At 33.5% G+C, this 288,358-nt stretch overlaps 7 protein-coding genes across 11 annotated transcripts in view; 4 read left to right on the forward strand and 3 right to left on the reverse strand.

The window, feature by feature from the left end:
* The first annotated feature begins 2,242 nt into the window (after window positions 1–2,242).
* On the forward strand, window positions 2,243–82,371 carry LOC140046956 (hemicentin-1-like). The gene is made up of 65 exons (XM_072091731.1): window positions 2,243–2,790; window positions 32,924–33,153; window positions 33,761–33,883; window positions 34,684–34,855; window positions 35,526–35,738; window positions 36,264–36,521; window positions 36,930–37,074; window positions 39,919–40,040; window positions 41,239–41,514; window positions 42,174–42,443; window positions 42,788–43,057; window positions 43,382–43,564; window positions 43,874–43,969; window positions 44,432–44,710; window positions 44,988–45,260; window positions 45,646–45,921; window positions 47,210–47,482; window positions 47,866–48,156; window positions 50,191–50,466; window positions 50,973–51,251; window positions 51,367–51,639; window positions 52,191–52,469; window positions 52,910–53,182; window positions 53,440–53,715; window positions 53,877–54,170; window positions 54,287–54,562; window positions 54,873–55,145; window positions 55,663–55,935; window positions 56,435–56,719; window positions 57,172–57,447; window positions 57,950–58,231; window positions 58,529–58,801; window positions 58,954–59,238; window positions 59,584–59,883; window positions 60,217–60,498; window positions 60,825–61,097; window positions 61,448–61,720; window positions 62,016–62,279; window positions 62,386–62,573; window positions 62,970–63,051; window positions 63,548–63,679; window positions 64,245–64,376; window positions 65,002–65,192; window positions 65,736–65,817; window positions 65,979–66,275; window positions 67,325–67,510; window positions 68,026–68,196; window positions 68,908–69,072; window positions 69,722–69,892; window positions 70,011–70,178; window positions 70,535–70,705; window positions 71,185–71,328; window positions 71,510–71,647; window positions 72,683–73,030; window positions 73,405–73,476; window positions 73,819–73,941; window positions 76,269–76,406; window positions 76,677–76,799; window positions 77,355–77,477; window positions 78,354–78,476; window positions 78,809–79,066; window positions 79,445–79,576; window positions 79,863–79,977; window positions 80,566–80,752; window positions 81,081–82,371. The coding sequence occupies exons 1-65, from the start codon at window positions 2,460–2,462 to the stop codon at window positions 81,264–81,266; spliced, it is 13,992 nt and encodes a 4,663-aa protein (XP_071947832.1). The 5' UTR covers window positions 2,243–2,459; the 3' UTR covers window positions 81,267–82,371.
* A 5,992-nt stretch (window positions 82,372–88,363) lies between these two features.
* On the reverse strand, window positions 88,364–152,349 carry LOC140046966 (uncharacterized). Of its 2 annotated transcripts, XM_072091744.1 has the most exons (63): window positions 151,982–152,349; window positions 133,890–134,063; window positions 133,265–133,478; window positions 123,457–123,619; window positions 120,304–120,444; window positions 119,510–119,674; window positions 119,211–119,252; window positions 118,194–118,232; window positions 117,934–117,996; window positions 117,401–117,475; window positions 116,745–116,849; window positions 116,396–116,452; window positions 115,666–115,773; window positions 115,069–115,122; window positions 114,637–114,690; window positions 114,461–114,514; window positions 114,188–114,286; window positions 113,753–113,851; window positions 113,298–113,396; window positions 112,760–112,804; window positions 111,945–112,043; window positions 111,518–111,571; window positions 111,057–111,110; window positions 110,777–110,830; window positions 110,298–110,405; window positions 109,687–109,785; window positions 109,264–109,308; window positions 107,262–107,315; window positions 106,809–106,862; window positions 106,310–106,363; window positions 105,945–106,052; window positions 105,533–105,622; window positions 105,210–105,263; window positions 104,979–105,032; window positions 104,691–104,744; window positions 104,168–104,221; window positions 103,783–103,890; window positions 103,403–103,456; window positions 102,825–102,878; window positions 102,573–102,626; window positions 102,272–102,325; window positions 101,797–101,850; window positions 101,205–101,258; window positions 101,053–101,106; window positions 100,766–100,873; window positions 100,571–100,624; window positions 100,147–100,200; window positions 99,857–99,910; window positions 98,585–98,692; window positions 96,783–96,836; window positions 96,490–96,543; window positions 96,202–96,255; window positions 95,733–95,840; window positions 95,292–95,345; window positions 94,611–94,682; window positions 94,316–94,333; window positions 93,749–93,769; window positions 92,580–93,192; window positions 92,343–92,455; window positions 91,692–91,721; window positions 90,798–90,866; window positions 90,381–90,599; window positions 88,364–89,933 (listed from the first exon to the last, which is right to left on the reverse strand). In XM_072091744.1, the coding sequence occupies exons 1-63, from the start codon at window positions 152,097–152,099 to the stop codon at window positions 89,787–89,789; spliced, it is 5,547 nt and encodes a 1,848-aa protein (XP_071947845.1). In that variant the 5' UTR covers window positions 152,100–152,349; the 3' UTR covers window positions 88,364–89,786. The 2 variants fall into 2 exon arrangements, with proteins under 2 accessions (XP_071947845.1, XP_071947846.1); XM_072091745.1 differs by lacking the exon at window positions 91,692–91,721 and having other exon boundaries at window positions 88,365–89,933.
* A 52,289-nt stretch (window positions 152,350–204,638) lies between these two features.
* On the forward strand, window positions 204,639–223,199 carry LOC140046957 (mitochondrial adenyl nucleotide antiporter SLC25A24-like). Its single transcript, XM_072091732.1, has 9 exons — window positions 204,639–204,922; window positions 205,895–206,109; window positions 206,698–206,809; window positions 214,600–214,758; window positions 215,092–215,244; window positions 215,497–215,604; window positions 216,236–216,403; window positions 216,801–216,948; window positions 218,322–223,199. The coding sequence occupies exons 1-9, from the start codon at window positions 204,725–204,727 to the stop codon at window positions 218,495–218,497; spliced, it is 1,437 nt and encodes a 478-aa protein (XP_071947833.1). The 5' UTR covers window positions 204,639–204,724; the 3' UTR covers window positions 218,498–223,199.
* A 5,530-nt stretch (window positions 223,200–228,729) lies between these two features.
* On the reverse strand, window positions 228,730–275,275 carry LOC140046961 (carboxyl-terminal PDZ ligand of neuronal nitric oxide synthase protein-like). The gene is made up of 10 exons (XM_072091737.1): window positions 275,079–275,275; window positions 272,262–272,461; window positions 270,756–270,827; window positions 240,269–240,361; window positions 239,363–239,421; window positions 237,217–237,325; window positions 235,200–235,338; window positions 232,211–232,320; window positions 231,266–231,487; window positions 228,730–230,875 (listed from the first exon to the last, which is right to left on the reverse strand). The coding sequence occupies exons 2-10, from the start codon at window positions 272,364–272,366 to the stop codon at window positions 229,880–229,882; spliced, it is 1,905 nt and encodes a 634-aa protein (XP_071947838.1). The 5' UTR covers window positions 272,367–272,461; window positions 275,079–275,275; the 3' UTR covers window positions 228,730–229,879.
* On the forward strand, window positions 255,340–256,943 carry LOC140046958 (uncharacterized). 2 transcript variants are annotated; one of them, XM_072091733.1, is made up of 2 exons: window positions 255,340–255,527; window positions 255,857–256,943. In XM_072091733.1, exons 1-2 carry the CDS (start codon window positions 255,340–255,342, stop codon window positions 256,746–256,748), a joined length of 1,080 nt encoding a protein of 359 aa, XP_071947834.1. In that variant the 3' UTR covers window positions 256,749–256,943. The 2 variants fall into 2 exon arrangements, with proteins under 2 accessions (XP_071947834.1, XP_071947835.1); XM_072091734.1 differs by having other exon boundaries at window positions 255,387–255,527; window positions 255,864–256,943.
* LOC140046960 (uncharacterized) lies at window positions 257,294–259,370 on the reverse strand. 2 transcript variants are annotated; one of them, XM_072091735.1, is made up of 3 exons: window positions 259,179–259,370; window positions 257,838–258,245; window positions 257,294–257,740 (listed from the first exon to the last, which is right to left on the reverse strand). In XM_072091735.1, exons 1-3 carry the CDS (start codon window positions 259,310–259,312, stop codon window positions 257,425–257,427), a joined length of 858 nt encoding a protein of 285 aa, XP_071947836.1. In that variant the 5' UTR covers window positions 259,313–259,370; the 3' UTR covers window positions 257,294–257,424. The 2 variants fall into 2 exon arrangements, with proteins under 2 accessions (XP_071947836.1, XP_071947837.1); XM_072091736.1 differs by having other exon boundaries at window positions 257,306–257,740; window positions 258,564–259,301.
* Window positions 275,276–286,541: 11,266 nt separating the features above from the next.
* Window positions 286,542–288,358, forward strand: part of LOC140046962 (F-box/LRR-repeat protein 6-like) — an 11,096-nt gene continuing 9,279 nt past the window's right edge. For both annotated transcript variants that reach the window (XM_072091738.1, XM_072091741.1), the window contains exon 1: window positions 286,542–286,658. The gene's annotated coding sequence lies outside the window, so the exon portion shown is untranslated. The remainder of the gene's footprint in view (window positions 286,659–288,358) is intronic.

Genomic DNA, 288,358 nt, shown 5'->3' on the forward strand with positions numbered 1-288,358 from the left:
AGTTGCTTTTGTGTGAATAGATCAACAAGACAAATTAACCGTGGAGTAAATAAACAGTGGAGTAAAAAAAAATTATAATTTATGAATAAACATGGTTAAAAAAGTTAAGAAACATGCTTTCTTCATTTTCACATTTTAGTGACGCCCCTGTTCTGATTGGTTGGTCTTTTTTTATGAACCATTTATTTATTCATTGCTTTTATTTTATTGTAAATATTTATTATTTTTCAAGGGTGCTTATAACCTTAAATCTGTAATTCCTGCACAGACCTTAAATATGTATCGGGCCCTGTATATGCTTGTGGGTGGCGTATGTGGAAAAGTAATTGAATTGAAATTGAAACTACAGTATTATTTTGTCATTCTCGTACCTTTAAGGCCTTGTATGACGGTGCCTCAAGGTGGATTCGAACCTTAACACTTGACGTAATCCACGTAGATCATCCACTTATAATGGATTGGTTTACCATATTGTAATCAAACGAATATAACTACTACTCTGCAGGGAGACACTCTTGTGGATTTCCTGCACTGTATTTAGTTAGTCTTCTTCTGACAATTGGTAATTTATTGTAAACTTAGATTCAGCAGACTAATTCTAAGGCTTCCGTCGCTCCTTTGCGTATAGACGCCTTCAAGTATCCTTTAAGTCCCATTACTTTCAACAACGCTTCCCTTTTCAGGAAGAAAAACACTGATTTGTATTTTAATAATCATTAATCAAACTACTTACCTCTAATGTGGTAATATGAAACACGATGAAATAATATTTTAGGGAGCGGTTTGTATGAAATCCGTTTTAATCCCCAAATATACCTTAGTTGAGATTGTTTTGGGATTAGTTTGTGGAATTCAATTCGGGGAACTGTAGACGGGAGGGACGTCAGAGATGGTGGTGTCGATACATTTTGTGAATTTGACTAACAGCTGACGAAAGGTGAATAAACGTATACATTATTATGAAAGAATCCGCGATAGAAAATTATGATTATATCGAACAGATGGTGTTAATCCGGTGTCATCTAGCGGCTAAGAGCCCAAGAGCTGCTGGACTCATCATACTTGATACCAGTCGCATGTCAGGGTGACTGACCCTAGCTAGAAGTGGAATCTCTTCCAAGCCCTGCGGAACTTCAGAGAATTTAATTGTCATTCAGGTAAACACTGCTGTTTGCCATGGGCCTTCAGCTGGTGTTATCAATGTATACGGTATCGTTCATCGAGTAGTCCAAACCTAAGTAAACCATACCTCCATGAGTAAACCAATGTTTTGAAAATCAATGTTTTTTAAAATCAATGTTTTGAAAATAAAGTTACTCTTGATTTGGTTTAGGCTATGAATCCCACAATCTGGACCTCCATGATGGTACAAAGTAGTCCGATTGCGAACACACAAACACACCCTCAATCACGTCGATTTATACTTTGTTTTAATGTCGAATTGTGGTTAACAGTACGTGCTCGTACTATTTAGTAGATAGATATTGTATAGGATCGAGGAGAGAGAGAGAGAGAGATCTGAAAAAATATATATGTATAGAGTTTTTGTGTTTTCACAGGCTCTTTCAGCCATGGTGTCATGTCATATCAATTTACATTCATTATGTATTGTCATTGTATTGTGCTTCATAATATATAGTTTTGATGGAGAATGAGAGAAAACAGATAAATAAGAACACTAAAGAAGATTGCTTTCTCCGTTAAAACATATATTGTCCTTGTTCCCTTAAAAGGGATCTACCGTGAATAGAGTCCCAAGGTGCGGTTACCATTCAAATTTATCAAACACTTTAAATGTTAAGCTACCCTAAGAAATAAGAAGATTTAAAAACAATGTGCGTTACTGCAACGTAACAAGTCGTAAAGCAGATAGAGAGAGATACCATAAACTTGTTTGAGTGTTAAAAGCAATTACCGAGGTTCGTTTAATAAATTACTAACGGAAGAAAAATGGTGCTACAGTCTGAGTTTGTTCCTTTATTGTGCTGTTGACATTATAAATCGGTTGTTAATATCCTAATGTTTTGGACATTTTACCGTACGTCCGCAATCATTTAGTAATCATATTATTTGACAAGACCGTCAAGGATAGTAGTATAGAGTTATGTATAAAACAAAGTTTTTACACTATTGGTGGCGCTATTTTAGTAGGCGTAAGTAAAAACTTATCGGAAAACTTGGAACCGATTTTCTGCTGATAAACTCGTTAGCCAATGAATAGTCTGCTATCAAATGCGTTCGATCATTCAGCAACTGGACTTGGTCGGGATAGCAAGGCAACGTTGGTATCGCTGGGATTCCACACAAGTCCGGCTTAGCTTTCTGGTTTTTTTTAATTAGGTCTATTAAATTTCATCAAGATAGTTCATCGATTCAACTTTGGAGTTCTTAGAAAGACAAACTTTCCCAAGTTCTCTCGAACTTTCTAATGGGTGTCTAATAGGTAGTAGATAAAAAAAATGAAATCAACATTACTCGGCCTTTTGGCCGTTCTTTTTGTTTGTCAACAAGCTGGTGTAAAATCGCAAACTTTTAATCAGCCTCAAGTTTTCTTCGATACAAATAACGGTGGTACTGCTATTGACACTAGTGATTATCCAGAAGAAGATGATGAAAACTCACATTTAGGAATCGCTGCATCGACATTAACATTTGTTTTTGATGTGACTGGTTCCATGTACGATGACTTGGTGCAAGTTATTGAAGGGGCTGCCAAAATTCTTGAAGAGACTCTGTCAAGAAGAGAGCAACCTCTTCAGAATTTTGCTCTTGTACCTTTCCACGATCCAGGTAAGTTTAAATAATTTTCTTTTTACCCTGCATCCAAAATGCTTTGCTCGACAAAAAATAAAAACAAAGGTGGTTTTATATAATATTAAGACCTTGTTGAATATTTCAAGGACAAAAGTTCTTCCTATTATTTTGTATTGAAGATATCAATTGACCCTAATTGTTTGGCTGAAATACACATAGATAATATCTATACAATACTGTAGTAATAAACAATGAATCTGGTTGTCAGATTCAACAGTTCTTTTTTTCTTTTATTCTTTATGGTAAATTGGTTATGATAGGACTTTCCTGTAGAATATTATTTTATCCTGCATGGAGATAAACAATTTGGAATTTTAACAAAGGATTTTTTTTTAATCTTACCAAACTACAACTTCTCCTACAATAAAATTCTTTGTTCTTTGTGTCATTGTTCTAATAATACAAAGACAATCTTGAATTAATATTAGTATTTGTCTGTATTATTTAAAAATGCAGTATTTTTCCCATGATAGTTTGTAAATAAATGTATACCGTAGTCCTTGTTCTTTTCAGAATAGTCATTATTATGGACAGTATTGCATTTTAGTTATATGGGAGAAGGAAATAATGATTTGTCTCATTAAGGAATTAAACTGACATTTATTATAATTATTTGTTTCACCCTCTTTCCCTCTTTTACAAAGAAAAGCTCCAAATTATGGTTTTAAGTCATGCTTTCAATATGTCATGTGGTTAACAGGCCTGGAATAATAACTGACTATAAACTCACTCCTGAGGACAATCAAAGCATATTGATTGAAATGTCAAGAAACCAGTTCTTTTCAGAACATATACGTGGTGTACCGCAAACTTTATATGAATATAAACCTTGACAATGAATATTGACAAAGAAAAACCACAATTAATTATTAAAGAAATATACTGTGGATTTTGTGATTTTTAATAATATTATTAATATAGTGTACAGTATCCACCTACTATTACAAATATATATAAATATTTAGGAAAATAAAAATGATTGTGATATATCTGCTATATTAAACCAGGGAGTTGTAAACAACTCCCTGATTAAACCATCCGCGTTGATTTATTAACTTAGTGTTAAATCATTTGTCCTTTTGTCATACAACAAATCTCCTGGGGGTCTTAAATTAAGATCACAACTAGAGTTTCAGAAGTTAAATTGAACTTTTTGCAGTAATCTGTCATTAAGAATTTGACCCAGATATGTATTAAATACTTGAGACTGGGATTAATAGAGGAAATGCAACAACAATAAGGAACACAGGTTATACTACCATCCGATTTAATAAGCTAGCATACAGCTGTGAATGAAAACAATTGCTGGATTCTCATTGGTCAATAGTTTATACATCTGTTGATTTTGTAATAGAGTAGTAAATCACACACATGTTCCTACTGTAGTGTATAGTATCTGGTTTTGTGTTACAATATCCACTAGAAGCATGGTTTAATTGATGGATGGCTAATATCCAGTCTTGCCTATAACTTCTGTCAGCAACTGGCCAGTAGTGTTTACTGTAGCTTGTTAGTTGACATGCTTGCTTACAAATCCCAGTGTCATTGGTTCAAATCCTTGCTACTAACGGCCTTGAGACTTGGTTTAGAAGCATGGGTTGAGGTCCTGTAAATTGACGAGTAACATATTGCATTTGGTGTTGGATGGGGTAGAAAAATAATAGCTTAAAAGTTATTGCGTACTTTAGGGTGAAAAGCAATACTTTTAGAAGAAAAGTAAAAAATTAAATTAGCACAGGTTATTCATGACGACACGGTAGGTCTGGGGGTAGTCTTCTAGGATAAGGACTTAAAACTGGAAGTCCAGTGCTTAAAGAACCCGGTGATCCATCTCAGCCCCTGTTGTTAATGGGATAGCTTCTACTGTACACTGTGGCTGCTGTGAGTATAGTATGTAGGAGAGGACTTGCTTGGGGCCCTTGCTTGAGAGGGGAATTGTTCTCAATTAAAAATGAATGTTATCATCAAACAAGTTTACCGGACTAGTACGATTGCTAGTTTTTATTGGACATTGTACGTTTGGTCAGGGTTAATTCAAACCGGCACTAAAGTTGTTCAAATTATTGTTAATAATATTTCATTGACAATACCATTGTTTTTTGGGATGGTACGTTGGTTGAAGATTAGTTGAAGTGATGGGAATACAGTATGTCAGATTAACCTAGTCAAAACGCTTGCTACCTGGCTTTACCTTGACCTGCTTTAAGGTACATGATTATTGTTAACAGTACAGTATGTTGCATTTCCAACAAAAATCGTTACTGATGAGTACTTCCTTTGACCCCAATAAGATTCCTCGACCCAGATATAATCAAACTACCTATTGTTTTTAATTTAAGTCTACTAGAGATTGTAGCACTAAGAAACTGAAATATAGTAACCCTGTAGAACTAGAATCATACTGTAGTTTAAACTGTAAAATACTAAATATATCCAACACCCCCTTAATTTTATCCCAGGACATGTATTATTGTAATAAAGTATACTATTATTAAAATTCAATTTATTTCATATCTTGGTTTTAATGCTAGGTTTTGTAAAAAGGGTTTTTGTTGAGTAGAGCAGCTATTGACGGTGGACGTTAAATGTTGATTTTAGATCCAACCTGAACAGGTTAAATGTTAAAGAGAAAATAATGTATGGTATGTGATACAGTACGAAATTAATCAAATCAAATAGGCCACATACAGTACACACGTAGGTACGTACATATAACAGAAAATTATACAATTTAGACCTTTGAGTCACCTCATATTGTCCCTTGTTAGGATCCTTGCAACGCATTAGTCGGCATGTGTGTGAGACATGTACACGATATCCTGTAGTAGCGCAAATTATGTAGAACATACACCAAAAGGCTTATGGGAGGAGATGGGCATCAGTAATGTCACAACATTGATAAGATAGGAATACTTTTTGTGAATAGTTAAAAAAAAAAAAGAGTTGAATTTGATAATTGCATTAATTGGTTTTTAAAAGCTGTGGTTTTTGCCCTCAATCAATGTGCTATTCCTTCTATGGCTGCAGGCAACTTGTTTAATCAGGAGACCTGTTTAGATTCTTCTGCTCCTAAACCAATAATATAAACGCATCTATTAAATTCCATAGAACCACAAAAGTATGTTATGTGTACGGTTGATGACACGATTATGTACTGACCTTTCTATATATTCATACCAGCCTGTCCATTTATTGCTTTGGACATTTTACTGTTTTTATGGGGATTAGCATTTCCTGGAAATTGAATATGAAAACTTATATAGGAACACTCAGTAGCATCAAGTATGTAATTTTGCTGTGCAAGATAACCAGACCTATCCAGCCTAATCTTAACACAAAACTCACCCAACAAACCCCCACGGTGCCTCTCAAAGTACTGTTTATTACACACCTACTTTTTGGCACCCACTCCTAGACTATTTTCTACTATTTTTCTATTTTATTGGAACATCAAAACCAACAGCAATGAAAGTTGCCACTTAAAGGTATGAAACAGATACAATAAATACAATGTGAAGCAAACTTAAAGACCTCTTCCCTACGTTTTTTAGATCTAATTTAAGATCACAAACTATATTTAATGTAAAAATAATACTATATGGTCCTATTGCGATAACTTTTTTCGTCTTTAAACGGTTAAAAATGTGAAAAATAAATCGATTCTAATAATTATAGCGGCCCGCTATAAATCCCAAAATGCATTGCGCGCGGATTGATATTTTTGTTTTTCACCTGTAATTCGCCCACTTTTCGATCGATCGTGAAGCCAAAACAAATGGAAGACTCCTAACTTTTCAGCGAAAATACCGGGTTTTCCCCAATTTGTATCAATGGAGTCTGGCAAAAATAGAAAGACAATTAATGCAGCAACTATACAACGTCAGGCTAGGTATATAGCTAGCGTACGATGTTCGTACGTTATCGATGTTTACCAGCTAGGCCTACAAAACTAAGCCTAGCTAGGCTAGGCCTAAGACCGTCCACGAGAGGTCGATCGCCGCGAGCTACTTAGGTAGTGCATTGTTTCTCACTTTTTATCATAATTTACCATAAAACGTACATTTAAGACAAGGAATGACATGGTTTAATGTTTTTAAAGTGATATATATGTATTATTTTCCAAAAAACGTCCAAAATTGCAGGGAAGGTGGGTCTTTAAATAAATTTATGCAAATAGTAAAAATTAGCCTATTGAGCACAATTATTTAAAAAAGAATACAATGAGTCTTGAATGAAGAATAGCTATTGAAAAAATATCAACATTTACATTTGACTCACTTAAATAGTTATACCAAGAAGGCAAGTGTGTCCCCCTTTTCGAGAAATTTACTCTATTACTATATCTACCAGTTTGTTTGTATCCAGGGTGTTGAACTATAAATCTTTAAATATAATTGTCTTACCTAACATTAAACATGTGTTTGGATATGTCTTCATGGTTTATATTAACAGTAATCAGCTCTTGTAATAATAATAATAATATTTATTCGGCAAAAGTTCATAAAGTACATTTTACAATTCATCTTGCCAGGAGCAAGTAATAGGCATGAGCCCAAACAGAAAACTGCTCTTACTCCATCATTACTTATAAAATACAAAAATAACAAAACTAAGTAGCACAAATTAAGTCAAAATAAAACAAAACAAAGTAATAATGAGATACACCAATTAAAAATAAGCTGCATTAAATAAACAATATAAACAATTACAACTTAATATTTTGAGATCAAATGTTTGATGAGTTGGGCTTTAAAGTCTGAAATTGTAGCACATTGTTTAATTTCATTGGGAAGTTGCTCCCATAATCTAGGGAAAATAACAAACGATGAATTTAAAAATGTATTGGTCTTTGCCTTCCAATGTATTAACCGCCCTTCACACCTCTCACTTGATCTCACAAACTCATTAAAGGATGATGGACAGAGGCCATGCATTATTTTAAAACCTAATGTGAGTCTATACACTTTAAATATATCTTCAATACTTAAAATATTTAGGTTCTTTAACCTATATAAATATGAAGTGTCCCAATTTCCTTCTTTTCTGTACATAATTATTCTAGTGGCCTTTCTCTGAACCCTTTCAAGTCTATACATATGAGATATTTCAGTAGGTGCCCACATACAACAACAGTAAGTCACAACAGGTAGTATTAGTGCTTTGTAAAGATTTAGCATTGCCATCCAAGACATTGCTTTACTACATCTTGAAACAAAACCAAGAAGTTTGCTTGCCTTACTACAAACATAATCTACATGAGAATGGCATGTTAATTTACTGTTGATATATACACCAAGTAGTTTGAATTCATGGACTCTTTCCGTTGAATCGGAATTGATATCGTAAGCAAATATGATGGGATCTTTACACCTGGATAAACTCATTGCTGCACATTTTGATGCATTTAATGGTAGTTTATTTAAAACTGACCATTCATAAATCTTATTTAAATCACTCTGTAACTTTATACAGTCTTCTAATTCATGAATAGGTCTTGAAATGGTATTGTCATCTGCAAATTGAAAAATTGAAGATTCTATACCATATTCAAGATCACTCACATACAATAGAAACAAAAGAGGGCCAAGAACTGACCCCTGGGGTACCCCTGATATTACATTCTTCCAATGCGATATTTCACCTCTATAGATAACTCTTTGTTTTCTATTTAAAAGAAAATCCTGGATCCATTTATTTAAACCTTTGTTTAAGCCAATATTGTTAAGTTTCTTAATCAGACGATTATGGGGTACTTTATCAAAAGCAGATGAAAAATCTAAGAAAATTACATCTACTTGCTTACAATTTTTTGCATCTAAACTTTGAGCCCATGAATGAAACGCCTTAGTGAGTAACAATTCCGTACTATAAGCATGTCTAAAACCAAACTGATTATCTGATAATATACTATTAGCCTCTAAGAAATTATTGATTCGGGTACACACAAGTTTCTCCATAATTTTACAAACAATTGGTGTTAAAGACACAGGTCTGTAACTCTTAAAATCACCTTTAGGTTTTCCATGCTTTTTGAAAACAGGTACAACATTAGCAGTTTTCCACTGTTTTGGTAAAATGCCTTTTTCTAAAGATAAGTTAAAAAAGTCGCACAACAATCGTGCTAGTTCTACCCTACAAACCTTTAGAAATATGGGAAGTAAATTATCAGGTCCTGGAGATTTTGAAACAATTAAATAGTTTAATGCCTGATAAACTTCCATCACATTAAATTTCTCAAGTTCCATATAATGCTGAGGGATAATATCAGAGTTGCAGAGCAAGTCATCATTACCACCATCATCATTATTACTGAAATTACTAGAAAATTGATCATTAAACAAATTTGCTATCTCTCTAGCATCTGTTACTATAGCATCATTAATCTTAAAACTTATAACTTGTGAATCTTGTCTAATTGCCCTAATATATGCCCAAAATTGCTTTATATTTGAAGTAGCCTTATTTGAGATGTCTAAAACATAATTTCTGTGACTACAATATATGGCTTTTTTCAGTTCCTTACTACAACACTTGGAAATTAAACATGTAAAGCTTGGACCCTTCATCAGAGAAGTTCTACACTATTTGCAGTACCATACCTTTAATTGATTTTACTGTAATGCCTAATCATCCAGTTAAACATGGTGTTTAGATATAACAGTATTTATTTTATTTACTAATTATAAACAATTTTAATGGAGCCTCTGCAGTTGTGTGCATTTGACCAGAATAATTCTTAAACATGTCCTCTCTGTTTTTCCATTAATAAACAAACATACTATACTGTACTGTGTTCATCTTTCTGAAGAAGTAACCTTGGACTTATCTTCCAGGAATTTACTACTAGTCCTCCAAGGTGAATCCTCCATTAAAGTTTCTGTTCAAGTATGTTTTTATTTCATACATAAACATAGCTTTCACGTCACAGTTGAAATATGGATTTGAAAACTAACTTTTTCAAATTGCACAAAATAAATAAATTTAAATTTCCCTTTCTCTATTGCAGTCTATCAGATTTATATCAGATCTATTACTCAAATTGGATGTACATACTGTATTTGTACTCTAAAACCTGGCTGATCACATGAGAACTTGTATCGGATCAGCTTAAGTAATTATACAGCAAGCCATAACTGTCCATCTCTACATTGTAGAGTATGTGATGTGTGAAATGTACCATCAAATGTAGTATAGAGCTAAACACTCAGTTCTTACAAAAACAAAAACAGTCCATAAAACTATCCTGAAAGATGCTGTTAAAATACTTTGACAACTAATGTGGTTTGTTTGCAGTTTAAAGTGGCTGTCAGTCATTAGAGGCAGCAATGTCAGCCCACCAGGAGGGAGGCAAAACCTGGAATAAGTTTACTTTCACCTGCTAGTAATTCCTTCCAAAAATGTATCGTGTAAACAAACTAATATGCCTATATGTACTTTGATTCTTCATCTTCAACAACAAAACACTGAGAATGAGATGTTATTTTTGATTATTGAAAATTAATCATTGCTTTCTATTAAACAATAGGGGAATGTAATCAAGATATTATTTTCCTCAAATAGGCTCCAGTAATATGCACTCTATTTGCTTTTTTTAATACAATATCACTTTACTTCTCTTTCTACACCAGCAACAAACCTGGAAGCACCGTGCATTAACATTATAAACAGAAAGAACCTATTTAGTAGAGTAGAACTAATGAAAAAAAGGGGCCAACCTCAAAAAAATTGCAACAAAAGGTTTTTCAACGGATTTTGGTAGTATTGGGTGTACTAAACAACAGAAAAAAAGTCTCAAGAATTTCGACCCCCGGAAAGTGGTTTTTTTCAAGATGGCCGCCAAAATAGATAAAAAGTGAAAATGGCCATACCTCCTAAACTACTTGGTCTATTGCCAACTGGTTGGAAGTAAAGGTTATTGACCTTTAACTTTATCTATGTAGAATTTCCATATCTTGGCAACTATGTGTGGTAGAGATTTAAACTTGGGCTCTAAATACTGAGAATATACTTATTTATATTTACTCTAATGAAACAGTTTGACAAAAAATGACTAGAAACGACATTTTTTTACCATTGACCTTGATATGCTATATTTCGATAATGACTGACTGAGATACACTATTTGTGGCTCAATTTGTTCAGAATATAATTATTTTTATTGCGTATAATGGTCTAATCTACCCATCATGGAATTAAGAGCTTTCCTGGGAATCAAGTAACTGTAATATTTATAAAGACTTTTAGAATATGAGTTCAAGTTCAAATTGTTCAGAACATACTGTATACATTCTTAATAATAATAGTGAATAAAAAACCCGAAAAGTAAACAAAAACAAATAATAATAATTTTAAATTTCTAATTACGGTATAGCAGCAGTTGATTGGATATTGTGCATGTATTTAGTACGGCATCCTAAACAACTGTTCCAACTTCGTCTTCATCGTCATCAATCTCTCTATCTACGTTGTTCCATTCTTCTAGTTGACACACTCAACAAACTGAAGCACATGCCAATCCATAGCAACATACAGTTTTACATCCAGTAGTACAGTTACAATGGATGATTTTCAAAAGTTCTTCTGAAGCAGCAGTTTCAATCGTCATTATTGGCACAAATGTTTTATTAAAAACTTCCCCGACTTGGTAGCATCCATGGCATTATCTTTCTTTATCCATTGCATGATTTGATAGTATACTCTAAGACTGTGACATTTTGTAGCAGATGAGGTTGGTGGTAGTAGTTATTGAGGTTTGATAAATTATTTACCCTCAGCAACTTTCTTATTAAACAGCTTGCATCTGTAGCTATTTAGGAAATCCAGTGACTTGGCTCCAAAAAGAATAGACATGGCCTTTAATCCAAACTCCTCGATAGTTTGAAGTTTCTGATGCGGTTGAGTGAAAATATCGGCATACATCAGTGTCATATTCTAGGTTACTTTCTATCAATTTATTGGTTTATTTGCCTTCCTAAAGATGTCTTTGGCTTCGAAGAGTGAGGGTGGAAACGGACTTAGTTCATATTTCATTACATCGTCTAGAGAGATTTGTCCTAACTGAATTTGATGGAAAGAAAGAAGAATTCCTGTCAAGGCATGAGAACAAACACAAATTTATCAACATGCTTTCATATGAGCTACAGAAAAAAGAATGTCCTGTACGACATGCAGCCAACGAGTTATGGTTATGATGCTTGGCTACCACTCCAAGGGTCCTGAGTTCAAGTCCCGTCACATGTCAGGATTTTTTCTAAGGACCAAATTACTCCACTCCCAAAGACTTGTAATAAGACTTTGTTTTGTAGAGCATCTTGTGTATATGTTTGTCTTGTGAACCTCTGAGGGTCCCAATGATCAGCAATAGCTGCACGGATCACCCTCATTAAATATGGTTTAAAAAAAAACAAAAAAAAAGTCTCTGAACATAATACAGTAACTTTGATTGGAGAAGACACGGACTTACTGGTACTTTTACTGTATCATGTAAATACAACAAACCGAGAAGTGTACTTCAGATTAGACAAAGGAAAAGATGGGCCTACTAGAGTGATTAATGTAAACAGATTGAAATCTGTTTTAGGATATAAAATGTGAAATGCATTACCCATAGTGCATGCATTCACTGGTTGTGATTCGACGTCTAGGATTTTCGGAATCGGCAAGAAAGCGGCATTTAATAAATTGATTGAAAGTAACCCAGAATATGACAGGTGTGCCGATATTTTCACTCAACCGCATCAGAAACTTTAAACTATCGAGGAGTTTGGACTGAAGGACATGTCTATTCTTTTTGGAGCCAAGTCACTGGATTCCCTGAATAGCTACAGATGCAAGCTGTTTAATAAAAAAGTTGTTGAGGGTAAATCATTTATCAAACCTAGCCTCAACAACTACCACCAACGTCATCTGCTACAGAATGTCAGTCAAATCATGCAATGGCTATAGAAAGATAATACCATGGATGCTACCAAGTGGGGATGGAAAGTTTGTAATAAAACATTTGTGCCAATAATGACGATGGAAACTGCTGCTTCAGAAGAACTTTTGAAAATCATCCATTGTAACTGTACTACTGGATGTAAAACTGTATGTTGCTATGGATTGGCATGTGCTTCAGTTTGTTGAGTGTGTCAACTAGAAGAATGGGACAACGTAGATAGAAAGATTGATGACGATGATGAAGACGAAGTTGGAACAGTTGTTTAAGATGCCGTACTAAATACATGCACAATATCTAATCAATTGCTGCTATACCGTAATTAGAAATTTAAAAGTTATAATTATATTCTGAACAAATTGAGCCATAAATGGTGTATCTCAGTCAGTCATTATCGAAATATAGCATATCAAGGTCAATGGTCAAACATGTCGTTTCTGGTCATTTTTTGTCAAAATGTTTCATTAGAGTAAATATAAATAAGTATATTCTCAGTATTTAGAGCCCAATTTTAAATCTCTACCACACATAGTTGCCGAGATATGGACATTCTACATAGATAAAGGTTAAAGGTCAATAACCTTTACTTCTAACCATTTTTTGACAAAATGTCTCATTACAATAAATGTAAATATGTACATTCTGAACAATTTGAGCCATCATTTGTTTCCCTACGGTCAGTTGTTACCAAGATACAACATATCAAGGTCAAAGGTCAAATTGTCAGAAATGGTATTTCCGGTCAATTTTGGCCAAAATGTTCTATTATAGCGAATATAAATATGTATGTTCTGAGTATGTTGGTACCAAAATTATATCAATAGACCAAGTAGTTTAGGAGGTATGGCCATTTTCACTTTTTATCTATTTTGGCGGCCATCTTGAAAAAAAACACTTTCCGGGGGTCGAAATTCTTGAGACTTTTTTTCTGTTGTTTAGTACACCTAATACTACCAAAATCCGTTGAAAAACCTTTTGTTGCAATTTTTTTGAGGTGAAACCTTATTTCTACTCTACTAATTACAGTAATTTATCAGAAATACTGTACAAAATGTTATTGTCATCATAACTGTTTTCCCTAAGAATTTTGTTCCTAACCATTTATTTAATAATATTTTTATATTTCATTTCATTTTAAGGACATTATTTTATGAATTATATCATTTGAATATTAATGTGATTATCAAAATTCCTTTGAAAGCTGTTTGTCATGTGTTATATAAAACATGAAATGGTGTCACCTCTGCTATGGGCCATATGCTTTTACTACATAAGCACATGTGTTATTGTAGGTTAAACCTAATTTAAAAGTAAAGTTAACTCCAGAATGGAACACATGAAAGTACCGCTGTCTTTGGCAACCGATGCACCTTTTCTCAAGTGACACTGTAAACATTATTAATTAAAATTATTCTAGGTGATGTTTTTTAACATTTTCTTGCACACTGAATGTTTGGCAAGTGGCCAGTATTATTGAGAATGCCTTCATACTAGATTTTATGTTATAAAACTTTCTTGAACATTTCAGTATTTCAGTAATTATGTTAGTCCTATTTTAATTCAGAAAAAAGGCTTCAAGTTGTTTTTTTTTTGCACATGAACCTCCACCCTATGGCAATTCCCTCTGGACCTGGCCATTTTAGCAGTACAAATTATAACTTCCGTGTCATCTAGCTATGGGCTTTGAGAACAAGTATAAATGACGCAAGTGACTAATTCTCCATCAAATATAAAATAATAATTGTCATGATGTAGATTGGATAAAAATAAAAAAATGACTTAATATTCTGTCTGTCTCTTAAAATCATTGCCTTATGCCTAGCTTTCCCTTTTGAGTCATTCTCGAGTGTTTAAGATTGATATAACACTTTTTTTCAATTTTGACCCGATTTATCATTAAGGGGGAAGTACTCCAGAAAAATAAACCTGTAACCTATTTCACCTGCTTGAAAGGTGAAATGCGAAGCTGTTAGTCAGCGTCTGGGGTAAATTGCGCCATCACAACACCATATGAATTTCTTTAGCTTGATAATCAACCGATTCACTGTCGCGCTTAACAAAATCAACGCTAGTCTAATTTGCATCGTCGGTAACCAATGACTGTAGACCCATGATCACATCACTTTTTGGAATGGACTGGCACGGTTGATGGTTTCGCCAGGCTGGTTTTTTCCACCCCCAGCATGAGTGTCAGCAACATGACCTTTCGGGCTACAGTACAAGCAGTTTCTTCCGGGCTTCTTTTTTTGTAATTTGCTATTGTTTGAAGTGTTAATATTCAAGGATTTTAGGAAACATGGAAGATAAACTGGCGGGAACCAATAATTGCTACCTGTCTTACCTGGTTAGATAAAAAAGGAATAAAATATAGTTTCCCCCAGAGCACTCAATCTAACGTGTTAATCGTTTAACGTTCTTACCCTACATACATAATGTTATAAAGTATTCAATTTTTTGTTGTTATATTTGATTTATGTATCAGTAGAAAGAAATAAAAATAATAAATAAACAAATTATAATCGCCGTGGTTAGGATTCCGGCACCGGAACTCAACTGCCCAGCGTTAGGGAATCCGACACGCTATTGCGCATGCCCAGAGCGAATTAATTATAGCTTTGCACTTACCGCGCACCACACCACCGAGAGTCGGAGTGTTATTATAGGAATTTACTGTAGCCTATTGCCTATAGTTAGTCGTTGCGCGAGCGAGAGAGCGATGGATGAAACTTGGCCTAGCCTAGGCCATATGAATTAATAATTAAAATACCACTACGCCACGCGTTAAAATAATTATGATATTGCTAAGAATCAGCCTATCTATCAAAGAATCGTAATGCTGTAATTTTATTAGACAAAGTGAATAGCGTAGCGACCCCGACTTCCCAAACGGTTCTGTTTTTTTCACATCATATCCGCGCGGCGGCTGCCGTCAACAAATCAACTTGTATACGCGTGTTATTACAGTACAATGCGTTATATGAAATCTTTTATTTTGTACTTGAAAAATCATAAAACTAGTCATGAAGCAACCACTTTTTTAATTGCGAAATAAATAGGCCCCTGGTCACATTTTTAGCTGGTACTGGTAGGCATCTATGCCTAGGCTAGTTCGCCGTGGCGCAGCTATTAATCCATCGCTGTTAGTCTGTAGATGGATCGAGTATAGAGTCGCCGATTACCTCACTCTGGGCATGCGCAATCGCGTGCCGGATTCCCTAACGCTGGGCAGTTGAGTTCCGGTGCCGGAATCCTAACCACGGCGAATTATAATTACAGTAAACAAAACTATAAACAAAACATTTCACAAATAGAGAATGTATCATGTTTAGAAAAATGTATGTAATTTCTGATAACCTCAATCAAACATCCTACCAAGAATATTTTTCAATGAAAACAACATCACTTCCTTCTGTATTACGTCCCATATTATTAAAAATAATATAAAGTATTCCGCTAGTATAGATAACAAGATATCCTATAATAATTCATGTATGATTATGTCTATACCGTAGTTTATATATTAATGCTTGTTCATGCTTACATGCATCACTGATTGGCTGATTAAAATTTCAAATTAAGTTAGCGTGAGCATAGTATCAACTCGTGGGATTGCCTTTTCCAGTGTTGATTCATCAGTGTTTTTTCCCCGACCCTTCTGATACGTACATCGTTAATTTTACTCAATTAGGAATCGGATTTTAGTAACGGATAACGATTCTTTAACGTCTGGAATTTGATAGAAACTTGGCCTGCTGATCCTGAATCTGAGTTTTTAAAAGATAACCTATACTTGCATGTTCTTCACAGCTGTAAGAATGCTGTGTCTTACATAATAATTACTAATGTAAAACAAGAACCCTTCCTTAATAGTGTTATTTATAGCAAAAGATGAATTGATTATAAATGTAGGTAGAGTTCATATCACAGCTCTGACATTATAGTGAGTGGCCGGTTAAGACAGTGGAACCGTCATACGTAGCCATAACATCGACAAGGGTTCAAGGCTCACTCGCTACATGGTTCTGGCGAGTCTTCTCGGATAAGGTCTGTAAGTTGTAGGTCCGGTGTAACACACAGCCACTGTCACAAACTCATTTCACTGGGTCCTCTAGGAGAATTGAGATGCTCCCACTTGAGGGTAGGGTTTATGATTATCTGATAGCGGTATTTCATAAAATGATGAATTCATTTAGGTTAGTAAAAGCTAACTAGTGTCCATTCCTTTAGTTGTACTTTAAAAACTGGATAAAACATCAATCTTTTTTTTATGGTCAATCCAATATTTTCTATCACAATGTTTGTCTTACTGTATTATGTTGGTTTAGTTTGTCTTATCTAAGTTTGAGTTACATTTGAAAGTTGACTTAATTGCTAATTCAGCTTTATTACAGGATGCTTTGGAGTAATTATTTAAAGTTATCAAAAGAAAGTGACTGTAATTAAGGAGGTTATGAACCATGAGATGATTGTATCTCTTTTATTATGTTTTAAATTTAGCATGTACAGGCCTATTGTCCCCTGACAAATTGTTAAAATAACTTGTATACAGATTATCCAGATTATCAAAATAAAGCAAGGTACAATATAATTGCCAATTATAAAATATTTTCATGTGAAAATACTAGAGAAAATGTTTTTCTATGGCCAACACCTTCTATTCATGAGACAGTCCTTTTATTTCTTTGTTTGGTCCTGAGGGTGTCATGGTTCCTTTAATCAACTTTAGGATTGGATAAAAATTATGTACAGGTACAGTACTGTACCTTATTCCCTAACCATAGTTGGACTGATGGGTTCTTTAGCCTCGCTTGTACCAACACCCTTCCCCTCCACACAAACTATGATGGGTCTGAGGGATACTGACAGTCTCCCTCCCACCAACAAATCTTGCATCTATCCCAAGGAACCCTAAGAAATATTATATTAGTTAGAGTCATTTAACTTTGTACATTTCCATTTTTCCACTTTGTAGTATTGAAGGTTTAACCACCATCTACCTATTGTTTGAAGGTATATTTCTATTACAAAGATTCACCAGATGTTTTGCTTCTATATAAGATCTAGTATAATCAAGTTCAAGGTTAAAGTTCATTGATTTTGTTATCATTAAACATAATTTTTCTTTGTTTACATTTATTGCCAAAATAGCATCTTACCATTCATAAAATATAAGATAATCTATTTTATCAATCTATTTTTTATTTTTCTACAACAATTTTGCTTGTTTCTTAGGTGTTTTTTAGTTATTTGATATCTGTTTAGTACAGTACTCTGCCAAGAAGTTGGGGGTAATTTATTATTTCAACAGAAACATGCCCATCCTTCATGTATGCGTGTGTGGTTTTGGAGAAAGGATGTGGAAATTTGAAATAATTATGAATATCCTAGGACTGTCATATCCGTATTATATTTATTTATTACAATTGCTTATTTAAATACAAATGATTAAAATAGCACAATAAAGATATTGCATTGTAAAATATACTTACAGTATATGTTTATCCTTGCATATCTAAAATCGCATATTACTTTAGTTAGGTAATATAATTAGGTTTGTATCCCAACAAATAAACTTTTTAATATAATTAACCTTCTGTGCAGGGAATATAATGACATCATTCCCATGTTGATAGTTGAGTATAAAGTCTTCTATCCTATTTTTGCACATTTACAGTTGTTTACTCAGATCTCTCCTTTTTTTTTACTCAATGGTATAGAAAGTTGTTGATAAATATTTTGGTAATGATATTTACCACAATGGAATCTAGTTTACTAATTAAGTCGAGTAAGTATCACATGTCATGCTTTATTTTCTTTCATCCTCACGATTGGGGGTACAGTGTACCTATGACTTGAAACAAACAAAACATGCTGATCTGAAGTAAAAAAAACAACAAAAAAAACAACAAGATGACACCTGATAAAATTAGATTGCTAACATCAGAGAATAGGTTCATCAGGTTTATTTGAAATCTAGATAATAGATATTAATTTGTCAAAACCAAGTTGTACTCACGATTGATTAATATTTCGTCTCAACACTTCGGGAGACTTCGTCAGAATGACCATCCGATCTTCTTTTCCGAGGAATCAATCCTCTATGACGTACGTTCGTAGACTCTTTCGCAGTCGTAGATTTCTTGGAAAAAGATGTTAAAAGAGGGTCGTAAACTTGATTTAGAAGGTAGGTGCCCTCCTCTCTGTTGAGTGTCTTTTATATTAATCAATCGTGAGGACATAACTTGGTTTTGACAAATTAATATTTATTATCTATCAAAATTAGATTGTGTTAACCTAATTACATTTATAACATACCGTACTGTACGCTAGGGTTTTCTCCATGGTTTAACAATAACATTAGAAGTAGACTTAGTAGCTACCCATTTCTTTCAATTTCCATTTAGGTTTTATCTTTGTTTTGAAATAAAACAAGATTAGTATAATGATGTTTATTTCCGGGGAAATGAACTGAATATAAAAGTACCTTGTTTATAAAAGAGCTTTTTGCAGGAATTAATTTCGTGAGTTGGCTATTAATATTTTGGTTGTTTAGGTTGTGATTTCTAAAACCTGAGTTCAAAACAGATCGATGTCATTGGATTTTTATTGAGTGTACTCTGGTAACGGTCAATATAAAGAAATAATTACTCTAACAAAGGAAAATATAACTTTTTTCATCTTGATGGGTTACATGATTTGATCAATGACGTTCTAGGTAATATAAAAGTATATTCAACTAAATTAAAAGTTATTTATTCAGCAGATACACAACCTTGGTGACTGTCCGGAATGACACTGCAATTATGAAACAAATGATTGTAAATTGAAATGTACATCAGCATGCAACAGCAATCGGTTTGTTCCTCACAAAATAATTATAAAAATTTAACCAAATTATTTTTTAATTGACAAGTGTGAATTGGAAGTTTAGCCTTGTGGGATCTTTTAAAACCAATTTTATAAGATGCTGTTTAAGCTATCAAATTGCTGTCAATATGATTAAATTATAATTATATAAATTAGGGTTTGAACTATTTTGTACTATAAGGTGCCACAACTGTAACTTTAAATAAGGGCTAAATAGTTGTGCTTTCACAAAAGATGCAATGCAAAGATGTACATGAAGTAATTTGACCAATCAAAATCGAATGATCATCATTTGATTTGGCATAACGTATAAGTGCTGTATCCGATTCCAGCTTATGTAACTCTCAAATATTGCTGTATCAACAGAAATTGTTATATTTTGTCATGTATATTTAACATTATGTTGTAGACAAACATCTAGCGTTATCCTACCGGATCTGCCCTTGCATCTATAGAACATTCAAATTTGAACCAGACATGTCTGATTTTTTCTGTTGTACAATGTTTCTAAACCGTCGCACAATAATCTGGTTCGTCTGAAGTACGATTAGGCAGTGAAGTATAAAATTATGTCGAGACATAATTTCTATTTGATAATTACATATTGAAAGGAAGTTTTTGAAAATCAAGAATGTCAAACCGAAAAATTGTGCCATGTCCGTGTTGACGGAAGGAAACAGACACCAATAGCAGAACAATTCAATATAATTATATAGGCCTACTCCTGTATCAAACAGTATGCACACACATTGTTTATAATAATCTTGTTATCAACAGATACATTTTGGATTATTCATCATACATTTTTTATGATAAAAATTGGTAAATTGATATTTTGTCCAATTATATTTTCAATATTATTTTGAGAAACAAAATGACTTAGCATTAGTTTTGTATTGAATTAGACTAGATTATTCGTTCATCAGCATCTGTTGTTTGATGTGAGACAGTTGGAACAGTATCAGTAGAAAGAAAAAGCATTTTGATGGGGAAAATACCAGGTTTCCCTACAGGATGTCACTCCCAACATAAATGAACAATGTTTCTCTGACCAAGCTCTCTTAATGGCCACCTGAAATCTTCTTCCCCCTTAATCCCCAGGCGCTGTTTACTACCCGCTCGCAACTGCACCACTTAAGTATATAGCCCTTTTTAATTAACTGCTGAGCCAATTGGCCTGCATGTGGTGCAAAGTTTACAGCCTACTGGATCTTTGTAGTAACTGCAAATGTGACTATAAAATCTAATTCTAATTCGCTACAAATGTTGCACAGTTTTAATATCTCAAAATAGATTTAAAAGAATAAAAAAATTCAAAATGATGTTCACTCAGCAGCAGTTGCCAAGTCTGTCTCCATTTAAATATATCTGAATCTAATTTTTTTTTTATGTTTAAATGATTCATGTGCTGTAGGTCTATAATTTTCATAAGTCATCCTAGTATCTTTGTGAGAAAATCGTATGCTATCGACACAGCAAGATGCAAATTTGATGATGATAACTCACAATTCTAGAATTTCCCTTGATACCATGTCTATTAACACTTAGTTTACGGTATATGGGCCTGTTTCTATAGAGCAGAGAATACGGTTTTGAATACCGTTCTTTTCAAGAACCGTTTTTTCTTGCTAGCAGAAATGGGTCCCCACAAAAAACCACAAAAACGAACCGATCTTAAAACCGGTTTAAGAAACCCCAATTGATTGCGGTCTCAATCGCAAAGAACCGTTCTGAAACCGGTTTCCGCGGAGCAATTTTTAGCAGCAACACAATCGCGGTCTCAATTTGACCCCAAAAACTGAACTCTGCAGTCTGCTGCACTGGGACGATTGCGGTCAACTCGCAGTCAAGCCCGCGCGATAGGACCTAGGGCTAAGTCATTTTTATTTCTGTAGATAGTGAGTATTTTATTTAACTACAAAATGTTGACCGATGCCATTACGAGGTTCGTAAAAAATATGTGAAAAGACGGGAGTCGGAAGAAAGACTCACTTAGGCCTAGGCCTACATGTTTTTAAGAATATTGTAAAGCGTGTGAAAGCTAGACGAGTTCAACTTGACAATATCAGAGGGTGCGACGTACCTATACTTTAACCAAGGACCACAATAACGTTTCAGGTAATAATTTCCCCTTCTATGATGAAATGGATGCTATTTCTTGGGGATTGCGCTATGCGAAAAAAAGTAAACATAACCTCGATCCAATCGCGCTTCCGCCTAACGAACTGCATTGTGGTGTATATAATGACGTCATTCATAACGAACGCACATGGACGGAACCGGGTTTTTTTTATAAACAACAGCCGAAACCGGTTTCCAAAAAAACCGTTCTTTTTTTATTTTTCAATAGAAATAGGCCCTTAGTCTGTCATTTAGAGTGACCTGTTGAAATACAGTACAGCAATTCTGATTTATACCAGAAGATAAAGTGATTTCAAACGAGTTAATAAGATTTTTTCATTCAATTTGGCATACAATTGAGACCACCAGTGAGCAAATATTCTAAAAATAAAAACCCTCTCATTTACTTTTTGAATGCGAAAATATATAAATTCCATGGCTATATTTATCTTTGTGCAAATCAAGCACATTTTCTTGACTAAAAAAGTTCTAAATTATTTTTAAAAAAACTAATTAAAACCAACAAACATAGGTAGTTTTCCAACTAAACAAATTCCTAGTTTGCTATATGATGAATTTGTGAGCCCCGAATTTACAAATTTCAACATATCTTCATATTTTCATTTTCACTTTTAGTAATGACAAACACACTTTGATTTTAAAAGGAAAAGGATGATTGATAGTGCAATGACCTTTATAATGTTGATCTGTGTATCACATGAATACAATATGTTGTTCCACCAAAATTTACATTTTTACATTACATTAAAATGCCATAATAATAGGTGATACTGCTAACTGTATATATTTTAATATAATTTGTCCAGTATCTAATTAATTCTGTAATACAGTTTCATACGTATTGCATTTGATGTTTGTATCATAAACCATTATTACCTAACATTAAGGACAGAGAATTGAGTTAATATTCAGTATTTTAAAACTGAAATTATTTATTTTGTCATAATATGTTTGCCAAATCAAGTGTCCCAGAGCAACAAATGTGAGAGTCCACCCTTCCTTTATGATAATTGAATGGTCGGCTTCATTAAACAATTTTTTTTTTTAATTTCAAAATTTAATAGGTTGTTAAACCCTCATCCTTATAATTTGGACAGTTTCTAAAATAAGGAACCCCATACCCCTTCCCTCTATCCCTTTCTCAATATCATTGATTTTAATAATTTTAAGGTGGCTGGATCTCAATGTAGATTAAAATAAAATAAGAGCTAAATCTTTTGAGTGAATTTAAGAATGTTATACCATGTAGACATAATGTGACATACAATCAATTCATTCATCTGATTATAATTTTTACCCTTAATTTGTGGTGTTTGTACGAAAAATTAAAAAGAACATAAAATGATGCAACTGACGTTTCATCCTGGTTCTAAATTATAGTAAGGAAGTTAAGGAAATTGGTGGTATGACGTCTAGTAATTGGGCCTACAGGTCATGGTAAATGACATGACTTTCACAAAAATTGAAGTAATAGTTTTTACATGTTATCAATGACATTTTGGAACATAGAATTAAATATGTGCATCATGTTTTGATACTCACAATAGCAATATTACATGTAGGATATGATTAATTATTGATAGTAACCTTGTGTTCTATTCTTGAGTAGGGTTATGTACTATTAAAGTAGTAAATTATTGTTATTATTATGCCTAAATCTAGGCAATACTAACCCACCCCATCCGCTAGACACTAATTCATAGAAATACACAGTAAAGCGTGGTTCCCACTAGCGACGCATCACAAGGACGTAACGCCACGCAAGTGAATTGACCAAGCACAAGCGATGGCTTATTCGCTTTTGATTGCTAACTTCGCTTGTCATTGGTTAAAACGCTTGTGTTGCGTTTACGTCCTTGCGTTACGTTCTAGTGGGAACCAAGCTTAAAGTTGACTATAAAAAAACTTTTCACATTCTTTCTAGATAATAAAATGCTTGCATAATATTGGCACTACTTGAGTGCTGTAGTTGGAATTATTATTATAGATTAACTTTTAGGATGGCTTACTAGGTTTTACACTACTGGTATGGTATTTCTTTGAACTATATACCCCAATATAGATTCTTCTAAGAAAATTATAATTGCAATAACATGTTGTTTACCATACAAAAATGGGGTTACTATTGCGTACCTGGTTATTATTATTATTATTATTATTATTATTATTATTATATACAATAACTTTTAGCATATTGGCATACACTGTACTTATTTTCTTTACTACCATTGGAGGCTTTATGTTACCCAAATATTTGATGATATATTTACCATACTTTAAGTTTTAATATAATATAAATTATTATGTCCACCCAGGCAGCACTTGCCAGCTTTATACTATGACGTTATCCAAATTCCTTCACTTGCACTGATGAAGGGCTAGTGTTGGCCGAAAGCTCTGCTAACTTTTCTGGCTATTTTACTTCTCGTTTTGATTTAGCTTTTCGCTTTTATTTTGTATCTCCATTGAGATCCAGCCACTGATACCCACAGCATTGTCATTTTTTCAGTAATTTGCCTTTGGATTAATATAATATAAATATATATATAATATATACTTTCACTGATGAAGGGCTAGTGGTGCCAGAAATTTTTCTGGCTTTTTTTTTGGATTTAGCTTTTTGCTTATTTTATTATCTCAATTGAGATCCAGCCACTGATACACACATCATTCTGATTTTTTTTTCAGTAATTTGCATTTCGATTTGTATACAAATTTATATAAATACAGCTTAAAATTAAAAAATGATACGAATTGTATAGTTAATATCATCTGGTGATTAATATTTATTTTTAGTAGAATATTAATTTGAAACATCCGATAAAATTGAAGGTGAAATTCAATATTCATTGTTAAACTTTTTTGTTGTTAATTCCTTCTTTTAGTCATCCAATAAATTGTTGTTTTTATAGTAACAAATTCATTTAAATATCTCTATAATTTATTTTATCTTTATACTGTAGAATTAAAACTAGGTCCCTTATAAAACTAATTTTCTAAGGAAATACACATTTATTGATGTTCCTTTATTAGACCATGGAACAAATCTTTTAAATCACCAATATAAATATACATTTACATAATTTATAGCAGAAATTCTAAACCACTTAATATTCTGAATTTTAATGAATTCATTTTGGAACGATACTGATGATGAAATCTGTGAGAATAAGAAAAAAACCGCCCCAACCGAGATTCGAACTTGGAACCTTCTGCTTGAGATGCAGATCATGTATTAACCATAGACCACTGAGGCTTTCATGGTATTGTTCAAATTCGATTGTTATAATAAGGCCTACATTAAATCAGGGAGTTGTTATTAGAACAACTCCCTGATTAAATCACAGTAGGCTTGACCAAGTAACAGGAAATGAAATAAACAATGTTGTAAACAAATTAATTGGACTGGGCTTTTACATTATTTTGAGGATATGCAGCAGAAAGGAGAATTGAATTTACCAAAAATGTATAAAGATTGGGCATTCACCTTTTGGTCAACTCACACTGATCTCAGAAGTAACAAAGGTTTATTTTAAATGTTTTAAATTAATTTATAGCAGCTTAGATAGTAGAAAGGAAATGGATCATTAAACTACCAACAGGTGTTAGTTTTGGCTCTGTTAAAGCGTATTATAATTTCTCCATGGTTAAAGTTACTTCAGTGCTTCCAGCTTTTAAACATTTTATATAATAAATATATACTTGGTATAAAACTGACTCAAAAGAATGAGAGAGAATTTCATTATCATCAGGAATGAACAATGACAATGGACAATTATAACTACTATGCATAAATATGTAAATGAGATATAAACAATTAGCCATACAGGGTACTGTTACAAAGAAAATCGAAACAAAAGATGGCAGAAACAATTAAAACTTCTAATGATGGCTTCCCTCTTGGAGTCAGTAAGTTTTATGTTAAAATATAATCAGAACGTATAAAATTATATATAAGTTATAACTGCAATATGAATGAAGTGAATGTTTTACAGAAATGCTATTCCATTCTGCAATTTCTCTAGAACCTTTTTAATGAATGTTTAAACCAAGCGCAATTTATAGCTTTAGAGTTATTCAAAGAACTATCAATTAGTGGTAGTTTATATAAAGAATAGTATATTTATTATAATCTTATTCAAATAAACAGACAATAAATTATCATTTCTACTACCACTTCAGCTTTATTTATCCTAGCTTAAATTTATTGAAAGGAAATGTGATAAGAGATGTAAAAGTAGAAATAAGTATAAATAAAGTTTGTCCAATTATGTACCAGTGTCAATGTTAAATATTTTGTTCATGCCTATTGACTTATGGGAAGGTTTTTAAGGTTATCTTTTTTTAAATTCCAAAACATTGAAATTATAAACAAAGTTGTATAAAACATTGACTGTTTAATAAGTGGGTATATATTCAAGCTCAAGGCCTTCAAGTCCAGGATGATCATTTGGTGAATAAGGAAATATATACTTTGTGATATGGAGGAAAAAATTAATTAATTTAGTATTTAGTTTGACAGTTTTTAAAAGTATTATTATTAAAAGTATGTATCGAAATCCAAATTATGACAGTTACTCAAAATGATTTGAATTTGTGTACTTTTTCAAGATAGAAAATATGTTCATTAAAAACTGACTACAATATGTTGATAAATTATCCCAATTTTTTTTAAATGGGATTTTTAAAATAACGATTAAAAACATGGGAATTGATTAAGTTTTCGCTGTGCAAATGTTGGCTGCTTCGCAAAATAAAGGTTTATTCTTGACCTAACTACTATAGCATCTTTTGATCATCAGCAGTAGTATTTGGATAATTTTTGAAGTTACCTCGGTGTACTAGCTATCTATCTTGTTTGTCGTAAAGGCAGTAGTAAGCCCAGCACTGTAGCTAGTGGTGTCATTAACCGTGTAAGTTCCTCAATTTTACATGAATATTAAATGTAAAAGAAAACATTTTTTGTTGATGACCACCCACTGATTAAGCATTTTTTTTTTGGTAGCACTAAATTGAAAATCTGACATTTTAAAGAGAAATACTGTAAATCATTTAAACCAAAGTATGCTTTAGCTTTCACTTTAGCAAAAACTCTTTGAACTTTAATTATTTATATCCTAAATTGAAGGATCAAAAGTGCAAGAATTACTATACATAATTGACATTAAATTAGCAGTAAACTTTAACATTATAAATTCTAAATTTTAGTTTAAATCTATAATTCTATCATAAACTAATTCGAAATATATTTGATTAAACATGTTAATTTTGTTTTCCTCAATTTTCACCAAACCTCTTTAGATAATCTCTCTGTTAAATTTCCATTGGGAATGTTAGTCCTTATAGATTAATCTCATTAAGTTCAAGTGGCTGGCCAGTTGTCTTGGAGCAGGCCTAGTCCCCAGGTGCCAGCCTATTGAGATAACGTGGAAGTACTTATATCGAAGCCTGGCAGTGCGCCAGGCAAGTGAGAACCCTGTTCATGGCAGGAATTCTTCATTCTCAATGGGATATTTACATACCAATATCATATTTGACAGATACAAGCACGATTTTACTTTACTCCACAGCTTGTGGCTTACAAATTGCATTTTTATATAGGAAAATCTACAAAAGCATTTCTTCTGCTGGTATACCAATTGACCTGTTGCAACAACTTAGTGTTTGCATTTTAAGATAAAACAAAATATTAATATCCAAGACAAATTATTAAAATTAGTATACTTATTATTAACTTAGAGAATAGAGTAGTAGTTTTAGCATGTGTAGTATTTTCAACTTGCAGGACCATAAAAGTAAAACAAGTATCATTACACGGTATGTTTATTTGGTATAAATATGCTTTAAATAAAATCAATGAATTAGCAAATCATGACATTTCTGGCCATTTACTTTTACTACAAAAATCTACAATTTGATAGATAGTAAGACAGTAATATATCTATAAGGATTGATTGATGAAGAATGAAACAGACATGTATAGTTGGAAACAGATCATGTGTGTTATACCTTTCAATACTAACAACTTGAAAGGAAAAGTATATAAGTAGTGTAACGAAATATTGATAACGTGTTAAGTATCTATATATATATTTATCATATGTTCAAACATATCCAAGTTTGAAAGGAATTGCAAAAAGAGTTGTATTCAATTGAGTAGGATTGTTCTTTTACTGAAATTGCCTTATTCTGATATTGTAGGCACAAAAAATTGGATAAATAGTCATGGCTACCAATACGAGTCAGTAATCCATGCTTCCCACAACTAAAGCTCTGTCTACACTATCAAACTTTATGTGACAAAAAAATGTGATAAGCCCATATATGGACATGATCACTACCATATTTAAGCATCACTACCATATTTGGGCACATCGCACTTTTTGTCAAACTAGTTTGATAGTGTAGACAGAGATTTAGACACGAAACACAATAATTTTACCAGTCGTAAAATCATCCAAACTTTTGCTTTTGTGTTGTGCATCCTTGCATTGCATCAAAGTCTTCCGAACAGAATCAAACTAAACTTAAATTTCTCTAGTTGTAGGATAATCTAATAAGAAATTTAATATATTGCACAATATCAAAGTGATGCTATGTAAATTCATTATTGGGAGTATTATATTTTTGTTGAAAAACATATATAAAAAAAAAAATACATAATTACTAAATTAATAATAATTATTAAATTTGTTGGGCAAAAGATAATTAATTGTGAGGAATTACATGCCTTGTGTATGACTTCTTTCTTTAATCCCCAAAGATTCTTTGAAGTATAGCAGATTACTCATTTCAAGTTTAGTCTCGTTCCTGTCCGTGGCTATCTCAAGTTGATAATCAGTCTGCTACTGTAGGATAGGTAATAAACTTTCAGAATGATTACCAAATCGGTGTATACAGTATCTAGATTATTATTGTATATCGTTGTTTGATATGAATAATGACAACTCATGTTAAAAATGAGAATTTCTCCTAGGGGATTGATTCAATAGGGTGTGTGGGAGGAAAAAAGTGGGGCTATTCTACTATTCTGAAGTAGTAAATTAAAAAGTCACTTATGAATAAAGATTTTCGGCAAGACCTTTGCTAATTAAAACTTTTAATTGAAAATAAAGAAGCCATATTTAGTTAGGCAGATCTAGGATTTCAAAATAGGGGGAGAAGATCCAAATTCTAAATATTGTGAAATCAAGTGTTTAATAATAATATCCCTATTGTTAGACGTAATTTGTAACTTCATACTTGCGTTTCAAACCAATTGAAAATAGATTTGTTCAATATGTATTTGGTATCAGTATCTGATAGTGCGGAGACCTGTTGCTGTGGACATTTAAAGATGTAGTGTTGTGATTGGATATGACAAATTACGTGTCTTATGATGTTTTAAGTTTCTTTTCATTCCACTTAATAGGTAATTGACATATTTGTTTGAATTTATAACAACAATTTGACGCCTGGCTAATGATAAAGTCATCTTCATTGACAGCTTTCATCTATCTGATAAAGAATGTAGTTAGTGTAGTGTTAAATAGATTCCTGGAACACATTCCTTCCAATAATGATGTTCATATGAAAATGATATTGATATTACATAAGCAAGGATACTTTGTTCCTCAACAGTTCATTTCCCATTGATATATTTTTCTATAGACAATACTAGCATAAATAGTATTGACGAATTTCAGATTAGGCCTCTACGGAACCAGGGGTAACCCCTACACTTTCAAACCAGATGTGTGCACAAATCTTATTCAGTCTCTATAAAGTATTGATGTAAGAATACTTAAAATTATTCTGTTATTATCACATTTTTATTTTTTTAGTTAGTTCAAAGCCAGTTCAAAGATTATAAATGACAAAAACAATTCTTTAAGAAACTGCTACAAATCTGTTTAATTTTTGAATAGAATCAAAATTTTAATAAGTAAAAAAAAAAAAAAAAAAAAACTACTTAAGCGCAATTTATAATTGCTTTATTGTGTGTCTTGACTCAATCATTATGTCTGACTCCTTTTTTTTACCTAATACTTGTGGTTTCCTGAATCCCTGAAGAGTTATATTCAGATCTTATTGTCATTTCTGGATATCTTCATGTTGTCATTGTATACAGACGTAGACATAAAAGGAAGGATGATACTAAAACAAAGCATTATTAATATAATATCTTTATTTATTTATAGAAGTAGTATTAAAACGAATTTGCCTCCAAACAGCAGTTTCAAAGTTCCAGAAAACAACCCTCCCCTCTTTTTTTCCAGCGAACAACCCACATTTTCCGGCAAACAAACCCCTCCTATTTTTTGCCAGCGAACAATCCCCATTTTCCAGCAAACAAACCCTCCCCCCTTTTATTTTAGAAAACAACAGGTCCATTTTCAAGCTAACAACGCATGTAGACACACTAAACAAAATGAACATTTTTCGCATTTGATTAACCAAAACATTGTCGGAAGACTCAGAATGTTTGTGCTTGTAATAATTAAAAGAAAATGTACACATTAAGAATACGGATGGATGATTCAAACAGGAATAGATCAACTATTTTTATCAGCAAAAATATTAACTGTTAACAGTTTTATAGGCAATGTCTGTCATCATAGCTGAGATTAACAGAAGTGAAACTAATGGTGCAAAGATTTTACTGATAAGGTCTGAAGAAAATTAATTCGGGTGTATTCCAATAATCACAAATTTAAAGTTACATGCTTAAAAACATGTACTGTAGACATTATTGGTAGAAAGGCAGACCTTACGAGATCAAAACTCAAGATCATACTATTTCGGCACTTAGAAGTTGTTAATTTAGTATTTATGCAATAATTAATTGTAACACTTGTATTATATTATTTATAAGGGGGCAAGGAGTAATTCACACATGTGTCATTTCCCCTACGTTAGTATTAATCATCGTTAGGGTCGCGCAAGATATCCACATACTAAAGTTATCAGTCGTCCCATCTGGAAAGTGCAGATGTCTCTTGAGAGTGTTTCGAGTCATCCCTACCATTTTAGAAGCAGGATAAAATATACAGTTAGCGTGTATGCTTAATGTAAACGCAGCAGGGAAGGGAGTAATGCTTTAGTACAGTCATTTTCTGTTTATTACATCGCCATAGAATCATGATGACATTCATAAGAGAATTCTGGCCATTGGAAAACATCTGGGGCATACGGAGACGTAGAAATTGAATCAAAATGGAAGCATTTGATAATGCGTAAACAATACATACTGTAATGCTAAATTTTACAACCCTTATTTACCCATTTTAAGGGAGATAAAACATTTTCTGAATTTCAAAAATATTAGAATCCCAGTATAGCTTTTTTTATGAGCTGCGAGGAGATCATGAACCAAGCAGCACTTCTGGCTGCACCAACCTTTCGTTTAGACCCTGAAGCTAATTATTATATTAGACCACACAATATAAAAAAACACATTATCTTTGTAGATCTAAAAATACCATTAATAAGTTAGCGATATTTCTAATAAAAAAAAAGAAAAATAAGAAAATCATTCAAGATAGAAAACATTAACAATGGATGCTTTTTAAGAACTATCTCATCGTACTTTTTGTCAAACTAGTTTGATAGTGTAGACAGAGCTTTAGACACGAAACACAATAATTTTACCAGTCGTAAAATCATCCAAACTTTTGCTTTTGTGTTGTGCATCCTTGCATTGCATCAAAGTCTTCCGAACAGAATCAAACTAAACTTAAATTTCTCTAGTTTTAGTATAATCTAATGAGAAATTTAATTTATTGCACAATATTAAAGTGATGCTATGTAAATTCATTATTGGGAGTATTATATATTTGTTGAAAAACATATAAAAAAAAAATATACAATCAAATAGGTAAAATGTCAATAAACCAAATTGTGTTAAACCTGATCAGTCAACAGCTTAGACTCATGTTGTGAATGGTTGCTCACTGTGTGAGAAGAATCAACGAAATTCAATGGGCATAACGAAATTGTACTCTTCATGACGTACCAATGGAGTACAGAAATTATTGAATATCATGTGACCTACAATCCTCAATCAAATAACAAGAATTTACTCAGATATGGCACAATTAAATAGTGTATTTTCATGCTGCTGCTCTAGCCCGCTACGTCACACGAGATGACTCATTTATTAGATGAAATCAAGCAGCAGTTATACTGTAGTACTACACTTTGACATTTTTGCTAAAATGGAAACTCGACTATAATTTATAGGTACCAGCTGCATTTCTGGTATTTATGAGTCCCATGACAATACTGTATTTCACTGTCAGATAATCATTGAATTATTATCAAAACAGTCCATGAAAGTTTTTGTTTGTAATATGATACTTCACACTTGAAGTATCTAAGGTGTGATGAAGTGACCCACAGACTTGACCTTAGCAATAAAATAAACTAAATTGAGTCTGTTTCATATCAAAGTTATTCACTTATGTAACAAAATTCACATTATAAAAAGAGAAAAGAAACGTTTAATTATAACTCTAAAACCATTGTCTGACAGACAATTGAAATATTTTTTGCTTTTAATTACATTTTTTTCAGGTAAAATAACTATTATGTGACAATAAAATGACACATTAAAAAACAAATTTGAAATAAAAAATATTTTTCTGAGGGACAATATATCTTTAAAACTGTTACGTCAATAAGCGAGCAGCATTTTTTGTAAGAAATATTTCTTGTTTTAAATTGTAGTTTACCGATACAATCACAATTATTGAATCATTCAATTATAGAGATATAAATGCGGTGGTAGATATTTTTGTGCCGACGACCTGTTAACAATAACTTGCAGATGTTTCTAATGTCATCAGTTTCTCACTAAGGGTTTAATCTAGAAAATAATACTCAACTATTAGAAAAACTTCTCTATCTGATTTCATACTCTAAAAGCAATTTATGTAATCTTATTCCATATTTTTTATTAATGTCTTGGCTTGATGTTGAAGGCCACAGGTTATCAAACTTTCACAAATTGTGTATTATAACTTTTCATAAAAATATTTTAGGATGCTACTTAAAGTAACCTATTCACAAAAAAGAAAAAAAAAATATAGGTTTGTTGACCTACAAATATTTATTTTTTAATGTAAAAAATGGAAGGAGATATAACAATTTGTTTTTAAAATTATTACATTTTTTTTCTCCCAGAAATTGGGCCAGTGTCAATCACCGATGACCCAGAGCAGTTCCAACAGAGCTTGCGCAACCTGTACGTACAGGGAGGTGGTGATTGTCCTGAGATGAGTGTTGGCGCTATACTTACTGCCCTCAACATCAGTTTACCAGGATCTTTTATTTACGTGTTTACAGACGCTAGATCAAAGGACTACTACCTCACGGATCAAGTTTTAAGGTTGATTCAAGAAAAAGAAAGCCAGGTATGACCCTATGAATTCATTTAATGATGAGTTTTTCTGTAATTATCACTGTAGACAGAGAATATGGTAATTAAACAGACTGTGATTCCTTTCTCATTTCACAACCGTTGTGGTCTGTTCAATTACCGTCTTTTTCGTCTACCGTCTCAAATCAAATGCTTGCTAAAACATTGCTGTTTGATTGATTCAGAGCTTTGCTGCCGGGCATACTTACATTCATTCCAATATGTAAAATATCATTTTAACAAGTTTTTTTTTACATTAGATCATCATACTTCCATAAAGGAAGTGTGCATATTAGAGCTCTTTTACGTATAAGAGTACATTGACTAAACTTGGTATGACCCTGAAGTCAGCTCAAACTTTATATCAACGTTTGATTTCGCCATGCAAACCTTTAAACAATACATATATTTACTGTTATAATTATGTGATCTCACTGGCCAAACCCAGGGTCCCGGAGCTTATAGGAGCCCCTGAGCAGGACCCGGAGGAGAAATAAGGCATTAATATATTTTGAAAACGGCACTTAACTTACCAAAGAAAAATGAAAACAGAAGATTAAAGTGAAATTAAATGTAAATAATAATTTCGATGTTGTGCACAGGTTGTATTTGTGTTGACCGGTGACTGTGGAAACACAACTCATGAAGGATTTAAATCATATGAAAAGATTGCTGCAACTAGCTCAGGTCAGCTGTTTAAATTAAACAAATCAGATGTAGATGAGGTCAGTATGTTTACATTTTACTTGCTATTTACAGGACTAAGAATTTATTTTCACTCTTGGTCATTCACATGTCATTACCAATTTCAGGCCGGTTTGAATCCTACTCCACAATTTTTAGATGACAATACGCCGCCTAATGCGAGACATTTTTAGAAAGCATGGGTTTCCCATCCTGTATGTAAATTATAAATAACCTGATACTCATAAAGTCAATAGCGTCCAGGAACCTACAGTAAGATAGCTTAGATGCTTTAGGGATATATAGTAATAATGTTTCCGCTATTAATAGGTTGTGATCCTATTTCACGTCCGATCACTGAAATAAGTTTTACTTTTACAGTAATTGCTTTTAGTGAAGTTTAAAATTGTTTTGACTCATATTTTATTTAAATTTAAAATGCTACCTGTATCTGTAAACATTAATTGGCCCGAATTTCCCCCCCCCCCCCCATTATTTCTTGTGATATAAATACACGTTTTAGGGTCATTAATATTTTGAATTTCAAATGCCATTCATGTGCGATTCCAATTTTTTTTACAATTCATGGAAGTATAATACATAAGTAAAAAAAATGTTATCACATATTGTGATTTGATAAAATGTATGCAGTATTGTAGTTTTGAAATGCTAGTGTAATAAAAGACAACATTTTATAGCGGAAGGTATTGATATTTTTTAAATTTCTCCTAAGACTCTTTATAAATCAACTCATTAAAATTTCCACTAAGCTTTTTGTTGGTGCATCCCCGGGTCAAATTCAAAGTTGTCATTAAAGTTTATCTGCTTCCCTTTTTTCCAGGTGTTAACATTTGTTAAAGTGACGTTACAAGCTCGCAAGGTCAACCTGCTATCAGCGGATTACGCAACTGAAGGTTTCAAAGTTCTGCGAATTCCAATTGACACGGAGCTACAACAGATCACCGTGTCAGTCAGCGGTGTCAACCCAAGAATCACGATCAGGGATCCATCAGGTAATCGTATCATTCATGTTATTTCAAAATCACTTGTAGTTTACTTTGTATTGCGTATCTGAAATATAACTCTTATGTTCCCACTGAGCCCACATGTTTTGCAAATTAAATTATTTTAGGCCAATAAAGGAAATGTCTTGGTGTATACAGTAGGTCTGAAAAAGGCAAATGTTAAACATACACAATTTGGAATAATTACGCCAGCTCTGTCATCAAAATATTTTTATAATGTGTTCTGTTATTGATATAATTGAAAAAAAAAAAAACATAATACAGCTTCTTTATTCAAACACATTTACCGCTTCTTAAAGACTTTTGCTGATAAAAATTACTACTTTGAAATTTAAAATTTTCAACCTAATTTCCAGCAAAGGTTGTCATATTTTATATATCAATAAATATATTTAAAGCATCTTTGCCTATCTGTTTTTAACCTTTGGCTACAGACTTGACTGTAAATAAAACATAAAACTAATAAACTAATTTGGAGATGTGTGGACAAAGACTCGCTACTCATTTCATATGATGCGCAAGGTTATTTAAAATTCATCCAACAAACATTATCCAAGAAGACTCCAACCAACCAAACTATTGTTTTGAACAATTTCATGGCTTATCTGGCCACTTCTTGAAAATTTACCAAAAAGATATATTTTAATTTTCTTAATAGGAAAACTCATTGAAGGAAAAGAACTGCTACGATTAGAAAATGGTTATGTCGTATCGTTGGAAAATCCGCGGCAGGGTATATGGCAGCTTATTATAGGAGCCGATTCTCAATATGAGCTTAGGGTGACAGGGCTTAGTTCTTTAGACTTTGCCTATGGGTTTGCTAAGCAGCCAATATACAACATAGAAGGTACAGAGCGCAGACCAATCAGAGGTAGGCAGGGTATATCTATTTAAACATTGATAATTTTTAATGTAATAAAATTATGTAGCCTATAAAGCAGTTTTCTAGTATGGACCTGTTTGAAATTTAGAAACACTATTGCGAGTCAGGTAGAACATAGTCTTTCTGGACCCAAACGTAAGTGTAAATGGGGTCATAGTCTTTCCAAATGGCCCATAGAGGAATCCAGGGGGCAGGTCTAGCACTGTAAGCTCATGGGTTTTAAGGACATCAACCCTTTTGTTTAACCTTATTTTAAATTTGTTTATTATTTGATATCATTAGTAGCTTTTTGTGTCCATATGAAATATATTAACAGGCTGGATTTACCTGTTCAGAACTTTAATTAAATAAATAATGAAATTTCTCAATTGAATCAGTTTTATTAGTACCAATTTCAGTTATATAGTATAAAATAATAATATTTATAAATTGTGTCCATTCCTTAATATGATACTTATTTTTGTCTACATTGTACATTAATATCATGGTATTATTTGTTTTATTTTCCCTCAGGAATTCAAAATTATCTTGTTATCGAATCCAAGAAACTTTTCCCCCCTGGCGTAATCACAAGGACCGAATTCTTAACTCTGAGTGGAGAGGTGATATCCGAGTATCCTCTACAATACAATCCTGATAATCCTCTATTTTACAATATGTCATCGGTGACCACACCGGATGAGTATTTTTACATCAGAGTGTCCGGTGTTGACAGACAGAACTTTGATTTTCAACGTACCACGAAAACAGCTATCAGCCTGTTAATACCAGGTAAACATAATTGATATCACCCCTTTAGGTCTAAGTTCAACATCAGATATATTTTATAGTTAACATGCTCATTGGTGGTAAAGGTACACAGTTATAACAAGCTAGTGTGGTGAAGGGCCAACTCTTTCTTTTTTATTAGTCTTCTTTAAAGAGTGATGCTGATATCAGTCATAGCACTGCTTTCCACTAGTGCCATCTAAATACAATATACACCGTAAATACAATACATCATAAATACCATATACAATTTACCTGTTACATTTTTATTTTTCAGTAGGCTACTTTTAAATTTGTGTGTTTATTTGTAATTTAATTTCATTTAAAGAATTACATTTGTCATAAACTATTTGATACTATAAAACAGTAATAACATTTCAGATAATTTATTGTGATATTACATATTAACAGATCCACCTAAAGTGTCAATGCCAGCCCACTCACCTGGTTACTATGATACAAACTCTTTCCTGACATGTTATGTTGAAAGTATGGTTCCAATAGAAGTCCAGTTCAAGAGGAATGGTGCCTCCATCGGAGAAGTATTGTTCTTCAGGTAAGGCATATTTCTCATTAGATTCCCTGATGTATATAATGTATAACCCTTCCTTTGGGACATCCTTATTCAGGGGGCACTTATTAAAGGCACACTTTTTGATTTACTAGGAGCGATATGTTTTTAACACTATATGACCATACCCCTTTTCAGAAGACACCTCTATTAAGATGGCATTTGTTTAATATAGGTTCTATTATATTTGCAACACATAAAATATTCTTACACACAATTGCTTCAAGTGTACATTCTAAAACTACAATTTAAACACACCAGAATTATTTGAAAGATGGACAAAGGAAAATAAACTAGCAACATTTCAAAAGAGTCCCTCGTTTTTATATTCAAGTATATAGCATGTTTATGATATACTAAAATTACTGGGAATAGAACCCAACATCCCCACCCTCAGGCTATGTGAAGTTTATAACGATCTGTCATTGTCAATATACTGTCAATTTCATCACACCTACAAGAAATACATCAGTTATCATTCAAGTGCATCCAATCTAATTCTCTTTTTGAGATGTATATACAATTTTGAATAAAGTGTCAGAGATGACAGTAAATCTGATTCTTTAGTTAATGTTTCTACAGTTTGTAAAGTTGATAATTTTTATTGAAAAACAGGCACCATGTTCATATGAACTTCTATATACGTACAACTTATTGGAATTTAACTACCTGCTAATATAAATAAACAAACTGATAAAAATGTCTACACTTGAGAGGTGACTTTAGGCTGTTTAGAATATCATGCTGGTATAATTATATTGTATCAACATGCTTCTCTTTAAGTCAAACTTAAATATCTGTGATGGTGGTAGGTAACACGCCTTATCACCTGTTGTGCAGTCTCCTCTAGGCATAAAATGTGTTAGCTAATAGCTATAATCTGTGATAAACAGTATGTTAAACTATTAAGGATCGAGTCAAGTGCTAGTTTATGGTGTTTTTGAGATTATGACATTGTGTATGTGATGGTATGGGTTGAAGTTGAACTATGATTTACTTTGGTTTTGTGTAGTTGTGTAGTATCATTCAAAGAGGTAATAAGTGTTGATAGTTTCAGAAATCCATCCAGGGTTAACCATGTGTGGTCATCAGTATACAGTCAACTCCCCAGCAGAATCCAGTGCTTAGGCTAGACAAAGAAAATAGTTTCTTTGCCTAATCTTTGTTTCTTCACTTAACTTTTAGAATATGTTGTGGATTCTTTCTTGTTTAAATACGTAAGCCCTGTCGTTGTATTATTACTGGTGACTCTCCTGAATCCAAAATTGTTCAATGATTCAAAAGGTCCTACAATGCATTCAGAAAACATTTTAGACAACCACACATTTTAGGAAAGTTAACTGTGCAATCTATTTTGTTTTCAAAGGAAAATTGTTTTTTTTTAAATAATTTACAGTGTAACAAATACACAAAATATATGGTTTATTTTTAAGCTATGTTTTTTGCATGGCGAATAAAAATATAAAGTAGTCCTAAGGTTCGCAATACCATGTGACAAGGACATTTTAGTTGTTATGCTACATGGAAACACTTGGTACTATAAACCTTACAGCACTTTACTAAATTTAAAACTATTTAAAATGGTAATGTTATTTATGGGCATCTCTGAAAAGATACTGTAAACTTCTTCAATAATTCTGAAAATTAACAGATGGTAGGTCTGAGAAAATCCTCAATAGACAAAACATTTTTTTTGGTTAAACTTTCGTAAAACTTTTGTTTAAGATACAGTCATCATCATTTAATTGCATTACGTCGAGTACAAAATATATAAGGTCAGAAGAAAATATGCCAAGGGCTGGCCTTCAGTGGTTTAGCGTGCAAACCCTACAGAAAGATATATATTTAGATGACATCAAAGTTGTATTAATATTCCCATTACTCATGATTGGTATGGAAAGAGTTTGTGGAGTAAGGTCAGCAGACGACGCCGCTTTGTTGTGTCGTCTGCTTCAAAACCGCGTAGCCATGACTTGTACCTCCAAGTCCAGTTAAACCTCTAGGGATTAAAGATAGAAGTGTCTCTACAGGGAGTTAAGTATGCCAGGGCTGCATGTTCGACCTCCAACTGTCTCTGACGTGTGTTCCCAGTTAATCTATGACATCCTATGTAATTTAGATTTCGGTTTACTCAACACCCATGAGTTTTGTGTATTGTTGACTTAGGAATTTCTGTCTTTAGTTACATTTATATATTTAAATAAAATGAAAGGAAATAGAGTTTACTGATTATAGAAGATTGCGTTGATTGAGTGTCAATAGTTCGCTGAAAGACTAATAATTTCATTATTCAGTAATGAGTAATCTACTTGGGGTTCATGTCAAAATTATTCTGTACTGTAGTTACTGCAGTAACATATATTTTTTATTAAATGTACAAGTTTATTAAAGGCAGTCGCAGCAATAAACAATGTGTAAATAATTTGTTTATTCGTTTATTCAATAAATATATAACACATTCGATAGTAATTAATAAAAACAAGGGAAACCTAAATAAATTAAAACTTTACGCCTAGGTTCCCAGAAATAAGTGAAGTACAGTAACAAAAAAGTTGGGAAGAAAAAGATACAATATACGATATATCATAATAATTATATAAGCAGGAAAAAAAAGTAAGCAAAACGTAGACTACTTTTGACATGTTCCCTTGTTTAATTAATTTATTGAAAACCATTAATAAAAACTTAGTGAATAATAATTAGGTCACTGATACCATGAAGTTAGGAAAGTATAATGTATTTGATGTGCTTTTTTGTGATGATTCTGGTTCAACCATCCAAAAACTATAGATGACTAGTCAGTCTAATCTGAATCTTTTATAATTATAGTGGTGATGCTGAATTTACACATTTGATTGAACGGGCAACCAACTCGGATGAGGGCTACTATGAATGTTGGGCAACCAATGCTGAGGGCATTGGAAGTGCTACTACATACCTTGATGTAACAGGTAGGCCTACTTATTTTTCTAAAGTTTGTTCTCCTATTAAGGACCTTTGATCTTATATTTTGTGTACAGTAGACATACACTGTCTATACTATTCCGCAATGATCAGTATTTTTATTTTCTATACCGTTGTGTAAAGTGCATTGCAAATACTTTTACATTACAAAGTTTTATAAATTATGTACAGTATTAATAAAAGATATGTAAATGATAATAATGTTTTTTATAAGCAAACCATTACATTAGGTTATGGAAAGTAGATTATGGCAGTCTAATGATGAATTAAAAAAGTTATCTTTCATTTTATTTATTTTTTTTTAGAAATAATAAATAGCCATATTGACATTAATAATTTAAAATCTGGCAATATCTTCATTCTTTACACAAACGTGGGTGTAGGCCTGACAAGGTGTAGATGTAAACCTGACAGGGTGTAGGACTAGCTAGATTGCAATAATTATGACTTGTCTTCACTGACTTGATGTTTTCGTATGTGATTACAACTTTTTGATGAACAGATTAAAGTTTATCAAAGACCTGCACCCAAGTGTTTAGCAGAACCATATAATATATATTCCTCTGGCATTAAAATACGGGCTTCATTCACATTAATGTTTTTTAATAAATATAAAAGGTAGGTTTTTAAAAATATAACAAATATAAACCTACCCAAGGCTGGAAAAATGACATGAATTAGTCATAGTACAGTATTGCCAAAAGAGAAAATATAATAATATTTTCATGCAAAATCATGGACTATTTATGCCAATTCTTTTTTCTTAGAAATGTGTATTCTTTGATTATTGAATTATCTATGACACATTAAAAGATAAAATACCATATTTGATTTCATAATATATGGTTTTGTAGCAGATGCAATATATGTGTATATTTATTACAGTATTTCTATTGTTAAATTGTGTCATTACATGATAATAGTAACTGTTATCATGCATTTCTGAAATCAAGCAAATATGTAATACATCTGTTGCTCTCTGTTTATGTTTGAGAAAGAATTAATAATTGTCAGAATCATTGATGACTTTACCCAATAAACTTTATAACACAATCATAACAATACATTTTATTCAGGCTACTTATTTTTATAATAAAGAGGTCTTTGTGCAAAATGTACATATGTTATAATCATAAACTATAAATAACATTTTTTTGACGTGAATAAATTATTTTTCTTGTGCAGAACCTCCTCCAACCATTCAGAAGCCAGAAAACGTGACTACCCTTCCAGGAGCGAATGCCGTTCTAAGCTGCCAAGCATACAGCACTGTCAAATATAACATCACATGGACTAAGCCTAATTCATTTGTCCGTCTGAGGGAGAATGAGTTTGTGCGTCAGCTTTCAAATGGATCACTGCTTGTCATGAATGTACGTGACTCAGATGGAGGCAGATACAGATGTACAGCGGCCAATGAGGGAGGATCTGTCTTTGAAGAACTCTTCTTACTTGTCCAAGGTTCGTCGTTCTGTCCACATGTTATATTAGGGACTTAAGAAATACGACGGGAAGCCATAGGATGGTGCTCATGAATAATTAATGCATGGGCTTTAACAAGTGGGTGGAACTTAGCGTGGAATTCCGTCGCTCTAGCAAACACAGGATATTCGTCGTCCTCCACTAACCGTCGTGTTTCGTAAAGTCCCTATTATTATTTGAATATTAAGTGTCAGCTTTTGACAAAAATGTTGTCATCTTTATTTGAATGTGAATTCATTATTTTGTTGTCTTCGAGGAATAAAGAAGAGGAAAAATGTACTTCATTATATGATAAAATTATGGCAGCTTGCTAACTCCTTTAGGTTGTAATACTTCCATTAGTTCCTTTTCATCCCGTTGGGACATGGACCACTCTTGTGGTTTCGATAAGTGATTTAACTTGTAGAGTTTAACTGCTGAACTAAACATTAGTAAATATGCATTTTCTGCATTGTCTCATTTATATTATTATTTTATGGTTTATAAATTGAATTCATTAAAGTGATACTCAATAATTAAGTAAACACATAAGCATGCTAAAATAAATTTATAATCAAATGTATGTCTGACTTTTACAGAAAAATTGATAAAAAATAATACTGATTAAAATGTATAATTATTTGTTTTGCATTTTGTAGAGGTGCCAGTAATCACAATCCTTGCGTCCAACGTTACTTACACTGCTGGAATGAACCTAACACTAAACTGCTTTGCTTCTGGTTATCCAACCCCAATCATCACATGGAGTAAGAACAACCAAGAACTGCCTCGGATGACAGGGCTCTCCATCGGCTTTGACAACGAGTTGATCATCCACAATGCAGGTCCTGATGCAGCTGGATCATACTCTTGCGATGCCATTAACCCCGCCGGTTATGATACACAGAGTATTGTGGTTGAATTTACTGGTGAGTATCATTAATTTATTAGATATATAGATTGGAAATGTCTGGTTTCCCTTTGTTTTGCAAAGTTGTATGTAAATAATTTTAGTAATGACTAAAATAGCATACCAAACTTGATAGACTCCGCAATGGCAATTTGAACAAAATACGCTGCAGACATGACATATTTATATCAATTTAATTCTGGTTTATTAAAAATATAAGTGGCATTGCAAAATAACCAGATTGTACCAAATATATTTAAAATTCCATTTAAAAGTTCAAATATAAAATATGTACAAATCTAAAAATAACAAATTTACATACAGCACAATACAAACTAACTGTATTTTGCATTTAAATTTCAGCGGTTCCTGAGATCACTTTAGTAAGTGAGCAAATCCTGGTTGCTCAGGAAGAAACGGTAATCTTAACTTGTCCTGCTAGTGGCATCCCACCTCCATCAATTGTCTGGATGAAGGACAGCGATATCATTGATGAATACTCATACTATCAGGTGTTATCAGATGGCAGCTTAGAAGTGCCTAGTGCTCAGACGCTGGATGAAGGCTTGTTCAGGTGTATCGCTAGTAACATTGCTGGCACTGCAACTGCTTCCATGTACCTCGAGATTGGATGTAAGTTGATCATTTTAATACTTAAAATTCCACATTTGCAAAAAAAATTATTATATATTGTGAAATACTAAAAACAGGTAGGCAAAACATAGGCAAAACATCAAGATTCGGCTATATACCTTCATGGGTATCGTGTACACAGACAAACAAATGAATAGGGGTGGAAACATAATCTCCTTTCCTGAGGTAAATATATTTCATATAATAAGTGTACAAAATTATTATTAATCTAATTTAAATTATTTTCCATTACTTTTTCCTACAGGACTACATAAAGAAATTTAGTTACGTATTAATTGAATCTTTTAATTTTGTTACTTTTAGCCATCCCAAGAATTCTGCAACCTCCTGACAATGTTGCCATTGATATTGGATTGAATGCTTCATTCCCTTGTCTTGCCTTTGGATTCCCTAAACCAATCATCTCATGGAGAAGAATCGATGGAAAGAACTTGAATACAAACCCGAGAGTTACAGTTACCACTGGGGGCGCTCTTCACATCAGAGGTAATATTTAAAATTTATATACATTAGAAATGTATTTTATTTTCTTAATCTATTTTTAGTTGTCACGATTTTGCTGCTTCAAACAAGTATTTTAAACAATATTAAATGTTTTTTCTTTATTATTTGTATATTTTTCTCATGAAATAAATACAACATGATTATATAATACAATAAATTAGTCTTTATTTGTTAAAAAAAATATACATACATCAAGTAAAAAACATAGGAACCCTATTGAAGCGACAGGGGCCGAAAAATAAATAATACCAACTTTTCATATGCAATAAATTGTGTTTATTTTTCTTGTAGATTTAACTGTTGATGATGCGGGTACTTATATTTGCATTGCTGAAAACAAATTTGGAAAAGAAGAAGAAACCGCTCAACTCCGCATCACTGGACTTGGTAATTTTTTTTCTCCATAATCTAGAATATTTCAATTAGCAAATAATTATATTTAATATCAAGCAGAAATAGGATTACTGCTGGTAGCATAATGGTCCCAAGATCTTTGTCTAAATATGGTCTTAGACTCTTCTCCATGGGCCCAGTATAGGACCATGCTCAGTACACTGGAATATGACCCCATTTCTGTTCAAATATTCAATAATGATAAAGAAGATATAACATAGGAAAGAGATAGAATAAAGTAAAATACTTTATCCATCTTATTTATTCATCTTATCAAATCCAGCCCCTGTATGTAAAGTGACCAATGACTTGATCCCATCTAAAGGACAAGGCAATGAGATTAAAGTAACTTGCCTAAAAATTAAAGCAATATTACACATACCTCTTGTATGCTGGTCTGATATCCCTTACCGTTATTCCATATTGCTCGCTCATAATCATTTCTATTATTTTTAGTACGACCCTACATCTTTAGCAGCCCAGCGCCAGAGGAAATTGCCATTATTGGAATGAGGATCACCTTAAATTGCAGAATGGAAGGAAACCCACCTCCTCAAGTATACTGGTACAAGAATGACATCCCAGTAAATCCAAACCTCAATCAAAACTATCGACTAGAGAGCGACGGATCGCTGACAATCTCCAACATTCAAGAAGTAGATGCTGGTGTATTTAAGTGTGAAGGAATTAATGTTGCTGGCCAGACACAAGTGGAAAGTAACTTAGTTGTCCAAGGTAAATTTTACATTTTGTATCAACCGTTTATTCGGCAATAGCAGAAACAGGCCCTATCTATGTATCTTGTGTGTGTTTGTCATGTGAAATTGATTGTTACCTCTCTGGCAGACTACACAGTAACAAGTCACTTGTGGCAATCCTTGGCTGTGTGTCTAAATAAATTCATAAATAAGCCATTGTCTGCATTTTTAAACGAAAATTTAGAGGTAAAATATGATTTTTGGAGATAATTAATATGAATTATTTAGTTGTTAATGATTTTTTTTCCTTACAGTTCCACCCCGTGTTGTACCAAATCCACAAATCGATTATGTTGTCAACTTCAGACAAAACGTCACTTTAAAATGTCCAACACAAGGCTATCCACTCCCTATGATTACATGGTCTAAAGGTGGCCAGGAAATCACAACAAACAACTTGTATTACTATCAGCTTGGTAATAACCTTATAATAACGTCCGCGTCTGCTGATGACGCAGGCACGTACACATGCGATGCCAGAAATCCTGCCGGTACAGACAGTTTGGAAATATCTCTTTTCGTAAACAGTAAGTTTGTCACTTTTAATCTCTTGTTTTGTCTGTTGACAAATTAAAAATAATTTACGCTAATTTTGTTAATTAAGATTATTTTTATGGGTTAAATAAAGTTTTATTAGTTTATAATTAGTGTCAGATTGATGATGACACTGTTAGCAGATTCACAAATCTTACTAACCAATATTAAGCCATCCACGACCCTGGAGAATTGTCATAGGCCTGTAGCTTATTATCTGTCTATGAAAAATACCACATTAAATCCCAGGTGTATACTTAGAAGTAAATAAGCTTTTCTTTATTATTGCACTCCTGGGATTTTACTTAGCCCTTTAGGAATATAAGCAAAGTATAGATATACTGTACTTACTTATTCATTTTCTATTTTTCTTTGTAGTTCCACCAAAGTTCAAACCAAACCAGAAGGAAGGAGTCGTTAATGTTGTTATAAACCAGACTCTGTGGCTTCCTTGTTCCGTGGACAGTGTTCCTGCTGCCGACTTCACGTGGTATAAGAACGGCTTCCGAATCACACCGACAACCACTAACCAACTCAATAACAATGAAACATTGTGGATTGGCGAAACTAAACTTTCTGACTCTGCTGATTATATCTGTGTGGCTTCTAACATTGCTGGAAATATTTCAAAGACATTTACGGTTAATGTTTGGGGTATGTTCTAATACTAACTAATCATTAAAAATATATACTGGTGAGTGTCTGATACAAATGTTTCTCAGCTCTTTATAAATGAAATATCCTAAAATAACCAAAACAAATTGACGATAAAGCAGAGAAATTTTTATAATTATTATTATTCAATCCCATTCAACTGTTGCAACCCAATCCCCTACCCATTTTACCCTTCCTTACCGTTTTAAAAGTAGGTCTAATCTCTAAAGTACTATCAGAGTTTTAAACCTGTGTTTGCACTTAATATCTCTGTATGCTTTTGGCCTATAATATTTAATTAGAAACAAAGAACGCAAGTGCAAGATTTGATTGGCATCGCATCATTCACATACTGATAACAATGATTATAGACACCTGTCACCGATTTGTCTGACATAACTGATTCTGATATAACTGATAAAATACATTTTAATTGTCTTTGACTTCACTTATTAAAATGATACTTGATACTTCATTTGTACCCTTTATCTGTTGTTACATATTTTACTGGAACTAATCAAATTATATACTTTGCCAAAATAATTGTTCTAGAACATTAGAAATTGCATTTTTTTTTACAATTGCTGGTTAACGTTGTGAGGTTAATTTCCCGATTGATCGTAATCAAAACGGTACTGGGTATGGTCTACTAGTTTTTCTGCTCCCAACCAGTACATCCATTCATAGAAGCTTTGATGAAGTAAGCCTACCTGGTGGTAACCATAGAACGGTTCCGAGATAACGACTATACTTCGGCTTTAGTCAATACAATATGGAAAAAATTGTTAGAGATAGAGTATACGATGTTTGATTATGTGTAGATGTGTGATTTGTTCTTTTTATTCAAATGATGTTATGTATTTAATAAATTTGTTATATCAATTAATTAAATTATCGTAGATTGCATATTATGATGAAATTAACATGATAACTCATATACTTTCATAAATGTTGTAGTCAAAATTAAAACCAGAAAGAAAAAGTGTGAAATAATTACTCTATACATGGTCAGTCAAGACTTGAAATTTGCCAAAGGATTAGTTAATTAAAGAAAAGAAAAAAATATATTATATAAAATAGATATATTTATAGATATAAATAAAAAGGCAAATTACTGAAAAAATTACAATGCTGTTGGTATCAGTGGCTGGATCTCAATGGAGATACAAAATGAAATAAGAAAAAGCTAAATCTAAACGGTAAAGAAAGTATATTTTTAAGACTGAGTTTATATGCAATCAGATAAAATGATTACTTACACTGAAAAATAAACTATTATTACATTTAGTTCCACCAACAATTGTTCCTGATGAAAGAGTTTGGACTGTACATGAAGGTGATGACATCGTCCTGCCATGTATCGTGCAAGGAATTCCCACTCCAGAAGTTGAATGGCAGAAGGATGGCCGTGCCATAAAGAGACGCTCACAAAGACTAACCAAACTGGATGTTGGATCATTGGAAATTATCAGTGCCATCAAGACAGACACAGGAACATACATCTGTAGTGTAAGAAATGATGCTGGTACTCTACAAAGGACCATCTTCTTGGATGTCTATGGTTAGTGTGTTTTTATTACTTGTATTTTGTCAGCTGTAAAGCTCTGTCTACACTATCAAACTTTATGTGACAACAAAATGTGATGTGCCCATATATGGACATAATGATGTCATAATACTACCATATGTGGGCACATCACACTTTTTTTTGTCAAACTAGTTTGATAGTGTAGACCTATCTATTTATTAGTGTATTAGTATTACAGTAGGCTGCCACAAATATTAATTTTGTCATTATTCAAAGACAAGTATTTTTCATTTAACTTTTTCTTGACCTTCTGCATCGGTAAACTTTTTATTGTTTGTTTTTACGAAAATGAAAAAAGTTAATTTATTTTGAATTTTAGAATGAATAATTATGATTTAATTAATTAACAATTTCAGTACAACCGGAGATCATAGATCAAACCCAAGTTTACGATGTTAATGAGCAAACCTCAGTCACTCTGTCCTGTTCTTCAAGCGGTATTCCAAGTCCGCAGATCACGTGGATGAAAGATGGTAAAGAAGTCGTAGAAGCAACTCGTGGTGACATGGAATCACGATTTGAAATTGACCAATCAGCTGGCACACTTACCATTCATAACGCAATAGAAAGCGACACTGGTATTTATGTGTGTACCGTTAGCAATCCAGCCGGTATCACATCAAAGGAAATTACCCTTCTTGTCAACAGTAAGTTATTATTTAAATTATAAAAACTTTATCAGTCAATAACAATAATTTTAAAGCTTTTAGAACTACACATGATATTAAAAGTGTTACAGTATGACTATCAATTTTAATTTAGTTATGCCATTTATTCAATTTTGAGTTCATGTGTGTAAATTAGATTAAAATGTCTACAGCATGACTAATTCAAACCGATTTTATTATTATTTAATAGTTTTTTCTTGTGAAAATGTTATATATGTTTAAATACTTAATTATACAATTGTCAGGTGTAAATAGTTGTCATTGAATATTTAAGCTGAATTAGTAATAATTTATCCTAGAAATTTGTCCTGCTTAAATTTGTAAATTATATTTGTTTCTGTAAAGAAAAGCTTTACTGGATCTATTTGCCAATCTTTAAGAAGAATTTCTATTACTAGATGGTACGCTCGCTTCGCTCGCGTACCATCTAGGTCGTGCCCACAGATGGTTCTCGAATACATAATAATTTCAGCGTTAAAAAACTGGCGATTTCAAATGTACGTACTGCAGGACAATAATACATGTCGTGTACAGGAACGAATAAATAGACACTGTGATTTATGTACTCAACTAAAATTAGCACCCTATTACTTCCGAAAGAGAAACTTGTCACAAAATAAGACCAATTGTTTAAGTCAAATTTAAACAAACTTAATTTGTGTTTTGTATGTAACATTAGGGTTGAGGGATGGGGAAGAGGATGGGTGCAAAGAGGAACAATGTTAAAATATATTCTTTATCCATTAACGAAATATTAATTGCTTTCATGTTTTACAAATAATATACCACTAAACACAGTAAAACATTGCGATGTAATACTTTGTTGAAACTATCACCGTCCTAGTCGATTGAAATAGTACAGTACATGTAACGATACATCACTACGACGTGTATATGTTTATAATATAATGTAAAACAATTTGTGAAAACCACCTCTATTCGGGTAAAATCATAAATTCGATTTAATCGTCAATAAATATTAAATTATCTAACTTAACTTAATTAGTAGGCCTAATGGTTTTCAATTGTTTCTTAGAGCCAATTCATACTTAAGTTGGTTCCTACCCTACCCACCAAAGTTGTTCTGCGTTTAGGGCATGTGATGTACCGTAGGCCTATTCTCTACTGGTTTTACAACGCTACTCATGCCAGTGAGGGAAAGGTGATGATGTGGGTGGTTTAAATGCAATAATAAAGATGTGTACATAATATACGGCGAGTGAAAACGCTAGCTCATTATCCGTTTAAAAAAAAATTATATCCAACCTCTGCAGCACAGATTGAAAACAAAAATGGATCGAATTTCGAGTATACAGTACTGTACTTGCCTTTAACGACGCCTGAGGGAATAGACACTTGTGAAACAGAGATTGGAATGTTCCATTCATCGCAAATCAATACATTTGTATAATCGTATATTAAATCTATCAAAATAGTATTTTTTTAAGAAAATCGGCCTGTCTTCAACATTATGATGCTGTACTCTAGCTGTTCAACCAGTTTTCAGCTATTAAAAACAATTATCGTAGGAGGAGATAGGAAAATGCGAAGCCTCTTCGTATTTTTGTGGTGGGTATTTTTCAAGATGGACATCCATTAGACAGTGTATACCACGATCGGAAAACACCCCTATTTGGGGCAAATCGTTGAACCTAAATTCGTTTTAATCGTCAATAACTAATTACCTAACTCAATTTAATTAGTAAACAGGGTTACATCAGATGGTTAAAATCAGTACTGAAAGTATGAACCAACTTTATATACCATCGAGTAGAAATTCTAGAAATAAACCGAGATTTACCGAATTTTGCCCTTACGTAAATTTATATATAGATTATTTTGTTATAATGGACAAATAAAGCTTTTCAGTATTTTCAGTAGTTCTAACAGGAATACAATTCATTTTATGTATTTTGGTGACAAAAATGTAATGAATAAAATACACATAACATAGACAAAGACCTAACAATTAGGAAGTACACTTACTGATATTTAAGTTCTTCCTTTTTCTAGTTGCACCTGTGATCCCTGAATGGGACCGAGACAATGATGTAGATGTTGTAATTGGCAACCCAATAGAGTTACCATGTGAGGTTGAATCTACCCCTTCACCTTACTACACCTGGTACAAGGACGACAATCTTCTCAATCCCAACAAAGAGGTGTTCATTAGTTCCAACGGTAACCTCGGAATTCTCAGAACAACTGTACTAGATAGTGGAATCTACACATGTATTGCTTCCAACATTGCTGGCAACATTTCAAAGATTTTCCGTGTTGAAATTCAAGGTATATTATAATTAGGCAATCAACACACTGCACACTGATACCAAGAAAACCTAGTTTCAAAATCACAAGTTATAAATAAGAAATATTACCCCATACCCCAAAATTTTGTGTTGCATATTTTCCATAGGATATGTTATATACAGTATTCGTAAACAAGAAACCCTATTAAAGCTTGGTTCCCACTAGAGACGCAACGTAATGCAACGTACGTGATTTGACAAATCACAAAAGATGGATTATTGAACATTCGCTTAATTTGCGTTTACATCCTTCTGCTGTGTAGTGGGAACCAAGCTTTAGCTGTACAATTGATTATTGATAATTAATTATTGATTTCTGCAAAAATAGACATAATAAAAAATGATTGACAGAAATTAAATTTTGTTAACATTAAAAACTTGACTTGGCACATAAACTATTACAAATTTGTCATTATATCAGTTTAAAATTAGTACAATTTCAACCATTTTACTGTTAAAACTTAATCTATATTTTTTCATCTTCAGTTCCTCCAACCATTCTACCTGGATTAAATAGCCTAACATTAGTATCTGGGGAAACAGCGTATTTGAAATGCGAGGTAGATGGAATCCCATACCCACAGGTCATGTGGCACAAAGACGGTCAGTTGTTGAACATTGATCAAGATCCTCGCATGATGTACATAATCGCAAGTGGTATGCTTAGCATCGATAACGTGCAGGATCCAGACACAGGAGAGTATGAATGTTACGCATCGAATCCTGCTGGTCAAACAAGCAGAAGAATATCAATGTTTGTCCAAGGTAAGTTGAGAATTAATTAAAACAAATTATTTATAATTTAAGAAAATATACTGTAACATAAATAAACATTTACACACGATTATTGACGTAAAGAATATATCTTTTTATTCTATAGTTCCTCCTCTGATTCTGGATGAACGTACTGGCTATGAAGTCATCGTGCGAAACCCAGTCACACTCAACTGCCCTGCATCTGGAATACCAGAACCTGAAGTCACATGGTATAAGGATAGTATACTTATCCTGAAGGATGATATGCGATACTTTCAGATGCCGTCTGGATCACTTCAAATCTCATCCACGGTACGAGAAGACAGGGGAGAATTTAAGTGTTCATGGACCAATGCAGCTGGATCCGATGAGAAAATCACTTATCTTACAGTACATGGTAAGTAGTGACTAATTGAGTCTTACTGAACCAAGACAGGTAATGGGCCATTTAACTAAGTTCATTAAAAGGTGGAGGTGGTTTTGATGTGCACTCAATCATAACCCACCTTGAAATTTTGAGTAAAACCATTTTGTGTGGAAAATGAAAAAAAAAGTTTTAGAGGATTAATGTATTTACTGTTTAGTCTTGTCTGGATTTTAATCGATGTCTTTATAAATATAATTTATTTTGTGAATTTTCTTTAATAAAGAAGTTTCTGCATGAGTTAGTAGATTTTGAAAAAAACAAAAATTAGCAAAACTCACCTGCTTGTCTCAGCAAGACAGTGAAACTTTCAAACAGGATGTTTTGCTAATTGTTGGTTTTTTCAAAAAGAACTACTAACTCATGGATATCCAAAACCAGATAAACATTTTTAATCAAGTTTCTGCATGTTTGAGCTTCAAGTGTAATGACTGCAAAAAATCTAAAAGACTCTTAATGATGTTATTAATTATTAATTAATTAATATAGTAAAATAAGTGTACACTATTATGTCTTTTAAACAGTTCCTCCTAGAATCATTGATCTCGATCAATTGGATGATTACAATGTTATTGTAAACATGCTGGTTACGCTTGAATGCCCTGTAGACAGCTTTCCACCACCTGTATTCATTTGGGAGATGAACAGTCGTGAGATTGATACTTCAAATCCTTATTACGAGCATTTTGATGACGGTTCGCTCGTCATTCGTTCAGCCCAGCTTGTAGATACAGGAGAATATAAGTGTATTGCTATGAATGTTGTTGGAAATACTTCACGTACAATGCAGTTGAAAGTGCAAGGTTTGTATTATGTGTTTTCTTTTCTACAGAGTATTTCTAAAGCCTAGTCTACACTAGCAAACTTTACCGAACTTTTTTTGCAACAGTGGTGTAATGCAGAGGCCTGGTACCCCTGGTTTGAAGACCCTAAGTGGCCTTTCAATACTTTTTTCGACATATTTTAATGCCTGTTTTTTCTTTGAGCCTTGCTCTGGCCCCCTGGGCTTAACCAGTGAGCGTTCATAGTCGTTACGCCACTGCTGGTGGATCATTTTACTGCAAAGCACCCAAAGACTATTTGATTTGCTGAGTTCACAAACCTCAGCAAACTAGTTATCTGTTTTTACCAAATGGTCAAACATTTTAACTTCAACTTCTGTTTTGTCTTTCAATTATTATATAACTTTCTTTGACATAATTTTAATTTTTAAAATGTATTTTCATTAATTTTCCAATACCAGTACCACCAGAGATCAGTGATGGGCCAACTTTATTAAAAATAATGCTTGGAGAAGTCGCTCACCTTCCATGTGAGGTTTCTGGTGTACCTCCACCAGATGTGATCTGGCAGAAGGATGGTAGGGTTCTTGACATCGAGAACAACAACATGGTGAAAGAGCAATCTGGATCTCTGACAATTTACAATGCTGTCCAATTTGATTCTGGTGCATACACTTGTGTAGTTACCAATGAGGCTGGATCAGAGACTAGGCTTATTAAGGTCAAAGTACTTAGTAAGTACAATTTGGTAAATCAGATGTATATTTAATAACAATGAAATATAACTTCCAGATTATATACTGTTTCTACAGTGAAAATTTATGCATTGTATGAATTATATGAAAATTAAAAACTAATAATTATGGTCTAAACCTTACAAAACTGCATGTTTACATGTTCCTAACTAGCCAAACAATGTGTTCAATGCCATCTACTGTTTTATATTTTGCATTAAGAAAATTAAAAATATTTAAAATCTTAAATATTTTAGGCAAACCATACATCAGGAAAGATATGCCACCCGTTGTCACGCCAACCATGGGTACCTCAATCAAGATCCCATGTTCATCTATTGGCCTTCCATATCCAGAGGTTCATTGGTATAAAGACAATGTTGAAATCCAGAAGTATCAAAGAGGCTATACTATAATGAATGATGGAACCTTAAGTATTGCCAGCTTACAGCCATATGATAGTGGTAACTTTACATGTATAGCAGAGAATGAAGCTGGTAGAGACAGTGTAAGCATGCTGGTTGACACACAAGGTAAAACTAATACAATCAGAATTATTGAGTTCTTTATTATTGCCTTTTTTTAATATATAAGAAGTTATATACAATTTTTATAATCTGTAATATTATACATAGTATCAGTAAAAAAAAACTACAAAATGATGAATTAATTAATTTGATTTCTTTAATCTTAGTACAACCAAGAATTGCAGGAGAGAATACCATTCGAACCCCATCTAAGCAAGCAGCCATGTTGGGAAAGCCTGTCAACTTGTTCTGCAATGTTACAGATGGACATCCAGATGCATTCATTCAATGGTATCGTGATGGCAATCCAGTATATCTCTGGGAGAGTGGTTTACAGATTTCTGAAGATGGCATGCTCTTGCAGATTCCATCCTTCCAGGAAGTTGACGTTGGTATCTATGAATGCATTGCCACAAATACTATCGGCAACAGTACTCGGTTCTATGATGTCTCCATCTATGGTTAGTTTCATTTATGATTTAATAACAATGTCAACCAGATGGTAAATGTTCGATCTATACATAATGTAATATATAAAAAACCAGTAGTACAAAAAATTGAATCTTGATATTTTCAGTGCCTCCAACAATCTCCCAAGAAGACTTCACAGTGAAGACACTGAATGCTGGTGCCACTCTTTCACTCTTTTGTGAAGCATACGGAACACCTCCACCACGTTATATTTGGAAAATCAATAATATTCCACTATCAAGCACCAACACACGATACATCGTACAGGAAGATGGTTCATTGACCATCAGACGAACACAAGTGTTTGATTCTGGTATCTTCATGTGTGTTGCACAGAACATTGCTGGCAACGATTCTATTATTGTTGATGTCCGCATCTTTGGTATGTTGTTCTGTTTTTTATGATATAATTGTTTTTTTTATTCAGTAAAAACTATTAAACCTATTAAAGTGAGTCCCAATAAAGTGTTCCCTACAGGGATGTCCTCTTAATATGAGTGGCCATAGTGCTAAAACATAATAATGATCCCTTTGTTTGTACATAGTGTCACAGGAAAGTGTCCCTTTAGTAGGATGTAGCAAAAGAAGGATAATATACTTTCTGTATACTAAAAAATATAATTTCCTTTCAACTCAATTGTCTATGTTTTACCAAACTAAACACCCTATTTTCTGATAATTTATGTTTATAGTAAAACCAAGTATCAGCAAAGGCCCTCAAGTAAGAAGTGTTGTGATTGGTGATGGCGTCATCCTACCATGCGAAGCAGCTGGTGTACCGAGACCTAGTGTCACATGGCAAAAGAATGGTGTTCCATTGATTATCAACAATCAAACTATGGAGCAGATGGTGTCAGGAACTTTACACTTCTTGACAACAACTGAAAACGATCCTGGCACGTACAGATGCATTGCAGAAAATGAGGCTGGTGTAGCTAACAGGAAGATCTTTTTGAATGTTCTTAGTAAGTTGCTAAATGTAGTTAGTTGTTATAGGGTAGATGGCTTTCAATTCTGGGTTAATTATTTCCACAGAAGGAATACAAGTCATGGCATTAAGGAAGTAGGCCAATATATAATAGAATAAAATTAGTCAATAAGTATTCTGGTTAAGTATATCTCAGCAACCAGTTAGTAACTGTAAAAACCTCTAAGTTAGTCAAGGCTAAGTATGTGATCAGATTGATATGTAATAAAGAATAAAATAAAAAAACCATAAACATTTCAGATTTACACTGAAACCAAGAACGTTAGGGACGTTACGGAATCATCTCCCAGTGTGATCAAGTACTTGACCTCCTAGCAGTGTTGTACTAAAGAGGCTACCCAGTATAAAGAATACATAAACACAAAAATATGTATACAACATCCCAGTGAAATTCTGATATCCAATGAAAGACCACAACCTAGTTCTGTACAATAATTCTTAAATATTTGTTTTTATCCTTTCTTAAAACATTTCTTTAAACATTGTACTTTCAGTTCCACCATCCCCAACTCCAAATTCTCCAGACAACGTGGCAGCAACCATTACAAATGATGTCACAATACCATGTGTTGTCACTGGATCGCCAAGACCTCAAGTGACATGGTGGAAGAACAATCGTCAGCTACAGATAGATGGACTGAAGTATATTCAGACAGAAGATGGACTGAAGATACGTAGAGTGGATACAGCAGATGCTGGTGTCTATACTTGCTATGCCATCAATGATGCTGGAGTATTACCTGTAGATGTTGAAATGACGGTACAAGGTAGGAGTCAAATGTTTCTCATGTATTGTCTTTGATTTAGAAAATTACAAGCCTATATCTAATTAAAGCCAGGTCATCTTTCATCATCATCATGGCATCTTTCATCAAGGTTTCAGTAATCATATCAGGCAATATCATAGCAGAATATAAGAGATAAGTTTCCAATATATTATAATGTTTAAGTCTCTCTAAGTAGACCTATTTTTTGAAGAAGTGAAATGTGTAAATAGGCAGTGTTTTGAAGGCTTTGGAAAATGTATTCATAAATTCATCTGATTCTATAAATTTTAGTTGTAATTTTTGTCTTCATGCTGAACCATTTTTTATTTATTATATAATATATTTTTACCTTTTTGAGATTTTGTCAACACCTTGTCAGCATCCTAAAGTCTGGCCTATTTTCACATGGCCATCAATATTACACCAGGGAAGAGTGAAATTATTTAATTTCACTCTTCTGGTTACACTTAAAGTTTCTAAAGTATGCCTCTTATTTCAGTGCCACCAAAGATAACTGGATCTACAATCGAAAGAAACAAGCCAGTTGTGAAGACTAACAGAATTTACCTGGAATGTTCTGTCACTGATGCTTACCCTCCTGCTAAGGTCAGTTGGTACAAGAATGACCAGCTAATCAGTGGTAGCAGTCCTAATGTCATAATCATTGGAGATGGCCGTGCTCTTGAGATTCGTAGTTCAACAGAAGATGACACTGGTAACTACTTCTGTATGGCATCCAATGTTGCAGGAAATGCAACTAAACACTGGAATATAGAAATCCAAGGTATGTCAATAATATTCTAATATAATGTCAATACAGTCAACTCTCCCAATACCAGACCTTAAGGCTGGCCTTAAATGTCTGGTTTTATAAAAAGTCTGGTATTCGGAATGTGTTTCTAATGGTAAAAATGAAATTACAGAGAGTCCGGTGTTGGCTACATATATTTAAAGATAATTTAAAAATAATACAATTACATCATTGCTTTTGTATCATGTGCCATTCAGTACTGGTTATGCGGAGTGTAAAAGTGATGTTTAATTGATCAATAAAATGTTCCTACATTGCACGTTTTTCACTTTGGGAATTGTTTGCCATGCCCATTAGACTAAAGTGACTGTCGGGCGTTCAAAAGCCAAATTGCAGTATGTTTCTTTGCAATCGTTAAACATTACTAATAAAATGTAATTTTTATTAATCATATTTGTTGTCTTCATTTTTTCTCTCTTGATTAGTTCCTCCAACCATCAACAACAACGACCCAGTAGACCTGACAGTTGTCATTGAAAGTGGTATTGTTCTACCATGTGAAATTCAAGGATATCCTCAACCATACGTCAAATGGTACAAAGATGGACAAGAGATATTTGGTAACAATATCAACCACAAAATCAAAGAGAGTGGCTCATTTGAAATAAAATATGCTACTGCAAAGGATTCTGGGACGTACATCTGTAGAGCATATAATACTGCTGGTAATGCTACAAAGACTATTCACCTCATTACACATGGTAAGTGTGCAACATTATTTAATCATTTATGATTGCTCAGGGGTGGTCTTCTTTACTGCATATAATTGCTCTGGTGTTTTTGTGACTGACAATGATTGTTCGGGAGTCTCAAATGCCCATAATTAAAATTGTCTTCTCAAAATGTCAACTGCTCAGGAGTTGTCACGATTGCCCAAGAATTGTCATGACTGCCTGGGAGTTGTCACGATTGCCTAGGAGTTGGCTCGACTGCCAGGGAATCTTCATGACTGTCAAAGAGTCTTTATGATTTCCCTAGAGTCTTTATGATTGTCAGAGATTACCAAGACTTCCCATTATTGTACCTAACTACACAGGATTACACTGGAGTATCTATGGTTGCCCTGAACTGACTGTTAAATATTGCTCAGGAGCCTTTATTTTGAATATTATCAATTTGATTTCAAGTTTTAATTTCATTTATTAATTTCATATGGAATGGATAATACTAATATTATTAACTAATTGGTGTAAAAATATTTAGTTCCACCCAGGTTTGGTGATATCCCAATTGACAGGAACAATATAGTGGTGTCACCTGGTGACCCTGTCCTCCTGCCGTGCGAGGCTGTAGGTAATCCACGACCCAACTTTCAGTGGAGTAAAGAAGGATTGGTGCTTCCCGAACAAAGTGCTGGCTATATTATCTTGTCGTCTGGTTCAATGTATCTTAACAGTACGCGCGAGTCAGACAAAGGAACATACACTTGTTTTGTATCCAACATCGCAGGCACCATCCAGAAGGATATACACTTATTTGTACAAGGTAATTGAATATTTAATTAGTTCATTCATTTTGAATGTTTTTCTTTTCTTTTGCTATGTATATATTATGTCATCATGGTATTAAGAAATAAATAAAAAGATGAATGAATGAATGGTATATTTGATTGGGCTGTTTTAAGCAGATACTCATAGAAGTAGCTACTGAAACTCCTTGCTATTTTTATGCAAGCAGTGGGAGTAGATCACTGCAAGGTGTTTGCAAGTGGCCAGTTGAATACGCTGAATGACTACTTTTAATTACACTTTCTTACGTATTCATTATGTGTTGTATATACAGAAAGACCAAATATAGAGAGTGGAGCACTTGCTGTGGAATACTCTCCACCAGAAGGCAAAGATATGAACTTGCTCTGTCCAGCCACTGGTACACCAGTACCAGACTTTCATTGGTTTAAAGATGGTGTACCAGTCTCAGGTCCTCGATTCAAAATTAAGACAGATGGTACCCTTCAGATTACGGATGTTTTAAGATCAGATTCTGGTAGCTACCAATGCTTAGCTAGCAACATTGCTGGAAATACTACATTGCAACTTGATCTGGTTGTTAGAGGTAAGATCTACAGACAATTATAATCAGTAAATTCAGGAAGTATCCCTCCACAATTTTGTTACTAAAATTCTTTTTTTCTGTTTCTGTTTGTCTGTTGTATTTTCTTTATTGTATAGGCCATCCTCAACTTTTTACTTTAATTGTCTTTTCAGTGCCGCCACGCATCGTGAACTCAACAATACCGATTGATGTTGTCATCTTCCTTCATAATCCACTTAATCTTATCTGTGAGGTTGTTGATGCTGTTCCTTACGCCAACATCAATTGGAAGAAGAATGGAGAGACCATTCTGGATAAGACTCCAGATATTCAGATCCTTGATAATGGTCAGACCTTACACTTTCCCAGTGTGGTGTCTGAACATGGTGGGCGCTACACCTGTATAGCTGATAATGGAGTTGGCCAAGCTACTAAATTCTGGGGAGTTACTGTCCACAGTAAGTACTATTTTCTCTGTACATTTTATCCCCTGTAGTTTATTACTGCTTAACAACCCTATCAGTCATGTGGTCATATGTCTCAATTGAGATGAAAAGGAATGAACTGTATAGATTATTGTTGTAAGAATTGTCAAAATAAATTGTTTATTAAAGGTAGTCTCTTTTGCCCTACTCCTGCTGCAAAAAAGTTTAAACTGAGAAGATGGATACATATTTGTATTAATAAAATTATGACCTATAAAGAGAGGGTTAAAGTGGTTTTAGTATCATTTTTAAAAAATAAATTAGAGGCAGTCAAAGTCAATGGTAGTTTTAGTAAAGTATATTTATTTTTGTTTTTAGTACCACCAGTGATTAGCGGAGGAGGAGATGTTGTGTTCCCTATGAAGCCACGTACATACACCGTCACACAGGATAAAGAAGTGATCCTTCCATGCAATGTCTCTGGTAACCCCAAACCCACAATTAGGTGGTACAAGGATGGCAATCTAGTCACACCTAATGAGAGAGGTGTTGAGGTGTCCAGAGATGGACAGATACTGACCATTAGCCGAGCAGACGTAATACATACTGGTCTGTTCCAGTGTGTTGCATCAAGTATTGCTGGTAATACAAGTGTTGAATATGAACTAGTTGTCAATGGTAAGTGTTAAGTAGTTTTAATGTTATAATTTAAGATTAGAAAAATGTATGTAATTGTAAATTAAATAGGCAATAGATTTATAATAAAAAAATTTGTTTTATTAAATGCGGTTAACAATAAAAAAAAACTTTATCGTTAGCCAAGGGTAACAAAGAGAGGCCAAAAACTTCTATTGCTGAATAGGGGTATGCCAAAATATACACAGGTCTACAACACCAGGTATTTTCATGTCGTCTCCCCACCAAGTACTAACCTGGCCTGACATTCTTTAACTTTGGTGATTGGACACAAAAGATGAGTAACAAATTGATTGAATATTTTTATTTTAATAGTGCCACCAATCATATTTGGATCTGAGTTTCCAATTAACGAAAGTGTCACCATTAATAATGCCATCACACTGGACTGTACCACAACTGCCACACCTGAGCCAACCATTGAGTGGTACAACGGTAATGTACCATTGGAAGGTAGTGAATTAGGTGTACGATTTGACCAAAAGAAGCACCAACTGACCATTGAGAATGCCCAATTGGTCCATGATGGTGTTTACCGTTGTATAGCAACAAATGAAGCTGGTCAAGAAGAGAAGTATTTTAACCTGCAAGTCCAAGGTATGTCTGCTGTTTATACATGGGTCTGTATTCATGACTATCTATCCATGTGATGTTCTGTCTTCAACCAAAAGGACTTAAAGGAATCATTAATATTTTATCAGAATATGAAAATTACTGATGCAAATTAGAATATTAAATAAATTGTGACTGCATTGCCATTGGGTTACATAACACATAAGCAAAACGGTATAACATAAAACAGAACAATTGCAGAGAACCTATAACTTAAAGATGTATATAAGGGGAACACAGATGTCTAGATAATGTCATTACATAATCAAAATATTATTTATATAAGATAAAATGTTATTATTTTGTTTTAGTACCATCCACAATCACGGACTTAAATGAAGGACAAGTAAATGTCATGTTTGGCTCAGAGGTTCAATTAAGTTGTGACAACTATGGAATACCAGCACCAGTTGTGACTTGGTACAAAGGAGAAAATTTCATTCCAGTAGACAGTTCACGGTTTATCCAGACAGACAGAGGTCTTTTCATTGCAGAAACCAGTACAACAGATACAGACCTTTTTAGATGTTTAGCCACTAATCCAGCAGGGGAGGCTGAACGTAGAATTTATCTCCAAGTTTTAGGTAAGCTGACACACGTTTAAAGTTATTTAGCATAAACTACTTTCTGTTCTATTATAATTGTAAATGTAGGTGTTTTGTATGAGAATATCTTGATTAGTTTGTAAAGTAAAATCTCTTGGAATCAATGGAATGATCCAGCAGAAAGATATTAGGTATTCTGTACATTTGAGTGATTACGATGCTTAGCAACCAAACTAGACTAAAATCCTGGCTCATGCCCTTATTATTACATAACTGAGAGCAACTTTTGTAATTGTGAATTCTTAAACAAATATTATGTTGTGAAAACGTGTCATCAGATTTTTAGTAAATAAGAAGAGAATTTTAAAGTCAATCTTAATATCTTCTAGTTGCACCAATGATCACTGGTGGACTGGACACCATCAAGACAGTTCTTGGCAGGAGAGTACGTCTGCCATGTGATGTCTCTGGCACACCTAAGCCACTGATCTCATGGCAGAAGAATTACCAGATCTTAGATGAGTCTAATGAGGGCTACAGAGTACTGGCGAATGGTATGTTGTACATTGAAAAGGCCACCATTGACGATGCAGGGATCTATCGCTGTATAGCCACCAATCAAGCAGGCACAACTGCAAAGAAAATTGAATTACAAGTCCAAGGTATATTTTATTTATTATTTTCATACAAAATACAAATTTAAAAAAGACCCTTTAATGTTTTATTATTCTTCCTCACTTTTAGTTTAGCCTCATGGCAGCCATTGTAGCAACTACCAGATCAGCACACCTGGGGACAATAACCTATTCTTTTCGAATAGTGTACCAAGTTCTTTATGTACTTGCTTATGCACTTGTCTTGAATCCTATTTTTCAAATAAGAGTGCAGCAATCATTATTTTTTATATCAAAAGCTATGCAAATTTGTGATTGATATGTTAACCATTTCTTTTTCTAGTTGCACCAATGATTAGCATCCCAGAGAACTTCTACACAGCTGTTGAAGATGAAGCCATCATCTTGGAATGTAGTGCAACTGGAATCCCACATCCAGAGATCCAATGGCTTCACAATGGCATTGAGATCAATGACAGACGTGTTAAACGTCTCTCTGGATCTCTCCAGATACCATTTGTAAGAGCTGAAGATACAGGCAGATATACCTGTCTTGCAAGAAATGATGTCTCCAGTGTTTCAGGAACCATTCAACTTCAAGTTTTGGGTACGAATTCTTTTTTTATTTTTTGAATGGTTTCCTGTTCAAATACTACAGTATCTTTGCATATATAGTATTATCACTATGAATATATCTATATTTCTCTTTGTAGTGCCACCAACTATTACAAAGGTACAAGACTCGTACAACGTTGGTTTATACAGCCGTGCTGCTTTGCCATGCGTTGCTGATGGCGCTCCCAAACCAGAGATCTCATGGACCAAAGATGGCCAACCAATTGAACAGAGTAGTCGATACTTTATCTTGGATTCTGGCACCCTTGTCTTTGATAGAGTCGAGGTAATTGCACCAGTAATACGAAGAACTAGCATTTTAATAATGCTGTTTAAAAAATTCTATTAATATAGATTTCTTTAGTAGCCTGAGCTTCATAATTTTTTAAACTATACTATGATGTGCAGTTTAGTTCTTTTTCATCCCTGGTAGGGTTATTAGCTAAATGCAGTGATGATAAGTACCAGAAAACCCATACTCTTTCCGAAGATCAGACACGAGCCAGAAGTGTACACTTGACCTCCAGTTGTAAGTCCTTTTATCCGAGAAAATATCACCAGAATTGTTGTCAAGGAGTGTCTGGTGTTTCGCAGAATGGAAGATGCCCACCATGCATAAATGTAGCTTTAGATGATAATCAAATAAATCAATCAATATGTGTCATCTCTTTTCTTGGTTTAGAGAACCGATGCAGGACAGTATGTGTGTACAGCAACAAATTTAGCTGGAAGAATGTCAAACAGTGTTGCTCTTGTTGTGAAAGGTATGCTTCTTTTTTCTACAAATTCTTGAGTTTGTTTTCTATTTATTACGCTTAAACATAGCTTATAAATCTAATTTATTGATTTTGTATTTTTCCTAATAATCACCTTTAAGCTAGTTTGACAACAAAAATGTGTGCTCAAATATGGTAGTGATAAAATCATGTTCATATATGGGCACAAAACATTTTTTTGTCACATGAAGTTTGATAGTGTAGACAGAGCTTTACAAATTGTTTAGCTTTTACTGTTACTATTTACTATCTAATTTAATTTAGTTAGATATTCAAGTATATAAATTGTATCTGCTTTTAATTTTTCAACAGTATAAATAATTGTAAAATCAATATTTACCAAATTAACCCTTATGTTCTATTTGTAGACACTGTAAACATGCTGAAGATAATTAAGTTCACTGCTTTAAAAGCATATTATATACCTAAGAGTAGTATTCTTCTCTAATATAATATGAAATAATCTATTATTTACACTCTGTAGTTCGTCCTGATTTTGTTGTTTTCCCCAATGACTTGGAATTGGCTGTATATGAGGAATTGGAGCTGAGCTGTAAAGCAATTGGTACCCCTACCCCTGTGATTACCTGGAAGGTCAACAACACTATCATTCCTGGTAAGGCCTACAACATTTTCAATGTTTTATTTATATTACAATGGTTGGAATATTGGTTTTGTAATTTCATGCGATACTTACACGATTTATCATCCACTACACAGTACACCACTATACCTGCATAGACTCTAGTTTTATATTTACCTCAATGAAATGAATGAGTCTGAGTTCCACACATACACTTTTATTCCGTCTCTTACATCTCATTACATTTTTTTTCAAGTAATTCTGCCCACCTTATTATTATTATTATTTTTTTAGTTTGAAAACTATGAATACCTCTTCACCCAACTAACGTAAAGTAATGTAATATATAGTTCAATAAACATGTAAAATGATTTGAATACAGTCGACTCTCCCAATACCGGACTCTCTGAAAACAGGAAACTTTCCAAATACCAAATTCATTGTTACTATTAGAAACACATTCCAAATACCAGACTTTCCAGAAAATTAGACATTTTAGGCCAGCCCAAACGTGTCTGGTATTGGGAGAGTTGACTGTACTTTTAAGGGAACAAGAATAAATAATAAAAATGGTAAGATTATTATAAATAACTTCTAGGTACTGTGAGTATAAATGGAAGCAGTACATACAGAATTGTAAACGTAATGAAGGAAGATGCAGGAAAATATACATGTGTAGCAGAGAACTCAGCTGGCAGTCGAGATGCTAATGCTATTGTCCGAATCAGAGGTAAAAGGCTTTGTTATTCATTAATTCATTTCTATATTTTGGATAGTACATCCATATACAAAACATACAAAAAAAACGAGAAAAAAATTTATCAGCAAATTCAAAAATAGCATCTTCCCCAAAAACAACCTAAAATATCAATTTGCACCATAGCAGATGCAGGTTGGATTGTGGAAGTACATTAAATATGGTTTTAATTAGACTATTACAACTGTCGAATCTACCTGAATTGCCTTATATATATTTGAGTACCCAGTCAAATTTAACAACCATACTGTTGAGAAAAAATTAAATGTTTCTCTCCTTTTAACCCTTTCACTGCGTATACACGGTACTACCGGGTATAAACAGACGTCGTTAAAATACGTATACCCGGTAATACCGGGTATGGGCAAAACAATGATTTAATCGTATTTGCCTATAATATATAGCACCCTCTGTATTTTTTCGATGAACTTGAATATTTTTGCAAGTCATTAAACATTTTTTCCAGAATAAAAAACGGCCCTCTATAGCTGTATTATCGTCTTGAAAATAGTGACCTATGTTGGATTCAAACTCAACTTAGGCATCCTTAACAATCATCATAATACAAGGTTCCGTATTCTATTCTTTCACTCTTTAGTTCCACCAAGAATCATGAAACAGTCACCACGTTCATGGACAGCTATACCTCAGTCAATGACAATGTTTGACTGTGAAGTGATTGGATTCCCTGACCCAAGAGTTATGTGGTTCAAAGATGGTGAACCAGTTTCATTTGACAATCGTATTGTCAGAGCTGATAACAACTCTCTCGTGATCTATGATACTAGTGTAAGTTCTTCTGGTTATTTTTAAAATTTTGGATTCATCAAGTAATTAAAACAAATTTAACTAATCATACTTTTTGAAATTGAATTTTGAATTATTATTTATTTATACTGGGTAACCTCTTCAATCAAAGACTGGTCCTCAGAGGGCCCAGTTATGATCAGTGGCTGTGTGTGTACTAGTACACCGGGGTAACCCCCCTACTCGTCTAGAAAGATGTACTAGGTTCTTTAAAGTTCACATGAGCCAGATGTGTACACTAGGTCTATGGTTTATAGTCTTTATCCGATAAGACTTGTTCTACCACCAGAACCAACTAGTGATATCAATTTGGTGTCAGTTATTATATTCAAAGGATAACAAATGAAGATGTCAAACTTACAGATATAAACTAACATGTTTTTTCTAAATTTGATTATAGTATACCAATATATTTTCAGGTTATCTGTATTCATAAAAACCCAATAATATTTTGTATTATTATGTATACAATCTCACAAAGCATCATAATTCATCAACATTTATTGACTTTTTAATAATTTATAGGAGATTGATTCTGGACTTTATCGATGTGTTGGTATCAATGAAGCAGGAGAAGCCTCAGTCATATCTGAACTTAGAGTTTCATGTAAGTACATGATTGATATTCAATCATACCGGTAGAATATCTCCATATCAAGAAGAAGATTCTCAATTGGGGTGGCTTTTTCTCAATCTCTCAGATTTAATAATTTTCTGTTTTAAATATTTCCACTTTGATGTACATATCTCTTAATATTCATTAACCAGATCCACCACAATTCCTGATTGAACCAGTTGCAACCAGTGCCAGCCAGGGTGAACTTGTTCGCCTAGATTGCATTGCTCAAGGCATTCCAGTACCAGTGATGACATGGCACGCTGAGCTTCTTGGACGTCCGGGCAGTTACATCATCAATGCCGATCGTCAATCTCAACAATTCAATATCCTGGCCAACAATTCTCTTGTGATTGTTGCTGCGCAGTTACCAGATAGCGGAATGTACACATGCAAAGCGTCCAATGAATTTGATACCATCATTTCCAGCGCTCAAGTTACAATTAGAGGTATGTTGTAATACTCCAGATTCTACATTGGTATTCATAAACAGTATAGTAAGGTTACTGGTAGAATAATGACATTTTAATAATTATATTATTTACTTGAAAAATAATAAATTAATTTTCGTTTCTATTTTCCCTTGATCTTTTGCAACCTTTTATTTTGCATCTTTGCATTGAATATAATAGTGCATGAAAATTAAACAGTGGATTAAAACGATTCACGGTAGGGCCAAACAAAGTATCACCTTATAGGGGTTCCCAAACCTACCTACCTATCCTCTTCGGGCCCTTTGGCTCAGTAGCTGTGGTCTCCCAAAGGAGGGGTTTGAGAAGTTTATATTTCATGAAAGGGCAAAAATGCTTGAATCGGTAATGTAATCAATGTACAAGCAAAATGTGTGACTCTATGTGAAAACACTAACATTCGTATGTGTTATGTCTCATTGTGAAATCATTATGATTTCTATTTCTATACGTTGTTCTATAAGTTGTTACCCTATACATGCATTTATGTAATGATTGTTGACTTGTTATGTTATGCCTATAATGCAAGTAATTAAATTGAATTGTGTAACCTGCAATCACAAAGTGAGAGTAAAATTGAATTATTTTTTCTCTTCCATTATACCGGACACCTTTGGGCTGGCCTAATATGTCTGGTATTTGGAATGTGTTTCTAATGGTAAAAATGAATTTGGGACATTTTGGAAAAGTCTGGTTTTGGGAGAGTTTCTGGTTCCCAGAGAGTCCGTATTGGGTTGACTGTACATGGATGGAAAGAAATGTTATGTTTCTATTATTTCTTTACTAATAGTAATGAAATATGGAAGTTTTAATGTTGTGCTCATAAAATGTATGGTGGTGCAAGAATATCCCAAGGTTTTTAACTATAAATACATTGAAACAAATATTTTTCTATATTCTCAACTACACTTCCAATTTTACCTTTATGTGATTGCAGGTTTGATATGTATGTTTGCACCATGTTCAATATCTTTCTCTTCACTTATGTTACTCTCTTTGCTTTACTGTTCTAACCATTACGTTTCTAGTCGATGGAAACTGGTCTCCATGGCAACAATGGGGTGCATGTAGTAAAACATGTAAACAACAAGATGAGACCGGCATGCAGAAACGTTTGCGACTTTGTAACAATCCCATGCCTGCCAACGATGGCCGTTTTTGTGTTGGTACAGACGCTCAATTCAGAGAGTGTAACACGAATGTAGATTGTCCGAGTAAGTTATTATTGGTGTCGACCGATAGTGGCCAGAGGTACCAACTTGGGGTTGATTGTTCCTTTCAAACATCATGTGTGTGTGTGTGTCACTCTATTTTTTTTCCTTGTGATGTTAATTTTATTGTAAGCATGATGGAATAAGAGAATGTTATAGCATTATCTTCAACCTTGCATATAATTCTGTTTTCGTCTTGATGATAATGCTTATTTTGTCAAAGCACTAAAGTAAGTGAGAGTAGTGTGGCATATTTAATCAAGGGAATGGTGAATCACATTCTATATATAAAAATTAACAAAATGGCAGTAAAGATAACATACAAGACAGTTTTTTTCCATTTATTGTTGCAATTACATGTGTCTATTCCCATCAAAATGATCAGAATAGTACAGGAAGAAGGTTTCAAAATACATTTAAAAACTACCCTGGGCTACTGACAAATAAGACCCAATTTTCATACAAAAAAAGTGATTCCACCCTACTATAACCTGCTTATATTAATTTAAATAATTTAGTTGATGGCGGCTTTGGTTCATGGTCACCGTGGGAACCTTGTTCGAAGACGTGCGGTCGTGGAATTCGCACCAGAGAGCGTAAATGCAACAACCCATCACCACAGTACGGTGGTCGGGAATGTGAAGGCCGCACCACTGAACAAGTACTTTGCATTATGGGAGAGTGTGATGGTATGTTGTAACAGGTTTTCACTTTCATAATTGAAGCATTTCACAAAGAACTTGCTCATTAGCATAACAAAGCAGGTGCAAGATGAACCAAGCCAGATTTCTATGCTGGTTTGAATATCCTTATTTTGATTTCTATTTTACAAAATTGCTCAAACAAACCTTAATGTTTAAGTGTACTTGGTGGTATGAACTTAAATTTGGAGGTTCAAGAAAAAATGTACATACATAGATAAATTTAAATATGTTGTTCCCTGGTTATAAGCAACTCAAATTGTTATGTTTTGTTTTATGTGGAGGGTTATGGATACATTTATTTACTTGTTCCTATTATATTAAAGACTGCTTAGGATTCTCATTGACACCAATGACACAATAAATTGTCTGTTAAGACTTCCTTTCCACAAACTTTAACATGCGCTGCTGGTGTATAAGCAGTAACACTATATCCAGTGTTTTATGACAAATATTCACCTCTAGATTAAAGTTCTGGTAGTACAAATATATATTTTAAAAAAAGAATGATTGCTTTTTATAATTATCTTTTACAATCTATACAACACAGTTTACGATAAACAAACTTATTTTAAAATTACTACTCCCTTGGTATGTTAGCATCTAAGCCTGTGCTATTTAATGTCTAATGACTTGTTTATAAAATGAATCTATGTATATATGGATTTGTAGTAATTAACTTTTTTTATTTTCAAACAGTTGATGGTAGATGGACAGAATGGGGTGCATGGGGTGACTGTTCTGTCTCATGTGGTGAGGGTATCAGCCAAAGGCAACGAATGTGTACACCACCAATGAATGGAGGAAAACCATGTGAAGGCAGGGCCTTTGAAATCAATACCTGCTCCCCTGGCTCATGTATTTGTAAGTATTCTGCCCTAACCAATGCCCGACCATTAATAACACCTACTATGCTAGGCCTAGTTATCCAACAATACTAAAGTGTGTTTCTCCCTAAATCATTTGAGTAAATGTGGTAATTGCAGTTAACTTTTTTATTTTCATATTTCATATATTTTCATTATTTATACTCATATACTATTTATGTCTTACACAAAATATTAGTTGTTGTTTATTATTGCAATCTTTAATCTATACTATATATAATGTATATATAGTATATACTATATATATACTGGAATTATAATTTATGTATACATATTTTTTTTTCATTTACCAATATCGGTAGTTATTTCATTTATAATTATCATGAAACTATTGAAATATAATTTAAATAATTTTTATAAAGAAGATGTTAGTTATGTTATTATACTGTAATTTTTTATCCTAAATTATATAATTATATATTCTAGGTTATTTTTATTTTTTTAGTAATGTGTTTTGTTATGGGTCCCTACGAGACAAGTTTTTAACTTCTAGAAGGGATCCATGATAATAATGACTACCAATTACTGCTTTATCTATGTTCACTTTAATATCTTTTTTCTATTTTGTATATATTCATTCATTATTATCTAAATAAATATTATCTGAATAATATCTGAATTTTTAGATAATGGAGGTTGGTCAGATTGGAGTGATTGGTCCGTTTGTTCGGTTTCTTGCGATGGCGGTGAACAGTTTCGATCACGATCATGTAATGATCCCACACCATCGCCCAATGGGCTTCATTGTGAAGGTCTCACAAATCAATTCAGAGACTGCCATACAGAAGCATGTATACGTAAGTTTCATCATGTTTCAAAGTGGTTATATTTTTGAAGAATTTTTATTATTTTATCTTTGAAAATGTATTGATTTTGAAAATTTCCTGACGTTATTCTATCTTTAAACTTTTTTAGAACATGGTAACTGGGGTGAGTGGGCTGAATGGGAGCAGTGTGATCGGCCATGTGGTGTTGGACGACGAGTCCGCCGCAGAGAATGCAACAATCCACCACCAAGTCTAGGAGGACGCACATGTCTAGGACAGAGTATTCATTCTAAGACATGCACACTCAGAGAAAGCTGTAAGTGCATTAGTTTAGTTTAGTTTCAGTTCACACAACATATTACACTATATATACATTCATACTTATAAATAATAATAAAACATTTGTATGTGGAGATCACAATAAGCCATAATGGCTTTAAGTCTGAACCTCCAGATAAAACAAACAATAAATAAATATGTCTCGAAAGAGACATCAATTGAAACTACATCTTCCACATGGTTGGATGTATGTTTAGACACAGTTCAACAATTGAGAGCTTTCAATTTGATCTAGAAACTAGCTAGGTCATGCTACATCCTTGTTCATATGTTGGACATTGCTCTTATTTGTCAGACTATTGTTTATTATCTTAACACATTTTTCAATTTTAGGTGATGGTAACTGGAGCGCGTTTGGACCATGGTCTGATTGCCCAGCAACTTGTGGACAAACGTTCAGGGTTCGTGAAAGAGTATGTGACAATCCACGGCCAATCCTTGGTGGTGCCTCTTGTTATGGACTTGCTGTTGAGCAAAGCAGATGTGTTGTACCTCCTTGTTTTGGTGAGCTTTATGGTTACTGTAATACATACATACAGTTTGTCTGTTGTTTGCTTCTCTGCACTAGTTGTTTAAATAAAAATATTTCTGTTACCACATCATTAGAAATGGTTACTTAAGAAATAAGAGAGTATCATTTTCACCTTTAATGAAGGTATATTTCATGTGATCTCTACAAACACTACAATTACCATTATTCCACTAAATTATGAAAAATGGAAAATGTCAGGTGATATATCAGGCACTATAAACGTCTTCCAGAGATCTGAGAGATTCCTTTCACATTTCATTGTGTATGGATTAAACAGATTTAATTATGGAATTGTAAAATCCTTTAAGAGATCGCTACACTAGACATTCCTACGATAGCTGTTGCATATGATTTCATCAATTACAGTATATCCACTGTTTTTAAAGTGGTGATGTGACAGCAGAACATTCTCTAAACTTAACTATAAATCTTTTCTTTTTACACTTTATAGCCAAACCAACAGAAACAGCTGGAACAGTGTCTGGTTCTATTAATGACATTAAGATCACAGGTGGACTACTGTATGGTAACTTTACATCATCAAGTACTGAAACTGTTGTCAACTCGGTTATCTTTGGAATTCCACCAAAACTAGGTATTCTAACATTTCTTGACATGTTTAAAAACTGATATATAAATAACATATTTAGAAAACTATACCATATTCGTAATTCCATTAACTCTCAATAGTTTGGTGTATTTAATACCATGTTTTTCAGACTCTGAAACATGATTTTATAACCTGTTTGATAAATTTATTTTCATATTGTTTTTAGGAAACTCCATGAGGATACTGTTGTCTATGATAAGTCCTATCTTCTGGACCGTTGCAAAAGAAGTGAATGGAGCTGCAAATGGATTGTCCTTAACAAATGGAATATTCCAACAGTCTTCAAGGGTTGAGTTTAATACTGGTGAGTTTAAGAATTTTACAAATGGAATTTTCCAACAGTATTCAAGTGTTGAGTTTAATACTGGTGAGGTACAAATGGAATATGCCAAAAGTATTCAAGTGTTGAGTTTAATACTGGTGAGGTACAAATGGAATATGCCAAAAGTATTCAAGTGTTTAGTTTAATATTGGTGAGGTACAAATGGAATATGCCAAAATATTCAAGTGTTTAGTTTAATACTGGTGAGTTTAAGAGTTTACAAATGGAATATTCCAACAGTCTTCAAGGGTTGAGTTTAATACTGGTGAGTTTAAGAATTTTACAAATGGAATATTCCAACAGTACTCAAGTGTTGAGTTTAATACTGGTGAGGTACAAATGGAATATGCCAAAATATTCAAGTGTTTAGTTTAATACTGGTGAGTTTAAGAGTTTTACAAATGGAATATTCCAACAGTCTTCAAGGGTTGAGTTTAATACTGGTGAGTTTAAGAGTTTTACAAATGGAATATTCCAACAGTATTCAAGTGTTGAGTTTAAAACTGGTGAGTTACAGATGGAATATTCCAACAGTATTCAAGAGTTGAGTTTAATACTGGTGAGTTACAAATGGAATATTCCAACAGTATTCAAGTGTTAAGTTTAATACAGGTGAGTTACAAATTAAATATTCCAAGAATATTCAAGTATTGAGTTTAAAACTGATGAGTTACAGATGAAATATTCCAACGGTATTCAAGTGTTTAGTTTAATACTTGTTGAGTTTGTCTTGCATGCCAGCACCTGCTTGGATGTGTCGAATTTAATCAGAGTTTCCAAAATGCAAATAAAAAAAGGATGTGTCTGAGTGAAAGTTTAATCTCTCTTTTTACATGCTACATCTTTTACCTTTGACTTTCCACTGCTATATTTCAGTTCTGTTTAGGACACGATGCGATATTCACTTTAATGACAAAGACAGTAGATGATTGTAGTGTGAAGAGGAAGAGGAGGGCAAGTGGGTTATTTTTGGTTGGTACTAAATACAAATGTACAGAATTGTTTTGTTTTTTACAGGCCAAACATTATACATCAATGTCAGTGCTATGGGTATGGATGAACAGAACTCTCTCAACTTTGATGTAACCATTGATGGAAACATGCCTGATTTTCAAACCGCATCATCTATTCGACTTATCCCCTATGAGGAAGAATACCATCAACTTGCTGATGGAATACTGTATGCAAAATCAACACGTAACCTATTTGTAGACAACAGAGCCATGCCATACATCTGGAACCATACGATTCACTATATTGGAGATCATATGCCTTTCTTGATCCAGAGACTAAATGCTAAAGAACTTCAAACACAGTACTCACAAGGCAGGCTGATTTTCTTAGTTCGTGCTTCCATTGAACCAGGTAAGTCAGTGGTGCGAGTTTTTATGCAGTAGAAATTGAAACCAAATTGTTTTATCAGTTTTATTGTACTTTATGCATTTTATAATAATCGTCACACTGTAATACATGCCACAATTCATTAAAGTGGTTATACTTATACTAAAATAATAATCATAATATTCATGAGGCACTCGACTTTTACCAAATAGTATCACAGCCTGCAATGTAAAGAATAAGAATTTGTTAATAGCTTCAAACGGTGTGTCATATTGAAGAATGATGTATGCCATATGATAAGTATAGTTTTTTGGCACCCTAACCACAAAGAAGCAACTATTATTCTATACACAGTACAGTAGCTTTTTTGATGAAAATACTGATGTGTCTTTCTGTAGATTATGAGTATGCTGGTTCTGGCACCTGCCCACTTGGCTTTATTTATGATCCATCTGGTCCATTCTGCGTAGGTAAGTACAAGATACAGTTCCAACATATACATGCCTGGAACACGGTTACCTTACCTGTGCTTCAATTTCATGCTTTAGTCCCCGTTTGTTTTTGTCAGTTTGGTCATGGTTTTCATTCAAGCCAGGTAATCTATAACTTACTAGGTTAGGAGGCACCCAAGTTCTGAGAAGGCTGAGACTCAACTGGTGCTAACCACAGTTTATTGGTTTGAACTCTATTAACGACGTTTGTTTGGTTTGGCTGATAGCATAAACTTTCACTTACTCCCATTTCCTTCATTGCTCCAAATTTTCCGCTATACAAATTAAAATATGGATTAAAAAAAAAAAATTAAATTTCAGATCAGGATGAATGTAATTCGCATTTCCAAGTGTGCGCAGATACTTGTCACAATACTCTTGGTGGTTACTACTGCTCCTGTCCACCTGGATTTGTACTTAGTTCTAATGGAAGATCATGTAATGGTAAGTTGTGCTGTTCTTGTTATTGTCGCAAGTAATTTATACACACCTGAGAGTATTCTTGCCATTTGATTGGTTAATTATGTATCATGTGATTTTCAGTACTAGTTACTTAACTGAAGTGATATCTACTGGTGATAATTAATGGGTCTAATGTATGAGCACTGTGGCGCAGTGGTTAAAGCATTGGACTTGCAATCAGAGGTTGCCGGTTCAAGCCTGGCCCGGTCACTGCAGTGTTGAGTCCTTGAGCAAGATTCTTTATCCACATTGTTCCTCCCCACCCTTTTATGTAAAAAGTACTGGGAAGGTAAATCAGACACGTTGACACGAGTGGCGTACCCCCCACAAACATACACACTTAGTGGAGTCTGGCCCAAACGCTAAGGAAATGGAGAAGGGCACCACAGCTGTTAGCACTAGCTTAGGTTTCGACTTTACCGTTACCTAATGTATGTTCAGCTTTTTTCAAGATGACCATTTTTGCCACACAAGAATGTTGACTGACCCCAAAAATAACCTGTTGCTCCTGCTGACTTATGTACTCTAAGTCCAAAATTGGAGCGCTGCCTTTTTAAACGGCCTAGCTTTCCGACCTAGTCTTTGACAATGTTTCAAAATGGAAGCAGTGGACTAATGAATGTTTGGTAGGTGTGTTATAAAACAAACTAATCTTTTTAGTTATCCGCTTGGTAGAGCGGATAACTCCTTGTTATTGTATGGGATCAATATTTTTTTTCTGTATTATTCTTCTTTCCTTCCTTCCTTTTTGTGAGTCGCGTTTCTCTAAAATGTGTAAACATAACATTTCATAACTTTGACAACATATGGGCATTTACGTGAAGTTGTGCACCTCCTATTTTTGAATGACGTCATAGTTGCGCAACGTGACTTACGCAAAATTTTATGAATTTCAATGATTGATCGTAGATTAAAAACCAAAAGTCATTTAGTATTGACACTTTGACAAAATTTAAGTCATATCAGGGGAAAACTTTCTACGGATTAAAAATGGCATGTTTCACAAGAAGTTACGCGTTCAACATGCTCAAAGTTACTTTTTACACGTTTCTTGTCATTTTGAGCATGTCAAAAATTCCCACGGGCGCGCAATTTTTTACGCGCGCAGTGCGCACCTAGCGTTAAAAATTTATTTTTTTCTCTTGAATTATATTTTTCAAGCCTTTCCTAGTAATTTTGAAAACAATTTAGACCTTTTCCAGTTTAAATAACGGCATACGAACACGTTGAATTAGACAATTCGTGCGCGTTTTTTATGAAAAAGCTTAAAAAATCGTCAAAATAATGTCTTTTTTTAAACAGTCATAGTTTCTAAAGTAAACCGTGAACCGTTTATTTTTATTACAAAATCTAGAAGTTGATGAGTTGTAGATATCGGATCATGCATCGATAAGGCTAAAAAAACATTGTGACGTCATCGTATGGCCACACGAATGTAAAATATAGGATTTTTGTCTCTTTCGTTATTGCTCATCACATTCAATAGAGCGCATCACGCTTATCTGTATTCCTTTTTCTCCTACATTTATATATTGTCTAGGTCAATCAACTTTCTTTAGCATGAGTTAAAAATATTTTAATTTTGATCACGTCATCATGCCTAAAAATTTTAATTACGTGGGTCATTAATTTCATCTTTACAGTAAATTTTAATCTGTAATAGCTCGTAAGAATAAAATGGGATAATCAAGATTAAACGTTTTCTGGAAGCTATTGGATTGTAGATACGAAATCATGTGAACTTTTCACCAGTCGGATGTTGTGACGTCATCACATGACAAGTTTAATTAAAAAGGTCAAATTTTTATCGTCTGCGTCAAAGTTCATCACATTTAAATGTGCGCGCACCAACATTTTACGTATTCAAATTTCTTCTACACGTTAATATTTTGTTGCTGAGATAATTATCTTCAGAATTGATATCTTTGTGTTTTTTTTTATGACATCATCATGTTAAATATTTGAATTAAAGGCAGGTCCCATAATTCAGTTAATATGTCATATAATATACAGTAGTACAATGTACACCAACATAGGCTCTGATGTGAACAAATTGTTGTTTGCCGCCCTCTGTATCATGTAGAATTAATGTCTCCTTGTATACACAGTATACTGTATAATTATAATACAAGGCGAAAATACAGGACCACCTCTTATTATAGTTTTTAACATATGACGTGCACGTGCCGTCTGTCGTGCGGATAACTAACTCGTCAAAGTGACGAGTTTCATGTCTAGTTTTTGTTGTATTTGTTGAATAGAGTGAATATTTAATTTGATTGATTCCTCTATTTAAAATTTTTTTTCAGATTTAAATGAATGTGTTGTAAGTATTAATGGTGGTTGTCCAAATGGGACACAATGTTTCAATACATTTGGAAGCTTTCAATGTCTTGTGCAGTGTACTAAGGGATATACATTGTCCGATGATGGAACAAGATGTGTTGGTATGTATATAGTACTCTACTGGTCAAACAATATATATCCAAAATCTTCAAATAATTTTAATTTGTGAAAGTACTAAAAATGATACTTGCAAGGATTTTTGCAAAATGTCGTCGTAAAATTGTTAGTACTTTCGATCTATTTGATCAACAAAAAAGAAAAATTTCTCTTTTATAATATATATCAGGAGAATGAGAGTCCCTAATGCTGGATTGACCACCCTCGTTAAATATTGTTTAAATAAATAAATGAAAATAAATTAAAACCTTCAGATGTGGATGAGTGCACGGCATATAGACGTGGAAGATGTGCCCATGAATGTCGCAACACAATTGGTAGCTACGTCTGTATTTGTCGACCTGGATTTGAACTGGTAAACCAACGGCAATGTAGAGGTACAGTAATCCACATTGTTCAGACTCCTGTTGCCTACAATTTTGAAAAAAAAGACATTCAGTTATCTCATTTGATTCTATTTGTTCGAAAATATGTCCAAGACTACCAAGAGTCAATGAACCCCCAGCATATAAATATAAGAACCATAAAAAAGAATTACTTTACATTAATGTAACAACCTAATACACTATTGCTTAAAAGTACATGATATAATTAATGTTCTATAGTATTTGATTATATTATTTATGACACACATGAGTACATTCACGAAATTTTGGTTGATTTTGGATCACATGGCGTTGGTAATTTAGTTACAGTCAATGGAAAAGTTATATTCAATGATTCTATTCAATCATTTATTGTTTGTATTTTTTTCATCACTAGATTTACTCTAGAACAAAAAAACAATTAGTGTAGTGTAGTTTTTTTTTAAATGTGAATAATTTCATTCCTTAAAGAAACAACCTCGCCTTAGTTTTCAACTCATGAAAATATTTTCCCAATTTATAAACATTAATTTGTACAATCAACTTATTCTATTTTATTCTTTAAAGAAATAAATGAATGCAAGCGATATAAAGATATTTGTAGTAAGACCGAGAATTGCCGAAATAACTATGGTAGTTACACTTGCATATGTAAAGGAGGATATCAAAGAAATGATGGTTTCTGTAAAGGTAGGCTATTCTATTTTCATTTTCATCTTTTGGGTAATGTTGGACCACTGCCTTAAAAAGTTAGAAATGTAGACATTAAGCTCTGCCTACACTATCAAACTAGTTTGATAAAAGAAGTGTGCTATGCCCAAATATGGTAGTGCTATGCCCAAATATGGTAGCGATATCATCATGTCCATATATGGGCAAATCAAAAGTTTGATTTGAGTGTAGACCAGGATTTAGAGATGATAGAGATCTTTCCGCCCAAAGAAGATTAAAGAAGATTAAAGAAGATTAAAGAAGATTAAAGAAGATTAAAGTTAGAAAATTGGTTCAATCACAGTCTGACCATAGAGATATTATAGTATAATATCTCTATTGTCTGACGGAACTCTTAATTCAGTGTAAGATCTTCCAGATGACTTACTTACTTACTTACTTAGCCGGGACATATCCAAACTTATATGTCTACATTTCTCCATAACGTCCTATCTGCCATTGAGACAGCCAGTTCATCTCTCTGCATACCAGTATCCGTCTGTAGTACATCAATGTATGTGAGTGCTGGACAGATGACTTAAGTGGACTATGAGATTGCTCAAATAATTTAAGTCAATAAACTACATTCTTACTTTAATGAAAGTTTATGAGTGCAATCGTACAAATAATTTCTTGAGGTGAAAATATTTGTTCTGTTGCACGAATATAAAACATTTATCATTTGTGTTAATATAACACACATACTTTTAATGAGAGACTAGAGTAAGGCCTGTAAACCATTCGAAAGATGTAACTACGAGTTCAATGGAATATTTATTGAATATCAGTGAAACACAATAAATTCTTCTATCAAATAGTGTGTTATTAAATAAAGTATTATATTGTATCTTTCAGATGTGGATGAATGCACAATAGGAACATACCGATGTAGTCCAAATTCTGAATGTAGTAACACTGAGGGTAGCTATCTCTGCAATTGTAAGCCTGGATATAGACAGAGAGATGGAATTTGTGTCGGTAAGTACAACTTAACTTAACCGCTTGGCCACTCACCGCTCAGAATTGTTTGCATTCCATTTCCAAGGTCCAGGGTTAAATCTTGACCTACTGTATTTCCAGAGCTTGTAACTCATGACTCTTTCTTGTCCATTCTCTACGCCTCAAATAAGAGAGATAATTTATAGTTTATCCATCCTGTAACCTATCATATTTCTCGGAAAATGGAATAGTCCAGGCGCCGTAGCGGGTCGTACAAACATCTCTCACGCATGACATCGTCCTTATATTTAATTATTAAATAAATAAAAAACCAATTATTTACTAAATTCCACCTGTTATTTAAACCACAGATATCAATGAGTGTATGCAAGCCAATGTGTGCTTGTATCAGTGTAAGAACACCGATGGAGATTATGAGTGTATTTGCCCACCTGGACAAATTAATCTCAGTGATGGAAAGTCATGCGTAGAATACCGCCCTGACAATACAAATAGGGAAATAGTTGAAAATACATCAGTATTTTCATGCCCCCCAAATAAAGAGTTCATAAACACTGACTGTTTCTGTAAAACTGGATACATAGAAACACAAACAGGCTCCTGCATTGGTAAGAATTTTATAATAATTTACTATTTTTATTATGTTGTACTATGTTTATGTATTGTGCTATATTATGGTGCATCTATAATTATAATAATAATAATTGCCTTGTGAAATCATAGGCTAAGTTTACGGCTTTCGCTCTCTGCAGGTGAAATCAATTATTTGCATTTCTAGTTTAAAATTGTCTTATTATAATTATTATTATTATTGTTACTCTTTCTTTTATTTGTCTTGTATATAAACATATTGGATGTTCAATTCAATTTATTTTCCACATACGCCACCCACAAGCATGTACACATTTTAGTACATACATGAATGAATTGAAGGTATTTTGCAAATGCAATAGTTAATCCTTATTTCGTTTTAATTTCTTTACTAGATGTAAACGAGTGCATAACAGAAATTCATAGATGTGCTACAGATGATTTATGTATTAATACTGAGGGATCTTACAGTTGTTTCTGTCCATCTGGTTACAGACTAAATGACCAAGATCAAGTATCTTGTGACGGTATGAGAAAAACCCAGTTGAACTTTTCAGATAACCTTATAATGATTTAATTTTTGTTGTACTTAGACTCATTAATTGTTTTACTTATAGTATAACAATAAATGATAATAATAAACAATTATAGTTATGTTGAATAATACAGATTTTAATAACATTGTTTATGAATATTCTGGCTCTCTTTATTAGTTTATACATCATTTTACTTTCTATGGACCAGAGATTCTGAAATAAAAGATTGAATGAATGAATTTCCTGCATAATATTAAATATTAATGTCTTTTATCAGATATCAACGAATGTGAGAACTATAACTGTGGACTTGACAAGACTTGTTTTAATATGTTGGGATCATTTAGATGCATAGATACACCATGCCCTGCTGGTTATAGCAGAACAATTGGGTAAGTGCAACAAGGTTTTATAAGAACATAAAGGAATAAGGAAAAGAAATTCTGGTATGTCACATTTATACTTTTATAGCCCATTTTGCTCTCATAATTTTCTGGAATGGAATAGACAATGAGATGTTTCATTCTTTTTTGCAATGTTTAATGTTTCATACATTATGGCTTCCGAATAACAACATATTTGTGAGTTCCATATTTTACAATGATGGATCAATGGGACTTTAGTTGTTGTAATTGATGCTTAAGCATAGTGTACATTAGCAAACATTACCAAACTTTTGTTCGCCACTATATTGAAAATTTCTTTAAAACTACAGGAAGTATTTGAGTCCTTCTGTAGGAAAACTAATTTGTCAAGAATGCGCACATCATAGCTTCTGAAAATTAGCTTTCTGTAGTTTCGCAAAGTTTTTCAAATTTTCTTGCAAAACTTTATTTGCTTGGTTTTCCTAATTTAAGTTTACCAGTGTAGACTAGGCTTTAGTTTATCCATTTTTTTAGAAAAGTTACCTTAAACATGATTAGAAAGAAACTGTATTTATCTGTGAATTGTAAATATAGATTCTAAATTTTGTCTCACAGTGGTTGTGTCTGTCAGAGCGGTTGTCAAGGAAGCCGTAGTGAATTGGTTTACAGGACAATAGCGTTAAAGCGAGGCATCCAAAAGGGTCAAGATCTACTTCGTCTCTACACTGTATATGAAACGGGCGACATTCAAAGAATCCATACAAACTCTGTTTACACTGTCATTAATGAACCAGACGAAGAAGTTAGTATATTTATTATTATATATATGTTTAATTTGTTAAGAAAGTGATATAAATGTCTGCCTTTACTTCTTGCCTAGTCTACTGATATCAATTTCCTTAAAAAGATTGTAAAATATTTGGTGTAATTCCAAAATTCAGTAAAATATTTACTTTATACTGTTATTAATGAACCAGGTGAAGAAGTTAGTATATTTATTATTATATATATGTTTTATAATTTTGTTAGGAAAGTGATATCGGTGTCTGCCTTTATTAGGCACCTGATTCAGATAGAAATGTTAAATTAATATATAAATTCTGACAAATTAATTTCTTTATTATTTTCAGGCTGTGCCATTTGCCATTCGCCCTGATCTATCTGGTGGTGGAATGCTGTACACACTCAAGGAATTCAACCAAATGGAAGAGTTCCGTGTCAAAGTTCAAGCAATTGGCTACTCATATGATAGACGTTACATTGATTACAAGACTACGTTTGTTATCTATATATCAATATCGGCATACACATTTTAAATTATAATGAACTTGAAGAATTTGCGTATTCAGGTTATAATGAGCAAATAATTTTAATAACGATATTTTTACACATTTATTGTTATTATTTATACAGTTTTAACTAGTACATGAAGTTTAAACAGTTATTTTTATACTATTTTCTTTAAATAATCCAATTTGGACATTATTTATCAATTTGTATAAAAAAAAACCAATCTGTATTTAACTTCATGAAAGTCTGAATTTTTAAAACACATTAAAAAAAAATGTACATGTCAGTTTTAATGAACTGAAAATGTGTTTGTACTTTATATATGTATTTAATAGGGAAAGAAAAATTGGTTTTGTTATAAATTTTAAAAAATAGCAGCTAGCCTGTTATGTTTCTAAGGGAGTTTTTCAAAATGAAATGTGTAGAATTCAAAATGCCAAGATGAGGCATACATGTATAGATGTGTTCATTCAAGTTCCTATTTTAATGTAAGAAAAACAGTAAAGTATTTGATGCAGTTTTAAGCTTTTTTATATGTAATCAGTACATTATACATTGTTGTGATAAGTGTGAGTTTCTTATGGCTTTGTAAATGCAAATATGGTGCTTTAAAAAAAATCAACGAAATACAGTTAGAAATCTTACACAGTGGGTGTATAATTCTAAAAATAGTTCTGAATTGTAAATAAGTATCAAATTAAAAGGATAAACAATTTGGTACAGTTGGTTCCAAATTCATTTAATGTCAATAATTCATATATTCTTTTTAACTGACACAAACTATTTTATAAAAGATGTCCAGAAAAATAAATATTAAAATGATTTTATTGTAAATTCAACTGCATTTGGAATAATTCAACTGTAGTCAGATGATGTACTTATTGCTATATTAACTAATTTATAGCATTGGTGAAGTAACTAGCTGTAGTAATTGCAGTTATGGTGATTAAACTGCAGTTATAGTTATTATACTGTACTAAATTACTACATTAATGCAGCAATTCGCCAAAACAATTCAACTGTAGTAACCTAATGTACACTTTATCTTTCAGTACATAATTTATTCTATCATTGCAACACATTGAGTCTTGGAAAGAACAAAAAAACATTAAATAATGTACATTATCTCCACACTGCATTTGTTTTTTTATTTAAGTATAAGTCCACTTATAGTAATCCACTTTCAGATAGAATTTAGCATATTAACATAGTAACTATATGTTACACAAACATGAAATGAAAGAGTAATAGAGTAACAGTATACCAGAGTAGCAGGTTAAAGTGAGTGGCCGGATAAACCAAAGTGACAGTATACCAGAGTAGCAGGTTAAACTGCGTGACAGGATAAACCACAGTGACAGTATACCAGAGTAGCAGGTTAAACCGCGTGACAGGATAAACCAAAGTGACAATATACCAGAGTAGCAGGTTAAACCGTGTGACAGGATAAACCAAAGTGACAATATACCAGAGTAGCAGGTTAAACCGCGTAACAGGATAAACCAAAGTGATAGTATACCAGAGTAGCAGGTTAAACCGCGTGACAGGATAAACCAAAGTGACAGTATACCAGAGTAGCAGGTTAAACCGCATGACAGGATAAACCAAAGTGACAATATACCAGAGTAGCAGGTTAAACCGCGTGACAGGATAAACCAAAGTGACAGTATACCAGAGTAGCAGGTTAAACCGCATGACAGGATAAACCAAAGTGACAATATACCAGAGTAACAGGTTAAACCGCGTGACAGGATAAACCAAAGTGACAGTATACCAGAGTAGCAGGTTAAACCGCGTGACAGGATAAACCAAAGTGACAATATACCAGAGTAGCAGGTTAAACCGCGTGACAGGATAAACCAAAGTGACAGTATAACAGAGTAACAGGTTAAACAGACTAACCGGTTAAACAGAGTGACATGATAACAGAGTAACATAATAAATAAGGATCAGAACATCTCCCATTCTTAATAAAAAAAAACCTGAACTATACGGCCCTGTCATGAAAGAACGACTCAACTGACACATTTTTCAAAAATCACTTTTTTAGCTTTTTGGGCTATTTAGGGAATGATACACCTTGTGGTATATTCAGATATTCAAAATTTTAACTAGAAATATGAAATTTAAAAATCAAAATACCACTCAATTACAAGTGTGTGTTACTATTGTCACCAAAGACTAACTCAACTACAAATGCCATGAAAGACTCACTCAAATGACATATTAACACCTATTATGTCATAGGAAACCCATTCAAGTGCACAACAAAGGTGTTAATTGTACAGCAAGCTGTGTAATGTTGTTGTTTTAAACATAAACTAATTTGGTACTGCCCTACGAATAATTGTCAATAATTTTTTTATTCAATACTCACTTAAATTTGTTTAGTTATTATTAGAGTATTAATTTTATTTCTGGAATATTTAGAATTAAATACCTTGGAGAGAGACTATGTGAACACCGTAATGATATTATTATTGAATATTCTCCCTCTTAAATTAATACTTAAAACTAAAGTAAAAATACAAGAAACATGAAAAACAATTTTCAAAAATTTTCAAAAAATGGCAGATTTTCGACCTTTTTATTTTTCTATAAAACTGGTTACTATAGCACAATTGAAATGCGGAGAACCCATTATTCGCCTCTGCGCATGTTTATTATGCTATAGTAACCATTTATTTCAAAACTGGTTACTATAGCACAATTGACATGCGCAGAACCCATTAGTCGCCTTTGCCCATGTTTATTATGCTATAGTAACCATTTATGTCAAAAGTAACCACTTTTTTAACATGCGCAGAACCCATTAGTTGACTCTGCGCATGTTTATTATGCTGTAGTAACCATTTATGTCAAAACTGGTTACTGTAGCACTATTGACATGCGCAGAACCTATTATTCGTCTCTGCGCATGTTTATTATGCAATAGTATCCATTGATGTCCAAAAATAAAAGGGTCGAAAATCGGCCATTTTTCGAAAATTTTCCTGTACTATAGTACAGGGATTTTTCAAAAAATGGCAAATTTTCGACGTTTTTATTTTTCGATAAAACTGGTTACTATAGCACAATTAACATGCGCAGAACCCATTAGTCGCCTCTGGGCATGTTTATTATGCTATAGTAACCATTTATGTCAAAACTGGTTACTGTAGCACTATTGACATGCGCAGAACCCATTATTCATGTCTGCGCATGTTTATTATGCAATAGTAATCATTTATGTCAAAAAATAAAAGGGTCGAATATCGGCAATTTTTCGAAAATTTCCCTTTTTTTTTCAAAAAATGGCAAGTTTTCGACCTTTTTATTTTTCGATAAAACTGGTTACTATAGCACAATTAACATGCGCAGAACCAATTAGTCGCCTCTGCGCATGTTTATTATGCTATAGTAACCATTTATGTCAAAACTGGTTACTGTAGCACAATTGACAGGTGCAGAACCCATTATTCGTCTCTGCGCATGAACCCATAATTCGTCTCTGCGCATGTTTATTATGCAATAGTAACGATTTATGTCCAAAAATAAAAGGGTCGAAAATCGGCCACTTTTCGAATATTTTCCTGTACTATAGTACAGGGATTTTTCAAAAAATGGCAAATTTTCGACATTTTTATTTTTCGATAAAACTGGTTACTATAGCACAATTAACATGCGCAGAACCCATTAGTCACCTCTGCGCATGTTTATTATGCTATAGTAACCATTTATGTCAAAACTGGTTACTGTAGCACAATTGACATGCGCAGAACCCATTATTCGTCTCTGCGCATGTTTATTACGCAATAGTAACGATTTATGTCAAAAAATAAAAGGGTCGAAAATCGGCCATTTTTCGAAAATTTCCATGTACTATATAGTACAGGGATTTTTCAAAAAATGGCAAATTTTCGACCTTTTTATTTTTCGATAAAACTGGTTACTATAGCACAATTAACATGCGCAGAACCCATTAGTCGCCTCTGGGCATGTTTATTATTCTATAGTAACCATTTATGTCAAAACTGGTTACTGTAGCACTATTGACATGCGCAGAACCCATTATTCATATCTGCGCATGTTTATTATGCAATAGTAATCATTTATGTCCAAAAATAAAAGGGTCGAAAATCGGCCATTTTTCGAAAATTTCCCTGTACTATAGTACAGCGATTTTTAAAAAAATGGCAAGTTTTCGACCTTTTTATTTTTCGATAAAACTGATTACTATAGCACAATTAACATGCGCAGAACCAATTAGTCGCCTCTGCGCATGTTTATTATGCTATAGTAACCATTTATGTCAAAACTGGTTACTGTAGCACAATTGACAGGCGCAGAACCCATTATTCGTCTCTGCGCATGAACCCATTATTCGTCTCTGCGCATGTTTATTATGCAATAGTAACGATTTATGTCCAAAAATAAAAGGGTCGAAAATCGGCCATTTTTAGAAAATTTTCCTGTACTATAGTACAGGGATTTTTCAAAAAATGGCAAATTTTCGACCTTTTTATTTTTCGATAAAACTGGTTACTATAGCACAATTAACATGCGCAGAACCCATTAGTCGCCTCTGCGCATGTTTATTACGCTACAGTAACCATTTATGTCAAAACTGGTTACTGTAGCACAATTGACATGCGCAGAACCCATTATTCGTCTCTGCACATGTTTATTATGCAATAGTAACCATTTATGTCCAAAAATAAAAGGGTCGAAAATCGGCCATTTTCCGAAAATTTCCATGTACTATATAGTACAGGGATTTTTCAAAAAATGGCAAATTTTCGACCTTTTTATTTTTCGATAAAACTGGTTACTATAGCACAATTAACATGCGCAGAACCCATTATTCGCCTTTGCCCATGTTTATTATGCTATAGTAACCATTTATGTCAAAAGTAACCACTTTTTTAACATGCGCAGAACCCATTAGTCGCCTCTGCGAATGTTTATTATGCTGTAGTAACGAGTTATGTCAAAACTGGTTACTGTACCACTATTGACATGCGCAGAACCCATTATTCGACTCTGTGCATGTTTATTATGCAATAGTAACCATTTATGTCAAAAAATAAAAGGGTAAAAAATCGGCCATTTTTCGAAAATTTTCCTGTACTATAGTACAGGGATTTTTCAAGAAATGGCAAATTTTCGACCTTTTTATTTTTTGATAAAACTGGTTACTATAGCACAATTAACATGCGCAGAACCCATTAGTCACCTCTGCGTATGTTTATTATGCTATAGTAACCATTTATGTCAAAACTGGTTACTGTAGCATAATTGACATGCGCAGAACCCATTATTCGTCTCTTCGCATGTTTATTATGCAATAGTAACGATTTATGTCAAAAAATAAAAGGGTCGATAATTTTCGACCTTTTTATTTTTCGATAAAACTGGTTACTATAGCACAATTAACATGCGCAGAACCCATTATTCGCCTTTACCCATGTTTATTATGCTATAGTAACCATTTATGTCAAAAGTAACCACTTTTTTAACATGCGCAGAACCCATTAGTCGCCTCTGCGAATGTTTATTATGCTGTAGTAACGAGTTATGTCAAAACTGGTTACTGTACCACTATTGACATGTGCAGAACCCATTATTCGACTCTGTGCATGTTTATTATGCAATAGTAACCATTTATGTCAAAAAATAAAAGGGTGGAAAATCGGCCATTTTTCGAAAATTTTTCTGTACTTATAGTACAGGGATTTTTCAAAAAATGGCAAATTTTCGACCTTTTTATTTTTCGATAAAACTGGTTACTATAGCACAATTAACATGCGCAGAACCCATTAGTCGCCTCTGCGCATGTTTATTATGCTATAGTAACCATTTATGTCAAAACTGGTTACTGTAGCACAATTGACATGCACAGAACCCATTATTCGTCTCTGCGCATGTTTATTATACAATATTAACCATTTATGTCCAAAAATAAAAGGGTCGAAAATCGACCATTTTTCGGAAATGGCCAAATATCGGCAATTTTTCGAAAATTTCCCTGTACTATAGTACAGAGGTTTTTCAAAAAATGGCAAATTTTCGACCTTTTTATTTTTCGATAAAACTGGTTACTATAGCACAATTGACATGCGTAGAACCCATTATTCGCCTCTGCGCATGTTTATTATGCAATAGTAACCATTTATGTCAAAAAATAAAAGGGTCGAATATCGGCCATTTTTCGAAAATTTCCCTGTACTATAGTACAGGGATTTTTCAAAAAATGGCAAATTATCGACCGTTTTAATTTTCGATAAAACTGGTTACTATAGCACAATTAACATGCACAGAACCCATTTTATCGACTCTGCGCATGTTTATTATGCTATAGTAACCATGCATGTTTATTATGCTATAGTAACCCTCTAATGGTTACTATAGCATAATAAACATGCGCAGAGTCGAATAATGGGTTCTGCGCATGTCAATTGTGCTATAGTAACCATTTATGTCAAATATGGTTATGATAGCACAATTGACATGCGCAGAACCCATTATTCGACTCTGCGCATGTTTATTATGCAATAGTAACCATTTATGTAAAAAAATAAAAGGGTCGAAAATCGGCCATTTTTAGAAAATTTCCCTGTACTATAGTACAGCGATTTGTCAAAAAATGGCAAGTTTTCGATAAAACTGGTTACTATAGCACAATTGACATGTGCAGAACCCATTATTCACCTTTGCCCATGTTTATTATGCTATAGTAACCATTTATGTCAAAAGTAACCACTTTTTTAACATGCGCAGAACCCATTAGTCGCCTCTGCGCATGTTTATTATGCTATAGTAACCATTTATGTCAAAACTGGTTACTGTAGCACTATTGACATGCGCAGAACCCATTATTCGTCTCTGCACATGTTTATTATGCAATAGTAACCATTTATGTCAAAAAATAAAAGGGTCGAAAATCGGCCATTTTTCGACAATTTCCAGGGATTTTTTAAAAAATGGCAAATTTTCGACCCTTTTATTTTTCGATAAAACTGGTTACTATAGCACAATTGACATGCGTAGAACCCATTATTCGCCTCTGCGCATGTTTATTATGCTAATCAAAATAAGAGCTAAAACAAGAACACGTTTTGTTGATTATCTCAAAACTTTGCTTTATGCAGTTGAGTGGTTCTTTCATGACGGGGCAGTATAGTACAGGGATTTTTTTTATAAAAATGATATAGACTTTTCAGAACTTTAATACAGTATCCATTAGTGTGCTAGTATCTACTAAACATTGCAAGTAATGAAACTACATCAAAGGTACAATTTACATTTTAGTTGGGGAAATATTTATTGTAAGAATGAAAATATTGTGTACAATAGATTGGTAATTATGTAATTCTTTTGCAAATGCAGCATTATGAAATATGATAATATTCACAGTTTTCACAAATTAATGATAATTATTTTTGTTTATTAAAAGTTTTAAAAATATGTCCTTGTAGGCATTGTCCGTAGCAAGACAGTAAGAGTGACAACGCCTTAGAAACAAACAGCGTGGTGCGTCGGTCTTTTCGTGCCATTCCCTCTTTAATTATTAAAACATCTTCATCAGCAGGATAGGAAGATAAGGCTGCTCCGCTGTGAGGTAGTACTGTTTTGTGACTTCAGTGTTGTTATATTTGGTCATAATATTATGCCTGGTCCCAGTATTGTTTGTGCAGGTGACATAGTGCAGGTGACATCATTTTTAAATTGGTGCAAGTTTTCGTATAGTTGGCGCTAAGGCAATTAGGTCTTTTTCGTATTATTATCATTACCTTAATGCTTTTGCCACCACAATGCTTTTAGTGACTGGAACTTCCGCAATCGAGGAAAACACAAAGCACTTGGATTATTACATGAATACTAATTATTAACTTTTGCTTATTTTTTTTTTAGTTTAAAGAATTTACAATTTGAAATTATAACATAATAAAAAGGGTTAAGGAAACTATTTCCTACGTATAGATAGTCACTGCAGATTACGGGAACTCTCATTTCTACTATTTTACCTAAAAACTACTTAAAAAATAATGATTAATTCTCTATAAGAGCATTCCCTTAAAAACTATAATACAATTTATTTTGTCCAGTGTCGTAAAATTTAACAAAAAATATTGGAAGCTTTCCCGCCAGAACTGTATGCTACTATCACCTTCAAAAATCTTACATCGGCTAAACATCTATTTGACAATCGTATATTATTATTATGAAAATTTACTTTTATCAAAAATAGCAACTTTAATTGGATATAGTACTAAAGATAATCGGCTTGTTAGCTTGCAGCACACATTGGACATTGAGGGCGCTATGCAGTTCTTACCGGACCTTAAGTATCTTATTAAATTCAAGTACACTATTATACAATTCTTGAGCAGTAAATTTGAAATAAGCTCGGCAAAATATACTGTGGTTACTACAAAATACTGGACTTTACATTGGATTAAATTTTGGGTCATGATAATCATTTAAAAAAAGTTAATTATCAATTAAACAATACAACAAATAGCACCTTGATGAAATAAAACATGTATATTGTTCTTTTCAATAAACTAAACTGCAAAACATACTGGTCCAGCTTTAAATCCAAATTGTTTGCTGTTTTTTCCAAAGTCCATGGCGGCAAAGTCAACAATAGGCAACTGATGTAGTTTTGATGTTGATATTTCAAATACTGTTTCACCATTCTTGGGTTTATTCTGAAATTGGATAAAGATAACAAAAAATATATTAAATAAGTATGTATTAATTTTAATTTTGTATGTGAAACTGTGAATCGAATGAAATTTCATAATATTTAATTTCATTTATTGGTTTGACGAAAAACATCTGGGCTTCAAAAGAGACAATGAAATAGCTTGCAAGCCTGAAGATGATTGGTAAAATTACTTGTGGAGCGCTTATGCCATTGCTTTGTGTCTAACTGGGAACAAACAAGCACAGGCTTGAGCATTTTAATCTTAATTTTAGGCCGCTGATTCTTGTACAGTATCATGTCTTCTGACAGCCTATCTATAAAAACTGAATGTTTAGATGGCTGCCTTCTAAATTACTGTCAGTAGCCCATGTGAGATCATAATGTATTCCTGGTTAAGAGCTCAAACATCATCAATGCTCTAGGACTGAATCATTAAAATAATACTTACCATACATTCGTCTTTTAAAATTGTAGGCTGGTAATCTAAATCATAGCCAAACTCTTCTTCATTGGCGCCTAGAAGACGCACAGCATTGCTATAGCTTTCTTCGTCCGCGTCATACCATGCAACACTCTTACTGCACTCGTACGTAAAGTTTTGCGTTGCTCGTGTACTCAATAACCTCAAGAATGTTAGCTGTACTTGTCCAACTCTACCATACGTAATCTTAAAGATAACGGAAAGAAAGATTCTTCAATTAAAGAACATGAATGCTGAATGCTACCCAACAAAATCTGAATATAGATACATCACCCCCTCCCCCTCTGCACTATAACCCCTAATGTCAGTGCAAATGAAGCAGGCTCTTTACAATTACATTTACTGAATAAAACCTAACATAATTGTTATTGATGGATTACTTACTGGATATCCTTGACGGAATTCACTGAAAAATTGGCCTGGTTTAGCATTTTTATATGCACGAGGTTTAGCCTACAGAAATAAAAAAAACACAAATACATAACCCACACAGACATTTGGCCTATAATGCGCTCTAAAATGACCAGAAATAGTCACTTTAATTTAGTCGTTTTTTATAGCTTATACGATTACTTTTGTAATCTAGGTTCTAGACAGTAATTCGGCTTAATATTTATAAAAAGAAAACTAATAATTTTGGCACATATGGCGTGTCACAATTGTATAAATTACCAACAAGGGAAAGTACGTAACAGGAAAAAATATTAAACACTTATGGCAAAGTTTGCCATAATTATTACGTTTTTATTCTGGTCATTTTGAAGCTACAGGTATACAATACTTACAAACCATGCATTTATGGGTTTAAATAATAATTAAACACAATAAAAAAAAGTCTCCATATACACAATATAGTAGACTTTACTGCTATAAATTGTAAAGAAAAAAACACCACACAAGTTAAAAATGGTTTTATGAAAATGTTATTTGAAAATACACCAAGGCAAATTTCATTCAAAAATTCCCTTGGGTCACAAAATCACAGTAGAATGCCATAGTTCACAAACATTGTAATTTATAAGTGATCAATTCAACACAATATCTTGACCAATCGAAAATGTGATTGGTTCAGTATGTTCATGAATGCCAAACGAGTTGACAGGCGTAGCAAAAGCAGTCTAAAAATGTAAATCTACTCTAATTCGTCGAAAGAACGACTGTAAAATAATTGAAATTTCAGTTTGCAAACTATGGCATCATTTACAATAGAAAAGAGTTGAGAGAGAATCTGAGAATAAATCAGTTAAACATCGAATAAATAAAATTATCAATGTATACCGAATCAACATCATGGAATCCAACGGGAAGCTGTGAGAGAAATACAAAGAGAAAAACAGAAAACGAAACATATTTTAGATTCTGTCATTCCAATATTTAGAGAACTGAGGAGAAAATTCAATATTAATATGTTTTCACAGAATTAAAGTTACATAAATTAATTATTGCAATGTAGATTTGTATGAATGATTTTGTCAGTATGAAGAATATAAAATTTAGATATTGTATGAATTTTAATGCGTGGCAACTTACAGAAAGTTGCGAGATATTATGTGCAAACATTCTAAACATATTGAAAATTTGTGCAGGCTTTCCAAATTTGTGAACTGTGCGCAATGTATGTGCCATGGCAGTATGCGTCATTGAAATGACATGCAGGTTATAACTAGGGTTTTCATAATTTGCTCCATGCATACCAAATAAATGATCTGGTATTAACTAATGATGCAGGTTGTAGTGTTTACGCAAGGTGTAAACTATTTGTGGCGTAGGCATGACAAAGTTTCAGTAAAAGGCAGTGTGGACCAGGGGGCAAAATACAAAATTAACCAATCGAATAGCAATTATACACTCAGGTGTGTTATAAATGATCATGTTCTATGTTGTGTTTTCCTATAGGTGTGCAGTCACATGGTTTAGTTAAAAACCTACCTCTGCCGTGTCTGGATCAGGATCAACACAGGTTTCACCACCAGCGGTGAAATTACAGAATACGTAGATAGCATCCCTAGCAACTCCTTGATTGGGATCGATCCAGTAATAGCCTAGAAATAAAAATAGTATCACAGTATTCATAATTATTTATTACAATATATAAAAATTGTTGTTCTCTCTAATTAGGGACCAGTTTATATCAAAGCAAGTAATAATTATATTAAAAAAACATACCATCTTCAAAATCAGGATGACACATGTGAAGATCTTTACATGTTCGTGCAGGATTGTCTCTTGATCCAACTGGTTGCTTCAATCTCTCCAGTTCTCTCTGAAGCTCTTCCAATGACCCGAACATCTGCTCAAGTGCCTGCCTGTAAATAGGTGGCAGCATCTCAAAGTCTGATTCAGAGAAGTAATCACTGTCATCTCCTTCTGAGACTGCTTCGTTTGTTTCATTAAAACCATTGACATCTCTTCGTCTACGTCGCTTCACGCTTCCAGTAAACAATGCAGATGGAAGTGATGAACTACTATAAAGACTACTATCACTACTAGCGGCTTGGAATGCTTTTGTTGTTGCAATGGTCTTTAACATCGAGTCCAATATTGCTTTTGGTGTTGGAGTGGGTTTGTCTTCATCTGCGGAGTTTCCAGCATTACCACCGCCATCTGCATTGCCAATACCAACACTACCACCGTAGGCACTTCCTCCACTTCCTCCGTAGGTGCTTCCTCGGTAGACGCTTCCTGATACACCACCTCCGGCACCTCCAGCGCCGCCGTTAAACTGGTGGAAATTTGGTCCAGTTGATACGATTCCTCGATCGATAAGATCTTGTAAACTCTGAATGAATAAATTTAAATATTTAAATATAATAATATAAGCTCATGTAAACTCTGTATATATACATTTCATAATGAATATTTTTTCTTAGTAGTTTACACAATATTGTTCTTCGTCCAGTGATTTAAAGGATTGTTTGTTTATTGTTTAACCACACACAAAGTATAATAAACTTTTTTTTTTAATTAAGGATAATTATTTACTCGTTCATTCGAGAAACAATATGCATTAAAATATCCCTTTTACACTGCCAGCAAAAGTGTAGAGTTGATCTGAAATTTTGCAACTCGGGTCGTACTCGAGACGCAGAAATGCCGAAATGTAGGCCAGTGTAAACCATGTAAATTGCTATTCGGGTTGCTAAACCACCCATATGTAATATATTCAGAGTCAAGCCAACCTGATATTGTTTTATTTATTCATATAGATCTGCGCAACTCTTAAAATGTGCATCTTCTATCATATTTTTTTTTCATGGAAAACCAAATTGCAAAATTTAATTGAAAGACTTTGTTGAATTATATATTATCAAACAATAGTGATTAACTGTACTTACATCCATTGATGTGCCAGAACCCTGAGGAAAACAAGAAAATGTTTAAATTTGATATTTAACTTATTATTATTCATATGATTACAGAGGTTTATTTTACAGTTGCAATTATATTTTATTAGGGACAATGTCAACATTTTTCTACTGCAATACTGCAGTAACTATATTTTGTTCAGTCTTTAACATGTTTGTGAAGTTATTTAGCAAGCTTTCTTGTGGTATTAAAACTTACAGTATTGACTGCTTCATAACCGTCTATATTGGAACTAAAAGCATACATTATTGCAGTAAAAAATGTACTTACTGCAGTAAAATAATTTTAACATGACCCCTTATTAGGAAAAGCAACGCAAAATGTTGGTAGTTTCCGCTAAGGACGCTTTTTTTCTTCATACAAAAAATTTTGAAATCAAATATGTGATAAGGTCAACATCACAATCGTCAATAATGCTATAATTGTACTTGCCACTACCATCGTTATTGTCATTGCAACAATAATTACAGTCTCTTATTCTCAGTATTATAACCATAATTTCATAAGTGTTCTCAATATGTACTTATACTACTTACTGGTGGTCCTGGAGGTCCCTGTAAGAAAGAAAAGAAAACTTGTATAGTTATGTTTATAATTACATATCTTAAAATTATAATTTAGAAATAATGATTTATTATGGTAAGGAAATATTTGTATGACTTTATGAGAATAGAACATTATTATTTAACTGGAGGTGTGGATGACATATGCAACAATATTCATGATGTACAGTTGCCATTCAATGGCACTCATTTGGTTTGTGGGGTCCCCTGCCTTAACCGCTTGACTCCATTAGTGTAGCAAATTAAAATAGTTTTGTGAAATACTTACAGCTGGACCAATGTCTCCCTTTAAACCGGAATCTCCCTTATCTCCCTTTGGTCCCAATCGTCCTTCTGTACCCTAAAAGAGAACGCAATAATTTATTATTTACCTGACTTCCTTAAATGTAAGAAAAAGTTTAAACTGTCCCCTTTCTTGTAATAACTGGAAAAAATTTAGTGATTGGAACAGAAACTGCGTGCTGCTCAACATAATATGAAAAGATGAATGCTTGGAATTTCCATACGCGAAAAAAAACTACAGAAATCTTTGGATCCTAAGCCAGAAAAGGTTATAAAGTTAAAAAATCAAAGAAATAGTCTTTGGGCAGGTCAACTAGAATGGATGGACAAAAGCTGTCACTGAATGGATACCAAGAAACAGTGTCACTGTCAGGCACCAAAGAATAGAGATGCCACAGGTGTAAGATGGATGAGAACAGCACAGTTATTGAGTCAACTCGAAGAGGCCTTCACCCTGCAGTGGGTTGAAAATGGCTAGCAATGATGATGCTTCAACTAAATTGCTATTATACACACATTTTCCTTTGGACAAATACAATGAACTACTGTATCAACTATTTACATGTTTCAGTGTTATAATGTGTATGCAAGTGTTTCTATTTTATGTCAAATAACATACATATTTACAACTTTAAAATACCAAAACACAACAATTATATGTACTTACTGGTAAACCTGATGATCCCGATGGTCCCATAGGTCCACGTGGTCCTTCTGGTCCCTAAAGAAAAAAAGACACCATTATAATTTATATTCTTCACTGTAAGTACAGCATGCAAACTGAAAATTATTACCCGGCCAGCTGAAGCTGACTGGGTTCAGCTGAAGCTGACTGGGCTCAGTTTTTGGTTCTTTCTGTCTTCCTTCTTTCTGGCAACATTATAAAATGGTGTTCATCTGACTTCGGTCAGTATGACTGAGCTTAAGTGTCAAAGGTCACACAATCCATATGATTGGGTTCTATTGAACTATCGATAAAGTTTATATTATTTTTGGTTATTTATTCTTACTTCTTAAGGTGAATTGATGAATTCATTATTTATTTAAGATTAGTTGTCCAAATCTATTGATTATTTTTTAAGTCCAATAAAACATTTTGATACTTTACCTGTTCTCCATCTGGACCAATGGGTCCTCTTTCACCTACGTCACCCTTATCTCCTTTCTCACCGCCTGGACCGTCAGGTCCATTCAATCCCATCAACCCAACGTGACCCTATTAATTTAATAAAATGCATTTCATAATGTTGAAATAACAGATTTTTAAAACGTGATAATGATGATATATTTAGTGACGATTATTTGTAAACTATAATTTTGAAGCTATAAATGGACGCCTGTGTTTGTTATCTTTTATGCATCTTTTTATGTGCTTCTTCTGAAATAATAGTCTTCTTAATACATTCTGTAAGTCAGTAGAATTGACATTTGTAATATACTGCATTTTTACTTTAATACTTATTTCCATCCATAGGGAAGGTGAAGGCATATTATCACTATGATTATGGTATTAAATTCATTTATATCTGTAAATAACAACAACAACAAATACAGAAGAAATCCATAGAGTACTGTACCTTAGGTCCAATTTCTCCTACAACACCGGGCACACCACGTTCACCGATTTGGCCCTAAAGTAAGTAAAAAAAATATATAAAAAAAATAATAAGAAATAAATGAATCACAACCTGCCATTTGTTCTTGTGGCCAGTTGAGCTATCTATCACAACATCGCTTTTCTATTTTACTTTAATGGCTAATTTTAAGCTGTAACACATATCTTAATTTTCTGCCATTTTATTTGTTACTGTTAAGAACATTGCTAAATTGTCTAAATTAGGAAATTTGTAAATGTAGATACTTACTTCTGGGCCTGCTGGTCCTGTTGACCCTGGTGGCCCCTGGTCTCCGGCTTCTCCCTGAAAACAATCAATACACTCAATTACAAACTTTTTGATTCATAATTAATCATTCCATGTACTTTGGTACTACTATAGTACAAATATATGTACTGTATTAATCCATATTTTGAAAATTGGTATTTTTAAGTTATATTGCCAGCACGACAGTCCTATTTGAATAGTATGCCAGTTGTAGTTGAAGGTAATATATACAGCCATTCGCTAGATAAAAAGGGCTTATTATTAATATTTATTACCTCTTCACCAGTCAGACCTCTAGGACCTGTTGAACCTTGTGGGCCTGGTGCACCCTAAAAGAAAAACAAATTACATTCAGTGAAAATGGAAATAGGTGCATATATTTTCGAGATATTTTATGGTAGATCTTTAAAGTAAAAAACAGGATGTACATTAACATTTACATGGGTAATTAGGAATTACCAAATGCAATAATAATTATGTATATCTTTATGTATTGTGTTTATCATATATCGTGTATGATACATTGATTGTAGGTTAAGTAATGCAATTAGGTTAGGCCTATGTATTGTGTTTATCATAGGTTATGTATAGTGTTTATCATAGGTTATGTATTGCGTTTATCATAGGTTATGTATTGCGTTTATCATAGGTTATGTATTGCGTTTACCATAGGTTATGTATAGTGTTTACCATAGGTTATGTATAGTGTTTACCATAGGTTATGTATAGTGTTTACCATAGGTTATGTATTGCGTTTATCATAGGTTATGTATAGTGTTTATCATAGGTTATGTATTGCGTTTATCATAGGTTATGTATTGCGTTTATCATAGGTTATGTATTGCGTTTATCATAGGTTATGTATTGCGTTTATCATAGGTTATGTATTGCGTTTATCATAGGTTATGTATTGCGTTTATCATAGGTTATGTATTGCGTTTATCATAGGTTATGTATTGCGTTTATCATAGGTTATGTATTGCGTTTATCATAGGTTATGTATTGCGTTTATCATAGGTTATGTATTGCGTTTATCATAGGTTATGTATTGCGTTTATCATAGGTTATGTATTGCGTTTATCATAGGTTATGTATTGCGTTTATCATAGGTTATGTATTGCGTTTATCATAGGTTATGTATTGCGTTTATCATAGGTTATGTATTGCGTTTATCATAGGTTATGTATTGCGTTTATCATAGGTTATGTATTGCGTTTATCATAGGTTATGTATTGCGTTTATCATAGGTTATGTATTGCGTTTATCATAGGTTATGTATTGCGTTTATCATAGGTTATGTATTGCGTTTATCATAGGTTATGTATTGCGTTTATCATAGGTTATGTATTGCGTTTATCATAGGTTATGTATTGCGTTTATCATAGGTTATGTATTGCGTTTATCATAGGTTATGTATTGCGTTTACCATAGGTTATGTATTGCGTTTATCATAGGTTATGTATTGCGTTTACCATAGGTTATGTATTGCGTTTACCATAGGTTATGTATTGCGTTTACCATAGGTTATGTATTGCGTTTATCATTGGTTATGTATTGCGTTTATCATTGGTTATGTATTGCGTTTATCATAGGTTATGTATAGTGTTTATCATAGGTTATGTATTGCGTTTATCATAGGTTATGTATTGCGTTTATCATAGGTTATGTATTGTGTTTATCATTGGTTATGTATTGCGTTTATCATAGGTTATGTATTGTGTTTATCATAGGTTATGTATTGCGTTTATCATAGGTTATGTATTGCTTTTATCATAGGTTATGTATTGCGTTTATCATAGGTTATGTATTGCGTTTATCATAGGTTATGTATTGCGTTTATCATAGGTTATGTATTGCGTTTATCATAGGTTATGTAATTGCGTTTATCATAGGTTATGTAATTGCATTTATCATAGGTTATGTATTGCGTTTATCATAGGTTATGTAATTGCGTTTATCATAGGTTATGTATTGCGTTTATCATTTGTTATGTACTGCGGTTGTCATTTGTTATGTATTGTGTTTATCATAGGTTATGTATTGTGTTTGTCATAGGGTTATGTTTCCTTTTACTTACAATTGGTCCAGCTGCGCCTGGATCTCCTTGTGGTCCACTTGCTCCTTTGTCACCGAACTCTCCCTTTTCTCCTTTCTGTCCAATAACTCCATCTTTACCAGGTGTACCCTACATGTTATAATGAAACATTACGGTCATCCTGAATCTAACGCCCGTATTCTTAAACCGGACTTTAGTCGTAGTTCGAGCTAAAACTTTAAAAATGACGTCATTTTAATTCATAAAACGAACTTCAACTAAATCGCCGACTAATTCAGGCCAACCTCGACTAAATCGAGATGGATTTTGATCGATTTTTTTAGTCCTGGAGGGGGCAGGCTAAATGGTCGACTAAATGGTTTTTAAACGATATTTATGAAAAACGTAACAGTCATTGAGTTGAAAATCATCTTTATTTACAACTGTATACAAATTACATTATTTTCTTCGCGCAAGTCCGACTTGAACTACGTCACGCCATAGCGACAACGGGAGATGCCGAAATTCACCACGCGATGGAATGTTTAGGGGGCCTAGCGCTTTCTTGTCACGCTATGAAGTGCGTGGTTCATCGCGATCATACTTTGTTGGAGGCCTAGAAAATATGAAAGTTAACGTACCGCCATGGTTCCTAAATATATTTTGAAGATTTTGTTTGTTGTTAATCAAAAGTACTTCACTGTTAAATTAATACTGATCTTGTTCTAATAATTAACGATTAAAATTATTTTTCATGTTTATAGTCCTGATGCGTAAAAAGTGTTGTAAGAAAATGGAAAGTGATATCAATGCGCACAATTTCGTCTGCTCCTCAAATACTCTCTTGTCATTGGCCAATGTATAGCCTTTGTTACCCAGACGTGTGCAACTCGACTAAAAGCTCGACTTCATTAAGTCGAACTGCAAACTTTGACTACTTCGTTTTTTAATCGAATTTGAAGTAACAGCTCGAACTACGACTTTTTCAAGTCGAACTTCGAACTACGACTAAAGTCCAGTTTAAGAATACGGGTGTAAATACCGTATGCATGTAGATATAAATAAAATATCCGCATCCAGCAGTGGGATTATACACAGGGACCTAAAATGTAGGCTAGATTATCATAACTGTCAGGAATTATGTAAGGTTTTATCTATTTCATTCATAAATTCTCCGCCATAGGGCATCATGTGACAAAAATCATTTTCGGACACGTTTTAGACCCTATATATCAAATGTCTCATTTTAAAGGAAAAATGTATGATAGTTGATGGGTTATCAAGATAAACATTTTTTAAAACCAAAATACTTACAGCTCTACCCCTTGGGCCTGGTGCACCAATGTCTCCTTGCAGTCCTCTTCGGCCCTATGATAATAAAAGAAAACAATCTTAAATTTATGAATGACTTCAAAGTATTGAGTCTAGTATTTTGGTTTATGTAAAATGTTTTAATCCATTTTAATCAGTCAATTAAACAAATTTGACATTGACCTATATAATAATGTATTATTATTTCTTTTTTTAAGATTAATTTTAAGAAATAGTGTTTTTTTTTTCTTTTTTAAAAATTTCATGTGCAACAGATAAATTCTTGAACTCACAAGTTGTCCAGGTGGACCCCGGTCACCTGGTTCTCCTGGACCTCCATCTTGTCCCTGAAAAAGACAATAAACACTATAGTTAAAAATCACAACAACACACACTGATAATATTTCAAAGTGCATATAAAAACCATTGTACAAGTACATATACACAACAAAATGGTAGTAGCATAAATCAATGTCGATGATCTATCAAAATATTTTAATTTAGGGGAGAAAATGCCGTCCCTCCCCTGAAATTTATTTCTTATTCATAATACAGTAGTAGAGCCTATGTTTTGTTATATTTAACAAATAAATGAATACAGTGAATATGCAGTGCAAGGGCATATGCTGGTTTTGGCATGAGAAGAAACACATACACATCAGTTATGACCTACTACTGTACATATCAACTAACATTTTATAAATGTTTTGTACTTACAGGTATACCTGGGGTACCTGGATCTCCAGCTTCTCCTTGGAAGCCAATTGGACCCTGTAAAATAAAAATAAATACACTTTCTGTGAACATATGATTAAGCAAAAATTATCTTTATTGCTCATTTTACTTCGACTGTTAATTTATAATAAATATAATACATTATTAATTTAATACAATACTATAAAACCAACTTACAGAATGTCCTTTTGGCCCTTGTGGTCCCTGAGGTCCTCGTTCACCTGGTGTTCCAGGGACACCTGGGGGTCCTGGTTCGCCCTTTCCGCCATTATCTCCCTTAGGACCCTGTTGGATAATAAAATATTAATTAATAATATAATACTGTAAAAATGCAATAATGAAAATTAATAGACTGAATATAAACTTTTTGCTTAATAAATGTGAATTTAATAATAGTTTATCTCCATTCTCAAATGAAAGTATACTATATATAGTAACTACTTAAAAAGTAGAGTAATACATACGCCAGGTCCAATACCACCATCTTGTCCGGGAGCTCCGATGTCACCAGTATCACCCTATTAAGTAAATAATATTAATAATATTATAAACATAAGCTATATTTTCTTGTATAAACTTTATTTCCAAATCCATAATAACAAATTGGTAAACATACCTTTGGTCCTCTAAGACCGTCAGGACCTCTTGAGCCGGATACACCAGGTGGACCCTATAGAAATGAAGAAGAAAATATGTCATATGGGATTCCATAAACTGAATACTTGTTATCAACACATTTTATGTATAATGTTAAAAGTAAATATATGATCTAGAAATTTTAATTGTTCTTTTAATTAGTTTCCTTCAAGGCTTTCAAGGTCACACGTCCGCTTTCCATGGAAAGCAAAAGGAATATGAGGACGATGTCATGCGTTAGAGACGTTTGTACGGCCCGCTACGTCGCCTGGACTATTCCATTTTCCTTTCGAGGGGTGTCCATATTGGGACTAATGGCATATGTAGAGTCTATACAGATAGGGATCTCACGAAATAGACAAATATATGATCTAGAAATTATACAAAATTGTCTTTAAAAAAAACCAGGAAGGGCAACTCTAGATGTTTTGTAGTATTTTTAGACAAGATTATACTAATATTAAGTGTTACCAATTTAGAAACTTCCCAATAAACTTGTTATGATCTTACAACCTCCTCAAACACATGACCTAAAAATGTCTAATGTGCAAAAATGTTATTATGTGTCTTACCTCATTTCCTCTAGCACCAGATTTTCCTCTTGGACCGATACTTCCGGTTAAACCCTAAAAAAAAACCACACACAATGAGAATGTATAACAATATGTTAATATAATAATAATGGATGCAATGAATGTTTGTAAGAGGAAGGAAGACGACGAGATGGAACACATCAAGGAAAAAGTTGAGTAATAATAATGAATATTTAAACATTTAAATATTGCATCTTGGAGATAATACGTTGTTAAAGCGTGGTTTCCACTAGAGATGCAACACAAAGACGTACGCGCAATGCAAGAGAGTTGACCAATGATAAGCCACTGTTCAAATCGCTTGTGATTCGTCAAATCACTTGTGTTGCGTTACGTCGCTAGTGGGAACCAAGCTTTACAGAGAACCAAGCAAGGTTTATGATATGATAGTCTGCTGAGCAAAATTCCAATTTTAAGCTACATTAGCGCACAATCAATGTATGGTTATACTTACTCGTTCACCTCTATCTCCTTGTTCTCCCTTCTCACCTGGTCTACCAGGAGCACCCTATAGAATATAATAAACATATTAACATTTATCGACTTGTCTTATATGTTGCACTGTTTATTTAATGAAAATGTTTTGAATAGTGAAAATGATCTTGTTAGGTGTACTACGAACTATGTTCACTAAATGGGAAAAAATCCTATTTTAGTGTGATTTTGCGATTTCACCTTTCCTCTTGAGAAATATTGAGAAAATAATACTTTACCTAAAACCTATAACCTTTTTTAATTGAACCCAAAATGCTTACCTGGAGACCAACACTTCCTGGTGAACCTCGCTGACCGGCTGGGCCTTCAGCTCCCTGAAAAATAAATAAAAACATTTCAAATTTTGTCCAGTGCACACAATTTCCTGGAATGTAATTTTTTTGAAAAATGAAAAGGCACAAAATAAATCTAGGACAAATATAAATCTTTGTATAGACAGGGAAATAAAAACAAGTTTTCAGTTTCAAGTACAAGAATTGTATATTTTTAATTGTAGTACGGCATCAACTAACCTTTGGCCCTCTCAAACCTCGATCTCCTGGAACACCTGGTTCTCCAGAGTCACCCTAAAACAACAACAAAATATTGGTTAAAAAACTATAAAAGACATTTGTACAATATACCATTACACAAACAATGTCATAATAAAGTCACAGAGAACAGATTGAAATATGTGGTATAAATTTGGAAGCCTGCCAACACATTAGGAAATCTGTTGTAAAACACACTCGGTACATGGACGGTTATTATAAAATGAAACTAGTGTTATTGACATGCTTTTTCGTGTTATATCTGAAACGTTATGCTCCATATATTCTGTGCCATAGTGGCAACTCAACATCGTCATACAACGAGGCCCAGCGAGTCGTCCCGTCATGCGACGACCTAAAAACTACGGCCGACGCTATTGCAAGACGACTTGTCTCGTCGGGATTCAACTCATACAGCACCGACGAGTCAAGACGTTTAGTCTGGCCTCGTCGTATGATGCTGTTTAAGTTGGCCTTAAACTTCAGCATAAGTCGACAGGTTGACCATTAACACTTAATATTTTTGCATCCAGATGAATTTGTTTAATAAATAAACTTACTACTTGGCCTGGTTCTCCATTAGGTCCAGGGGCACCAGGTGGTCCTTCCAAGCCCTGTAAAACAATAAAAACAAATTTTAATTTATATCAACTGATACTTGTTGACTACATACATACTAGGTATGATAGAGAATATGCAGATGGTCAGTAACTAAAAAGTTGAAAATGTAATGCAATATGTAATTAATTATTTTCCATATAACAAACAGTATATACATCATCAATAAAACGATAATTGTATGGAAGGGGACCAATTAAGTTAAATACATAACTTTACAGCCACATTGAATCAAGACGAAAGCAATAAATGCAATCAATGTTTGAAATAAGGTGCATCTATTTGAGCTATGAATGATGAAAGTGAACATTTTGTTACTTACAGATGATCCAAGTTGACCCTTCTGACCTTTCTGGCCTCTTGTACCAGGTTCACCCTTTTCACCATCTTCACCTGGAACTCCCATCTGTCCGATTGGTCCTGGTGGTCCCTATTTAGATTATTTACATGATTAATACAAAGAAATGTTTCACAATGTTATGTTTGCTATAGTGCTATACTGTGGTTGCAACAATTGATTTTTGTTTATACAGTTGGAACTCCATATCTTCGGAAATTAACGAAGTGTCCCCTTAATAGTGTGTCCTGTGAATAGAGGTTGGCTGTAGCACACCATTCAGTAGTCATCATTCGAATAATAATTAATAGTCATATGTATATGTATGTTGTTACAATAATGGAATGACAAAACTGGAGAAAATACAAACCCTGCTTCCTGGGAGACCATCTCGTCCTACTAATCCTTGAATTCCATCAATTCCCTAAAAAGGAGAAAAATAGTTAAATTTTATTTATGAAAATGTAAGATTTGTGTGCATCTAGAAAAAAGAATAATGTATATGGATACATCACATTAAGCACTAAATATACACTAGGTATGCACTTTAAACACTACATGTACACTAGGTATGCACTTTAAACACTACATGTACACTAGGTATGCACTTTAAACACTACATGTACACTAGGTATGCACTTTAAACACTACATGTACACTAGGTATGCACTTTAAACACTACATGTGCACTAGGTATGCACTTTAAACACTACATGTACACTAGGTATGCACTTTAAACACTACATGTACACTAGGTATGCACTTTAAACACTACATGTACACTAGGTATGCACTTTAAACACTACATGTACACTAGGTATGCACTTTAAACACTACATGTACTTCCATTTCTAAATGCATAGCCTCCTATAATTTGTTATTGAAAAACTTACTGGTTCTCCCTTGGATCCCATTGGTCCCTGTGCACCCATTTCACCTTGTTGACCCTATAAAAATAAAATGTGTATGATATAATATGCAATGAAATATAAAATCATACTTATTGAGCAAGATAAAATATATAATTTAAAATTTAATTCGGCTAAAATAACATTACTGTATATGAATCAATACATCAGATGAATTAAAAATATTGAGCAACATAGACATCTGACAAGTCTTTATTGATTATGATGATTTGTGGGTTCAAACATTGGTGTACAGTTTAAAACTACACTCACCTGTGGTCCTACTGTTCCAGGTGGTCCCTGAGGTCCTCCAACACCTGGAGAGCCCTTTTGGAAAAAAAAAATGAAAAACACATTTATTTTAAGATTATACGAATATTAATGGCATTTATTCTACTGGCTTCAATACAACAATATTCTTGAATGAGTACAAGAGATGAAATCTAGTTTCATTGTTTTTGCTGTCAATTCCAACTGCTACTAAACAGTGTAAATAAGACTTACAGATGGCCCTGAGGGTCCTGGTGGTCCGCTATCTCCCTTTTCTCCACCACCTCCCTATAATAAAAAGAAAAGTGTTAAGTATGATTATGTATAGTATAATCCAGGTAGTAACATAAGTCACTGTTCTAATAAACAAGTTCAATTGATTAGATATACTATACACCTATATTTTTACAACTATTTTAGATACAGAAAGATTACAATGTGTCGTTTTAAAATAAATTCCTTGAAGATGAAATAAATAACTATTTTTAAGTATAAGCAACAGTCCATAATTTGAGAGAAAGAGAGAAATAGTAAATCTAGAAACTGATATTATTTACCTGTAATCCAGGCAGACCTCGTTCTCCAGTGTATCCTCTAATTCCAGGTGGACCTTGGTCGCCTACGGGTCCAGGTGGACCAGCATTGCCCTGTAAAGAAAGACAGGATGATGTTAATCCAACTCATTTAGAATATCTCATACATAGTATATTTTACAAACCACTATAAAACATCAAATAAAATTGATAAATTAGAAATAATACAATTACTATATGGATAATAGTAATAAATTAAATGATTGTTAGACAGAAGCCAAGTGAAATTAATTTCCAAATGTTTCTATACAACCTGCTTTAATGAAAGTTAGACACATTTCCGTAAGTTAAAACTCTTCAGATTTGTATCGCGAACCTTTGAATTCGCCTAGTTAAAAAGATGTTGGTTATTTTATGTACGAACAATTGCACTTACCCTAGGCCCGTCTTTACCATTCTCTCCTGGGATACCAGTTTCTCCTTGTGGTCCGGGTGGCCCTGGGAACCCACGCTCGCCACCAGCTCCACGTTCACCTACAGAACCCTGACAAATTCCAAATAATCAGTAATACATTAGTTGTTAAAGTTATAAAGCTCCATGATTTGTTTTTAATGCGAGCGTCATTTGTTACCTTCGCGATGCAGTGTTTAATTCTACCCAATTTATACCGCCGCTTGTATCAAAACGAACAAGTATGTTAACCCAATTGTTAAAAAAACCACGCTGTTATGCAAATGAGTAGAATGTTGATGCCATCCAAAAGATAATGTTTAACCAAATAACAAACATAAATGTGTTACCTGTGGTCCAACAACACCAGGTTGTCCTTGTGGGCCAGATTCACCTTCAATACCCTGAAAATGGAAATAACATTAGATAACTATAAATAATAAATATGAATGGATGAAATATTTGGTCATGTATGCATAGGTTAATGGGTTGGGTTAAAAAAAAAGTAATAAATGAACAAATAGTAATGATATTCAATATGGATATGCATGGTTTTTGACTTTATATGATTTAAAGATTTTTTTTACTCTTTCCCACATGATTACTTCACTGTATTTATTATCCTGTATGTTGTTATATTGTGGAAATAAATAAACAGAGGCTTGTAAAGTCATCATATGTATTTTTACAAATTAAAATATTTACAAGAGAGGTAACTCCCAAACCTATCATTTAGCAACGTTGTGTCTCTGGTATAAATAATACACTGTTTTGAACAAATAGACTATAAATACATAATTATTAAATGAGTTATTAAAGAATATTAAAGTGTATTTATTTATAACTCACTGGTTCCCCTCGTTGTCCCGGTAATCCTGGTACACCATCTTTGCCTGAAATTCCCTAAAGAAAATGTACATAGGAATATAAATATTTGATATTGAATAAATGTTTCTGATATAGATTATGATTTGTTTTATGGAAATAGTTCATTCTTATTTGAGTACATTATTTTACAAATTTAAATTGTCATTAAAATTTACAATTATTAGACTTACATGATTTGAGAAAGGGTAGAGACATTTTATTTTATTATTATTTTACCTCATTTATAGAAGGTGACCCTAAACAGCGTATGCTGACAATCAAGGTGTCCTCTTGATGAGTTATGAGTGTATGTGTGTATATACCAGTACACTACTTGTCTCAAAAGATGTACTAGGTTCTTTAACATGCACATGAGGTAGATGTGCACACTGGAAATACTGTTTAAAATCCATAAATATTTTTAAAGTAACTTACTGGGGGTCCCTTTGCGCCTGGGAATCCACGAAGACCACCTGTTCCAACTAAACCCTACATAAAGTAAATACAGTTATTGTTTACGATTTGTGTTGAAAAGTAAAAAAAACGTATAGAACTTTAAAAAATACTAATATATATGGGTACATTTATTTTTAAGTTCAGTGAACATTAAACATGTTCTCCCGACGATCTAAAAACTACGCATGACGCTATTTCAAGACGATTCTTGTCGGGATTCAACTCAGACAGTACAGACGAGCCAAGATGCTTCCTTGGGCTTCGTCATACAATGCTGTCTGTGTTGGCGTTAACTACGCACATAGTTAAAGTATACAACAAGGGAAAAATACTAAACTATAATTCACATGTAACTATTTTTTCACAACAAAACAAGAAGAAATAAAAGAACCATGCAATACACTCAGTTTCACATTATTTTAGATATAATATAATTTTAACTGAAAATACTCCCAATTTTATTATACAACTAAGTATCACATTTATACAATTATACTGTAGAATCAATATGGAAATGTTTCTATTTAAAAAAAATGAAAAGTGAAACCTTATTGGTTATCCGCACTTGGCGGATAACCCCTTGTTATTGTCAGGATCTTTTTTTTTTTTTTTTTTTTTTTTTTTTTTTTTTTTTTTTTTTTTTTTTTTTTCTATGTTATTCTTCTTTCTTTCCCAAAATTTTGTGTCACGTGTATCTCAAATTCTGATCAACATTACATCGTATAACTTTGTCAGAAGATTTACCTCTATGTGTAGAAGTGCAGGACAGCTCGTTTTTTTACTTTAGAGTCGCGCAGCGTAAGCTACGCGCGATTTTATGAATTTTGCGTATTTAACATAGACTAAAAACCAAAAGTCATTTTGTAATGACACTTGGTGAACATTTAAGTCATATCAAGGGCAAACTTTCTATGGATTAAAAATGGCATGTTTGACATAAAGTTACGCGCGCACGCGCGTTTAAAATTTCAAATTGCGAAATATCCATTTCTAATCAACTTTCTACGCGTTTCAGGGCATTTTAAGCATTTCAAAAATTCCCACGCGTGCGCATTTTTTTTACGCGCGCGTGCGCACGTAGCGCAAAAACATCTTTTTTTTGCTTGATTTTTGTTTTTTCAGCCTTTTCTAGTAAATTTACCAATTTTCAATCAATTTCGACTTAAAATCACGTCATACGAGCACGTAGAATTCAACAATTTGCGCGCGTTTTTGAAGAAAAAGTTCAAAAATTTGTCAAAATTATGCCTTTTTTAAAACAGTCATAGATTGTAAACTACGAGGTGAACTTCTTTTAAATTACACATTCTGGAAGTTGATGATTTGTAGATATCGAATCATGCATCGATATGGCTAACAAGACATAGTGACGTCATCGTATGGCCACTCAAATATAAAATATAGGATTTTTGTCTCTTTCGTCATAGCTCATCACATTTAATAGAGCGCATCTCCACTTATCCGAATTCCATTTCCCCCCATTTTTTTATATTGTCTATGCCAATCAATTATCTTTCGCATAATCTACCATTTTTTAAATTGTGATGACGTCATCATGTCCAAAAGCGTCAATAACTTGGGTCCCTTATTTTCACCTATTCTGCACTGTATGTAGTACGTATACAGAATATAGTGTATACCGTATATACTCAGACGTGACACAAAATAGAGAGCGCACTAACATTTTTTCAATGGCATAATCGTTTTTCTGCGCGCAATATTCTAACGTATGACGTGCTGCGGATAACCTAACTCGTCCGTAGTGACGAGTTCAAATCTAGTTAATATAATATCTGCAGCAGGTAGGAGATAAAACAAATTTGAATACAAAGTATTAATTCAAACAATATCTAAATCTTTAAAAAAAGGGGCTTAATTGAGACATTAACATAGTAACCTAGTCCCAAATGGTAATCCAGTAATATAAGGTAAGGTCAGACAATTTAAAAAAATTGTTTTAAGACAATGAAATAATACTTACTCGTTCTCCTCTTACTCCTGGAGGTCCCTCAACACCTTCTGCTCCCTGTTAACAAAACCATTTATAAATGAAAATAAAATCAATTTAACATGTCCTAATTATATTATACAGTAATACTGTACCTACAAACAAATAGTAAAAGTAAGAAAGTACGTTTTTGTACTTTGTAACATTCCACCCACCAAGAAAGCACTTTTTTGTCTGGTTGAGACAGAGAAGAAACCTTGCGTCGTTTACCCCAAGAGGGTGCACGATTTTAATATAAAAATCACTTGTCAATAAAAATTTCCTGTTGTTGTTGCATGTCATTGAAACGTAAAAAAAAGCATATTTGCTGATTTCTTTGTACAAATTGAAAACACATACAATAATAGTAATATTAATTAATTATTATATATTAATAAATGTTTACTGATGCCTTACCTTAGGCCCAACTGGTCCGGTCTGTCCTCTAGGTCCACGATTGCCTCTCAAGCCTCTTGGACCACGTTCTCCCATATCACCCATTGTTCCTGGATTACCCTTCAAAAACATTACACATTATTGTTGTTTTATTAACAGATGTTTAGGCTTATAGCTTCAGTTTGATATTATCATCCACACAATACTGTACAGTGGAGGAGGCAAATATTATGTGCTACGCAAAACATAGATCTATTCTAATAAAAACCCTTAAGCTTGGTTCCCACTAGTGACGCGATGCAAGGACGTAATGCAACATAAGTGATTTGATCAATCACAAGCAATGGATTATTCGAACAGTGGCTTGTCATTGGTCAACTTGCTTGCGTTGCGGGTACGTCCTGGCGTTGCGTCTCTAGTGGGAACCAAGCTTTAGAAAACATTGTAATATGAGAAGATGAAAAACATAAGTAGGTGTAGCACATTCCTCTAATAAGCTATTTTAACAATGCTGTATAAATCATATTAAGGACACACCTTCAGGACTCAACAATAGGGGTCTCCCTTGAATAGGGGCAAATGCATTACATTTAGAATTACAATACTAGACCTAACCTGGTCTGGTTACTTACCCTTGATCCCTTAATGCCTGGTCTTCCACCTCTGCCTCTTGCACCAATATCTCCCTTATCTCCATTTGGCCCTGGGTAACCTGGTATTCCAGTTTGGCCTCTTGCTCCCTATAATATGAAACATTGTAATCACTAATACTGCCAGATAAAAGGCAACACTGGAACATTGGACATTAAACATGAACTATTTGTAGATGCACAAGAATTTATTAATCTAAATGTGATGTTTTTACCAAGGATTTGGTGATGAGTGTTAATTAATCAACACCCCCACATTGTGTTTTTGTATGAAACAACATTTTTTTATTTTTTTTTTGTAATCTGGGGTCTCAGCCATACACATCTTCTTGGTTTTCTGAGACCATTCATCATTTTGATTTAAACACTGTACATATCTTTCTACTTTACCGACATGATTTTTTTTTAATGAACGCATCATATTCTGCTAATGTTACAACTGCTTAATTGACTATGTTTACCTTTTCTCCTCCAATTCCTGGTGGGCCTTGATCTCCTTGGATTCCTTGTACACCCTGCAACATTAAAAGATCATAACTGTTAAGGCTTGTTTATATTACTACTAAAGATAGCAAATGATGATAGATTAATAAACATTTTTTTTTTCTACAGAAAACAAAATTAGAAAAGTTTTCATCATGTAGGATAACCATTTATACTGTCTTTGATGAAAAGTGACATTTTCATGAATCTAACGATATTCTGTTAAAATTATGTATTGGAATAAAGTTGTTTACTGACCTTTGGCCCTTCGGATCCTTCAATACCTTGTATACCAGGAGCACCTGGTTGACCCTAAAAAACACAATACACAAATTACAATATATATATAGGTGATACTGCTGAAATAAATAAATTGACAGTTCACAACTTAACTTAAATCTTCGGCCACACCATTTATATTTGAATTTTCATCCTATTTTTGCCGTTACCATTTTTTATGTTCTCTTAATTTACGTTCACACTGAGCTCTGATTCAGTCCAGTAACCAGAGAAAACTCCAAGCTATCTTACGTTTTCCGATCCACACTTATGTTTCGTATAGAATCCAGAATGAATTAAAGTGTAAATGGTTATCTTGAACACTACATCCCATTTTCCATGATTTTTTATCTGACTACCAGGCAGGATGTCAGGCTCTGTGTGAACACAGGTCTATCAAGTAGTATCATAGTAGACTATAATATGTTTCAATTTCTTACAAGTTCTCCTTTTTGTCCCATCTCTCCTTTAGTTCCTGGAAGACCTTCTGGTCCCTGTTAAGATTTAAAATTAATTAAATTACATTAATTAGCACCAATACAATATAATAACATTTTAGTCAAACTGATGTATGCTTTATAAGTTATATTGGGGGATCACACCTAATGTATTCTGACTCTCCCTCTTCCTCCCTCTCCCTCACCCACACAAAAGACTAACCTTTTCGTTTGTATTTGTTGTTACTGTAGTTTATTATATTGCACACTATGTTATGTATTTTTGTGGACAATTTAATTTACACATGTATTTTATGTATTAATAAGTTAATACTTTTTAATTAAATTAATATTTTTAAAAATAAGTATTGTGTGGTTCATATTAGTTTTTCTGCGTATAAAATATTTAAAAAAATAGTTTGTAGCTTACCATATCTCCCTTTGCCCCACGTTCTCCTCTGGATCCTCCTTGACCCTTCAAACCACGTGGACCGGGATATCCAATCTGACCTTGAGGTCCCAATTCACCCTATTTATAAATGTAGATTAAACATATTATAAATTTTATCAGATTTGATATTTTCAATATTGTCTGATAAGTTTCCACCAAACCATTAAACTTAACTGAATCAATTAAACAAACTTAACTGAATCAATCAAACAAACTTAGCTGAATCAAACAAACTTAACTGAGTTAATCAAACAAACTTAACAGAATTAATCACACATACTTAACTGAATTAAACACACAAACTTAACTGAATTAATCAAACACACTTAACTGAACCAATTAAACAAACTTAACTGAATCAATCAAACAAACTTAACTGAATCAATCAAACAAACTTAACTGAATCAATCAAACAAACTTAACTGAATCAATCAAACAAACTTAACTGAATCAAACAAACTTAACTGAATCAATCAAACAAACTTAACTGAATCAATCAAACAAACTTAACTGAATCAATCAAACAAACTTAACTGAATCAATCAAACAAACTTAACTGAATCAATCAAACAAACTTAACTGAATCAATCAAACAAACTTAACTGAATCAATCAAACAAACTTAACTGAATCAATCAAACAAACTTAACTGAATCAATCAAACAAACTTAACTGAATCAATCAAACAAACTTAACTGAATCAATTAAACAAACTTAACTGAATCAATCAATCAATCAAACAAGCTTAACTGAATTAATCAAACAAATGTAACTCTTATACTTATCACAACTTACTGTGTTTCCTTTTGGACCCTTCTGGCCATCAACACCTGGGTGTCCCTGTAATGAAAAAACAAATTGTTAGGTGATTTTATAAAATAAGAGAAGTCACTCAAAAATTAACCAACACACACAACCTTACAAATGTAAAATAAAAACATTAGTCAATTTTATCTCCTAGATATTTATTAGACCTCAGATTTTTCAAACTTTTATTGGTTACCAAGGCATAGATATCTGGTACAGTACAACAGTACAGGTACTACTAAAACGTGTAGTTTTGTTTATCTATAGATATAGATAATTTGAGCTGTTTATTTAAAAAGGTGTCTTACTTTATTAAAGCCTTTATTCAAAGTTTAATGATCATAAGCTGTTAATCTAGTTGGAGAGACACACCTTTCCGGTGACAGCCTTTTGTTTAATGCTTTTGTCTCTCCTCGGCTTCGTGTCTTGTAATTCATTCTATGTTTTGTAATTATTATTTTATGTTTATTGCCGAAATGAATAAAATAAAAAAATTTAACAAATCTAATTACTGTAAAGTACTTACAGGTGAACCATCACCACCTGGCAGTCCAGAATGTCCAACTTTACCCTGAGATCCTGGGTTTCCTGGGGGTCCAATAGGTCCTTGTGGACCCAGTGATCCCTGTCATAGAAAAAAAATCAACATAGTAAATCAATTTCTATAAACATACATGTGAACGTTGGAGTGAGAGCAGTTAACTATTCAGGCCTATTGCTTGCTCCTGGCAAGATTGTACTTGATGAAATGCTGAATAAATATTATTATTATTATAATACTTAAATCATGGTAGCTTTGATGGCTATACCTAATAAAAGTGCTCTGGGCCCATGAAAGCAATACCTACCATGAACTACACAAGCTGAAATGGACCATTATTGAGCAATTACAAATATAGAGTAAATACCCCATTCACAAATTGGTAACATTATCACTACCATTGTTTGTGTAAATTAGCTAAATATAAATACATAACTTACTGGTGGACCTTGTTTTCCGTGCAATCCAATCGGTCCTGGTGGTCCTGGGACACCCATCAAACCTTTTGGTCCCATAGGTCCAACTTCTCCTTCTGGACCCTACAAAACAAACAAAAACAGTTTATTTATAGTGTAGTTGTTACATTTTTTATAAGCCTGGTTCTCACTTTAACGGAAAGCAAGCATACATGCAAGGCATATAAGATAACCAATCACAAGAATCAGTTTTGATGATTCATTGCGCAGTGATTGGTCAAATTACTTACATTGGTTGCTCATCTCACTACAGTAGTTAGATTTTAACTAAGAAAAGGTTTTCTGGGAAAGGACATTTCTAGACCTGTCATGTTATATTCTACAATTTTATATATTAATTTTTATATAATAATGTCTTTAACAGTGTTCAAAATCAAAATTTTGTTTAGGCAAACTTACAGGTAAGCCACTTGATCCACCTGAGCCACGGGGTCCAGGCATTCCACGTGGACCGGACTCTCCCATTGATCCAGGCTCGCCAGGTACGCCGTCTTGGCCCTGCAAAATAAGTAAAGTTCAATAACATTTATTCAACAATGGCAATAACAAATAATAACAAAACTGGTTAAAGTAAAAGATAAAGGAAATAAACAGAAAAACAACTCGTGTAGATTTGAATGCTATGAATTTAGGCATTACATAATTTGAGGCCGAAATAATAAGACAACTTACCCTTCCTCCTTTACCACCATCAGGACCCTTTGGTCCCTGAATACCAGACCTTCCCTAAAATGAAAAAAAAAAGTACATTGATTACAGTAGGAATTTACAAAAGCTAACAATATTATTTGCAAAAACTGCAAAATTTTGGAAAATTGATTTTAACGAATTATCCAATAAATACATACACGTTGTCCTTTGATTCCTGGGAGTCCAGGAAGTCCATCATAACCTCTTTGACCCTAAATAAAGAAGAATATTAATAATATTTTACAGGTTACAAAATGCAGTAAATCTCTAATTAGGCCTAGGCCTATTTGATATTACATTATTTTTTAGGCCTAGGCCTTTATTGTGTTTGTAAAAATCGCTCTTTTTTTGGCCTAGATAATTCATTTTTAAACAAATAAAGTCTGACATTGAAGACGGTGAACATTAAAATGTATTTGCATACTTAGCCTAACCTTAGGCATATACACAGTACTTCTGGAAGATTGGGGAGGTGAGGCGGGGCCCAGCCCAGACAGAGAACGAGCCCCAGGCTCTTTTATGCCTAGACCTCGCTCTTTCTTCCTTTATGACATAGGCCTAGGCCTACATACTTGGCCACCTAAACATACCTTCAAACCAAGAGGGCCAGCTTGACCTCTTCCTCCATCTTTTCCAGATCGACCCTACAAATAAAAGTTAATCACATGTTCGTAAGTTTAAAATCAGTAGGTCCAGCCTATCCCTATGCCTATTTTGTGGGGAATTTAAATGGAATTTCAAATCCACGTGTTCTGCTAGATGAAGCTTACGGGGCGCAGTTCGGTACGCTAATTATGTCAAACAATTTTGAATTCATAACCTATAATCATTATATTCCATTCTATTAAAAGTAATTTAAACAATAACAGCAAAAGAAGGTGGCAACTACGGTGGCCTATAAGTGTTACCAGGGATTTTTAAAAAAACAACTTCCTGGTGTTACGGCAACTTTCAAATAAAATCACGGCAACTTTAAAAAAAGTGGAAATATAAATTGTCGCAAGGGACTATACATTGCAGCTACATAGGCCTACAGCTTTCAAAAAATGGCGCTATGTATTCTAAATGTCAAGACGACATTCCGAGCGCAGTTCGGGGCATCATTAACAATGTCCCGAACGGCAGCCCGTATCAATTGTTTTTGCGATAATTTGAAAAAAAAAAACACATTTGATTTGATCACTTACTCGTTTTCCTGACTTTCCTGGAGGGCCAACTGGGCCTATTAAACCAGGTGGACCAGGTTCTCCCAAATCACCTTCATCTCCTCTCTCTCCTTTTGCACCAGGTAAACCCTATTAACAAAACAAAAATAATGAACAGTTCAATTTTAATTGAGCATTAATTTGCCTGTTGTTACCTTAATTTATTTAGGCCTTACGGGGCGCAGTTCGGTACGCTAATTATGTCAAACAATTTTGAATTCATAACCTATAATCATTATATTCCATTCTATTAAAAGTAATTTAAACAATAACAGCAAAAGAAGGTGGCAACTACGGTGGCCTATAAGTGTTACCAGGGATTTTAAAAAAAACAACTTCCTGGTGTTACGGCAACTTTCAAATAAAATCACGGCAACTTTAAAAAAAGTGGAAATATAAATTGTCGCAAGGGACTATACATTGCAGCTACATAGGCCTACAGCTTTCAAAAAATGGCGCTATGTATTCTAAATGTCAAGACGACATTCCGAGCGCAGTTCGGGGCATCATTATCAAATGCAAATTATTCTTTTGTCTTTGTCATTCCGTAGTAGCCTACGTCTTTTGATGGACGAAAAGCTCTTGTGAAGAAAAACTGTAAAAGTGAAAGAATGCCTCGGTGGAGTAAAGAAGGACGAAATTAGCCTACGGGAGAATTTAATAGGCCTATAACTGTAGATGTCTTTGAAATGGAAAATACATAAATACTTACAACTGGTCCAGTTCTTCCGGATAGACCGGCTTGCCCACGAGGACCCCTCATTGCCATCTAAAAATAAAAATTATTTGAACATGATTTAAGTGAGATTACTTTTCTGTATGAACAGCAATTGAAAATATATTAAAAAAAAAAAACATTAATTAAACGACCAATTGAATAACTATAGAAAAGGTTGGATCATCGAAGCATTACGCTAAAAACAAAGGTAGCATTTTGATAATGTTGATATTTAGATGTACTTCATCCAATGCAAAAACTCTCTTGGATATTAAGTATAGGCCTACAATTCAATATTTTTGTTCACAGGACGTCAATTAAAAATGTAACTTTGAAATCTTACTCGTTGTTCTTCCATTGCAATTCTAATAGATTGTAGATTTTGAGGGGAAATTGGTCCTTTTCCTTGTTGAGTAGCATAATCAGACATCATCATGACAAATGCTTCCTAAGAACACAAACAGTAATCATTATACACAATAATGATGTAATCAAAGAAAACCAATTGTATTATTTACCAATATAGAAGAATCCCCCGATAATCTGGGTGTGTTCTGTACTTTTGAATAATCTATTACCGCTATTTCCTAAGGCAATATGATTTATTTACGCCTTAGGCATCCCTGTGTATAATTGGGTACCGATGAAAACAGAGAGTTAACCTGAGATTGGCCAGAGTCCTATTTCAAGAAAGTTAAAATCTAAATTCATCATACACTACGGAAATTGAGAAAATAAACAATTGTGATACATTACAAATCTGTATTGCGGACACAAAACCCTAACTTAATAATAAACACAATCATTTATAATAATGGAACATTAAGAATTGCTTTTTTGTTCATTGTATACTAGTATTGCTTTGAATTGTTTTCTCATCTCTTCCATCCAATTTAAAACTTTTTGTACAGCTAACTTTTTGCCAAACCCAGGATTAAGTTCAAAAGCAGTGTTTCTACATTATATTCATCCTCTTGGGTTTGTTGTATAAATACTCACAGGCACATATGCGCTTGCTCCTGGTGGTCCATCTAAGCCCTTCTGACCCTTAAGACCGTCTCTTCCAGGTTTACCCTGAAAATATGAACATCAATTTTTCTTAATCTTAATTTTTCAAAGCATTTCTGTTTTAGGGCCTTCTTCCACTGTTTGTCTGTTGTTTTCTAGTACTTGGACGTAAATTAATATGTAAATCATATTCATATGGATTTTTAACTTGGTATAAAAATAATTTCCCTTTCATTCTCAGGGTCCTGGGTTCAAATACACATCGCTCCCAAAACAGGATATACTTCATACTTTGTTTGTGCATGGAGGAAGAGATTTTCCTCCAAGGTTTGTGTAAGTATTTTTATGATATACCATGTTTTTGTCACCTTTTTGTAAATTATAGTTTTTTTGGCATTACATTACGATAAAACAAATGAAAAGGAAGTAATATAGGCATACAATGAATAAGAACCTACACCTGTATAGCTGACCAAACAAGTTATGCAAGTTATTTATTATTTTATGCATAGACGTCTACTCACCCTCTCTCCTTTTGGCCCTGGTCTTCCATAAGGTCCACTTTGTCCTTCTGGTCCAGGTGGACCCTATACGAGAAATATTAAATTAATAATATTAGTATAAGTGTCGCAGATAATGTAATTATTCTTCCTGTTGGTGTTTCACCATTACGTTATCATTTATAACGTTTATAAAAAATAAATATCTAGGCTATTATATAATTTTCCATTATCGCCTCACAATGCTGATATAATAACCAACAAGTGGACTGTTTTTAACTTACTACTGGTCCAGGTCTTCCAACTACTCCAGGTAAGTATTCCTGCAAAAAAACAAGGAGGAATTTAAATTTATGTTAAAGGCAGAGCTATATATTGGTAGATGTTTCAAGCATGGTTCACGTCAGTATATGTAATATAACACGTGATTATAATGCAACAGGCCTGTAACGTGTCATGATATATAACGTGACATAATGATGAATGTTTTTTTTTCTTTCAAAATGTCTGTGACACTTTTATTAATATCACTCACTTTCCTGTTTTTTACGATTTTATTTTCTTTTAAAATATTTTTCTGCGTAGTATGAAATGAACTTGGAATGACCTAATTCTAGTTGACCTTTACAAAAGTAAATCACTTCCATTGTGTTTCAAAATAAACATCCAAGGTAGATGTGGTTTCCCAGGGTACGTGTATATCGATTTAAACACAAAAACATAAATCTTGCCTCTGACCACAAGTTTGTTTGTGCCAAAAAATTAATAAAGTGTGTTCACACGGATTTGTTCATTCATCGAACCGTGTACACGGTAATGTATAGAAAATCAATTAATAAGGTGTGTTCACACGGATTTGTTATCAGTCTGTTCTTCACTGTGTGAACGGTAATGTGTAGAGAATAAATTAATAAGGGTATTCACACGGATTAGTTATCAGTATGTTTATTCTTTCAACCGTGTGAACGGGAATCATAATAATCCAACATAATTTTAAAATGTTTTTATTGCGACACTAAAACTGTTATTTCTTTTTCTATATCCTCGCACTTTATATTTTATTTGTGTACTTCCATAGACTCATGATTTTGTTTTGTAGGCCCCTAAAAACTTATGCATAAAGCACCAACCGAATAATTGGAATGTTTGAACAGAAAGCCGCCAGATATTATCCATGAACATAACATTTAATATACTCCTAGCAAAAATGATTCGTATAAAGCTGGGAAGAGTGAAATTACATGGTTGTACTTTCCCTCTCCTCTGGTTTGTATTTGTAATTATTTTTTATATAAACTTACAATTCTGTAGTCACCGGCATCTCCCTTCTCTCCTTTCTCTCCCTTGAAAAGATGAAAAGAAAAAGTGAATACTACAATTATCCTATGGATGTGATATCACGGAAGAACTCTAAACATATTAAGATAAACATCACGTTTATACGAAGAATCTTGTTAATTCTGAATTAAAATAACTATAGTGAGGCATTTAATGAATAGGCAAACTGCCTTAAAATGTGACACGTTTCGAGAAACTATTCTCATCATCAGAACAGAAAACAACGCTTAGAGTACTTATATATCAATTCTGAATTACTTACTTCTCTACCAAACCCACCAGTTGCACCACCAGTTCCACCACCAACACCACCACCAGCTCCTGTAGGAGGGTCTGGCGAGGGGGGACCATTTCCAGATCCACTGTCAGTGTCCGCATCTACGCCGAATGGAGCAAACTCGCGTCCTGTAGCTTCATCAATTTTAGACTGAAAAGAAAAAAAATAATAAAATGTGATTATATTGAAACATATTATAAATCGATATCGATTGCCAATAAAAGAAAGAAAGAAAGGGTGGTTATACGTTTAAAAGGATATTCCTTCAATATCGATCGGTTAACTCGACGCATAATTATATTATTTCAACGATTGTTTTTATTCGCTCTTAAATACGGGGCGCAATTTTGAACATTTTAAACCAAATGCAAAGCTTCTAGATTATACTCTGTACAGAAGACATCTTTTGAGTCATGGATTAATTTCTAACGTCCCAAAATTTGTACACTCGTATTGTGTTACGTATACATAAAAATTAATATGTAGTATAAGCTGTAGGGGAGGAACAATTCGTCAAGGCAAAGCAAGTCAAGTTTATTATCTTTTTTGCTATTAGTTTTCCAGTCGGCCATTCGATCTTTTGTCTGTAGACTGGATTCCAGCTCAGGTATTATACGTATGAAACGCCATATGAGACAAAATATTTATCTTTTTACAAATATTAAGTCAAATCGTCGTCTGTACCTAGACGCAACACGTCAGTGCCACATACTACGTATAAATAACAGCTATGGTTAAAAGACCAAATTAAGTAAACGTATAATAAATCAATATATTACCTTGTCTGGCGTGTCAGCTGTTGGAACTGCAGGCATATCAGTGAATTTTGGGAGTGGTTCAGTACATTCTGGTGAATATCGGGTACATAATTTAAAAGCGGCGTCTGGATTTGGGATTAATAGCATTTGTTGCATTGTACCCTGTTAAAGAAAGCAAGATATAACAAAATCAATTAATATTCCTGAAGAAGAAGGCGTGTGCAGTATGTGCTATTAGGCCAAGTCGACCCGCCCCCCCCCCCCCCACCCACCTAAATTTTAAAAATTATTGCAAAATAATAGAACATTAAGTTCAGCATTGCCATGTGTGTCCAGGGGAGAAACAATAATTTCATAATTAGTAAATTTTTATTTTTCACAGTCTAAATATAAAGGACTTTAAAATAATGTGCATTGTGTCCATAAATAACCCGAGTAGTTAATGATTCACATTTAATTGGATAATGAGTATACTTGATGCCTTCATCATCAGTGTCAACTGTCATGCGTTTAAACAATAACAACAATGATGCAATAAAGCTGAGTAATAAATGTTGTTCATGGAAGACCTGGTATCAGGGTTCGACACAAGTTACTTTGTCACTATAAAGAAATTAATTAAACCTACACTAAGTTTACGAAATAGAATTTATGATATGGCAGCCTATTCCTTTACTTTAAAACACCACAAATATGTGTAAGACTTTCCTAGAATGTTTTATATTACTCCACTTCTGTTCAATTGTCATGATGATGCCCAGGGGAAATCTATATTTCTCAAGATTCCTTATATCATTAAAATGTCCTTATAAGTACATAGTACTGGAAGGCCTACGCAATATTTCTCAATCATTGAATTTTAAAGAATCTAGTTTCGCCGACAAAGTTACTTATTTGAGTTGTTGCTGACATGTTACAAGTATGGACGTACCTCGAAGACCTAGGAATGTTTGCCGCTGTGTCATTTATACATGAATGTTCAAATTTAGTTAAAGTTGCGGTGATGCCAATGACAGGTATCGATAGTTTTAATGTGTTTGAACGCGTGCCTAAGTTAGTACCTACGTCGAACTCTCGTTACGTGACACTTTTTCGAGCAGCCAAACTTTTGCCAAAAACAGGCAAGCGTTTCACGGAGTATTGTCAGTGTAAAAGGTTCAGGCGCGCGTGATGTTCTCAGCAAGCAGCAACAGGACGACCTACTGCTCAGAACGGGATGGGCCGGTGGGAAAGTATATTCGGCTTACATCAGTCAACTATAGTTAAATATCACAATTTGTTGAATCGTGATCTAGCAATCAATTATTCCTCCAATTCCCGTCGATGTAAAAATAGCTCCCTGACCTTTCTCGGCTGGGTGTTAATCAATGTATGTAACACAGATTACTTTTTACTATTATAACTATTAATTACATGTCAGATTATTCCAGTCTTTTCTGAGTTTTACTGTGGTAGGTAAATGAGACGCTTTGAATAATCCATGTTAGTAATTAATTTCCACTTGTTCTCGATTTACTAAAAAGCACGTTTTATGCTGTAATCACACAGTCAAATATTTAATATAATGCATAATTATAACAATTACACAGTATTTGTGAAAGGTTGCACAAGTTGACTGGACTACAGGTTATTTCTAAGTTATTCCAGTAAATTCACAGGGTTCCTGTTGATGAGTGACGTTTCCGTATGGCGTGCCAAAAATTGTCAAACTCGAAGAAAAGAAATACATTAGAATTCATATCGAACTAGTTAATGAATTTTTTTCCAAAATGTGTGTACATATTCCAGAATCATGATATTATTATTATTTGATATCTTCCTACAATGTTTCTATTTCTTCCCCATCCCCAATATATTTAATACAAGATTTTTCAATGGAGATACAAATGAAATAAGCAAAAAGCTAAATAACAAGGCCAAATACATGACTGCAGTCGCGTGCTCAAGTTAGTGTTTACCGACCGGCCAACCGACCGACATAGTGAGCTTAGAGTCGCGTTGCACGTGACTAAAAACGATTAAACACGCAGAAAGAAATTGCAGAGTTTTTGATCGATCGCATACACTAATCATTCCTCAGAAGAATATAAATCATACATTACATAAGTGTTATTATTACTAGTATAGAATAAATAAGCCTATTATACATAATTTCGTTCTGCCAAAATGAAAAATTGTTAGACCACCGTTTGTTATTTACTTTTGCAGGCCTACATGATGTTTCACAGTCGGTTCTTTAAAAAAAGCGGTATATTTTACAAGATTGCGGTTAAAAATTATGTAAAGAAATTTACTGGGCTTGCGTGCCACGGGTAGAGTCATCGTCTTCTCTCGTATTACAGTTATATTTTATGAGGATAATAACGCAATGTAGCCAGTGTATACCAAGGGAAATATGATAAACTTTTGGATATTATGCCCGAGGTTAAGTACACGGCCCGACAGGTGCATCTTCAAAGAAACAATTTTCTATGGTTTTATGTTACATTTCTTTCATTTTTTAAAATTCATAGTAGTGAATGTTCTATGTTCAGATGAATGTGTAATTTCTTTGAGAACATTTTTGATACCAAAACATGTTTGTTCTTGAAATGTTTGACCCATATGAAAGATTTGATTTGATGTATTACTTATTATTTGGATATTCATTTATTTTAAGATAGTTTAAATGTATTTAAGGGTAAAATTGTTAAATCTCTATAATGTTGTGATCTTTGTTTATGTTTTTGTTGCTTATTTGAATACATTTTTATAGTTTATTATGTTTAGATTCAACCTGTTAGTGGCAGTTTCATCGCTGTTGGTTGACAACTGAATAAAATAAAAATAAAATAAAATAAATATATTGAACGACCGCGGAAATGATGGCCATGAACATTTTTGTTTTTCGTTTTAAATATTTTTGTATGCGTTCCCAAAGAATTCCATTACAGAAATTGTATTTAATAATGAGAGAATAACATTGTTGGTATTATACTTTTTTCTGGGTTTGTTGATATGTTTTACCCTTGCTCAGTGCTCCAGTTCTGTTACGCCTGGTTGACACTTTTTGAAGAACAAAACGTTTTCGGACAAGCCTTAGAAATGATTGTGACTGTCACTAATTTGCCGAGTCATTTAGTATAACCATCTCTTCTTGTTCTTAATATCTCCTATTTTGTTATACATACTTACACTAAATACTTCTTTAAGGCCTAATTTTCTTCCGAATACTGTAATTCCCTCTGTATCTAACATCGATGGCTCTTCTCGTGCTAATGTCAGTGTTTCTTTTTCTTCACAGTCTAGAATTGCTGTAACCAATTGTCCTCTAACGCTAAATGCCACTCTATGCCATCTGTAACATACAATAAAAATTGGTTGAAGCAACAATTTGGAGTAACATTTGTTTTGAATACAAAGTTCGGATTGATTTATGTCTACATTAAATTTAACAATTTTAATGTTTCGTCAAAAAAGGAACTTATTGTATTAATACTCAGTATTTTACCCATTGTATGATATTGACCATGTGATTTTAACATTTGTTTTATGGTGTTTTTTGTTTTATCCTGGGCAAGTTCCAAGCCATGTTTCATGCATATTATAAAAGTATTATAATGTCAAGTTTTAAGAGTCATTTTGTTGATTGAAGTGGTTTAATCTCATGCATACGAAACGCATGTGAACGCCACAGAAATTACACAGCTTTACCCCTAAGGTACTATAGTACTTATGTTAGAGAGCATTCCAGAGGTACATAATTTAGAAACAAAAACAAGAAAATATGACGAAAGTACGGAGACATTAAAGGGGCATTACAGTACATACATTTCCATAAGTTATGACCAGTTAACCTGTTTAAACCAGTTAACCTGTTTAACCAGTTAAGCTGTTTATTGTTTGATTATTACTATAAGTATAAACATTGAAAAAATATCTGATCCGATCGGTGGACAACAGACAAATAAAACTTAGACCTACAATAAGCGATTTAAAAACTAAAAGCAGACTACTGTACTGTGAAATAAATTCCCTTGATGATGACGTTATGCTAGTGCCAATATTAAAATGCTGCTGGATATGATACTGTAATTTGAAAATGTCTAAGGTCATATTGGACTTAATGTGGTTGATAAAGAAGAAATCACATCCGTCCTCGGGCAAAATAAAAAGTAAACACATCTTTGTTTGCTTTTCTTTTTATTAGTGGTCGCTTAGAGAAGCATACCGATGTGAATTTGATCCATCAACAATAAATCGATGAAACAATTCGACAAATATGCTACAGCGGTGACTAGAATATGAACCATCTCAGACTCTTTTAAAAACATTCTGTACGTTTTACTTAAGGCAGTTATTTAAATCACTGGTTCGTAGACACTCTATCAGTTGGTCTTATGATAATATGAGTCTACAGTATATAATTGTATAATAAATTAATGTACATTGCATTCTTCCTCAGATGCTACTTCCTTCATCGTTTATTCATATTTCCATTGGAAACATTTCCAAATTGGATGCGACGCAAGCATGTACACAACTGTACACAAATGAGTATGAAATAAAATAAAATAAAAATAAAATAAAATAAACTCAAGTAATTATTACGGATCATCCTCAATTGTTGCTTGTGATTGGTCAAATTATATTCATGCGTACGCAGCGCTTGCGTTGGTTGCGTCCAATCGTGAACAAAGATTTAGGGAATTATTGAAACAATGAACGCTAGGAACACTATGTGTTTTTTCTCCATAAATTACAATACAACCATTTATTTTATTTTAAGTGTTGCTTCAAACATATGGGCACTTAATATTTTATTTTCTGACACTCGGATTGAAGACAATTGCCTTGTTACCAGTCTAGCTTTCCTGTGGGTCGAATAAAGAACACTAATAGGAAATAATGACAATCACTTGCAAACCACAGGAGCTGCTTGTCGCACTAATAGTCGAAAGTAGGTTAAAATACATTAATTCTTTTCCAATGCCTAATCAATATCAAAAGTATTATATTAGTATATTATTTTAGCTTATAGATATCTTGAAAATTGAAAAAAAAAAGTGGTACTTAATTGGATCACTTTATGAATGCGACGACAAAGATTGATCTTTTTTGTTTTCGCCGATTGAATTCTTGAATAACATTCTTTAACATTTAACTTTTAAATAACATGCGAATACCAGTTTCGACAGATACCCAATTGTGTACTAATAAACCTATGATGACTTTACCGGTGTTACGTGTCGTATAGGTTAATTACACGTAAGTTCAAATAAATGTCAACCTAAAAAACACGAATTCCGACCTGCATGGCCTTTATGTTTCATCAATTGATACTTCTATTCGATTTGAATTGAGGGTAACATGGTATTTCTAACCTGCTGAGGGACGCACAGATCACTATTTTTACATCATCATTTTAACTCAACAAAATTGATAGTGCTGTGTTGTCGGGTTGAGCCTTACATATCATGTAACATATATATTACAGACACATAATATATTAGGTTGTATTTGAGTTTTATTTGATAACATCTGTAAAAGTACAAGTGAAGCCACACCCGTTTAAACTTTGCAAAATATTAATTTTTGAAATCGTTGTAAATCATGATTTATTCCCCTGAAGAAAAACAATTGCACATGGGTAATATTGTTATTGACGGTAAAACAACAGGGGTTAAGGAAGAAAATTTACTAATATGAATACAGAGACATACACAAGACATAGAAAAGTTGATGACTTGATGTGTTTAGCTGGCCATGTCTCAACATTTTCACAATATTGCAGTATTCGGTGTGTTGTAAAAAATGACTTTCGTAAAGTATCAACATATGTGAAACGGTTAGTTAGAAAGTTAAATTATAAAATACGTGGATCTAGTAGGAAACTAGATAAACCAACTTGATTAGCTATACTAGGTTAGCTCCAGATTTAAAATTTCTATTGTTCGTTCTTTAGATTTACTGTATATATTTTCTTCATGAAAAGCTCCTCAAATTTTAGCTTATTTCACGAATGACACTCATTTTGCTTCACCACTGTTGAAAAACAGACATTTTAAAACGGAGCTACCCTTTAAAGATAAGGTTCGTGAAGTTCGTATAATACAATATATAGACTTTCGCTTTTTTATTCAAAGACCTTGAATCACAAACGCTAGTTGTGTCTTTATTAGAATGGAAATACTCAGTACGGACCAGACTTTATGCAATTTAAACCACATGTGCTAATATACATGTGTAATATACGTTTTGTCTGAGTGCGAGTGTTTTAACCTGTTATGTACACATATGTATCAACAGGAGCTGCAGTTCTCTGGGTAAAACACAACATGACTCTAAACTATGTTCTCTGTGTTTGGCGCCTCACCGTTGGTTAAGCAGTCAAGATTTTTATGAATGAGGACCCGGAATCTTGGCACAATTTCTTGGCAACTGGTTTTGATTTGTTTTGATTTTCTGGCGTACCCAAGAGGTATCGTGTTAAATTATATCTTTAAATATAGTGAACTTTGTGAACTGTTTTGTTTTGGAAACGTAACTCAATTTCAGCAACGTCTGTTAATTATAGTACATAGGCTAATTTCAATTGAATATTCCATTCAGCCAGTCCGAATAGGAGTTTAATTTTCCGAGCTAAATGTATGGAATGTTATTTAAATAGATAAAATGAATGCTATGAGAATGCCCGTGAGCCCATCTTCACCAAGGTCACGATCTATTTATATAATTATAGATTCGGAATGATATTACCACTGGGTGTTCGGTAGAAAGATGGCCAAGATTCAAACGCACAGATGCAGACGACGACGTCGACTTGCAGTGGACATGCGCATAACAAAAAGAGAAATATTAACTAAGTATTTAGTTTTCTTTTTACTCAAATTATATTACTGGTCCCTAAACGAATTTCAATCGTAGCTGCTCCCCATACTACAACTTGTAAAAAGATCCAGGAACGCTTTGCAAAATGTTTCAGCCGGCGTTCTCGTCCCTAATGGCTCATTCAGACTTCAAACGATTTTATAAGGATTCTCTCTCCTTTGAGAAAAACTGTTTTTATCTTACATCCAGATATGAATTTGACTACTATATTTGAGAAAAGTTCGCAACTTTTGGCTTATAAATGTCAAGTTTCATTATTACTGAGTTTCTATTTAAGAAACATTGGGTTTACGCATCCTGAAGAAATGGACCCTGATTAAAATAAAATGTGTTTGCCTGTTTAATTTCTGGTTATCTTAACTAAACTTGAAAAAACCTAATTTTAATTCGACGTTCCGTCGTTAGTCTATACAGATAAGTGACGGTAATAAAGTATGGTAAATATAGTCTTTGGGTGAATCATTTGTTGAGCTTGGTTCCCACTGTATGACCCAACGCAACGCAACGCAACGTCGAAAACGTAATATCTTGCGCATGCGCAAAAAATGTGTAACCTCCAATGTCAAAAGCTATGCTGCGTTGCTGATATAAGAAGAGAAAATTCGTTATTGACATAAATTTAGACCACTTTCCTGTGAACATATTTTAACGCTTACAGTTATTTTATTAATAATGTAAAATTATCCTGCCTTGCCTACAAGTTTCAGCCACCCGTCCCGAGATGTTGTCTCACCTGACTTTTGTAGAGAAACCCTCTTAAGGCAATTTCAATGCAAGGCTTGTATTAACTGATGTCATGTTCGGTTAAAGACAAATTTTGTATAACAATCAAGTAAAAACATTTGTGTTGTGCTGTGACGGTATTGAAGTACTGAGAGAATTCGTTAGCAATGATCATTCAATCGCACAATGAACACTAAAAGAAATTGTTGATAGTTGAATATTCTCTAAAATTGGAAACATAGGCTACAGTATGCTGCAACAGCCATTACCTCAATTCACTTTCAAACTCCCCGATAGGTTTCTGGTATAAACGAAATAGAACACATCGTAATATTAATTCGTGAATCAGAAAATATTTAGAAAAAAGCAATAAATAAATGAAAGTGTTCAGTAAATTTAATAGTAGAAACAAGATTGGGAGTGAAAAACCCTTTTCTAAATATTCAGATTCGGTTAATGACAAATGATCCAAACTTATAGCAGAAGAAGTTATTGAAAGTTAATATGCACTGCCCGAAACATAATTAGCATATTTTCCGAATAAGGTATCTCATAGCAGGTGGTCAATACCGTACATAGAACACCGATTGAACTCGCTAATTAACTCGAAAATTGCTTACTCAGGGAAGCAATTCAGACAATTTTCAGTCATCAACATCCGTTGTATACCGTAAATCAACAACGCAACGCTTAGCTGCAGCATTAATAAACAATGATAATAACGTTATGTTTTTTACGTTATACGTTTATAAAATCGAAAAGCTCATTTTTGTTGGTATCTTTCTTTTAAAAATAGTATTCTTTAAAGAATATTAATAACATTAACTATAAATAACGTAACGTGTTTCTAATAATATCTTAGGCCTAAAATCCATTTATTCATTTATCAGTAGAAAATTACTTCCATTTATTGTCATTTGCATATAAAATATACATACTATTTAGAGCAATAAAATGAAATGCAGACGTTTTTGTGGTTATATTATTACGGAAGTGGCTCTCAAGAATATTCTGATAGCAAAAATAATGAGTTTTATTATTTATTGGTACATATCAATCAAAATATGCAGAAGTTGAAATATTAGAAAAAGATTTATGATTGAGAGACCTTTTTAAATTGTATGGGGACCAAGACCCACGCCATCAAGCCACCTGTGTCTCACCTCGTTTTATTCATGATTTACCGATATTAATCGTCTATGGAAGGCCAAAACAATATTCTCCAAAGGACCTTGGAATAAATATACTAGTAGTTTAACTGACACGGAGTGTTATACTTGCCACGTCCCCATATACAATATGTTAAACGTTACAAAGGTTGTACTTTTTTTTGTTATTTACAACATATACCTCCATGTTTACAACAACATAATTTCTGTCTATTCCTACGTGGCCCTTGTACAAAATTTGAAAAATTTATTCTGAAAATATTGCATTGTAATTTGTACCATCTAAAGGGGTAACTTTATTGTCATTTGAATTTTTATTGGTTTGTTGAAATGTCTAAATTCACGGTATAAAGTATAGAAACATACGACTTAAAACATCATGACCTCTATATAATTAAACAGTAAATTAAAGCAAGGTAAAGCATTCCTTTACACACAATTCACCAGAGAAATAGTTAATTTATCAGAATTATTTTCTTCTCCAAAGTTACAAACCTTTGCCAACACAAACCCTTTTACTGGTCAATTTCAGATAGAATTACCATTGCTTCTCGCGTCAATATAGTTTTAGTTGATGTTACGTTCTATTGCACCTGTCATAATTATGTACGTGATCTTATAAAATATAACCTCCATGATCAAATGGTCAATGTTTATATACATGATTACTAAATTGCTAAACTATTTGTGTTTCATAAACAGAGAAATTAGCATGTACAAAGAGCAGCGGAAATTGATAATATTATAAAGTACTTAATAATTGGAAATGCATTTTAAATAAGGGTTGAATAATTGCATAGAAATGTGTATGCAAATAATCGGTTAGGTGACTCGGGCCACCTAAGGATAATGCTATCCCACAAGTCCTTACAACCAGTCACACGACACCTGTACTCTGATACTCCAATCCCAGGACTGATGACGTGGCAAACATATTGGTTCCTTTTACTGAAGGTTAAAACCAGCGAAAGAATCATCAGTCGGTGTGTAAAATATTAATTTTAAAATGATCATAATTGTGAAAAGTTAATGAATGAACTGGTTACAGGTATTTCTCACCGTACGTTACAGTATAATTGTCATATAACACATAGAAAACAAATAACAAGTAGTACAGAACGAATACAAAATATAACTGTTTACAAAAAAAAAAATCAAACAATCTTTTTATACTGTACTATACTGTACTACTAATTGAGGCCCGTCTTAACAATATGTTGGTGGCAGGACAACAAAAGGCCTACGTAACATTAAAACAACTTTTTTAAACACAACAAGTTCTAGACATTTTCACTAAAACTAGCCAATAATCAAAGGTTAAATATGTTGTTTCCTTCCAAATGACACGTTATGGAACTTATCACTAATTATTAAAAAAAAGCAAAACATCCTAAAGTCCAGAGACACCTCGTACCAGAAAGATTATTCAGATGTGAAAGCGAATACTGACTGAATTATGTCAATCAACAACCCATTTACCTTGTAAAGTCTGTCACATTTCAATAAATATATCTGTTTACTATCCATATTTAATTTAGTTAATTGAATAAATTTCCAGATTTTTGTCTGCGGTGTTGAAAATTGTCAGTGTTACGAAAGTAAGGTCTCGTAATTATTAGTAAATATTGATAATGATAATTGATGCTGTATTCCTATGTATAATTATTTAATTGAATAATCACTAATGAAATGCATACGACTTGTTAAAATGAATCAGCACATGAAGACATTCTTATGAATAAAGTTATTTGTATAAAGTATACAATAACTTTACAATGTAGGCCTTCCTACACAATTTATAACAACATTTAATTAAAATAAAATTACTGGTATGGGACGCCAAAATATATATTTGTAGGAGTAGGCGCTGAACTACATGGTAAATATAATTATTATTAACATAATAACTGATTATATTTTTTAGCCCACTAATGTCTTTTCTTAAACTAACTCCATTGCAGTTTAGCGTGAGATCAAACTTTTTAATTTATTGTAGATGACAGTCTATGGTAATTCGATTTTATCTCTGAACGTCATGGTTGCTGTACACGACTGGTCTTTCATATCAGCTTAGCAATTACCAACCTGTTTACATGAGGTTAATCCAATTCACTAACTGGATTACACCTTCCGCTCCCACAGAAAAAAATTGGCAATCGCCAATATTTATGTTTTGGTTAAAACTTTACAAAGTTTTACTAAGTTATTATATAAGTCTTGACCCGATTTTCTTAAATCATATCAGACTACTGAAATTGTCATACAGCTTATGATCTTAGTACAGGACATGGTGGCAAAGGGCCAACACTTCTCGTGGCAGACAATCTCGAGGTAATATTAACCATAATCGGTATGAGATTATAATTAGCTTAAGTGTACTCCAGGGGTAGATCAACAATAGCAAGTTGGTCTATTAAAGAAAACTCAGCGACACGAGAAACAACTATACTGTCGGATATTAATCACATTTTTAAAACCACACTGCTCTGAACAAACAATTCTTTTCATATTACAAATACTGTACTATACTACTAACTGACTACTAACTGAGGCCCTGTACAAATGTATTGTGTATTGTTCAACTTTCTAAAAATTGTCGGTATAGAGGAAGTTTCTACGTTAAGGCAGTATAGGATTGAGTATATCGACGCAGCCTAAACGACGATGCATTAAAAAAACAAATAATTTTTAATTAAGGATCAAGCTACTTTAGCTTCAGCTACTTAAACTGAAAGAAAGAGATTTAATATCATTCATTGGGTTGTTGTCAAACTCCTCTATAGGCCTATTAGTATAATTATGTCAACCAAACCAATATTTCAGAACACTGGATCATCTCACTATTGTAAAACATGCATGCACAAAAACTGTTGATTAAAACATTCAAATCACTATGGGGGAAAAAGATTGGACCCATTTTAATAGGTAGAGAGAGGGTACGATTATTTTCTTATGACCTAACTTTGGTTGGAAGAATTTTGTATTTTAAATCAATAAACACTATATATTATATATACTATAGTATTTTTAAAAATAAGATTTGTTTTCTGTTAGTGTTAATCATCAGTGTCTGTACGTGTATTTTAATTCGATAATCTTTATATACCCAACAATTAGGTCAGTTAATCCCAGGTCGTATAGTAGGTCATGAGGTAGCATAACCTTTGCAGAAAAACCTGAATGAGATTTCTAATGGTCTTTACCAATTACAGTTAAAACAAAAATCAGGAAAACCTGTATCGTTGTAGAATGTGTCGAATGCTTTCACGTGATGTCTTGATAGTTAGTATTTATTAATCGATTTTTGTCAAAGTTTGCAAGACTAAATTTATCATTCTATCAATCATTTTACTATATTTTCCAAAAAACCTGTTGTCAGCAACCTCTTAATGAACTCTTGTTGACGTCATATATACCGCTCTATAAATTATTATTAACTCAAGTCCCCAGTCGCGTAGCGAAGTCCCTTGTTGTGTTTTTCCAACGCACAGCAGCAAAATGTGTCACAAAAGTGATAATTTTACTGATGATTTACTAAAAGAATGGCTAAATGAGGTGTTCATAACATGATTTTGCCTAAAACGAGGAATATGATAGTCGGGTAGATGCACATTTTGCCGCCAGCACTGGGTTAACCTTAGTGATTATATTAAACACCGGTCGATACCTCGTCGCCCTTTATATTGCAACTAAATTTAAAGATCAATCAAGCTTAGAAAAAAATATTGAATCATGTCTTATCCATCATGATAGCGTGCTTAATTCGGTTATTATCCTCGTCTATAGTTGCATAATTCTTCATCATGTTTCATTTACTCTTTCAATAAAAGGTGAAATAAAAAGTGTAACCTCGATGGAAGTGTGATGGCGCTGTGTAATTATTCGTTAATGTATAGGAAGGATTATGTAAATGAATACGGTATAAAACAAGATGAAACGTTTTACTGGGATCAGTGAATGATTATTGTATTTAAATTACTTTGTACTGAATACTGACATAAAGAAGAGTTCAATTAAAGTTATTCAAAATGCCTTAATCAGAAATTAAACGTACGTACACATTAACCAAAATATCCAAATAACGTCCAGACGTTTGATTACTGTACCTGTAACACCGTATTACTTGTCTATATTTTTTCTCATAATGTATACCGTACATTGTGTATATCTTAAAACACACACCAATAAACATTTACAGATATAATGAAAAAAAAACTTACTTATTATCAGCAAGAGTAAATGGAAATACGGGTGAACTGTCTCCTAGATCGCCTATAGAGTCGACATAGTGGAATTTTGTTGATGATTTTCCTATTTCAATACCAAACCTCGGCCGGCCATTTCCACCGTATAGAGTAAAAAGGAATGCTTTACGTTTTACAGGATCTGCTTTTAATGTCATGATTAAAGAGAACTCTTCAGGTACATATTCACCTAAAAGAAATGCAATCAAATGTCATTTTAATTTTTATTAAATTAGACTCAAGAGTTGTGGATAGAAAAAGGTTGAAAACATTAGTTACTTTAAGTAGAGTTGCTCTAGTTTGTTTTGTAATAATGCTATTTCTTTTCAGTCAAAAGTTGAACGTAATGGTTAAGCCAGAAGGTGGGGATTGTAGCCAGCTGACTTGCAGTGGTTGCCATCTAGGTATTCTCTAATTTGGATAAATGAGCAGATAAGAACTTTTAAATAGTATAGTTAATTGTGAAATCTCTACACTAATATTAATACATACCAATATTGCAAATACTGAATACACAACATTTTAGTTTCACCATGTATTTAGTATATAGATCGCTTGATTTTTTATACGAGGATAGTTTTGCAGAAAAAAGAGTTGTTACCTTGAAAAACCTGATTTGATGGTTCACTCAAGCTGGCCTTTTTAGCAACTGTAAAAGCTGTATCTTGCGTTGAAGTACCATCTGACTTCGGCCGTCGCTTGCAGATACCCACATCTTCACTTACATGATTTGGCAGGTTAGGTATGCCTAATTTTTGTAGTAAATCGACTGACCCTATAAATTAGAAAATAATTATATATAGTGTTGGAAAAGAGTATTGAACACATTTTCAAAAACATTTAAGCTTTATGTGATGTAGGTGCTAAGATGCAAGGATTTAGATTGATATCATAATTGTTACTTGCATGTATAGACTCCTCATCTATGCATTCTTAAAAGTACTGTACAGTGTACAATGTATAACATAATAAAATATGTTTCTTCCCAAAACTTAATACACTAAGATTAAGGTTATTTACATAAATAGGGTAGTCGAAGTGTCTATAATGTTAACAAATATGCACTTCTTACAGGCTGTCATATATTGCTTGAATGAATGTACTATTTCCTTCCTTTATGTGCATCAAACACGTCATTAATATTCTTGTTATTGTTTACGATCGTACAATATTCTTTCAGTGAATCAATCGAGTGGTAACGGTACCGTAATAAACTCCCCCGCCTACCATTCCCTAACCACAAGAGCATGGCCAATCATTTTACTTAGAAAATCAAAAAGTTCAAGACGAATTCTAGGTACGGTAAGTCATCATGTTATGTGCGCAACAAGACTCGCGTGGATATACGAGGGTTTTGTAAACTTTCTCAAAATTGCATGGAATAAAGTTTTTCTAAAGTGATGGCAAATAAGGTTACAGCAACGGGACAAACAAATTTCTACACTAGCTGGACTACTTAATAATACATCAAACAGCAGTGTCTTATGATATCTGACATTGTCAATGGATTTTTTCTTGAATACATTACATACATACCTAAATCCACTCACTCTATACGCACACTGAGAAACAATCTGTTTCGGTCGTTATTATATTATAGTGATTTTTATCAAATTCCAAATCAATGTCGTCACCAAACTTTAACAAAAGCTATTTTTGTGCTCTGAATACAAGAATATAAATTGAATTACACAACTTCAAACTGAGAAATACTGTAAAAGCGTCTTTATCATGTGATTCACGCAGCATGAATTGCACAGAGATTCAAACACTTTTAAAATTAAATATTAATTTTATATCAATAGAGGATAGGCTGTTGAAAGATGATATTGGGATTACGCTCGAACGTAATGGGATAGCATGTCATTCCGATGAAAAAGCGTGAGATATTTCTAACTAAAATATATTTCATACGTATACCACTGCCTAAAACCAAAGTGATATAGTAGCTTCCTCAACTTGGACTAGAGGAAAGACATTACGCGGTGACGTCATAAGTGTTCTTGAATGTAAATTGAGAAAGAACACCCTACCTAATGTTTTACCCTCATGACACTGACAGATGTAGGCATAGACAATGATAGGTTAACCACTCAGAATACAGAAGAAAGGTGTAAAAGTTACAATTACTTTTCGATCATTTATTTTTTATTCTGGAATTGTAGGGTACTAATTGACAAATAATTTAATTCTCAGTACTATCAACACTTTTGCAAAAACAACTTAAGTAACTACAAAAATAAACAAAAACTTAGAAAGGAGACGTCTCCTACAAGTTATAACACATTGTCTCCTTTATTATGGTACCGTACCTAAGCATTGCTAAAACCATGGTAAAGCACTAAAAGCGAGACTAGAAGTAAACTACCACAATTTGTTTGGTAAATTTGGAGTTTGCTAGAGTTTGAACATTAAATTTTTCTCGTGGAAACTTCTGCAAACTTGTCTCTGAAATGTGGAGTGTGTCAACTTGTCTACACAGCAAACGTCTGTTGAGAAATTTGCGTTTGTAAATGAAGAATATATTATGGCTAGTTAAGCAGCATATTTCGTCAACCATGCGATATTAAAATTCAAATAGACAAATTTCAAAAGTGTTTTAAATGGTAATTGTCATTCACTTTATATCCTGCTGTACGGTGCGCATCTGTAAAATATCTCCTCAATTAATAAACACTGAAATAATAATTCAAACATAAGAGCCCTTATGTACCAGGGTCGTCTACTCGTCTGGATTTTATCCGCATTTTAATGAGCATTATGGAATCCTGAAAACTATCTATAGTCCACATTTTCTCCTACATTTATTGAATTACGCATCCAATTATAATAATTTGTAGGTACCAGGCATAGTATACAAACTACGGTATGTATGTAAAAAAGTGTATTTGTGTATAGCTTTTTTATGGTGACATAAATAGCAATGCCCTGCTGAATGGCTCCCCGTACAATTTACTTACTTGATTAAAACATAATTGTTTCATTGAAGGTTTACGTGAGGGTATCCACGTTAAGCCTGGTCCACACAGTAGGACGCAACGCAAGAGTTACGCGCAACGGTAGTATTTTGACCAATCGTGAGGGAAAGTTCGGATGAACAGTCGCTTATCACTGGTTACATTTTTGCGAGAACCAAGCATTCTCACTTTTGATTAACGTTGAAGAACAAATAAAGGTAAAACATCAAAACAACTACAGCAGTTTACATTCCATAAACAAAACGTTAACATATATATAATTATGCACCATGGAATGACAAGATGGCCACATTTCAGTAAAGTAAAACGAAATACATTGTTTAAAGCGGCAATGAGTTAACAATATTGACTTACTCCAAAATATTACAAATTAAATTATTGCCAGGCTAATTATGTCAAACTAAGATACCGAATAGACTTCACTGTACATAATAAAAGTTGTACTTTTATTTATAGCAGTGGCTAGACAAACAGCACGGGGGATACTTTGTCTCAACATAACCTACTTATTTCCATTTGAACTGAGGTAATCTAAAATACAACTCGTTTCCAGTGAATGAAATAATTTACATGTAAACAGTTGACTACAGGTTCCTTTTTGCAGAAATCCAATGAGACTTTTCAGTCGTTGGTTTGTTTTTTGTTAATATATTTAACTCTAGCAATTGAAAATGTTTTTTCACGGGTTTTTTTCACTTTACATTTTATTGTTATTTTCATTTCTGTGTTTTATATATATGTGTTTTGTTTGCTTTTGAATGTTTTGTTTTGGCGTCCCTGACACAAGTTAAGCTTTTGCTTTTTTGGTGACGCCACCATTTTGGAAATAAATGTTATTGTTAATTTGAATTTGAATTTTGCATCGTTTTTGTAAAAATAAAATAGAAGTTATAATGTTTACATTACTTTGTAATTGTTTATACTATTACTACAATTACCACTTCTTAAAGTTCTGAAGAACCAATCTTGGCTGGAGAATTATTGAGTGTGGTGGGAAGTAAGCTTATTTGTTATTTTAACAAAGTCGAACTTAAGTGCACACGAACGCCTTTTGAGGATATTTTTTCAACGCACTGTACTTTATGGAACATAATAATTTAGAAGGTATTAACTTTTATAATACAATAATTCAGAAGGTATTAACTTTTATTTGAAAAACAAACGTTATATTTTATAGCACGAGTGGTTTGCGGTTGTTTTAACCAGACAATACCTCCTATGATAATAACATCACAAGCAGGCAAACGTCTGCCAAGTATGTCAAATAAATTGTTGGCATCTTGAACTACTGTACATATAATACTAATAGTGCAAATGAAAAACTGTTCGTAATTTGTAAAAACAGAATCCTCTTTTAGATTAAATCTTGTAAAGAGCTCGTTCGTTTTTAGAAGATGCAGTAAAACCCCCATGCTGAGAACAACTTGTATAGGCCTATTGTGAAACTAACATAACAATAACATGGGGAAAAATATATCTTCACTACAGCCAATCCAATGGACACCCTTATTAAGAAGAGACTATTGGGTTCCCCAGTAATATGGTTCTAATATATTATATTATGTAATTAAACAAGTATGTAGGCCTATGAAATGGGGGGGGGGGGGGATATTTTTGTAATTTATAGACTCCAGACAAATTACTTTTTCGGTTTTTACTACGCTCAATTATCATCCAAAATAAACCATAACTTTAATGTGAAGATGCGTGGGAGAACTTTATGTGATCCGGTCAATAAATTATGGTTGTTGATTGTTGTTCAAGTATTTAAAATACGATAAATAAAATTAATGTGTTTATTGGTTATCTGACGGTTGTTCAATATTCCTATACTGAACTTTAAACTTCAGAAAAGGGTCTACCTACCAATGAAACCAATAATACAGTTATGGGTCTAGACATGAGCGGATACAGGCCATCTAAACCGTTGATGATCATTGCAGACGTTCACCAATTCTCACGCTATTTGATTTGTTGACCTCAAGTTTTAACCATCGATCAATGATACCCCAGAAGATTATCAAAACCAAATATTTAATTTTTTTTTCTCATTCCAAGGACTATTTTGTATTGTATACGTTTAATTCACAAAGAAATGTAAATTTAACGAACTAAATCATCAAAAGACTGCGAAAATATGGAAAAACAATTATTTACAAAAAAATACATGCATATTTTTTTTCTGGCAACAGTAAATTCGAGGGCATTAAACTCTTAAACTTTTTTAACGCATGACAAGGACTAGGATTTTGAATATTCATAAGTTGAATTGCGCCCTCAATAAAAAAAGTACCCAAGTTTACTGAGGATTGCTTGTGTAAACAAAAAGTTTACACATAAAAAAAACATTTCGTGTAACCTATAAAAAAAACAACGGCTATTGATAATTTTGCGTATTTTTGTAATTGCAACATTCTAAATATCCTATATTAATTACAAAAACAAAAACATAACGACCAATTTTGCGAGGAATAATTAAATATTAGGACGAGGGGAGACGAGTCTCGATAACCAAACCGTTTAGGTGTAGGTCTACTCTGTACAACTAAATAATTTTTTTTATCGAATGCAAAGGTACAAAACATGAATCATAGTAAGGAAGACCGTTATATAAAAATGACGACTGTTTGAACCGATAAGGAAAGCCAGAACTAGACAAAATAATTGAATACAAAGTTTCAACATTTCAAATTTATTATTGTACGACCAAAATACAATAGCAAATGATATTATGGTTGTATTTTGCTAATATAATTCAAATCATTACATTAGTTTGTTGAATCGCGGTTTGTTAATACAAAAACTGCTAAATGATAAAACCAAAATAGGCCTATCACATAATCATAAAACATTAATGTAAGCATTGTCAATTATTACTTATAATTATTATATAAACACAACAGGCAAAAAACATTAATTCTAAACCGCCCGATGATATACTAAATTTAATTAATTAATTTGAAACGATAAAGATGAAGAAATCTGTGAGAATGAGAAATTATCGTTTCAAATTTATAATTATTATATATATATTTTTTTAAAAATTATTTTCACAGATAGATATATTCTACCCAAACATTGATTACTATATTAATATATATGATATCATATATATTAATATAATAATCAATGTTTGGGTAGAATATATCTATCTGTGAAAATAAATTCCATTCAAATATATAATTCAAAAGTATTTACCTGAAAAAAAAACTAATTTAAAGCAAAACAAGCGAGTGTTCAGACAATTTGTTTTTGGTTAAATTAAAACCATTGGTAAGTGAAATAATTATTTATTTGTTAATTTTTATTAGTCGCGTGGAAGCGACTCTATAGTTCACTATGTCGGTCGGTCGGTCGGTCTGGTATCACTATGCGTTTTATCGCTTTATGACCTTATCTTGATATCAGTTTAATTTAGCTAAGTAAATTTTTCACAGTATATTCCTTATGGCCAGGAATCGATGTGGTTACGTTTTCACGGTGCGCAATAAAAAATTACGCGGTGTACGCACGATTTAACGAAATCACATTTGTAATCATATCTTCACAACAACGAATCACAATTAAATAAAATTTGGTACTCATACATTTCAGGGCATAAATCATCATATGGCAATACAATTACGTGCGTAGCGCATGTAACGCATGCGTACGCGCGCTTAACATTTTCAAAATTTATTTTCGATGAAGAGTACGTTTCAGGCAGTTTTAAGCGTTTACAAAATTGCCATGATGAGTGCGCAGATTTTTGCGCGCGCACTGCGCGTTAAATGCACTCTTTTTGCCCGATTTCTGTTTTTTTTTTAACTTACTTTTCAACTCGAAATTATGTTATACGAGCACGTCAAAAGTGACAGGCTACGCCCGTGTAAATTAAAAAAATATAAATGTTTTTAAACATTTCAACATTTTTAAACATGTTCAGTAATTTTGGTCAGTTGGTAGGTTGGTCGGTCGGTCGGTAAACACTAATGAGCACGCGACTTTAGCCATCTATATGGCCTTGTTTTTTTATGTTTTTAACTTCTTTTATTTTAATCTCCTACCAATACTAACTATTTTAATCATAGTTAATTAATTAAAATTAATTAATTAAAAAATTATACTACTACTTTAAACCCATACATGATAAGCGTTTTTTAAGTCTATGAAAAAATAATTAATATTCTTGGTAAGGTTTAAAATAACTGACTCGACAATTGGGATTTTTTTTTTGTTAGATCTAATTTTATAATACAAATGTAATAACTGTTGTAATTTTTTTATCAACATTTAGTCCATGAACCACCCTCAAAAGTAAAATATTAAAATTGAATTTAGTCTAGTAACCGATAACTGGCAATAGTGTATAAAATAATTTAAATTAATTTTATTTATCTCTCATTTAACTTGATTCAGTGAGAATACACATTACGAATGTTATCCACAATAGTCGACAAATGCATAGGATGTGCTCTGGCAATATCTGAAGAGAAACACAGTGTTTTGGTAAAATCAGGATATCCGAAGAACTATTTTTATATCAAGATGCTGAATTAGGTGAGCAGGTTGACCGATGAAATGGCAGTATAGAATACTTGTGTCACCAGATAATTATATTTTTTAATGAATATAATTTGTAGATTTGATCTAACATGGTTTGGCTTAAATTATCGATAGAAATGAATACAATGAAGCAATCCTTAATCATTAACAAATAATTAATATACTCTATTTGTAATAATAACAACCTATTCATACATATTTATACAAACCAGTAGTGCTAAAGTGTAGAGCATGATGTTTGTCGACTATGGCGTCTCATCTTTTTATGGGGTGGTATGCGACAATCATATTTACAGATATTAAACGTATTCACAACATGTTCTCGTTTTATTTCTTGTGTTTTCCTATGCCATTGAACTAGCCTTAATAGGCTATGCATAAAACTTATTGTAGGTTATTCCAAACTGTTCTTTTTATGGATTTGTAAGCATAACTTCCCAAATAAAAAAGAAATTGAATCGAAACACTAAACTTGAACTTGAATATATGGACCACCTTGTACATTCAGATATTCTAGTTCAACAGATATTAATACAATCGATATTTATAATTTATCTGTAGGCCTACTTCGAACAATTTGTTGACTATAACTGTTACCACGCCTGATGTACTTTTCTCAATGATTAAACAGGTGTTTGTTGACCCGATTTCGCTTTTATAAATAAAGTTGGGACCACACGCAACCTTGCAGCATTTTACATACATGATTTACCATTAACTGAATTGCACTGTTTGGTAATGCGAATTTGCATAACATAACGTATGTATGCACATAAGACATTCAAAAAATGTTTGGCCTACTTATCTGAAAATGTCTACCGTAGAAAAAGTGTAATACTTTTTATTTTATGAAATAGCTTGATTTGGAAGAGTATAATTTAGGCGCGAGTCGATTCAGTTCCAGGACAAAGTAAAATAGATGAAGAACACTAGATAAAGCAAGCTCAGTAGATAATTTACAATTCAACAATTATTATTGTATTATAAGTAAGAATTTTCATTCAGCTTCAAACCAGTTAATTAGGCACATTCTTTCTGCACATATAAGGCCAATTTGCCAACACCTAACACATTTTTCGGTTTAACGAGAAATTTGTACTTACTAAAATTACTACTTACTAAGCCCGACTTACTACTTTAGATTAATAATGCAGGAGTTATTTCCCGCGATTTATTGCACTTCCTTCTTCGTTTTATGTTTTCATAATTGTGTAAATCAAGTAGGTCTACAGTACAGTACATACTGTCTAAACGCTTAACACAGAGGGCGTATTTACAAACTGATAAATAATAATTTTCCAACTATGTGTAACTAACATATTAACATGTCACAATTATCCAGTGTGCCTGGCAACACCAATGTTGTACAACTCACATACCACATTAAATGTGACCTATCGCCTGAAACATCACACCGACAGTTCATTGTTTTGTCATGTTGTCAGAACAGGATAGCCGAACGTGTTCACATGACATTAGCTCAAAGGCATACCAATCGACGAACCGACAAATCTGGGGTACCGTAATTAAGAACTTATTTTTTCTTAGATTTAACCTACTTAGTAAGCCACTGTTGATTTACCCAATTATAATTAGAAAGCGAAAGATTTGAATGAAGGTCAACATTTACACTAAAAAATCCTTTGTATGATGATTTTATAATATTTTTGTCAACTCTAAAAATAAAATTGAAGAAAATAATTCGATATTCCACCAACCTTGCATGATTAGGTTTGTAAATCATTTTCAACCTAGTAAATAGTAAACTCCTCGTCAGAACAAAATTACATACTAACTATTTATTTTAATTGACCTAATATACAGTTATGTATTGATATATAAATCCAAAGGAAAATTACTGGAAAAAAAAACTAATATTAATAATATAAAAAAAAACATGCTGTGGCCAACTAGAGATGTGATTTGAACGAAAACTGAGTGTATGTTTTGTTTAGTTATTCGATCATAATAATATCAGCACAATAACATACATTAAATAGACTATTGACATAAATTCAAAATTGCAATATAATTCATAATATACATTATCTATAATTCATCCAGCAGCATAGGCAAATTCTGCGTATCCCGTGTACCTAACCTGTTAGTTACACTTTGTTTTTAAATCCTAATAGGAGGACTATATCGTATCAATTAAGTTATAGTAACTATATAATAAGTATCGGATATCCTGCCGTTTATTTTATCTTATTCACCCCTGGTTATTCCATACAAAAACAAGAAATTACAAGGCAACACAAACACTAATTTAATATTTAAAAATATAACGTTGAATACTGCAGTATTATTAATTATATTTAAGTTGAGTTGAAACAGAACGTCTCTTTGGAGATATATATATAATTTTAATAATAGTGTGAAATGTATGTAGGGAAGGGTCACTTCTAATTGATAATTAAAGCAAAACAATCATTGTATGTATGATTGAACCATTATCAATATTAGTTACAACAGTAAGCAAAGAATTATGACAGAATTATTTCTAATGTATATTTACTATCAGTAAATATATTTATTTACTCTTTATCCAGTTGTCTTGTTTGTCCTGTTTATTCGACTAAATTACTTTTAAATGGAAGCTAAAAATTATATTTTACTGTGGTAAACAAACGTAGTTACAGCAGTAGTAGAATGCACTTGACATGATCCATACATTTATGACGGTACATAACTTACTAGGTTTAATTCAGGGTGTATAATTAATAATTTGGACGTGTATGATACGGTATCAGTAATTATACATAGGTAAATACCAGTCCCATATTAATAGTTAAAATCCTCAATTGTACATTTTAGAAAATAATAAATCGTGGGCAAACTAGAGAGAATGACAGTAAAAAAACATTGAACCAAGTGAAATTGTGATTTATTCAGGATATATCGTTTTTTATTAATTCCACGTGTTCGACATACGGGTGTTTCTTGCAATATCTCTTCTGATTTGATATTTAAAAGTTAACCTTGCTGTACTTGTTATTATCATTTTATGATACAGAGGACCAGGAAATGAAAATCATCCTGGAAAATATTAAATTGGACAGATGGTATTGGCATGTCTCTCGGGTTTAGACAGCACAGAAAAAAACATGTCTTCATACACACTCTATCACCATGTTAAATATTAATATACATAATAATATGTGAAAACATAACTGAACTGTGACAGCAGTATAGCAATTCACCAATGACAAGTTCTCGATACAACAAGTTTTTTTTTTGGTGCAACGAGGCAGTGACTCGCATATCATTTGCATTATTTCCTCTGAAGTTCGTGTTAACTTTACAGTCTCTCTGGTTATCATAGAATGGAGGAAGTTGAAATTAGTATCTTCCTCTTTGTATTGTTACAGTCTTGACCCCAAAAATATGACATCAAAACCGTAAAAAAAAACCCTGTGGGTATGGAAAGGTAAAGCATATCAAAGCCAAACTTTGCGTGCGATAAACTGTGAATTATGTTCTGTCAACGCAGTTTTGTTGGTATATGATATACAGACAGATATGAACTCGCCAACTGAGAACAGAAACAGACATTTTTGGCCAAATTGGTTCACAATTTAGTTTTATAGAAATTCAAGAAAATACATTGGAATTATAAAAACGAGAACATTTTTAAATGTTCTCGTTTTTAGCCCATTGTGGCAAACTAGCGCATTTTTCACGACCTCAAAAGGTCGTGAAAAATGGGCTATATGTTATATTACGGTATATGAAATACATTTTTATGAATATAATATTATTATAGAGGGCTTTAACAATAACAAGATGCCACTTGCTACATAATCAACTTCGCGGTGTCCTCGGAGAGCTGATAAAAAGCCCTTCGCCTGCAAGGATTAGCCAAGGATTTCCTCATTCGCCACTTCCACAGCAATTTATTAACCTCTTTTGTTTTAAGTAACTGTTGAGTAATTGTTACTTCTTCAAACGCTTCTGTCACTGGATTAAAGATATTTTATCTTGCATGGTTGTTGTACATTGTCTACCGATCTCGGCATCCGTGGATGAAAAAAAAAATGTATTTTAAAATAATAGGAATTTTGTCAAACTTTTCACCTTCTTACTTTCAAAACATGTTGAACCTTGCATGGACATTTAAGCCTTCTAAACAAAACATTTCAGAAATAAACCTGTTTGACCCACGAAACAGCGTGGGTGTGTACAGTACCTTGCATCTATACCAATAAAATGTATTTCTAAATCCCCAGAACATAAATAAACCGTTCTGTGACAGAAGTGTCAATTACAGTTGAAATCAGCCTAGATATTACCTACTTCACCCCTACATCGCTTTCCTGTCAGCTGGCGCCGATTTCGATCACTTGGTTAGCGATATTTCAAAAGTCTTCAATATTTCATTCCCGTATGATTTCTTTAAATGCAGTAGGAAGTTGGGAATAAGTGTAAAAATCCTCCGGTGGCATTTGACTTGTTCGAATTGCTTTCAGGCTGCAGATACAGATGTACATTTCTTCTGAGGTCACATTACGGTTTTGCTTCTCGATCTTTCATGGTACAGTACAGTATTTGTTTATCCGAGAGGTAGAGTTGACATAGCAGTACCAAACTATCGTGATGACGGAGTGTTGGAAATAAAAACAGTTATAATACCGATAAAAATAAGAAATGTGTGACACAGTACATTTACAACTCGTAATAAATTATAGAGTATAGTGATGGGAATCTGCAAAAAAATGAAACGCCATTTCGATCAATGTATACAGAAACGACAGTTTGGTTTATTCCACGTAAACCACTAGTCTAGGGTTTAAACGGTAATTCTGGGCACAAATCAAATGAAAGGAATAGCCTAGTAACATGAAATAAACAAAAACTAGAGACTTGAATCAAATCAAGTAAAACATATGCAATAAAGAATACTGTGTAAACAAGAACAGCCTGCATAATACTCTATATAGCCCTAATTTCAATAAGAAAATACAAAAAGAGATGTCAATAATAACAAGTTCAAGCGCCCTCACAATGTAATGTACTTTTGTTTGTTCTCACACAGAAGTACGTAACAGTAGTTGCTAAGACACAGGAAACTATGTATATCCTCTGCAACTTATTCTGTAATCGCTTTTGCCATATGCCAAGTGCGTTAAGTTTTCAAAGGACAATGTTCCACCAAATGGACGGCTAATTGAAAGCTAAATGCTTCATACTATAGGCAATTATACGGTTACATTTTAAACAATGTCTAGTAGTATGCAATGTGGTGGATAAAAGTTTGTTTGGTAAAATCGAACAATAATTGCATATTCACAACCATGATCACAAATGAAGCGATAACAGAACATAGGGCTATAAAGAACATAGAGTTATGGAGTGCCAAAGTAAAAGCATGCACATACTGTTGTTGGTGTTTAACAGTGATACAATTGCGCGTGCTAAGAAGGATGTTTACCAATCAATGATACGAAGTGTATGACAACCTTGACAAGTGATGTAAATAAATAACCCACCTTAGGTGAAGATAATCTTTTATTTTGCTTATGACTTACTGTTCTATACCAAAACAAACCTAACCAAACTGCAATATGTGCCACTTGTCTCCATGACGATTTGCCCAAACGCAACAATGAGACCGCGGAAATGGTTTACTTAGACCCATGTTTTACATGAACAAAAAAAAAGCATACGTTCTTCACTCAAAGCTATAAAAACTGTTATAATAGATCACTAACTAATCAAATAAACTATTTTCCATTTGAAATAATGATATAAACTGAAAAGTACAAATAATAAACAAGAGCCAAATCGTAGGCCTAACTATATCACTTTTTTGCTAAAAGTAACTTCGTCGGAACTTAAATTAATTTTACCTGCCAAATGTTTATACTTATTCCTAATTAAACCTTGGCTATCATTTAACCGGTAATCACCCACAGTATCCTTTACAAAATACGGCCATACTGAAGAGTTCGTTTCCTATCGAAGACCTTGCTTATTGCGCCTGGCATCGTAATCAAATTACTGAAAATTTTTTATTACTCTCTACGTTTCCAGTTAGTCTCTCCTTCCTTCCTCCTGGAGGGGGAAATACAATTAGGAGTTGGCACTTGACAGTTTTTAAGTAAGTCAAACATTGCCTTCGATTCCACTTGTATGGAGTGTTTTTTTTCTACATTTATACTAACACAATAATACTATTTCTACAGTAAAACTCTTATATTCAGGGGACACAATATTAAGGGGACTCAAACTCTTTCCCGTAAAACAAACGAGGGGCAATACATGCTTTAACCAAATCGGCAAATCGTTAGGCCTTTTTAAGGTACACCTCAAGGCTGAGGACACTTTATTGTCCCCTTGATAGGGGTTATGTACTTTATATGTGTAAATCTCTATCATAGCAATTCACCTGCTTAGTTGAATACATGTATACATGTTTATTACATTTCGTTTTAAGGCAGACATACAGTTGATTGGCAATATTCCGGTGATTATTATAATACTCTCAGGAGAGATTATGCTAATATTACATTAATTTATTAGGTATATTTTACAATTTGAAAAGATCTTTTACATGATGGTATAAACAATACGACGATACAGCTTATTGCATTTACCAAAATGACATGCATGAGGAAAATGAAATGCATCATCTTTGCCATCAATTTTAACAGCTGTTCACCTAAAACAGTGACAAACCTTTTGTGATTACTTTATGTAACCTTGATCCAATCTAAATACTTTAAATTTACGAATTCTCTAGCTGGCAAAACACTGAACGTGAAACCACCTTAAAAGTGGATTAACCGTGAAATAAAGTATGGATACCTAATCAGAGTTCTTCAGGACGGCAATGTGGTTAATGGTTGCCTTCCACAAGTGTAGCACCTGGAGGAAAAACATCACTCAGCAATCTATAAAGGCATTAAATAATATTTATTTGAAGGCAAGACTGGTTATATGACGCTTTTTAGTGACGTGGAAAGGTCGCATTTTGACAGAAGTTGAAGCTGTACATAATTTTCCTTTAAATATCTACGAATGGAAAATAAACCAGTTTATGAAAGGTTGCCCTGCTAATTGATGAATACTGAAGAAGGTCGGAGGTTAAACTTGGTGAATTATTAATAAGGTCCATGACAAATACTAACAAAAATGTAATAATATGCATAATTGCAACTAATAACGATAAAGAAAACAAAACCTGATACCAAGAATGCATTCACGCTGACAAAAACCTCTAGTTTGGTAGCTAAAAGAATACTATTTATTGTAGCCAAGTAGATTGCTGACAGTTAAAATGTCATAGGTCAACATCGAGAAGAAAATACATCATGATGATGAATTACAAAGTGTGCCCAATACCAATATATAAGACGTGTACTTTGCACAAGAATAGGTTGGTGATAATAAATATCATTTAATTTCATAGTATCTGATGAAAACGGGAATCTGAATTTTGCCTCCTCATATTGGCTTCTTAATGAAACATTTCCGTTTGATTTGATATTGAAAATCCACTTGGTGTTTCCATTTTCGTTGCACGCGTTTATTATCAGATTCAGAGACATCGAATCGGAGGCGCCATCAATTGGATGACGATTGACTGAACTTATATTATAGACGTCTTAACAAATTCTTCAAGGTCTGTTATTAATATTAATATACAGTATTAAAAAAAACAATTGAAGACTGCCAAAGAAAGGGAAATCCATTCTAAGGTTGATGATTTCAAGCTGGTATGAACGATATCAAAAAAAGAAAGAGTTTTTTTTTGGAGGATTGATCGTTTCGCCTGTAACCAGACAAGGGTCAAAAACACTCTTTGGGAATGATGGTAGCCCTGTCTGTTCATTAATGAGTGTATTTATACATATACATTCACTTTCTACAAGTATAGATTTAATAGGGCGTCCCTGAAGAGAGCACGAATGACAGAGCATAACAATGTTTTGCGGAAACCACAGGAAACCCCCGTCGTGGATGTGGGATTTTGGACGAGGCCCTGGTAGCGGATCGAATTGCTGGTGTTTGTCGTCTAGACAATGTCTCACTATAATGGTTGTTTAACAAAATAATAAAAGAAGGAACCTCAGACATACGTTATGTAGGCGTACCAAATAACGAGGGTCGCTGTTTATCAACATTCTTTCAAATAACATTGACGGTACAACCAGTATGTTAAACTACAAAACCTGTAGTTAGTAAATACATTTGGAAAATACCGTATTTAATTCAGATAATATCGATTCTACCACCCTGAAGAGATACCATATTTCTAGAGTGTATTTATATTAATAACGTGGACATGACCAGGTAGAATGGAACAAAAAAAAACAGCCATTATTGAATAGGCATATAAATCGTATAGTTAAATTCGGAGAAAGTGCTATTGATTTTTGTACTCTACTACAAATACTGGGTGGACGAAGAATGAACACAGTGACATATCATTAATAAGTATGGGAAACGCCAAGAGATATGAAATTGAGTTTCAGCAAAGAATGTCTGACCTTGCGTCGGTACACCCCAGGTGTCGAATTAAAGCCAGCGAGAGGTTACAACTCATTATTGGGGCGTGTCTCTCAGAAACGATTGAAACCAAACGACTAATGTACTATATTTGTTTAATTAATACTACTTTCCAATAAAATTATTATAATTCAACCTAATACATCTTGAATACAGATATGTAAATACGAATGATATTTACCACTACAAAAACATTCATGCAGGAAATATGACTTCAACATTTCTTTTTCTAAGCTACATGGACTCACCCAGTGTAAGATCGAGTAAAAACGTAAGTTTTCGAGTATACTTATTGGATCATCAAAAAGAACAGTTATCATTAGCCTACAACCACTAATTAATTACATTACACCTGTATTTTCTTCAGTAGGCCTATTTGACATCACATAATAATTATATTTTTTTCATAAAAAGTCCCAATTGCGATAAACAATAAAGGGTAACAAACTCGTAAATACATAACGAAATACATTTAGGCAGTGACAATTTTAATTGGAATTTCCTTTCATCTATGGAAGTTCCTTCATGGAGAGTACTTTCGGCGAGACATAAGAACCTTTCTGACAGATTTCATTTATTATTTGTATGTAAACAGTCGGGATCATCTGAAAAGTAAATTGAATAACTCCAGAGTCATATATTATAGTCGATATTGATCCGCTCCTCTAATAATAGGATAAAAGTTCATTAAAAACCAGAACGAAACGGCGACGATGTGTCCATACAAATAACAGCTGATTTGTTTAAATTATGATATATTTGTACATTATTATTAATATGTAAATAGGATACTAAATTAACTTAATTTATTATTACCTATCAATATCCCAAAAAATCTGATAAAATTGCGGAAGTTTGTTTGCGGATTATGTTCTAGTTGCACCGCGGTAATCACATTTTTCCAGGGCTCAATTTGAGATCACATTATATACATATGCACCTAATTACAATAATGTTCACATTTCTTTTCATCACGACAACAGTTTAATTTACATAACTGACAAAACAGTATAAACATAACAATATCAATGAAAATAAAATAAGTAGATTCTGTGTTAATAATCTTACTTGTTGATTTTTGTTACGGAACGTTCAAAATACATAACGGTTAAAACTGATATATCAACATATGTTCATGTGTATAAATTCAGACAGAAAATATCATGCTGTAAACTGGAATTAAATATTGGCTACTTATACCTAAGAGGATTTACATTGCATCGATGATTTAAATATAAAAAATAAGCTTTTATCTATTTCAGTTATCATCAATAATAATTGAATTACCAATCGATTTTACCGAATTCCAGTCATTTTGTTTCTCTAGTGTCATTTACATGTCAAAGTTCAAAGTTTAGCATGAATGGTCAAATTTTGTAAAAATTTAATAATTTATTTCTAATGTTTATTGATATATACTAAGATTCATGCTGTATTCATTCAACGAAACCCAAATATATATTGCATTTTTTTAACGTAAAATATTAGTTTCAGAATTTTTCTCACTATGATTTAAAACTTTCAAGAGGAAACCGTAACTAACTCTAACCATGACACTAACCTAAATGACAGCGTAGCGGAACTGCATAACCAGTGTTTAGATTGATATGAAAGTTGCAATTAATTACTCATACCATTGGCGGCCAAGCGTTAATCACCTTACAGTTAAAACGGGTGATAATGTTAGTAAATTATTAAAAGTATATATTCGGCGTCTAAACACCTGTGAGCATTGTTGATGTGTTGGTTGGTGGCAAGCGTACACATGTTTAGAATTGACACGTCGCAAACGTACGAAAAGTATCAAGTGCGCAATAACGTTTGGAAAACACCCCACATGTTATTAAACACTATTAATTAGTATTAATTAAATTGATCAACGTTATTGTAAGACTTCTAAATCCTTGTTTACTGTGTTCTCTCTGAAGGCCTACTTGGGGGTAAGGTTCATGTTGCTCTTTAAATGCTTTGTATAACTTCCTGTCATGACGTCATGGGTGTGAAGGGGTTGGAATAGGGTATTGAACAATCTGCAATCGACTGTGTGGAAGAATTCCTGTAAAAATATTATAGTCCACTTGATGACTACTGGCGGTACGGTAATAAAGAAGATCGTCTGACAGAATGTAAGAGAAGTGTCCATGGCAAATCTGCATAACCATTTTATTTAGCCGTCATCAGAGGTCCTAAGTCCCAATTTATGCTTTTGGTCACAATCTCGATGTCAAAGTAAAAAGCTGCATTCACATCTGTGTCATCAATTTATTTTCAAAATCAAAGTTCAAATGAAAGTTGGTGACGTATACAAAATCCATCATGATACAATAACATGTTCCCGAGTGCAAGAAGAAAACATCCAGCTTTCTGTACGGTAGGTAATTCAAACGCGTATGTGAATAGCTAAATGCAGAACTAGATTTAATTCATTAAAATAAACAAGTGGAATGCATTTCATTTTGTTTTTGTGTGAGCTAATTTAGAAGATTTATGAGAAAGACTTCAAAGGTTAATGTTATCGGACAGTAGGTTACTTCAGATGTTAAAATAAGACGTGATGTTATGTTATACAAACCTCATTAACACGAGGCTAGAATTACACTCATGACATCAAAACGAGAAAAACAAAAATGTATAATCTATATATATGGAATAAACTTACCTGCAGGCAAGGGTACAACTGTTGCATTAGAAATATCGTAGGCGATAAATAAAGTTATGACCACGGATGCTAACCAGCGGACGGCCCAAGACCGTCCCCCCAAAAAAGTCCGTTCCATTTGCTACTTTTCTCGCACAAGTTTTCGTTGGAAACTTTCCAAACGATCAAACTCGCTTCAGTCTCTTTTCCAACAACGTATTCAATTCACAGGCGTGTTGTTTAATATGCCATAAGAGTAACTCCGAAACTTCGGTGGCGACTGCTGAGAAGGAATTCTACTATTTAGCTGTATCCCCACTCTCTAAGCCTCTCCACTGACAGACGAAGTTCCCTATTCAGTGACTGAGTCTACACAACTGACTGCAGAAACTTACTAAATGTTTGGCGTGTTTCAATGTCATCTTGCAGACAACCCAGAGAGTTGAAACTAAATTGAACCAATCGAAATGCGACGATACCATTTTCAAAATAGGGAGGATATTTCATATAAAATTATACAACTTTAGTCCAAAAAATAAACTAGTTATACCATGAATGAATTAGGTAACTCCTCTATGGTTATTCTTTTATCTAAAGACATTTTAACAACTTGGTTAATAAATGAATTAATAAAATTAGAACAATATTGACTATTTTAAACATCATAAGATTTGAATGAATATAAACGAAATATAAACACGTCGGAAGTGTTTTTTAATCACAATGATTAATTCAATGTTCACTAATAACTAGAATATAGATCATGCATTGTATAATATGTACCACAACGAGATATTCGTTGTTTGTTTTTAGTTTACACGTTTGTTTGAATAAAATACCGGAGTTGTACCGTTTCGAGAGGAAACATTGATTGTAGTACACTGTTTCTACCGTTGGTTTATTTTTAAAAGATTATTTTGCGGTTCAGGTAACACAAGGTGTAGCGTAACATCTCATTCTCAATATTCATCAGGCCTTTTAACAAAAATCGTAATTCGTGACCATGTATTGTTGAATCCTTGATGTTGAGCTATACTAAATTAAATATGTGTTCTGCTGGACCTTGTATTGAAATAGTACGATGTATGATCGTATTGATTCGAACTTCCTCCTTTGTAAATTGTGTTCGGAATCGACTATCGAGATGTTACGCTTTTTGTCGCCATTGATTTTACTTAAATTTAATAAATGTAAATGCGGGGAATAACATGCATCTCGCAGTCTATCCCAGGATCCCTACGTGTCGGACAGCTGCCACCAAATGTCTACAGCGACAGGGGTAGAGAGATGGAGCAGTATAGTGGGGCAATCCCCTACTCTTCCAACGTTTATTAAAGTACTAAATTGCCACTTGCGTACACTGGACCTAAATTTAATAAATGTAGATGTGGGGAATAGCATGCATCTCGCGAACTATCTCAGGATTCCTTCGTGTCGGACAGCTGCCATCAAATGTTCACATCGACAGAGGTAGAGAGATGGAGCAGTATAGCGGGGTAACCCCCTACTCTTCCGAACGTTCATTGAAGTCGATCCACAATTGCCATATGCGTGCACTGGACCTCCCCCAGTTTCAATCGGAGTATCCGAAAAGATTTGTTCTAGCATCAAAACAACGGTCCAGAAACAATAGGCATACATTTGTGGTCATATCGACCCTGACAGTATTTCATCGACATACCCACGTTATAAACAAAACTAATAATAAGAATTTCGGTAATATGCTTACTTTACTAAACATTAAACAAAGAATAAATCACAAACATGTTAATTCATTTTAATGACACAGGTAACATAATACAAATTAATTTGTGCAAAAAGCCCCAAACAACTTTAATTAATGTTTCTCTCAATTTGAGCAGATTATAAGTAGGTAAACTTACGATTAAATCTCCAGTTTCTTGGCCTGCGATTGAACCTCTCCATTAAGTAACCACTACCACCCAATACCCTGCTGGTAGGTCCAATTAAATTGAACAATACGGTTTGTGATCAAGTTTCCTACAACTGTTATTGGTATGGCTGGTGTTTTTGCCGAGTATTGGAATAATACATAGAACATAACATAGGCCTACCATTAATTAATTCATTCATTTCCTTCTTATTTTGGATAGTAAATCCATATACAAATCATACACAACAAAAAAATTTCACCAGGAAATTAACATAAGCAAAACATAAACAACAACCTACAATAATACTTAGTACTTTTATAAATCGTTATCTGTGAATATTTGCTTATATTATATAGTATAGGCCCATTTCTATTAATAAATGCAGTAACTTCTTCATGACACGACACGACAAAACTTGGCTCTTGTTTTTTATTTAAATTTTGTTTCTGAAGATTGGACTTTTATAATGTATAATGGGATTTTTTAATATTTTAATTAATAAACATTTCTATAATTTCGATTTATTTGAGAAGCAAACAAATGATATTTCTCATATCTGTTTTTCAAGGAACAATACCAAGAAACACAATCCGGGGTCTAATGTTTGATAACTTCCGGTACTAATTGGAATCACTTTATGAACAATAAGAACAGTTCAATATTGACAGGTTTTTAAATGAACCGGATATAAATTGGAACGATTTTTTTTAGCTGTAGTAAATGATTGGATGTATATCTTGATCTAAGATCGCATTATGGATTATAAAAGAAAGTGAATGATGTCAAAGTCGTACTTCCGCTATTCAACCTGAAGGGACGCACACATGTTCAGCGCAGCAATGTATTTCTTTAGTCACTAAAGAAGAGCATATGTGCACTTGCACAACAGATTAAATGAAAAAGGTTCCATAATGATTCCAGGACTCGAGATTATTCTTATCTATGGCCGCCTACGTAACCGGTTTGATGGGACAATTAAGTGAAACGAACGAGACTGCGGCCAATCTTTTTCAGGGAAAACTCCGATTAAAGGAACACTTGGTGTCATATTATTGATGTTGTGATTCTCTGTGTTTAGAGAAGGATGCTTTAGACCAGGTCCGCCTTATATTATTAGCCAATCAAAATCGTATAATTTTTGGAGGGAAAATGTTATCCTCCTCTGAAGCCTAAAATTTGCATGTCCAGTATAATAGTGGAATGTAATAGATATTAAGGGGAGAAGAGAGAATAAGATCAGAGTAGATAAACAGGAAGAGAGAATAAGATCAGAGTAGATAAACGAGAAGAGAGAATAAGATCAGAGTAGACAAACGGAAAGATGATAAAGAAAATATTAAGGCTTGACTGGTAGTGGTAGAAAGATGTATTAATCGAATTACAAGGAATAAAAGTTCTAGTTGAGTTAAATATACTTTTTGTATGTGTTATCATTCAGTGACAGCTGTGTACGTCGCGTGGAAATATATACGCCTGAGAAAGCTCGGAACCAACTAAAATATATATTCACTACACTTGGTTAGATCACTTTTTAGGGTTCTAAATACTGTATTACTATTGCCAACAATTTGTATAAGAAACATTACAAACAAACATAATTGAGATAAATTAGAGCAAAATCTATATTTAAACTAAATTTTAATGGTTCTCATAAAAACATTTAACATGCCTAGACTGTAGTAGGCTACTAGATTTTTTTCTCGGAAGGAGAACATAACTATCTTTAAAAATACTTCCAAGAATCAACCCATTCAATTTCAACATCAGCAAAAAAATTTCGTCGACAAGCTTCGGCTTACATTAAAAATATGACATATTCCCTACTCATTGCGGTCGTCATGTACACATCGGAAACATCAATAAAACATTAATTATATTCAACAAAAGCCAGCTGATAATGTGAGAAAAAAACTTTTCATTCACACTAAACTTTCACTAGGCTCACGTGAAGCTGCGCTCCGTCTCATTACATACCTAGCAAGGACGGGTGGGTCCGCTGGGTATTAAATAGTTTGTCGCTTACGAATGTCATATCGTAATGTGGAATTGATCATAGTTTGATTCGGGCTCTCGACAAGGGTCTGTCTTAAAGCCCACGGCTGGCTCCAAGGCAAACGCTTGTACTTACATTACGTAGCAAATTGAAATAAATCACAACTGTGATGTAACAAAGTCACCATGAGTAAATTAAACATTTATTTTATGACAAACTAATAACTAATATAATATGTTTATCGACTACATGTTTAGAGACATGTTTACTGTATGCATGCTTGAGGATATATACATTTCTAACACGTGTTTAGTGAAATCAACGTGTTTAGTGACACCTCAACGAGTTTAGTGACATCTCAACGTGTTTAGTGACATCTCAATGTGTTTAGGGTCATCCCAACGTGTTTAGTCCCATATCCATGTGTTTACTCCCATATCAATGTGTTTAGTCCCATACCAACGTGTTTAGTCCCATACCAACGTGTTTAGTCCCATATCAACGTGTTTAGTCACATGTTTAGTTTAGTCACACATCAGCGTGTTTAGTCACACATCAACGTGTTTAGTCCCACATCAACGTGTTTAGTCCCATATCAACGTGTTTAGTCCCATATCAATGTGTTTAGTCCCATATCAACTTGTTTAGTCACATATGAACGTGTTTAGTCACACATCAACGTGTTTAGTCACACATCAACGTGTTTAGTCTCACATCAACCTATTTAGTCCCATATCAACCTATTTAGTCCCATATCAACGTGTTTAGTCGCATATCAACGTGTTTAAGTTACATATCAACGTTGTTAGTCAAATCAACGTGCTCGTGAAATAAACTTTTTATATTTCTGGATGACGTTTGTGTTGTTCTAAATTAAAAGTATTATTACAAAATGATACACGTTGTTCCTACAGTATATCAAATTGAGACATAGGAAAAAACTGTTTAATTAATCATCGTTTAGAAATTACTGAACATTTACTGACCTCGTCACGTTGTCATTTTCCGGCTATCAATCGACCTCATTTCTTTTTCAGGCCACTAACCTTAACAGCCTAGAAAAATATAGAGAAATATTGAATTAGGCCTAATGGGGAGTTATGGCTACATGTGATTAAATAACGGTTTCACCTTAAAATAAATATCATGAATGTTCTATATATATAATGATGATAATTATAAGTTGGTTGATGCTATTGAAAATATAGAAAAAATTATAGATTAATTAAGTTATTTAATTTAGTGAATACATTTAAAACAATTATCCGGACTGTTTGAGTGCATTTTAAGAATTTAGTAAATGACAGAGAAATTAGGTTTTTGTCGCTGAATCATCACATTAACAACTAACATAACATTATGATTCAATCTGAAAATTTAAAATGTCAACAGTGTTATGAACTTAAAAAGCTTTGCACACGAGCCGTGATTTTGATCAAAGATAATATGAAATGTAAACAAGAGACAATCTCTCGAGATAGGATCAATGATGACCTGAACTTCTTGTGACACAGTTTTGATCTCTCCTACGGGAGACAACATCCAGACTAGCGACAAGGACAATTCAACGCATCTTTAAGTGTTGTTCTCTTATAAAGCTTTGTGTGACACACATAGGTACTTCCTTTCAAGACAAAAATGACGTAATATTTTGGTATTATAAACCAAAATGTCGAGACATTGGACATCAGGTGGTTGAGACGAAGATTAATTGACAGACGGACCATGATTTTATTGACAGTTTTTATCGAAGATGAACGATTTTATTTATAATGTTGGTTTATAAATCAAAATTTGAGATATTGGACATTAGGTGGTGCAGACGAAAGTAATCGATAAATGAATATCGATTATTGACAGTTTTTTCGGAGATGATCGAAGCATTTTAAATTAAAACAAGGTATGACGTAATATGTTGGTGCCGGAATCAAAATGTCAAGATATAAGATACAAAATAGGCCTAAATCGAGATATTTGACTCAGGTGGTGCAGATAAACGCAATCGATATGTGAATATCGATTATTTATCAGAGATAACGCATTTAAATTATGGTATTAAAACGTATGATGTTATAATATTTTGGTATTATGAATAATAAATAATTGATTCATGAAAAAAATCAAATGATATTATGATAATACGGTTTTAAATAGCTATAAAATTTAATTACGTGTTTGCTTAATATACAAAAACAGAAATCTGTATTAAAAAAAACCAATAAACCACATTCTATTTTCTCAAATGTGCCAGAAAAATACAGGAAATTCCGTATGGATACTTAAAACTGTCACAAAAACTGAAATCCAAACTCAAATTATTGTACTTTTAAAATCCCCGTGTCCTTCAAATCTTATTAGAAATAATTTATTACTGGCCTTCTACATTATTTCAATTATTAATGTACCAGTTTTGTAACTATTACCGAAAAAAACCCACCAGGATATATTACTGTACATGGCAATATATCGTGACAGGAAGAAATCTTGGCAGAACCCATCACAATTGGTGAGTGGGGGAAATGTTTCATACATCGCTAAACAAATTGCACATTAAAAAAAGGGACGAGATACAATCTTTGGTGAGTGGGAGTCCGGGGAATGTCCACCCATAGCAGGAATTTTGCGCATTAGCAGAGACACTGTGCATACCGTACCGTTTCGGTGCTATTGGTGAGTGGGGGCCTGGGGAATGTCCACCCATAGCGTGATAATCTACCCAGCAGCAATGGCAGAAAACCAGCAATATTCTACTTGGCAACAATCATGATTATACCCTCTCCAAAAAGGCAATCTTGGTGATGGGGACAAACCCATCCGATCTCTACCCAGTAGCAACCATAACAAAATCCTACCTAATGATGCTCCAGACAAGCCCTACCAATTACCAATTACATCTCATCATCATCATCATACCAGACTTAAGATGACATCAATAACAGTTGTGTATTTACGCTTATCGATAATCAATGAACAACTGACTTTCTATCTTTTTGAGAGAAAAAGTGAAACAATAAAATTATTATATTTCACAAACTTTCTTCAGTTCATTTAACCACTCCTGATGGGACAGAGAATATCATTTTCCCAATCAGTCCCAATTCAGAGAGGACAATTCTCTGCCGGTCGCGAAGGTGTCCCCTTATAATAGAGTTTCTATTTTCTACTGTAATTTAATAGCAAAACATTTTTTTTGTAATGAAAGCACCATCAGAAAGTAAATGGTATAAAATTACATAATTAATAATAGCCACAACCAAAGAGAATTATAATTTGTGTACAATATACACCGTTGCAATGACGTCACAACCCTGGATGGTGTATGGCTAAAGCTGATATGATAATCAAGGCAATGTCTTGAACGGAAGCGTGAATTAATAGAAATGTCTCTACTCTTTGGAGTACTCTGTACAGTTACTAGTAGTAGGCCTAATTCGAAATTTTGGACACTTGTAACTTGTCCTTCAGTTCAGGCAAGGTTACGGTACAATTCTGTTACTTTACTTTAGAAAGTTTAATAGACGTAATTATGTCAATAATTAAATTTAATAAATCAACTAATTCAGACCAAAAACACTCATAATTGTGGTGCTCTATTTTTTGTAAATAAAATTACATATGCAATAAATAATTTAATTGAACCGTCAACTTTGACCCGCCTTTCAGTTGGTGACAGTGTATTTTATAATCGCTATATGATGAAAAATGATAACAGATTTTACCGGGACAAAATAATAGTGAACATTTCAAACAGGTTGAAAAAAGGAAATCATTTTTCCTATGCCCGAAAACATGAAAAGTGGCTTCGAGCCAAAATGATTATTGGTTGAAGTTTATAGGTTTCATAAATAATTATTTTATCCCGTTTCCTGTTTTGCACATAGTATGCAAGGTAAATTAACACGGATATATTACCTTAAAGGCCAATGTCATCGGTATACAGTATACTTTATGAATTGTAGAAATTGTCACATTAGTAACATCATTATTTGAAATCAGATTTTCGTTTATAGTGAAGGAAAAGGTTACGTTGAACCGTTTCCTTCACTATATTCAAATGATATTGTTTGAAGGAGATGATTTTGTTCAATTTTAGTAACATCATGTATAGGCCTACGGTTCTCGAGAGCAGAGCAGATTCATTTGGTGGGACAACAATCTAACATGACATGTTATTATTCATTACACTTACAGAAAATACAATGAAGACACGACTATTTAGAGGAAAATGTTCCCGTGAAACTAGGACCAACTAAGGGCCTTACTGTATTTTTTTCCATTGATACGTAGCCAAAAAGTTACTAACACCTTCTATACATGTGGGCGTTTTTTCTCCGCGTATCATTAAAATCAACTAACGATGTCATGTGCTCGAAAGCACATTAAGCAATAAATATGCATCTCAATGCAGTAGCCCTGCCAAATGTGTGTATACCGAGATCTTAATCTCTTACAAGTTTAAACTATGCTCAAATTATTCAATTATTAACACAACTAACATGTAATAATAATGGCTCCCCGTCCCGAAGGGCAAGTTAAGGACAATCGACCAGCCAGACCATTTGCATGTAATTACCAGGAACATCTGAAGACAGCCCAACACTATTTCATAATTTGCATATACATAGTAGGCCTACTACACTGGGTTTTAACCTTCGTGTAATGTTTTGATAATAGTATATACACGTTTGTATAGTATCCCAATTCTGATACATTTTACCACAGGCTAATTACTGACTGACAGTGTTCGTGATATAAAAAGAATCTCATATTAAAATAAATAAAAATAAAAGTTTTCTGCTATTTTTGTCTAGGCCTATTTCAGTATAGATTGTTATGTCTCTAAATATAGCATTTTGGGTGTATCTACGGTAGTAGCTTGGGTATAAATGTGTTCAATAGGCAAATGCCGAAATAGGCCTACAGTAGGCCTATCTTCATCTATGTATGGTTAAGTTAGGGGTAGATTAGGAGGGTACAGTAATACAGGTTTTACATCTGTTTCACACGGCATTTGCGTATGACACTGGACACATTACCGGTACAGTAGGCCTACCGACGATCGGTAGATATAGACCCAAAATTATGTGTAATGCCTTGTTGTAGGCCTTTACTTTTGGTTCAGGACCGCAATGTTTTGCCATCATTCCACAGGAAATGAATTCTACAATAATAAAAGTCTGAGATGTTTAGGGATTTCCTCTCTTGTCAGACAGACAAGAGGACCGTTGAATCTCACTAAATTAACAGAGATGCTAAAAACAGAAACATTATTTTTCTTTTTTTTTAGTAGTGTTTGCTTCTAAGAATCTATTCTTAGGCATTTCAAGATTTGTTTTAATTGAATAAAAATGAGAAAAGACAGATAATACATATCGGCAAGGGTCACCACTATGGTTCTGGTGAAGAACCAGTCTTCTTGGGTAAAGGGCAACAAAGCTTAGCACAAAAGAACCTGTTAATCTTTCGAGGTAGGGGCTACCCCGGTGTACTAGTCAACACAGTCACGGTCTCAATGCATTGGGCACTGTGGGAGAACAGTCTAAAGAGTTCCCCCAGTATAAAAAAGAAATAAATAAAATACAGATTATTTTATATTTTTAATATTATATAATTGAGTATTAATACTCTTGATATTTTGTTATGACTTGATGATTCATAATGGTGGAGCTAGCTTGGTGCTTGTCTTCCAATCCAATGGTTTCATGATTCAATCCTGAAATAGTGAATCACGACTGATTCTACTCCAGTCTCTAATCCTCATAACGAGACTTCATTTATAAGTATTCCAGTGTTTTCCTGATTTTAATTAAGTTTTATACCATTATAAATCTCATTTAGTGCATTGTACGTATTGTAATCTTGTTCTTCTTTTTCTTTTATGTATTAAAAAAGTATTCAAAGGTCTGCCAAAAGCAAAACAAAGGTTTCGGTTGTATAAGCTCACACATTTTATCTATCTGTATAAAATGTCACAGACGTATATTTTTGAGTCGCAATTGAACCCAAACCCCCTACAAGGTTAGGCATCCGTACATTACAGAATGTCGGTAGATGCACAATGAGGGAGTGCGGAGTCGCCGTCAGAAGCCCAAACTTAATACACAGCACTTGCGGGCCAGATGTTTGTCAAAAATGACCTTATTATAACTTATAAGTAGTGTAAATTACCAAAGTAAATTGTTATATATATGAATAACTGTTATTGGTCAATTGGCCAGCAGGTGTGACAGCGATTAAAATAGTATAAAATTGCACAGAATATTAGCCAATTTTAGACTTTACCTACAGGAATGTTTACCTAAATGGTGATATTATATTCATTTTTTTCCAATTTAATTTTGATATTAGGTTTGTAAGTATCCCACAGTGTTTTTATATATTGAATAGGATTGTTTACATACTGTAGGCCTACCTGTCTTGATTCATTGAGAATTTATATCGGGAATGAATAGTGCAAAGAACCGGACACACTTGCAGCAGTAACAACGTGTCGAGGGAAGGTGATTTTCTGTATCTGTCTTTTCAATTCATATTCATAACCATTGAAGTTTTTGTAGTAGGTCTTCTCGGTGGGAATTGACCTTGTTGTGGGTCAATCGCTATGCCAGAGGCGTTTAATTATGATTTGCTTGCACGTCTCTATCTTTTGCCTAGATTGTACTTTGTAAATTTATAAATAACGTTAATATTTTAGTAATATTAACACTAAATAAAGATAACAAAAACTGTATTTGTAATTATTATCTCACTGCATATCAATGCTAGTATAAATAAAAAATGAAGAATACAAGAGTGGTATTCTTGTAACAATGTGAGAAAAATCAATTCATTAGAACGTAAAATTTCGATGATTAAAAGCAAAGAAGGTTATTCCGTTTCTCGCGAACAATAAATAAATATTAATGGATAATAAACATCAATGACAATATTGACATCTTTAATAACAGTTTTCAAATGGTATGTTAAATTTGAGAGCATTTAAAATGTATTCTGCTGCAGTTACTGCAGTAACTATAATTTGTATAATGCACTCTTTAACCTGATTATGCAAATAGGCTTAAAGTATGGCAAGCTCCGAAACTAAATTATACGTTATTGTAGTATTACAGCAAAAATTGAAGCAGAATAATTTTGACATGGTTCCTTATTATAGCAGCATAATATAATAGTTATAATATTACAACTATATCGCTAGTTTTAGAAAAGTATACGTTTCCACCCCGTGCGGTAAAACACATTTTTTTAAGGCCGGACACAAAATATAGACAGAACACCGCAGTCCACCCACTTGTGATGGTACAAATCTAGACAACAAAACATTTTCCTGTCTATGATAAAGGATACAATGCATTATACATAAAAAAGAAGCTCAAAAGAGCGTTGTTGCGCAAATATTACGTTGGTTGTATTCCTGACCCCTTATTGTAATATCCTATAATAATCTAATAATATCGCACTATATATGACACTAGAGATAATAATCTCAAAGGTATGACCCAGTCCGATATTTCGTTTGACCCTTCACTGTGTCCAGTTTTGAAACGGAAGATGCAGCTGTTCAACCTTCAGCAATCGGAAGATCAATCAGCCAGTAACCAATAGTCGATAAGAAATGATTAAAATGGTGAATGGTCGACAACTTGTCTTCAAGTACACAGGTATCACTAACAAGATTTAATTTTTCAAAAAGTAGGCGTAAGAATTAAAGCAATAAAATGTTAAACTCCAACAAAACAAAAGATTAGCTATTTATCTTCAATCTAGAAACATTGGTTTAACCAAACATTTATAGAAAATAGATATTGGTTTGTTTGCAAACCTTTGCTTATTGTTACTTAAATACATTGTTACCGTATTTTCAGGCGTTATATGCAGCCAGTATTATACCGAAATTTAGTCTTTTTCAAGTTCGAACTATTATTTCAAATTCGATTAAAAAAAGTAGTAGCATTTTGGAAGAGAGTATAGAGGTAATTACATGGCCATAACCGAGATCCAGGGTGGGGCTAGGGTTGAATATTATCAACATTCAAGTCTAGTGTTGCATAGAATCATTGTGAAGAATGCGCATGCGTAAAAAACGCCTAACCATGTTTCTATAAGCTGTTTTCAATAGGTCTAGGATTTTGAAGTGAGACAGCATGTAGGCTACCATGTCTTAGGCCTACATGTAATTATTAGTTAGCTTGATAAATAGACCTAGGCGTACATATCAGTAAAGATACTATCTATACTATCTATATTTTGATTATTATTCGTTCGTGCTATATTGTGTGTTTCTTTGTTGTAATTTTCATTTCCCTTGAGCAAAGCAAATTGTTGTGTTTGTTCTGTCAACGGGGAACAGACAAGAAATGCCAATGAAGATAGCATACTAAAGCTAACAGTAACGGACGTCTGGTGCATGCATTCTAATTGCACGCGTTGAGTTTGGCGCATCATGCTTTTGCGCAACGTGTTAATAAAGAAATGAAACGCCCACCAAATTTAAAATATTTACAAACCTGATATGGAACGCCAAATGGGAAATAATGTATCACTATGGCCGGTTAGCGTGAATTATTCATGATTTCTGCCCACGTTCGTCCTGGAAAAAAAAATTACGCGGCCGGTTAATGACGGTTCAACAATGAACCAAAGCTGAAATCAAAGGAAGTGATAGGAGCGATGTGTTCGATCAGTGCAGGGAGTTGTTATTAGATAATAACAACTCCCTGATCAGTGGATGCCATAGATGCTGTTTATTAGGATCATTGACCATGTTAATTGGTTGTGTACATTGTCTTAATGTGCACATACACGTGTTAATATTATGTAATTATATATATTGCTTCAATAAAAGGCATATATAATGAAGTTGAATCATCACTGAAACTAATTTCCTTCTAATTTCTTACTATAAATACCGTTTCTAAACACTATACAGCAAAACTTGTTTTATTGATGAAAATTAATCTGCACCGATACTTACATAAAATTGTTTTGAAGTTTGCCTAAAACTTGATACCCAAAGGTACTGTAGTTTTAAAGTGTATAATTCACAGACAAAATACTTTGTTTCAAGTGTTTCCGCAGTTTGAGAATTTGCAGACAAATCTACGTCATCATCGTAAAAAAAATCAACCTTCATCCTTCCATCTTTTTAAAAACAGCCTTTTTTATTCTTCTTCTCCAGACTCGAAATCTGGTGGAAAGTCGTGTGCTTCAGGGCAATACCGATAACTTATAATAATTTATATAACAATTTCTTGTATTATGCACACGAAGGAAACGTACGTCCATAATCAAACATTTCCAGAAGACATTACAATAATCATGGAGGTATCTCCATGCAATAATGAACTTATTTTCGATGGGGAGGTTTAACAAAATTAATCCTCTCCTATCCAGTAATTAAATGGATAAGAGGGTACTCCATTTTCAATCTCATTACGTTTTTTGGCTTACTCATCTCTTCTTTGCCTTGATTGTTGTGATAATTATATTAATGATACAGAATTCAATTCAATTTTGTTTTGGAACAAGTCCATATCAAGAGAAACAAACAATTAAAAAAAATAATATAAATAAAAATACATTAAAAGATTCGATTAATAATAATAATATTATTAATAATAATGAAATTAAAAACTATTAAAAAAACAACAAATTCTATTAATTAGAAATTCAAGTTTTCCATTGGTGTAGTCCTGTAAACGGACTTATTATTTATACAAGCTTCCGGTTCAGTCCCTTAAACAATTACACACTCATTACAATATAAATATTTCTTTATTAGATTATTGATTTAACAGTAGGAGACCCGTCAACCGTAGATGAAAACCGATAAAATGATGTGTTTCAGCCAAAAAAGAAATGTATGAAAAAATAAGGTTGCATAAATAACTCCTAGTGTAGTACCGCATAGACCGATAATAAATAAACATAACATACTTTTAACTACTGAAAAAGTTGACTGGTCCTGTAAGAACGACATTATGCGCATGCGCTCATATGAGCGTGCGCAGAAAGTGACATATTGTGGTCTTTTAATCTGGATATGGTCCAAATACTAGATCTTCAATTTATATCGTTTAAAGGGGCGCGTTATTTCTCAAATTAAAGAATGCATTATGCGGTGACACAAAGTAAGGTTGCTGTTGGTTGGTCATCAATTGAGAATGATCCGCAATGCTCAATGCCTTTTCAAATGTCGCGGCGGTGCTTATTCAAATGCGATTCGACCAAGTGCACCGCTTATTCGATCAATATTAACAAATCGCTTATTCGATAAAAGGGCACTTATTCCAGTTTCGCACCACTTCGATAAGTTATTTGATCTAGTTCACGCTTACGAATTTAGAAATGTATTCAATCATTATACACGGTGGTATGTAGGCCTATTTATAATTTTTGCCAATGTTATTTTAACTGTTCACTTTCAATGTTGAAGGTTACAGCCTATGTATGAAAACCGGCTGTGTGAACATGTAAAACAAGCTCATGGCAAATAACCGCAATTTACAGTCATCAGCAAATATGAATTCTATTTCACACGTTTGAACACAGGCAATTAATAAAAAAAGTTAAATTCTTAATTACTGCCAATTGAACTAATGCTTGAATAGTTAGGGAAAACTACTACTTCACATCATGTTTATATTAGATTAAAATTAGAAAAAAGTAACAATACATTTGGTCATAATTATTATGTTTTATATATATTGTTGCATTTATATTAATATTGTAATTTTAAAGTAATGATAGCCGTTCTATCGGTAAATAATAGGCTTTGTTTGAAGAAAAAGAAAGGTGTTGCAAACAGAAACACCATAGAAGGATCAAACCCACGCCAAATTGCAAAATTACAATGCAAATGAACGTATTCTGCATTTAATTTCCAGGCCGGCCGGCCCGCGATTTTTTTTTTCGTACATAAGTTGGGGACCCCCTCATGAAACGTCACAAAATAAACATGAATAATTCATCAGTTAAATGTTCTTGTTCCGTGTGCACCCAAGCGTATAGCAACAAGAAGTGATTACACAAGTGCGGTACGATTCTAGGCCTATCTCCGCGCTGTTGTTGTTGTTTCATAGAAGAATAGCGGCGTTTTGTGTGGATTGTCGAAATAATCAGCCTTTAGTTTATGATAGTGTTTTTAATATAATTTACTAAAGAATTACGTGTTAAAATTATAGTTTCTATTAATACTATTAGGCCTAGGCCTAATTATTAGTCTCTAGACATATGTCTATTCTAGTAGAGCTGTGTGTGTGTGTGTGTTATAGGTATGACACAATCCGAGTAATAAGTCAACAAAATTAAACAATAAACATTACACAAAAATACATTTTTTTATTCTCGTGGGTCTAATCTTCCCATCTCATGTGTTCATATACGCGCATTTTTAAAGTTCCTTTGAGTACATGCATTGTTTGATAATAAAATAGCAGAATAAAAAAAAAATACAGTACACAAATTATACACATTCTTTATTCTTGTGGGTCTAAGCTTTCTTTGGGCTATGTCCAATGAATTACTACTTAGTTTAATGTCTTGCCTAGCTGTCGATTAGCCTCGACTCGACACATTTTGTGTGAAGAAGAGTGCGCGAAGGCAATCGCGTGAATTGACTTACCTAGGCTAGGCCTACTGTAGAAAGTATCGTATCGCAGTTGTGTAATCGCTTCTTGTTGCTATACGCTTGGGTGCACACGGAACAACAAATTTAACTGATGAATTATTCATATTTATTTTGTGACGTTTCATGAGGGGGTCCCCAACTTATGTACGAAAAAAAAAATCGCGGCCGGTGTAAGATTTAAATGTGTCCGGTGTTTGAAAGTGTCCACTGGACAATTTTCAGCATTGAATAGTGTAATACCAGCTGTTGAAAATGGCTGGAACCACCCGGGCAGCTTTCATCGATAAAAAAGTAGGACCATCGACATCGACATCATATTAACCCCGTAAAAACAAGGGCACTGGACGGTCACCAACTCCCGTTAGGGTAATTATAATTCCTTAGAATACCAACTTGAATCGCAAAATATCAAGTCGATTGAAATAAATATTACTATTATTATATCTGGAGACATATAGTCTAATCAAATTAAATTGTTTGTTTTTGATTGAGTATATACAACCTGTTGTCAATTTGAAGTAAATCGACAACTTGAAAAAATATATAGCCTACCGGTACTGTATTATTATTTCTAGGGAATGAATATCACTAAATCATATAGGCATAGGGCCTACCTATTTTCGTTCTCTCGAAATATTATTTCATTGGAATTCGAATTACTAATTCGCGAGAGAACGAAATAATTTCCCTCGAAATTATTTCGTTCTCTCGATCATTCCTTGTCTCGAAGTAGTAATTCGTTTTTTATATTGTTCAGTTCTTGAAATCTTATTTTGTTCTCCCTAAATATATTTGTTCCCTCAAAATATTTTTCAGTTCTCAAAATATTATTTTGTAATATTCATAATACTTTTACTAATTTAATAATATTAACTGATAACAAAAGTGCTTTAAACAAGTAAGTTCGTCATTGTTAAAGTGAGTTCTTATTCATTATATTTTTTTTCACAGATGCCTGATTTTTGGTTTTATTTAATAAAACATTGAATTGGTTAGTCACAATATTTTTTTTGTTTCTAGAGATTTTACATTATTTATTTATTTATCTAAAATATATTTGAAAAATATTGTTGATGCATATTACCAAAAAATATTTATTTTGTTATATTTTATATGGCAAAATAAACACCTTAATTGCGCATCATAATTATTCGTTCACTCAAGGGTATTTCGGTTTTTTGTTTTTTTCGAATAATCTCTAAAAAAAAAACGTCCACCTCTCCTAAGGGACCACTTCTCATAATTCCGTAACGACCACCTTTCGCAAATTACCACCTCTATTGAGGTGGTCACTTACGGGAGGTGTAGTCGGTAAAAGAAGTGGTCGTCTACGAGCGGTGGTAGTTTATGAAAGCAGTCCGTTATGAGAGGTGGTTACCCCTTCAGGAGGTTGTCCATTGTGAGAAGCGGTCCTTTAACAGAGGTAGTCCCTTTTAAATATTAAAGGTGGTCGCTAACAAGGGTGGTTGCTTACGATCAGAGTGCTAAGTTTTGAAAGCCGATCACTTACGAGAGGTGGATAGACTGACGGCAAGTAGAGAAATACATTTGCACATGATTTAGACATTTAGGTTTGTAAAATATATAATATTTTATTAGCTGGCGATATTAACTACATTAGCTGTGAGGCTGTTGATGTTTCTACATCATTAGCTAGTTCTAGGTTTTATTATATGGGTGGATTTGACTTTTCTACACTAGCAGTTTTGAACAAGGCCTATTGTATTAGTTTAAATGGAATGCTACAAGTTTTATTATTTTTTTTTATTTATCGTTTTGTGTACTAAAGTGGCAGCATAATCAGTATTTATTTTTACCAGATGTCAAGCAAGGGTAATGTCCCAATTGGTAATTGCCACAATTGTCAGGTCAACCTCAAAACAGCGGCTCTCGGGACCGGGAGAGTTGTATGATTTGTTTTTATTATTATTTTTTTTAATGCGCCTAGAGCACTCTGTGGTATGTGCGCTATAAAAATCCTGTTATTATTATTTGTTATTATTATTTCACCTTTTAGTCGTGTCTGTCTTACAGTAAAGTGATCTTTAATTGGAAGAGGACCAGTACAATTACTTGTTTTTTATGACAGGATTATAAACTATTTATTCCTCTTGTCTGTGCTCGTACAAAATAATGAAACGGTCGCTAATTGGAAGTGTCTTAAAGTAAAGTGATCTTTAATTGGAAGAGGACCAGTACAATTACTTGTTTTTTATCACATGATTATAAACTATTTATTCCTCTTGTCTGTACTCATACAAAATAATAAAACGGTCGCTAAATGGAAGTGTTTAAATTGAAGTGATCTTTAATTTGAAGAGGACCAGTACAATTACTTGTTTTTTATCACATGATTATAAACTATTTCTTCTTCTTGTCTTTATTCATACAAAATAATATAACGGTCGCTAATTGGAAGTGTCTTAAACTGAAGTGATCTTTAATTGGAAGAGGACCAGTACATTTACTTAATTTTGTCACATAATTAAACTATTAATTATTCTTGCCTTTACTCATACCAATTAATAAAAATGGTCACTAATTAGAGGTGTCTTAAAGTAAAGTGATCTTTAATTGGAAGCGGACCAGTCAGTACAGTTACTTAATTTTGTCACATAATTAAAACTATTAATTATTATTGTCTTTACTCATACCAATTAATAAAATGGTCGCTAATTGGAGGTGTTTTAAGTAAAGTGGTCCTTTATTGAAAGAGGACCAGTACAATTACTTGTTTTTTGTCACATAATTAATAACTATATATTCTTCTTGCTTTATTAATACTAAATAATATAATGGTCGCTAATTGGAGGTTTCTTTAAGTAAAGTGATCTATAACTGGAAGAGGACTAGTACAGTTACTTAATTTTGTCACTATCATAATTAAAACTATGTATTCTTCTTGTATTTACTCCTACCAATTAATAAAATGGTCGCTAATTAGAGGTGTCTTAAAGTAAAGTGACCTTTAATTGGAAGCGGACCAGTACATTTACTTAATTTTGTCACATAATTAAACTATTAATTATTCTTGCCTTTACTCATACCAATTAATAAAAATGGTCACTAATTAGAGGTGTCTTAAAGTAAAGTGATCTTTAATTGGAAGCGGACCAGTCAGTACAGTTACTTAATTTTGTCACATAATTAAAACTATTAATTATTATTGTCTTTACTCATACCAATTAATAAAATGGTCGCTAATTGGAGGTGTTTTAAGTAAAGTGGTCCTTTATTGAAAGAGGTCCAGTACAATTACTTGTTTTTTGTCACATAATTAATAACTATATATTCTTCTTGCTTTATTAATACTAAATAATATATTGGTCGCTAATTGGAGGTGTTTTAGGTAAAGTGATTTTTAATTGGAAGAGGACCACTTCATTTACTTGTTTTTGTCACATACTTAACAATTATTTATTCTTCTTGTCTTTTCACATACCAAATAATATAATGGTCCCTAATCGGAGGTGTTTAGGCAAAGCGATCTTTAATTAGAAAAAAAAAATTTGTTTGGCATCATTAAGTATTATTGGTTATTAAAAGAAGACAAGACAAGTGCAGGCGTGATAAAAACAACCACCTATCATAAAACGTATGATACAGTATTTAATAGTGGACGCATTTCAATCCATGGGCAAGACATTATTAAACGGGCCGGACAGCATTAAATTGTTGAAAAACGCCCACGAACCCGTTGAAACATGCAACTGGACACTATCCAATGCTGAAAAGTGTCCACCCGGACACTTTTGAATGCTGGACACAATTCAATCTTACACCGGCCCTGCCTCGTTCTTCAATTTAAAAAAATCCAAGATGCGCCACTGATCAATACATTGTTCCGATACTCTCTCAAAGAGAAAATAGACATATAACTATATTGTATGTTATTTTTTATTGCAAATAATGTATTATTGTTTATTGTAAAATATATTTTCCATTTCTTACCCATTAATATTTTTCATTGAATTTAGTTGTTTTAGCTTAAATTTGCACGGCCCCAATCCATAGATAAACAAAGTTTTATTGAATCAAAATAATTAATTATTTATTAATTTCTATAATTATTTTATAGTTTAGAATATCATTTATTCACTGAATAACTATAATCAGAAAATAGTTTGGATGCCAAAGAAACATATTCTCTGCTAAAAATATCTGTCTGCTTGATATATTTTGCCGTAGTAAATATCAGATAAAATCGACCTTTTAGTTAATTAGATTTAGTATGTATGCCTATACGTTTTATCCATCATGTATAAAAGGAAAGGGTAAAGAGACACACATGAGCTGTACCCAACGGCAATGTTACAGTCGTTGATGTCAGCAACAAGTGTTTTGAATTTAAAAAAAAATAATTTTAAATGTATTTTAAAAACTAAAAAATATCTAACAAGTTGCATTATTCTATTTACCAGTTTATCTCTAACCATAGCATAATTAGGCAGACGAAATATAATTATTTACAGGTTAAGAAAGTATATTATCGTCTGAAGATCAGGTCTGTTGACGATAGGCTAACTCCAAACGACATATATTTGAGGGAAATAATCTAGACAGGCTACCCATGGTCTGTCGTCTGACGGGTATACCTGTTCTACCGACTTTTGCTTTATATAACTAAACATTGATGTGGTGAAGTTTTGACATTTGGAATGAAGATCGGAGAATTTTGTTTTTGATGTTACCATCTGATAATATAAATGACGTCATATAATGCGGACTAGACTATAAACCTTGAAATAATTAGGCTATACAAAATAATACAGTTAATATAAAATGAGAGGGTATTATTAAGCTCTAGAGATCTACACACCATAAATGTTATCATTTGTGGATATGTTATTATGACGTCATGAAACAGACGAGGACAGACATTGACCTAGTCACCAGAGTTCCAACAGACATTTTAAGTAATAGCAGTATAGTCAGTCATTTTTGGTCTAATTATGAGTCAAAGTTGTCAATTGATAAAGAAGGCAAGCTAATCACACCTTTCGAGTTGCACTTCACCAAAAAGCATCGATCCTGAAAATACAAGTCTCCACTAGATTTCGTCATAATGTCGGCTTGAATATACTGTTTGTTTATTAATATTCCGTCTATTCGATTTTCTACTGTCACAAATGTAAGTGCACATTTGAAGGGTTTGAGTCATCGGTCTATGGGGCTATGAGGAATACCATTGGTTAAAAGTACATACATAAAAGTATACTAGAAGCCACGCACTTCGCTTTTCTTTGTTTTACCACCAGAGTCACAGGCACTGCGCTTGTCTTCCTTTATCAGAACCGTTCTCACGTCCACCAGTGAAGAATGAAGATGACCACTGAATGATAGTAAGGTACCCAACTGTGTTACACTCCAGGGCAAATGTAACACCAGTTAATTTGTGGACATAATGGCAATTTAAATTAGAGTACGCTACAAAATCACCAATCACTACATCGGAGTCTGATGTGAGGTTGTTTTATTAACAGTAGTCCTGCACAACGCCACACGTAATAACGGGTCAGTAAAACATGTGGTTTAATCAGTACCACATGCTAAAATATGCTAAATAGTCGAATACTACCGTACTAGGCCTATACGTTGAACTTTCCTTCTCATACTTTATTATTAAGGTGCTTTTCAATTCACGGATGATGTCTTCAGATCCTGTTTCGAACTTTTGATGATCAAAACAATCCACTCACTAACTCGAATGTGACTTTGGTCAGGAAACATCTTGCGTTGTATAGGGTAGAGTGAAAGTTACTTTTCGAGTAGAACTCATGTTCTGCGGATTCCATGGAACCCCGGGGAACAATTCCAATATCCTTTTTTGGATTTTTGAGGAATAATAATAATATTACATTATGTAGAACAGCATTATGTGCACAAGTATGTATTATGCTTTAAAAAGAAACTTTATTTTGAAATAACATTGACTTGAGGTATGCCTACCTATTGTAGATCTAGGTAACTAACTGAATTGATTCAAATCAAACCAGGAGGTGGGCATATTGGAAGTAACCGGAAGTTATATAATAATAGGGCAATGATTGTTATATTTTATAGGAATTCACAAAACGGTTTATTTTGAAATAGGCCTACTGATATTCTAGTTCAAAAGTAAAAGTATACAGATAGGAGTGCTGTCTACTTTACTTGAATGTGCACTATTGCTAAATCCACGTCGATTACATGAAAAATTGAAAGAACAAGAACGAAAATGTGCTAATGTTAAGTTTTAAGTTACAAAATGTTTTTCTAACGATTAGGCCTACATACTACTCAACAATAATAAAAGACATCAACGGGGACAGATAATCAATTGGCACCTACGCTTGTAAAGAAAACGTCTCCGAAATGGCTGAGAAAACGTTTAAATAATGACAGAATTAATTGGTGGTATTTTGCGCTATAAAGTCTGTAATTACTTGAGTGCAGATCTATGAATTTATCCACAGGGGTCGGGTGGGTTGAAATGGGAAGTTTGATTACAACAATGCTGGAAGCGATGCTTGTGTTATTGGACAAACAAATGAATGTAGGAATGATGACATTGAGTGAGGTTGCACATGAATTTTGCTTTTAGCTTTCTTCAGCTGTAATAGTAGGCTCTGCTATAACATGAGTTCTGAATTTATCATTTAAACATCGATTTGTATCCATGTACTGTTAATAGGCCTATTGTTAAATAATTTTTTTTTCTATAACTTTTATTGTACTTTCTCTGGACGCACATTCATTCAAGAAGTGTGCCACTTATAAACATTCAGTATATGTTTCATAACACACCTAGGCCTACAAATATAGATAGAAGCGGTGTGAATAGTTCACTTCCATTTAGATTTGTACGCCTAAAAAAACCTGAATTGCAACAGACCAATTGAATAGAACCATTAACTACAACTTTTACCTTAACGAAAATACGAAATTAACCAATCAAGTTGTATCCTAAGCACTAAAATAGCTGGGTAAAGCATGAATACGAATTAATTTAGGTTTAAAGTAGGCCTATACGTTTAATTTCGTATAGTAAATATAATTTATAACAGCGGATGACCACATTCTTGGATGTTACGTAACATATTTAATGATACCTCGATGGCGTGTATTATGTTATTTATATAAACTAATCATTTGGAACACTATTCAGGAGACGCCAAGCGCTGTTGGGTCCCGAAGGTGGCCATATAATAGAGATTCTACTGTGTGTATACTAAAAGGACCTTTCGGATTAGAATTTGGTGAATATAAAATTAAATTTAAATAATAATAATAGCGGTAAATGTTTATTGCAATTAATAATTAATATGCTAAAGTGAAAAAAGGGAGATATTACAGAATTCATATTTGGTTTTCAGAACCGTATCAAAATAGTGGGAATTTATACGAATTATTATAGGCTAATCTTCGAAACCAAAGCTTGAAACAAAATATTAGGTATGTAATAGAAACCAAGTGAAACCAATACTAGAAGTAGAAATTAAGCATGAAATTGTAGTATTTATTGAAGTTTTATATGTTGTCAGAGATATCACAGTCGGAAGAACTTATTAAGGGCGTACGGTTTTGTATAGTTACGATTTACAGTTGAATGGGAAATCCCCTTCATTATCAGATTTTGGAATCAGTGAGTGGTCAGTGAGATTAATTTCTCTTTCTTTGACCAGAAGTATCTACAGTTATACCCTATTACACAAATATCATATAAGCCTTCAAGCGAATGTTACCCCATTTGATATATCAGTTTATATCTTTCAATTGACGTTTGAAGGTTCCATCAAACGTTTCATCTATCATTTCAAGGTTTGGTATGACATTGAGACGCAATAGAAAACCTGATTGATGGAGTAGGAGTATAAAGTGGATTTTGACAACATATAATATATAATTGAAAGACAAATCTATTTATCAGTGATAATGCATAGTACAGCAAAATATTGAGGGACATAAAAAAGATTGTCAAATGTAGCATGAATCAAGGATTACTATCAGTAGGCCTAGTAAGTTAACTAATTGCAAATTATGGATGACAGTAGGCCTACACTAATTATGGATTTAAGTGGCATATTTTTGTGATAAAAATAATCCCTGCCTTGTATGTTTAATTAATTGCATGAGGATATATATCAAAGTAAATCAGTAGATAATTAAAATAGATTGCTAAATAGAATTTAATTAACAAGATCTAAGTCTGAGTATAGATAAGGTAACGAGTTTATGAGAACCTGAAAATACAAACACATTTAACTTGCTTAGAACGAAGACAGTGGTCAAAATTTGGAGAAAACCTCATGAAGAATTGATTGCATTCAGTTACCTAAATAATGAAATCGCAACTAAAGTCAAATTGAAAATGTAATGAATTATACATATAAAAACAACAACCACCATTATATATTATGGATAGTAAGTTATTTTGTATGTACTTTTTGTAATTTCTGTTGGACATGCACAACATGTAAGCCTAAATCATCTAAAACAAAAGTTATCATTTTTATCCCAATTTTAACATTACTTTCAAAGTCACAAAACTTTCATGCAAAAATGAGGGCGCTCTCCGTTTATTACCTTTATTTTTTAAGCTACAGTAGTTAATAATTATATAAAAACCTAAATAAATCAATGTATACAAATTATATTATTGTCATATATTTACACTTCACAACGTATCAATATGTTTCACTTACATTCGATCCGAGCATTTAATTCTTCCACAAGTCTATAGAAAATGATGTTCAAAGACGAACGGACAGAATTCAGTAAGAAAGTATGGAACGCCAAAGTGGCAAAATTTGAATACGGAAATAAAAAAATAAGTGTTGATTTCATATATTTACATTTCAAGTGAAACATTGATAATTTAATTATCAATGTTTCACTTTTCAAAGTATGGAACGCCAAAGTGGCAACATTTGAATACGGAAATAACAAAAAAGGGTGGGTTCTTCAAATAACAAAATGTATTTTGCTCCAATTTAGCAAATTCATGGCATCAAGCCAATTATTCCTATTTTGAGGGTAACTGTCGATGTCAAAGGTCATCCAATAGAGCAGGTTAATTCAATAATATTGGTGCCTGAACATGAAGAGTACGTTTAATTATCAAATACAGATAGCCTGATATTTTATTCTAATCCGATAATTTCTGCTACAGGAAACATACGAATATGATCTGTCAGGTTGAAAGTGATTATTTAAAGTTGTTGAATTGTGATTGTAGGATATCCTAACAGAAGTATATTAGTGCTATTAGGGACAAGGGTCTGACCTATCTGTGGACGTGACTAATACGCCAGTGCGTCCGGTAACAGTACCGTACCTTATTTTTTATCAATTTTTTGTTCTTATTCTATATTACAGTAGTAATTAAGGTGACACCTACACGACCCAATAAAGTATCCCCTATGTGGTACGGTGGTTTGTAGTGTTAAACAGCTTAGATTTCTTCTCGTTTGTTTCACGCGAGAGTGTCCCCTGAATATGGTTGTCCTAAATATTCATAAAGTATTTATTTCGAAATTGGGTACTCTTCGCTTTTAAAGAGGGAGAGAGCTTCATTTAAATTATAATAACAACAACATTTGTAAGTTAACATTGAGTTAGTGACATTAATGATAATCAGTATCTAGAAAGAAGTGACAGATATTTAATAATATGAGAAGTACAGGGAACTACAAAAAAATAACATGGTAATTATTAGTACAACGTGATATTTGGATAACTAATTGTATTTCTAGATATAATACTTTAGATAATTACTTTAATATCCTTATCATTTTTTAAAAAGTTCATGTGTCAGTATCAACAACTTTGTGAAAATTGGCAAACTTTCTAAAATGTAATGGCCACAAATATGTATGTTCTTGGACAGTAAATCTAAACAAGAATTACATTTTCCAGCAAATTTAAATTGTTTAGTAATCACCTTCCATGTACCTCTAGTTCTTTCATAATTATAATACAAATATGTATACAAAATAAACCTTACTTTGAAATTTTCTTATATGTTTTAAAAATAATCCAATTACATTATTAAATAAGGAAGGAAAAGGCTCGTATCAATAGCTGTTTCATAAACATGACCAAATCCTCAGCATTCAGTTCTTTTTTTTTGACATTTAACACAACATTATATTCGCAAGCTTTTCACAAACGTAAACATTATTATATAATTATGTACTATAATATGCTGACTAATGATTTCTTGCTAAAATTCAGAAATAATCTGATCATCGTGTTTTCTTGTAATACATTCAAAGTTTAAAATTAGATTTATAGAATTTGCTTATTAATCAACACATTCTAGACTTATACTAAATTGGAAACACACCTCAGCAGTTTATTCATCTTAGAAAAATACATTTCTTCAATAAATACATTAACGTTAAGGGAAACATCAATTTTGAGGTCCGAACAGCTGAAGACCTGTTCGTAACTCCAGTACGCGTGTGCGCATGCGCCTGGACAAACGTTAACTACTAGGTCAGAACATACAATTCCCAATACACTCAATGTGTATGAAATTGATACAGATATTAAACATTCAATTACTGATATTAAAACATAACTAACATTTAACTATAGAAAACCATGTTAATAGACTGCCGTGCAATCATTAGCTTAACCAGTTTTATAAACCCAATGTACAATATATTTGCAAAATACGTTCAAAATCAATTAACGTCGAAATCAATTTCCTCGTTTTAGGAAACACTTGTATTCGAAACGTTTAAATGCAACCCATCTTTAAATTATATGTTAGTCATTTATCTACCAAATTACGTAGGAAACCACATGTCACCCATGCATGACCCCCGTCACCATCGCCCCTTCCCATGTGGCTTGTAACGGAACTTGAGCATTTAATGTATTAAAAGTAATTTATTAAACACCCATTGGCTGTCATGTAAATTTGTATTGTTGGACCATTGATGAATTAGTTTTCTTCATGGATGTAGGCCTTAAAACAATTTACTAAGACGCAGGATTTAATCACCACCCTAATTCCAGACCAGTACTGTGCCTAACATAATCCAGCCACCTCTTTGTTCCATTCCAGTGTGTCTCACATGCTCTAGCCACCATCTTAGCCTCAGACCAGTATATCTCCCATGCCCTAGCCACCATCTTAGTCTCAGACCAGTGTGTCTCACATGCTCCAGTCACCACCTTAGTCTCAGACCAGTGTGTCTCACATTCTCCAGCCACCTCCTTAATCACAGACCAGTGTGTCTACCCAGCTCCTGCCACCACCTTAATCCCAGACTAGGGTGTCTAACATCCTCCAGTCACCACCTTAATCCTAGACCAGCTGCAGCCACCACCTTAATCCAAGATCACTGTGTCTACCATGCTCCAGCCACCACCTTCATCCAATACCAGCTACCATGCCCCAGAGCCACCACCTTCATCCCATACCAATGTGTCAAACATCCTCCAACCACCACCTTCATCCCATACCAGTGTGTCTACCATGTGCCAGCCATAACCATAATCCCAAATCAGTGTGTCTACCATGCTCCAGCCACCACCACCTTAATCCAAGACCTGTGTGTCTACCATGCTCCAGCCACTACCTTCATCCCAGACCAGTGTGTCAAACATCCTCCAGCCCCCACCACTTTAATCACAGAGTAGTGTATATAACATTCGCCAGCCACCATCTTAAACCCAGACTATTCCCGTACAATTGACACATCTTTGTCTCTTGACACCGATGAGGTTTGCTCAGTCTTTCACTAAATATTACCGAGCTAAAATCGCTATTAAGTATTAACAGTCATCATAACGGTCATGTACGAGCAGCATGGTCAATTAATTTATAGTTATTTTGACAAGTATACCATAGTGGGAACGGAATATGTATATTAGCGTGCCTAGGAAAATAATGCAGACGTATTAGCAACAAAAAACTGATGCGAACAATTATTGGAAAATTCACAAAATGAGATATCATGTTCCAAACAACTTTTGAATTTCGTTTTTTTTAAATTTTAACTTTTGTTTGTACCGTAATGTCACCAGAATCTCAATGAAATGATCTGCTAATTCAACCGGGAATTCAACTCACACGAATATCATTCATTCATTCATTCATTCATCTTTTATTTCGGAAAAAACAAATTCTCCATAGTTCAGTAACAAGTTAGTGTACATTATTGCATATATAATAAATACATATATATATGTAAATAAAATAACAGCAGAAAACTTGGTTACTTCATTGTTTTAATCACTATAAATTTGTTTCGTACAACCAGCATGTAGCTGGCCGCACTCTTCAGGTGAAATATAAAACATATATATATATATGTAGATATGTAAAAAAAAACCTACGCTACATAGTCAAGTGGTTAGGACAATAGCTTCATCCATCTACTATGTAGATTGGATGAAGAAAAAGCAAATTCATGAATACATTTTATGACAATATTGTCTGACCTCCCTAACCTGCATAACATGCCAAACACCACCTTCCGTTGTAGTTCGTAGAACGAGCAGATGTGGTTTTCTACAAACATGGTGCTGGCACTCCATGACCTAGGTTTATTAAGGAGCAGGCGTAAGGCATTGTTGAAGCCCACCTTTAGTGCTTCCATAGATTTTACATTAAAATTTGCCCACAAAGAAGCACAGTATAAGTTACTACAATATGTTTTAAACAAAAAACACCTTTTATTAGAGCATTTTGAGAAAGTTCTACATAGTGTATTAGCTCTAATGCACAATGACCTGTACTGTCGTTTGATATCCGTATCATCTTTCAATATCGAAATGCCCTTCATTATTCCCTTCATTATTCCCTGACATGGTTTTAATAGTTTCTGTGTTTTTTTTGTAAAATTAGTTTGCCAGAAGCTGGTTTTATATACAGTTTTAGCGATTATTTGGAAATATATTTTGCTTACTACCAGTACCAAAGTTTTAATTTAAACAGCCAGTTAATATTAGCCTGCCTGTTACGGATGTCCGTTCAGGAGACTTTATGTCTGCCTGAGTCTGTTTTACGCTTCTAAGTTCTACAGTTTACTAAGCATGAGCAAGGGAGATTGTAAAAGACAGAAAATTAATGTATATAATATTTAGAAATTGCTTTTTAATGCTTATATTATTAATGTGATTCTATCAGATATACCATAGAATGTAGGACGTAAGTTGTAATTTTTAACGAAGTAACAGCTGCACTGCTCTTTCGCTAACCTTCGTTGTGTGTAAACCATGGGTTAACTTTGTGGTGCAGAATGTCAGACACTCATACTATGCTATTTATTCGGTGTACATTATAGAAAATAAACAAGGTTATATTGACAAAGGTTGCATCTAAACTTAATGTTTGATAGAAGTTCAGGCGGATGCCTCTTAGCTTCATATTCAGTCTCGAATTAAGTGTACTACCTCAGACTGAGGGAAATTAATTATTCTTATTCTTTGAATTTGAGACTAAAAATTCAGGCTATGGGTTCTGTTGTGGTATCTCGAAGAAGCCATCTTTTTTATATCCTGAAAAACAAAACCAACAAGCACGAATGTGCGATACTCGGGGTACAGCAAAAGAAGCTGTAATGACGTAATAGGACGGGATGACGTCACATACACATCAAAATCAGCTACCAAATACGGCTATACGGTATCATCTTCGAGACGTGATATGGCTGCATCCTGTGTGAAATTTAAAAATTCGGCTCAACAGCTTTGAGGACATGTCCCTGTAGTATATTCATGCCAAATCCCAGCTCAATACTACAACGAGTAAGGGAGGGGTAGTACTTTATAAATCGCACTTTTTACTCAATAGTGTCCAGATGGAGGAAATGGAAGAGGAGAAGATGAGAGAGTCCTAGACGCGGGTACCCCGAGTAAAAAGTAATCTCTTCATCTCTAGTAGTTAGAAGTCATTCTAGAATTTACTCATGTCATTTTTGTTGGCTCTCCTCAATTTACCCTATTATTGCTTTTCTTTGTTGAGACAGACTACGGTGCACATTACCATAGAGGATAAACACAATTCTTGTCTTGTTCCATTATATTATAGGATCTTTAGTTCATTCTGAAATCTTTTAAATGTTTACTTGTTTAGACCTTTGACAAATAATCAATTCAGGCTTTACGACCCTTCAAAATGGGAGAAAGAATACTTAGCACAAGGTAGATAGCACGTTATATACGTATAGAAATGTTAGTATAGGCCTATTACTGAATATCATCACCCGACACATGGAGTATCTCTTCGTAACCTTGAGGTACAAAGTTCCAGAACATTGCAAATTAGAACAAGACATCACGTACATTTTCAATAGAATGAAATTGAAATATTTGCTTTTTACTGGCAAAATCTATCCATACTCATGATATTAAATCTGCGAGTAATTTCCTGTGAGGACATGAAATTGAAATCGGTGAGGCTGAATGGTATAATATATCTTCTGAAAAACATATATCGGTAGAGTGTCAAAACATGAATGTTGGTTGATTCTATTGCACTTTTGCATAAACTGGTGCGAACATTTTTTTCATTTATTTTAAAGACGTGTTTTAAAGTTAGGTTAGTTCGGTAGAAGAATAATATTCCAATAGATAGGTAGAAAGGTTGAATCTTACAAATCAATTTATTTTAAATGCCATCATGCTGATTGCAGTATAGTATTTTGCTCTTAAGATGTACAAAGTTAGTCAATCTTTTCCACTATTTTGACAAAAACCCAAAGGAAACGTATTGCAGTGATTACAATTAGTCTTCGCTCCCATTTTGTCCAGGGTGTTGGAAACCTCTCCAGTCTTCGCTCCCATTTTGTCCAGGGTGTTGGAAACCTCTCCTGTCTTCGCTCCCATTGTGTCCAGGGTGTTGAAAACCTCTCCAGTCTTCGCTCCCATTTTGTCCAGGGTGTTGGAAACCTCTCCTGTCTTCGCTCCCATTGTGTCCAGGGTGTTGAAAACCTCTCCAGTCTTCGCTCCCATTGTGTCCAGGGTGTTGAAAACCTCTCCAGGGGTGTTGGAACCTCTCCAGTCTTCGCTCCCATTTTTTCCAGGGGTGTTAGAAATTTCTCCAGTCTTCTGGTTTACATCCTGACACATGCATAACAGCTACTTATTAAGAAAATTAGAAAGGAAAAGTGGCAGAATCGCATTCCTTCACCAGATTGTCAAAGATTACGCATCAAGACAATAATTAGGCTAAGAATCACGATTAAGATACTGAAAAGAGGTGGTATTCTAACGTGATTAAGGAAATGAGTTTATTCCAATTTGATTTTTAAATAGATATATTAAAATATAGAACACAATTAATATAAAGAAGTGATAAAATACAGTAAAAATCGAAATGCTTTGTAATTTTTACATTATGTAAGTCAATGAATTACTACAAATAGAAATGTGTTATAATTTCAATATTGTATGCATGCATGTTTATTCGAGGACAAACAAGTTTTTGATGGGGACTTTATTCCATGTTCTCTAAGTGGGAACTTTTTCCGACGAGTTTCTTCAAAGGCAAGGTTTATTCGAATAAAGTGTTCTATGAACGATATAAAGGCCTACTGACAATTAGCAATAAACAGTGCGTTTTTCTAAAATGACAACGTTTTATCATGTAATTAAAAATAACAAAATCAAACAACATAGGAAGTATGATCCTTTAACCAAGGACCTTTAATTTGACTAAAGTGATTTAGGTAATTAAATAATTAAAGATAATTTTTGGAAATTTTAATCTTCACTCCCTATACACTATATTTACTATTTTGGGCCTTGACAATATATTAATAAGGTGCATACGCCGCATTGTACTGTAGGCTATACCTACAAATCATTCTAGAATGTTCTATTTGGTCTAAAAAGATGCCGTCATATAAAACATACATGATGCAATATATAGATATATTATGGCTGTTTTATTACGGTTAATGTACTAATACGTTTAAAATATGCACCTTGATATTTAGTATATAAACAAAAAATCAAGGCATCACCAATCCAATTTTTCATCATAGCTTTTACAGACTATAAATCATTAATAATTAACTCGAATGTACTGGGGAAATATGATTGAAATGGTTACCCAACTTTAGAAATTAACTTTGTATTTAAACCTTCTCATGCTATTAAACTCATTCGAACTATAATGAATACGTACTGGGGAATTAATTGATTGGAAGGGTTACCTACTTTAGTGGTTAACTTGTTAATTTTACCCTCTGTACTAGGTCATTATATTGACAACTAAATAAATGTACTGGGGCTTGAAGTGGTTCCTTCATTTTGGAGGTCGGGCGATTTTGTATTTACCCTCTGTGGCATTGACAACTAGGCCTACACATACGGAGGTGGGGGGGGGGGATTAACTGATTGAAGTGCCCCCCCCTCCCCCCGCCCTCACTTGTAGTATTGGCAAGTAAATGTACTGGGGCATTAATATCCATAATAATCAACCTTGATTACAAAAAGTGAATCATGATGAGTTGTAGTTTGCCTTGCCAGCCATTCATTGTTGTATCCCATCATTTAATGCTTCAATGAAAACAGGAAACGCTGGCAAGAGCAAGGGTATTGGAGTAAGGTCGCCAACAAGCCTATATAATTCGTTATTGATACGTTGCTGAACTTAGCCACACCTAGCGACAATAACCAACTACCATAGTACGCATCAATGAACGTTCAACTGGTGGAGGGAATATGATCTGGGAAAAAACGAGGTTCCATGTGATTTCATTTTAAAGACTGCATTTTGTCATCACGAAACCTATATATTGAATTGATAGTGTATTATAATTCAGAAGGGAACACTTTCTTCGTAAATTATTTGGCAACAATTACTTGACCATCGAAGTTGTTTAGTATACAATTAAACTTATTTCATCATTTAGAATAATTGGATTACAATACTCCATTTTCACATAATTTTTTTATATATTAAAAGTTCCTTGGGCCTACTATACATTTGATGATATTGAGAAATACAGCAGTTTGGCAAAACTAAAAACCGGTGTTTTATTAGAGAACTAGGCGAGGCCTAATTCTTATGCAACATCATGATTTAAAAACCTCACAATTGTTTTATTTTATTCATACAACTCTGAATTTATTAGCTAACTATGTGTATATAAATAGTGACCTTGAACTGTTACTAAACATTCGCCTACACAAAATTACCTAATCTTTCTATTAATAAAATGTATGTATGTATGTACAATGTTATTTCCAAAGCGCATTGTATTTCCACCGCAACGTTTAAAAAGTCCCAAAAGTAAACATGAAATTAGCAGATGCAATTTTAAGTTATAATATAATTATATATAAATAAATTCATTTGATGGACCGATCAGTTCAACCTAATATTCGATATGTGAATTAACGTAACAAATTCTTACAAACTCACTGAAACGTCAAATGCAGTTTGTGTGAAACAGTGGAATAATAGTATTAATAGTAAGTAGTAGGCGGATATCAGCGACAGGTGGCTCACGACCCTGCTTGAAATTAGTACACATTTTACGTTACCATGGCTCAACATTGGTATGCATAAATTGGATTATGACATATCGTTTGTACCACCCAACTATAGTGTATTAAAATAGGTTATAGGTAGATCTGGCGCAATGAACACGCTACCATACCTCAACATTTACAAGATAGTTGGTGCATAAATTGGACTATGACTGCGACATATCGTTACAGTACCACCCAACTATAGTGTAATAAAATAGGTTAAATAGTAGATTTGGCGTAATGAACAGGGAATAAAGAAAGCAAAAACGAAACAATATTAGAGGAAACACCAAGGCCTACATTTTGTATATTGAAGATTTGTTGAGAAAGAAGGCATGATACAAAGCACATGAGATATCAATGGATCGGGGCGAGAACGCAGGAAAATCATTAGTGTCTGGGGAGTTTCACCAACAATAAATGACCATGGGAAACTACCTCCTACTCTTTGGAATTAGCAGATCAGAACATATTATTGAATATAATGTTCATTTACCGTCGTATAATTTTAAGATCTTATTGATATTATTATAACTATTATTTAATTTATAACTAAGGTTCTACATATTTGTAATTTTATCAACATGCTATTTATCAAATAAAGTCGGATCATCATTTGGTTTCAGTCCGTATGTGGTTTTGGCAACGGAAAAGGAAAGTTGAATCAGAAAGATGATCAGCTGCCACTGGATACTACAGACACATATAATTAGACACACGTAGTCAAATATAATTTTGAGATAAAAATGATTGACTCATAAGGCATTTTTTGGTGGAAGTAACGAAGAGTACCTATAGGAATCCTCCTTCATTGGTTGAAGTAGGCCTACTTTTAGATAGCAAATATGATGTACATTAACATATCACCAAGACAGAGCAGCTTAAAACCGTAGATAAAATGGCAACAGACAAAACAAAATTAACAGGTAGGAATGTCATTGAAAACCGGTATTCCTGGAAATTTTAGGGTACCCTCTGGATCCGGCTATACTTTTATAAAGTTAGAAGTTCAGGATTTGATGAGGGCGCTAGTAAGTTTTTAAATCTGTGTAAAAGTCTCGGTGACTTGATCATGTCATGAAGTATCCACAGTCATGGAAGCGAAGAGAGTACTGGTGGATTTTGTAAGGGCTGATAAACTAGTAAACTAAGACTTACGAATCTACGAACATGAAAACATCTTGTAACATTTTGCTGAGAATTTGTACAAACATACATGGAAAAGAAAATGTGTTTCAATCCAAGGAACATAGTGTAGTACGTTACTAGCCTAGATACTACTTTTGCTTTCTCAGGGATGTTCTGGTCCTGCTCTGTTAGTCCAGTCAATCTAGTGATATTTAGAGGTAAACCCACCACAAATTGCAATAGTAACGAAACATTAATTTTTTCATTCCAAATGTAGTTTATAATGACATATTAAAAGTCACCAAAAATTGAAGCATTGGAACACATTATTTTTTACGTAATCTCAACAACTATATAGTGATTTTATTCCATAAGTATTTTGGGGTAGGGGGTAACATTTATGCCCATAACTTGTGGTTTTATAATCCAATCTCAATAATCTTGATATCAATGTGTAGAATATATATTTCTTTCTAATATGCAATTTACAAAAACAAAATACAACATTTATTTATATAACTAGAGGTCAAAAGGTTATTGACCTTTTACAAAAAAATGATTAACTGTAATATTGTGCCATAATTGTATATGCATTTAATCAAAATTGTGTTTTATCTGTACCTATCGATATATAAAATCGCAAACATGATGTTAACTAGAAGAATTTTAAAAGTAATGATGTACTATTCTTACTGAAATTGATTCTTGGTCAAATGTAATGTAAACAATTTCGGGGTAGGGGGTAGCGTTTATGCCTATAATCCATTGTTTTATAATCATATCTAAATAGCTTTAGTACCAATGTGTAGAGTATATATATCCTACTAATAATATACATTAAAAAAACAATTAATAACAGTTATACGTAACTAGAGGTCAAAAGGTCATTGACCTTTTACAAAAACTCAAATGTTCTTAAAATAGCGTAAAACTAAATTATGTTTATATATATTATATATATATTTTTTTTTTTTGGTGCAAATAATGTTTTTCTTGTACCTATTGTATCGTCATGAAATAGGAAAAATGATACTAGCTAGAAGAAAATTGAAATTCATTAGCGGTATGTACTATTGATGATTAATTAATGAGTCTTGATAATTTACTATAGATAGATTTTTGATAATTTTAGTATCAACGAATGTACGTAATGAGAAGTATTTTATCTTCGCAGGGTTGCGTCTTCTCTCCTCTCTTGTATGTTATATACACGGATGACTGTCGGAGCAAACAGGACAATCTTTTCAAATTTGGTGACGACACTGTCTTGCTGTCTCTCCTTCAAAATTCACAGGACGGTCATGGTTCCGCATTAGATGGTTTTATCCAATTTTGTGGAAACTCCTACTTGAAACTCAATGTCACCAAAACCAAGGAGATAATTGTAAATTTTAGGAAGGAGAAAGGACGCAGCCCTCTGGTATCCCCCACAAATGACGAACCAGCGATATTGTCCATTCCTTTAAATACCTAGGTACTATATTTGAGTACAATCTCAGCTGGGAATTAAATACAGAGGCAATAGTAAAGAAAGGACACCAGAGACTTTATCTGTTAAGGAAGCTGAACCATTTTAATGTCAATAAAGTAATTCTCATGGTTTTTTATAATTCCTTTATTGAGAACGTTTTAACTTTTTTCCTTTATATGCTGGTCTTTTAGTCTTAGGGTCAAAGAGAGAAACTCACTACAAAGTTGTTAACTTAAGTTCTAAATTAATAGGTTGTCAACTTCGTAGCTTGTCTTCCTTCTGTGACATGCACACTCTAGAAAAAAGTAGAGCTATTCTAAAAAATGTTAACCATGCCTTGTTCAGTGATTTCGAGCTCATGCCTCATGGGCGTCGCTTTCAATGCCCGGCATGTAGAACAAACTGGAAAAGAAATTCGTTTTTGCCAGTTGCCATCCGACTCTTAAATTCTTGAACTTTGACTCTTGTTATATTGTACTGTATATTGTGATATTTTTGTATATTTTGTAAGATCATTTTAATCCAGACCTTTTTATTTGAATTGCTCCGTGTGGGATGATATTGTTTAATCCTTCAAATAGAAAAGGACTCACAACTTATATGTCATCAGTATCACTTTCTTGTTCGGGTATTAGTACAGTGCAATGCCATTGCATTCACCACATGTAGTTCTAGTTACCCCTGAATGCTTCAAGGAGATACTCAGGCTCTGGCTTTAAGTCTGTGTGTAGAGGAACCATGTTTCCATCATCTGATCTTCCATCCCCAATCCTCGGTACACATATCAACCCCACTCCATTGCTAAAAGATAACTTGAACTTGAACATGATGTTAAGTACCTTGGTTGTGGTACGATTATGAAGTTGGCGATATGCGAGGTTGTACTTGATGGGATGGAGTCAAATGCATTCCACGTTGTCCAGGTAGTAGTGCATTGTACAGACGCACTAAACCATTTTCTCTAGCAACCACAATGTCATCCTTTGTAGCTTGTTTGCATTTGAAGACTACAGCATAATGTCAGAAATAAGTGCAATGACAAGCTTTTTTTAGAGCCACTTGTTTTCCAATTCCGAAAACTCTGGATGTTGTGTCACCAGTATCGCATGAGCAAACAGAAGGTTATCACAGATGTCTCTCAGATGTACTGTTTGAACCAGTTTGATAGTCCAGCATCTCAGCTCCAGTCTAAAGAATATCACAAGATGTTTTAAATGCTTGACTGCAGAGGAGCACTAGTAGATCCGTGTCATCGGATAATGACAGCTGTTTTCCTGTTTGCTGATTCAATGGTTTTTTGTACTATCCGAAAGAACATCTGCATCAGAAGCTGCATTCACTCATTGCCATGTTGTTCAAATACTAGTTACGAAGATTTATAAATTGTTGTTTGTTACAGAAAGTGATCCTATTTTGTGGAACATGTCACTGGTAAAATGTACAGGACTACCACCTGACCCGCCTTACCATGTGCGCCGTCTTTGGTGGACGAGCCGCTTTCATAATTATCAAAGACTATGCAGAGCAATATTTTTTACAGATCTCTCTACACTATTCCATATGAATGCTGTGCAGTAGAGCACTACCATCTAAAATGTAGGCCTACTGGACATCATTCAGTGAGTTGGATGTATTAGACTTTTCAGAAGAAGTTGTTTCCACGTGGCATCATGTTGGTTTATTAGCTGAAAGTATTGTAAGTTGGTAGTTTCAAAAAGTGGTGGTGGGTAACAAAGTAGGATTGATGCACACATATGACTTTATTGCCAGGATCTTGAATACATTGGAAGACTTTCTGGCCAAAATATTCAATGCTTAATACCACATTGCTAATATTCCGAGTCACCTGCAGTAACTCCCGTGTCAATGGTATGAAGTCTCTGAGTCGTAACCAAATGGATTTTTCAATTGCCATTGTGTTCCTGACGTGTGGCTATAAGGTCTTATGTTGGCCGCTGCTGCTCTGGAGTAACGCCCTGATACTATTACAAGGCATTACATACATTTCCGCGCAGATTTGGTCTGGATGTACGCATTCCTATATTTTCTTGTCAAACCTCTTGTTTTCTTTGAGGCTTCTCATAGAAACTTTTTCAATCACCTGCAGGTCTGTTGACAATCCAGCTCAGATGGTCCGAACGTCATACAACATCTTTGTATTTCTACTGGTTAAAAAATACTTATACATTCCAATATAAATACTGTAACCATGGCAACACAAATGCCAACTGGAAAAAATGGAATGTAGATCATCCAGAAGCAACAGGAACGGAGATGTCACTCATCTGCATCTTGAACTGGTCATGTGTATCGCGTTGGACTGAAATGTTCACCCCAGGGAATCCCTGTGTGTATACCATTGTTGTTTACAGCGAAAACAACATTTTTAGCCAAAATTGACACATTATGTTGTGTTTTTCCGAAAAATTGACATTCTAAATAAAATGTTATGACTATAAGTTTGATATCACTGAATAGAAAATTTAATAAGCTTTCGGATGACATAAATCCCACTTGTATATAAAGTATTTTAAATGGCAAAATATATGTAATTAATGGGGCATATTAATTTTGACGTAAAATGACCTTTATTGACCTCTGACCCCTTGACCCAATGCTTGGATTTTCGGTGACTTTTAGTATGTCGTTCTACAAATTATATCGAATTCAAAAATACTAGCTTTGTTACTATTGCAATTTGTGGTGGGTATATCATTAGATTGACTGGACTATGTCCATTGATATTTACCACTACGTTGGGCTAACAACTCTACCAGTTGAGTCACTTTGTTATGGAAACCGCAAGAGTGGCTTTATGTTCCAATTGGTTGGAAAAGAACCCACGACGGCTTTTACATCGTTTTAACAGTCCTCCATCACGTGTATGTAATACCAACTACTAATTGTAGCATTTAAAGGCAAAACAAACATTAATACACATACAACTTTAACCAATTACTGTGACTAACGAAATTCTTAGATACATTTTTACTTTGTTCTGTCCTGTTGTCACCGATAGCTACAAGGTCAAGACACTGATAGTAGTTTATTTTCAAGTTCGATACAAAATCAAGGACAAGGATTACAAAAAATTACAATTTTAATCAGTCTATAATTCTATATAACTTTTGATTGAGCAAATATAGACAAGAACATACCTTAAAATCAGACAATTTTAATCCTGTCTAATACAACGATGGTCAAAACTGACACAATGTCCTTGATCAATAATATTGGGGTATAAATAGATATCAATAATAGATATTATTGTTGTATTTTTTATGGGTACTAACAAGCGATGCTTAGTGTGAAAGCTATAAAAAGTTATTTAATAATCTTCTCAAACGCTAGGTCAGAATATTATTTAAGCCGACGGAAATCCGTAGCAAACCCTGTATTAGCAGATTAAATCGGTCTATTCCATTTACAATATTACTCAGTAAAACGTACATATTTATTATCAGTTTAATCCTTATTATTATTATTATAGTTTTAAAGCTTGGTTCAGACTAGGACAGCACGTATGTACGCGCAATACCAGGGTCTTATGCCTGGTTCGCACTAGAGACGCAACATTCGGACTGTCGCTTGCCATTGGTCAACTCGCTTACGTTGCGTTTACGTCCTTGCGTTACGTCCTAGTGGGAACCACGCTTTATGTTGCACTTACGTCCTTCTGAGCTTTATAATTAATAATTGAGTTATGCATATTTCTAACAACAAATTCAGGACGATAACTAAAATGTTGTGAACGTTACTTTGCTTACAAAATAACACAAAGATACGGGGGAAGAAGAGATAATGGGGAGTGAATCTGATACAGATCATTTCACTACACAAAGAATGAAAGTGTCTTAGGTATATTTATGCCTAAATATATTAAGTAACCGTAAGACAATAAGGCAATCAATTGCTGGATAAAAATATTGTCACTGACGTTAACTAAGCATGATGGCCAATTAAGTATAATACTAGGCTAATAATAAACTTTTAATCAGTATTTCAGTATTTGATTTAGCTATACGTTTAGGCCACCTTAATGATATTATATGGCTTTCAAAGTGCATCGTATTAATAACGAAAAAAAGCTCTAATTTAATTTTCTTGGGAATGTCAAAAGTAGGTGGATGTACATAGCTCTGTACCAATTGAAAACTACATGAACAAAATCAACCGGAAATACATTTCCACATAGAAGTTAGTAGCCTTTGAGGATTCAAGAACCGTATGAACATAATTAAGCACATTTATCATAGGCTGTTCTTATGATTAACAACCCTGTTTTGTAAATACAAAAATATGTCAAGTAAAAATAAAAAGGAAATCATATTCAACAATATTAATACTTGTCTGTAGGAAAGCGTTAGACGCGACAATCGGGAGTTAACGTGGTGTGGTGGGGGAAGGCCAATGATGGTGTGTCTGAAGCCCCAGGCTAATGATTTTTATTTTCTTTCGGGCGGTAATACGCTTGAATAATTACTTCTGCCGTGTGTGTTAGAGACTTACACGGATGTCTGACAACTCAAGCACAGGGGACGAGTTTTTGAATACATGTAGTCATTCGTCAATTATACGATTTACTCTCGGGAACACATAGCTGCGGATGTTGGTTTTATACCTGCTTTTGAGCCCGCACAACGGATAGCACGCTCTTGTTACAGGTCTCTGCCCAACGTATTACACCTCTCTAGACAACAAAGCTTTGCTCTTATTATGGTCAACCCACCATTTAATATATACAATATCAGTTTAGTTAAGTTATGCAAATTGCTAAACAAAGGGACTACTGCAAACTGAAGAAAGGTTACTACATTAATGAATGCGACTTGTTGATACAGACGAATGGTCATGCGTACGCGTAAAGGACGAACGTCACACGCGCCGATAAATGGAAAATTCAAATGTCTTATCGGACACGAGGCCAGCATCCGAATGCATTCTACGTGATCATTTGTACTACTATGTCATTCTTCGACGCCACAAACCATAACAGAATGTACGAGCAATCATTTAGCAGAAAGCATTATTATGTGTTAACATTACACATACAGATAAATTGCTTCCCTTGACATGTGTGTAGTAATATTTGTTATTATCAACGTTATTCACACTGCGAATATAAACAAATACAGTCATAACACAACTTTTTGTCTGTTTTACTTGAAAACAGTAAATAATTATTATGTTGCTACTTGAAATACAAAATACGATGTTATTATTAATTTGTTATGGCAGTTCTTTTCTGTATAAATACTATCAACTCATGTAATTAAGCACATTTCTTATTTATTATAAGCCTAATTCATTTAATATTATATGGTGTAGATTAAAAAAACCAACAAGCTAGCATAAGTTAAGCTCCGATCCTATTACAGCTTCTTTGTTACTGTTGTTTTCCTCTTGTTTTTTGTATGTATGTTTTTTTATGTATTGACAATAACAATTTCTACATTTTCTTTATAGTTTTATCTCTTCCGTATTATTTTGTTGTCAAAATGTCAGCTTCCTATATGTTAAATGAAAATAATATCAAGTTGTTGTAAGCCTAACTATAACAAGCATGCACTTAGGCCTATTGACATTTTGGTGTGTTCTAGGTTTATACAAGTCTCTGACGTCGTATGATATTTTGCTTTGTGTTTTGAGATGACGCATTGAAAGATACAATGAAGACACTCATTTGCCAAGAATTTTCTGAAAATCAATTTTAAAAATCTATGAATCAAGAAACAGTAGCTCGGCAGTCGTCCAATTACATAGAGTATCGTTGTTACTAAGGGCAACGTTGGCAAACACTGATTTAAATACAGCTGATCGTCTGCGAAAAAAAGTCTGACTAGATCATTACAATGTATGTACATAAAATGTAACTAAAACAAGATAAATTTCACAACAAATATAATAAATCGAGTGTAATGTACCCTCGTGAGAATCGTAATCCTATAATTTTAGATCATAACTCATGGTTCTAAGAAGAACTTTTGTTTTTGTAGAAATATGTATGCCTATATTTATCTATCGTTGTACGTGTCGTTCTTATCAACAGGCCTTAATGATTACACTCTAACATAAGACCCATTTACACGACCAGGTGATCTCTAAATAAGCGAATTGCCGGGAAAAGTTCAGAGAGGTGTAACAAGCTATATAAAATCTTTGGCAAAGGCATATTAAAAGAAAAATAAAAACCGTATATCTACTTTGCGTTGTCCATATTAATATTATTGTCACACCTGTAGACAAGAACGCGTTGCGCATGCTCCTGAACTTTCCTGCCCTACTTTCATCATCAACCTCAAGATATAGTTTCTATAAAAGGTACTCTGAAAGGAAGACATTTATTAACAAAAACGTACTAACCTAATATAGTTCATCATGCAGTGTTGTACGGTACTGAACCGAAACCTTACATTCTGCTAATTCCAGCACAATTCCCTATTCCTCCTGCAGAAATAACTTGTACTGAGTTATAATGCACAAAATAACACAACAGCACATCCTCACGGATTATTCTGTAATCATTTTCGTGAGATTGTTCAGATCGCCATAGTCATTACTGTACTGTTCAGGATTAGTAACTAAAAAAGAAAGAAATGTAGATAATATAAATCTAAACAGAAATACTTAGATTAACAATTATAGCATACTAAAGACATAATCATAATAATCATAATTGTTTTACTTTGGTAAATTTGGAAATAATTATCATAGGTGGCGCACTTTCACATTATTCCCTAATATAAATTCTATAGTTTTTCTTTTCTTTTTTTATGTTAGTGGAAACAGAGAGTATTTCTAATTAAATATGTAAATCATCTTGTAAGGAATCTAGATCGTTAGTATTTCAACTTTAAGGTCGGGTTACAAACATGTGGTTAAAGAGTGTTAAATCAGGGACCTGGTTAAATGTAGTATTAAGTCATATAGGTCTACAGTTTGTGTGATCGTTACGTGCCATTTTCTACGTGGAATGTGTTAATGTGCAGATTACTGAATACAAATACGGAGCAAAACGCCCCGGCCTTCTTCATGATTCATACCCTTACATTTGATATCTTCTGGCATTTCAAGATAACACAATATAAGCTGTTTACTTTGAACTTCATTCTATGAAAAGAAAAGCTATATTTGAAAAGTAACAGGGCGAGAAAACATCATACAAACAAACTGGATTTAGCCATCAATTTGACAGATATATGAAACGAAGAAACAGAGGAAATTAACTTCGATGAAGAGAGCTAAGCATAGCGAAATATGATGTGACTTGTAATACAGGTCCCGTGGGCTTCTCTATCGCATTAAAATAAATCAGGCTTCTAAATTCATAAGTAAGGTACGAAAGAAATGAATCATTACAGAAATAAAAGTCGTTTTATAGTTCTAGTCTAGATTGCGATTATAACCCTAATACTTTAATAGCGGGACAACGTTCCACGATGAGGCCAACAACACTATCTAGATCATGTCTAGCTTATACTTTTTACAATAGAAACTGAATGAGAAATTAAAATTAATCATCAGATACTATACTTTACCCAATAATAAAAATAGAATTTGGTTTTTTTTATCAAGACTCCGCAGTTTTTTTTTGCAGTAGTAGGGTAAAACAAACCAACAAAAGGAAATCTATGTTTACAAATGTGGAATTTTATTCATAAGTGTATTGACTCACAAAGTTCAAATTATCAATATAGTTTACGTTGAAACTGAACCAGTTTCGGTGTACCTGAGAATCAACAGTAGACAAGTGTTTTACAGTGTTTGCTATGCCTGGGGCAGACAACTTTCGATTTCGAAATTAAAAATTCTTATTTATTTCTTAATAGTTGTATTGCTAGATAACTTATTTCAGACGAAGACTTGCATATATGGTTTATTTAATTATGGCGATTGTGTACTAGACGAAGGAAATGAAACAAACATTCAGTAAAAGTTCAAATGTACTTAAATTGTTTGTTATGATATTTTGGTATAGTTTTACAAAACAAAGTATTATATAGAAGCCCCGTACCATGTTATGTCAACTTTTTACCTTAATGGCTAGTTACTAGTTGTTAGCGTTGCCAAGTTTTAAAAAGAAAAAAACGTGATGTTTGTGGCGTTTGTTGGGACCAAGTATTAAGAATACTTGTTCGGAAAGGCAACTAACTAGATTGATCAGCAACAACAATTCAATCAACGCTTTTGATATTAATTGACGTTGTATATATATATTTTTTTCACTCTTCAAGTTACAAATAATGTACACGAATTTTAATCAAGACTTTTGGTCATAAAAATGTTCGAAATCTAATTTAAAAGTTTAAACCAATAATTGTAAAACGAGAAGCGTTTTAATTATAACTCTAATTTCTTATGACATTTCCTTATGACTGTATCGTATTAAAAAGTAAGATGGTCCGATAACGAGCTTGTTGTGTTATCATTTACCAAATGATAGGCTTATAGAGATGAACTTTTGCGATTCAAATTGACTGTTGATTTCCTCTAAAATACTAATCTGAACATATTCGTTGAGGGGCTAGAAAAAAAAACCAATTTAATCATTTGGTAGGCCAAATTATTGGCTGGTAAAACTGAGGCAATGTACTTTTCAAAGCCATTGACATGATGCTTTACGCCTACTCCTTTAACATTGAAGCCACTGGAATTATTTTAACTTCAGCCTACATCACTTCTGTCTATTATCTACTAGCTGAACCCGAGGCAACTATAACCCACTCATGAAAAATAAAGATGCATAACTCACTACCAACAGATCTTAAATATCATTGGGATATTAATGATCAAGCTTTTTAATTTGTCTACAGTACTACAGCAGAGTTTTTCAATTGTTTGTTTTGTAGAAAAGTACTATAGTAGCACTAATGCTGTCAAGCGATCTGGACTAGGATCTTAATCTCTTAAACGAAAACACTTTCAAAATAATACACATTCCTTAACATTACGCACGAATTATGAGGGTAGGGACATTGGCAATCAGTAATCAGTCTTTTTTGTTAGTTTCAATAATTCGCGCCAAGTTTCCATCCCACGAGTTATATGATAATAATTGAAGACACTTTAAAGATGTTTAAAAAGTGCAAAGTGTTCATGAAGGTGGATAGACGAGTTTCTAGCCCGTATTTAGTAAATATTTTGGCACATATAGCGTTTCATATGAATAATATAATACTCACAATTATGTATGTATTACGTTACGTATTACGTATGTATTTTCAGACAAAAATGGAAACGTAAACTAGTGGACTAACATAAAACACAATAAAAAAGACAATAAATACAGACTTTGGCAAGTCTAGAAGGTGGAGTAAGGTCATGTCAGTATTGTATCATATGGCAGTGTGAATGTGAATCCATAATTTGTTCTCAAATATCCTCCAAAACATGAAAAATAAAGATGCATAACATTTGCAATATACCATTTAGTAGTTTGAATAAATTTCGAATAAAAGGAAAGAGTAAAAACAATCACTTCCCCAATTAAAAAAAAACACAAAATAAACGGTTAAATGTAACAAACAAATCCATTGTCTGACAGGCTTCTCCCTTTTTCAGTTTTTATTCAAGTAGATAATTATTTTTCGATCAATTTTTTGTTTGTCAAACTGAATAAATATTACCCTATGTGACATTAAAAATAATAGCATATTCTACAAAAACAAATTTTAGAACAATTTTAGAGGGATAATGTATTTTATAGTTACGGAAATAAAGGCTAATGCTAGAAATATGTGATAAAAATATTTTATGTTGTAGGAAAAAAGCGAGTTTTTGTGTAGTTTGGGACTGAATAATACAGCTCAATGGATATATCCAGTGCTTATGCAAGGGGACGCATTGAATTCTTGCAAATTCATAATTCATACCAGTGATTAAATTTGTAATATTTCCCAAGAGGAATTATAACTTATTATATCGTTTCTGTGGATATTATTATAATACAATATGCTATACTTTCACTGTCTTTAAAGTTTTATTTTGAAAAGATTAGTAATTTAAATTTATAGAATAATTATGGTATTTAAAAGTAAAGTAAATAAATTGTAAAATATATGACATGATTTTCATATTTGTTTTTAAACTTCTGATACAGAACTGTCGTGTGCAGTCACAGTACACTGCTGAGGGATAAAACATTTTTAGCGAGAATTTCATCGTTTTTTTATTTTACCAATTTATAGTTTCCAAACTAACTCGTCATCGGGTGAGTTACTTGATTATAGAGTGTATTTTCTATGAAGTTTTACTACAATTTACTACATTTTAAAGAGAACTCTAAGGTATGGTGCCATTATTTTATTTGTCACAAAAAAAAAAGAGATTCAGTTTTAACAAAGTTTAAAAAGGTAGACAGAATGATTCGTTCACAAAACACGTACGGGATATGTACATGCAGAATAATTAAGTTAACTTTCCGCTCTGTCTAAAATAGTTAATAAATTCTCACTCATAATAATGCACATGGTGGAAACCACAGAGGCAGAAAGTTTAATAGCTCATTTGTAAAACTGGCCTAGCCAGCAAAGAAATAGGCCCCTGAAATAATCTACATTATTAAATCCATAATTGTTATTCTCAAGTTGATGGACTGTAACGTGTACTATTTATTAGCCTAATAGGCTGGAGACAAACAACGGGAATAATACTTTCAATTCAAATAACGTAGAAATTTATTTTTTCTTTTCAATCACATTTTCAGGTAACTCTTTGGAGATCATAAAATAATAAGTCAGAAGCTCAATAAGTACAGACCTGGTGAAATGCTGTACATTGAGGCATGATAGATCTTTCCTTTTGCGATAATTTACCGCTGAATAAGAGTTTGCGGGTGCGTGTCAGTAACAAGAATGAACGCGCATACAAACTCATATAACGAAATTGCACTCTTGATGACGTCATAGTTAAATGGAGAAGTTATTGAATCTCATGTACCCACAATCTTCCAGCAATTTATATTTATAAACACATATCCTTAAGCATGATCCATAACTATAAAAAAACCAGAAATGGATTTATAAAATGTGTATAGGATGATTGGGCATGTGATGGTGGGAGGCCTAAGTATGTTAATATTAATTCTAAAATATCATTTATATTAATAAGAAAGAATTCAGAAAAGAATCATTACATAATATGCATTTGATCGATATCTCGTTACAGTATATTATATACAATATATACCGTAGTAAAAATTAAAAATACAGATTACAGAAGCATAATGCCTAACCAATACATAATAGCCAAAGTCTGTATTTATTGTATTTTTTATGGTAGTCCACTAGTCGACGTTTTGATTTTTGCTTGTGAGCATTATACGTTTGAAACGCTATATGTGCCAAAAGTTATCTTTTTACTAATATTAATTCAAAACACAGTCTAAAACCTAGACTCAAACAAATAAACTAACTTTGCAAACATTTTAAGAGAAATAAATAAAATTAAAGTAAAAAGTGAAATCGCTATTATTACAGTTTATTACATTTATTCAGTCACATGTTTACTCTATAGGCTTCGCTTTGTGTCAGATTTGTTCGCTCCTTATCCGTGGTGTCGGACTAGCAAGATAGCTTCTATGCAAATTTGATATAAAAAAAACTGGTTTAGTTTCTTTACTTGTAAAAATTAATATTTGAATGTACGCGTCGATACACTCGGCTTAAAACATTATTAGGAAGGAAAACAAGGCTTAAATCAATGATATGGCTCGCTCACACAGAGTCAGAATATCGCTTTTAATTTCCTATACATGTACGAGTGTCTTGAGAAAGTTTCTAACATATATTTTTTAAAAGATACAATATTGAAATTTAACAAAAACAATTCAGAAAAAAAAAGAATCAGAAAAAAATTCAATTAGGCACAGAATTTAAAAATGAATTAATAGTCACTTATTTACAAATGATAGACAAAGGCAGGCGATAAGGAAGGAGATTGATGAAACGACGTACAAATTAGTACAGTAACTAGTAATCATGTTATTTTAAGTTAATTATAATGTTATAATATTTTTTATTTTGTTGTTATCGAATGATTTTTTTGTTCTCTCTAATAAATTTGTTTACTAAGTAATTACCGTACACTAAATTATACATGTAAATATAATCGTACTCAAAACATGTGCGTTTAGAAATATGATCTTTCAACATAACCGTAATATTTGGCCAGAAATTATTAATATTTGGCAGCTGGGTCACGTGATGACGGTGAACAAAGTTTATCAGAGAACTGTTGTATACTGACCTTGAAACAGATAAACATCCCCAAGGAATTTAATGTTACGTGTTTACATAAAATAATTAAATTAATTATGAATATATGTTATATATGTTATATATATGCGCATGCGTAGGGCCTACTACTTGTTTGACACGGTTGTGTTCTGTTAAAGTGTCTACGGTTTATTTTCTCAAAATTGAATGCGTGCTTTAGCATTTTGATTTATATTGATGAAATAAACTTTTAGCCCAATGAGAAAATGTATAGCATCGTCACCGCTGAAATGCAACTGAAGCCTGTAGCAGAAGCCATACTTCACTCTTAGCTACACCAGACAGAACACTTTTGGCACCACCACTTCATGTTAAAACATTCACAATAACATAAAACCTAGGCCTACATATCATTCAACACAACTAACCAGTCAACATTTAATTGAGGTTTTCCTTTGTTTTAAAATATTGTTTATGTTATATTTAAATTCTGCAACATTTGTTTCTCCAAACTATGATTCATCTGGAGTTATTAAAAAATGGTTTTGGATTTCAGCTGACTACTACCGTAGCGTACGTAATGTTTTTTCTGTTTTAACAAATATGCAGACATTGTTCTTTTTAAACAAAAAAATACAATTACTACAGGAAAATTAAAATTGATTATTAGGTTTGGGCACACAGACCTGCAATATTAAAGTCAAGCAAAGGAATCGATTTAATAATTTAACGGAAGTAAAGGGACTTCTGTAGTACCAAGAAAGAGTGATAGGAGGACATTTTGAACTAAAGAAACTGTGAGCTAAGAGGGCGGTAGATACACCCTGTATGTCCATATAAAACAACATGTCCATCCACAGAAAAGATTATTTTCACTCAAGCTCAAGTAGTATGACAATTAGCCAAGATTTGAAAAAGAGATGCTAGTATGGTATCATGGAGGTAACCTCCATGATGGTATACTGTAGAGTGTAAACTATGTGTTGTATTGTACGGCGGCAGTTTATAGTCACAAGTTCATCAAAACCGATACATTAACACATTCTGGAAAAGAGGGCCTAGGTTGTTCTCTGCAAAATATATACTTAAAATAATAATCATACATATAATATGCATGTACAAACACGGAAAACATGAGTTATTCACTTTGCGGCCAGTTTTACTAAAATTACTTTCTTTATGTTCAGATAAAAATCAGAGTTGATGATTGAGTAATAAAATATAATTTCATAGCAGAAACAGGGTACGGTATACATCAATGCGTTCAAAAGTACAGAGCACCAACGGCGCCTCACTCAAAGGATACTACATGTCCAAAATGCTTATCTCCACTTACGTTTCGTTCTCAGGAAGTCCCCAGTCCGCAAGTCTCATAAGTGCCTTTAAAATGCACCATGTTCTAAACTTAGCAGCTACATAGTTTTTTAATCTTCAAAAATATTCTTCAATTAGATTTAACAAGGATTATATTACGAGAGTATAATTACATTAATTACAGTATACAATTTTATATAAGTAAATAAGCAATGTATCTTCAAAATTAGGCATATACCATTCATAAAATGTTCTTATATAAATGTAAGAACTTTGAAGATATAGAACGTGGTTGTGGACATGAATTAAAGATTAAATACAACACTATTGAATTAATATAGGAAGTTCTATTTTATATTTAATTAATTATTTTGATATTTGTGTTTAAGCCAAAGATAATGTACCGCCATTATTTAGTGTTAGATCAAAGGTTAAACAGTCAAGTGTACATGATGTTCACCAAAGCAATACATAGGCTAGGCCTACACACGTATAACTGAAAATAAATTGTCTCATTGGGGGCGTCAGGGCGATTCCATTACCCGATAGGAGTGTTTCCATTGATTTTACTATTTTATTCGGACAGAAAGGTTAGTGTCGGTTTATCCCGTTAAGATAGGCACGAAAAAGACTTAAAGATTCAATTCAATTATATCTGGAAGTAGGTCTATGTCACAAATAACTACATGCTGTCAATTAGAAATACCCACAATGGAAACGTTTCAGTTGCATCAGACAAATGTACATTTACGAGCTATATTTTGTTGAACATAACAAATTACTATCGGAATTAAAAATGTCAGACGGTTTACTGCAGTATAACATACTCTAATTATTAAAATGAAAAAAATCAAGCCATTAAAAAAATGTTAATACCGTTGAGTGCATTACAAACATTAAATAGGCCTAGAATACGATCAAAGTTAATATGAAAACAACAGGAAGGAATGCTATTAACTGATGAGAAAAAAGAAGCCCACGAATGGGAATTTGAAGAAATAGTTTGCTTAAAAAGGATTAAAAGTTCCACCTGAATTGTCATGATCAATTACTGTATATCCTTTTATTTTCGCGCCAAATAATCTAATGCTTTTAAATAAGACAAGGTATTAGACTAATTAAACATCGTCTGCCTGATATACCCGTGTCGACTCGTCTGTATTTTTGCGAAGTCATATTTATACGATTTTAGTCGGAACAATTAATTATATAGAATAGATACTTAGCGATGTCTTAATGTGACTAGACCGTGTTACGTAGGCCTAATGTGGACTCAATAATTGAATTCATTGTTTTAATCGTGGCATGGTTTATGCCAATAAACATATTATATTAATATATAGAATATCATATTTTGGTCATTAGGCCTGTATGTTCTGACATTTTTTATTGCACACTTTTTATCGTACACTGCTGAAAGTCTAAAACGATTTGTGGATATGTATACCTTATCCAAGAGATTATATTTGTGTGTGTATGTATGAAAAAACTAGAAGACTGATCTTTACCAAATTTAAACCACTGTAATTTAATAGCTACAAATGACTCCATTACATTTTGAAGGCAATTTTCTCAAGGATTCCATTTTTTTAGGCCGTAGGATAAGGATCAAATTGTGACATTTTGTTGCCACCAACTGGAAACTGGAGTTTATATACATTTTTAAAAGCATTTCACACTCTCTCCCAAATTTATGCACACGTAGGCCTACTGCGCACAGGGACAACCTGGATCACAATTCTTGATCGGTTGTTTTTATTCCTGGCGGCGGAGGTTGCAACTCTGTGAACGGTTCTTGTTTATATAATTGTTTTAGTCTTACCCTTTACGGTCTATTTACGAAAATGTTATTCGTATGGTTGAGGTTATTACACATGTCTAATAGATTAAATGTCATCTTATGACACTCTTTGCGCTCTCGTGGGGCCCTGGATTAAACTTTTTATTTTGATATAATATATTTATAATAAAGAGAATAGTGTCGCTATTAATTACATTTTGGCAAGAGCACAAAGAGATCTTCGTGGGTAAACATCATACGCTCAATGGTTGTTCATTTTGCTTATTTAATGGATCGCAAGGATGCTGTTTTAATTTTGAGAGGCCCTTTTTATTTGGTTGGTTGACAGTAACACAGTCGCTTGCAATCAGTAATCTAATTTCATTATGTGTACACCCGGAGCCCTAAGCACCTATATTTTGGTCATAAGAAGACAGGAAGGGTCATATAAGCTATATTTAGCTTTTTAACCGACCCATAACATCAAGTAAGTATCAAGCAAGCAAGTATTAGGCCTACTGTAAAGAGGTCTCACTTCTTATTTTACTATATAGTACAGTAGTGGTTTTAAATTGCAGTATCATAGCCTGACATTTCTATTGTATAGATTATGCCGGATCACAATGTCGTCACAATCTCACCACATAAGATTCCCAATTTATGACAGTGTCGTCTGAATTCCCAGTGCTGTATCTCCACATACTATCTATTTCCGAAGTATCATCATAGGAAATGTGTAATACAGCATCACATGTAGTGCCTGTATTATGTAAGGTTATGTTAAGGGTTAGGTTACTCTAGATACATGTAGGCCTAAAACACATGTGATAATGTATTACCAATTATTCCTTACTTCGGAAATAGATACAGTACCGAGAATCGGCTGGAATAGGCATGAAATATGTAATACATTTATATGATAATAGAAGTAAGTTAAAAGTCTAGTTAGTAGGCCTATAGGAATAGGTATTAGGCAAGGTTAAACCCAATTCATCGGCACTTTAGAAGCCTAGACAAGATTCAGGTGTCACACCTGGCAGATGTTTCTTTTTCCGAATATTTAGCGTTTTTTCGTTCTCTCATCTTAAATCTCTCGATTAAGAATTGAATCGGTAATTAATAATCAGTGAATAAGTCTATGTAATTCAAATGTACTTACTATTTCCATAAAGATTGAATTACTGTATATCGACATCGTTAAACGTTCCCACAATTCCACCTTTCTACATTTGTTGTGTTACGCAACAAAGGTATGCTATAGTTGAACTTATGCAAATACTTTTACTTAACTGTGGTCTCACACAGACTCGTACAGGGGTGAATTTCTTAAAGGTACCGTATGAGGTGATTTATGAATAATTAATATGACTACTAAAACTAAATCATTGTGCAAATTTAAATACAATATTTTGCTAGAAAGAAAAATTGATTTTATAAGAAGTATGGATCGGAGCGTAGGCCTACACCTCCTGACCGTGCTGGGGACATAAGTTCTACACTTCCAACGAATTAAAATAAATCGGTATTGTGATATATTCCCTCTTTACTAAAAGAATAAGTTTTCTGGTTTTTTTTTTTGGTTATGTTTAATGATAGTCAGACTTTGGTTAAAATCCGGTGAGTGGCAGCGGCGGGTGACGACCAAGAAGAAAAAGAAATAAAAACTGTTTAAAAACTTTTTGGAATTGCGCCCTCATTTCAGAGCCTAAAAATAATGTGTTCTTTTGAGGTCATGTCAATGATTGTGCGCAGTTGTATAGTCTAGGCTAGGATAGGAAACATGAACATTGGAACGAAACTGTGTAATAAACTTTGGGTTTTATAGTTATTATTTGTCAGATATTTGTCGGAAATAGAAGAAATGGGATCCAACAAGAATGATCCCAAACTTCATGATTACTCTGAAATTACACACCATGTAATGCGTCCAGAAGAAGAGGAGAGATATTCTAAGCTCTTCTCTCAACTTGATACGGACGGGGATGGGCGAATCGACGTTGATGACTTGACCACCGGCTTACATCGGATGGGTATACATCAGATGCCTGGTCACGCGGAGGTAAATTTACGGACTGTCTAAATTATTAATTGTAGGATGAGTTGGATACCAAACTGCCTAGACTAGGCTACCTTCCTACCTAGCCTCTATTATTAATACTAGCCTATTAGTTTTATCCTATATGAATAATAAAGCCCAATAAATAATTAGGCTAGGCTAGCCTAGGCCTAGGCCTACTCTCCTCCTACTAGCTAGCTAGGCCCTAGCTAGTAGGGCATAGAGAGGTCCTAGACTAGGAGGCTAGCCTACTAGCTAGGCCTAGTACTACTAGTAGTAGTCTAGCTAGGACAAGGCTAGCTAGGAGGCCCCTAGTATAGGCCTTCAAATGTAGCCTAGAATATATTTGGCACACAGAAATAATAATTTGATTGCAATTAGCTGAAAATATCATGTAGGCCTAGGCTTCTTATTGAAATATAGGCCTAGGTAGGCATAGACAAAAAATATATACAGGCCTGGGCCTATTTACTACTAATGCACTTGTCAATTGTATGACTCACTATACGACCCCCGGGAGAGGTGCGTCATGGGTGCGTCATTTACAAATAATTACTGACGCAGGGGTGCGTCAAAAAACCTAGATGGTACGTCACATCAATGAACAAGGTGCGTCAATGTCCGTCACTTTACCACCCACCATATCATAAACAACATGGTCACAGTGCGTCAAAATAGGTGCGTCATGGTCACCTAAAGGTAAGTCACCTTTTTGACGCACGGGTGCGTCATGGTATTCAAAAGTATGACGCACATCGGACAAATGACGCACCTCTCCAGGGGGTCGTATAGTGGGTCATACAATTGACAAGTGCATAATTAGGCCTAGTAGTAGGCCTACAATTTGGTAGCAAAAATAAAGAAGGCCTACAAAAAGGTAACTGGTGAAAGTAAAACTGATTTAACGCTACTTCATTATTCAATTCAGATTTGTGATTGTGGGTTTATTTATGAAATTATCATCATTATATCTAGAAATTTATGACCAAAAGTGATGTGAATCAAGATGGAGAATTAGATTTTCCAGAATTTGTGCAATATGTGGCTGAACATGAGAAGAATCTCAGGTTGGCATTCAGAAGCCTGGATCGTAATCAGGATGGCCACATCGACTCAGAAGAGATCTACACTAGTATGAGACATTTAGGCGTTAAAATAACTAAGCAAGATGCCGACAGATTGCTTAAAAGGTAATAAATAAAAGAGGACACCTTCTGGGCTCAACAAAGTGTTTATCGCTGCATACAAGTGTAAAGTAACATATATTTATATATATATAATTTAAAATAAATACTTCCTCTTAATAGGGGTGTCCTTTAAATACCTCATCAGGGTTCTTAACAGCATTTCATGAGTTGTTGTCGGCGATCACCCCCCTGCAGAAATTTCCCTACAACCCTACGATGTTCTTTGTGAAGTTACAAGGTGTGAAAATTAAGGAGTAAAACTAATATAGCGAATGTCCACTTGGTCCAGAAACGTTGCCAACAAAAGATCATAAAGAAAAAAGTTAAACTTCATTCTAAATATAGTATCAGACCGTCAATCTTGCAAACCTAGCAGGAGGAAACACAATATTTTGTTGACCTCTTTAGTTGGGATATGGATAATAAGAAATTTTTTAATTTCATCAACATAAATTTAAATAACCAATACAAATTGTATTATTCCATATATATAATAACAGAATAGTGAACAGTGAAATTCAGTATATAAATTTATTGTTTGTACAACAATACTCTTTTTAAAATAATTATTTTACTTTATTATTATTATAGTATGGACAAGGATGGTACTTTAAAAGTAGATTGGAATGAATGGCGGAATTATTTGCTTTTTCATCCCAGTGCGGATCTTCATGAAATTATCCTTTATTGGAAACATGCAACGGTAAGTCTACATGAAGATGTGATGCTGGGAGGGTAGTTGGTAATTCTTTTGAGAATGGCATGTTAAAATGTGCATTTTCTCTTGGGTATAAATAAGAATGAAAAATGAGTTATGGTACAATACATTTTCAATTCAATTTCTTTATTGCTGCAAATGCCATCAAGGGTTAATATCCGCTTAAACATACTACATCATACAAACATGTACATTTAAAGTTGTTGTTATCATTACTAAATTAAATTGAGGGCGTGGTTGGTTGATTAGTCTATTATTAAAGAGAGACGTTCATTCATAAGAACAATTAACATCATGGCTTATAGTCAGTTTAATAATAATAATAATATCCTGGATGTATATAGTGCCTTAAACCTCTAAGCGCTGAACATTACAGTATTAGTATTACCCCAGTCATTTTTTGGGATCAAACACGTATGGAAACATACTCCCATAATGCAGCTAGTAATCAGCGCAAAGTTGTGTCTTGATCTAACCGGGTACCGACCTGGGTGGAGAGTGGCAAACGTAAGTAAAGTATCTTGCCTAAGGATACAAGCAATGCAGCGAGAACCTCGATCTCATGAACAGTCGAACAGTAGTCCAACATCCAACTAACTGCGTCACATGCCCTCACAGTTTATCAAGGTAGCAGCACTTTTAGAATACGATTTGTATTTTTTGTACAAATGAATCTTAAAAATTACTTATTATACTTTTATCTTCATTATGATAAATGGAAGGGAATTTTGGTATGGAAGGTTGTATATGAAAAATGTACAGTATTCTGATACCATGTCCAATAAGCGCTGCATGTTTTCTCATAATCTACTTGTGTTGTGGAATATTTATTTGGTAGTACTCAATGAATGTTTTTTTGCCAGCAGTTTGTTAATTTAGGCTTGTACAAGCTAGTGAGATTATATTCTAGGGGAAGAGTTGACAGAATCCTCATTGTTTTGTGTTTATACTAAGCCAAGTTGTGTTGGAATAAACCATACATTACAGGATTTACAATTCCAATTCAATACCATCCCATCCAGTAGAGCAACTGTGCATTAATAATTATGAATCAATTATTATTATTATGCATAGGTCAAGTATGCATTGTTTATTTTTTAAGTGTACTGTATGTGAGGGTATCAAGACTGTAATGTTTGATTACTGTCTTCCATATTGGTCTTTATGAAATGTGTGAACTAACAGTCAGTCCTCGAATTTTACCGCGGCCACCGCGGCCAGTGCCGTCGGTGCCCTCCCAGTTGGCCTCAATGCCCTCGAAAATTAATAGCACCCACGGCCACTACTGGCCTGCCCTTTTTTTTGCGTTGGCCGTGAGTGCCCTTCCCGAGTTTTACCACAATAAAAACCACTGAAGTAGATAGAAAATAATGTCAAGAATATCGGACGAGACGCAAAACTATCGCCTGTCTTCGTTGCAAGGGGATTTCCCTAAACGCATTTAGAGAAAACATCGAACATATTTATACAACCAAAACAATATCGTCCCGGCCGCCGTGCGTGGTAAATAATGGTATAGATAGTACATTAAAATACAGGGGTGTACACTTTTAATAATAAAGCTAAAAACGTTCCTCGATCGGAGGTCACTGAAAGTATTAAAGTCGCACCACCCCCGCCTCAATAATCGAGCTAGCCGCCTTTGTTGAAAAAAAAATTACACGCACTCCTTGTCCTAGCCAGCCTATCCTCCCGCCGCCGATCCGATCAACAAACACACGCGATTCAATACATTGGGAAAACAATTCCATTTGACGCACACGCACCCTCTGATAAGAAATTTCACACGACGTCGTCGTACGTGTTGTGAGTACGAAGGATCGGTTGTTGGAAAAACAATTCCTTTTGACGTACACGCACCCTCTGATATGAAAATACCATGTGCGTTCCTGCATGGTGTAGTCCATTCCATTATACGTGTAAAATTAGGGGTGTCAACTTTTAGTACTAAAGTTAAACCGGTACCTCAACCCGAAGATCGTTGGAAGTATATTATATTTATATTTTATCGCACCCACCTCAATAATCCAGCCGACAGATCATCGAAAAATCTTGTTTAACGACGTCGTACACTAAATTAACAAACGCGTTTTTACCGAACTCAAGGAAATGGTATAGTCCACAATACACGTGCAGAAGGCTAAACAGAGAGAGAGGGGTCGGCGTCCGTCCGTCCGTGTTTTGAATTCTTATGAATATGGATTACACTAACAAAAAAGCTTCAGAAATCGAAACTCGGAAAATAACAATAATTTATATTCTACAACATAATGTCATTGGCTTGATTTTTACCGTGGTTAACACCCTGTGTATGAATAGTTGTAGTTAAGGCCTACAAACAAATTGTTTTTGTAACCTGTGTTCTCCGTCCGCTGCGCCTTTAGTGCTGCTAAGTGCTTGCTGTTGTTAGGGTCTTTACCCGTTGGGCCTGGCTTCACATGCCTTTTTTTGATCGCATTGTTTGAAACTAAACGAAACAACTGTGAACGCTAAACATCGTACCTTAATAATTATTATTTATATGGATCGTAAATACACGTAATATTTATATATAATGAAATACAAAAAGATGTAGACAGTCCTCTCCTACTACTACTACGCAATCTGATGAATAGGGGAAATTCCCCCAAAAATGTTTGCGGGTAGAATTTTTTTTTTTGAAAAAAATTCCACCCGGGCGCTCTAACGGAAACAAGCTATTTTTAAATTTTGGCCTATTTATTAAAATATTTTTTAATTTTGGCCTTGGTGCCCCTTCGATTTAAAACAAATGGCCTTGGTGCCCTTCCATTTGGCCTTGGTGCCCCTCAAATCAATGAAAACCGGAGGCCAAATGGCCTTGCCCCTAAAATCCCCAAATTCGAGGCCTGAACAGTACATGAACAGGTACAGTAAGTCTTTAAAATTGTAGCCTATTCATCTTCTATTGAGCCTACAGTACTTCTAGACCAGCATTTCTATCTACTGTCTATTGTGTAAAATGCAATCTTTTCCTTGCACATGAACAGTATTTTTTTTAATGATGAATCTCTTTGTTAGGCCAACCATGGAGATATTATAACTGTAATATCTCTATGGCCAAGCATAAAGGAATTATTTGAAAGTTTTTAAATTATTTTAAAAATTAAAAAGTTTTTTAAAAGTCTAATTCGGTCTAAATAAAAGTACTGTAGATCCAATCTCGCCCTAAAACTCTAGTCTCCGAGTCCTAATTTAGAATTTTCATCAGGTCTGAATGAATTCCAACTATTTTGATTTCGAAAGGCAGACATTTTATTTGTAGTTAGTGAGGTATGCATGGGCATTGTCGCCCACCTGAGTGTGTGACTCACGGAAGATACGGTACTTACTACTCACTGTCTTAAAGTTGGTCATTACTTTTTGGGGTATGTTCTCACCTCCGAGATGAAAAAGGCGTAGAGTATAGGTTTATTCAGGTTGACACTTCTAGACTACAGTACTGTCACCACGTTTAGTTTCTGTAGTAGAAGAGAAGCCTTTGTCTGTAGGAATATATTAAAATTCACAAAACAATCTGCAGTTTACTTTACAATTAAAAAATATTTCAGAAAAAAATTGTTACCTTCTGTATGAAAGTTGAATAATAGGAATAAATATTGATAATTAAAAATTATATGTAGACTTGATTTAGTAGTTGACAGGTTGGATTAACACATCCGTGTATATTATTGTGAAGAGAAGAAATGGATTTCTTTGATGACAAACAGTATGACATCTGAAATATGAACAGTTGACAAGATTGTGTTAGACTGGCTATGATAATATTCAAACATATACCTTTGAGTTCATATCTATGTGTTAGTAATCAATATCTTATCCATTAGTGAAAGTAGATTTACAATAGTTCCCAATTTCTATTATTATTATTACCTAGTACTGTTAGTAAACCTGAAATGAGTAGAGAAATAGTCTTTTTTTGCAAGTATTTTGAGTTATGCTGGTGATTACAATATTTTAGCAATAATCTAGGTAATAAATGTAGCAATGACGTCATTGAGGACCATTAGATAAAGAATGAATAATTTTTTTTTTATCAAACCAATAAGAGGCATAAAAATACGAAACGTTTGCCGATGAGCTATACTTGACGCGATTATGAGGTCATGTTCAGAATATAAGCACTGTTTCAATAATTTGACAATAGTAGGCATACAGTATACATATGTTACCAAAAGTGTAGCAATGACATCATTAAGGTCATTTAAAAAAAGAATTAATAATTTCTTTTTTATTAAATCAATAGTACTACTAAGTATAGAACTTTTGTCGATGAGCTATGCTTGACGCGATTATGAGATTATATTCCGAATATGAGCACTGTTTCAGTAATTTGACAATAGTACCTTAGGCATATGCGTATTTTACCATTGGTTTGATAGAAAAGAAATGTATAATATTCATTATACCAGATGAACAGTTACAATCACATTAGATAGAAGGTTTGTGTACAAATAGAAGATCGACTGTACCTATGAAAAGGCCCCAAATTTCCACCAAAATATCAACATTCTTGGTGTATAGTATCCTATTTATACTACTTCAACAATAGATGAAGTATTTTTTAAAAATAAAAGTTCTAAATATAACATTAAAAAACGCAATACAGTAATGTATTACTGACATTTAAATTCAACTGTCTGTAAAATTCAAAGCTAGTTGGAAATGTTGGATATATGAATGCATAATTACCATATGTCCTAAGGTTGATGTTAATGTGTTCTACTACTGTTTGTCATACTTGTACTGTAACAGTTAAAAATGCCAGTGCCAATAAAGGTGCGCTTAACGTCGACACAGAATTCAACTTAATTCAACTGTGTCGACGTAAGCAACTGAAGAATGTAACCGACAGGCGCACAAAAATTGTCCTATCCAGTTTTTTTTGGAATTCAGCACAACTAAAAACTATAAATTGCATCACGCGAGCAGTAAAGGTAACTGCGACCGGTGTTCGTGCGCCATAAGGTAACCATGACTAGTTATAATAAGTGCCAGTGTCAATATAAGCTCTTGCTCACTGGTTCCATGCAGTCAACATTTAAGCTCACTCGCGCAACTAGCTCTTTTAAGTTCAGTTCTGTTTCGACATACAGTAAGTGCATCTTATTCTTAATAATGTATTGAATTGAATGGTGCAAGTAAATGACAATGGAATTTCAAGTTACCTTCTTGTACTGTCATACAGTAATATATTTAACTGCTAAACACCTATTCAGAGGACGACCCTCTTCAGCGCTCAGGTCGTTGGTTCCACCACTGACAGTCAAATACACTAATCTTGATTGTTAATTATACTACTTTTTTTTGAGAATCAAATATGTGGACCAAAGTTCGGTTTAACCTTGTCAATGACTTTGGTAAATCAAGGCCCCTTACACCGATTTGATTCACTTGAATCATCACCAATAAAACTGTAAACTCGTGTTATTATTACTGGTTGTCATTATACTGTACAACTGCAAGGATAACACAGTACTAGTTCTGATTTGTCTTGTTAGACAATCATTTTTTGAATAGTAAGTAATTTCTTCATATACTTTGTATGCCAACTGTAATACATCCACCTTTCTTGTGATGGTATGGTATTACCATTTCTGTTTAAATATTATTAGGTTAATTTTTAAGGATTTTAGATCTTGTTCAAGTATTTCTGTAAGGTTCTCATTTGCTAATACAGATATTATGATGATATTGTACTTTAATGTGTTGGTGATTTAGCAATGTTCAATAGGGAGGTTTCGTCTGAACAAACGATTTATTCGGCCCCGCAGGTTTCGGATGGAGACAGTCTCATCGATCCTGTTAGGGCTAAGACGAGGAGACTGGGCCGCATCGATAGATTTAAAAGATGCGTACTTTCACGTACCAATCGCAAAAGAAGACCAACGTTGGTTGCGGTTTCGAATCAACAATTGTCTTTACCAGTTCGTCGCGATGCCGTTCGGCCTATCAACGGCCCCGCGCGTGTTCACGCGCATAGTTCGGGCACTCGGTGCGTTCTTTCACAAGCACGGCATTCGCATATTCATGTATCTAGACGACTGGTTAATCGTGGCTCAGTCCAAGGACCGGCTGGTGAGCAGTCTCAATTTCGTCCTTCTCGTAACGGAACGCGTAGGGTTCATTGTGAACCGGGAGAAGACGTGTCTGGTGCCGACTCAGCATCCCATTTATCTCGGAGCGCAGATAGATCTCGTGTCGGGCAGAGTGTGCCCCTCACAGAAACGAGTAACCAAAGCCCTTGCTGCTATACAAGGCCTGATTACCGCTTCCGCTCCGACAGCATACGACTGGCTGAGAACGCTAGGTTTCCTAGCCAGCTTTGTAGATCTAGTTCCGTTTTGTCGGCTACGGATGCGGCCGCTGCAACTTCATCTGTTAGCCTTCTACCGGCCAGGTTCAGACTCATTAGACAAAGTGGTCCCGATGTCGGCGTTCATTGTAACGCACCTCCAATGGTGGCTAACGGACGGCCGATTGTTAGTGGGCAGATCAATTCAGAGATCAATTCCGGACACCCGAATAGAAACGGACGCGTCCGAAGCGGGTTGGGGCGGTTGCTCCAACCAAAGTCACGTCTCCGGCGTTTGGAGTGCCGAGGAGGCGTTAGCCCACATCAATCAATCTCTTAGGTTTGTGTAACCTTGCGAATACGATAACGAAAACGGATACGTCATACATTTGTGAAACTTTTGAGCTGATCCCCATTTCATATTCGTAAAGCGTATTCGTGTTGACGAATATCAGCAGTCATATTCGTAACTACAAAACGAGTATAGTTTTTGATCTATTTTGCACATTTTGCATTTGAAGTAGGAATGATTCATGATTATAATATAATTATAGATTTATTGAAAGTAATTTACTAAAGTAATTTACTAAAATGCCAGGTCAATTTTGATAAATAGCAGTTTTTAAAGTCCTCACTCACTTTGATGTTACGCTAGGCCTATCCTAGGCAGCCAAGCACCAAGCAACACGTACCTTCGCTTCGCTCAAATTTACCGCAGTCATATTTTGGACGCGCCTCGATATTTTGTTGCCATGCGAAACAGATTTTTTGATGGTTTACGAAAACGAATACGTGTGCGTGACATATCCGTTTTCGTTATCGTATTCGTAAGATTGCGAAACCTCTCTATTGTTATTGTAATAAAATGTACATACTTTTAAGTTTTAGTATTGACATCAATACAGTAGATAGTATAGTAGTTAGTCAAAGTTATTCAACTAAATTTATTCTCCTTTGCAGACAATACATACATCAGTTTTTGCTTTTATGAATTAACTAATGTATTGCTGAATAAACTTATGTATAGCAGCACAACCATAAATGTTTATTAATAATTAATAACAAATGAAACATGCTATACACAATCGTTATCACTGTACAGTATAGTACCAGGTCAATTAATTTGCGCAAGATTGCTATAAATGAAGAAAAAGTATTATAAACCCTGTTATATTCTTTAGAAATGTGCAGTTAAAACACACTTGAAAATTGCAATGCTGCTTTTTTTAATTGTTTAGGCCTTGGCTTAGCCTTTTATTAAAAGTAGGTGTGTTGTAAAACAAATAATGGATGTTTATATTTGTGCAATGGAACAAATAATTCTATTTTCACCCTATTTGTACCATTACATTCAATATTTGTACCATTACATTCATTATGTATAAAAAAAACGAATCACATGAATGCAATATAAAATGTTTGAGAAAAATCAATATTGAATATATTAAATTGTTCTTTACAGTTCTTGGATATAGGTGAAGATGTAATGATTCCGGATGAATTCACAGAGGAGGAGATCAAGACCGGTATGTGGTGGCGGCAACTTGTCGCAGGTGGCGTCGCGGGTGCTGTATCACGAACGTTTACTGCGCCACTTGATAGGTTAAAGGTTATATTACAGGTTAGTAGTATATTGTTTGTACAGGTGATGTAGACATTATTTCCTGAATGGATGCTTAAATATCATTTATCTGACTAGGACTTTAACCTTAATATTAATTTTTGTCGAATAACTTTTTTATGTAAATTAAATTAATAGTAATAATCTTAATCTTAATTTTTAAAGTGACAAAGTCAGAAAGCTCTGCTAATTTTTCTGGCTGTTTTACTTTATCGTTTTGATTTAGCTTTTCGCTTTTCTTTTATCTCTATTGATACCCACAGCATTGTCATTTTTTTAGTAATTTGCCTTTGGATTTATATATATATATATATATTTAATTTTCTTACATAGGTTATAGGATCCAAGAAACAAAACATAAGTCTTATATCAGGGTTTAAACACATGTACAGAGAGGGTGGTATGCTGTCGTTCTGGAGAGGAAATGGAATAAATGTTCTGAAAATTGCACCTGAGACGGCATTGAAATTTTATGCATATGAAAGAGTATGTTTACATTGAATATTATCTAACATAATTTGTTCAATTAATAGAACTATAGATTTTGATTACTTTTTCTAATAATAGATAAATGCCACAGTCAAGAAGAAGCACAAAATAAAAGAAGCCAAATTTTGTAGTGTTGTGGCATGGTATAAATGTAGATAAATAAGTTAATGTTAAATAAGTTAATGTTATAATTTTGCAATTACGTTTGTCTTTATAACTTATAATGTATATTACCTGTACTTCTTTCAGTATAAACAAATGCTACACACAGAAGGTACAGATATTCAAATACATCAACGTTTCGTTGCTGGTTCTTTAGCAGGGGCAACTGCACAAACTATTATTTATCCAATGGAGGTACAGTATACAAGTACTTTAGGAAACATGGTGAAAACAAAATACATGATCTAGGCCCGGTATTAAAACAGTTAATTAGCAACTCACTGATTAAAATGATTGACACAAGCTATGTAGTCTTATTAACGTTTAATATGCATGCAATGGGAATTACCATGTTAAAGGGTAGCAACCCAGCGATGTATTGACGCAAAGTGCTGTATTGCGTAATTTCAAGTGGGAACCAACAATGCAACAGTACTGCAAAAATCACAGGTTTGATTCCATGCAGGCGGGGGCAAGCACAATTATTAGGAGAGCATTATCTTGCGTTTCATAGGTTTGAGTCACTAGTGGGAACCAAGCTTTAGAAATCCCCACTAGTACCTGACCTTTCAGACATTTTTATTCTAGACACCCCTATTGGAGGGACACTTTCCTATATGAACAGGGTAGAAATATAAGTTTTAACACCAAGGCCAATCCTTATTCAGTGGATACACCTATTGAAGTGAACTCGGGTTTATTTTAACAAAGATTTGAATGTTTAAAAGCTTATTTGGGCTTGCAAAATGACACACTAATGTTGACTACTAACAATCATAGAAAAATCGATTGCTGATATTGAATTTATTATCTTTGTGCAATACAGGTATTAAAAACTAGACTAGCAATACGGAAGACTGGGCAGTATAAGGGAATCTTAGACTGTGCTCGACAGGTCTTAAGGAATGAAGGATTTGTCAGCTTCTACCGTGGTTATGTACCAAACATTTTAGGAATTATACCATATGCTGGTATCGATCTTGCAATATATGAGGTAAGGCTTAGGTTTATGTCAACCTGGAGCTGAAAGCTCTACTCAACTGAAGGAAACTAGTTAGGCAAGAGTGCTTATGTAGACTTTTTGAGTTGCTTAAAACAAAATTGAATCAAAACAGTGAGCGCTTATGTCAACATATGGAACTGATTGATAACTAGCTATGGTTACCGTTTCATTCCTTTTCTATTCTGAAAAAGTAGAAGAAAATGAATGAAACTTTCCTTAACTGCACTCTAGACAGATATCCTAGTTATAATAATTTACAGGAAAATGAAATATTGCATAGAATTATTCACCCTCCTCACCTCTTGATTAGAAGGTGAGCATTTCAACCACTACAATTTTTTCAACATTTATTTGATCATTTGATAATAAAATATGGCTTTGTTTTCAGACAGTGAAGATGTCATGGATTAGGCGACATGATCACCATATAGCACCTAGTGTCTGGGTGTTGTTAGGTTGTGGTACGTTGTCCAGTACATGTGGTCAGTTGGCAAGTTACCCATTGGCGTTGGTCAGAACACGATTGCAAGCACAAGGTACAGTATTTGATCAAATTTTCTGATGAAATACAACAGTACTGTAAATCCAGAAACTTTCGTCCACATTACACTTTCGCAAATTTTGCGAGTGATTGAATTTGCTTTTCATGCCGCGAATAATTTTACTGTAGGCCTACTACTGTATACAATGGCCTATGTATTAGAGTCTTTATAACACAAAGGTCATGCATACACGATATTGTTACAGTATTTACTTGTACTTTATTTTTCAAATTCGCACAGCTCAAGTTTTATGTTGCGAAAATGGCTGATGTAACCAATTCGCGAAAGTTTCATGTCTTGAAAGTTTTGTGTTTTACAGTAATAAATAACAGCCCTGACAAAGGAATAGAGTTTTTGCTTGGCACTTTCTTTCGTTTTACTTTATAGTTGTGATTTAAGTTTTTTTCTTATTTATTTGTATCGCCATTGAAATCAAGCCACTGATACCCACATTATTGTCATTAATCCTTTGGATTAATAATAAATAATACTATTTTATCAAAACAATGAAGAACTCAAATATTCCTTTCGTTCTTTGCTTCAGTGAAGTTAGTAATAGTTTCTACTTTTTTGGGGAAAATATTCATAATAAAAAAATATCCTGTTTGATTAATTTTTTTTTGTATTTTATTTAGTATGGTACAGAAATAAAAGATCTACAGTATGGCTCGGAAATTAACGTTCTAAATTGTTAATGCAACCATTATAATAACTTAACTGGTTGCTATGGTTTCAAGAATCGGTTAAATGCACAGAATTACTTTTCCACAAACTGTGATGATTGATTATATGAAAATTTCAATTTTGTTGTAAAGGGATAATTAAATTTAAAGTAGTTTAACAGATTTATGAATATAATCGAATCAGATCATAGTCAAAAGAGCTAGGCCTTGAAAACGGTTGTTTTGCCATGTATATTCAGTCTTTATCACATCGTCTTTATACTTGCCATGTTCTGATTAGGGGTGTACTGGTTATTTTGCAAGTAGTGTATTGTAATTTTCTGAATCAAATTTTCCAGACCCTCTCCAAATAAAACAATAGCTTGTTTTTTTATCCTAATTTTATTTTACCTTTTGGTTGTTTTTTTTTTCATTTCAATTATTAGTGGAGCTGTAGCTTGGTGGTTAACGTGCTTGTCTTCAAATCCCAAGGTCCAGAGTTCAATCCTGACGTAGTGCCAGGGTTGTAACTCCAGTCCACTCTCTCTAATGAGATTTTTAAGCACGATAAATTATAAAATAGTTTATCCATCCTGTAATTGGCGAGTTACTCGCTGTTGCATGGGTATAAAATAAATAAAATTAAACGACATTAAGTTTGTGTATTGATTTTATTGAAAATAATTATATATTTTTCACCCACAGCTAGTGGTAGTCACTCATCTATGGTGTCTCTCTTCAAAACAATCTACACGCAAGAGGGTGTACGCGGGTTATATCGAGGACTAACGCCAAACTTCATGAAAGTGATTCCCGCGGTCAGCATAGGTTACGTCGTGTACGAGAACACCAAGATATTGCTTGGTATAGGTCATAACTAATGTTTTGACCTAGCCCGTCCTAGGCAAACGATTTAAGAGCGGATGACGGTTGCTCTATTATAAAGAAGGACATCGACAGTGATAATGAGATGAACCAGAGGAAACCATCTGGAGGCTAGGAACAAATTAATTTGTGTGTGAGGTATTTGGTCCTGTTTGAATGGTTAAACTTTGACCTAATTTGCATATTGCTCCATTTGAAGACAACCTTTAGATACATTAAATATTATCGCATACTAATTTAACAATATAACAAAACATTACAAATGGTGGGGTATTAATAAAACATCTGGCACAGTTATGTATAAAAAATAATAACTTTTATAGTTATTTATATATTTATAAGCTTTTTTTTTAAAGCAATGCATAAAAGAAACCCCATACCTGTAGGCAAACAAAGTCAAAATATCTAAACATTATATAACTTGTTTATATATAAACAATTTTATGTAACTTGGCGATTACATTTTCAATAATAATTATAATCTATTCAGTATTAAATAAACTTATAATTAACTGATAACCATGAATGAGTATAATCCCAGGGAGCTTGGCTATGAAATTTGAGAAAATTAGGGGGTTGGGATTATAATTGGATTGCATTAACAACGGATTTATCATAGGTCTTGCATCCAACTTTAGCCTAAATTAGGGGGTGGGATTATACTTGAACATGGAATTATACATGGTTATATACAATAAATTGTATTTTACTTCTGGTAACTACAGTATTTAGGAAATCATTTTGGGGCAGTACAGTAGAATCTCCCTCATATTAAAGGAACACTGTGAAATGGATGAGAGGAATAGCTGTTCTAGGGCCAACTCCTGTTAAAGGGGACACTAATTTGTAGTTGTTCTATTATATTGCGTTTAAGTATAGCATAATGATAGCCTGGTAATTAAAACATTCCCATTGTTTAGAAAGCTGGTTCATTGGCTGATGGTGGTAACATTTGCATATGTTACTTATAGTTGTCGAAGTTAGATAATAGCGAACGTTCATTTCGGGTTGATAGACGAAGGAGACGTTAATTTGTCGGTTGTTGAACACGATTGGAATTTACGTTCCACTCATTATGGTCCGTTGATTTACCATCTACCATCCCGAAACAGGAGCTTGCTAATGTAAAAAGCACAAACAAGTTTTAAATATTATTACTGTTATATTTATTATGCTGGTAACTGCACTAGCCATTAGACCAATGTGTATTTTAATGTTCTGTGCCTTTGAAAAAAAAATAAGAAGCTTTTGCTATTAATAGATTATATTATACTATATCATTAGTTGATAAGTATTTTATGCACTTTCAATGTTGTTTTGAATTTAAAAGTGTTCATTGCTGTTAAGTATTTGATTAATATTGATTACAAAAGGGTGTATTTTTTCTAAGACTTTACACGGATTGTTGGAGCGATTCATACATACAATGTAACGATGATTTAGAAATTGTTATAGTTATAATCTAACGAGCTATTACGCTTTCACAAGCTATGTGTAGGAAAATTAAAGTCTTGTTCAGAGACTTGTAAATGACTGCCAATGACAGGGCATTTCATATCCATCCAAATTTCTTATGCAATCCTAGTTATGTGGGATGTTTTTCTACGTATCTAGATGATCATTGCCGGCCTTCGCCACTGTCTCTGTTTAAAGATTAGATATTGTCAGAAGTTGGTTACATTTTTCTATGAATCGAGAATTCCAATGTACACCTGAGTTCAGGTTTGATTGCAAGTTACTTAAATTTAGTCAAAACTCTATGGATTCCAGTTTTCGTCTTTCTTTCCTTTATTTGCACCATATCAGCTTTTATTTTAAACCCTTCACATTCCAAAACTGTAAAAATATGTTTTGTAATCTTGATTTTTCTTTCTTCCTGATTTGGGTGTATGTCTGATAACGAAATCGTTTGAAAAGTTTGGCGTTCCACATTTTATTTGTAGAGAAATTTATTACAGAACAAAGATAAACTTTTATAGAAACTATATGATTATAATTATATTTATCTTTTAGGAACTGAAATGTATGCATTTTATGTTTTAGCTATTTGTACTTATGTATCATACAATTAAGCATATTTTATTTAACATTTTCTACAGATTTGACTGGATTTGACGGGGTAAAACAAATCATTATCTTTGTAGACAGTATCCCAAGATAGACTGTGCTTTCTTTAGTGATTGAGCCACCCTGGTTTAATAATGTTAAATAATATTCTTTATTCTTTATATCAAACCAACAGTGTAAAACACCAATAACAGGTTGAAAATAAAAGCTAAACTATAAAATATGAGCCAATATAAATATATACAAATGAAAAAGAAAATTTAAATAATTTCATTAATGATACATTTAAATTGAGAAAAATTACAGTTAAAAATATCTAAAGAATTATTTTTATTACTTACAGTTCTATGGTCTACAAAATAATTTTAAATTGATAGCAAGCTTTTGTGTAGAGATCGTAGACAAAGGACGAATGTTTAAATCACAGAATACAGTAAAGAATAAACGGGTGGCTTATATGCATGCATAGATTAATCTATTGTATAAGATTACCATCTCTTTTGTCTACAGTACCAAAGCAAAAGCTTGCTATTATACTCTGGTCCATAGAGATGTTATAGTTCACTATAATATCTCTATGACTGCTTCTACTGGGATGTTGGTGTTTTTTTGAAGATAATCACAGTTAATTTGATGTATATACTATACTAACATGTATAGTGCAAAACAATGTTGAGTATTACTGTACTGTACTCTATGGCTTGGAGAAAACTTTTAGATTGGCTATTTACGCAATGGGATAAAGAAAAAACGGGATGTGGAATGTGATACTGAAATTTCATTCCATTTTTAAAATCTGATCTGGTGAATCTATTTTTTTCCTTTTAAGAGTTATCCATGTTCTATGGTTGCTAACAAGTGGTACATAAGGGTAATTCTAATTCCAGGCAGTTTTTATATTACATTTAGTTAAATTAACAGGTTGTAAGAAGTATTTTTATTTTATGGCGTAAATGTATTAGATTATAAGAATGTGGAAATATTAAAGCTTGGTTCTCATTAGGACCCATAATGCAAGGGCTTAAGGGCAATGTAAAGCTTGGTTCCCACTAGAGACGCAACACAAGGACGTAACGCAACATTATTCATCAGATGGAGTATTCAAACTGTGGCTTGTCATAGGTCAACTCGCTTACATGCATCTACATCCTTGCATTGCAACTCTCGTTAAAACCAAGCTTAAGTAATTTAACCAATCATGATGGATCATCCAGACTGTGATTGGCTAACTAACTGGCTTGTATCTAAGTGTGAACCAAGCTTTAAACAAACAGTTGCAATTGAATACTGATTAGTTTGTGTATAATTTGTTAACATTTATTTTTATAATCATTTGTAATATACTTTAAAATTGTTTTTAGTTTGAATAGTGCCTCTAAATATAAAATATTCTTAATTAATGCGCCATCAGTAATAACATCTAGGATTTTTATAAGGGGTGCTAATATTGAGGGCTGAGGTTTTTTATATGAACTTATGTAACGCGTGTCCAAAAATGCATAGTATGACCATAGAGATATTATAAATATCTCTATGGTATGACAAATTAGTATGATTTTACAATAGCACCTACTTTGTGCAGTACACCTTAGTGTTTTGGTTAGTACTGTAGGAACGACCTAGGAACAGGTCAATTTTCGTTGGTCGTTGCCTTGACCTAGACACCACCAAAACCGTATCGAGATTTGGGCGTAAGGAAGCACGTTTAAGCTTTCCAGCATGCACACAATACTTTCTATGACCCATCTGACTTATATTTAATGGTTAATCCATGCCTAAAGCATTTTAATAATAATAATATTCACTGTATTATATATATTTGACACTAAAAATCATAGATTACTGTACGTTTTCTTTTTTTCGCTTCCTATTATTTAAGCTGCAAATGTTGTCTATCTAAACAATTACCTCCATATTAATTTTCGATTTCTACAATGGATGTTTATATTTGTGTTATTTAAAGTAAATTATAACAACACCTTGTACAAAACTAAAAATGATTATTTATTATGTTTTCACCAATGCTTTTATTAAGGCATTTCATGTGCTTTTCACCATTTTTAATGTGGAAAAACTTATTTAAAAAATAAAATACACTATTGTATTTGTTTGCTACCCATTACTAAAAATGCACATATCACTGTGTATAACACTGTATTCTTATATTTCTGGTAATGATATATATATTACTACAGATATGTTTTACATGTGGGCGAATGTTGTATAATTAAATATAGACATATAAAATTGATATATACCTTTCAAAATTGTGTTGTACATTTCGCAGTGCTTGTTATTTTGGTGGTCCTTACTTTGGTAAGACTTTTATGGTAATATAGATAATAATAAATAATTATACATTTTATAAGAATTTCTTTATAATTTGAAATTTAGAGCTTACAATTCATTTTTTTTTATTGATTTCTAATTACCTCTTTTCCCATAATAATTATCACTAATAGGAACAAATTCAGTTAAGCTCAACAGAATTTTCTGCTTTTTTTTCTGGCAAAAGGATGCAAATAAATATAATTAAAAATAAGTTTAGATAAGTTTTTTTTAATGATGTTTATCATCGAATACACTGTTTATATACCTCAAAATGTTAGAGTTGTTGCCATTATTAAAACATCTGAGGTATAATCATTATTGTACATTTTGTTTTTCATTTTGAAGTTCAACTAGAATTCACTAAAGACAATGGCCGTGTTTCCGCAGCCATAAAAAATGATCAGTTAATTTTAAAAAAAATAGATAATAACAAATATAAAGTATGCATGATCAAAATTACCAAACAATCAAGTTCCCAATCACAATGCAACAATTTGAGATTTGAGATAATTATTGGTTAATTGGTTAAACACTATTTCCACAGGAATTTTATCTGTTAATTATCGTTAATTTTTGGATGCTGAAACATGGTATGAACACTTTCAATCATGTACAAACTTCCAAGGCTGTCTTAACTAAACTTGTCTCTAATCTATTGTGTTGAGCTACAATTGCTGCCTCTGCCTATGTTCTATTGGATCTATTGTGAATACCTATACTACAGCTTTGGCAATATCTTGACAATGCCTCTCTTGTGTGTTGAGCTACTATTGCTGCCTCTCCCTATGTTCTCTGAGTTCTCTATTACATTTGGATCTTTTGTACAGACCTACAATGTACTACATGTTTGGCAAGATCTTACCAATGCTTCTCTGTGTTGTACTATTGCTCCCTCTTCCTATTTTCTGTGGGTTTTCTATTACATATGGATCTATTGTACAGACCTATACTACATCTTTGATCTTACCAATGCTTCTCTGTGTTGTGCTACTATTGCTGCCCCTGCCTATGTTCTGTGGGTTCTCTATTACATTTGGATCTATTGTACAGACCTATAATACCACAGCTTTGGCAAGATCTTACCAATGCTTATCTGTGTTGTACTATTGCTCCCTCTGCCTATGTTCTCTGGGTTCTCTATTACATTTGGATCTATTGTACAGACCTATACTACAGCTTTGGCAAGATCTTACCAATGCTTCTCTGTGTTGTACTATTGCTCCCTCTGCCTATGTTCTCTGGGTTCTCTATTACATTTGGATCTATTGTACAGACCTATACTACATCTTTGGCAAGATCTTACCAATGCTTCTCTGTGTTGTACTATTGCTCCCTCTGCCTATGTTCTCTGGGTTCTCTATTACATTTGGATCTATTGTACAGACCTATACTACAGCTTTGGCAAGATCTTACCACCTTCTCTGTGTTGTGCTACTATTGCTCCCTCTGCCTATGTTCTGTGGGTTCTCTATTACATATGGATCTATTGTACAGGCTGATACTACAGCTTTGACCAGATTTACCAATGCTTCTCTGTGTTGTGCTACTATTGCTGCCTCTTCCATGTTTTCTGGGTTCTCTATTACATTTGGATCTATTGTACAGACCTATACTACATCTTTGATCTTACCTATGCTTCTCTGTGTTGTGATACTATTGCTGCCTCTGCCATGTTCTCTATTACATTTGGATCTATTGTACAGACCTATACTACAGCTTTGACAAGATCTTACCAATGCTTATCTGTGTTGTGCTACTGTTGCTGCCTCTGCTTATGTACTGTGGGTTCTCTATTACATTTGGATCTATTGTACAGACCTATACTACATCTTTGACAAGATCTTACCAATGCTTATCTGTGTTGTGCTACTGTTGCTGCCTCTGCTTATGTACTGTGGGTTCTCTATTACATTTGGATCTATTTTACAGACCTATAATATCACAGTTTTGGCAAGATTTACCAATGCTTCTCTGTGTTGTGCTACTGTTGCTGCCTTTGCTTATGTACTGTGGGTTCTCTATTACATTGGATCTATTGTACAGGCTGATACTACAGCTTTGGCAAGATCTTACCACCTTCCACCACCATGTTGTGCATGCGACTATCGATGTCTGTTGTTGTTTTCCAAGTTGATATCAATGTTCTAGTTTCTCTTTTAAGTCTTAGCTGTCCTTGTAGTGGTTCTTGTTTTTACTAGTTGCCAATCATCAGACTATCCGATCATATTGTCTTAACCCTCCTTATTATGCTATAAATGCATCTTGACAAGACTGTGTTAAGCTCTGTCTACACTATTAAACTTTATGCGACAAAAAATGTGATGTGCCCATATATGGACATGATTTCATATCACTACCATATTTGAGCATATCACTACCATATTTTTTGTCAAACTAGTTTGATAATGTAGACAGAGCTTTACATTTAAAAGCATGTCAGTGTAGTACTTGTACTGTAATTGTAATGTTTTGTAACTTTGTTTCCATTGTAAAGCTAACAGTAATAATCACAGTGATGAATTCTATACAAGACTTGTCAATTTATTCTTTACTGTTTGGTATGATCTGTGTAGAACATTGATAAAAAACATAAATAGAGCATCTTTCTCAATCACTCTTACTATTAATTATATAATAATTAACATGCAATTTCCGAACAATATCCACCTTTCAGATCATTTTAATTATCAACCAATATCACAAATCACTTTCTATTTAAAATAGAAACTTCTTTTGATTTTATCAAGATAAGTACTCTTCTATGTTTATAAACATGCTTTGTCACATTGTGTATCCATGCCCAAGGCCTTACAAAAGCCGCTTGTCTGGGTTGTCCCAAAGAAGGCAAATTTTCTATGGAAAAGAAGATCATTGATATCTATGGATCTATGGCAGCTTTTATTTTTCAATTTAAAGCACCTTATTTAATGATCAAGGTTTATACAATATTACAACCCTTTGTGGAGTAATAGTGCCCACTGAATTTTCATTTAAATCAATTTATAGGGCAAAATTAATCTCAAAGAAAATCTTGTGCTAGGCTGCATACAATTATGAATAAAAATTAAGTTTATGTCTAGGCTTATCATAGCTACAATAATTATTTTGACCATTGTCAAAGTTCTAACAAATTAGTAAGCACTGCGCTGAAACCTAAATAAACTGTGTAGGTAATATTCTCAAACATTTGCAGTATTGTATCAATGCTATCCCATATCAATCATAATAAACAACCCTGTGGAACATTCAATATCTTACAATTTGTGGAATGGAATCAATTCTATAACAGCGAACATTCTTATCCTTACAACATGACCCACCTATTCCAAAATATTAATAAACTTTTCAACTATAACTACAACCTTTTCTTTACACATACGTTACAATTCAAATTTGTACAATCCACCAATCATCGTATTACTTACAAAAATAGACACATCTATGTGCAGGCTACTGACCAATCAGAAAAGTGAAAACATTACCTTTAATCCATTAATAGGTCCACTATCTATGTCCATTCATATATTGTCTTTTATTCACTCTTAAAATTAGTTTTAACTACTTGGAAAAGCTTGAGTTGTAGTTTTCCCATAAAAATATTAAATATAACATAATATTCACAAATTTTAAGTTAACTTTTAATATTAATTATTATTATTATTAATGTGTAAAAAATTATATATTAATAATATTTGTTTGATATAGAAATAACCAAATATCTGAAGGTTATTTATTATAATAACTTCATTTCTTATTGTTTCTACAATATTTATTTCAGTTTGTATCGAATATCATACATCATGCTGCAAAACAGTAAAACATGTTCTGCACAAGAGTGAAGTATCACTTTTGCACTTTTTTTCTCATCTTTACAATTTTACCAATTTACCAAAATTGTATCAGTCAATGATAATAAAAACAAGGTAGCTGTAATGCAGTGGAATCTATAGGGTAGTAACAAAGTGCGAGGCAGCGAGGCACGCGAGGCAGGGAAGGCATGCGAGGCAAGTCAGAAATTTATGCGCGGCATCGTTTTACCATCATCAAAAAATGCGAGGCATCATTTTATCATTTCTCAAAATTGCAAGGCAGGAAATCACCGAAATTGAAGTAGCCTAGGCCTAGGCCCGCTAGGCTAGTTTCCTTTTGCACCTGCCTTGTATTTTAACCAACTTTATCCTGAATACCACAGCCTATTAGAATTAGTAGGCCTACTTTAATGAAGAAAAATCACATAAAAGTAACAATAAATCCATTAAATTGGTGATTTTACAGACGTTGTTTTTCTCGCATTTCGCACACTCAATGTTCAATATTTTGGTTTCTATGGAACGCCAAAAGAGCAAAATTAATTAGAGGGCTAAAAACTCTGTGGAATCCATTTATATTTAACGCATTATTTGGTGAAAATCAAGTACAATTTCAATAGATTTTGTCACTGTCAGTAAGGAAAAATGTTACTGTTGATAATGTACACGGTTTCGTTACCTTTTAAAGAATAAAATAGAAAAATTCATCATAATATCCTTAGTAGGATGTCCTAGGTCTAGACTAGGTAGTGATGTTGATTTAGGATCGATTATTATTCTTTGAAAACAGAACAGTATCAGCAGTAACATATTACAACATTTTTATTGACAAATTAACAAATATATTGAAATAAAACGTGTTTTTCACCAATAAATGCATGAGAAATTGACGCATTCCACTGAGTTTTAGTCCTCTATTATCGTTGCTCTTTTGGCGCTCCATAGAAACAAAAATATTGAACATTGAATAAGTGAAATTCGCAAACAGTGTGCGAGAAACACGACTGTAAAATCATTAATTTAAGGATTTATTTGTTACTTTTTATGTGATTCTTTCATTAAAGTACTCATGAGGTATACTTCTAAGGTGTGGTATATACACGATAAAGTTAGTTATTTATCAAATTTGGAGTAAAAATACAAGCGAAGGAAACTAGCGCCAGGTTTATTAGTACGTACATGGACAACAATAAATAAAAATCGTTCGTAATATACCTAGCTTACTAAAACAGGAATAGTGTATCATTATTAAATATTACACCAATTATTATTTTATCAAAATTGATTAGATTATTTTCTACATAGGCCTCTTATCTAGGTTAGGGCTAAGCATATTAGCTAAAGTTTAATTTTAGGCCTAGTATTACAAGTCTTTTTTCACACGCGCTCCAGAATTCTGTTGCAATTTTTTTCTTTGCGGCATGTTATTAGATCGGCATATCAGTTACCTTTTATTCACCGCCAGTTATTGAACTTGTCCTCGCAATCGCTGTTCACTTTATTTGCGAGAGAGGTACACGTGTTGTTCCTAGAGAATGGAATGTCAAAAAATGTCTTTGGCACGCCGCTCAGAGAGAAGTCTGTGCGTTGCTGCTGAAACCACGTGCTATAGGAGGGGAATGCACCACAATCCTCTGAGCTGAGGGCTGAATCATTCCGCTACCTGCTAAATAGTAAAGAGGGATTTTCCATCTCTCGGGTCTACCGGATCTAGGCGCAGGGGTGTGACAAAATATTATTTTCACTCTGCTATGTTCGAGAGACATGTGAGTAAAATAAAATAAACAACATGATGAGTGTATACACGAATCTATTTAGATACGCTTGTATCGATTGATTATTAGGCCTATAATATAGCATAATAGCACGTTAAGATATGCCTCGCACCTTTTTGAAATTGTAAACTATATGCCTCGCATGCCTTGCACTTTTGGAAATGATAAAATGATGCCTCGCACAAATATTTGGCATGCCGCGCTTGCCTCGCGTGCCTCGCTGCCTCGCACTTTGTCAACACTCGAATCTATATACTATTTGCTTTAATGTTCTTTAACTAGAAGAGCAATGTTTACATGGAGCCAATGTTCAACAGTCGCTTGATTGCATTAAGCTTGGTTCCCACTAGGGAGCGATGCAAGGACGCAACGCAAGTGTGTTGATCAATGACAAGCAACAGTTAAAAAACCATCGCTTGTGATTGGTCAATTCACTTGCGTTGCGTTACGTCCGTGTGTTGCACCTCAAGTGGAAATCAAGCATTATGTATGAACACTATAAAAGCATAGAATGCTCAAACCAACCATTGTTGTGTCGGCTTCCTCCAATACCCTGCATTAGTCACAGCAGCTATCACAACGCTGATTAGATTGTGATCATGTGCATATCGTATAATTCATTGTACAATTTTGAAGCATTGCGGAATAAACAATCCCTTTTAACATAGAAAATTGGAGAGGTAACTATTGTACCGTGGAAGAAACTGGGATTCTGGTATTATCCCTAAGCATAAGCATTTTCCAATGTGAAATATGAGTTGTATCTATCAACTCTCACTCCACGAGAAAATTATATCCGACATAAATAAAATTAAATTGTTAATGATAGCATACTTTCACTGGACATATGGTACAGTACCTCTTTAGCTTTGTACAGAGTGTCCAATAGTTAAATATTACAAAATGTATTACATGTTATAACTTACAAAGAAAATTGATAGCGAAAATATAAATGATATGATTAAAACAGAATTATAAAAGTATATACAATCTGAAAGCCAATCTCTTTTATCTATATATTAGAAATGGTATGTGCTCAGTTGTTTGGTTAACATAACATTTTGCCTAAATCTAATAAAATAATAATATTTTGTTTTCATATACAGTAAAACCTTGGGACACCACTATTCAGGGGACACATACTTTCCAGTGAAACAAACAAGGGGAAACATATGTCCTAACTCTACGGCCAACTCTTATTCAGTGACAAACATTGGGACCCAAAAAGTGCCCCCCTAATAGGGGTTCTACTGTATCTGTAAATAATGAGAACATATAACGTGACAAAGTATTTAAATAGATGTGTGAAAACAGAGAAACAAGCTGTATAATACCCACTACTCTATGTCACAAGACCGACCTAACAGAATGTGTGTAGTAGATACAAAAAACAGAGTTAACTATTAACCGTTTCAAACTCTTCAAAAGCGGACGATGGAAGGGGAGGTACTCCGGAATCCTCAGAGTTTTCCGTATTTTCATCGTCGGAGAAACTTATATGGAGCGTGTCAGACAGGTCCAACTTCTTTTGCGGACTGGCGCTTAAACTCGATTCTGGACTTGCCATTTTGATATTGAAATCGTTCGAGTCAAATGTAAATGCTGGCGACACTGGGTCATTATTACGCGAATTCATATCGGTTTCAGTTGTAGTGCCCGACGTTAATGAATCACTCTTACTCGGAGATTCCGGTAAAATTGTTGTTATCAATGTCGATTCTACCGGTGTACTGATAGAACCGTATCCGTTGTAAATGTGCCGTGACGATTTCTGCGACTGCTTATTTTTCTCATCAAAATCTTGCTTCTCGTAACAATCGTGAATGACGGAATTCACCGATCTAACCGTGCCAGTCGGTGTTGAACCTGGCGACATGCTGACTCCAGACGATGTTGAACCGCTTTGTGGAAGTCCATAGTTTCTGTGCCTACTATGTTTTCTAGAGTCTAACTGTTCCACAGATATATTAAGCATTTTAAGACTGTCCGATATCGGTTCATTTTGACAAGAGTCACTGTGATATACTGGGTACTCGTTGTTGCTATCACTGCCACTGCTGTTCCGCAAACTTTCCAAATGATGTTGTTTGTAGCTGTTTATACTGTCAGTAGCATTGTGACTACTAACCAGCGTATTCTCAAAGAGTTCTTTAGATCTATCCTGCAGGATTTGTGTGGATGTCACACCATTAGCATTCAACTCTGGTCCAGGGCCTGCAGGCCGTGGTGTTGTTGGATCTGTTAGCATTGGTATATCGTTTAAGAATGGGTTGCCTGTGCTATGTGATGGTGTGCCGTATACTTGAGCTTCGAGTTCCTGAATGTGGTTCACCAGCTCTTGTTGATTTTGCAACAGATCTCTGTTTTGTAGCATTACTTGATGTAGTCTTGCCTATTGAAGAAAAACAAAATGTTTATTTTAAATTCAATCAACATTAAATAAATAAACAATTGATAAATAATGGGCAATATATTACTTATGGAATTTACTTCCAGATGCAACACTACTCCTCAGTATTGGAGAAGTACCCACTGCTTCCATGGGCTCAAATCCAACCCTAGCCATCAGCACAAACTGAAGGGTCTATAGGTTTGAATACCAGGATGGAATAGGTTTGAATACCAGGAGGTCATAGGTTTGTGTACCAAATGATAATTATTTGTGTTCTCAATGTACAAGTACAATTGACGTCAGAGTATAGGCCAAAACACCAGACCAATTATGTGTATAAATAGTAATATGGCATCTATTCATGATATACAGTAAACAACTGTCTCTCACCTGTGCTTCTATTCTGGCAGCAGATTCGGCATTCAGTTGATCTTTTATCAGAGACACCTGGGCCACGGCAACTTGCGTCTGGGTCTGTTGATGTTGCACTTGTTGCTGCAATAACTGTTTCTGGTGATACCAGCTCAATAACGTCCCGGTTTTAGAATCTGGGTCGGTGTCGATCATGTAGGGGGCATTGTGGGAGGTTAAGGTTGAAATGGATAGTTCCGTCTAGAGAGATAGAAATCAATTAATTAGAATATGATAGTTACCATGTTATAGTACATTTTTTTAGAGGAAATGGATGAATAGAGGTGGGGGTGGGGAATAGATTTAATACAATTAAGTTTTGGAAATTTGATTATAGGAGAATAATTTGATTTGTTAACTGAATCATAATTGAAACTAAAACTAATTGTTATTTAACATACTGATGATCAAAGTAGTTTTTTACCATGTTTTTAAGTATACAAGTGCTTGTTAAAAGACATACTTAAAAGTTAATGTTATTAAGGCCTTGTTTCCCATCAATTTTGACACATGCATAAAGATTTATTACTTTAAAGGAAGCAGACAATATTATAAACAAGGAAAATCAAAAGGTGACTCATAAACAAGGAAGAAAATAAGCATGATATAAAAAGAAAAGCATTCAAAAATTGTAATGGAAATAGAATAGGAAACCTGGGCTGTCCAATTAAAAGGTGCTGTGATTTTAAAGTAATAATCACAGGCAAAAAAATAAAAAATTAACATTTTATTCCAAGAAACACCTTTGGCTTTGTCCATCAATGTTTAATAATTTCATAAAGTACATACAGTGGAACTTGGTACACTCCTATTACAGAGACATGATCCCTATTATATTAAGGAGACACTTGTTAGGTCTCAAAGCTCCTTTAATAGCGGTTCTAGCAACCAACATATTGTCCACCACTTTATGGCTATTTATACCTGATAACTATCATCTTGCCGTTTGCTAGGATCCATATCTGATATGCGTAGTGTAGCCTGTCGTGATATTGACTCCAATGGTGAATCCGTCTCACTTTCTTTACCTAGTCCTGTAGAAAGAGAAGTAAACAGACATTTTAATTTCAGAAATTTTGACATTAAAAACTTTGCCAAACAAATTTATACTACATATAGTAGAACCCCTATTCTGGACAAACAAACAAATTGAATCTTTCTAATGAGTGTAAAGTTCTGTCTACACTATAACATTTTATGTGGCAAAAAAATGTGATGATGTCATATCACTACCATATTTGGCCATATCACTATCATATTTGGGCACAATTTTTTTCTCAAACAAGTTTGATAGAGTAGATAGAGCTTTACCAGTAAATTGAATTTGGTCACTATCAAACTAGTTTGACAATAAAAGTGTGCCCAAATATAATAGTGATATACCCAATTATGGTAGTGAAATGACATATCATCATGTTCATATATGGGCACATCACATAGATTCTATAGTGTGGACAGAGCTTTAGGTTACTATTTTATACAATTGATTTTAACCTGAACTTCTGTTAAATTGAGAAGTTGTCTGCACAAAAACCCTAAGAAAAACCCTACTTCTAATCAATATTTATTTTTAATATATTTATCTTCATCTGTTTTACTTTTTCAATAAAATATATATCATTGCACAATGCAGATGTTTTAAACTTAGTTTCAATTAACTTGTCACGTTGTCTGCCTGTCTCCTCCATTTCCTTTACATCTACTCATCACTGATAGTTTTATCAAGATATTCTAATTACAGTTTTTAACATAGAAAGAGACATGTATGTTGAATATATATTAAATATTGTTGTTCTTAATTCTTTCTGTCATGTACAATCTTGTTTGTTGCGGTTTCTTTATTTGTACTAGTTCCCGCCAGAAGGGGGAACCATTCGTGACAGGGTTTGCGCTAACATTGATTCAAAGGTAAGATCCATTTAGCGATGGGCTTAGCATCCAGTAAGTATAGCTAAAATCTCTGCTAAAATTGTGCAATAAATTGTGACACTGGACGGACCAAGGACTTAAACTACTAATTTCGCCCCTTCATTTCCCACGCTTGTGCTACCAAATCCTCGGAAATATTCCTCATAAATACTGTACCTCCTCATATTTTTCCACACTTGTGCTACCAGGCCCATGTAAATGCGGAACCTCCCCGTATGAAAATATTTAAGAACAGCTTGCAAAGTATATTGAGTAAACAGGTAAAAGAAATAGTTTTACTGCAGTAGAATAAATTTGACATAGTCTCTTATACATGTGTTCTTCTTTTGAAAAGCATTTATTACAGTTGTTCAGAAACATTAGTGTCACATTATTGTGAGTTCCTATGCATATTTTCAAGCACAGTTTTAACGTTTTGTAATTTAAGTAAAGAGATATCGTCATTGTACTATATCATCACTTGATATTTAAAGTTTATCCATTTAAAAGTAGGTTAATGTATTAAGCGGATACAGTAGTACATTTAAATAAAACTACTTGAATTGTGTTGTTTAATTTGATAAATTGATCTGCGGATTAGCAATGAAGACAACGTCCTAAGTGCTGACATTCCTAAGAATGTATGAAGAATAGCTGAATTTACCACTGCATTAGTTCATTAGTAGTGGTGAAGAAAGTGACAGAAATCAATAATATGTTTTCTTACGTTGACAAGTTTTCATTCTAAAGATCTCGTTAATATATCAACTTTCATTTTTATAGCACATTACTACGTGCAGCTTTATCATTTGAAAAGTCTTAATCATAAACTTTGCCAGCGTTTAGACAGGAGAGATGTATAAATAGAATAGGTGCAGAAGATGCACATGGGTATAAATATGATGTAAATTTAGAAATATACAGAGAATAGAGAGGGCGTTTTGGTCAAAGCATTCAAGGTTTTTGTCTGAGTTTAACTACCATAAACTGTGGTGTTCACTCCTGTACTGTATGTACATTAACTTAATAATATTTATCATTCTATGTCAACTGCACTAATAACATAATGCACTAGCACTGCAGAGTTCTCTAAGGGTATGTTCAGACTCACGGAGTTACGGTGGAGTTAGCTACGCAAGGCGTACGGTAATCCGTGGCGTTAAAAGCCAAGGTGTTCAGACACAACGACCAACATTCCAATGCCTTGCGTTTTTATTTATATAAATTATAATGTTTACCTTCAAATATACTGATTTGTTCTTACTACTTGTAGAATTGCATTTTAATTCAAAATATTTTAAAACGTAATTGTTACACAGACAATTATCTGATTAATTGATTTAATTTATGAACATATCATATCACTGACGCCAACTTTACTGTTCTTTAAAATCTGAACCTGAAAATACATTTGACATAGCTATTTCGCTGTCGTATCATAGGGTAGTTGCTGTCTGCTAATCGTGGTCGTGTGTTTTCATTGGTTAAGGTTAAAATCACTGAGCTCCCTAACGCTAATCCGCAGCATGGTTCAGACACAGAAATATGTACGCCACAGACTGAGTCTGAACATACCCTAAATAAAATCAGATTTTTTACTGACAAATCTGCAGGATGCTTGCTAAATTGATGATCTGTGCATATAGAGGTCGGTCGGCCAAAATGAGGGGAGAATTTGGACAATTGAAAGGGAAAGTCTAGTACATGGTTTAAATGAAACTACTGTATCACCTTATGCAAATAAAAATCAACCTAATATTGTTTTCTACATATTTGGAAACGGAATTTCAAAAGCGTATAAATTTAATTAAAATGATATTAATAATTTACATGACATTTTTCAGTATGATAAAAACTTTTGATACAAAAACTTAAAATTACTGCAATAAAATCAATGTACTTAAAGTAAACAGGTCAACAAAGTCTAGTATCTGAAAAAGAATCTTTTTGACATACTTTTCAAGACGATAAAACGTAAATATGCCTATTTAGAAGACAAAATTACCTCTGGTTCTTGAGTCGTCGCTGTCGTTACACTCATTTTCTAGCTGAGAATCACCTGCGGACGTTGTTTGATGCAGACTCAATTTGTGACATACTTCAAAAGCTTGGCCAATTGTTCGAACTATTCGCATAGCTTGGCTCTAAAATGGATACAAAAATGTAGAAAGTTAAATAAGGTAGCATTATATGCTAATCCAATTAAATTTTTTTAACTTCCTTTCAAATCTTTCTAAAGAAAAAACAAACATATAATCTATATTAAAAATAATCCAACTCACGGATATCTTCCCACTCTTGGATATAGTCCCACGCTCTGAGATATTTCTATGCTCATATATATTCTAACTCTTGGGTATATTCTAACTCTTGAATGTAGTCCCACACTTGGATATAGTCCCACGCTCTGAGATATTTCTATGCTCATATAATTATATTCTAACTCTTGGGTATATTCTAACTCTTGAATGTAGTCCCACACTTGGATATAGTCCCACGCTGGGATATATTCCCTCACTCGGATATACTGTAGTCCCACGCTCGGATATAGTTCCACATTTGAATATATTCCCATGCTTCGATATAATCCCACGGTTATCCCCTAAAAACTTTCCCATTATAACTAGGCTTTAATTGAGTTACAGTCTTAGATACAACAAACACATAAATAAACTGAACAAAATGGTGGATTTCAAAACATATTTTTTCTCTGAATTAATGGATTATTAGATCAAATCATGTAATACATATGTGAGGCCTTTGCAGAATCAATCATTTTTGTTGCCCTGAGGGCAACCAGTGATTGTTTCAACCAGTGATTGTTTTGCCCAAATAAAGTCCAAAAAAATATTTTGTTTTGTGAAATACAACAGTATAGTCCAGCCTCGAACCAATTTTTTTAATTGTTTCACCAAAGGAAATTGAGAGGGAAAATCAAATCAGACAAAGGTTATTATCCTCAGGGCAACGAAAAAAATCTTGATTCTGTGATGCCTGTAAATCAAGTTTTAGACTATTCTTGATCTTCCAACCCGTCAATGAAGCTTTCGTCAAGCATCATAGCCAAGTGTTTGTAGAGATTGGATTACTTAAAGTTTGTAGATTCATAAAGGAAATCAATAAGTTATTATAATGCACAATCAATGGTTGTGAATAAGCACAAGTTTGTGGGACATACAATATTATGTCTTTTATTATAAAGTGAAACCTGTCATTTAATATGATGTTGTACAAGAGACTTGGGTACAGGTCCATCAAAGGCATTTTTAAAGCAAAACTATTTAGGGGGAAAATATTATCTAACCATTATTCAACTGGGGTTCTCAACAGACGGCATGCGGACCAATCTGGTTTACCAGTGAATTTCATATGAAGTTGCTGCATTTTATTGTTAAAAATTACATGAGCTTTTAGGGATTTTCTCATGGACCTTCCCAATTATGGACAAACTACTTGATGATAATGATATGTTCTACAACACATATGGTCCGCAAGATTATCAATAGAATCAAGCCTGCACTAGAAAACTGTTCGAGTACTCTGATCTAAAAAGTCTAGCACTTTATGTTTGTATAAAATCCACAATTAACATTTAAGCCCAAAGATTTCCAAATACATTCAAGGCAAATGATTTATGGGGATTTTTATCGGTATCTCTTTGATCTACAATTTAGGAGATTAATTCTATGATAGAATGTTTAATAAAAATATCTCTGTTTTGAGACAAAATGTGGGAAATGTTGCGATTGACATAAATCAACATTAATCATGATTTTTTTCTAAAGTTCAACAAACGGTAATATGGTACTTGTCATCACACGATTCATGTATTAATAACTTAACAAAATAATGAGTTTAAGCTGACATCCTATTTTCCATCAGTTGTATTTTGAATGCCGTCGCAAATGTTTGAATAAATCATCTAAAACAATAAAACACAAACATAAAGAATACATTACAGTACTTATGTATGCAATAAATGTTTTCAAGTGCCATCGTGACTGCGTCGTAATTTACTGTACCTTTTTAGTTGACTTGAACACGTTGCATTTAAAAACGTTAGTCTGACTATCTCTGGCAATGTAGCTGAAAATGCGCAGTTCCTGGGAATCATGGGAAACGTAGAAAACTCTGTAAAACAAGAAATAAAGTATTTATTAGAGTAAATAAGGCAAGAGGACATGACTTTTATTATAAATTGTAACCCCTAACTGTCATTTGATTGAACAATTGTGGGTCACATGGCATGCAATAGTACACACTATTGAACGGTCATTCAATAGTAGTTTTTAAATTTTTTTTTTGATCAGTACGAGCACTTATAAATACAATTATTTCTTATAATGTATCATTTGTAAAATCATACATTTAACATACAGTAGCTAAATGATTTTGAGAAGATGCCTAATTTGCTGACCTACAGTATACTACGTACTGTTTACATGATAAAAAATATGGAATGAAACGATAACATTAACTTACTAAAGTTGCTTATGATTTTTAGATGCCTAAACTATACTACTGTCTCGCATACATAATATATTGCATGATATAAACATTAACTTCTATAAAAGGAGGACTTGTAGTAAAGTTGCTTCCTTAATTCTGAACTATAGCAGAAAAACAAACTGTACAAAATTACAATTAAATTATAACTAGTTCTATACTACAGTTTCCTATTTTAATTAGCATACGCTAGCGACAATGAGCTTATCATGGCGCCATTAGATGCATACTTAATATATTTCAGTGAGTGAGATTCTATAACGCTGTGATGGCAGATTGATTGGTTAATTAATGTACGCTAATTGCTATCTTATCTAAACGATGCTAAAATGAACAATGGATATGGTATTAATATGTTGATTTCCAAAGTGTCTCACAGCAGTGAGTAACCACAAACAACAGAAGAACAGCACTGTAGGCTATTGGTAATTGTCTTGTTGACACCTAGGCAGTAATGCACCTAGGCCTAGATATACGATCTAGGACTAACTCAGGACTTAAAGGTATACCCAAGGTATATTAGTGCACAATGCTGATAGCAAGGACAAATTATTAACTGTTGAGGAAAAAAAATGGACACAGAGATACACTTATCACTACAATACAATGGAAGTTTTTAAGAAACGTTCTGATGGGATCAAACATTAAATTAAATCAGCATCTTATGATGGAACTAATATGGTTTAGGGTTGTTAAAAGACTCCTTGCTAAAACACTTATTGTTTTAGACATGCAATCCATATCTCCATATATCAGTGTGAACAGGTTCATAGTCTTAGCTAGTCATAAATTTATATTTCTATCCAGCTAATGTTTATTAATTTATATTGCTCATTGTTGTCTAGCTTCACCAAGTTTACGACAGTTTTGTAATGCTAATAGAGATAGCAAAATAACATGACACCAAATCCTACCACTAATAAAGTGCTCAGAATTTAATTTATTGAATTCAAAAGCAAATAACACTTTAAACGAATAGTGAAATTAATTATACAGTACACCCATAGACCTTCAAATAGGTGATGTATAAAAATGTTTGTTTTTCTATGTTGTCAGAAATTAGAAAGTTTAGTCTTGGAATGTGATGGTGATAGGATAGGTGACCAATCAAAATACAGCTGAGACAAGTAGTAATTTTCAAAACTAAATCAAAGCATTTAACATCATCCTGTAAAAGGTGGTTACATATTTCAGTATCTGCCAATAATGCAAAGTGACATTTGTTGAACAAACAAGTTAGTCATTTTCAAAGTAATTTATGGGAAACCCCCAGTAAAAAAACATGATAATTATGGTCAAATCAATGACACATGGCCTAAAACGTCCTGCTTCTGGGTTTTCCCAACAAGCCAAAGAAATAAAGACATTTTTGACAAATCATTCTGTCCATCCACGCTCAGGAAATTGATGTTGTTGAAAATTCTGTTGATATTGTACTTATGTAATTTATGGGAAACCCCCAGTAAAAACATCAAATCAATGATACATGTCCTGAAAAGCCCTGATTCTGGGTTTTCCCAGTACAAAGCAAAGAAATAAAATAAATCATTCTATCCATCCATGTTCAAAAATTGATGTTGAAAATTCTGTTGATATTGCACTTTGTTCTTTTAAACATTTTTTTAGACATTTTCGTTTATACAGACAGATTTTCTTTCTTACCTATATACTGGGTGATGCATGATCATCAATTTACATTCATCCCAAGTCCATTGCTTCTTCTGAAAATAAAACAAAAGGAGCATTGTAATGTCATAATATATCTCAAAGAAATTAAATTGAGAATGATTGGAATCATTGGGAATCATTGGAATTATTTTATCCATGGAGAAAATTAGTTCTAAAATGTCAAGATCAAGCATGGACCTATAAATTAGGCCCATGGATCAAGATGTCAGTCAAGGTATGGTCAGGGTATAAAATTATCAAATTAACATTGTTAATAAATTAGCCATCAATGGAGGTGTCTGTCAAAACAGCAGGACAGCAGTTAATAGGGTTGTACTGTACTTAATTACAAAGATAATTAAGTCATATAAAATATAATATAATATTTGTAAATTTCTTTTTTTGCTTTAAATTTTGTTTTTATCCTGATAAAATGCCAGTAAATACCACATCCATTGTGTCATTGTGAGATACACAGAGGTCTGCGAGTTCACCAGCAAAGCTAAACATAAAGGCCTCACAACACAGTAGACCTACATCTGACCTCACATTGTAATATCATGGAGGAATTATAACTCCTCTATGATTGTCCAATGAACTACGGGTAAATTGAATTCAGACATATCCCCCTTTGATATATCACTTGCTCTGATGAAGGAATAGTATTGCCCAAAAGCTCTGTTAATTTATCTGGATGTTTTACTTTTATCGTTCTGATTTAGTTTTTGCTTATTTTATTTTTTTTTATCTCCATTGAGATCCAGCATTGTCATTATTTTAAGTTATTTTTCTTTTGGATTTATATATAATACTATCACTATAGTAATTATATTAACAGATGTCGTGAATTAAAACATGTAATAATTATACTTATTATTTTTAATAATAGCAATATAATACCTTTTTCTTCTTTCGTAGTGAAACCTTTATGCCGTCCACAGAAATACAAATGTTCACTTTCTTTTTCTTTATTGCTTTCGCTTTGAATTCATACTGCAAAAAAAAACAAAACAAAAATAAATAAGTTTACTGAAACACTGTAGCTTCTTGAAAAAACATTTTTTTTAATAATAAAAATTGATCCATAAAAAAAACAGGGTACAAAAAAAGGAGTGAGAATTTGAACACATGCATGCACTCAATTCCTCAATTCAATATATATAACAAATAAAATCAGTTTTCCATATAACAATTAAAATGTTTGAAATTTGTCATATTTTTACATTTTCAACATTTTTTCCCCAGACAGTTGGGAGGTTTGATAGCCTGTATCTTTAATATTAATATACATTATCAATAGAGAACAACCCAACACCGACATATTATTTGTATTTAACTATAAATACATACCATTTCATGTGTACTATTTATTTATTTACGCTATATTAATCGACTTGAAATTATCATTGAAAGAGCCTTGTATGAACTATTCAACTGAGAGATTATTTAAACAACATGACAGAGGTGATGTTTATGACACCTGCATATACCAAGTGTGTACTTATACTAAATAGTGAATGTGTGAAGGTATTGCACTATATTGCATATACCTGTGTAGATATTAATTTGTTCGGTCGGCTTCCTTCTAATGTGACAGGTAAAATTGTGTATTTCGATGAATGCCCATTCGTTAATTAAGTATGCATCACAAGCTCAGTTGCTTTTGAAGTGTTTAAGCCTATGTACATTTTCTGTGTGAGTAAATAGCTGTGGTATGGTACCTTGGAAGTAAATTAATTCTACATAGCACATTGTGATCATACATAGAAGTATGTATCACCCTTTTTGTTGTAATAAGTATTAGTAATAATTGTGCCTTGTTAGGAATCTGGTCAACTGTCACATAATTGTGATCAACAATCTTAATTTTGAACGAAATTGAATGAATTTTCAATAGCAAATATGAACATAAATAACATGTTGCTCCTAAACTTGGAAGAGGAAGGAAACATCAACGCATTAATTTTTAGGCTAAACACAATATTTTTCCATAGCATAGCAGAATACGAAAAAAAGGGTCATAACATGGTCACAACTACTAATACTTCACACCTCTCAACTCAATAGTAAAAACAATAACATTTCAAATGAATTTGTACTGTGTGTACGATACAGCCATGAATTAGATCAATTCATACATATGGTTCATACTATAATAATAAAAATAATCATAAACGGTTGGATAAGTGTACAAAGAAAAACAGAGCATTGTTTATTTTCTATAGATAATGAGTACAAAAGCTATAATGGTGATCATTATGCTCAAGTGGTTGTCAAAAGGAGCATCGATTTCGATTTGTACATGAGTGAGCAAGCCTTCAATAAGTACATTTTAATTCAAATTGAACTGTAAACTGAAGTTGAAAGATCACAATGGATTGTAAGGGCATGATCATCAACGTTTTACCAACAGGTGTCTTTAAATATCAACACAAAAAATGACTATTTTATGCTTATTTTGGAATAGGCAAACACAATACAAATACTCTCCAGAATAGCAAGACCCAATCTAGAATATTACATACACTACCTCTTTTAAACCAGCTAAAAACGTTGATGAACACAAAGTCTATAAAACGCAAGTGAGTGGCTGAGCTGTTAAGACAGTAGAACCGTAATATAAGTAGCCATGTTAATATTGGCAAGGGTTCAAGCCTTACTCGCTCCATGGTTCTGGTGGTAGAAATCTTCTCGAATATTGAGGACTATAAATCGTAGGTCCAATGTACACAAAATGCTTGTGTGCATTTTAAAGAACCTAGTACATCTTTTGAGATGAGTAGGGGTTACCCCAGTGTACTATTTCACACAGCCACTGTCATACACAGCCACTACTGAAGGTAGTGTAGTCCTTCTAGTAGGCCTTCTAGTTGCAAAATCTTGGAGCTTGGAGGCCACTTGATAGAAGAAAACTAACTATATCATTAATCCATATACACAGTATTGAACAGGACTAGAAAACTTGCCTACCACCAACAAAATAATGTCAGGTATGTAGAATTTCACTGCCTTTCGACAATTGTGATTAATTTCACTATAAAGTGATCTAAAGAAAAATTGAAATTTGTTTTTGTTCACAAAAATAAATAGGCAAGTTGAAAGTTGGACAGATATAAGTTGTATGGGGGTAAACAGATTTTAAATATGATAATTTTAAAAAATCATTTTCTACACAACTTATTGAAAAATGCCTATAATACACTACTTAGCGCCATATGAACAATGATTGTAATGATAAACACATCACAGAGTAAACACATTGACAGTGTGATATCGTCAGGCCCAGCATGACTTCTTACAAGAAGTTGATTGTTAACTGTTACAGGCATTTAATGTTTCAACATGGAGAAATACGAATACGAATAGAACTTTATTGCAATCAAACGAAAGATTGAAGTTTCTCCATGGTTTCAACAAGCTAATTTTACACATACAGTGATCTAGCCTAGTCTAGCATAGACTTGTATATGGATATAATAATATAGAATATACTTTACTGTTTACTTTCTTTTATTCATTATGCTCCATGTATACATTCTCAAGAAATTAATTTTACTTTATTGTATTAATTGTAATAATTACTCAAACGGTATGACATCGATCCTGCTCTAGGAAAAACTATGATTACAAATGGATAACAATCTTCAAGCTGAATCATATAAACTCACATTCACTCACACTTCTTCTTACAAATTTGTCATTTTGGCTTATGAAATCATGTAGAAAATGCCGAAATCATGTAGAAAATGCCGGACTCCTGAATCCTTTGCAAAAAAACACCAAGCACAGGGCTTGGATATGCGTTGAGTACTAAACAGTGAGTTTTTCATACGGTAAGTCAGATCAGGCGTTGCAAAGCCTAGAGAATGAATTGTAATCTGCCAGTGTGAACTAGCCCTAAATTATGTTAAGGTTATGGTTCTTGATCTACATTTAATTTCTTTCTTAACATTTCATTCAAATCAATAACTAGTGCAAGATAGCTTCTGATTGCGGAGATGACGAGAATATTGACAGAAATAACATTCCATTTACGTCCTCTGAGAAGCTTTATTATAAGAAATAATACACAGTAGTCAAGCTGGGAATAACACTTAATTGGATGGAAACAAACATTAAATTGAGAATTCATATGACAATAAGATGATATCTACCGGCAATCACTGCACTACAAAATTTTGTTCGTTGGGTAATAGGGCATCATTCTTTAAATCACTGCAAAAAACTGTAAATCTAATTACAGTATAATAATATAAACCACCCATTCAGGAGACATCCCTGCAAAAGGGACACTTTAAAAATTAGGGACAATTTGTGTTTTAACAATTTCGACTACGGTAACCAAAATTATTTCCTAGGATCCTAGGACCATGAAGACCAGCACTAACATGTTCACTTATTTTTTTATGTCTTTAGGCACATGCGGCCAAGGATTACCAATAGAAAATTAATCACTGTCCTATTAGATAGTTGGTAATCCCCTATTTGTTGCTATTTTGTGAACCAGTTCAGCGGGAACACCGTACTCATCCCAAATGATGGACTGGGTTCTTTAAAGTACACCAAGGGTTATAATTGTGTACACTGGATCTATGGTTTATAGTTCTTATCCGAGAAGACTTGTTCGACCATCAGAACTATGAACAAGCCTCAAACCCTTGCCGATATTGTTGGCTCTTTAGGTACGGTAAACGGCGCCCCTGCCTTAACCGCTTGGCCATCTGACTCGCCCTAAAGTTACTTCCATGAATGTGACATAGATTGAAGCATTGCATGTAATCTGTAAAGATGATGTTCATTAGATACACTGTAATCATATTTCTTAAATACAAGGCCCTCCATTCATTAAATACTAATTACATTTTACATCCTCCATTTCACTGTATATTCTCCAGCATAATCAAATTAGCTATCTAGTAAATGACCAAGTGCTACAAATGAATTTTGGCTCTAAACTGATGGAATTTGTGAAGCATACATGCATTGAGATAATATAACAAGAATACATTTTATATTCCCATCGTCCTACTAAATCATTACAAATGAAATAGAAGCATTAAGTTTTACATCATAGCATATTATTCCTTGAGGAGTTTACCTCATAAAACGTTTTCTCAACCACTCAGTGGATAAGTATCCCAGAGTGCATTTCATTTCCTTCAGCTCAATGCACTGTATTGTTTTAACAGACTAAAAAGATGAGTACAACCATAGAGATATTTACAACGACTAAAATACTTCCTCCCATGACAATTTGAATTTATAGTAAATATAAATTATTAAAAATGATATTAAACTTAATCTGTAGATTTATTGTTTGCTTTGGTAATAAAATAATACAGGAAAAATATAATTTAAAATAAAAAAAACAATATGGAATTATATAGTAGAGCTCCTCCCTTGGGACACTCCTATTCAGGGGACAACCCTAAAACACTTGTACAGTAGGATCTACCTCGTTTAAAGGATATAGATTGAATGCCAGAGAATTCTTGGAAATAATATCAATGTATAATCATCTATAATTGGATTTGATATTTCAATTATGGCCAACTTGAACTATGATATTAATAATAAATTATCAAAAAATCTACAGAGACAGTATACATTGCTTGATACCCCAATATTATTTTTTTACTATATAATAGATAAATTAACTAAGTAAATTTAAAGATATTATTATACTGTAATAGATATCACTTTAATATTTTAATTTGCACTGAGGAAGGGTTAGTACTACCCAAAAGCTCAGCAATTCAGGGAAATCATTTTGATTTAGGTTTATTGTATCTCCATTGAGAAACAGCCACGTACACACAGTAACTGTAAGTAATTAATACAGTATATTCATTTATATCATACTCAACTGGTCATTTTCTGGGAAAACCATGTTCACACGAAAGTAAAAAACCCCAGGTAGAACAGTACAGTATATTGAAAGTCCCTTCCTCCCACACCCCAAAAAGTTGTGATTGCTAGTCATGCTGCTGATTTTGCTAGTAAAAGTTTGCTAATTTTCGAGAAATTCTGAGCCCTGCACCCCAACCCCACACACCCCATGGATAGCACAAGGAAATAATTAACTGAATACTTGACATGAGAAAAATGTATTAAAAAACAAGTATTTTCACTTTAAATGTTGCAACAGGTTGATTTAATGATCTAAGATTGGACAAGCAAGTTCATGAACAAACAACAAATAGGTTAATATAAGTAGGTTGTTAGGGAAAGAGTTGAGGAAAGAATATAGGGGTATGTTCAGACTCACAGAGTTACGGTGGAGTTATGTAAGCGGCGTACATATTTTTGTGTCTGAACCAGGCCGCGAATTAGCGTTAGGAAGCTGTTACTCCGCGCCAGTGGCGTTAATAACTCTAGCGGGACTCGAGAGGGTAGATTTAATAACGCTAATCCAGTGATGCATCAGTAATTTTAACCTTTACCAATGACAAGACACGACCACAATTAACAAAAATTAACAGTAACTTTATATTATGTACTGTACCTGTATACGACAGTGAAATAGCTATGTCAAATGTATTTCCAGGTTTTCAATTTTAAAAAACCTTAAAGTTGGCGTCAGTGATATGATATTTTCATAAATTAAATCAATTAATAAGATAATTGTCCGTGTAATAATTACGTTTTAAATTATATTGAATTAAAATGCAATTCTCAAGTAGTAAGAACAAATCAGTATTTGAAGATAACATTATGTAAATAAAAATAACAAAAACAATGTAAACTTTCATGCATTATCATGAATGTATACATATACAGTAGTTCTATCTGCTTTGACCTGATCAGAGTGTTTTAAACGCAAGGCATTAGAATGTTGATCGTTGTGTCTGAACACCTTGGCTTCTAACGCCACGGATTACTGTACGCCTTGCGTAGATAACTCCACGGTAACTCCATGAGTCTGAAAATACCCTGAAAGTGACAACATACTTCAACCAATTTTGAAAACATACATTTTTTGTTAAGGTACTAAAAAAGAGACAAGAGCTTTAATTAAAAATATAAAAGAGAAACATTGTAAATTGAATAGTGATATTTTTTCTTTATATTTATTGTTATGTAGCTCCACATCTATGTTTAAAAATCAGCCACTCATCTGCCTTTAGTTAGACTAATGAGAGGAGTATATAATGAATTTTACTAATAATAACCATGTCTTTATCAATTATCTATACTCTAATTACTAATGAAATTATAAATTAAAGCAACGTTCAATTATTTCACTGTTTAATGATCAATCAATTGATTTAATTATAATTGTGTAAACCATTGGTTAGCAAAGTAAACTACTGCAAATTATTTAACATTTAAACTAGAATAAACATAAGTGTTTTTTTCAGAATTTATTGGCATGACATCTTCCATGTAACATTTATTTTACTATGGTTAAACTTCTTTATTAATTTTTTTAATGACTTGATGTTGATGACCTATAGCACAGCTGATATTACTGTTTCAAGGGGTATACAGATTACAATTAATGTACAGTCTATTTCCGTTTCTGTTTAGTAACAGTTCAAGGCTGAAATTGATTGTTATTAGAATGATGAAAAATTGAATCAAAATTAAATCAATTAAGTTCGTTGATTACGCCTTAATGAGTAAAATGTTGAAGAAATTTATGACGTTTTGAACAAACTCATTATATTCCTGAATGCCCCTTTTCAAGTTAGAGATGAGCAGAAGTGGTGAGTTGGCCTAACAACACTTTGTAGAGAAATGAACCATCCTATGAAAATGGAATTGATAGACCAACAAAAGATTTCTCATCGATACAGTTTCATAGTGGTTAGCCAGTTCCCTCACAAATTGATAATGATCATTGCTGCTGTGCTCATAACTTTAATACAATTAATAAATATTATTTCTTTCTCATTCATAACCTACAGTAGGAATGTTTGTAGGCACCTTGGTACTTGACATGTTTTTATAGCTTCATATATGATAAAAATGCAGTTGTTTACAAGTCAACAATTAAAATCCATATTTTCAACATAAATTATTTACCATTCAAACAAAACAATACCAAACATTTTTCAGAATCATTGAACTTTTAAACTTTCACCAACACTGCGATTGGCTTAGTTTTTCTTCCTTTATGAGAAGTTTTATAAAAATAAAATAAATATAAAATGTAGGAACAAAATTTGATATTTAGTTCATTCTTAAAGAATGTGGATAAAATGTTGAATTGGAATTGTTTACAATTTCCTTATTGCTGGTCAGTGATGTGTTGAGTGACTCACTTTTGAGCTCAGTCTTGAAATATGCAGAAAATGAAACAAGTTGCAGAGTGAGTTCAACAAAATCAGTTACGTTTTTGCTAAAATATTTGACCTAATAACAGTTGCTGAATTATTTATATGCTAGCTGTTACAAACCTTCAAATAATATACATAGTATTTGTTGTGACTAAAAGTGAAAATGATGATGATGACAGTATTTCTGTTGATGAGAATGTGTCTTTAAAGATGATGTCACACAAGCAGTCAAAAAGAGCATCATCATAAATTAAGCACTGTCTTCACTATCAAACTAGTCACTGTCTTCACTACACATAAATGTGATGTGCCCAATATGGTAGTGAAATTCTCAAATGTGGTAGTGATATGACATCATCATGTCCATATATGGGCACATAACACTTAATATTTGTCACAAGTTTGGCAGAGCTTTAGACAGCGATATTGCTTAATAATAAGGAAAACATGTTGGCAAACGTGGCGTGTCATACATATAATTGAACTGTAATATTATAGTTTAGGCCAAAAATGATCTGCTGGTGGTGCTCGTAAAAGAACACAACAACAACACATTAAAAGACAAATTGAATAAAGTGTAATTTTCACCCAATGAATATGCTGTTATTGTCTTTCTGAAAGTATGAACCCCAGACATGAAGATGTCTGGGGTAGCAACACAAGTAATTTGACCAAGTGGCAGTTATTACTATTACAATATTATTATCAGATTTTAAATTGTAAATATATGCAGTACTATTAAAATACAGCCTTCACAAATATATTTACACAGTACAGTTGTAATCCAGATAAACAGCAATAAAGAACAACAATACAGGGGTCAATTATCACATTGTTTTTGATTGACCATAGGTCATCTACAGTGTAGTACTAAATAAAGTCAATAAATGGCATTTTATGACCAGTAGCAGAAGTTGTGGGTTTCTTGCCTGGATTGAATGACCATCTGCATAAACAGACTGCCTATATTAATTGCTTCCTAAATAGTGGTTTATGACAAACATTTTACGATGTAATTAATTATCAGTTAGTCACAAAAAATAATACAAGCTGAAATTTAGCTTTTTACTGATAAGATCTAACTTGATCATGAAATCTCTGTTAAGCTTTGTTGATTTATATTTCAGCTGGTGTGTCAACAGTGAAAGGCCCAGAATAAGCTATTTAAGCTGATCTTATATTCAACTAAATGTATACATTTGCTAAGACAATGAACTTCCTTCACTTGTGAATTCTGAATTTGTAAAAGAGAAAATGAGGGAAAAAGGTCTATGTCGGTTTATCCAGGTAAGCTAGGCACGAAATAGACTTCAATATTTTCTCAACAGACGGTAGTATGTCAACCTTAATTGTACATACAATATTAAAATGATGAAAAGAGGGCTCCTCAAAATATCCCCCTAGTTGAAATAAATGTTTAATTTCTAAAAGTTCTTTATCTTCCATCATGTATCTCACACATAAAATACATAAATCATTATATTAGTAATGAGGATGATCATAAAATAATTTAACCGCCGTAATTTAAAGTCCCTATTGAGTATTGGCTGTTAACATTTTAATAGTAAGCTTTATTTAAATTCAACGCCAACACAATAACTAGCCTAACTAATTTCATGATATAGTTGGCAATTCACGAGACATCTCACCGGAGTTGTAGCGTAATTCATGCTTTGCTTGTTACGGTACAATTTACATATTGTTGGAATCATTTAGACATGCCCGAAATTGCGTTTTCGTGTGCATAATGAATTTTTACTCAAGGAATCACTTAGTGGACTATCAAAGGTGATCTTATTTTGATCTTGTAAGGAAAAAAGATTTAAGAAAATTGTCTGACTGCTTGTGAAAAAGACAGCCGTATTCAGTTGATGATTGCATAAATCATTTAATTATTAGTGTCATCTACTGTAATGAAATTGAAATGAGGCAGTAGTCAAGAAGGAGAATCAAAATCAAAATAGACAACATTATTAAGTTATTAACAAATCCTAAAATGATAAAGTTCATTAAAATAAAGAAAATCCTATGTCACAGTTTGTAAAAATTTTGTTTCTAAAATCTTAAATTTTTAGAAACAAGAATCTTTTATAGAATACTTTCATGTTGTATTCTGAATAGCCAGGCATAACAGACATAGCACCAGTAATGCATGATCATGATGTTGTACCTAATTGGCACATTGATGCGGCCATATTTGATAGTCCCTCTGTTTTGTAGCTATTCTACAGTAGTTTAAATTATGCTTAATCCTCACATTCTTACAGGTTCATTCAGTGATCCAGAACAGAAGAGATACATGCTGGGGTTCAGTGATTTCCATGTTCTTTAATTGTATCAGGTTACCAGGTAACCACAACCTGTCCTCTAGAGAGCTATTGGCCTAGACACATAGCATGTAGTAACCCGATTTAAAAAGGTGTATCACCAGATTCTCACCTACAGATACTATTTTGCCTTATCATTGTATTAGGCTAGATTAAGCTTGGTTCCACTAGCGACACAACGTAATGCACAACGTATGAAAATGCCCTAATTACGTTTGCCCCACCTGCGTGACATTAAACCTGTGATGTTTGCAGCACGGCTTCGTCGTCAGTTCTCACTTTTGATCATGCAATACAGTACTTTGCTTCAATACGTCGCTGTGTAATGTTGTATCGCAAGTGGGAACAATGCTTTACTGTATGACTGATGAAATATGTCAATAACACAGCATTATGTACACATAAAAATAACAAATTCATAGTAATTTCAACATTTACATTTTCACACATACTGATTACTAATTTTTAATATCAATAACTTATAACACCACACATTTGCATGTTTACAAAAAAAAAACAGAGAATGAAAAAAGTGGTTAAAACAACAATAAAAAAACACCCCTTTATTAACATTTGGAAATTTCATTATTTAATTCAGTTCAACCACAGTTCAACATGTTTTTTCAATGATACAATTTTTTTGTTTATTATCTTCAATAAATAAACCATATTGTCTTTTTTCCATTGTGTTGAACAATGCAATAAGATCATTAACATATCATAAAGCTATATTGAACCTGTCAGTGTGGAAATACTATCAACACAGATTACAGGAAACATCTATTTCGAACGGTCGCCAGGAAGACGATCATTTTAAATTGCCTTCTAATATTAACGTTATCAACACAAAGGACACAACCAATGATGCTTTCAACAACCTTAACGTGACCTTTAACCAACACAAAAATACCTTTAGCCTAGGACCTATAGAAGCAAGGTATTGATGTTGGCATATCTTCGGGCAAGCATCGCTTAATGATCGTCAGATTTGTTTCTAATAGCCAAATGATATCACTTCAAAAACAAGTTAGTCATCTCCCCAGGGCAAGTGGAATTCACCTGAGACAGGATTTCATCTATTATTGTCCGTAATAAGCGTATCGATAGACTATCCGGTATGAGAGTGTAAAAATATCTCACCCGACCTTTGTAGTTTAAAATTCATAGAAAGATTAATATATGTCGTTCCAATGTTATACTTATTACATCAATATTTTTCAAATCGAATGAATGATTTTAAATATACGAATAAATCATATTGCTGTTGTGAAGGCCATACAGTAGTTACTGTAGGTTGTATGCGATAAACAATCCACATAGCATATCTAGTGTTCTCATTGTTATAGCAATGAAACTAATTACTAATCTAAGTTGGAGAGTTCCTTTTAAATGTGAAACAAAGTAAATAGAGAATAACTTTTTCGCATTGTATTTGAATAGTGCACAGGTGTGGACAACAACTTTGTTGTTGTTTATTGATTTTCCACAAATTAATATATATTTTCTTAATAAATCATTAAATATTTATAAATGTTGATGGTGATCAAAATATGTCTAGAAATAGACTGTTTAAAGTCTATTTCTAAAAAGTAGAGACCGCCATTAATAACCAAACAGAAAAAAACATTAGATGACTTCTTAATCTCTGTATTAATATTCCCTAACAGCTGCCACCAATCAAAAGAAGACTACCAGAGTACTAAAACCAATCAAAAAAGGGCTGCTTCTATTGAAAAATAAAAAAAGAAATGGTTTTCGTGGAAACCAGTTTCGGCAGTTGTTTATAAATAAAGATCGCGTTGCAGCTCAATTTTTACCCTGCTGCCAAGAAAAAACTGTTTCTCAAAAGAACTGTATTTAAAACCGTATTTTCTGCTTAATAGAAACAGGCCCTTAGTTTGCCAATTGTTATATAATTGCCAATTAGAGGTAGAATACAATAACTGTTTTAACAATTAAAAAGTTAATTGGTATGCAATATTTTGACATTTCTATTCAGTGTCTACAACATTGTTTAAATAAATTTAATTATTTTTTTTTAGTAACAGAAATAAACTGACGTATTTCATTCATACACAAATCACTGTCCTATATTCATTGAATATAGGCCGAACACAATACAAAATAATATACAATTAGAATAATGGTATGTTCCACTGTATGCCAATTGTCTACACACTTTTAATTTCTTTAATGTGCTAAAGTGTTTTCATGTACAGTATATTGTATCCGTCTCTTGGTTACCGTTTTCAGCGAGTTCTATGCATTATTTAAATCATTTTGTTGATTCAATTTTCGAAATAACTGAATTTCAATATTAAGCATTTCGTTCTCTTATTGTAAATGCCATATTTGGTAAATTGATACACATTTTTTAAACATAAAAAAGCAGATGACACTATTTAGTATGTTAAAGAAGAAAAGAACATGATTAAAACTATTTATATAAAATATTCTTATTTAATATTAAGCAAATTTGTTTTGGGGGGATGGGGACAACCAAACCAAATGAAAATGGGATTTAAAATTACAATTGTTATATAAAAGTTTATAAACAGACAAATTTGATATGAAATATTATGTTTTTGTCATCACCATATTAAACGAGCCAGGGTAAAGAACCAATTTGAATCACCTATTTTCAACTATAGATAATGTCAAAGAATGTTTTCTTTGGAAGGAACAGGTGGTTGGTTGGATTGGTTTACCTGTCATAGTTTAACCTTTGCATACCAGCATGTTGAAACGGGCTGAAAGGCAGTAGGTTACCCCCTTTCAGCCAGTTTGGTATTCAAATAATATAAATAAACACTGATCCATAAAGATAAACAATTAAAGATAAAGTAAAGGAAGATGAGAGAAAATGTCAAGTTCTGGAATTTAAAGTGCATGGAGTGAACTTCTATTTTACTGGCATTCTAAATTTCCACTCAGCCAGCACCAAATAACATGATAACAATATTGATAATTTAAGTTTTTCTTTTCAGAAAACTTATTAAGTATATGTGGTATGGGAATCATCGATATATTTAAAGCTACAGTACAATATATTTTCTTTTTCAAATATTGTACCAAATATTACCAAACAATATAAATGTGTAATTTTTTGTTATTTTAGCAAATTTTTTTTATGTTATGCATGAGAATGTAAAGATGCCTAAAATATGAAACTATCAGGAACAACAAGAATTGGTAGGTACAGTATAGCAATGAACATACCGGAAAATTTTCACATTTGCTTATACGGATTTTTAAGAGCAGAAATGTGAATATTAAATATTAAAATCTAGAAATAAATACCGAATATTCATATATACAAGTATAGATTTCACAAAAATGATAATATGATATATCTATCTAGTAATTTTGGTCGTTCTACTTATCATGCGCCAACAGGTAATTTCAGAAATGGCATAAACCTTTTAAACATAATTAGAGTTACCATTTATGTTGCAAAAAACTATAAAAGCTCTGGACATTTATGAGTAATTTTGTCCAACATCATTGAACCAATTCAGACAATATTAGGGGGGAAAAATCATAACACATTTATATCATACAACTAGAAGAATAGGAATATCCTCAAATATAGGATATACGACAGCTATTCATAAAACCAAAATCTACCAGATAAAAATGTAATTCTTTTACACTGAAGTAATGTTGGTAGCATAATAGAAAAATTAAAATTATGAAACATGGGGACATATATATAATTATTGGTAAGTATGATAAATAAAAATGTAATTTGCCCGCACCTGGGCTTTAATATATTCAGATACATTAGAGCATATCCACAAACAGTGTCATCTCAATATGTATAGTAGTATATTTTTATAGAATTCTTCATTATATCTTTTGCTTTTATCTACACAGTTAAAAAAACTGGTCGTACCCTGCAAATTGGCCTCTGTCGCTTTAAATCTAGGCGTTAACAATTTGTTTAAGGAATGATTACTGAAAAAATTATCCCCAAAACTTTAAGATTTATAAAGTACCCTAGTTATACGTATTTTTCTTTCAGTTCTTCATTAAACTAAATCTGGGTATCATTGCAACCATTTTGATACTCAACTTAAAAGTCAAATCATTGCATCTACATCAATAATTTAGTAAAGGTAGAATTCGTAAAAAAAAGTCTTTAACTGCGTATACACTCATATGTAATTGTGTTGCCTAAGCTATGCTTTTAGTTACATAGAAGCAGCAAACTGAGTTAAGCCCTAGGGACAAGACCAAGTCTATACAGTGATATAGCAGTGACTTTTACATTTAAAGATATGCTTAGATTTTTGGGTGATGTAGGCCCTGTTTCTGCTGCCAATCCCAAATATACCGTATATATACCGTATATGAAATTCGTGCACCGTTTCCGCTGCACATACTTCGTGGGTGCGCTGTAAAAAAGTTGGCTTTCATTACCCAAAATGCATTTCGTGAGACGGAAGTATGGATTGACCTAGAGTCTTGTGTAGTGAGGTTTATACCTGACAAAAACAAAACAATGTAAAACGTCGTAGCATTGCTTTCTATTTTAAATCTAATGAGCAGAAGTGGAAACGAATTTACACCGCACACACAATCTAGAAATGTAGAAGGGCATTGACTAGATTTATGCAAAGAAGACGACGGCGTTTGCCGATAACTTTGGCGTTAAGTCTACCACAAATTCTGCTTTTATTTTGTTTGAGATACTTTTGTAAATCTCGGTATCTCTTCTGTTGCCATGCAGTCTCCCCCAACCTTCGCTTTTCCCCACAATTGAATTGCAAAAATAGTTATTTCTTCAGTCCACAGTAACATTTTAATCTGTTGCTTGCTTATACACGTGTGTCAATGCAGCAGAAAAACCAAACAAACGCGTCACACTCGTTTTTGACCTTGTGTCATGGGCCAGGTCACATATACGGTATATTTTGAGTGCAGCAGAAATGGGGTACGAAATATACGGTATATTTTTTAATATACCGTATAATATCCACAAACGATAGGGATATTTATGCGGTATATATAACGCATATATATACGGTATATTTTTTATGAGACCCGTTTCTGCTGACAAAAAAAATACCGTAAAGAAAATATACCGTATATATACTTGGCAGCAGAAACGGGGCCCTAGTGTACTGTACAGTAGTGTTTGCAAGATGTGTACTCACTGTAGTTTCCTAGATAATAGCGAGCTTTCGTTTTAGTACGGTAAACGTGCAGTACGGCCGGTTTAACCAACCGTGACCGTACTCATTTACTAGGTTCCCGTCATGTCTGTTTCTGTTTCGTTTTGTTCACGGGCGCGACGGGAACATGTGCGCGATGTATCAGGTACCATCATCAGTTGACTCGACTTTCAGCATCTTACAACATGGCGAACCTACATAGGGTACGAGATGCTCTTGTTGCTGCCTATATATCAGATGTTCTGGACGAGGAAGAATTCATTATGTTGTATAGTATGAATTCCCCAAGTAATCCTGATTTTCAGTATAAAAGTGATGAATATCAATTCAACTTGGATAAATTCAACGATGATGAATGCAACAGCTATTTCAGGTAAGCCGACCATCAGGCTAAATCAGGGTAGCACTTTATTTATCAATTTATAATCTACTACTAGGTAGGGCTAGATAACGTTAAGGCATTATAAAGCTTAAATACATTTAACATTGGTTACTAACAATTATACTTCCATATACCTTGAAGGTATTGCTTTCTTTTATGTATAGCCCTAGTAGGCTACTATACTATCTACAGAAGCTACTATTTAGTAATAAATGTTGATTAAATATTAAATTAATATATGATGCCCATAACATGTCCAGTATCATGTATGTTATCCATTATGAGATTTAAAATATACTGTGTATTATTATTTCCCTTAGATTCCAGAAAAATGATATCTACCGGCTGAAACATGCTTTGGGGGTGCCACCAACTGTAATTCTGGAGAATAAGTCGAAAATTGATGGACTTGAGGCTTTGTGCATCACACTCCAAAGGTATGCATATCCTTGTAGATATGGAGATCTTATCAAGGACTATGGACGTTCAGTACCACAGCTTTACTTGGCGTTTAAGTGGATGACCAACTACATCTTCGACATCCATAGACATCGGATCTCATCCTTAGACCAGCCATGGTTATCCCCACAACATTTACAGGAATTTGCTGAGGCAACACACACAAAGGGTGCTGCTTTGAGGAACTGTTGGGGGTTCGTTGATGGAACCGTAAGGCCAATATGCCGACCAAATCAGCATCAACAAGTTATGTATAATGGTCACAAAAGAATCCATGCCATGAAATTCCAGTCAGTGACAGCTCCCAATGGCCTCATAGCTCACCTATATGGACCTGTGGAAGGGAGGAGACATGATGCATTTCTCCTTCGTGAATCGGGTCTGTTGACAGAGCTTGAGGCCAGATCACATGATCCACAGGGAAATGTATTGTGCGTGTATGGTGATCCTGCGTACCCATTGCGCCCACAATTGCAAGCACCTTTCCCGACGGTACGGATAACACCAGAACAAGTGGCCTTCAACGCGGCAATGTCCAAAGTCAGAATTAGCGTTGAATGGCTATTTGGTGACATTGTAAATATATTTAAATTTACAGACTATAAGAAGTCTCAGAAAGTGCAATTGAGTGCATGTGGCAAAATGTACATTGTTTCTGGAATACTTACAAATGCACATACATGTGTGTATAAGAACAATACATCTGCCTATTTTGAACTTGAACCGCCATCGCTGGAAGAATATTTTCAATGAATGTATTTTTTTTCTAAATTATTGTAAATAATTGTGATAGAAGTGATATTGAATTTATTAAAAATTGTATAAATTATAAAGTAAATAACTGTTTCCATTTAAATTTAAGAAGTTATTCATATAAATATTTTTATTGTAACCATATACATATATACATTCATAAACATCTAACTGTAATACAAGAGAACCTTTAATAGATTAAAAGAAATAAAATGGTTCCAGTTTAAATAAAAATCCTGGAAAACTCTTAAACACTTAACTGTATATAACATACCAACACTAAAGATACACCTGCAATAGAACAAATATTTAGTGTATTTTTAAAATGTAAATTATTGTAATTGTGACTAAAGTGATAGCTGAATTACCGGTATTATGTTAAAACGTCGTAAGGTAAATAAATGTTTCTATTTATTGATATTGAAAAGCATGTATTAATTATATTTTGTTAATGCTCATTCATATAGAAACAAAACTTCTTTGATTTAAACTACATATTCTTTGGCATCAATGGTATTCAAAACATTCAAGATAATAATTAATAGATTGAAAGAAACAATGGTATAAGTATATATAAATAAAGGCATGCATTAATAAACACATAAATATATATAAAAACAACTATAGTAGAAAGTATATTGCACAGATTAGCACAATAAAAAAATATATCAAGGATCTAGTTTTTCTTTTCCATGGACTTAAGAAATGCCATCATCAGTGTTTGCGTTTGCTGGTTTTGATGTTGCAAGAGTTGCTGTTGTTGAAGTATTTGCTGCTGCATTTGTTGTTGTTGTTGCAGTTGTTGCTGTTGGAAGGCCTCAAATCGTCTTTCCCTTCCTCTTTCTTCTGCCCTCCTTCGTTCTTCTTCCTCTTTTTTTCTCTCCATCTCCTCCCTTCGAAGTTGCTGATCTATCTCCATTTTTTTTTGAATGATACCGATTGTGTCATTCCCACTATTCCTTCTTTTTGGTGTGTTACTTTCAACATCAAGCCTAAAAATAAATTTACAAAAATAAGAACTAAACTAAGGAAGAGGGGGATAAAAAACACTTTAATCTACCTCTACATTTTACATAAATTTGGTATTACCTTTTCCGCGTTTCTCCAAATGTTTCACATGCACGTTTTCTCATTTCTGCACCATCAGCCTTTTTCTTCTCTTCATCTCCTCTTTCCTTTGGTAACATTTCTATATCCTCCTCTTCTTGGATGAATTCTTCAATACTTTCCCTTATTTGCTTTTCCTCATCTGTCTCCTCCACTGCAATTCCACTGGCTGCCTTTTCTTTGTTATTTTTTCCTTTCACCTTATCCATCAAATTAGATATGCGATCTCGCACTGCCCGCCTGTCAACTTTGTATTCACGGGCCTTCATTGCATCAGCAACAGCCTGCCATGCCTTTCCCCGCTCAGTTGTGCCCTTCTTGGACTGAAAAGGTCTAGCCAAGATTACTTCTCCTATTAGGATTTGATCCTTTTGGTTGTCCCAGATCATGCTGAAATAAATAATAAAATCACATAATTTATGATAGTGTTTTTTAATGTAATATTTTTCTCATCAATTCAGTGTAGGAGTTTTTAATCTAATGAAGTAATAAATGAAAATAAATAATATAGCTTGAATGAACTATCCACTTTATACAATTAATCATGCTAATATTGATTGACATTGATAACACATTTATTTCAGACTGAAAAAAGCATACTATTATATAATATTATATGTTTTGTGCATACAAAAAAAAAGTTTACAATTATAATAATATATTAAAATAAATGTAAAAAAGTGAGCACTATTGAATTATCTAACTAACCGGTTTGTACTCTTTTTTGTCTTAATTTCTTCTGCCTGTTTTGAAAAAAAAATAAATAAAAAATCAAGATAAAAATAATAAAATGTACACAAGCTTATCTACATATATCTTATATTGTATGACAATAAGATAAATACTTTAAGCTACATTGGCAGGGAGTTGTTATAAATCTAATAAAGTAAACAACTCCTTTGTTTTAAGCAAAGCAGGATTGAATTGAAGATAATTTGATTAGCTAGTTTTTATCAATATTATTGAACTTGTCATTTTCTGTCATCTTTTGAGTAGGGGGTCCTACGTATCTAGACCTCCTATTTGTGCAAGTTGTGTTTATTTGTAGGACCGTGTAGGGATAGCCTAAATGCCAGCAGCTAGGGTATCGCAGCTAGGCCCTAGGCTAGTTAGTTCGATTAGGCCACTGGTTTGCCCTCTATTATACTACTACTAGCCTAGGCTAGCTAGGCCCTAGGCCGAATCTCTAAGCCAATTTTTTTATTTTATATTTGGCATCACTGATCTAGAGCACTACATTAATGAACATTCATTTAATATGCTATAGCCTAGTCTATGTTTGATTACATAAAGCTAAAATAACGACTGATTAAACTGCTTTACCTTTGACGATACTGCTTCCATCGTGTCCTTCGTATTAAAATACACAGCTGAATGTTCGTTTCAGACAGGACGCTATTTCTTCTCACTACCGTTCTGAAATTTAGCGCTACGGCGAGTCTTAAATTTCTGCGCATGCGTAGATCACATTTCGGTTCAAATTACCGTACTGAACTACTTCCGTACTAAAACGAAAGCTCGCTATTAACATTTTTCAAAGCTTCTTGATTAGTAATCACACAAAACTGACACCACCTGTAGCAGTAGATGCTATATCAGTTGGAGGTGCTCCACTGTCCTTACCAGACCAAAAATAGCAGCTACTGCCACTTACTATAGTATAATAAACTGACAATGGCTTAAACCTATACAAGGTTATTTAACAAGCCATGATTTCAACCCATCTTGTCTTTAAATAGAAGTTTATAATTTTGTTTACTACCCGATAACTAATATCAAATACATTTTTTACAGTACTCAGTAGTCAAATATTTTTATTTATTTTTTTGTATTACTTAATATGTAATTTTTGTATTGTTCTTTTTGTATTTTAGCCCTTGGTGTCGTTCTGTTTGTATTTCAGAAAAATGCTAATAAAATGCATAATAAAATAGCAATATATTTTACATTTGACTGATAGCATTTCTGATTATGTACAAATCATAAGAGGAAAGTAAATTAAATTTTACCTGAAGGAGACAGAGTTTATACTACACCCCAAAGAATGGGATTTTATTTCTTTAATAGTCTTCACATTTTGATATAGGTATTAATGAAACAGGTGCAGTACTTTCATTTTGTAATGAAATGTAATGGAAGTGCACAACAAGATTTAAAATAATATGCATGTGTTCATAATACATTATTTCCCATTCACAATGAGGCCTAAGGCACAATAATTCTTTATGGAGAACAATTGGGATTTTCCCTAAACATCAATGAGTCATACAGCAGGGTGTGGTAAACACGTTTATGTGAACTGCCTATTACAATCATCACTGACCCAATGTCACGTGACCTTACAATGAGAAATGTGACATCATTTCAAAGATGAGTTTTATCAGGTGAACATATTTTCCTCTTTCCACCCAGGTGTATAAAATGGGTACCGGACATCAAGACACAACTTTGCGCTGATTACTAGCTGCATTATTGTGGAAGTATTGTGTCCATACTTGTTTGATCCAAAAAAATGACCATGCCTATTGAGAGCTTGTGTATATAGGCACAATAAGAGTGACCTATTATATGATCATTATTATGATTATTTTTCAGTAAATAAAAATTGAAAGAATCATCAAATTTGTCATCAAATCCTTGTTATTTGACCTCATTTTTACCTACGGTAGATGGATCAAAATAATTTATTTTCCAGTGGATAACTTGATTGACAATTACGATATTGAAAACGCATCATGCTGATCTTGACAGTATGTATGTAATCCTTCAGATTAGATAGAATATTCTATTCATTAAATTATATATGAATTAAAGTCATAATTAAAAGTGGTATTTTCGTCACCAGAAACTGAATTATATCATAGGGATATTATAGTTCAATATATTAATATCTCTATGCTTATATTTAGTTGAACATTTCACAAGATATCGAAATTTTAAATAAATAAATATATAACCATTCTGATAAGTTCATACCCTTGTTATTTAATCAAAATTGCTTGATTATAAATAAATATTATTTTTAAGTACTGTAGTCGATGTTGACCTCAAGTCAAGTGAAAGGAAAAAAGCCACTTGAGTACAGTTTAAGAATGTACTAACATTGGAGTCTGAGTAATCGATGGCATACAAAGATGACTGCAGACAATGTTGCGGTTGACTAGGCAAATGATAGTTCAACTGAAGGTGTTGATGAGGCAGGTAAATAACAAAAGCAGAATTATATGAAACCAACCAGAGAAAACTATGTCTGTGGCCAGACAGTAAGTTGTTGTTTAAATGTTCATGTTTGATTTGTTCAGAGTATCACAACATATCAGCTTGCATTCCTAATAGACTATTCCGATTTTGGTTTCTAATTAAATCCATTATAAGAAAATTAAGATATCAGACAATTTTGTCAGCCAGAAAATTGTTGAAATAATACATTATAAGGCTACAGTACATTCACACTTGATCCCTTTCACAAAAAAGTAGGCGCTGTCTAATTATATGAAGTGTACATGTACCTTAGTTTTTTAAAAGTGTGAATGTACCTTTGGTTTTTTTAAATTTCCATAATTAATAGTCATTTGATTATTTGATGTAAACATCATTTGATGTCAGTTAAACTGAGTTATTGAACATCATTTAGACATATTCTTAGAAAAAATGTTCCAGATGACACACTGATGAATAATGTTGTATTGTTGATTAATTACTAATTTTGTTTGTTTTATAAAACAAATTGAATGTTTTGTACACTAAATTAATAAACAAGAGGAGAAACCTTTTAATTATGTCATTGCATTGTGTATGTGTGTTTGCAACTGGTGTGTTCTTTACCATGTACTGAAGCAGTTGAGTTTCTTTTTTGATGAAATATTTTCTTGTACCTTTATCGAGATTTTGTGGCATTAAACGATGACGTATTATATTTTGAAGAATTTTTTTTTTATGATGGATTAGATTCTAGTTCAAATAATCTGAGTCAATTTTTTAAAATTTGATATTTGGTTGAATTTGCAGTCATTTTCAATCTAAAAATATTTTTTATTTCATTTTGACATCTAAACAACAAACCGATGAGTTCATTTTCCTCTGTAATTGATTTCTACAGTTCAATGAGAGAACATCGGTTACACATAAACATCATATCATGTTAGCTGCGTTGACGGCTTTGCGATCAGTATCCAGATTTGCTATTTGCCTCAACGAGGCCTCAATCTAACATTTGTTAACAGGTAAATAAAAAGTATCGGCTTGGGAGGAGCATTTGCCAGGCCATTAATATTTCACCGCAGCTATGCTTGATTGCCTCGATAAATAACATGCACATTATGGCGGCTGTGTTACATAAAATTCCACCGACTTCAATAACTGTATATATTATATCTCTATATTTTTCTTCTTATTCATTAATTTAAGTGTATAATGTACAGTACGTTAACTTTTACGTAAAATTGTCTATAAAATAAATAAAATAGATATACTGTAAATAAAAACAAAAATAATAAAAAGACTTTTAAGAACCAATATTTTTTTTGTTTTCCTTTTATTGGTTATAATAAAAAAAAAAAAACATTTATAATGCATCATATATCCAATAAAATTACTCATAGGCGCAGTACAAACATTGGCACAAATAGTGCCGACATTCAAAGAAATATTTAATATCTAAAGTATGTAGTTATCCTAAAACCCAATAACATAAAAAATATTATAACTAATATTTTTATAATTAATTGCATTTTATTTTAAATGCAGAGTCAGAAAGTGGCAATCAGAAACACCTGTTATTGAGAAAAAAACATCTAATAATAAACATCTAATAATAAACATTACCATGGTTACTGACGAAGCATAATTTTCGTTTTAAAATAATATTTATTACCGCACTTTTTGCTTTTATTATACTTTCTCCATACTCTTTAAAAAAAAAAAATTAATATTTGATTTACTGTAACTCTAAAAAGAACTTATAACAGATGATACTGTATTTCACAAAAAAATTGGGTCTTTACCAATACAGGATAAAAGAAATTCCTTAATTTTCTACATGATTACCCAATGAAATGGATTGTTTAATCATCCACAGAGAAAATTAACTATGAAAAGTTTTTGAATTTGCAGAATAATTTGGTACAAGTAATTATAATTAGGTAAATTTGTTGCTACAGGAATAGAGAGGATAGCAATGAATAGAGATGAATGTTTGGTTTAACCAAGTGAAAGGGATAAAACTTGCTGTAAACATTTTAAACTGGAATTCAATTTTCATAGAAATATTTATTTTAATTCAACTTTAATATACTGTATAAATTTTAAAAATAGGTTATATTAACCTTAACCTAGGTTTAATAAACTCTTTAAGAGCTTGTATGTACCCAGAAATTATTATAATGAAATAGTTATTATTGTTTTTGAGATGAGAAAATAATATGTAAGAAAAGAAATAGTTACTGGTACTCAATGGCGATATTTGTGTTATAGTACCTCTCAATTATCAAAATACAGTACATTAATAACTTGTAAAATATCAAAAGTTTAAATAAATAAAGTAACTGAATAATATTTTGCCAAATTACATTAGAAACAGAATTTTAATAGTCAGTAAAGTACAAACAATATATAATTCGTTTCTATACAATTATAGGTTTAAAAACAAAAAACCAAAAACAATGATCTTATCGCCAAATATATATTTTTTGTTTACTAAACTATTTTATGGTATCAAGATTAAATTATGTGTTAAATAATTGTTGTTTTGCACTCTCTGTACTATAGCAACCAATACTGTACAATGAATAAATATATTTCTGTGGGATTGAATGCTATCTAATGATAAAATAATATTGGTTGTCATGGGTACATCTTTTCATACATGATTATAATGTATTAAAAAGGGAACAAAAAACACAATATAGAATTTAATTAACATCAGATACAGATGTGCTAGAACTTGCTTTGATCCAATCTAACAGGTTTTTTTAGTTTATTTGATTAAAATATTTATAGTATTTTTTGTTTAATTTTTTACTGAAACTTCTGTATGCAGCTATTTCCTGAAAGCCTAGTGGTCAAAGAGAATTTATAAAGGGATATAATGAACATTCAAATATTAATTAATCCCTTCACAATTATCGGTCCTAGAGCAATATAAATTTAAACATACTGGAACTAGTAATGCTGTTTCATGTGCAATGTTGAGAGTGAAAAAAGTAGATATCTATTCACATTTGAATACTGTATACCATAAGCCACCGCAGTCTGATAATAGCAGAACTTTTTTTAAAATCTGTAATTTGGTAGACTTTCACAGATTTTCTAATCTTACTATTTTAACGCATTACCTACTGTACGTGAATAAAATGTTTTAACGCAGTTTTTAAATTGATGTGTGTATGACAGTATAAACAGCGACATTTCCTTCAAAATATAAATGAAGATGAAATAATCCGATAGTATTGAAATTGGTCCACAGGGATTGTACAGCAATGAATATTTGATGACAACAATAATTTACGTCGTTACTCTATCCCGTTACTTTTACAAGTACATAATGATGATGGATGTAAAACACCAACTAAACAACTATGCATTATTATGGTCAGTTGCCGCAAAATCCATCAGTGAAATATAAAATTTAAACTGCTAACATATCTAGCAAATAAAACTACACATTACATGCCAAGCTAGCATCAGACTTTACATGTACCTAATATGTTACGATCTACCAAGCCAAAAACAGTTATCCAGTGGCGTAACAGATGAGCGCTCACTGGATAGGGGCCCCGGAGCTCAAGGGGCCCCTGAGCAGTGCCTAGTACTGGTACTGGTTCAAATAACCGTCTCACAAGCCTAGTGAGACAATGTTGTCACCAAACAGGTATGATTGAATCTGATGCATTTTCTTTAGAAAGATTCTAAGCAAAAACAGTCAGACTAGACAACATTAAAAGCATTAAAAAGACAAGCTAACATATTCGACAACCAAATCCATTCTGCATTGAATTAAGCACTTACGATTTTATGCAAATATTTATAACAGTTTTGTATTCCCCCTATGGTTACGTTGTAAGCTAAATATGCCATTATCGTTACTAGTGATTGTCTAAACAGCGCTATTTGCGATTAGGAAGTTAATGTGTACAGTAGGTATACAATTACACATTTTTTTTAGATTTCTATGTAACTTGATTCAGCCCCTATTCCATTTATCATGTAGTAAGAGATTTATTTTTTTTAAATTTTACATATTGTTTAGTTATAAACCAGACAGTATGTTTGCTATACATTTCTTCCAGCCAATCTAAGGGTGCGTATATAACACGCTATTACACACATATTCAACATGCTTATGAGATGTGTGTTGTATATTGAAGAGATTCCGTGTGATATTTTAATTGCGAAAAAGGCTAAAGATGTGTTAAAATTTAGGGTGTTGTATAAACACAGCATAATTAAAACATAGGATGGATTCACATTGGAATGCATCTACAGTATATCAGAATAGCAGGCACAAAATAGTTCCCAAAACGGATTGGCAATACAGTAAAACGATTTCACCAATGTTTCTTTAATAGCCAATCACCTACATTCCAGGTCTAAATTAAGGTATGACTTTCATGATAACATATTGCAATATAACACTTTGTGGTCATTTGTGAACATAGGCTACAGTATTTATACACAAATTATACATAGATGGAATATAGGCTTGCAATATAAAATGTAGCAAAACACATCATTTGTCATACAAGGTAGAAAAGATACAGAACATAGAAAAGATGTGTGGACAGGCGAAACTAGATAGATAAACTAGAAATAACAATCGCTGAAGCAGGTGATTTTCACAATGTTATCTCTAAAGAAGTATTATCCAATCAGATAAAATTGATGACACACTTGAGTGGCACTATTTCAACAGAAGCTCATTAGGCTATGAATGATGGAATAGATTGAATGTTTACAGCGGTTCTCTATCAAATTAAAGATTCAATGTTTACCATGCATGGCACTATCTCATTAAAATGTTTACCGTGTACGGCACTGTTAAATCAAAGATGCTTTAATACTGTAAAGATTTCTGTGACTCGTTAACAATACACAATGTTTACAGTCCGCAAATTCATCTACTAACACCATAGAAATATTATAAGGAAACTATATGAGAATAATAATGTGAGTACAGTATTGTATACAATCACAGATTGGCAGTTTGGGATGGCTGATCAGGGAGGTATAAAAATATACCTCCATGGGCTGATGTGGGTGCGAATGAGCTAAACCTAAATTTCATAAATGGTTTTTTAAGGCCTATTGTACCTTCTACAACCCATCCTCAAATACATTAATGCCATCCAAAAATGTATCTATTGTAGCCACTTGTGGACTGTAAAGCACTCTATAAATTAACCAACCTAGGAGGAAAATTCTTTAAACAAATATTTGCTTTGAAAATAAAATGTTTTTTAAAAAACCACAAAGACGAAAAATCAGTTGATCCTATTCAGGTATTTATTGATGACAAGTGTGTTATGTCTGCTAAGCCAGGGATGGCTATTTTGTTATGCCTGATACGGCATGTCGAAGCCTGGCCTTTGAAAGGTAAGAATAATTAAAACTACGAGTATCTCGTAGACAAATCAAAATACATATCAGGTGCAATAGACTGTAACGGATCAGCAATCAAATATCAAGTCATAAATATTGGCCAATGACCCTTGGAAAACTGTGTTCTATAGCTACTGATGCCTTACAATCAGGTACATACTGCATTTAGAGTGGCAATGTTTTATGTGTGCTGGATACTCAATATCATAGTTCTAGAAACAAAACTGTTTCTAATTTCTGTAATGTTGATATAAAGTTTGCAGTACACCGACACCATGTGTATTAGTTCTGAAAAGAACTGTTGAGTTTCTTGACGTTTCGATAAATATGCTTTGATCAATGCGTATCTCACTCCTGAGGAAAATTATATTTAATTATTCACATTGGTATCAATTGAGTATTTGCTACAGTATTCAAAAGGTTCTTTGTAGAAAAACCTGTATTCAACGTGAGGGAGTGTGGTTGGCAGAATAGTTCATATTGCTCAGGGAGGCTCAAGGAACTTTACCTTTTCATATCATACCTCTCCCTCTGGTTTATCCAGGTAAGCTAGGCACGGAATAGACATAACATTTGAAATTTCAGTTTGAATTTATTGTTGTTTCGCACACTTTATCTTTAGACATAATCCTCCTGCCCTGCAATGTTGTTTGAAGGTTGGAATAGCAAAGACCAATAATAAATATGTTTTTGGCACTTTAGCAGATGATTATCCAGACATTTATTTCTACAAGTAGCTTATAAAAAAACACTCACTTCACATTCTGTGCAGGTGGAGTGTGATTAAGGAGAAAATGAATACACTTGTTATCTGTAGGACTGAGAGGTTTTTCAAAGGTGAAATCATGAATGCTTGAAGAAGGGATAACATATTGCTGTTATTCTTGTTTAAAAGATAACAAATACTGCTTTAAAACAGATAATTTTTAATCAAAATCATTTCATGTTTACATCAGGTATAATGCTTTTATTGAATTAAAATAATATGTTTGTGTAAACAGTAATTTTGGCACATAGCTTGCTATTGCCTCAAATAATATGATCTATGGAATGCCAGCTGTGCAAAAACAAAACGATTGTTAGATTTCTTTGCATCTTTACCCTCCTGTTATTGGCGAATTTATTTTGCTGTTGGTTGGGTTTGAAAATAAAATAAAAATGGGCAGGATTTTGAATGAATTCTGCAAGTATGTCCTATTTTTTCCTTAAATCTTGAATTTATACTGTATAAATAATGTTTAAATTAAATCATTAATTAATGAAGTAAATCTAAATCTTTTTACTGTAAAGCCTTCTTATAATTAGGCACAATTGAAACATCATCAAATCAGCTTGCAACATGAAATGACAGTTTGAAAGGCAATGAGTTCCACCATAGAAATTATTAGGGATCCTGTATTCTAAGCCTTTAAACTCTGGATTACAGAGAAGCTAACGACAACAATTACTGTGGCATTGAGGCCTAAGTGTGTGTGGCTGAATGTGCAATAAAATAAAACAAAGATTCTATTATGTATTATTAAAGGTTATGCACAAGTTGTTAAGAATCTGGTATGCAATGGTTAATGCTTTAATCAACTTTAATATAGCAAGGCTTGATTTCCTAAATTGTTCTACCAAATAATCCAAAGGTAGTTTGATTTGAAGTAGGCCTAATACATGTAGATACAGTATAAAGTGCCAATAGTTCAGACATATCGGTGCTTTTATCGTACTTATGCAGAGTAGGTCTGAACCAGGAAAAGATTAGTGTAACACACCCTACTAGTTCATACCTAAACCGAACATTATATCTTACATTTTGTACCTACTGTAGGCAGTATTATTGAGGAAAGTGTTGCTACTTGTTACTATTTTTAACATGCTCACTGTCTAGCCCACAAGGGATAAAGGAATAATAGTGGTTTGTTGTGCAGTAAGTAATAAATCCATGCATACTGCTACTAAAGGTACCTGTACATTTGCAAATTACAAAAACAATGTATAAATAATTATGTATAGAAAAGTACCAGTAAGTTATATTGAAGGACACTGAAATATTGACAAAATGTTTTCTTTATATTCAAATTATCATGGATGTATAATCATACAATATGTTCACTCAGCACTCGGTTATCTTGGATATTAAGGCCTTTCACCAAGCTTCACTTTTTTTTTACTGTACGATGCATTAACTATATTAAGTACAGTACAATACTATTGTATTGTATAGTATGTCATGTACACCAACAAACTTTTTTTTTGGTATATAGTTTAGCAATACCCTACAAAATACAGTGGCAGATAAAAACTTTTAGATTTGTGCTCCCACAGAGATAACATTTTATACTGTATATTTGTTTAATCTTTGAATGAAAATACATCATTGCACTGATCACTTTTAATTAGTTGCCAGATTCAAGATGGAGTAGCAATTATGACAAGGGCTACTGAATGATACCATTTTAATAAATCATACAGTAATCAAGAAACATGATTAAATTCTTCTTTAAAAGATTGCATTAATCTATTCTATAAATTGTCTGTTCAGAAGAAAAGTGATTTGTTTTACTTACGAAATTACAATCAAGACATTTAATTAAAAAAAGAATTACAACTCTGAACTCTGTAAAAGGTCCTTATAAAATTAAAATAAGCCCACAATGCATTTAAATATACAGTTCTAACCCCTTATTTGGGTATTCTAACCCCTTATTTGGGTATTCTAACCCCTTATTTGGGTATTCTAACCCCTTATTTAATACATTAGAATCCTCCTAATTGGGACACCCTGTGAAAGAAATGAGGAAAAGTATATGTTTTAACATTATGGTCAACCTCTATTCAAGGAACAAGGGGACACTTTTTGGGTCACAAAATTGTCCCCTTAATAGAGGTTCCACTGTCTCTAAGAATTTTGAGAATCTACATCAGTCAATAAGATGTTATTATTGCCTTTTAATTACCAAACTATATTTACTAGAGAGAGTGGAACACAATAGTTTGGCATCCAATAATATGTTATAAATTATATATTGTGGTCTAGACATGTGGTGTTAATGAGTGTAGATTTACTGTACTGAGTGTGATCACCCTATAATTTATGTTAAAAAAAAAACCCACAAGGAATTGCATTCCCAGGGATATAAAGATTATTCAGAAATTGTTTGAATACCAAAAAAAAATAATAAAGCATTTCACAACATAGGACCATTTTATGACATCATAATCATAATTTTTAATTCAGTATCCTTCCTACTTTTACATCGTCAGTAAAACTATTAATTATATATTTTGTTGCACTCTCCATTCTCTACAGAATGCTCCAGTGAGCAGATTGTTGCAATTGAATACCATGTCCATAATTAATTAATTAACAGGCAACATACAGTAGTGTCAGTCTTTTGGCAACTTTTTTTTCAATTTTTTTTATGTTGTTACAAAACGTAAACGTATATATTTAAATACTTTATATCTTCATTTCATCCTTTCAGCGAGCATCTTGTGAATGCTAGGATGCTTCAATGCGACAAGCTTTTTGACAAAAATAATTTAAAATCAGAAAAAAAAAAAAATAAATCACAATTATTTTCTCCCTTGCCTACAGTAATGAGATAACATGATGCGCTGGAATTACATTTCACAAGTTAAATTGATCGAGAACCTTTCGAAAAACAATCAATAACAAAATATTCTGTATGGCAGTATAGGTTGGAGTGCTGCACTGTAGAGGTATGGAGTTTTCTTGATGACCAGTTTGCAATCTACATTAGTTAAAGTTAAAATGCGGGCTGATACAGTAAATCTTTTGAGTGTAAAACAAATGGTCAAACATTAAGGTCTAGGTCGGAGTTGGTAACCATGGTATAACACTGTATGAACACAGTGCAAAAATCCGATTTGTAGGATGACATTAATTGAGTTGCGTATATATAAAAAAATAACTCTTAATAGCTCCATAGTTAAAAGCATCAAAACGACGCAACGCTTAATACAGGATATATTTGAAAAGTCCACAGCGTATTGAGAAAGTTTGTGACATTTTTTTATAAGGCACAATAGAAATGGTTTATATGTATGTATGCGATAAATAATGGGCTATTGTCGGTTTATACAGGTAAGCTAGACACGAAATAGACAACTTTAATACAAACCACAGTAGAACTCCTTTCTTGGAACACCTGCAATATTTAAGGGACACTTTCAAGTGAATCAAATTTGGTTTGGTCCCAAATGTTTCCCTTAATCCTGGGGTCTCTATACTATACTGTAAAAATGAACAATGTATCAGTATATCTAAAAAAACAAAAACATTAAAAAACGTACTCTTATTCTTCTCATGGCCGACACAATTTCAACTCTACTGTTTGGGCGTGGCACATCAAGTGTTCCAATATACTAAAAAAGAAAATTGAAATCGGATTAAATCTGATTAATATATAATTCTATTTTTGTATTTTTTTTTTTTTTTGTTATCAGTAACAAATTCCAGAAAAATGCCCAGAAATATTCAACAAAAACATTTGAATCTATAAAAGGTTAATAATACAGTATGATGTACAGGTACATTATTGTATGAATAATTTTATGAATTATACAATATTAAATGCATAGATTAAATTAGCGAGTGAACCAGGGCATTTAGCAGTGAACCAGGGCATTTAGGAGTGAACCAGGGCATTTAGGAGTGAACCAGGGCATTTAGGAGTGAACCAGGGCATTTAGGAGTGAACCAGGGCATTTAGGAGTGAACCAGGGCATTTAGGAGTGAACCAGGGCATTTAGGAGTGAACCAGGGCATTTAGGAGTGAACCAGGGCATTTAGGAGTGAACCAGGGCATTTAGGAGTGAACCAGGGCATTTAGGAGTGAACCAGGGCATTTAGGAGTGAACCAGGGCATTTAGGAGTGAACCAGGGCATTGAGGCATTCTTCTGTCCCAATGTTGTTGAATAAGCTGTTTTTACTAGCTATATGCTCAGTTAACCACAAAGAAAGACTTCAACTTAGACCTTTTTAAATTCAATATTAAGTCTACACAAAGCAACAAGTCAATAAAATGTTTATAAAAATCAGATAAAAGGCTACGTAAGGTATTCTCATTAGGACAAACACAATCTAACTTTATATTTACAGCATAGCAAATATATTTAAAATTATATTCATATTGTTTATTACTGGCATTGAAATATTTTATTCTTTTCTAAATATAATTTCTAGTTTAAATGCAAGGTTCAAATTGATTACAGTACAGTAAATTAAAATACTGTAGGACCAGAATTTAAAAAACATTGGTAGACCAGCAAAAGATGCCATAACATTTGTTTAAAATATTAACTCCTCAAACCAGGGAAGGGTTGTAGGCAGGACCTGAAACATTTCCCAGGGCCTAGAATTCAGCAAAGTTGCAATGGGGTCTGAAAGCGAAGCGCTCAAGGCAGCATATTTGTTGAGGAAAATAAATTAATGTAATGATAGATCTCATGACAAATATTGACTTCCTAAATGCAATCAGAACAAACAATTTTATCAAATCTATGTTTCTCTGTAATAAAAAAGGTTTGTCCAAAGCATAAAAATTCCCCCCTGCCTACTGTACGAGCCTGGACAACCTACCTCCTCTTGTACCCAAATTAATTTTAATGGACACGTAGTTTTAAACAGATTTCTCAAGAATACAGCATTTTGTATAATACTGTACATTACCTATACACGGAATATAATATAAGAAATTGTTTATGACTCATGGGATACATAATACCTTCTTGTATGTTATTTTATGATGTATTTAAATAAAATTTAAAATGCTTAGCGTTCATTTTTAATAAATTACCTTCGCTTGGAAATGAATACCATGTTGAAACGCTTCGTCATTATGCAACGGGATTCTGGAATCGTACGTGTCTTCCACCAAATTGTATTTATTCCTTTTAGGCATGTTTATGTTCTTCTACTTTCAATCTCAAAATAGTTTTGTTTAATCAAGTCTAAAATCAGTCTTTAATAAAGATAATTCCATTCTTCAAAAAAAACCTGCAAAACAATTCAAAGTTAATGTGTACTACATGTAAATTGAAAAATCAAATTGTAGACAATTATTTATTATAATACATTTGTTGAATAGGCTTTCTTTTGGATGGCAACTCAACTTGTCAGCCATTGATAATGAGTAAAAGCATACCAGAAGATAGATAATTAAGAGGGTTAGGTTTTTAATATTTAGGAACAAGTTTTATATTTAGGTACGGGTTTTAGGAATGCAATTTTACCGTACCTTTAACGGAAGTGCGTGCCCTCTATAATTACCGTACCTTTACGGTACCATATTTGGCGCTAGTTCCGTTTCGCACCTGTTGTTTATTTCGACTCAAAATTGGTTAAGTAACTTTATCGTGAGTACCACACCTTAGAATTAGGCCTCAAAAATACTTTTACGAAGGAGATCATACAAAAAGTGACAAATAAAAATCCTTTAAATTGATTAATTTACAGACGTGTTTCTCGCACATTGGTTCGTGAATTTACTCCATGTTCAATGTTGTTGTTTCTATGAAGCGCCAAAAGAGCAATCATAATAGAGGGCTAAAAACTCAGTAAATTGTGTATATTTAATGCATTTATTGGTGAAAATTATGTTCAATTTTATCATATTTTGTCAATGTCAATGCAACAAATATATTACTGTTGATACTGTACATGGTTTTCGCAGGAACTTTTAGGAATGAAAATCGACAAATTCATCATCATATTACATGACAGTATGTAGTGTAGGGGTGTACCTGATCTAAATAATATTCCTCTTAGTCTTACGCCCGTATTCTTAAACCGGACTTTAGTCGTAGTTCAAAGTTCGACTTGAAAAAGTCGTAGTTCGAGCTATTACTTCAAATTCGATTAAAAAATGAAGTAGTCGAAGTTTGCAGTTTGACTTAATGAAGTCGAGCTTTTAGTCGAGTTGCACACGTCTGGGTAACAAAGGCTAAACATTAGCCAATGACAAGAGAGTATTTGAGGAGCAGATGAAATTTTGGGCATTGATATCACTTTCCATTTTCTTACAAAACTTTTTACGCATCAGGACTATATACATGAAAAATAATTTTAATCGTTAATTATTAGAACAAGATCACAGTATTAATTTAACAGTGAAGTACTTTTGATTAACAACAAACAAAATCTTCAAAATATATTTAGGAACCATGGCGGTACGGTAACTTTCATATTTTCTAGGCCTCCAACAAAGTATGATCGCGACGAACCACGCACTTCCTAGCGTGACAAGAAAGCGCTAGGCCCCCTAAACATTCCATCGCGTGGTGAATTGCCGCATCTCCCATTGTCGCTATGGCGTGACGTAGTTCAAGTCGGACTTGCGCGAAGAAAATAATGTAATTTGTATACAGTTGTAAATAAAGATGATTTTCATTATTATAACTTACACCAATGTATATTTAATTAAGCTAATATAAATATAGATATTTCATTCTTCAATATCTGGCCAATATAACAACTCAAAGACTATTACGTTTTTTATAAACATCGTTTAAAACCATTTAGTTGACCATTGAGCCTGCCCCCTCCAGGACTAAAAAAATCGATCAAAATCCGTCTCGATTTAGTCAAGGTTGGCCTGATTTAGTCGGTGATTTAGTTGAAGTTCGGTTTATGAATTAAAATGACGTCATTTTTTTAGTTTTAGCTTGAACTACGACTAAAGTCCGGTTTAAGAATACGGGCGTTAGTATTACTCTAGGCCTAGGGTTGGTTGCTATTTGAAAACAGCAAATTATTAGCAGTAAAATGTTACAGCATTTTTATTGACAAAATATATTAAAATTTAACGTGTATTTCAATAATAAATGCATTAAAAGAAGACGCATTCCATTGAGATTTTAACCATCTATTGTTGTTGCTCTTTTGGCGCTCCATATAGACACGAAAATATTGAACTTCGAGTATGCTAAATTCGCAAACGGTATGCGAGAAACATGTCTGTAAAATCATCAATTAAAGGATTTATTTGTTACTTTTTATGCGATTCTTCTTCATAAAAGTACTTATGAGGCCCAATTTTCAGGTGTGGTATTCACAACAAGTTGCTTAACAATTTGGAGTCAAAAGGAAGTCAAAATAAAAACAGGTGCAAAACGGAACTAGCGCCCCATATTTTTAGCCACAGCGGTTTTTTTTTAAACTCACTATTTATTCACTGGTCTTTACCCATCATTGCCTAAACGGATATTTTTATTAGGTTTAGAGGTCCAGAGACCAGATCATCTCAGCGAATAGCAAAGGCAAAAGTATCTCTAAGCGAGCGCTGGGCAGTTGCATTCCGGTGCCAGAACTGTACAGAGTTTTATATCTATTGCCACCAAAATTAGTGTCATTGGTCGAAAAAACATTTTAAGAAATCGGTAAATGAATAAGAATAAGAGTATAGGCCTAACAGTAGTAAGCTAATATACACGTAGCCGGTAAGGCTTCTCTGATTGAGAGTAGGCCTACACTTTCACCTCCTTGCTGGAGTCTGCACTGACTGAGCAGTGCTGGGCTAGCCTCTGGTCTCTGTTATGTCAAAAGTGTACATCAAGTATCCGGTGCGGTGGTGGTGGTAAACAATCTAATCTGTCATTTAAAAGTATCAACTTACCTTTTATTAAAAGCTAACTCTCCAAGGGTTAAAAACGCAATTATATAGTTAAAAACCCCCAAATAGTTTCAGTTATCACAATATCAGGTGAGAATTGAGCAACAAACAACAGACCAACTACAATGTTTAGTACCGTCTTACACCAACATCTAACCGATAAATGGTCACGGTGTAAAAAATCGTGATCCATTCATGCAGCAGGCGCTTGTGTCAAGCTAGCCAACAATAAGCCAGCCAACAATAAGCCAGCCCACTTTTATTTTTTCCAGCCAACAATAACTATGAAACGCCGTTTGTGCATTCTTTACATTTTTATTGTTACTTATGGCTTTTATGGTATTAGGAATTAAATATTTGTGAGAAAAACGGCGGATTGTTCCTGGGATTCACTTGGTGGGATTATACTAGGGTACCCCCTTAGTCGTCCAGTATAAGTTAGAGTGGGACCACTGGTCCCGTTTACTCAGCCCTCATCATTAAAATTTGAGTGTAACTCAATTACGATTTTTAAAATATAGTTAAATTTGAAACTGTATTTGTGAGAAAATGGCGGATTGTTCCTGGGAGTCACTTGGTGGGATTATACTAGGGTACCCCCTTAGTCGTCCAGTATAAGTTAGAGTGCGACCACTGGTCCTGTTTACTCAGCCCTCATCTTTAAAATTTGAGTCTAACTCAATTACAATTTTTAAAATATAGTTAAATTTGAAACTGTATTCGTGAGAAAATGGCGGATTGTTCCTGGGAGTCACTTGGTGGGATTATACTAGGGTAGCTCCTTAGTCATACAGTATAAGTTAGAGTGGGACCACTGGTACCGTTTACTCAGCCCTCACCTTTTAAATTTGAGTGTAACTCATTTACGATTTAAAAAATATAGTGAAATTTGATACTGTATTTATGAGAAAATGGCGGATTGTTCCTGGGAGTCACTTGGTGGGATTATACTAGGGTACCTCCTTAGTTGTCCAGTATAAGTTAGAGTGGGACCACTGGTCCCGTTTACTCAGCCCTCATCTTTAAAATTTGAGTGTAACTCATTTACGATTTTTAAAATATAGTGAAATTTGATACTGTATTTGTGAGAAAACAGCGGATTGTTCCTGAGAGTCACTTGGTAGGATTATACTAGGGTACCCCCTTAGTCGTCCAGTATAAGTTAGAGTGGGACCACTGGTCCCGTTTACTCAGCCCTCATCTTTAAAATTTGAGTGTAACTCATTTACGATTTTTAAAATATAGTGAAATTTGAAACTGTATTTGTGAGAAAACGGCGGATTGTTCCATAGAGTCACTTGGTGGGATTATACTAGGGTGCATCCTTAGTCGTCGAGTATAAGTTAGAGTGGGACCACTGGTCCCGTTTACTCAGCCCTCATCTTTTAAATTTGAGTGTAACTCATTTACGATTTTAAAAATATAGTGAAATTAGATACTGTATTTGTGAGAAAACGGCGGATTGTTCCTGGGAGTCACATGGTGGGATTATACTAAGGTACGTCCTTAGTCGTCCAGTATAAGTTAGAGTGCGACCACTGGTTCCGTTTACTCAGTCCTCATCTTTTAAATTTGAGTGTAACTCAATTACGGTAAAAAAATTTTAAAATATAGTGAAAATTGATACTGTATTTGTGAGAAAATGGCGGATTGTTCCTGGGAGTCACTTGGTGGGATTATACTAGGGTACCTCCTTAGTTGTCCAGTAGAAGTTAGAGTGGGACCACTGGTCCCGTTTACTCAGCCTTCATCTTTTAAATATGAATGTAACTCATTTACGATTTAAAAAATATAGTGAAATTAGATACTGTATTTGTGAGAAAACGGCGGATTGTTCCTGGGAGTCACATGGTGGGATTATACTAAGGTACGTCCTTAGCCGTCCAGTATAAGTTAGAGTGCGACCACTGGTTCCGTTTACTCAGCCCTCATCTTTTAAATTTGAGTGTAACTCAATTACGGTAAAAAATTTTTAAAATATAGTGAAAATTGATACTGTATTTGTGAGAAAATGGCGGATTGTTCCTGGGAGTCACTTGGTGGGATTATACTAGGGTACCTCCTTAGTTGTCCAGTAGAAATTAGAGTGGGACCACTGGTCCCGTTTACTCAGCCCTCATCTTTTAAATATGAATGTAACTCATTTACGATTTAAAAAATATAGTGAAATTTGATACTGTATTTGTGAGAAAATGGCGGATTATTCATGGGAGTCACTTGGTGGGATTATACTAGGGTACCTCCTTAGTTGTCCAGTATAAGTTAGAGTGGGACCACTGGTTCCGTTTACTCAGCCCTCATCTTTAAAATTTGAGTGTAACTCATTTACGATTTTTAAAATATAGTGAAATTTGATACTGTATTTGTGAGAAAACGGCGGATTGTTCCTGAGAGTCACTTGGTGGGATTATACTAGGGTACCCCCTTAGTCGTCCAGTATAAGTTAGAGTGGGACCACTGATCCCGTTTACTCAGCCCTCATCTTTTAAATTTGAGTTTAACTCATTTACGATTTTTAAAATATAGTGAAATTTGATACTGTATTTGTGAGAAAACGGCGGATTGTTCCTGAGAGTCACTTGGTGGGATTATACTAGGGTGCATCCTTAGTCGTCCAGTATAAGTTAGAGTGGGACCACTTGTCCTGTTTACTCAGCCCTCATCTTTTAAATTTGAGTGTAACTCATTTACGATTTTAAAAATATAGTGAAATTAGATACTGTATTTGTGAGAAAACGGCGGATTGTTCCTGGGAGTCACATGGTGGGATTATACTAAGGTACGTCCTTAGTCGTCCAGTATAAGTTAGAGTGCGACCACTGGTTCCATTTACTCAGCCCTCATCTTTTAAATTTGAGTCTAACTCAATTACAATTTTTAAAATATAGTTAAATTTGAAACTGTATTCGTGAGAAAATGGCGGATTGTTCCTGGGAGTCACTTGGTGGGATTATACTAGGGTAGCTCCTTAGACGTACAGTATAAGTTAGAGTGGGACCACTGGTACCGTTTACTCAGCCCTCACCTTTTAAATTTGAGTGTAACTCATTTACGATTTAAAAAATATAGTGAAATTTGATACTGTATTTATGAGAAAATGGCGGATTGTTCCTGGGAGTCACTTGGTGGGATTATACTAGGGTACCTCCTTAGTTGTCCAGTATAAGTTAGAGTGGGACCACTGGTCCCGTTTACTCAGCCCTCATCTTTAAAATTTGAGTGTAACTCATTTACGATTTTTAAAATATAGTGAAATTTGATACTGTATTTGTGAGAAAACAGCGGATTTTTCCTGAGAGTCACTTGGTAGGATTATACTAGGGTACCCCCTTAGTCGTCCAGTATAAGTTAGAGTGGGACCACTGGTCCCGTTTACTCAGCCCTCATCTTTTAAATTTGAGTGTAACTCATTTACGATTTTTAAAATATAGTGAAATTTGAAACTGTATTTGTGAGAAAACGGCGGATTGTTCCATAGAGTCACTTGGTGGGATTATACTAGGGTGCATCCTTAGTCGTCGAGTATAAGTTAGAGTGGGACCACTGGTCCCGTTTACTCAGCCCTCATCTTTTAAATTTGAGTGTAACTCATTTACGATTTTAAAAATATAGTGAAATTAGATACTGTATTTGTGAGAAAACGGCGGATTGTTCCTGGGAGTCACATGGTGGGATTATACTAAGGTACGTCCTTAGTCGTCCAGTATAAGTTAGAGTGCGACCACTGGTTCCGTTTACTCAGTCCTCATCTTTTAAATTTGAGTGTAACTCAATTACGGTAAAAAAATTTTAAAATATAGTGAAAATTGATACTGTATTTGTGAGAAAATGGCGGATTGTTCCTGGGAGTCACTTGGTGGGATTATACTAGGGTACCTCCTTAGTTGTCCAGTAGAAGTTAGAGTGGGACCACTGGTCCCGTTTACTCAGCCTTCATCTTTTAAATATGAATGTAACTCATTTACGATTTAAAAAATATAGTGAAATTAGATACTGTATTTGTGAGAAAACGGCGGATTGTTCCTGGGAGTCACATGGTGGGATTATACTAAAGGTACGTCCTTAGCCGTCCAGTATAAGTTAGAGTGCGACCACTGGTTCCGTTTACTCAGCCCTCATCTTTTAAATTTGAGTGTAACTCAATTACGGTAAAAAATTTTTAAAATATAGTGAAAATTGATACTGTATTTGTGAGAAAATGGCGGATTGTTCCTGGGAGTCACTTGGTGGGATTATACTAGGGTACCTCCTTAGTTGTCCAGTAGAAGTTAGAGTGGGACCACTGGTCCCGTTTACTCAGCCCTCATCTTTTAAATATGAATGTAACTCATTTACGATTTAAAAAATATAGTGAAATTTGATACTGTATTTGTGAGAAAATGGCGGATTGTTCATGGGAGTCACTTGGTGGGATTATACTAGGGTACCTCCTTAGTTGTCCAGTATAAGTTAGAGTGGGACCACTGGTCCCGTTTACTCAGCCCTCATCTTTAAAATTTGAGTGTAACTCATTTACGATTTTTAAAATATAGTGACATTTGATACTGTATTTGTGAGAAAACGGCGGATTGTTCCTGAGAGTCACTTGGTGGGATTATACTAGGGTACCCCCTTAGTCGTCCAGTATAAGTTAGAGTGGGATCACTGATCCCGTTTACTCAGCCCTCATCTTTTAAATTTGAGTTTAACTCATTTACGATTTTTAAAATATAGTGAAATTTGATACTGTATTTGTGAGAAAACGGCGGATTGTTCCTGGGAGTCACTTGGTGGGATTATACTAGGGTGCATCCTTAGTCGTCCAGTATAAGTTAGAGTGGGACCACTTGTCCTGTTTACTCAGCCCTCATCTTTTAAATTTGAGTGTAACTCATTTACGATTTTAAAAATATAGTGAAATTAGATACTGTATTTGTGAGAAAACGGCGGCGGATTGTTCCTGGGAGTCACATGGTGGGATTATACTAAGGTACGTCCTTAGTCGTCCAGTATAAGTTAGAGTGCGACCACTGGTTCCATTTACTCAGCCCTCATCTTTTAAATTTGAGTGTAACTCAATTACGGTAAAAAAATTTAAAATATAGTGAAAATTGATACTGTATTTGTGAGAAAATGGCGGATTGTTCCTAGGAGTCACTTGGTGGGATTATACTAGGGTACCTCCTTAGTTCTCCAGTAGAAGTTAGAGTTGGACCACTGGTCCCGTTTACTCAGCCCTCATCTTTAACGTTTGAGTGTAACTCAATTACGATTAATATTTTAAAATATAGTGAAATTTGATACTGTATTTGTGAGAAAATGGCGGATTGTTCCCGAGAGTCACTTGGTGGGATTATACTAGCGTACCTCCTTAGTTGTCCAGTTTAAGTTAGAGTGGGACCACTGGTCCCGTTTACTCAGCCCTTATCTTTAAAATTTGAGTGTAACTCAATTACGATTAATATTTTAAAGATGAGGGCTGAGTAAACGGGACCAGTGGTCCCACTCTAACTTATACAGGATGACTAAAGAGGTACTCTAGTATAATCCCACCAAGTGACTCTCAGGAACAATACGCTGTTTTCTCACAAATACAGTATCAAATTTCACTATATTTTAAAAATCGTAAATGAGTTACACTCAAATTTTAAAGATGAGGGCTGAGTAAACGGGACCAGTGGTCCCACTCTAACTTATACTGGACGACTAAGGGTGTACCCTAGTATAATCCCACCAAGTGACTCTCAGGAACAATCCGCCGTTTTCTCACAAATACAGTTTCAAATTTCACTATATTTTAAAAATCGTAAATGAGTTACACTCAAATTTTAAAGATGAGGGCTGAGTAAACGGGACCAGTGGTCCCACTCTAACTTATACTGGACAACTAAGAGGGTACCCTAGTATAATCCCACCAAGTGACTCCCAGGAACAATCCGCCATTTTCTCACAAATACAGTATCAAATTTCACTATATTTTAAAAATTTTATCGTAATTGAGTTACACTCAAATTTAAAAGATGAGGGCTGAGTAAACGGGACCAGTGGTCGCACTCTAACTTATACTGGACGACTAAGGACGTACCTTAGTATAACCCCACCATGTGACTCCGAGGAACAATCCGCCGTTTTCTTACAAATACAGTATCAAATTTCACTATATTTTTAAAATCGTAAATGAGTTACACTCAAATTTAAAAGATGAGGGCTTAGTAAACGGGACCAGTGGTCCCACTCTAACTTATACTGGACGACTAGGGAGGCACCGTAGTATAATCCCACCAAGTGACTCTCAGGAACAATCCGCCGTTTTCTCACAAATACAGTATCAAATTTCACTATATTTTAAAATATTAATCGTAATTGAGTTACACTCAAACGTTAAAGATGACGGCTGAGTAAACCGGACCAGTGGTCCCACTCTAACTGATACTGGACGACTAAGGGGGTAACCTAGTATAATCCCACTAAGTGACTCCCAGGAACAATCCGCCATTTTCTCACAAATACAGTATCAAATTTCACTATATTTTAAAATATTAATCGTAATTGAGTTACACTCAAACGTTAAAGATGAGGGCTGAGTAAACGGGACCAGTGGTCCCACTCTAACTTATACTGGAAAACTGAGGAGGTACCCTAGTATAATCCCACCAAGTGACTCCCAGGAACAATCCGCCATTTTCTCACAAATACAGTATCAATTTTCACTATATTTTAAAAATGTTATCGTAATTGAGTTACACTCAAATTAAAAGATGAGGGCTGAGTAAACGGGACCAGTGGTCGCACTCTAACTTATACTGGACGACTAAGGACGTACCTTAGTATAACCCCACCATGTGACTCCGAGGAACAATCCGCCGTTTTCTCACAAATACAGTATCAAATTTCACTATATTTTGAAATATTAATCGTAATTGAGTTACACTCAAACGTTAAAGATGAGGGCTGAGTAAACGGGACCAGTGGTCCCACTCTAACTTCTACTGGACAACTAAGGAGGTACCCTAGTATAATCCCACAAAGTGACTCCCAGGAACAATCCGCCATTTTCTCACAAATACAGTATCAATTTTCACTATATTTTAAAATTTTTTATCGTAATTGAGTTACACTCAAATTTAAAAGATGAGGGCTGAGTAAACGAAACCAGTGGTCGCACTCTAACTTATACTGGACAACTAAGGACGTACCTTAGTATAATCCCACCATGTGACTCCCAGGAACAATCCGCCGTTTTCTCACAAATACAGTATCTAATTTCACTATATTTTTAAAATCGTAATTGAGTTACACTCAAATGTTAAAGATGAGGGCTGAGTAAACGGGACCAGTAGTCCCACTCTAACTTATACTGGACAACTAAGGAGGTACCCTAGTATAATCCCACCAAGTGACTCTCATGAACAATCCGCCGTTTTCTCACAAATACAGTATCACATTTCACTATATTTTAAAGATCATAAATGAGTTAAACTCAAATTTTAAAGATGAGGGCTGAGTAAACGGGACCAGTGGTCCCACTCTAATTTATACTGGACAACTAAGTAGGTACCCTAGTATAATCCCACCAAGTGACTCCCAGGAACAATCCGCCGTTTTCTCACAAATACAGTTTCAAATTTCACTATATTTTAAAAATCGTAAATGAGTTACACTCAAATTTTAAAGATGAGGGCTGAGTAAACGGGACCAGTGGTCCCACTCTAACTTATACTGGACGACTAAGGGGGTACCCTAGTATAATCCCACCAAGTGACTCCCAGGAACAATCCGCCATTTTTTCACAAATACAGTATCAAATTTCACTATATTTTAAAAATCGTAAATGAGTTACACTCAAATTTTAAAGATGAGGGCTGAGTAAACCGGACCAGTGGTCCCACTCTAACTTATACTGGACGACTAAGGGGGTAACCTAGTATAATCCCACCAAGTGACTCCCAGGAACAATCCGCCATTTTCTCACAAATACAGTATCAAATTTCACTATATTTTTTTAATCGTAAATGAGTTACACTCAAATTTAAAAGATGAGGGCTGAGTAAACAGTACCAGTGGTCCCACTCTAACTTATACTGTACGACTAAGGAGGTACCCTAGTATAATCCCACCAAGTGACTCCCAGGAACAATCCGCCATTTTCTCACAAATACAGTATCAAATTTCACTATATTTTAAAAATCGTAAATGAGTTACACTCAAATTTTAAAGATGAGGGCTGAGTAAACCGGACCAGTGGTCCCACTCTAACTTATACTGGACGACTAAGGACGTACCCTAGTATAATCCCACCAAGTGACTCTCAGGAACAATCCGCCGTTTTCTCACAAATACAGTTTCAAATTTCACTATATTTTAAAAATTGTAAATGAGTTACACTCAAATTTTAAAGATGAGGGCTGAGTAAATGGGACCAGTGGTCCCACTCTAACTTATACTGGACGACTAAGGGGGTAACCTAGTATAATCCCACCAAGTGACTCCCAGGAACAATCCGCCATTTTCTCACAAATACAGTATCAAATTTCACTATATTTTAAAAATTGTAAATGAGTTACACTCAAATTTTAAAGATGAGGGCTGAGTAAATGGGACCAGTGGTCCCACTCTAACTTATACTGGACGACTAAGGGGGTACCCTAGTATAATCCCACCAAGTGACTCCCAGGAACAATCCGCCATTTTTCACAAATACAGTATCAAATTTCACTATATTTTAAAAATCGTAAATGAGTTACACTCAAATGTTAAAGATGAGGGCTGAGTAAACCGGACCAGTGGTCCCACTCTAACTTATACTGGACGACTAAGGGGGTAACCTAGTATAATCCCACCAAGTGACTCCCAGGAACAATCCGCCATTTTCTCACAAATACAGTATCAAATTTCACTATATTTTAAAATATTAATCGTAATTGAGTTACACTCAAACGTTAAAGATGAGGGCTGAGTAAACGGGACCAGTGGTCCCACTCTAACTTATACTGGACAACTAAGGAGGTACCCTAGTATAATCCTACCAAGTGACTCCCAGGAACAATCCGCCATTTTCTCACAAATACAGTATCAAATTTCACTATATTTTAAAAATCGTAAATGAGTTACACTCAAATTTTAAAGATGAGAGCTGAGTAAACCGGACCAGTGGTCCCACTCTAACTTATACTGGACGACTAAGGGAGTAACCTAGTATAATCCCACCAAGTGACTCCCAGGAACAATCCGCCATTTTCTCACAAATACAGTATCAAATTTCACTATATTTTAAAATATTAATCGTAATTGAGTTACACTCAAACGTTAAAGATGAGGGCTGAGTAAACGGGACCAGTGGTCCCACTCTAACTTATACTGGACAACTAAGGAGGTACCCTAGTATAATCCCACCAAGTGACTCCCAGGAACAATCCGCCATTTTCTCACAAATACAGTATCAAATTTCACTATATTTTAAAAATCGTAAATGAGTTACACTCAAATTTTAAAGATGAGGGCTGAGTAAACCGGACCAGTGGTCCCACTCTAACTTATACTGGACGACTAAGGGGGTAACCTAGTATAATCCCACCAAGTGACTCCCAGGAACAATCCGCCATTTTCTCACAAATACAGTATCAAATTTCACTTTATTTTTTTAATCGTAAATGAGTTACACTCAAATTTAAAAGATGAGGGCTGAGTAAACAGTACCAGTGGTCCCACTCTAACTTATACTGTACGACTAAGGAGGTACCCTAGTATAATCCCACCAAGTGACTCTCAGGAACAATCCGCCGTTTTCTCACAAATACAGTTTCAAATTTCACTATATTTTAAAAATTGTAAATGAGTTACACTCAAATTTTAAAGATGAGGGCTGAGTAAATGGGACCAGTGGTCCCACTCTAACTTATACTGGACGACTAAGGGGGTACCCTAGTATAATCCCACCAAGTGACTCCCAGGAACAATCCGCCATTTTTTCACAAATACAGTATCAAATTTCACTATATTTTAAAAATCGTAAATGAGTTACACTCAAATGTTAAAGATGAGGGCTGAGTAAACCGGACCAGTGGTCCCACTCTAACTTATACTGGACGACTAAGGGGGTAACCTAGTATAATCCCACCAAGTGACTCCCAGGAACAATCCGCCATTTTCTCACAAATACAGTATCAAATTTCACTATATTTTAAAATATTAATCGTAATTGAGTTACACTCAAACGTTAAAGATGAGGGCTGAGTAAACGGGACCAGTGGTCCCACTCTAACTTATACTGGACAACTAAGGAGGTACCCTAGTATAATCCTACCAAGTGACTCCCAGGAACAATCCGCCATTTTCTCACAAATACAGTATCAAATTTCACTATATTTTAAAAATCGTAAATGAGTTACACTCAAATTTTAAAGATGAGAGCTGAGTAAACCGGACCAGTGGTCCCACTCTAACTTATACTGGACGACTAAGGGAGTAACCTAGTATAATCCCACCAAGTGACTCCCAGGAACAATCCGCCATTTTCTCACAAATACAGTATCAAATTTCACTATATTTTAAAATATTAATCGTAATTGAGTTACACTCAAACGTTAAAGATGAGGGCTGAGTAAACGGGACCAGTGGTCCCACTCTAACTTATACTGGACAACTAAGGAGGTACCCTAGTATAATCCCACCAAGTGACTCCAAGGAACAATCCGCCATTTTCTCACAAATACAGTATCAATTTTCACTCTATTTAAAAAATTTTATCGTAATTGAGTTACACTCAAATTTAAAAGATGAGGGCTGAGTAAACGGGACCAGTGGTCGCACTCTAACTTATACTGGACGACTAATGGGGTACCCTAATATAATCCCACCAAGTGAATCCCAGGAACAATCCGCCATTTTCTCACAAATACAGTATCAATTTTCACTATATTTTAAAAATTTTATCGTAATTGAGTTACACTCAAATTTAAAAGATGAGGGCTGAGTAAACGGAACCAGTGGTCGCACTCTAACTTATACTGAACGACTAAGGGGGTACCCTAGTATAATCCCACCAAGTGACTCCCAGGAACAATCCGCCATTTTCTCACAAATACAGTTTCAAATTTAACTATATTTTAAAAATCGTAATTGAGTTACACTCAAATTTTAAAGATGAGGGCTGAGTAAACGGGACCAGTGGTCCCACTCTAACTTATACTGGACGACTAAGGGGGTACCCTAGTATAATCCCACCAAGTGAATCCCAGGAACAATCCGCCGTTTTTCTCACAAATATTTAATTCCTAATACCATAAAAGCCATAAGTAACAATGAAAATGTAAAGAATGCACAAACGGCGTTTCATAGTTATTGTTGGCTGGAAAAAATAAAAGTGGGCTGGCTTATTGTTGGCTGGCTTATTGTTGGCTAGCTTGACACAAGCCAGCAGGCAGCAGTTTTCAAAGTTTATACTATAGCGCCCTCAATATTATTGTTTGTCCCATTTTTCTGCTGGTGGTGGTAGTGTTTTGAAACTGACACAAAACCAGGCAGTCTCATGCTAAATTAAAATCCTGATCTTTATGTTAAGTTTTCAAATGTATTATAATTATATATAGCAAACGACGTTTTCAGGTAAATATTTATGTACAATTTTCACTAATAAACTATTACTTATTAGTAGGCTAATGGAGATGGCAATAGGCTAGGCGCCGGCTCTACTTGTTGGTTGAGGCCTAGGGCCTAGGCTAGGCCTAGCTAGGCTAGAGGCCTACTCAGATCAGAATCATGCTCTACTACTAGGCTATAAGGCGGTGTCAGATGAAATCGGTCGCGTTTGAAATCGGTCGCGATAAAATCAACTTCCGGTATTTTGTATGGCGCGCCGCTAGAGCTATACGTTTAATGATATCGGTCGCGTTTGAAATCGGTCGCACTAGGCCCTAGGCCTAGATACATTTTTAATGAAAACGCTAATTATGTTTTTAGTTAATTTTGAATATAGAATTTCTAATACTATTAACATTTTTTTTACCTCGATCGTTATTATTTTTTTAGTACAGTAAATATAAATATTTATTTCATTATTTATAAATAATTTGTGTTTTCATTTTATCTTACAGACAGGTGTCAATGAATAATTGTAATGTGTTTAGAAAATCGTTTTAAAAAGTGTTTAAGTTTTTTAAAAGATTAGCATGCCACTGTTTTAAAAATGTTGAAATAATTTATTGCGTATCACAGTTAATTACGAAACTAGTTCTATACCTGCAAGTGGATACCAGCCACGAGGTTTATGCAATAAAGGAAGATGATGTATGACGATGATTTTTACGTTTGATATCCGCCACTCTTACGTGAGCATGGTTTTAGGATAATACTAATATTAATAAAATAATATGCCGTTATAAATCAATCTACCGGGCCTATACAGTAGGACTATGCTGTACAATAGGCCTAGATGTGAGAATAATAATGGATGGATAATAAAGGTGGGCACGATTCTCAAAGAGGTAATCTTGCACTGATATTTAAACATTTAGATTTACGAACGGCGTACGGATGTGAGATACTTGGTACTAAATTATTTACATTAAGTGATCATTATAAATGAAGAAATAAAAGATATTAAAATTAAAAACTATAGTATCGCCGACGTATATACGTATTATATACATTATTTCAAAATGGAACTAGGTTTCACAAAAGCACGTGCAGGCCTATTGATGTTTCAACCGTATGGTTATTAGTAATAGGCCTAGTATACGTCATCTTTACATGGCCATGGACAACGATACGTGTTTTGTCCATGATTTGACACACTAGTGCGTGTTTTTTTTAAAAGGGAATCCCCGTCAGCAAAATAACGTGCAGTTAACGTCAGCACGATCATATCCACGATATGGCATATTTCGGGGTTTATTTCAGTAACTCGCCTTTAAACGATCCGCATATAATAATCATTTTTTACTAGAAAATATTTTAGGCCTAAACATTAGTAATAAAAATATACACGTCGTGATTTGCCTCAACAATAATCATTATATACTTAATATTATCCTACATAACGTACAGACATAAATAAAATAGAAATTAAAATAAGGTGATCCAATAATAGTAAATTTTTAACGACATCGATATTATCTGCCACAAAAATGGATATGCTGGCTTTACGGGCTATAAATTTAACAATTAATGTTTTTAAATAAATTGTTCTCTTTTACGTAATTGTTTGCATAATAAAAGACACAGACGTATATTCTCTATATATATTAATAACAGTACATAATAAAATAGAGGTAAATTATTATATGCCTAATAAAATATTTAAACGT

Source organism: Antedon mediterranea, chromosome 4 (genome assembly GCF_964355755.1).
Source record: "Antedon mediterranea chromosome 4, ecAntMedi1.1, whole genome shotgun sequence".
In the NCBI taxonomy this organism is placed as follows: domain Eukaryota; kingdom Metazoa; phylum Echinodermata; class Crinoidea; order Comatulida; family Antedonidae; genus Antedon; species Antedon mediterranea.

Excerpts from the sequence above, each read along its gene's own strand:
- LOC140046956 (XM_072091731.1), top strand. The coding sequence starts at position 2,460 with ATGAAATCAACATTACTCGGCCTTTTGGCCGTTCTTTTTGTTTGTCAA. Across the intron at positions 35,739-36,263 it reads AGAGCGCAGACCAATCAGAG|GAATTCAAAATTATCTTGTT; the intron begins GTAGGCAGGGTA and ends ATTTTCCCTCAG. Across the intron at positions 44,711-44,987 it reads AAGTAACTTAGTTGTCCAAG|TTCCACCCCGTGTTGTACCA; the intron begins GTAAATTTTACA and ends TTTTCCTTACAG.
- LOC140046966 (XM_072091744.1), bottom strand. The coding sequence starts at position 152,099 with ATGGAACGGACTTTTTTGGGGGGACGGTCTTGGGCCGTCCGCTGGTTA. Across the intron at positions 103,457-103,782 it reads AGGGTCAACTTGGATCATCT|GGCTTGGAAGGACCACCTGG; the intron begins GTAAGTAACAAA and ends ATTGTTTTACAG. Across the intron at positions 95,346-95,732 it reads TTGGTCCAGATGGAGAACAG|GGACCAGAAGGACCACGTGG; the intron begins GTAAAGTATCAA and ends TTTTTTCTTTAG.
- LOC140046957 (XM_072091732.1), top strand. The coding sequence starts at position 204,725 with ATGGGATCCAACAAGAATGATCCCAAACTTCATGATTACTCTGAAATT. Across the intron at positions 206,810-214,599 it reads TTTATTGGAAACATGCAACG|TTCTTGGATATAGGTGAAGA; the intron begins GTAAGTCTACAT and ends TGTTCTTTACAG. Across the intron at positions 216,949-218,321 it reads AACACGATTGCAAGCACAAG|CTAGTGGTAGTCACTCATCT; the intron begins GTACAGTATTTG and ends TTTCACCCACAG.
- LOC140046958 (XM_072091733.1), top strand. The coding sequence starts at position 255,340 with ATGGCGAACCTACATAGGGTACGAGATGCTCTTGTTGCTGCCTATATA. Across the intron at positions 255,528-255,856 it reads GAATGCAACAGCTATTTCAG|ATTCCAGAAAAATGATATCT; the intron begins GTAAGCCGACCA and ends TATTTCCCTTAG.
- LOC140046960 (XM_072091735.1), bottom strand. The coding sequence starts at position 259,312 with ATGCGCAGAAATTTAAGACTCGCCGTAGCGCTAAATTTCAGAACGGTA. Across the intron at positions 258,246-259,178 it reads TGGAAGCAGTATCGTCAAAG|CATGATCTGGGACAACCAAA; the intron begins GTAAAGCAGTTT and ends TATTTATTTCAG. Across the intron at positions 257,741-257,837 it reads TTTGGAGAAACGCGGAAAAG|GCTTGATGTTGAAAGTAACA; the intron begins GTAATACCAAAT and ends ATTTATTTTTAG.
- LOC140046961 (XM_072091737.1), bottom strand. The coding sequence starts at position 272,366 with ATGCCTAAAAGGAATAAATACAATTTGGTGGAAGACACGTACGATTCC. Across the intron at positions 237,326-239,362 it reads ATGCATCACCCAGTATATAG|AGTTTTCTACGTTTCCCATG; the intron begins GTAAGAAAGAAA and ends CTTGTTTTACAG. Across the intron at positions 231,488-232,210 it reads GGCAAGATGATAGTTATCAG|ACGGAACTATCCATTTCAAC; the intron begins GTATAAATAGCC and ends CTATCTCTCTAG.